The sequence below is a fragment of the Lathamus discolor genome, chromosome W (assembly GCF_037157495.1).
Source record: "Lathamus discolor isolate bLatDis1 chromosome W, bLatDis1.hap1, whole genome shotgun sequence".
Lineage (NCBI taxonomy): Eukaryota > Metazoa > Chordata > Aves > Psittaciformes > Psittacidae > Lathamus > Lathamus discolor.
The window spans coordinates 32,295,780-32,584,137 of NC_088908.1; the positions used below are offsets into that span (position 1 = coordinate 32,295,780).

A 288,358-nucleotide genomic window follows, 5' to 3' on the forward strand; every position below is an offset into this window, starting at 1 on the left:
GTTAACATGTCGGGGCCCGTGTCGGGACCCGGTCGAGGGGACAAGTCGCCCTCTTGGTGATCTTTGGGCTCAAGACAATCAGCATCATCTGGGGGATGCAAAGTCTGCGTGGCCGCCCTGACTCCCAATTTCGGGGTGGCCAACAAACAGTTCTCTGCCGCTTTCCAGGTCTCCTGCTCTTGTATGGCCTTTTTCAGAGCCTGTACAACTTTCCCCCATGACTTAAGATTTTTCCCACAACCCGAAGACATCGTTTCTTTGGCTAACGCTTTAGTACATGTTATAAATTGAGACCACAACGGATCATAATCCAATTAAAATTTTATTAATTATAGCAAGTAGAATATGAGCAAAGACAGCGCTGGACGACAGGGGAGTCTGCGCTCCGCCAACTGCCGTGTTAAGTATTTCAAACAGCCCCTTTTTATACATCTTTACTTCTTTGTTCATGAAATAGTGGAAGTACTCTGCGCATGCTTCAGTTGTTGTTAGGGGGTAGTTTCCTGCCTCCTGGTGATCGATGAGACCAAGGTGAGAAGTCTTCCTCCTTTGATCCTTCACCCATATGTCTTTGCAGGGAGTTGTTAGTCTTATCTCTGCCAGTTCCTGGGACATCTTGCGGCTATCTTATCTTGGCCAGCTGTGTTTTATCTCTGTCAGTTCCTTTACATTTGGCTTAACATATATCTTAATAAACAATACACTAGTCTATAGTTTCTCACATGGAACATCTTACAGCTATCTTTAGGCAACATCTGCTATGTTTGCATAAGCGATAAGCGATTGCGGTTGGCGACTGTTAGTCTATGTAAGCTGTGTCCGGTGACTGTTTGAGTAAGCAATTTCATACTTTTTATTGCCTAACCTTTACATTGGGCTTAACATAAATCTTAATAAACAATATCCTAATTCATAGTTTCTTACAGTACATTTATCTCACACTTCGGGGTGGAGAATATCCACCAGCTGGGCAATAACCCCAGTTTGCAAAAGCCTCGCAACTGCGAGAGTAAAATCTTTGGGTTTACAATCAATACCCCACTGACTATGTAACTGGGATATGACCTTCGCAAGGGTTTCCATCCTCCTTGTTGGTCCGGGAGCGTCCTCCCCGCCGGGCTGGTCCAGCCACTCCGGCCGCCGTTCACCTGTCCAGGCGATTCCCGAAACCCCGTTTCCCGGGTTTTGGCACCACTTGTTGCCTTCGTTGACTTGACGACCTATCTCAGGAACGGCACGGTGACCATCCCAGGCCGCTCGGGCCATCGGCTCGCAGACACCAATGTGGTGGACGGCAAATGGCTTTTATTGATGGGTAACACGGCGTTATATACCCTGAGCTTACAACGTCACTTCCGTCTGCTTACGTCACAAACCAAGTGTTACTGGCTCTAGGGTGAGGGGCCTTATCTTCTTATCTTTCCGTACAACACGACATCTTCCGACCGCCGAACCCTAACTACCACAGCAAACCATTTCTGATTTAGTTTTAGTTTGGTCAATAAAGTATATGGATTAGCCACCACAGGGTGAATATCTTCCACTATTTTGTTTATTGCTCTTAAATCTTGAACTAGCCTATAGCTTTTCCCATCTGCTTTCTTTACTGGTAAAATGGGTGTGTTATATTCCGATTCACATTCCACTAATAAACCATATCTTAAAAAATTATCAGTTATTCCTTTAATACCCCTTCTATCTTGTATTCTTAAAGGATACTGTTTTATTCGAACTGGGCAGGCCCCCCTTTTTATTTCAATTTTAATAGGCAAAGCATTTTTTGCCTTACCTGGAATTTCTGATGCCCAAACTCCTGGATATACCTGATTGAGGATTTCTTCTACTTCAGGTGAATTGGACCTCTTGATTTCCTGTTGAATTAATGGCACACTCATGGATTCAATTAATTGGTCCTCTTTTACTTTTAGTTCTATTTCACCTCTTTTGAAAGTTATAATCGCCTCCAAATGTTCTAATAAATCTCTTCCCAATAATGATTTGGGTGAATTTGGCATATATAGAAATTTATGTACCCCAATTTGTTTTCCTATCTTATATTTTAAAGGTTTTAGAAAGAATGCCTTTTCCTGATGGCCAGTAGCTCCCACAACCATTACAGACTCTTTTCCTTTTAGTGTCAAGTCTTGATTCAGAACCGAATAAGTTGCCCCAGTATCTATAAGAAATTCCACTTCTTTTTCTGTGGCCCCTAGCTTGATTTTAACCAGTGGATCCGCTAGGGTAGATTCCCCAGGTCCCCGTCAATCTAATTCCAATTCAGTGGTCAATTGAGTTTGCTGTTTTCTCTGTGGACATTCCCACTTCCAGTGTCCAAATCCTTTGCAGTTTGCACATTGATCCTGACTAAGGGGAGTTCTCCTATAGTCCCCCCCTCTGCCTCTCATTCCCATTCCTCGGCCATGACCTCTGCCTCTCATTCCCATTCCTCGGCCACGACCTCTGCCTCTCATTCCACTATATCCCTCATTCACTTGTCCCAATGATGCAATTGTAGCTGTTGTTACAACCTTTCCTAATTTCTTTTCTTTAACTTGTTCTCTATTCCTGTATACTTTCCAAGCCACTTCCAGTAACTTTTCCATATCTCTTATTTCAGTCACAGATAACTTTTGAAGCTTTCGCCTGATATCATCCGATGACTGTCCCACAAAGGAATTTGCAAGCTGTAATTTTCCTTCCTCTGAGGAAGGATCCAGTGTGGTGCATTTTCGCATGGCTTCTCTGAGCTTATCCAGAAACTCTGTCGGTGACTCCCTCGGCCCCTGTCTTATTTCAAACAGCACCGACCAATTTACCGCTTTAGGAACAGCATTTTCAAGCCTATATTTAATCCAATTCTGATCTCTTTTCAAAGACGCATAATTTTCATCATCATCGTAATCCCAATTTGGAGCTGTAAGGGGAATATGATCTTCAACTCTCCCCTCTATCGCCCCTGCAGTAATCTGAGCATTTACCTGAGTACAAGCAGTTTTTATAACCAATTGTTTTTCTGTCTCTGTTAATGCATCCAGGATTACATCTATATCTTTCCAGTCAGGATCCTGGCGTTTTACCAGTATCTCAAATTTCTTCGCTACCCCTATAGGGTCATTTTGATACTCTTTTGCAATCTGCTTCCAATTATCCAAATCTCCTAAAGAAAAATTCACTTTTATTTTAGTACGTCCCTCCGGTCCCATTGCGTCCCTCAGAGGGGCTTGCAGGACAGTCTTAGTTTTACTACAAATCCGGGCAGCAACAGGAGAGGAGGAAATTTGCTTTACACTTTGTTCTTGTTTTACACTTTGTTCTTGTTTTGCACTTTGTTCCTGTTTTACACTTTGTTCTTGTTCCTCATCTGAATCAGAGGATTACTCCTCAATCAGAGGTGGTCTCTGATCTGGTACTTTTGGGGAAACATAATCCTCCATTCTATCTTCCACCCTGTTATCCTCAGCTTGTTTCTTAATTTTCAAACAAATTTCCCCAATATCACAACCAGAACAACATCTTTCCAATCTATTCCCTGCCTGCTTCCTTTCTTTTTCTAAAGCCAAAATTAAAGGATCCGAAGGTGCTATATTAATTCCACTTTCTTTCTGCCATTCTGGGTGATTTCGCAACGTGAAAAACATATCTGCATATATTACTTCATCCCATTTTCCTTGCCGCCTCAAAAACAACATTAATTAAAACAATGTATTATAATTCAGAGTTCCATTTTTAGGCCATTTTTCCTGATCCTCCAGAGTGTACAAAGGCCACCACTGGTTACAATATTTTATCAATGTTTTCTTATTTACTGAGCCCCCAGGAGACCCTCCCAATTCCTTCCAGTGAGCCAAAATGCACCCTAAAGGACTCTTTTTCATGATCTCCTCACTCTGCTGATTTCCCATTATCAAGCTCTCACTCCCATACACTAAGGATCCCACAGACACACTCCATGCAGTTACAACACTTGAAACAAATACAGAGACTAAAATTCTATCAAACAGCACACAATTAATAATACAGTTCACCAATACCAAAATTACAAGACCAAAATCAGCACTGTAACAAGCCACAAACCAAATTGACCAGTAAGATTCAAAACCGTTTCCACAAGACACCCCCTGCGTCTTGCAGGACCCAAAACCACAAGAAGCCCCCTGCTTCTTGTGGGTGTATACCAAACAGGCGCTAGCAGCCGGGTATACTCCTTTACCTATGAGATTTCCTATCTCGATTTACGGAAGGCTTCCAAACCTTGCGTACGCTTACCAAACCAAACCAAACCGAGATGCCCCCTGCACCTTACAGACTATATGAAAGAAAAGAATAACTTTTTATGAAGATGGTCCTTGTCTGCTCCCGCAGTAATCCGAATGAGTTGATGGGTCCCTCCGGGAAAAATTCCTGAGGGCCCTAGGGAGCCCTGTCCTCAGTGGGCCCTGCAGCCGAGCAGAGAGGGTCCCATCTGGGGTGCCAGATTGATTCGGAGAAAAGTCCAGGAACAAACTTGCCAACAAAGTTTTCAAGCTGACAAGCAGGTATTCTTTATTACGGCACCGGGAGACAAAGGGGATAGCTCCTCCTAATGTGTGTCTCCCCTATTGCTACACAAGCCGTCCTTATATAGCCACTGGGCATACATACATATTCATGAGGCTACGTATGGATTACATAATTTTCCAGAAAGTTCCCCGCATGCGCACAGAATTGTGGTGGTGGTCTCTGAGGGTCGTTTACTTCTTCCAACAATCTTCATCACTTCTGGCAGCCTTCAAAGCACGCACAGTAGATGCTCATACTAGTTTAATTGGTTCGTTAGCACCAGAGACATAATAATCCTCCTATCCTCCTACTTATCAGTTAGTTGAACTGTAGCACATCCTGGGCACCTGCCGTTCCCAGATACTGCTTATCCCTGTATCCTGTTCTTCTAGACTGTTTTTCTTAAAACTATGTCACATTAGGAGGAGCTCTCCCTTTTCTCCCAGTGCCGCAATAAAGAATACCTGCTTGTCAGCTTGAAAACTTTGTTAGCAAGTTGTTTCCTGGAGTTTTCTCCAAATCAGTCCCCTTAGCTACTGATGCTAGGACCCTCACTTGCTCCAGTAGCTGACACCACAGGTTGCAGGCTGCCTACATCCCCAGTCTGACTCCAGGAGCTGGCACCAAATTCCACTCACACAGACACACAAGGAGGTCTTACCAATAGCTGTCACTTAGTCCACATTCTTTGTAGGCCTCCTTCAGGTACTGGAAGGCCCCTATGTGGTCTCCATGCAGCCTTCTCTTCTCCATGCTAAGCAGCCCCAACTTTCTCATCTAGTCTTCATATGGGATGTGCTCCAGGCCCCTTACCATTGTTGTGGCCCCCCTCTGGACTTGCTCCAACAGCTCCATGTCCTTCTGTCATGGTTTAAGCCCAGCTGGCAACTCAGAACCACACAGCCACTCGCTCACTCCCCCCCCCCCCCGCCGTCTTCTTCCTCCTGCTGTTCCCAGAGGGATGGGGAGGAGAATCGAAAGAATGTAACTCCCATGAGTTACGAACAGTCCGGTAACTAAGGTATAATAGAAAACTACTACTACTACCACCAATAATAATAATGATAAGGGAAATAACAAGGGGTAAGAATACAATCGCTTGCCATCTGCAAACATATCAGTTGGCTCAGCCTGACCTGAGCAGCGATCTGGGCCTTCCGGGTAACTCCCCCCACTTTATATACTGGGCATGATGTGCTGTGGTGTGGTGTGGTATGGTGTACCCCTTTGGCTACTTTAGTTCAGGTGTCCTGTCTCTGCTTCCTCCCAGCTTCCTGTGCCCCTCCTCCCTGGCAGAGCATGAGACTGAAAAAGTCTTGATCGGAGTAAACATTACTTAACAACAACTAAAACCATTGGTGTGTTATCTGCGTTGTTATCAGGCTAAAGTCAAAACCACAGCACTGCACCAGCTACTAAGGAGAAAACTGAGTACTACAGCTGAACTCAGGACACCTTTTGTTGAGGACACCAGAACTGCACACAGTACTCCAAGTGGGTTCTCATGCGATCATAAATAATTTATGAATCACCACAACTTAAAGCATATTTTATGCTACTTTAAATGCACATTCAAGTTAAATCAATGGAAATTTGCATAGGCACTATTTTGGCAGGGGAAAAGCCTCTTTCATTTTTTACAATGTCCTGCTCAGGTTTATGAGCACCAGGCAGACTTCTTCCCTCCTTACCATCCTTGCAGGTTCCAGGCACCTGGCCAAGCAGGTTGTGATGACTCTGGCACAGAACAGGGAAGTGTACCAGCACACAGAGCACAGTGTATAAAATCAAACAGTTAAAAGTCCCATTGGACTTGGACCAGAATTGATGCCAGAAAGCAAAACTTGTGATCCTCCAGTGGTCAGGGATACCTCCACTGTCATCTGCTTCTAAGAATTGAGTGACTTGCATTATTTTGCATATTTTGAGTCTAGATTATGATTGTTATATTGATATGGCAAGTCATGTATTCAGATTTGACTAGATCTGCAGATGGTCCAGGTGATTAGAAACCATAAGCTAAACCGTGCTATAAGTGCTACACTACTTATAAACTACTTATAACTATAACTATTTACTTTTAAACTATAACATTGTGCTACACTGATTCTGGTCATTAAAACACCTGTGCTACTCTGATCACAAGATTCTATGCTGATCATAAAATTCTGCTAAAAAATATGGCTTCAATTGTAACTACAAATTAGTGTCATCATCATTCCTCCAAGGATCCCCCAAAAACCTTGTCTGACCCCTCACCTGCACGCAAAGACTTGCAGTCAATGGCACAATGTCCAAATGGAGAAGAGTAACAAGAGGTGTCCCTCAAGGGTTGGTGCTGGAACTGATCCTGTTCAACATCTTTGATTGCAACATGGACAGTAGCATTGAGAGGTGGAGGGAAGGGATGTCATCCAGAGGGACCGTGACACTCTAGAAAGGACTCTTTAGAAAGGGCTCTTTAGAAAGGACAGGCCCATCAAGCGGGGAGGGGGAGTGGCCCTTTATGTTAGGGATAGGCTGGTGTCGTGGTTTAAACCCAACCACAAACCTCGTTCACTCACTCCCCCCACTTCTTGCCCTCCCCCTGCTCCTGGACGGACGGAGAGGAGAATCTAAAAGAATGCAACTCCCACGGGTTGAGATAAGAACAGTTTACTAACTAAGGTATAACACAAATCACTACTGCTACCACCAATAATAACATTGCTAAAGGAAATAACAAGGGAAGAGAATACAACACCTCAGCACCAGCCAACAGATAAATCGCCCCACTCCCCCCAGCCGAGAACCGACTGATACTTCGTCCAACCCTGCAGTCCCAGCACTTCCGGGTAATTCCCTGTTACATCCTGGGCATGACGTGCTGTGGTATGGAATACCTCTTGGGTCAGTTTGGGTCAGGTGTCCTGTCTCTGCTTCCTCCCGGCTTCCCCTCCTCCCTGGCAGAGCATGAGGCTCAGAAAGTCCTTGGCCAGACCAAACATTTGAGCAGCAACTGAAAACATCGGCGTTATCAACACTGTTCCAGGCCAAAAAATCAAAATATAGCACTGCACTAGCTGCTAAAAAGGAGAAAAATGACTTCTACTGCTGAACCCAGGACAGCTGGAGAGTATGGAACTCTGTCTGGGGACAGGTGATCAGTCAACAGGGAGTTTGTGGGTCAGGGTTAAAGGGAAAACAGCTATGGGAGACAATACTGTGGGGATCTGCTACAGACCACCTGATCAAGGAGAACCTGTGGATGAAGCACTCTACAGACAGATAGGAAAAGCCTCACGCTCGCAGGCCCTTGTTCTCATGGGGGACTTCAACCACTCTGACATCTGTTGGAACAACGGTACTGCATGGCACAAGCAATCCAGGAGGTTCCTCGATTGTGTGGAAGACAACTTCCTTCTGCAAGTAATAGAGGAGCCGACAAGGAGAGGTGCCATGCTTGACCTTGTGCTCACCAACAGGGAAGGGCTCATTGAGAATGTGATGCTCCAGGGCAGCCTTGGATGCAGCGATCACGAGACGGTTGAATTTGAGATCACCAGGAGAGTGAGAAGAGTGTGTAGCAAGCTCACTGCCCTGGACTTCAAAAGAGCAGACTTTTTGGCCTCTTCAGGAACCTGCTTAGTAAGGTTCCATGGGATATAGCCCTGGAGGGCAGGGGGGCCCAAGACTGTTGGTTGATATTCAAGGATCACCTGCTACAAGCTCAGGAGTGCTGCATCCCAACTAGAAGGAAGAGCGGCAGGAGGGCCAGGAGACCTCCTTGGATGGATAAGGAGCTGCTGAGGAAAATTCAAAGGAAAAAAGAGGCTTATAAAAAGTGGAAGCAAGGACAGGCAGCCTGGGTAGAGTACAGGGATGTTGTCCGGGAAGCTAGGGACCAGGTTAGGAAGGCTAAGGCCCAGTTAGAATTAAACTTGGCCAGGGATGTTAAGGATAACAGGAAGGGATTCTACAGGTACGTAGCAAACAAAAAACAGACTAGGGACAACATAGGCCCCCTGAGGAAGCTCTCGGGAGAACTGGCTACATAGTATTTGGAGAAGGCTGAGGTTCTGAATGACTTCTTTGCCTCGGTCTTCACTGGCAAAGGCTCCGATTGCACCACACAAGTCTTGGAAGGTACATGCATGGACTGTGAGAATGAAGACCTTGGGCCCACTGTAGGAGAGGATCTGGTTCGAAATCATCTCAAAAATCTGAACGTGCATAAGTCCATGGGACCCGATGAAATCGATCTGTGGGTCCTGAAGGAGCTGGTGAATGAAGTTGTTAAGCCACTGGCCATCATATTTGAAAAATCATGGCAGTCAGGTGAAGTTCCCGATGACTACAAAAAAGGGAAATATAACCCCCATGTTCAAGAAGGGGAAAATGGAAGACCCGGGGAATTACAGACCAGTCTGTCTCACCTCTGTGCCCGGCAAAATCTTGAAGCACATTCTCCTGGATGGCATGCTAAGGCACATGAAAAACAACAAGGTGCTTGGTGACAGCCAGCATGGCTTCACTAAGGGGAAATCCTGCCTGACCGATTTGGTGGCCTTCTATGACGGGGCTACAGAATTGATGGACAAGGGTAAAGCAGTTGATGTCATCTACCTGGACTTGTGCAAATCGTTTGACACCGTCCCACACAACATCCTTCTCTCTAAATTGGAGAGACATCAATTTGATGGAGGACCACTCGGTGGATAAAGAACTGGCTGGATGGCCACACACAAAGAGTTGTGGTCAATGGCTCAGTGTCCACGTGGAGACCAGTAATGAGTGGTGTCCCTCAGGGATTGGTGTTGGGACCGGTCTTGTTTAACATCTTTGTCGCTAACATGGACAGTGGGATTGAGTGCACCCTCAGCACGTTTGCCGGTGACGCCGATCTGTGTGGTTCGGTTGATACACTGGAGGGAAGGGATGCCATCCAGAGGGACCTGGACATACTTGTGAGGTGGGCTGATGCCAACCTTATGAAGTTCAACCATGACAAGTGCAAGGTCCTACTCCTGGGTCGGAGCAATCCCAGGCACAGCTACAGATTGGGCAAAGAAGAGATTCAGAGCAGCCCTGCAGAGAAGGACTTGGGGGTGTTGGTCAATGAGAAAATGAACATGAGCCAGCAGTGTGCGCTCACAGCCCAGAAAGCCAACCGTATCCTGGGCTGCATCAAAAGAAGCATGACCAACAGGTCGAAAGAGGTGATCTTGCCCCTCTACTTTGCTCTTGTGAGACCTCACCTGGAGTATTGTGTGCAGTTTTTGTGTCTTCAACATAAAAAGGACATGGAACTGTTGGAACAAGTCCAGAGGAGGGCCATGAGGATGATCAGGGGACTGGAGCACCTGCCGTATGAAGATAGGCTGAGGAAGTTGGGGCTGTTCAGCCTGGAGAAGAGAAGGCTGCGTGGAGACCTCATAGCAGCCTTCCAGTACCTGAAGGGGGCCTATAGGGATGCTGGGGAGGGACTCTTCATCAGGGACTGTAGTGACAGGACAAGGGGTAATGGGTTAAAACTTAAACAGGGGAAGTTTAGATTGGATATAAGGAGGAAATTCTTTCCTGTTAGGGTGGTGAGGCACTGGAATGGGTTGCCCAGGGAGGTTGTGTGTGCTCCATCCCTGGCAGTGTTCAAGGCCTGGTTGGATGAAGCCTTGGGCGACATGGTTTAGTGTGAGTTGTCCCTGCCCATGGCAGGGGGATTGGAACTAGATGATCTTGAGGTCCTTTCCAACCCTAACTATTCTATGATTCTATGATTCTATGATTCTATGACACACTTGAGATGTGACCCACTGCCAGCATCATGAAGATCACAATGTGAAGTGCAAGGTCGTACACCTGGGTCGGGGCAACCCCATGCACAGGTACAGGCTGGTTGGAGAAGTGATTCAGATCAGCCCTGTGGAGAAGTACTTGGTGCTGTTGGTCAACAAGAAACTGAACAGGAGCCAGCAGTGTGTGCTTGCAGCCTAGAAAGCCAACCATATCCTGGGTTTCATCAAAAGAAGCGTGACTGGGAGATTGAAAGAGGTGATCCTGCTACTCTGCTCTGCTCTCCTCTCGTAAGACCCCACTTGGAGTACTGGTGTCCTCAACATAAGAAGAACATAGAGCTGTTGAAGCAAGCCCAGAGGGGGGACATGAGGATGATAAGGGGGCTGGAGCACTTCCCGTGTGAAGTCAGGATGAGAATGTTGGGGCTCTTTAGCCTTTAGAAGAGAAGGCTGCTTGGAAGTCTCATAGCAGCCTTCCAGTATCTGAAGGGGGCCTATAAGGATTCTGGGGAGGGACTCTTCATCAGGGACTGTAGTGATAGGACAAGGGGTAATGGGTTTCAGCTTAAACAGGGGAAGTTGAGGTTGAATATAAGGAGGAAGTTCTTTACTGTAAGGGTGGTGAGGCACTGGAATGGGTTTCCCAAATAAGTGATAAATGCTCCATCCCTGGCAGTGTTCAAGGCTAGGTTGGACAGAGCCTTGGGTGACAATTTAAGCATTATGCTTTACCTCAGTCAAATTACATCTTATCAACATTAATATTTACTTGGAAAAAAAAAATAAAAATTGACATAGCAAACAAACTTATTTCACAGGGGAAAATATTATACCAGCATACATGGCTCAACTTTAAAATACTAAGTTCTTTTTAATTAATACCAAAGAAACTGCTTCTTCACAATCTGAAGTCGCATCACTACATTTTGCTCATGAGAATAAAATTTACAGTCATGAGTTGCACATAAAGGATTTATTTTAAATGCTTTAAGGATAGAGTTACATCATAATTATAAAAATTACTTACAGAATTAAGTAACAGACTTAAAGTGTTCATACTTCTATATGCAGAGAAAATAAAAATAATGAAGCCAAGCTCTAAATATGAAGTCATTACCTAATTTTAAAATGTGAATACGAAGACCTTTGAACTATACACATACCAAGAACCATCCTAATTTCACTAATGACGTAAAATACAAAAAGCACAGCATTTTCAAGGAACCAAAAACTGCTTTTTCCAAAATTCTTTTGCCCTTAAGCAACTGCAGTCTATTGTATCTGAAGATAAAGCCTCCATTTTTAAATAATTAATTTAAAGATGGCTTATACCTATTGCAATAAGTAGAATTTTCCCCAAAGTATTTCAGTCTTTATGTAGTCCAACTTAGTTTAGGGTTTGGCACTCGAAAAAACCCTAAAATCAATGTTTTACTTATCGATTTTGATTTCATTTATTCTTGAACAGAATGCATGCACGGTCCCTTCAAATGCTGTATGACACATACAAGTGGAAAATTACCTTTCATTGGAACTATGTTTGCCTCACCAGTGCATTTAATTCTACTAACAACCATTCAAACAGCATAATAAGAAATTTCACAAAAAACTGAACACAAAATAAAACCAGAACAAAACTCAAACATTATAACATGCAACTTCAGTTTGTTACATTGAACATTCTAACGTTCTAAGCATGCAAAAAAATAATGGTCTGAATTTAAGATTTATGTTTTTTTGGGTTGGGTTTTTTGTGTGTGTGTTTGGTGGGGTTTTTTGTGGGTTTTTTTGGGTTTTTTTTTTACCTTTTAAAAAGTTTTACATGGCAGCCTGACATCATGCACACACACAATATACAACAATACTACAGCAGGTAAATGAGAAATGCCAATAACCTTTATACAAAATCCATGGCTTGTGCCATCACAAGACCTATGATAAATTTGGAAAGTAATTTGAACCCCTAGAACAAGGGACCAACATGTAGTAGTTACTAAGGTCATACAAGCACTGCATGCAGATCTGAAACATGAGCCTAAAATAAAGCCCAAAGCAGAAGGCAGGGAATGGAATTAGTCTCAAGTCTCAAAAAGGTGGTGTAAGCTATTAAAAAATAGCCACAAAACCAATACCACTCCCCTTAAGAAAAAAGATGAAAGGAAAAAAAAACCCCATGCAACAGACAATGGGGACATCTAAAAACAAACAGAAAAATTGATAGTGTATAGATTATATTTCAATTAGCAAAATATGTTGTGCATTAGAGTGGCTTGCATAAAACCCAAAAATGCAAGTCTAATGCTAAAAATGTTCCAGTAGACGCAAACCTCAAATATTTCAAAACAAACCTTGTATTCTTTAGATGTAAACCCCAAAATTCATTGTACTAAGTTATTAATGTATTTTGTATGCAATCAATACACTCATTCTTGTGCCACAAATATCAACTTGGGCTCATGGAGCCAGGCTCAGCTTTGAGATTTACATGCAGGACTCTTAAGAGTCAATAGAAAGCACATAACAGATCTGCAGGATGAAAGCACTGTGTTGCAAATCTGCTCACTTTGTCCAAACACAATAAAAATTTACTGACTCAGGTACTTAGTGCTTAAAGACTAGATTGAGAAGCTGTGAACTGAAAGACAATAGCCTGCCTTTGGTTGCCCATGATGAAATACAGGACATACATAATGCAATATAGTAGAAAGGGACAAAGAATTGAAATACCATATTTACACACTATTACCATTTAACATCATAATGAGGCACAAGCGTTAAGGCTAAAATGAAATCAAGCAAAAAAATGGACAGAAAGGGACTTAAACCACTGAGTCTTTGATATCAAGAATACCCACAATAGAGGTCAGACCTCTGATCTCTCTGTCAGTATCTCTCCTGCATCCTTCCACTAACAGCATAAAGTTGGATATCTATGTATTCCTTCTTTCCATCAATAGTGTTGACTATTCACATTCTTCACATATTGTATTTCTGTGAAGCAGTGTTTTGAAGCTTGTAGAGCTCTGCTTTAACATGGACAATTCTGTTGCTGTGTTGATCCTTGTTACAATTCTGATGCTTTAAAAAGTTGCTACACTTAAAAAACAAATACCCTAACCTTGATTAACAAGTATCTTACAAGATTACAATTGTGAAAGGATTCTGCTATTGTGGGATGCAATTTACATCCACATTCTAATGCAGATGAATGAACCACTGAGACTGTCTATAGCTCCCCTTAGTACACCACTGGCATGTAGAACTCTAGTGCTCATAGAATGAAATTCACATTAACAGCATACCTCAAAGCAAGTACAACAGGTTTAAACTGGAGATTTGTCTGGACAGCCCTTACATGAAAAAGCGAGAAAAAGAATATATGGAGAAGATGCCTTCTTGAACCAAAAACAAAACCCAAAACAAAACAAACGAATACAGCAGACTGAGCAGAAAGCAATGAATATTTCTCCTCTAAAGAAGGTCTTCAGTGTAAAAGGACCCCTCACCTTCATAAGAATGTATTTACCATGTAAAAGATTAACTACTATTAGGTTTTAGAGTCCACACTCAAACATCCAGGTTGCTAGGTCAAATAAGAGACTACTGATTGCCAATGCGTAGTCTAAAATCTTAAGTAGCATATATACTGTTAAACTTGTGGCACCAAGCACTTGGGTTCTGATGAGAAATGTGTATAACAAAACAGAGTACAACATTTGGGATTAAAGGCAGCTTTGTTGTGTATATTTTACTGGCTTTTACAACTTGTAAACAAAGGTCCTTAACCTACATTTTCTAATTAACTGTTTATACAGATTAAATATATTTTGATAGTTTAAAGCCTTTTCACTGAAAGGTGCATAAATCAAACACTTGATATCCTACTGCCCTGTGAATAGTAAAAATGCACAAGTATTTCCATGTACTGGAAGCTCTTAAAAAGCTTAATTTGAAATAAAGTGTAAGAACACAGTAGATTGATGTTACTTGGGTTAGGCACTCCTTACTGCTGAACAAATTGTATAAATCTTTCAGAAGAGTCACCTCTGTCCCAACTCAGAAAACCAGGACTGTCAGTAGCCAAGAAATTAATGTTACAAAAGAAGGCATATCAAAAATAGCAAGCTACACTTGCATGTGGCAGTTGAATAGGTGAGTGCAAGGTTGAAGAAAATGTTAAAATATATGAGAAAATCTAGATTACAATACTAGATTGACTTCACACAGCTTGAATTTTCAGCTGTTCTTAGCTTTTAACTCCCTCCCACCCAAATATATTGACTTCCTTCAAGAAAAGTTCTCTTATGCAAAATGTGTGATGTTCACATAAATTTGTATTATTCAGAACAAAATAGTTTTGCTGATAGAGATCATGGGTTCACAGGGACATTTAAGCTTTCATTTAACTGAAAAACAGTCAAGTCTTTGTGTCTACAAATTTTATATTTAATAGTTCCACAAATTTGGCAGAAGTTCATGATGATGTCTAGGATGTCTTCACCAAATCATAGACATAAATATGGAAATCATCATCAAACTTGATGAAATAGACAGATGGTTTGGCTTCAACTTGATGAATGACCATGCCAGTCCGTTTTGAGCCATCTTCTTTGGCATATTCCACTTGTTTGCCCACCAGGCTGTCCACAACTTCACCTGGTTCCCGTTCTGCAGGAGGTGAATCATCTGTAATATGAAAGTACAATGTACTTTGGTAGACATTTATGGATTTTTTTCCAATGTACAAACCTTCAGAGCCTTCTTTGAAAGTTAAGAAACAGTCACAAGTTTAAAACACAGAGTATGTCTAAAATGAGCTGTTCAGACAAGCACCTAACTATTGCCATGCTTCCAGAAAGTACAGTCACATTTTTTTTTTTTTTTTGGTAATACTGTCTTCAATTTTATGAAGTAAAAATAGCATTTTAATTGGTTAGAAAAGTAAATATTTTGACATGAAGGTTTACACACCAATTACAGAATGTCTGTAGATATTGAATTTAAGCCCTAGCAGAACAAGGCACTGAGTCTCTTTAACAGAAATGCAGGTGTGCTAGAACTACTTCTCCCCACACACTTTATCCAAAATGTCAATGCAAACATTCCATTACAAAAAGAGCACATCTTTTACAAGCTAAGTGCAACCTCCTTAATCAATAATGCTGTTAAAAGGGCTTTTGATTTCACACTAGAATGGATACTATTGAGAAGTCTATATTATTTGCTTTTCTAGCAAAATCTACCCAGAAGTATCCTTAAGGACACAGAGGTAAGTAGTAGATAGTCTCAGGAAAAAAAGAGTGCATGAAAAACTTAATTCTTAAATATGAAAAGCATAAGCCTTTTTTCTGTTAAAAAATCTAAGTGTAATCTCTTCCACAATAGTATGCATATATTTATCAAAATTAGAAATCATTATAGAAAAGGATTTTCCAGTATTTACTGCATATTTCACCACTGATTCAAGTAAAATATTTCAGAAGTTGTTTAATACAGAGGTGGGGTTTTTTGTGCTGTAACCTTTGATACTTAAAACGATTCTTGTTTGTCAACTCTCTTTTCCATACATAAACTATAGGCCAAACAATAATACAAAGAGATGAAGCTTCTTGGAAGAAAAAAGTAAGTGGCCTACTTACTGGAATCAGGCATAATGCGAAGATCACCTTCTTTATAATCATCTAATAGTTGGTACATGTACAAGACAGGATCTTTCTCATAGGTAATATAAAACCATGTGTTCATAATAGGAGCTCGAGCCAAGACCATCCCCCTCCATTCATCTTTTGAGCCATCCTCTGTCTCAAACATATGTTCCACAGCTTTGCCAATCATTGTGTCTGCCAGGTGGGCGTCACTAATTCGAGATGAAGCTGAAATGGTAGCAGTTCATTATCGTTCAGTATGTCCATTCAAAAATACAGAAATAAGTACTTGCAAAAATAATAATCTTTATCCAGATTCATGAATAAATTTGTTTCAAAGTTAGTCAATTCACATACAGAACAAATATTGCCCATTCCAGAGGCGTGAAGACCAAAGAACTGCATAACTTGAAAAATTATTTTAACATGTTAACTACTCTTATTGGCATTTTACATCATTGTACAGTCCCCCCAGTAATGCAAGGTAAAGGGAAAGTAATATAGGCCACAGCAAAGAACAGTGTCTGCATTTTAAATATAATTAATATAATATAAAAGATAATATAAGATAATATAATGAAGGTGTTTGGTTTGGTTCCCCCTAACCCCATTCTAGAGACTGATACTGATCTCTTTGCAGTCAGGAAAAACAAGTTATTCCATTCAGAAATAAGCAATTACTAAGGAAAACTTTGATCGTTACAGTTTGAAAAAATCTGCAGTTTAAAAATTCAGTGCTAATTCTGAAAACAAATAAAGCCTTGTTACTAGTCAAGTTATTTCACTTTCTTCTTCTCCATTTGTATTAATACCTAGGGAAAGCACATGAAAAAACCTCCAAACAAACACAAAATTACTGTCTAACACACAAGACAGCACAGCTAGGACATTTCTCAGATGGCTCAGAATTTAAATTTTAATAGAAATATCAATGTTTCATGTACGTAAGCTTGTTAGGGATAAGATTAAACAAGAAAAAATACAGATTTTACTGCATGCCATTTAAATACAAAAGACAGCACTATGCACTCTGGTATCATCAAATCCTTGTGTAATCAACAAAAATTAAACAGAACATTTAGAATATCTGCCATGTGACGAAAAGTAATTTAAATAATAAAATTTAAATGTTCTGACAACATTTGAGCATATAGGAAAAAACCTCTTACCAACTCTGTCTGGAAGGACTTCAAGTGCTGAAACTCTTTCATCTTTGTGCAGTTCTAGTCCATATACACAATCAAATCCATCATACTTAATAAGATAGAGAGAGGGATTTACAGGAACTTGATCAAGAACTGTGCCCTTCCACTGTGTTACAGGTCCACTCCCTTCTTTCCAGCCATGCTGTATTCTGCAGCCTACAATGTTTCTTCGTGGCTGAGAAATAGGTTTGCTTGGTCCAACATTGTTTCTATGCTTTCTGTACACAGATACAAGCATAACATTAAAAAAGTACATACTCAAAATTTTACTTTGGACAAGAGCTTTACGCTGGCAATACATTATTATATGTTAATAGAGATACATCAAATTCTAACATGTACAGCTTTGTGCACATTATTCAAATTAGATTATAAAGCATATTACATTTTACTGGAAAAAGAAAACAAAACAAAAACACAATGAAAAGTAGTGGAACACTTTCGATATTTTGCATAAGCTTGCTTTCCTAATAGCAGTTTCTAAAACTAGCTTGCTTAAGCCAACAGGACTATTTTAGCCATTGATACACTAAACATCAAAGGTAAAACTTGTTTGTTAAACCCCTAAATCAGGTCTCAAAGAGCAATGCTACCTAACAGTAGCATACTTCTGCTACTTTGCTGCTCTCTGCACAACAGTAAACATAATTCCCTTACTCCAGGAAGAAGTAATCAGTGGAAACATTAATGGTGGTTGACTAAAATTCTTCAAAGCATTTGTTTTCCCTAACCTGTGTTGTCACCTGAAGGAAACTTCACTTCCCTCTGCATTTACAGGTATCTTTGACTTCAAGTGTTTTTAAAAGCACGATAGCAACAATATTCTTCTAACATTCCATTTTAGTACAACTCAAGAAAAACAATATGCAAAGGTCACAGAAATAGAAGAGGTACTCCTTAAAGCAGATAATAAATTAGATCCACTTTTTACCCTCCCTTTAATTCAACCTGCAGATTCCTTCTGGTGAAGGTCAGTTGCTCTGATAAACAGTCATGTAAGCTATTTGACAGTTTTAACCCACTAAAACAGTGTTACACAAGTTTTATTCTACTCAGTTAAAAAAACAAAAACCAAAAAACCCAACAAAAAAAACCCAACAAATGGCAACTGACAGTTGTGAATGCAACATATGAAGAAACATGAACATTACAAAAGTACACTGGTGCTAAATGCATATTATCTTTATTTTACCATGTTACAAAATGCATATTCATTCCTAAAAGGATATTTAGAGGATTGTCTGATAAAAATTCTCAAGAATCTTAGCTAATTCCAAACTAAATTTCTGGATTATTTACCAGTTATAGTACACTTCATTTAAATAGCAATAAAATATACACTTCACTAGCACACTTAAAAGTAAAATCAGTTGCAGAAAACAACATCCATCCTTAAATTAGTGACAGTGACCAAAGAGAAATGTCTTCAGGAAAAATGAAAGCTCACAGAGCAGCCCATGTATGACAGAGATAGAAAAGACACAAATAGTAATCATATGAGTAAAGTATCATAATTAATCTTAAAGTATAATAAAACCAGTATATAAAATTAGTAATGCTAAAGTTATAATCACAACTCTATTAAAAACAATATGTACAATTCCTTCAGCATCTTGTCCCAGCTCTAGACTTTCATTCTCCATGAAAAGCGTAGCAGAGTTTCACAGTATCTTTTGGCAAATTTAACTTTTGTGATGATTTAACCATATCAAGGAGGTAAGTCTGCATTCATAATCTGTGTTGTCAAAGTTAAAAGTAATGTTAAGAAGAAATGTTAACCTCTTCCAGTTAAGAGGCACTCCCTTGCAAAGTTGGTTCTACATTTCCACGGAAACTTGAACATGATAAAATACTAGTTCTTAGAATAGAATCATAGGATAGTTAGGGTTGGAAAGGACCTTAAGACCATGTAGGTCCAACCCCCCTGCCATGGGCAGGGACATCTCACACTAAACCATCCCACCCAAGGCATCATCCAAACTGGCCTTGAACATCACCAGGGATGGAGCATTCACAACCTCCCTGGGCAACCCATTCCAGTGCCTCACCACCCTAACAGGAAAGAATTTCTTCCTTATATCCAATCTAAACTTCCCCTGTTTAAGTTTTAACCCATTACCCCTTGTCCTGTCACTACAGTCCCTGACAAAGAGTCCCTCCCCAGCATCCCTATAGGCCCCCTTCAGGTACTGGAAGGCTGCTATGAGGTCTCCACGCAGCCTTCTCTTCTCCAGGCTGAACAGCCTTGTTCCTGCTCAAATCTAACTTTTTTTCCTTTTTTTTTTAATTATAATAGTCTCAGTAATATTTTACTACGAAAAATGAGATGAGAGATATGGCTCCTGGGCACAATGAAAATGAGATTGCTTTGCATTCAATTAATTTATTTAGTTTTAATGAATCATAAATCAATTTTAAGGCAACCTCAGAGAATAAAACCAAGTCCTTCTGATGATAATAGAATCATAGAACAGTTAGGGCTGGAAAGGACCTTAAGATCATCTAGTTCCAAACCCCCTGCCATGGGCAGGGACACCTCACACAAAACCATCCCACCCAAGGCTCCGTCCAACCTGGACTTGAACACTGCCAGGGATGGAGCATTCACAACCCCCCTGAGCAACCCATTCCAATGCCTCACCACCCTAAGAGGAAAGAACTTCTTCCTTATATCCAATCTAAACTTCCCGTTTAAGCTGAAACCCATTACCCCTTGTCCTATCACTACAGTCCCTGATGAAGAGTCCCTCCCCAGAATCCTTATAGGCCCTCTTCAGATAATGGAAGGTTGCTATGAGGTCTCCACGCAGCCATCTCTTCTCCAGGCTGAACAGCCCCAGCTTTCTCAGCCTGTCTTCATATTGGACATGCTCCAGCCCCCTGGTCATCCTTGTGGCCCTCCTCAGGACTTGTTCCAACAGTTCCATGTCCTTCTTCTGTTGAGGACACCAGAACTGCACACAGTACTCCAAGTGAGGTCCCACGAGAGCAGAGTAGAGGGGCAGGATCACCTCTTTCAACCTGCTGGTCACGCTCCTTTTGATGCAGCCCAGGATATGTTTGGCTTTCTGGGCTGCGAGCACACACTGCCGGCTTATGTTCATTTTCTCATCAACCAACAGCCCCAAGTCCTTCTGCACAGGGCTGCTTTGAATCTCTTCTCTGCCCAACCTGTAGCTGTGCCTGGGATTATCCCAACCCAGGTGTAGGACCTTGCATTTGGCTTGGTTGAAATTCATGATGTTGGCATCGGGCCACCTCACAAGCATATCGAGGTACCATTGGGTGGCATCCCTTCCCTCCAGTGTATCAACCGAACCGCACAGCTTAGTGTCGGTGGCAAACTTGCTGAGGGAACACTCAAGACCACTGTTGATGTCACCAACAAAGGTGTTGAATAAGACTGCTCTCAACACAAATCCCTAAGGGAAACCACTCGTTACTGTTTTCCAAGTGGACATTGAGCCTTTTATCACAATTCTTTGCATGCAGACATCCAGCCAGTTCTTCATCCAGAGTGGTCCATCTATCTCTTGATGTCTCTCGAATTTAAAGACGGTGATGTCGTGCAGGATAGTGTCAACTGCTTTGCACAAGTCCAGGTAGATGACGTCAAGTGCTCTGCTAATGCACATCAGGACCTTGCACTTGACATGGCTAAACTTCCTAAGGTTTGCAACAGCCCACCTCACAAGCGTGTCAAGGTCTCTCTGGATGGCATTCCTTCCCTCCAGCATATCAACCGAACCACACAGCTTGGTGTCATAGGGAAACTTGCTGAGGGTGCACTCAATCCCCCTGTCCATGTCACCGACAAAGACGTTGAACAAGACCAGTCCCAACACCAATCCCTGAGCAACACCACTCATAACTGGTCTCCATTTGGATATTGAGGCATTAATCACAACTCTTTACGTGTGGCCATCCAGCCAATTCTTTATCCACCGACTGGTCCATCCATCAAATTGATGTTTCGCCAATTTAGAGACAAGGATGTTGTGTGGGACAGTGTCAAACGCTTTGCAGAAGTCCATGTAGATGACATCAACTGCTCTACCCCTGTCCATCAGTTCCGTAGCCCCATCATAGAAGGCCACCAAATTGGTCAGGAAGGATTTCCCCTTAGTGAAGCCATGCTGGCTGTCACCAAGCACCTTGTTGTTTTTCATGTGCTTTAGCATGCCTTCCAGGAGAATCCGCTTCAAGATTTTGCCTTGCAGAGAGGTGAGACTGACTGGTCTGTAGTTTCCTGGCTTTTCCATTTATCCCATTCTTAAAAATGGGGGTTATATTTGCCTTTTTCCAGGGATCAGGAACTTCACCTGACTGCCATGATTTTTCAAATATGATGGACTGTGGCTTAGCAATATCATTCGCCAGCTGAAGTGATGAAAACAGTACAGAAAAATAAAAACTTTGAGGTAATAGGGAGGCTGCAGTGCAGAGCCCGGATTGTAGAGAGTGCCTGCACTGGTCTTGTGAGTGAAAGGTGCACAAGGGGCAGGGCTGCACTCGGTGCTCCCTGATAGAGATAATCCTGCAGCAGGTGGCTGACCTGCGGGATGCTATTAATAGGCTGTAAGATGTCAGGATAGCTAAGAGAAAGCAGGGCTGCTTGCTCCAGGCTCAAACTATACAGGGGCCTCAAGCTTCCCCTCTAGCTCATGAAAGAAAGGAGGCCGTTAACCTGGCTGTTAACCCCACAGACTATTACCCACTCCTAGGGATCCATGTGGGGGCTAGGGATATAGATAGTAGTAGACTGGGGAACATAAAGAAAGTCTACAGAGCCCTGGGAGAGGTGGTTAGGGGCTCTGGAGCTCAGACAATCTTTTTGTCAATTCTCCAGGATACAGGGGAGGACCTAAAAAAAGCGAGGAGGATTAGCCAGCTTAATAAATGGTCAAAAGGGTGGTGTCATAGTCAGGGGTTTGGGTGTCTTGAACACGGGACTGAAGTTTGTAGGCCAGGTCTACTGGGGGCTGGTGGAGCTGCTCTGATGATAAAGAAGGGGAAGAACAATTTCTGTAGGAGGCTTGCCAGACTGGTCAAGGAGGCTTTAAATTAGATGTGTTGGGGGAGGGGGGCATCATTCCATCCCAACACACCCAGTCAGTTGCCAGCACCTATAACAAAATGCTCGGAGCAATGTAGAGATATTCCAGACAATCCAGACAATGAGCCGGCTTCTTTTGGAGCTCGGCTCAGATGCCTCTATACAAACGCCTGTAGCATGCGGAACAAACAAGAGGAATTAGAGATGTGTGCACGTCTACGGGGCTATGATATAATAGGTACCACAGAAGCGTGGTGGGATGGCTCCTATGACTGGAGTGTTGGAATAGAAGGTTAAAGGCTATTTAGAAAGGACAGGCCCAGCAGGCAGGGAGGGGGAGTTGCCCTTTATGTTAGGGATAGGCTGGAGAGTATGGAACTCTGTCTGGGGGCAGGTGAGCAGGTAACAGAGAGTTTGTGGGTCAGGGTTAAAGGGAAAACAGCTATGGGAGACAATACTGTGGGGATCTGTTACAGACCACCTGATCAAGGAGAACCTGTGGATGAAACACTCTACAGACAGACAGGAAAAGCCTCACGCTCACAGGCCCTTGTTCTCATCGGGGACTTCAACCACCCTGACATCTGTTGGAACAACGGTATGGCGCAGCACAAGCAATCCAGGAGGTTCCTCGATTGTGTGGAAGACAACTTCCTTCTGCAAGTAATAGAGGAGACGACAAGGAGAGGTGCCATGCTTGACCTCGTGCTCACCAATAGGGAAGGGCTCACTGGAAGTGTGACGCTCCAGGGCAGCCTTGGATGCAGCGATCATGAGATGGTCGAATTTGAGATCCTCAGAACAGAGAGAAGAGCATGAAGCAAGCTCACTGCCCTGGACTTCAAAAGAGCAGACTTTTCGGCATCTTCAGGAACCTGCTGGCCTCTTCAGGAACCTGCTTAGTAAGGTTCCATGGGATATAGCCCTGGAGTGCAGGGGGGCCCAAGACACTTGGTTGATATTCAAGGATCACCTGCTACAAGCTCAGGAGTGTTGCTTCCCAACTAGAAGGAAGTGCGGCAGGAGGGCCAGGAGACCTCCTTGGATGGATAAGGAGATGTTAAACAAGACCAGTCCCAACACCGATCCCTGAGGGACACCACTCGTTACTGGTCTGCACCCGGACATTGAGCCATTGACCACAACTCTTTGTGTGCGGCCATCCAGCCAGTTCTTTATCCACCGAGTGGTCCATCCATCAAATTGATATCTCTCCAATTTAGAGACAAGGATGTTGTGTGGGACATTGTCAAACGCTTTGCACAAGTCCAGGTAGATGACATCAACTGCTTTACCCTTATCCATCAATTCTGTAGCCCCATCATAGAAGGCCACCAAATTGGTCAGGCAGGATTTCCCCTTAGTGAAGCCATGCTGGCTGTCACCAAGCACCTTGTTGTTTTTCATGTGCTTTAGCATGCCTTCCAGGAGAATCTGCTTCAAGATTTTGCCTTGCAGAGAGGTGAGACTGACTGGTCTGTAATTTCCTGGCTTTTCCACTTATCCCATTCTTAAAAATGGGGGTTATATTTGCCTTTTTCCAGTCGTCAGGAACTTCACCTGACTGCCATGATTTTTCAAATATGATGGCAAATGGCTTTGCAACTTCATTTGCCAGCTCCTTCAGGACCCGAGGATGGATTCCATCAGGTACCACGGACTTGTGCGCATTCAGATTTTGAAGATGGTCTCGAACCAGATCCTCTCCTACAGTGGGCCCAAGGTCTTCATTCTCACAGTCCCTGCGTCTACCTTCTAAGAACTGGGTGGTGCAGTCAGAGCCTTTGCCAGTGAAGACCGAGGCAAAGAAGTTATTCAGAACTGTGTTTTGACTTCCAGCCTGGGCAGAGAGCTGATAACACCGATTGTTTTTAATTGTTGTTAAGTAATGTTTATTCTGGCCAAGGACTCTGTGAGTCTCATGCTCTGCTGGGGACGAGGGAGGCCGGGAGGAAGCAGAGACAGGACACCTGACCCAAACTAGCCAAAGAGGTATTCCATACCACAGCACGTCATGCCCGGAGAGGTAACTGGGAGTTACCCGGAAGGGCAGGCTCTCTCTCTCTTCGGGGGGGTCGAACTCGTTCGGCGGTGGTATCGTATTCTCTTGTTATTTTCTCTTATCAATATTATCATTGGCGGTAGCAGCATTGATTTGTGTTATACCTTAGTTACTGGGCTGTTCTTATCTCAACCCGTGGGAGTTACATTCTCCTGATTCTCCTCCCCATCCCTCCGGGAGTGGGGAGGGTTGGGGGGGGGGTGAGTGGACGACCTGTGTGGATTGGTTTAAACCACGACAGATGGCCAGCTCCCATTCCTTTAAGATTTCCTTCTGCTAACTACCCTCCTTAGTTCTCTTGTATCATGGTGCCCTGCCTACCCAACAGGTCTGTCCCAGGGAAGGTAGGGTGCAGTTCCAGTAGTCTGTTTCTCTCTCCAACTCTTTGATACTCCTCAACTTGCTCACCTCCTCCTGGAGCTCTGTCAGAAAGTAGAAGAGTTGTTTTACTTTCGTGCACCTCCCACAGGCATGCTCACTACTGCTGTCTAATGCTGGCAGTAGGGCATGCCCTGCAGCCTGACAGCAGTGTGTTCCCATCAGAGATCTGTCTGGGAAGCTGCATAAGTCATGGTGGGCACAGAGTTTAGAGTGGACATAGTCTTCTGCTGAGTGGATACCATTGCTCCCTGGTCGAGCTGGCAGAGCTACAGCACCCTTCATGTATGCCCTTCCATGCCAACTGCCATGCCATGCCGTTTCTGACACAGTTTACCCACCTTGTTTGCAGTGCTCCTGATCACTAGCGCTCTGTAGTGGTTTCTTTTATATGTGTAGGGGCTTGGTTGCCATTGCCCCCTATCCCTTAGGTCACTCTGCTCCCCTGAGGTTCTGAAATGGGAACCTCCAGGTTTAGGAAACCCCCTTGTACATCACGCTAGAGCACTCCACTGCAAATCACGCTGGCATCAGAGCTGCTTACCTCAGCAACTGAGATAAACACAGGCACTTTTAAAACTGGAGGTTTTAAATACTTGGATTTTATACAAAACAGCAACAAAAACATATATAGGCACACTTTGCAAGGAAGATGACTAGCCATATGCTTTTGTTACCATTGTGACCAATCCATAAGCAACAAAAATACCGTAAAACTTAGTAACAATGATGAGGTAATGATAAACTTCCAGAAAGACATTTTGGTACACACCACCTGAAAAATCGCTACATATTAAGGTGCCTGTAAGTATACCTCAATACAGCCAAAAAATATATTTAAACACAATGACTTTTAATAGCAAGAACCTGTCTCTTTTGCCTTCACAAGCTTTCAACAGCAGTAGTTGATTGGAGGGACACCTTTCACCCTCAAACAGGCAGCAGTGAAATATGGTCCATTAATTCTAAGGAGCAAAACAAATCAAGATGTGGGATAACTCACTATTAATTTTCAAAATCTGTTTCCTAAAGAATAGTAAAAGATTAGCTAATAGTTACTTGAAGATAATGTAAACTCAATGGAGAGCAATAAATCTACAAATAATTTTAGACAAATTTGCATCATTCCAACCCCACCAGTGATTGATGTCACTATTTAAACTGTTCAGAGAAGATTCCCAAACCATCAAGAGAAAGAATCCTTCCTTCTGCACACCAGAGAACTATAGAAACCTTTAGAAATATTACTTCAGTAAAATTTGGGAACATTTAAACTCCCATAAAATATTCTAGAAGAACTCCACAATAACCTTTCAAGTTGGAGCCTTATCTATGTATTGGATAGATAAGTCACTAAAGTTAAGACAACACAAAACTTTTATACTTGTGTATTAGATACAATCAACAAATTAAAACACTTCTCTGAACTTTAGGAACTTGCACAGCCACGCCTACATGAATATAACCATACACACTAAAGCTGAGGGACATTCACAATAGCACTGGAAATGCAGATATAAAAAAAAAACCCACCCCCCCCCAAAAAAAAAAACAAAAAACCCCAAACAAACTAATTCCTTCCCCTCCCCAAACAAACAAGCCAATCAGAAACCAGATAATTTTTCAGCTTGTGGAACTGCAAAAAAATATAAGACAAAAGTTGCTGAGGTGAGTAGCTTGAGAGAGGACGCCTGCAACACCGGAGCGGAGAGGGGAGAGATCAGCGTCCAGGAGCCTCAACTCAGAGCGACAAGAGCCACTGAGGAGAGAGCCTCAAGTCCTCAACAGGACTTGCCCAGGACCCGGAAGCTCAGCTCCCGCGAGGGGCTGACTCACAGGGGGCGGAGCCAGGAGGAGTGGCACCAGCTGGGAGTGGCTAAAAAACCTTCCCAGGGAGCGCGGCGAACAGAGCCGGCAAACAGAGAGCGTCGAGGCAGTTCGCGCGGGCAGGGGAGCGGGCAGGGGAGCGGGCAGGGGAGCGGGCAGGGGAGCCGGCAGGGGAGCCGGCAGGGGAGCCTTCCATCCGCCTCATCGAGAGGACTCGCCTGGAGTACAGGAGGGGGAAGGAGTGCTGAGGGATGTAGACGGATTGATTGACCAGATAGATCATGGTTACAACACGATCGAAAGCTGTAGTGAGTACTAATGTGGGTATCCAGACTGAGCCTTTCTGCAGACATGCAGCTGTGCAGGTCTCTGGCTGCAGCGAATGCCTGAGCCTGGCACTTGTATTGGAGGGAGCCAGTGACACTGCTTGTGTTCGCTGTGAGCAAATAAATGACCTGCTCAGGCAGGTGGCTGAACTGAGGGAGGATGTTGAAAGGTTGAGAGCCATTAGAGAGTGTGAAAGTGAAATAGATTGGTGGAACCACACCCTAAGGCAAGGGCAGAGGGAAGTGGTTCAACAAGCTATGGATCCCCTTCCCTCCTACCATCAGACAGAAGGAGAGAGCTTAATGGACAAGGGTGGATGGAGGGAGGTTCCTCCTCAGAGAGGTAAGCGAAAACCCTCACAATCCCTTCCTCCCTCCCAGTTGCCCTTGAATAACAGGTACGAGGTCTTGGAAATTCAGGGCCAGGTGAATGGAGATGGTGAGGCAAATCTATCTAGTGAGTCACCCAGGGCTAGTCACTCACCCACATGCCTCAGAACTTCCCCAACCAAGAAGAAAAGAAGAGTAATTGTGGTGGGTGACTCCCTTCTGAGGGGAACAGAAGGGCCCATTTGTCGACCGGATCCACCCCACAGGGAGGTCTGCTGCCTGCCTGGGGCTCGGATTAGAGATGTTAAAAAGAAACTCTCTGAACTGGTGCAGCCGTCTGACTACTACCCACTGCTGGTTTTTCATGTTGGCAGTGACGAAATTATTACGAGGAACGTAAGGGCAATGAAGAGAGACTACAGGGCCCTGGGACGGCTGGTTAAAGGGTCTGGAGCGCAAGTGGTGTTTGCCTCCATACCTGTTGCAAGCGAGGGTGAAGGGATATATAAGAAGACTCTGCAGGTTAATGTATGGCTACGTGACTGGTGCCAAAGGCAGGGGTTTGGGTTTTTCAGTCACAGGCTGCTGTATGGGACACCTGGTTTGCTGGTGACAGGCGGGATACACCAGTCCCAGAGAAGAAAAAGGGTTTTGGGGCAGGAGTTAGCAGGGCTTATTGACAGGGCTTTAAACTAGATATGAAGGGGGGAGGGGATTTAACTGGGCCTGTTGGGGACAAGCCCAAGAGGAACATGCTAGGGATTGAAGGATGGCGGGCTAAGGAGGACTATCAATCTCTTGTTTCACTTGTGGGAAAGGATAGCTTTTTAGACCCTGTCCCGCAGGGGAAAAAGGGTACTAGGACTGGCTCCCTGAAATGCCTGTACACCAACGCACGCAGCATGGGGAATAAACAGGAGGAGTTAGAAGTCTGTGTGCAGGCTAAAGGTTATGATCTAGTGGCAATTACAGAGACATGGTGGGACAGTTCACATGACTAGAATGTGGTCATGGATGGCTATGTCCTTTTTAGGAAAGATAGGTCAGCGAAGCGAGGTGGTGGAGTTGCTCTTTACGTGAGAGAGCAACTAGAATGTATTGAGTTCTGTCCGGGGTCGGATGAGGAGCAAGTGGAATGTCTGTGGGTACGAATCAAGGGGCTGACTGGCACGGGTGATACAGTTGTGGGGGTCTATTACAGACCTCCTGATCAGGATGAAGGAGTTGATGAGGCTTTCTACAGGCAACTGGAAGTAGCCTCGCGACTACATGCCTTAGTCGTCGTGGGGGACTTTAACTACCCCGATATTTGCTGGAAGACTCACACAGCCAGTCATTCACAGTCTAGGAGGTTCCTCGAGTGCATTGATGATAATTTCTTAATGCAAATGGTGGACGTACCAACTAGGAGAGCAGCGCTGCTAGATTTAGTACTCGCCAACAAGGAGGGTTTGGTCGAAGTGGTGACGGTCAATGGCAGCCTTGGCTGCAGTGACCATGAGATGGTGGAGTTTAGGATCCTGTGTGGGAGGAATAGAATACCTAGCAAAGCCACAGTTCTGGATTTCCAAAGGGCCAACTTTGGCCTCTTCAGTCAACTGCTAAGGGAAGTCTCATGGGAAAGTGTACTAGGCGGTAAAGGGGCTCAAGATAGTTGGTTAGCATTCAAGGACCGCTTCTTCCAAGCTCAGGATCGGAGCGTCCCAATGAGTAGGAAGTCAAGTAAGGGATCTAGGAGACCGGCGTGGTTAAACAAGGAGCTGCTGGGCAAACTCAAGTGGAAAAGGAGAATCTATGGATTATGTAAGGAGGGGCTGGCCGCTTGGGAGGAATATAGGACAGTTGTTAGAGGATGTAGGGAGGCAATTAGGACAGCTAAGGCCTCCTTGGAACTCAATCTTGCTAGTCGGGTTAAAGACAATAGAAAGGGCTTCTTCAAATACATGGCAAATAAAACTAACACAAGAGGAAATATAGGCCCACTGCTGAACGAAGTGGGTACCCTGGAGACAGAGGATATAAAGAAGGCAGAGGTGCTGAATGCCTTCTTTGCCTCTGTCTTTACTCCTGCAGACTCTCCCCGAGGGCCCCGGATTTCTATAGCCCCAGAAGGAGTCAGGACAAAGGAGGAGTTTGCTTTGGTAGATGAGGATTGGGTTAGGGATCAGCTATGCAAACTGGACATCTGTAAATTGATGGGCCCGGATGGAATGCACCCACGGGTGCTGAGGGAGCTGGCGGAGGTCATTGCTAGGCCACTTTCCATCATCTTTGGTAAGTCGTGGGAAACGGGCGAGGTGCCTGAGGATTGGCGGATGGCAAAGGTCACACCAATCTATAAAAAGGGCAAGAAGGAGGACCCGGGTAATTATAGACCGGTCAGCCTTACCTCCATCCCTGGAAAGATGATGGAACAACTTATTCTTGACTCCATCACTAGGCATATCAAGGAGGAGGGGGTCATTAAGAACAGCCAACATGGTTTTATGAGGGGGAAGTCATGTATGACCAACCTTATAGCCTTCTATGAGGAAATGACTAGGTGGAGGCATGATGGTAGAGCGGTAGATGTAGTTTTTCTTGATTTCAGTAAGGCATTTGATACTGTCTCCCACAGCATCCTCATAGATAAGCTAAAGAAGTGTGGGCTTGACGATCAAGTAGTGAGGTGGATCGAGAACTGGTTGAAAGGAAGAAGGCAGAGAGTTGTGGTCAATGGCGCAGAATCTAGCTGGAGGTCTGTGACTAGTGGAGTTCCTCAGGGGTTGGTGCTGGGACCGGTGCTGTTTAATATTTTCATCAGTGACCTGGATGAGGGAACTGAGTGCACCCTCAGGAAGTTTGCTGATGACACAAAACTGGGAGGAGTGGCTGACACACCAGAGGACTGTGCTGCCATTCAGTGAGACCTGGACAGGCTGGAGAGTTGGGCGGGGAGAAACTTGATGAAATTTAACAAGGGCAAGTGTAGAGTCTTGCATCTGGGGAAGAACAACCCCATGTACCAGTACAGGTTGGGGGTTGACCTGCTGGAAAGTAGTGAAGGGGAAAGGGACCTGGGGGTCCTGGTGGATAGGAGGATGACCATGAGCCAGCAATGTGCTCTTGTGGCCAAGAAGGCAAATGGCATCTTAGGGTGCATTAGAAAGGGAGTGGTTAGTAGGTCAAGAGAGGTTCTCCTCTCCCTCTACTCAGCCTTGGTGAGGCCGCATCTGGAATATTGTGTCCAGTTCTGGGCCCCTCTGTTCAAGAAGGACAGGGAATTGCTGGAAGGAGTCCAGCGCAGAGCCACAAAGATGATTAAGGGAGTGGAACATCTCCCTTATGAGGAGAGGCTGAGGGAGCTGGGTCTCTTTAGCTTGGAGAAGAGGAGACTGAGGGGTGACCTCATCAATGTTTACAAATATGTAAAGGGTGGGTGTCAGGATGATGGAGCTAGGCTTTTTTCAGTGATATCCAGTGATAGGACAAGGGGCAATGGGTGTAAACTGGAACATAGGAAGTTCCACGTTAACATCAGGAAGAACTTCTTTACTGTAAGAGTGACAGAGCACTGGAACAGGTTGCCCAGGGGGGTTGTGGAGTCTCCTACACTGGAGATATTCAAGGCCCGCCTGGACAAGTTCCTGTGTGATGTACTGTAGGTTACCCTGCTCTTGCAGGGGGGTTGGACTAGATGATCTTTTAAGGTCCCTTCCAACCCTTGGGATTCTGTGATTCTGTGAAAAGACAGAAACGGTATGACTAACTCCACTTTTATCAGAAGAAAGCTGTGCTTATAATATATATTATCTATTTTTCCATCTTTTGCTTTGCATATAAAATGCAGGAAGAATTTATTAGTAACATAACCATTGATGGAAACAGCATTCAGACCAGTACTGCTGGGTAGGAATTCGATCATCTCTGTCTAGAGCTTTTCAAAATTCTTGATCTTCTCTTGATGAAAAGAAAGAAGTGCCTGAAAAAAAGATGATCATCTTGGCTGGTCCAGTTCAACAGTTCACAAATTATGGCTTCTCCCATTGTGTTGGGCTTTTGGTAAACTGGAAACTCTTTTGGAACTTTTAATCAGTTTGCTTCATTCTATTTAATTGTATGCTGCTCTGTAAGTCCCTGCAATTCTTTAGAGAAAGAAAAAAAGATGAGAAAAGTCCTATAACCCACTACAGAAGGAACCACACCAGTTGTTGGATAATCAACACACAGAGAACTAATACAAGACTGAAGTGATGAAAACAGTACAGAAAAATAAAAGTTGTGAGGTAATAGGAATAGAAGTGGGAAATTACACATGTATACCATATTCAGAGAGTGATGGGTAGAGGCTCATTTTAATTATAGGTTTCAAATTTTGTCTCATGCTAAATAAAATTAAGTTTTCTGAAATTCCCTCCAGGTGTCAGGGGGAGAAAAAGCTACATGCTTGCAATTAAAAAACAAACATCACCACCACCCTGACCAAAAAAAAAAAAAAAAAAAAAAAGTCCAATTTCTAGTGCTTTCCCTTCCAGCAGTTGGGAAGAACTAGTGAAACATTTATCTATACACAAACCCTTAACACTCATGTAAATTATGTAGGACACAAACGATATGGAATAAATGGGTGGAGACTGTGTTTAGTCTGGCTGGGACTGAGTTAATTTTCCCCATAGCAGCCTTCACAGGGCTGTGCTTTGTAGCTCGCCAGTGTTATGGCTACTGCTGACCAATACTTGCACTTGTCACTAGCCTTTACTTGGACATAAAGTAGTCCATCTGTCAAATCCATGACTCTCCAATTTAGATACAAGGATGTTGTGCGGGACAGCGTCAAATGCCTTGCACAAATCCAGGTAGATGACATCGGTCACTCTTCCCTTACCCACCAATGCCATGGTCTCATCGTACAAGGCCACCAAATTTGTCAGGCACAATTTGCCCTCAGTGAAGCCACATGGGCTGTCACAAATCACCCCGTTACTGTCCATGTGCCTTAGCGTAGTTTCCAGGAGGATCTACTCCATGATCTTCCTGGGCACCGAGGCGAGACTGATTGGCCTGTAGTTCCCTGGGTCTTCCTTGTTTCCCTTTTTAAAAATGGGGGTCATGTTTCCCCTTTTCCAGTCAGCAGGAACTTCACCAGACTGCCACAACTTCTCATATATGATGAGCAGTGGCTTGGCCACTTCACTGGCTAGTTCCCTCAAGATCTGTGGATGCATCTCATCAGTTCCCATGGACTTGTGCACCTTCAGGTTCACGATTGCCTTGAACCCGATCTTCTACAGCAGGCAGTTCATTCTCCCAGTCCTTGCCTTTGCCTTCTGCGACTAGGAAGGTATGACTGGAGCTCTTGCCAGTGAAGACCGAGGCAAAAAAGTCATTGCATACCTTGGCCTTCTCCATGTTCCAGTTAACCAGGTCTCCTGGTTCCTTTCAGAGAGAATTCACATTTTCCCCCATCTTTCTTTTAGGACCAATGTACGTATTCAAGCTTTTCTTGTTGCCCTTAACATCTCCAGGTAGAATTAATTTTGTCAGGGCTTTAGCTTTCCTCACCTGATCCCTGGCTGCTCAGACAACCTTCTCTGTATTCCTCCCATGGCACTTGTCTTTGCTTCACCCTATGTAGGCTTCTTTTTTGTGGTGAAGCTTGTTCAGGAGTTCCTTGTTTTTCCACACAGGCCTCCTGGTGTTTCTGACTGACTTGCTCTTTCTTGGGATGCATCACTCCTTAACTACACACAGTACAGTCAAGGTAAGACTGCACCAACACCAAATACAGTAGGATAATCAACTCCATTACCCAGCCAGTGTTACTGTGTTTGATGGCTGCCAGGGCACACTGCTGACTTGTGTCAGTTTACTGTCAGCCAGCACCACCAGATCCCTTTCTGCAGAGGTGCTCTCCAGGCACATTGCTCCCAGTTTATACTTGTGCCCGTATCCTGGTTTCAGCTGTAACAGCTATTTTTCTTCCTAGTAGCTGGCACAGTGCTGTGTTTTTGCTTTAGTCTGAGAGCAATGCTGATAACACACAGATGTTTTTAGTTGTTGCTAATGAGACCTTAGCTGAAATAACTTCACTTTTTAGCATGACTCAGCACTTAAACACAAATGCACTTGCTTAGCAGGGGGCTTCCTCTACAGGTAGGGACCTGCCCTTCTGGTGAGGCATGATAAGCAATACGTTAGAACCTGGGCCTGTAGACAGCTTGCATCTGCTTCTGTAAATTGCTTCTAAGCAGGGACATCCCTAACGGCAAGATATGATAATAATTTGAATGAAGAACTAAGTGCATAGCTCGCAGGTATTAGCAGCTGATCAATAATACTAAGCTAAAAGGTAAACAGCTGTAAGAATCCTGATTAATACTAACCAACAGGCTATTGTTGTAGCCCTAACCCAAGTGTGCAGTAGGATAAGAGAACTACAGCTACGTAACTTAACAAATCATATGTATGGATGCTTTAAATAAAATTATATCAAGATGGAAAAGTTAAGTATAAAAACCCCCTGAAATTTACTGTGCTTTGGACATGTGCATGGAGGTTTGAACCCCCATGTGATCCCAGTGCCAATAAAGGTCTGTGCTTTACTTTACAGTACTTAATGTGGAGTGATTTCTTTGAATCAAGTTGGCAAGCCAGGCAGGAGGCTCTATGTTTGGCTATGAGACTCTCCAGGACTGGGGACCCTCAGAGAGCCCCTGGAGAATTCTACGGTCTCCATTGGATCATAGCAGGTATGGACAAGACCCCGAGACAGGTATGAAACTTCAAAGCACTACCTTACTTTGTGGTTTTCAGCTACCCATAAGTCGTATGCTAGGTATTGCAGCACGGCCCTGCTAGCATTATACGGGTGCTCGGGGTTAGAGTCCCTAATGTTATTTGTATGGATTGTGGGTTAAAAACCCGCCTGCACGTATGTGGATTGAGGTTGGAATTTGTGTTATCTTAGCTACTGTTATCAGCCTCCTAATTTATTACTGTCATGGTTTAAGCCCAGCCAGTAACTCAGAACCATGCAGCTGTTCACTTCCTCCCTCCCTTCTTCCCACCAGCTCCTGGAGGGATGGGAAAGAGACTGAAAAGAATGTAAATCCCATGGGTTGAGATAAGAACAGTCCAATAACAACGGTATAATACAAACCCACTACTATTACCACCAATAATAATAATGATAAGGGATATAACAAGGGGAGAAAATACAATTGCTCACCACCCGCTGAGACAAGGGGGACACAAAATCACAAAATGGAATATATAAACCTTTAGAATCAGTTTTAAGTAATGTTAAGTTTGATGGCTTTGTAACAGTAGCAATGGAAAATTACTAAAGTGCATGATACATAAAAAAAAAATAGAATGCAGCTACAGAACACACTGAGCATTCTTGTACATGATAAAGTGTTATAGTTGACACAGTTTTAAGAAAAACAGTCTAGAAGAACAGGACACAGGGATAAGGGGTATCTGGGAACGGCAGGTGTCCAGGATGGGCTACAGTTAAACTAACTGATAAGTAGGAGGATAGGAGGATTATTATGTCTCTGGTGCTAACGAACCAATTAAACTGGTCTGAGCATCTACCGCACGTGCTCCAAAGGCTGCCAGAAGTGATGAAGATTGTTGGAAGAAGTAAACGACCCTCAGAGACCACCAGCACAATTCTGTACGCATGCGGGGAACTTTCTGGAAAATGACGTAATGTATGTATGCCCAGGGACTATATAAGGACAGCTTGTGTAGCAACAGGGAGACACACGTTAGGAGGAGCTATCCCCCGTGTCTCCCAGCGCCACAATAAAGAATACCTGCTTGTCAGCTTGAAAACTTTGTTGGCAAGTTTGTTCCTGGAGTTTTCTCCGAATCAGTCTGGCGACCCAGATGGGACCCTCTCTGCTTGGCTGCAGGGCCCACTGAGGACAGGGCTCCCTAGGGCCCTCGGGAATTTTTCCCGGAGGGACCCCTCGACTCATTCGGATCACTGCAGGAGCAGACAAGGACCATCTTCATAAAAGGTATTCTTTTCTTTTGTATAGTCTGTAGGGTGCAGGGGGCATCTCGCATAAAGACTGCATTGGTAATTGGTTTGGTTTGGTAAGCGTACGCAAGGTTTGGAAGCCTTCCGTAAATCGAGATAGGAAATCTCGTAGGTAAAGGCGTATACCCGGCTGCTAGCATCCGTTTGGTATACACCCACAAGAAGCAGGGGGCTTCTTGTGGTTCGGGTCCTACAAGATGCAGGGGGTGTCTTGTGGAAATGGTTTTGGATCTTGTTGGTATTTGATTTATTTTGTGGCTTGTTACATTAGGGATTTTGGTTGTGTGATTTGGTATTGGTGACAGGATGTTATAACTGTGTTATTAACTGTTGTTGGTTTGATAGAATTTTAGTCTCTGTCTCAAGTGTTGTAACTGTGTGGAGTGTGTCTGTGGGATCCCATGTGTGTGTGTGAATGTGAGATTGATAATGGAAAATCAGCAGAGTGAAGAGATCTTGAAAAAGAGTCTTTTAGGGTGTGAAAGAGTCTTTTTAGGTGTGAAAATGGGAAACCAGGAAAGTTTAAATGTAATGCTTAAAAGTCTCCTGGGATGCATCTTAACACACTGGAAGGAAATTGGGGAACCCCCAGGAGGAATCACGAGCAAAAAGACCTTGATAAAATATTGTAACCAGCAGTAGACATTGTATAAATTGGAATGGGGAGAAAAATGGCCAGAAAATGGATCCTTAAACTATGATACGATGTTACAGTTAATGCTTTATTTATGAAGGAAAGTGGGATGAAGTTGTTTACGCAGATATGTTTTTCACACTCCGAGACAATCAGGAGTAGCAAAAGAGTATGGGATAAACATTGCACCCAAAGATCCATTTGTATTAACTCCAGAAAGAGAGAATAAAAAGCAAAGAGTAGGGAAGTTGAAGCGGTGTTGCTCATCATGCTCTATAGGACAGAGGTGTTTGAAATACTGGGGGGGGGGGGTCTGAGGAAACAATAGGAGATTTTGTTAGTCCCAGGGAAACTGCAGAAAAAGCATTAACTCCTCCCCCTTCTCCAGAGTGTGGGCGACGAAAGGAGAGGGGAAGGCAACAAAACTTCTCCTCACCCTTCTCGCCACAAAGCAGGAGGACGTGGGCCAAGTTGCAAACTCGATCAGCCTTGCCCATAATAAAAGACAAAGGCGTGATATAAGCCCCCCTTAGGGAAGCTGCAGGACATGAGGGACCCATGAGGGACCCATGAGGCTAAAGGTTAATTCCTCTATGGGACACTTAGAAAGTTGGAAAGAAATAGCAAGGACCTATAGAGATGATCCTGCAGGTTTGGGATGGACTTTGAATGCCCTAGAAACCAGCCTGCTGCTTGTGCTGGGGATCAGCATGTTGGCACACATACAGCATGTATTTTACTCATGGCCATGCCACCCTGAGAACACCCTATTTCATCTGATCTCAAAAGTTAAGTAGGGTCGGGCTCGGATCTGGTCTACAGTTAGATGATGATACAGGAGGACCACCAAGAAACTTTCCCCGAGGCTGGACAGTCATGAGTGGCAGGGTGTATGGGATAGTACAGGCAAGTATCTAGGCCAGTGAGCCTCTCCAGTGCTTTGGAACTTCACCACTGAACAAGTGCAAAATCCAGACAAACTACTAAAACACTTAAATGAGGTGTGCTGTCATCCTGGTAATACTAGAGAGATACTAATCATGGCAATGTGCTGGGGCTTGGCCTACACCTATAGAACCCTGATCAACACTATCCAGCCTCAGGGAAAAATCTCTTGGTGGTCTTCCTATATTGTCATCTAACCCTAGACAAGACCCAAACCCGACCCTGCTTAACTTTCAAGATCAGACGAAATAGGGCATTCTCAGGGTGGTATGGCCATGGGTAAAACACACTCTGTATGTGTGACAACATGCTGATCCCCAGCACAAGAAGCAGGCAGGTTTCAAAGGTATTCAAAGGCCATACAAAACCTTTAGAACTCTCATATCCTGCTGTAAATAATCTGGTGGGGGAGTGGAAGGTGAGAGGCAATGTCTCCTTCATAGGTTGACCCACCGGGAGGAAAAAAAAGATGTGTAATTGCTAAAAAATTCCATTATATACCTACCAAAGTATAGAGGTGATGACCAAACTGGGAACTCAAGCCAGACCAGTTTCATGATCAATGAATCTATTGTATTACAAGTCATTACCATGAAGTACAGTGAAACAATAACCTCAGCCCAGGCCCCCCAGCCGATAAACACAAAAACATCAAATACTGGATGTAAGTAAGGTATAACATGCTTAAACTCTGAGATCAAGAGCAACAACTCTGAGAGCAAATAAATCAACACTGTGACGAGTGACTATTAATCCAAAACAATGAATGCTTGTCACAAATACCATTAGAAACACTCTGGTCAGATCTGTTGTTATCTCAACCCTTCTTTGTGGCGCCCAAAGCAGGGCACAAACTGTCACGGTTTAAGCCCAGCCGGTAACTCAGAACCACGCAGCCGCTCACTCACTCCTCCCTCTTCCTCCTTCCCCCACTCCCGGAGGGATGGGAAGGAGAATCAAAAGAATGTAACTCCCATGGGTTGAGATAAGAACAGTCCAGTAACTAAGGTATAATACAAAACCACTACTGCTACCACCAATAATAATAATGATAAGGGAAATAACAAGGGGAGAGAATACAATTGCTCACCACCCTCTAACCAATACCCAGCTCGACCCGAACAGTGATCTGGGCCTTGGGTCACTGGACATCTTGGATCAAGTCTATCCAGGAGCGTGGGCTTATGGAATATTTGGTAAGGCAAAGCATGCCAAACCAATCCAAGTAAGACTGAAACCCAGGACACAACTGGCGAGAATCAAACAATACCCCCTCAAACTAGAAGGCAGGAAAGGAATTAAACCTGCGATAGACTCCTTTCTCAAATTTGGCCTTTTAGTAGAATGTGAATCTGAATGTAACACTCCCATTTTGCCAATCCGGAAACCGGATGGGAAAAGTTACTGATTAGTACAAAACCTAAGAGCTATCAATAAAACACTAGAAAACCTTCATCCCAGAGTGGCCAACCCTTGTTTGGTTTACTGTTTTAGACTTAAAAGATGCCTTCTTCTGCCTGCCCTTGGAGCCAGAGCCAAAAATTGGTTGCTTTTGAATGGGAAAATCCAGAGTTAGTTCAGCAATCCCAACTCACCTGGACTGTGTTACCCCAAGGCTTCAAAAATAGCCCAACATTATTTGGAAACCAACTGGCAAAAGACCTTTAAGACTGGACAGCACCTGCTGGGGAAGGAGTTTTGCTCCAATATGTGGATGACCTATTGATAGCCACCGAAACCTTAAACAGCTGTAGGGAATGGACGGTAAGCCTGTTAAATTTTCTTGGACTTAAAGGGTATAAGGTATCTCAACAAAAGGCAAAATTAGGACAAGAATGCAAAAAAAAAAAAAAAAAGATCTGCCAAATCCCTCAACCCAGGACACCTAAAGAACTTTGGACATTTCTCAGGATGACAGGTTGATGTTGACTCTGGATCCATAATGATGGTAATTAGTAAAACCCATATGCCAATTGCTGCAAACAGAAACAAAGGAATTACAGTGGACTGGGGAAGCAGAACGGGCATTTAATGAATTAAAGAATGAATTAATGAGGGCCCCAGTCCTCAGACTGCCAGACATCACCAAACCCTTTTGGTTATTTTCGCATGAGAGACAAGGCATAGCCCTCAGGGTCCTAGCTCAAAATATAGGACCCTATATAAGAGCTGTAGCTTACTTCTCAAAGCAACTAGATGAAGTAAGCAAAGGATAGACTGAATGCTTACAGGCAGTGGCAGCCGTGGTCCTAAATATCCAGGAAGCTTGAAAATTCACTATGAAACAAAAGATGACTGTCCTGGTATCACATACCATATCTGCAGTACTGGAACAAAAAGGGGGGTACTGGCTGTCTCCCTCTTGGTTCCTTAAGTACCAAGTGATATTGGTAGAACAAGATGATGTAGACATAGACACTACTAATATTGTCAAACCAGCCTCTTTTCTCAGCAATACCTCAGCAATCGAGGAAACTCATGACTGCCTAGAAACCATCAAAGCCACTTACTCAAGCCAATCTAATTTAAAAGAGGAACCCATGCCGAAAACAGAAACCTGGTTCACTGACGGAAGCAGCTTTGTTAAAAATGGAGTTCAGAAAGCAGGATATGCTGTAACCACTACTCAGAGAACTGAGTAGTGAAGAACTGCTATTGAAGCCGAAATTATTGCTCTAGCAAGAGCACCACAATTAGCCAATGGAAGAGACATCAATATTTGGACAGACTCAAAATACGCATTTGGAGTAGTTCACGTCCATGGGGCTGTGTGGAAAGAGCGCAGGCTTTTGATGTCTCACGGAAAACAAATCAAGCACTCTGCGGAGAGCACTCTGAGGCTTCTTGAAACTATAAGATTACTGAATCGAGTGGCAGTGATGCACTGCAGAGGACACCAAAGGGGTGACACGGACCAGGAAAAAGGGAACTGACTGGTGGATTTAGAGGCAAAAAGAGCAGCAGAAGAACTAAACCTATTGGCCATAATACCAGATAGAAAGATAGTAAGTACTATAAATTCTGAAATTTCTTATTCAAAGGAGGATTTTAAACTAGCTCAGGATTTAAAGGTACAACTTAAAAATAAAATGTATGTTCTTTCTGAAGGAAAATAGTAGTGCCAGAATGAGTATAAGTCATTAGGCCTTAGCTGAAATAACTTCACTTTTTAGCATGATTCAGCACTTAAACACAAATGCACTTGCTTAGCAGGGGGCCCCCTCTACAGGTAGGGACCTGCCCTTCTGGTGAGGCATGATAAGCAGTACGTTAGAATCCGGGCCTGTAGACAGCTTGCATCTGCTTCTGTAAATTGCTTCTAAGCAGGGACATCCCTAATGGCAAGATACAATAATTAAGTTCACATTGGTAACTACCTTCTAAAATGCTTTGGAGAGAGCAAAAAACATAAATGCAGTTACAAGTCAACCAGCAGATACATATACTTGCAGTTCAAGTTTTTCTTTGTCTGAAGGCTGTATTAATGGACAGTCACTCATTTCCAGTTCTAGTGGTTCATATAAGCAAGGAATATGATTTTCAAAATAATAATTAAAAAAAAACCAAACTAAATTTGCTTGCATCTGAATATGTAATAAGAAAGAAAACATAGCTTTCTAACTGTCTACAAATAATAGAATCAAAGAATGGTCAGCCTTTAAAGATCATCCAGTTCCAACCCTTCCACTATGGACAGGTATCTTTTTCTCTAGCCCCTTTACCAGCTTTGTTGGTCTTCTGTGGATCCGCTCCAGCACCTCAACATCTTTCTTGTAGTGAGGGGCCCAAACCTGATAACGATATTCATAGAATCATAGAATCATAGAATAGTTAGGGTTGGAAAGGACCTCAAGATCATCTAGTTCAACCCCCCTGCCATAGGCAGGGACAACTCACACTAAACCATCCCACCCAAGGCTTCGTCCAACCTGGCCTTGAACACTGCCAGGGATGGAGCACTCACAACCCCCCTGGGCAACTGATTCCAGCGCCTCACCACCCTAACAGGAAAGAATTTCCTCCTTATATCCAATCTAAACTTCCCCTGTTTAAGTTTTAACCCGTTACCCCTTGTCCTGTCACTACAGTCCCTGATGAAGAGTCCCTCCCCAGCACCCCTATAGGCCCCCTTCAGGTACTGGAAGGCTGCTATGAGGTCTCCACGCAGCCTTCTCTTCTCCAGGCTGAACAGCCCCAACTTCCTCAGTCTATCTTCATACGGGAGGTGCTCCAGTCCCCTGATCATCCTCATGGCCCACCTCTGGACTTGTTCCAAGAGTTCCATGTCCTTTTTATGTTGAGGACACCAGAACTGCACACAATACTCCAGGTGAGGTGTCACAAGAACAGAGTAGAGGGGCAGGATCACCTCCTTCACAGAATCACAGAATCCCAAGGGTTGGAAGGGACCTAAAAAGATCATCTAGTCCAACCCCCCTGCAAGAGCAGGGTAACCTACAGTACATCACACAGGAACTTGTCCAGGCGGGCCTTGAATATCTCCAGTGTAGGAGACTCCACAACCCCCCTGGGCAACCTGTTCCAGTGCTCTGTCACTCTTACAGTAAAGAAGTTCTTCCTGATGTTAACGTGGAACTTCCTATGCTCCAGTTTACACCCATTGCCCCTTGTCCTATCACTGGATATCACTGAAAAAAGCCTAGCTCCATCATCCTGACACCTACCCTTTACATATTTGTAAACATTGATGAGGTCACCCCTCAGTCTCCTCTTCTCCAAGCTAAAGAGACCCAGCTCCCTCAGCCTCTCCTCATAAGGGAGATGTTCCACTCCCTTAATCATCTTTGTGGCTCTGCGCTGGACTCCTTCAAGCAATTCCCTGTCCTTCTTGAATTGAGGGGCCCAGAACTGGACACAATATTCCAGATGCGGCCTCACCAAGGCTGAGTAGAGGGGGAGGAGAACCTCTCTTGACCTACTAACCACTCCCTTTCTAATGCACCCTAAGATGCCATTTGCCTTCTTGGCCACAAGAGCACATTGCTGGCTCATGGTCATCCTCCTATCCACCAGGACCCCCAGGTCCCTTTCCCCTTCACTACTTTCCAGCAGGTCAACCCCCAACCTGTACTGGTACATGGGGTTGTTCTTCCCCAGATGCAAGACTCTACACTTGCCCTTGTTAAATTTCATCAATTTCATTTCGACCTGCTGGACACGCTCCTTTTGATGCAGCCCAGGATACAGTTGGCTTTCTGGGCTGCGAGCGCACACTGCCGGCTCATGTTCATTTTCTCATCGAGCAGCACCCCCAAGTCCTTCTCTGCAGGGCTGCTCTGAATCTCTTCTTTGCCCAATCTGTAGCTGTGCCTGGGATTGCTCCGACCCAGGTGTAGGACCTTGCACTTGTCATGGTTGAACTTCGTAAGGTTGGCATCAGCCCACCTCACAAGCATCTCAAGGTCCCTCTGGATGGCATCCCTTCCCTCCAGCATATCGATCTCGCCAGTGCCAAGTATAGGGGGACAATCACTTCCCTAGTCCTTCTGACTACACTGTTTCTGATAGAAGCTGGGATGCTACTGGCCTTCTTGGTCTCTTGGGCACACTGCTGGCTCATATTCAGTCAGCTGTCAACTAATACCCCAAGGTCCTTTTCTGCCAAGTAGCTTTCCAGCAACTCTTCCCCAAGCCTATAACGTTGTATGAGGTTACTGAGACCCAAGTGCAGGACCCAGAACTTAGCCTTGTTGAAACTCATGCAGTGGGCCTTGGCCCATCGATCCAGCCTGTCCAGATGCCTCTGTAGAGCCTTTCTACCCTCAAGATGAATGTGCACAAGTCCATGGGACTTGATGGAATCCATACTCGGGTCCTGAAGGAGCTGGCGAATGAAGTTGCTAAGCCACTGGCCATCATATTTGAAAAATCATGGCAGTCAGGTGAAGTTCCCGACGACTGGAAAAAGGCAAATATAACCCCCATTTTCAAGAAGGGAAAAATGGAAGACCTGGGAAATTACAGACCAGTCAGTCTCACCTCTGTGACTGGCAAAATCTTGGAGCACATTCTCCTGGAAGGCATGCTAAGGCACATGAAAAACAACAACGTGCTTGGTGACAGCCAGCATGGCTTCACTAAGGGGAAATCCTGCCTGACCAATTTGGTGGCCTTCTATGATGGGGCTTCGGAACTGAAGGGCCTATAGGGATGCTGGGGAGGGACCCTTTGTCAGGGACTGTTGTGACAGGACAAGGGGTAACGGGTTAGAACTTAAACAGGGGAAGTTTAGATTGGATATAAGGAGGAAATTCTTTAATGTAAGGGTGGTGAGGCACTGAAATGGGTTGCCCAGGGAGGTTGTGAGTGCTCCATCCCTGGCAGTGTTCAAGGCCAGGTTGGATGAAGCCTTGTGTAGGATGGTTTAGTGTGAGGTGTCCCTGACCATGGCAGGGGGGTTGGAACTAGATGATCTTGAGGTCCTTTCCAACCCTAACTATTCTACGATTCTATGATTCTAAGAACAGGGTCTGGCATTGAGGTTTTCGCCAGTCTGAGACAAGAGGCACAAAATCACAAAATGAAATATAAACATTTGTAAATAAGTAGAATTGGTTTTAAGTAACTTTAAGTTTGATGGCTTTGTAACAGTAGCAATGGAAAATAACTGAGATGCATGATTAAAAAAAAAAATAAAAGTAGAGTGCGGCTAGAGAACATACTGAGAATTCTTGTATAAGATTATAAGATAAAGCAATGTAGTTGACGTATTTTTAGGTCCTTATGAGCTTAGTACAAAATAAGTGTAAGAAAAAGAGGATAGAAAACAGGACCTGGGGATGGGGAGTATCTGGGACTAGCCAGTGTCCAGGATGGGCTACAGTTAAACTAACTTATAAGTAGAAGGATAGGATGATTGGTATGTTTGTAGTGTTAATGAGCCAATTAAGCTGCTGTAAACATCTACTGGGCCTGTTTCAAAGGCTGCCAGAAGTGATGAAGACTGTTGTAAGAAATAAACGACCCTCAGAGACCACCACCACATTTTTGTATGCATGTGGGGAAACTTCCTGGAAAATGATGTAATTCGTATGTAGCCTCATGAATATGCATATATGCCCAGTGACTATATAAGGACGGCATGTGTAACAATACGGGGACACACGCTAGGTGGAGCTATCCCCCGTGTCTCACGGCGCCACAATTAAGAATACCTGCTTGTCAACTTAAACTTTGTTGGTGAGTTTGTTCTTGGAGTTTTCTCCGAATCAAATCAGATGCTGACAGAGCCACTTCAATCTCCACAATGTCCTGGGTTCAGCTGTAGTCATTTTTCTCCTTCCTAGTAGCTGGTGCAGTGCCGTGTTTTCGACTTTAGCCAGAGAACAAGGCTGATAGCACACCAATGTTTTCAGTTGCTGATAATGCTTACTCCGATGAAGGACATTTCAGTCTCATGCTTTGCCAGTGAGCAGGGGCTTGGGAAGCCGGGAAGAAGCAGAGACAGGACACCTTACCCAAACCAGTTACCCTGAAGAGCTAGATTGCTGCTCGGGTTGGGCTGGGTATTGGTCTTCAGGTGGTGAGCGCCTGTATTCTCTTCCCTTGTTATTTCCCTTCTCATTATTAGTACTGGAGGTAGCAGTAGTGGTTTTGTGTTATACCTTAGTTACTGGACTGTTCTTATCTCAACCCGTGGGAGATAGATTGTTTTGATTCTCCTTCCCATCCCTCCAGGAGCAGGGGGAGGAAGGGGGGGAGGGGGGTGGGAGTGAGCGAGCGGCTGCGTGGTTGGAACTAGATGATCTTGAGGTCCTTTCCAACCCTAACTATTCTATGATTCTATGATTCTATGATTTTCAAACATTGGGATACACGTTTAGCTAAAGCTACCTGGTTAGTCAACACTAGGGGATCTGCCAACAGGGCTGACCCAGCCCAGTCAGAACTTTTACATACTGTAGAAGGGGATAAAGTTCCTGTGGTGCACATAAAGAATTTGCTGAGGAAGACAGTCTGGGTTATTCCTGCTTCAGGTAAAGGCAAACCCATTCATGGGATTACTTTTGCTCAAGGACCTGGATATACTTGGCGGGCAATGCAGGAAGATAGGAAATTCCACTGTGTACCTCAAGGGGGTTTAATTTTGTGTGAATACAGCCAATTAAATCAATGATATTTTGTTGACTGCTATCTAACACTTCTAAGGCAGCTATATTCCCATCTCTGCCATTTCAGACTTTGAAAAACCATATACACTGTCATGATCATCAGCAGAGAATAAATTCATGGAAAGCCAGCAGCAGTGGGAGTTTCCCAGTACTGTCCTCAGATCAGAAGTGATGGAACACAACTTCCTTTTGATCATCGCCCTAACAAAGAATGAACTTTGATGAAACCAATCAGTTCAGTGCTGATGTTTTCAGAACTGACATCAGCAGGCAACAGTACAACACCCTACACCATCTGTCCTTCTCTGACGGACTCTTATGACAGATGAAGCCTGACGTCATGGATTGAATGAAGTCAATAAATTTTATAGGGCTGGTCCATGGACTAAGGAATGATATCTGTGTTTGTGTGTGCATGCGTGTTTATATATATATATATATACACATATATATGAGGAGACAGGAAAAGTGATGGTATATTTAGGAAGCGTGGGACCTGAGCATGATGTAAATGGTATGGAATAAGGGGTGGATACTGTCCTGGTTTCAGCTGTAACAGTTATTTTTCTTCCTAGTAGCTGGTACAGTGCTGTGTTTAGTCTGAGAACAATACTGATGACAGTGCTGCGTTTAATCTGAGAACAATGCTGATGACACCCCAATGTTTTAGTTGTTGCTCAGTAGCACTTGCTGGGGGGAGGTATCCAGAAGGGATCGATCACTGCTCCAGGACAGGCTGGGTATTGGTCAGCGAGGGGTGAGCAACTGTATTGTGTATCACTTGTGTTTCCTGTGCTTTCATTTATTTTCTTGTTGTTTCCTATTATTATTATTGGTATTGTTATTGTTGGTATTCTTTCTATTATCACTATATTTTACTTTATTTTAGTTATTAAACTGTTCTTATCTCAACCTTCGGGTTTTACATTCTTAGGATTTTCCTCCCCATCCTGCCCACAAAGGGGGGAAGTGTGTGTGCGGGGGATGAGCAGGTGGCTGTGTGGTATTTAGTTACCAGCTCTGTTTAAACCACAACACCTTGTTCCATCCTGTTGGCTCTTCCCTCCTTTATGAATTTCTGAACCTAGTTTAGAATCTCCCCTATGGCCCTTAAGTGCCAGTAGACTTGCTCTTCTTTAAGTGAGGAATGCAAAAGTCATCATAACTAAATCAATGACAGAGGATGCATTACTTATTCATGGTATGCTGTAACAGCTCATAGTAATATCAGCATACATTTTTAATTAGTGATTCATATCCCACTTGTTTACTATAAACATGTCTACAGCTCTACTTACTGTTAATTCTCAGAGAAGTCAGTGACAGCACACAAAGTCATCTTGGTTTGGTACAGAAGAAAACCTATGGCAAACAACTCTTAAACAATTAAACTAGGCTAAATTAATATAAAACTCAGTTGGGGCTTAAGTGAAATGCCTCAAAATCATGTGACTTAGGACCATGACTTAACATGCCCCATAAAAGCCTTTATGCTAAAATATACAACCTATTTAGGTATTTAAATAAGTGTATATCAACACAAGAATTAAGATAAATCTAGCCACCCTCAAGTACAAAAGGCAACCCACCTCTGATAGTCTTCCCATCATATACTCCTTTCTCTGAGCGGTTGAAAAAGAACAAGAGAAATTAAATTTTAACTCTACCTGTCTCTAGACAAATACATGTTTACCTTTGCCTTGTACGGAGATAGACAAGACTGAATAGTGAAGAGTTTGTGGAAGGAATTAGAGTAGTTTTACATCAGGTGTTGTATCTGGGAAACAGTTAATACTAATTCAAATGTTAATCACAGAACATATTTTTGCCAGACAAATTGCTTTGGATCTATGTATATTGTATATCACCACTATAGGACTTCATACTCAAAATATAACTAGTAGCATTTTAATAAATTTCACTTTCCCACAGCTTATTGTAGAGTTCACCTACCAGAGATGTAGCCAAATGCAACATCTAGCTAAGGTCAATCATGTCTAAGCTATTACCTCTATGTTCTCACATTTACTCATAGCAGCATTTAGCTGGTACTATTTCAAAATGTAGTAGAGAGAATACATGCCATGAATGTATAGGATAAGCAAGTATCCTTCAAATAGCAGCTGCCTTATACAAGTACTTCAGTATGTTCTTTATTATTAAAAAAAAAGGTTAAAAATCTTCAAAAACTAAAGATCTAATGAATCCTAGAGTACACGTGCCCCCAAAATTCCAGCTCGCAACCTCTTGTCTCTGAATTATAAATTACAGAATTGTATCAACAGGATAATTTCTCTCCGAGTAACATTCAAAAACTCTACCAATGGTGCATTCTTTCCCACTGTCCTCCTAAAAGAATTAACGTGTGACTCTACACACATACACTGAATACTATTCCACATGATTTTCAAGAGCAAAATGAGTGGAACAATAAAGATATATTTCTAGAACAGTACCTCCAGTTATTGAGAACTATACTTTAGGAAAGATATTGGCAACTTACTTGTGGGAGGTTCTTTTCTTCATCATGCTTGCAGAGACTCCTGCATGACCTACAATATAAACGATGGAATTATTGAACAATGAAGTGTGTTTATACACAATGTCAAAAAAGTTATCTTAAAGAAAAGTTCTCTTTTTCAAGTAAAAATAATTAAACACTTCATGTTTTGATTGATCAATTAGCTCCTACAATGGAAGGAGGCTCAGAGGAGACAAGCAAGGACTATATACTCACAAAGCTAAGTGAAGAATTAGGGAATGACTGATGACAAACTGTTTCAAAAAACTGAAATTATCTCAACACAAAGGAGACAAAGGAGGTAGTCTTTGTTCTAGATAAATGGCTACAATAGTTGAGGGAAACAAATGGCCGTGCAACTGCCCTCAAGTTGGTAATAATAATAAGCAGCAGCAGCAAATACATATATTCCTGAGCTAGCAAGGCCAAAATGTGTGGGTGTATATGTGGCTCAGCCAAACTGAGTATAAAAACTCATTATAGAGCCAAAACTGAGTATAAAGACTCAGTATAGTGTATATAGTATAAAAAGTGTACAAGTAACAGAAAGAACTTTGAAAAGAGTAACTAACTTGAGCTGGTTTCAACCCACATATTCCTTTCCAATGACTTCAGATGCCCAGCATCACAATGGAGACCAATAATGAAATCACATTTGTATTGTGATTCAAATGTATATTGGAACTGCTATACTCTGCTAAATGTAACTTGTACTGTGATTTAAGTAAATTCCTGTATCATTCTGCTAAATCAAAGTCCCATGTAATGTCAAATAACTTCAAAAAAAACTGAAGTTGGTATTAAACATTAAACCTTCTGCATATGGAATATCTAAATGAACTCAGTGTTGGACACATGTATGTTATCACTAAAAAAGCCAGTCGTGTATCTGTAGAAACATGTTCAGAATTTTATCTGTGAATGTTTAAATTCACACCTAAAGAGAAATACTTAATTGAGGTTTCTCTACAGATCCAAACAAATTATTTAACATTATGTGCATGTTTCAAGCATAGCTTTGGCATATGTATTTTGAAAATTAATTTTCATAATAGCAATAGTGTCACACAAGAATCATAGAATCATAGAATAGTTAGGGTTGGAAAGGACCTCAAGATCATCTAGTTCCAATCCCCCTGCCATGGGCAGGGACACCTCACACTAAACCATCCCACACAAGGCCTCATCCAACCTGGCCTTGAACACTGCCAGGGATGGAGCACTCACAACCTCCCTGGGCAACCGATTCCAGTGTCTCACCACCCTAACAGGAAAGAATTTCCTCCTTATATCCAATCTAAACTTCCCCTGTTTAAGTTTTAACCTGTTACCCCTTGTCCTGTCACTACAGTCCCTGACGAAGAGTCCCTCCCCAGCATCCCTATAGGCCCCCTTCAGGTACTGGAAGGCTGCTATGAGGTCTCCAGGCAGCCTTCTCTTCTCCAGGCTGAGCAGCCCCAACTTCCTCAGCCTGAAAGTGCAATTAGCCTTAAAAGTTTTCATAAATATTTTAATTTTAGGATTTTTAGATTAAGAAATAAAGAGGATATATATCAAGTGACAGAAATGGCAGAATTAAAATAAGACTACATATATATTGCTTCCAACACTCATGCTTGTACTGAATCAATGAAAAGATGCATTTACAGTTTTAACAAGAGCTGGAATTTTAAGTTTTCAAAAATGAGGCCCTCTGAGAATAGCTACAGTAAAGATTCTATTTGCAATTTTTGACTATTAAAAGACCAAGTAAATAGAACTTCCCTTTGAACATGTTTATAAGAACTATCAGCTAGAAATTAAAATAAAAGATATCACAAAAAGTTTGAACAGAAATCCAAAAGATCTTGGGACTTGACTGCAACCACTAAACAAGCATTCTCACTATATCATTAACCACCCCTTAGTTAGATAAGGAAAAAAAGTTTAGAAACATACTTTAAAAAAAAAAACAAAAAAAAAACCAACAACCCCCCCCAACCAATTCCGTTATCACAAAGTAAAAAAACTTGAACACACAGATTTCATTATTTCCATTACTGGTTGATAAGACAAAGTAAGATTTAACTAAATCAACTCAAGTAGTTAAAACACTATAGAAAAAATACCCCCATGTTCAGCAGGGTGGTTCAGCACAAAACTTGTTCGCTGTCCTCTGCTCAGAGACTTTGTATCTTATACACTGCAACACATTTAGCCTTACAAAACCAAAGGAACTCTACAGGTACACAGAAGGAAGATCTATTAGTGAAGCCACAAAAACCACAAACGGGAAGCTATGAATGCTACTCAGAATGTTTGACCTGTTCAGTAACTGCTCACTTTAGACACCTCTTATTTTTTATAGGACTCAAGTTCTACAGCTAGCTAAAACATTCCATTATATACCTACCAAAGTATAGAGGTGATGACCAAACTGGGAACTCAAGCCAGACCAGTTTCATGATCAATGAGTCTACTGCATTACAAGTCACTACCATGAAGTACAGTGAAACAAGAACCTTAGCCCAGGCCCTCCAGCCGATAAACACTAAACCAGCAAATACTGGCTGTAAGTAAGGTATGAGATGCTGAAACTCTGAGATCAAGAGCAACAACTCTGAGAGCAAATAAATCAACACTGTGACAAGTGACTATTAATCCAAAACAATGAATGCTTACCACAAATAGCATTAGACACACTCTGCTCAGATCTGTCATTATCTCAACCCTTTGTGCCCCACTTTGGGCGCCACAAAGAACTGTCGTGGTTTAAGCCCAGCCGGCAACTCAGAACCACGCAGCCGCTTGCTCACTCCCCCCACTCCCAGAGGGATGGGGAGGAGAATCGAAAGAATGTAACTCCCACGGGTTGAGATAAGAACAGTCCAGTAACTAAGGTACAATACAAAACCACTACTACCACCACCAATAATAAGGGAAATAAGGGGAGAGAATAGAATTGCTCACCACCTGCCAAATGATACCCAGCCCGACCTGAGCAGCAATCTGGGTCTTCTGGGTCACTCCCCCCAGTTTATATACTGGGCATGATGTGCTGTGGTATGGAATACCCCTTTGGCTAGTTTGGGTCAGGCGTCCTTTCTCTGCTTCCTCCCAGCTTCCCCTCCTCTGGCAGAGCATGAGACTGAGTTTATCAGAGTAAACTTTACTTAGCAAGAACCAAAATCATCAGTGTTATCAGCGTTGCTCTCAGGTCAAAACCACAGCACTGCACTAGCTACTAAGAAGGAGAAAAATGACTGCTACTGCTGAACCCAGGACACTCACTTATGTCCAAAACTTCTCAGCTATCCAAATACAATCTCCATGCATGAAATGACATACACCAAACTAAGAAATATTTACAATACTAAACTAAGAGTTTGAGAGGAGACTACGCTTTTTTGCTGTCAAGTGAAAAAGAGCTTTACAGCTCCTGAATGATTTCAAGAACTTGCTTATGTACCTAGTTCTAAACAAAAACCAAATGAATACCACTCAGTTTATTGTGTTGGTAGCTTAAGGTAGTGCCCAGTTTAATACAAAGTTATGGCATTTGTATGAACAATACAGCCTACTTACAAGAAGAGATGATAACAAGGTACACAAAGATCCCAGGACAAGAAAGACATGGGCCTGTTGGAGTGGGTCCAGAGGAGGAGAACCACAAAAAAGATCAAAAGATTGGAACACCTCTTCCTATAAAGTGCAGCCTGGAGAAGAGAAGGCTTCAGGGAGACCTTACTGTGGTCTTTCAATATATAAAGTGGGCTTATATGAAAGATGGAAAAAGACTTTTTACCAGGGCCTGTAGTAATAGGACCAAAGAGGGGTAATGGTTTTAAAAGGAAAAAGGGTAGATTTAGACTGGATAGAAGGAAGAAATTATTTATGAGAGTGGTGAGACACTGGAACAGGTTGCCTAGAGAAGTAGTGGATTCCCTGTCACTGGAACTGTTCAAGGTGAGGTTGGATGGGGCTTTGAGTAACCTAATGTAGGCAAACATGTCCCTGGCAACAGTAAGGGGTGGGGGGTGTGGAAACAGATGATCTTTAAAGGTCCCATCCAACCCCAACCATTCTAGGATTTTAACAAAATCATACTAATACTGACTACAAGCCTATTTGGCCATAATACACATGTATTCCGTACTGTCTGAATACATTAATGCCTTGAGGAAGCGCAAACTCCTTCAAAGTACATCTCGGCTTAAACTGTGCTGCACTTCACATCCTCTGAAACTGTAAAATAAGTTCACTGAACTGTAAATATTTCTCTCCCATAGCAACTATAAATAGGGAGATGGAACAACATGAAATCCTTATGTTTAACATCCTGTAGTTTTATCCTTACAGAGTAAGGCCCAAAGCAAAATTACTCAATGAATCTGCTTGTCTGAATCTATCTTTTTTCAGGCAAACTACCTCAGCAAAGTAGTTTTTACAATGTAAACGGAAAAAAAATCCCACCAAACAACACACAAAAACCAAACACTCCCCCCCCCCCAAAAAAAAACCAACAAAACAACCCAAAAAACCAAACAACGCAAGAACAGCGCAAACTACTTGCATGCTCCAAGTTCTATAGCATCCAAATGATTGGAATTGTATTTAAACTTTAAAGACGTGAAGGGATTGGTGATTAATATGTCACCTGTACTACTTTCTCACTCTGGAAAGTATATTTTCATTACTACTAAAACAATATACCAACGAGCCTTGAAATCATTAGTGAAGATTTTGACATCAAGACAAGTCCGGTGATAAAGCATCATAAACAAAGTGCTCACACAGTTCAAGCACATGTAACAAAGCATGCTAAACATTCAAAACAAAAAATCTCCCTGGTTCATGCCCTTTTAAGTCACAAGAAAACTAACTATACAATCAACTAGGTTGGAAAAGACCTTTAAGATCATCAAGTCCAACCATAGCACCAGGACTGCCAAGTCCACCACTAAACCAGGTAACTAAGGGCCTCACCAACACTTCCAGGGACAGTGATTCAACCACTTCCCTGGGAAGCCTGTTCCAAAGCATAATCACCCTTTTGGTGAAGAAATTGTTCCTAATATCCAATCTTAACCTCCCTGGTGCAGCTTGACACCATTACCTCTTGTCCTATCACTTGTTACTTGGGAGAGATCAGCCACCTCCTTGCTCCATCCTCCTATCAGATAGTTGTAGGGAGCAATAATGTCCCCCTGAGCCTTTTCTTCAGGCTAAGCAAACCCAGTTCCCTCAGCTGTTCTGTCAGGGTCCGACTGGAGAAAACCCCAGTGTCAGACCCTGTTTCGTTCATGATCCCAAGAGGGAAATTAAGAATCAAACAAGGTCAAGTACCATAATCGATTAGTAAGTCTATTACAAAATGACAATTATAGTAAAAAAGGGAAATTATTGTAATAAAGGGGATAGTGATAGGACAGATTGGAAAAAAGGTGGAAATGAAGCAAGGATTTGGAGTGCAGAGAGAGAGAGTCACCACCATGGACCCAACAGTGTTCCGAGGGTCCGTTGTCATCATCATCAGTGGTGGGAGTTCTTCAGGGTTCATAGTTGGTATTGGAGCAGAGTGCCCCCCAAGAGTCCGTAGTAGTCACTGGAGGTGGGTGTCCTTGTGGAGGTGTCCTTCTGGAGTCGTCCCCTTGAAAGTTCCCCATGGAGGTGTCCTGATGGAGTTGCCCTCATGGCGATGCCTCATGGAGGGTGTCCCTCAGGGTCCGTAGTAGTCATCGGTAGAGCGTGTCCTCACGGAGATGTTCTCCTGGAGTCATCCTCATGGCAATGGCTCCCTGGTGATGTGCCTCTTGGTGACTACCTTTTCCCCCTTTTATAATGAGTTGGGGGGAGTACCTCTGCTCTTCATGTCACTTATTGCATGTTCCTGGTGGACCAGTTTCCCTGGTCTTGCAGCCAGCAATTCAACTGCACCTGTCTGCAGCAATTCTTGGGATAATGGGTAGCAATTCCTCACACCAATCCTCCAGGTAATGGATGGAAGAGTCTTAGCTCTTTCCCACTCATCCCTCAGGCAATGGATGGTGGAGTCCCAGTTCAATTCCTCACACCCTTTTCCCAGGCGATGGATATTGGAGTCTTAACTCCTCCCACCCATCTCTGAGACAAAAGATAGGTGGGTTTCCATTTCAGCTTTTCAGACTAATCTTTGAGACAATGGACAGTAGAGTCTGATTTCAGAGCAGTCTCTCACAAATTCCTCATAAGACTTGTGCTCCAGGCCCTTCACCAGCTTCCTTGCCCTTCTCTGGACCTGCTCCAGCAACTCAATGTCTCTTTTGTAGTGAGGGGCCCAGAACTGAACACAGTATTTGAGGTGCAGCCTCTCCAGTGTCAAGTACAGGGGGATTATAACTATCCTAGTCCTGCTGGCTATGCTCTTTCTAGTATAGGCCAGGATGCTGTTGGCCTTCTTGGCTGCCTCGGCACAAGCTGGCTCATGTTCAGCGGCCGTCAATCAGCACCCCTAGGTCCTTTCCTGCCGAGCAGCTTTCTAGTCACTCTTCCCCAAGCCTGGGATATTTCATGGGGTTGTTGTGGCCCAAATGCAGGACCCAGCACTTTGCCTTACTGAACCTTATACCACTGGCCACAGCCCAACATAATGATACTAAACAATGTCCCTAATACCGAGACCTGAAGGACACCACTAGTGAGCAGTCACCAAGGAGATGTGATACCATTTACACTACTCTTTGGGCTTGGCCATCCATCCAGTTTTTAATCAGTAAAGAATACACCTATCCAGGCCATGAGAAGCCAGTTTCTCCAGAAGAACACTGTGGGACACAGTGTCAAACGCTTTACTAAAGTCCAAATAGACAACATCCACAGCCTCTCCCTCATCAACCAGATGGGTCACCTCGTAATAGAAGAACATCAGGTTTGGCCAATCAGGACCTGCCCTTCATGAATCTATGCTGTCTGGGCCTGATCCCACGGTTGTCCCACACGTGCTTTATGATCTCATTTAGGCTCAATTGCTCCATGACCTTCCCTGGCACTGAGGTCAGGCTGACAGGCCTGTAGTTACCAGGATCCACCTTCCTGCTGTTTCTGCAGAGAGGCATCACATTGCCCAACCTCCAGTCCTCTAGGACCTGATCACTAGACCAGAACTGCTGATAGATGACAGAGAGTGGCTTGGCAAGCTCCTCCACCAGCTCCTTCAACACACATAAAATGGTTAAGTTTGGAAAGCACCTCAAGATCATCTAGTTCCAACCCCCCTGCCATGGGTATGGATACCTCACACCAGACCATGTTGCCCAAGGCTCAGTCCAACCTGGATGGAGCCAGGGATGGAGCATTTCTCACTTATTTGGGCAACCTGTTCCAGTGCCTCACCAACCCTCACAGTAAATAACTTCTTCCTTATATCGAACCTGAACTTCCCCTGTGTACTATTCACTACAGTCCCTGATGAAGAGTCCCTCTCCAGCATCCTTGCAGGCCCCCTTCAAATATTTGAAGGCTTCTATGAGGTCTCCACGCAGCCTTCTCTTCTAAAGGCTGAACAGCCCCAACTTTCTCAGCCTGTCTTCATACGGGAGGTGCTCCAGACCCCTGATCATCCTCGTGGCCCTCTGGACTTGCTCCAACAGCTCTATGTCCTTCTTATGTTAAGGACACCAGAACTGTACATAGTACTCCAAGGGGGGTATCACAAGAGCAGAGTAGAAGAGTAGAAGAGCAGAATCACTCCCTTAAACTTGCTGGTCATGCTCCTTTTGATGCAGCCCAGGATACAGTTGGGCTTTCTGGGCTGCAAGCACACACTGCTGGCTCGTGTTCAGTTTCTTAACAACCATAAGGCCTTCTCCACAGGGCTGCTTTGAATCACTTCTGCTCCCAACCTGTAGCTGTGGCTGGGATTGCCCTGACCCAGCTATAGGATCTTGCACTTCACTTTACTGAACTTCATGAGGTTGGCATTGGCTCATGTCACAAGTGTGTCAAGGTCCCTCTGGAAGGCATCCCTTCTCTCCAGCATATCAACTGAACCACACAGCTTGGTGTCATTGGCAAACTTGCTGAGGGTGCACTCAATCCCACTGCCCATGTTCCTAAAAAAGATGTTGAACAGGATCTGTCCCAACATCAACCCCTGTGGGACACCACTCTTTACCAGTCTCCACATGGACACTGAGCCATTGATCACAACTCTCTGTGTGTGGCCATCCAGACAATTCTTTACCCACCAAGTGGTCCATCCATCAAATTTATGTCTCTCCAGCATAGAGACATGGAAGTTGTGCAGAATAGTGTTAAAAGCTTTGCCCCTGTTGATCAGTTCTGTAGCCCCATCATAGAAGGTCACCAAATTGGTCAGGCAGGATTTCCCCTTAGTGAAGCCATATTGACTGCCACCAACCCCCTCGTTGTTTTTCATGTGCTTTAGCATGCCTTCCAGGAAAATCTGTTCCATGATCCTGCAAGGCACAGAGGTGAGACTGACTGGTCTGTAGATTCCTAGGTCTTCCATTTTCCCCTTCTTGAAAATGGGGGTTATATTACCCTTTTTCCAGTCATTGAAAACTTTACCTTACTGCCATGATTTTTCAAATATGATGGACAGTGGCTTAGGAATATCATCCACCACCTCCCTCAGGACCCATGGACGGATTTCATCAGGTCCCATAGACTTTTGCACATTCAGGCTCCTAAGATGATCTTGAACCTGATCCTCTCCTACTGAAGAATGGTGTTAATTGAAGAATTGGGTGGATTGAAGAATGGGGTTGAGTGAAGAACAGGGTTGTAAATAAGTAACTTCAAGGACATTAGGTTGTCCTCGGTTCAGCAGTAGCAGTCATTTTTCTCTTTCTTAGTAACTGGTGCAGTGCTGTGTTTTTGACTTTCAGCCTGGGAACAACGCTGATAACACTGATGTTTTTTGTTGTAATGTTTAATCTGACCAAGACTTTCGGAGTCTCATGCTCTGACAGGGAGGAGGGGAAGCCAGGAGAAAGCAGAGACAGGACACCTGACCCAAACTAACCAAAGGGGTATTCCATACCCCAGCACATCATGCCCAGTATATAAACTGGGGGTAGTTACCCGGAAGGGTTAGATCACTGCTCGGGTCAGGCTGGGTATCGGTTGGCGGGTGATGAGTGATTGTATTCTCTTCCCTTGTTTTTTCCCTTATCATTATTATTATTGGTGGTAGTAGTGGTGGTTTTGTGTTATACCTTAGTTACTGGACTGGTCTTATCTCAACCCATGGGAGTTACATTCTTTCAATTCTCCTCCCCATCCCTCTGGGAGCACGGGGTAGAGTGAGAGAGCGGCTGCATAGTTCTGAGTTACCAGTTGGACCTAAACCATTACATAGGCTTTGTTAGCAACTATAGAGAAAAGGAAATTACTAAGATAAGATTTGCCAGAACCACCTGGTGGTTACTGCTATGACAATGATCCTAAAACAAAGTGACGAAGAAATAACCACCATGAGTCCCAAAGCTCACTACCACATTTTAGTGCGCATGCAGGAGGCATGATGCATGATGTAATGATGTAATGTATGTAACCTAATGAACATGTATGTTTAAGGACAATATAATCACAGCCTGGTTGATGCTTTGACGAGATGCTAGGAGAGGTGATCCCCCGTGTCTCCTGGCGCCGCAATAAAGATTTCCTGCTTGTCAATCTTTGTTGGTGAGTTCCTGGAGATTTCTCTGAATCATTACAGTGGGCCTAAGGTGTTCATTCTCCCAGTCCCTGCATTTGTCTTCCAAGGCTTGATCAGTGTGGCTAGAGCAACTCCTGGTGAAGACTTAGGCAAAGAAGTCATTGAGAACCTCAATGTTCTCCAAATCCAGGGTAGCCAGTACTCCCATTTCCATCTGGAAAGGGCCCACATTATCCTTTGTCTTTTGTTGTCAAAATACCTATACAAGCTCTTTCTGTTATCCCTGACATCCCTGGTCAGACTTAATTCTAACTGGACCTTAGCTTTCCTGACCTGATCTCTAGCTTCCCAAACAATGCCCCTGTATTTCCCCCAGGCTGCCTGTCTTCTCTTCCACCTTCTATAAGCTTCCTTTTTTACCTTCTGAGTTTTCTCAGCAGCTACTTATCCATCCATGGAGGCCACCTGGCCTTCCTGCCCCATTGCCTTTTTACCCCATTTCCTTCTTGTTGGGACACAACACTACTGAGCTTGCAGCAGGTGATCCCTGAATATCAGGGAGCAGTCTTGGGGCCTCCTGCCCTCCAGGGCTTTATCCCATGGAACCTTACTGAGCAGGTTCCTGAAGAGGTGAAAGTCTGCACTGTTGAAGTCCAGGGCAGGGAGCTTACTGCATGCCCTTCTCACTGCCTGAGGATCTCGAACTCCATGGGTGGAACCCATCTGGCCCCATAGACTTGTATATGTCTACGCAGAGCAGGAGGTCACTTCCTGAATTATGGGGACTTAAATCGGCTCCCCATCTCCGTCATCCAACTTAAGGAACTGAGTACCGTGAGGATGGCTGGTGTGACTATTAAAGACTGAGGCAAAGGCAGCATTAAGTACCTCAGTCTTTTCCTCATCTTTAGTCACTAGGTATCCCCTAGTATCCAGTAGAGGATGGAGGTTCTCCTTGGCCCTCCTTTTATTGCTAAAATACTTGAAAAAGTACTTTTTATTATCTTTTGTGGCAGTGTCATAGAATCATAGAATAGTTAGGGTTGGAAAGGACCTCAAGATCATCTAGTTCCAACCCCCCTGCCATAGGCAGGGACACCTCACACTAAACCATGCCACCCAAGGCTTCGTCCAACCTGGCCTTGAACACTGCCAGGGATGGAGCACTCACAACCTCCTTGTGCAACCTATTCCAGTGCCTCACCACCCTAACAGGAAAGAATTTCTTCCTTATATCCAACCTAAACTTCCCCTGTTTAAGTTTGAACCCATTACCCCTTGTCCTGTCACTATAGTCCCTGATGAAGAGTCCTTCCCCAGCATCCCTATAGGCCCCCTTCAGGTACTAGAAGGCTGCTATGAGGTCTCCACACAGCCTTCTCTTCGCCAGGCTGAACAGCCCCAACTTCCTCAGCCTATCTTCATACGGGAGGTATTCCAGTCCCCTGATCATCCTCGTGGCCCTCCTCTGGACTTGTTCCAAGAGTTCCATGTCCTTTTTATTTTGAGGACACCAGAACTGCACACAATACTCCAGGTGAGGTCTCACAAGAGCAGAGTAGAGGGGCAGGATCACCTCCTTCAACCTGCTGGTCACGCTCCTTTTGATGCAGCCCAGGATACGGTTGGCTTTCTGGGCTGCGAGCGCACACTGCTGGCTCATGTTCATTTTCTCATTGACCAACACCCCCAAGTCCTTCTCTGCAGGGCCGCTCTGAATCTCATCTTTGCCTAACCTGTAGTTGTGCTTGGGATTGCTCTGACCCAGGTGTAGGACCTTGCACTTGTCATGGTTAAACTTCATAAGGCTGGCACTCCAGATTTAGTTCTATCTGTGCCTTAGCCTTTCTAATTTTCTCCCTGTATAACCTAACCTTGTTCTCCTCCTTGGTCTACAGCCCCTTCCACAGGTGATATTTTTATTTTTTTTTTTCCTGATTTCAAGCAAAATCTCTGTTCAGTCAGGTGGTCTTTTCCCCACTGGTTCGATTTTCAGCACATGGGAACTGTCTGCTCCAGCACTTTGAATGTTTAATTCCTGAAGAGTGTCCAGCCTTCCTGGACCCCTTTGTCCTTCAGTAATGCTTCCCAAGGGATTTTCCCAACCAGCATCCTAAACAGGCCAAAGTCAGCCCTGTGGAAGTCTAAAGTTGCAGTTTAGCTGACCTTCTTCCTGACTTCCCCAAAGATTGAAAATTCAATCATTTCGTGATTGCTTTGCCGAAGACAGCCTCCAGCCATCACATCACCCACCAGTCCTTCTGTTTGTGAACAGCCAATCTAGCCAGGCATCTCCCCCAGCTGGCTCACTCACCAGCTGGGTCAGGAAGTTATCTTCCACATGGTCTAAGAACCTGTGGATTGTTTCCTCTCTGCTGTATTGTACTTCCAGCAGATATCTGGTAGGTTGAAGTCCCCAAGAATAAGCGCTAGGGATCATGAAACGATGATCATAGTAAGAGAACATTCAGGCAGCATTTCCCCTTTTGCTCCCATGTTCTCTGACAAGAAGTTGCAAAAACCTCACTTATATACTGTTTCAAAGAAAAGAAAGAGGTGATTATTCTAAAATTAACAAATCCAGGGGTACATTCTTGTGAAGTAAAGGTCTCCAGACAATCATTTATATGCTAATAAGGCCAAGTACCCATGCTTGGGAGGAATGGACTCCTTAAAGTAGCTTTTTAACTGCCAAATTAACACTATGGAGAGATTTGCTCATAGTGAAGCCTCTAAGGGGAGGCACATCCAGTCTTGTCTTAGCTCAGAAGCAGGGTCTGGAAACAATCAGAGACTGGTAACTTTGAGATGAAAGCAATTTTCCTTTTGTTAGGATAAACTTCTTAGCCAGACCTCTCAAATTTTAAATATTAATAACTTTCCACCACACGAATATGATGCCTGGGTAAAATGGCAGTAGCATACTAGAGCTGTCTCAAAACGGTTTTCCTCCCATTCCTCCCAAAAAGCATCTAAACTAAAGCAATGTTTTTAAATAATAGCCAAGATAATTAAAGACAGTAAATTATCAAGCAAATGCAGTTTTTTTACACCTCAGGAAACTAATTTTACACTTGGAGACTATACTCTAAACAGTGTTCTTACCCTCAGAATTGCATCAATAAATCGCACATATTCCTATCTGTATAACAGAAGCATGTGAAAGACTACTTCCCAGATAGGTGCTTACACTAGAGTCCAGATATAGCACAGATGCAGTATAGACTACAGTATTTTTTTCAGTTGGAAGGGACCTACGATGATTATCTAGTCCAACTGCCTGACCTACTTCAGGGCTGATCAAGTCAAAGCATGTTATTAAGGGCATTGTCCAAAGGCCTCTTAAACACTGTCAGGCTTGGAGCATTGATCACTTCACTAGGAAGCCTGTTTCCGTGTTTGACCAACCTCTTGGTAAAGAAATACGCCCTAATGTCCAGCCTAAACCTCCCCTGGTGCAGCTTTGAACTATTCTCACGTTATGTCAATGGATACCTGGGAGAAGAGATCGGCACTTCCCTCTCCAGTTCCCCTCCTCAGGAAGCTGGAGTAGAGAACAATGAGATCAACCCCTCAGCCTCCTTCTCTCCAAACGTGACACGCTCAAAGTCCTTAGCTGCTCCTCATAGGATATCCCTTCCAGCCCTTTCACCAGCCTTGTTGCTCTCCCCTGGACACATCCAAGGACTTTAACATCCTTCTTAAATTGTGGAACCCAGAACTGCACACAGTATTGAAGGTGAAGCCCCACAAACAGCTGAATACAGAAGGATAATCGCCTCTTTTGATGAGCTGGTTATAGTGTGTTTGATGCATCCCAGGATGTGGACTGCCCTCTTTGCTTGCCAGGGCACACTGCTGACTCCTACTGAGCATTCCCTCAGTCAGTATCCCCAGATGGCTTTTGTCAGGGCTGCTCTCCAGCCACTCATCTCCAAATTTATACTTGTGCCTGGCATTACTCCATCCCAGGTGCAGAATCTGGCATTTGGACTCCAACTGAATGTTCCAATATATGTTCAAACATTACTAATTAGACAATAAATTAGACACACACCATGTAAGCATCATATCGGTGATAAAAACATGGCAAACCACCATTGAAAACACAAAGGAATAGAATAGAATCATAGAATAGTTAGGGTTGGAAAGGACCTCAAGATCATCTAGTTCCAACCCCCCTGCCATGGGCAGGGACACCTCACACTAAACCATGCCACCCAAGGCTTCATCCAACCTGGCCTTGAACACTGCCAGGGATGGAGCATTCACAACCTCCCTGGGCAACCTATTCCAGTGTCTCACCACCCTAACAGGAAAGAATTTCCTCCTTATATCCAATTTAAACTTCCCCTGTTTAAGTTTTAACCCATTACCCCTTGTCCTGTCACAACAGTCCCTGACGAAGAGTCCCTCCCCAGCATCCCTATAGGCCCCCTTCAGATACTGGAAGGCTGCTATTAGGTCCCCACGCAGCCTTCTCTTCTCCAGGCTGAACAGCCCCAACTTCCTCAGCCTGTCTTCATACGGGAGGTGCTCCAGTCCCCTGATCATCCTCGTGGCCCTCCTCTGGATTTGTTCCAGCAGTTCCATGTCCTTTTTATGTTGAGGACACCAGAACTGCACACAATACTCCAGGTGAGGTCTCACAAGAGCAGAGTAGAGGGGCAGGATCACCTCCTTCGACCTGCTGGTCACGCTCCTTTTGATGCAGCCCAGGATAAGGTTGGCTTTCTGGGCTGTGAGCGCACACTGCTGGCTCATGTTCATTTTCTCATCGACCAGCACCCCCAAGTCCTTCTCTGCAGGGCTGCTCTGAATCTCTTCTTTGCCCAATCTGTAGCTGTGCCTGGGATTGCTCCGACCCAGGAGTAGGACCTTGCACTTGTCATGGCTAAACTTCATAAGGCTGGTATCAGCCCACCTCACAAGCATTTCAAGGTCCCTCTGGATGGCATTCCTTCCCTCCAGCGTATCAACCGAACCACACAGCTTGGTGTCATCGGCAAACTTGCTGAGGGCTCACTCAATCCCAATGTCCATGTCAGCCACGAGGATGTTAAACAAGACTGGTCCCAACACCGATCCCTGAGGGACAACACTCATTACTGGTCTCCAGCCAGACATCGAGCCATTGACCACAACTCTTTGTGTGCGGCCATCCAGCCAGTTCTTTATCCATCGAGTGGTCCATCCATCAAATTGACATCTCTCCAATTTAGAGACAAGGATGTCGTGTGGGACAGAGTCAAACACTTTGCACAAGTCCAGGTAGATGACATCAACTGCTTTACCCTTGTCCATCAGTTCTGTAGCCCCATCATAGAAGGCCACCAAATTGATCAGGCAGGATTTCTCCTTAGTGAAGCCATGCTGGCTGTCACCAAGCACCTTGTTGTTTTTCATGTGCCTTAGCATGCCTTGAGTGGGTATATCACATCCCCTACCATTCACCAGCCTCTGGGAAAACAGAACTGTACAATGGGCTGTTAAAAACTACACTGAGAGCAATGGGTGGTGGGACTTTCAAACTTTGGGATACACATTTACCAAAAGCCACCTGGCTGGTCAACATGAGGGGTCTGCCAACAGGGTTGGCCCAGCCCAATCAGAACTTTTACATACTGTAGAGAGGGATAAAGTTCCTGTCAGCACATAAAGAATTTGTTCAGGAAGACAGTCTGCGTTCTTCCTGCTTCAAGTAAAGGCAAACCCACTCGTGGGATTGCTTTTGCTCAGGGACCAAGATATACTTGGTGGGTAATGCAGGAAGATACTGAAATCCGGAGTGTACCTCAAGACGATTTAATTTTGGGGGAAAACAGCCAATGAACTCCAGTATATGCTGTTGCCTGCTGTAACTTTTATAGGCCATCAGCTAGATGCCCATCTCCACCACTCCGGGCTTTGAAAAGAAGATATGTGCTGTCATGATCATCAGCAGAGAATGAAGTCATGAGAAAAATCCCGTAGCAGCATCAGAACTGTCCTGAGGTCACCATCGACTGACCTTGACTTCCCTCCTATTATCACAACAAAGAATGATGAAACCAGATGAGCACAGCAGTGACCAAACGAGTTCTGCAGTGTCATTAGCAGGAAACAATTCAAAACTACACACTGTCTCTCCTGCCCTGAAAGACTGTTACAAGACATGGAACCTGACATCATGGACTGGATGGATTCAGCAACTTTACAGGGATTGGTCCATGGACTAACGTATGATCTCTCTCTCTGTGTATATATATGTGTATATATATGAGATAAAAAGCAATGGTACATTTTAAAATATGGGATCTGAGCATGACGTGCATGCTACGGAATAAGGGGTGGATATTGTCCTGGGTTCAGCTGTAGCAGCCAATTTTCTCCTTAGTAGCTGGTGCAGCACTGTGTTTTTGACTTTAGCCTGAGAACAACGCTGATAACACTGATGATTTTAGTTCTTGCTAAGTAATGTTTACTCTGACCAAGGACTTTTCAGTCCCATGCTCTGCCAGTGAGGAGGGGCACAAGAAGCTGGAAGGGAGTAGAGACAGGACACCTGACCCAAACTAGCCAAAGAGGTATTCCATACTACAGCATGTCGTGCCCAGTATATAAACTTGGGGGAGTTACCCGGAAGGCCCAGATCGCTGCTCGTGTCGGGCTGGGGTGGTGAGCAATTGTATTCTCTCCCCTTACTATTTCCCTTATTATTATTATCGGTGGTGGTAGTAGTGGTTTTGTGTTATACCTTAGTTACTGGACTGTTCTTATCTCAACCCATGGGAGTTACGTTCTTTTGATTCTCCTCCCCATCTCTCTGGAAGTGGTGGGAGGAAGAAACGGGGGGAGTGAGCAAACGGCTGCATGGTTCTGAGTTACTGGCTGGTCTTAAACCACAACACTAAGGAAACAAAGGAGCTGCACAGAGGACTTCTCTCTCTCAATTTAGAATTTTAAACAGCTTGTACAGTTTCTTTACAAATATGTTTGTAAATGTATGATGTTCTAAGTCTTACTATATCTTAATGACTTAAGACATCTGAGAGCAAATAAAAATATTATATTAATTTTTAACACATATGTTTCTGATTATCTTTTTTAGTAGCGAATGCCAAACATAACAAACAACCTTGCTTACACAAATGATCCTGAAATCTCTAGTACCACCTAAATGGCTTGTGATAAAAGCATAATTAGCTTTAGTCATTCCGTGTCAGAGTGCCCAATTCAAAGACAGACATTTAAAAATTTCTCAACAATTTCAAGGACAATATTTTCACACAAATCTTTCAAGTGAAAAATTAGTGCATCAAGTGTTTTGGGGTCAAATACAGTTTGGTCTCAAGCAATAATGTGACTTCAAATATGTTAACAGTAATTAAAAGAACAATAATGGAGAGTTATATTCTATGTAGGATATATGTCATTGCATGAATTTAAGTTCATACCCTTTACCTCCTTCTGACTATGGAAACAAGTGCTACTGTTCTAACCAGCACATTCCATGAAATTCCATGTTTTAGACACCATTCAAAATAAACTCTGTACAACTGAGTTGCCATGAATATAAAACCAGAAGTTAATAATGAACAACAACAAAACCAAAAAAACCCAAAACCACCCAAACTGATTTGGCTTGGTTTATGCTTTTTTGTAATAAGGAGCAGAGTCAAACTTTGATAGAATGAGGAAGGAAAAAGTATTTATGGCTCAATCTCTTACAACTACAAAATGAAATATTTTCCATAATAAAAAGTCAACACAAAATCTCCACTCCCAGTCAAGAACAAAAGAATTAAGCATTTAATTGTCAGTTGGCCTGTGTTTTTTGAGCCTGAATTAATTCTGCCTAACTTTTCCTTAAAATACTGTTAAGTTCAATAGCAAAAGTAGGAGCCATGTTTCTGAATGCTTCTACATGACTCTCACAGAGAAAGAAAAAGGGTAAGACAACACATAAATAAAATAAAACATTCTTTGAGGGTACAGAGCAGCTGGCTGATCTACTGAAACTATATGCTGGAAAGCTACTCTCTAACAAAACAGACACAAGTGCTATGAAAAAATAAGAAACAGGTTTGGCTTTCCTTCATTTCTCCATCTTCAGTGTTATCCCTTATTTCTCAAAATGGAACTATTAAGTCTGTTTCCCAGTAGAGGTAGACTTCAAAAACCCAGATATTTTAGTAAAATGTATTCTTCTCCTCTTTTAAACCTACTTTACAGCAAATAAAAGCCTTTCCTTTGTAGGCTGGCAGGCAGGTCAGAGGAAAACTAGCTTTTTCAAAGAAGCCACCACATCTAAGTCTTTATTACTGATTTGAATTTCTAATTCCAGCTCCTTATCACTTGACCTAGTTGTGCTTTTGTTAGCTTTTTCTCTCCCAGTCTTCTTTTTCAAGAAAAATAAAATACAATGAACTCACAATACTTTTAATTTAGAGCACAATGCAAGGTCTTTCTTTCAGCCTTCGAAACCTTAATTTTAAAATCTGTAATTAAATCAATTACTGCTTTTGCTGTTCTTTTCAAATAATTTGACCACTATTTGTGAAACTATAATAATAAAAAGTGTTCTGTCTTTCCTGCTCAGTAGCTGCATGCTAAAAAAACCAACAAACCACTAAACAAAAAACAAAACCGCAATACACACACACAAATGTGTGTTACTGAGTTGGCTATGCAGTCTCCTAATAATGGCTACCTGGTACACTCTTTCCTAATATACATCTATAATTAGGAAACAAATAGCAGATAATTCCATTACCAGTTATGTTTGTTTGTTTCACAAAAAGCAATAAAGGCCAACTACCCACAGCCTATGAAATAGGATCAGCAGAAGAAGCAACAACAGCAAAGTCAATATATATATATAAAGTTACTTTTTTTAAGAACATGTATTCAGGCCTTGGAAGCTAGACACACCCAAGCCTAGGCAACAACTATGTCAAGAGTTGAGACTGATCAAATGTATATACAACTTGGAGATGTGTATCAAAAAGTGATACTATATTAATCAGACATGAGGATAAATTAAGGACTCCTCAGTTAAGATTAAATAAACTTCATACAGAATAAATTAAAGATCTCAAGATTAACTTTTGTGTAGGGATATTAAAAGCAAAAATGGCATCTAAAGAAATCCGAGTGCCAATTATCATGATTTTGCATGGTGCAAAATGAAGGTGCCTATTATAGCATAAGATATAATGAAAAGTCTGACCATCTAAAATGTCTTTTCTTTTTTAAGAGTATAAATAGTGAAATTTTCTACTCAACATGTAAAGTAAAATTACTTATTGTAATTCACAAAAATCACCCTCTACATAAAGTTCACACTGTGATACCTCAAATCTGCTGCAATGTTATTGTTCACTGTATGTCACAATTAGACTGTTAGACAAAATTCTTCTAAAAGTTACCTTTAGAAACTTAATGTCTAATTTTATTTTTTTTTAACCCTCACAGTACCCAGCTAATGCTTAGAAGTGAACCATACTGATATTAAGTACCAGGTCAAAGCCTATTTTCTTTTCTATTACAAATAGAATTCTCCTTCCACAAATACTCTGGTGTTGTCAAGGAGGATGACTGATATCAGCTGGCTAAATGAAAAGTCATTGAAGCAAATGTCTAAAACTTTGCATCGGGTTTCTTCTTCAAAACTATGTATTAAAAAGACTTTCAGGAACCATCGTTGAAATAGCTAGATATTTCAAATGAGTGACAGCAAACTAACATTAATGCAAGACAGTCACAAGTAAAAATGTTTCTGAAAGTCTGGTTCTGAAATTAAAAGGTTTCAAAGAAATCTTCTGATATCAGTTACTTCACTTCTGAATGAATTGGGTATTTAAAAGCACCATAATAGACTATCACTTGGGTATTTTAAAAATTAATTGTGGTTTCCCAATTTTATATTTCCTCCAGCCAAAGAACATGAGGTAATTCCAGATGAGAGAAAATAATTACAAAGAAAGTTACATTACTCAGTTAAGTTCAACTAAAAAGCAAATCACTGAACAGATAAATGAATGAACAGCATTCACTTTCAACAATTTCATCCACAAAATGCCAGAATGTAGAATTCTTAATTTGCAATTGATAATTTCTACTCCCTGTCCTGCACACTAGTCCAAATAGAATGCACAACTAAAAAAGTCTGGCTCAGTTTATACAAGACCAAATACCAGCATACAGAACAATTCTTGACTGGTAACTTGATTTTTTGTTGTGTTAATATATGTTGCTTGCTATATTGTGCACCTGTAATTGGTAGCCATAGTTACATAGTTACTGCAACTTGGGCCTAGGACAAAGTGACCCTCTTAAAACAATAAGGAACTCATGGGCACAACCAGATATTGGTTGTGTTTGAAGGATCAAAGGAGAACATCCAGGATTGGTGACACCAAAAGGATTAGTTACTTGACAGCTTGGCGAAGTGACCCTTCGATTACCTAACTTGGCAAAAGAACTAACTTTTAAGGTGTCCTAAAGTGATCAGCATTCTTTATAATACTAAAAATCATGCCCACAGGTCAAAAAGACCCCAGCCCAGGTGAAGACCTTTCCCCTGAGCATGCGTAGTAGCTAGAATGACATAGCAAATATTACAATTATATGTAGATTACAACCAGTCATTGTAATGGGGAGTGTACTACCTTCTAACTTTTGCATATAAATGTAATGAAGAAAGATAGCATTGGTGTGCTTGATTTGCAGAACAGTCCACCAAACACCCAGGCCTGAATAAACAATATCTCTCGTGAACATGTGGAAAATACTTTTAGCATGTTTACTGCACACCAGGCATGAATCCACTTTTTGGATAAACAGTTGAACTACTGATAATTCTGACTACAAAGTCCATGAGATTTACTGAGATTCATTAGTCTATTGAGCTGCAAAACTTAGAATTAGCCTAACCAGTCATAAAAGGCTAACTGGTTACTCATATTTTGAGTTTCTTAAAATAAAGAATTCTTTAAAATACTTTGACTAATTATTTCAGTTTACAAAACACACAATGTAGCAACAATCTCTGTGTACATTTAGAAAAATTCTTCGGAAGCGAGATGCTCTTTCACAATTACTACCTGACCAATTTCTATAAAATAATTCAAAAAATTACAGCAAGTTATAAATATACGGTGAACTGTTTATTTTCTAGCACTTCTGAGATGAGCAAAAGAGAAATTTTTCCCCTTAAAGTGTTAGTCTATGGTATGGAATATCTCTTTCGTCAGCTGGAGTAAGGTATCCTGGCTGTGTCTCTTCTCAACTTCTTGTGCACCACTAGCCTACTTGCTGTGGGGGGGAGGGGGGGCAGCATGTTCAACAGTAACTAAAACATCCCTGGGTTATCAACAGTGTTTTCAGCACAAATCCAAAATTTAGCACCATGAAAGCTACTATGAATAAATTTAACTCTATCCCAGCCAAAACCAGTACAATTTCTTATATATAAGTCTGTACAGCTTAAATTTATGTATATCCTTTCAATTCCACAGTTTCTACAGTGAAAACAATAATTCTTATCTAAAAACCCCAAAACAAACAAATACCCCCCCCAACCACAAGCAAACAGTAACAGCTTCATAAAGCCATGAGTACATTAAAAAAAATCTATAAAATAAGAACACTTTTTTACCCACTAAAAAACAACAAACCAACCTCCCAAATTCAGTAACACCTCACCTGCATCAGCTCTGGACCGCTGACGTGGTGATTTTCCAAATGGGGTCTTCATTCATCTGTGTTTAAGCGAGCAGCAAAGCTGCTAGACTAGGGTGAAAATCAGGTTCTTCCCAACTCCCAAAATATCTTCTTATTCTGGTAATACAACAGCTACTTATTAATCCACCATTCAACCACCAATTTGTTCTTCCTCAAATATAGAAGCACTTTCAATTATATCACTCTGAAAAACAAACCAGAAAGCATAGTCTGATTTGAGACCTGGTTAAAATAAACATTGGAGTGAAACAAAATATTTTTTCTTTCATGCACAATGAGAAGTCTCTTCATATTCTGTTATTCTGGATGCATTCAGTAAACAAAACTAATACATCCAAAAAACACTATAATGGCCTTTACAGACTATCAGTATATTTTAGAAAAGCATCACAGCTGACCAATTAGGAACTGATAGCCTCCAAACCAGATTCTCCACCTGGGCAGGGATATCTTCCATAATCACAGAATCATAAAAATCATAGAAACGACTAAGTTGGAAAAGACCTTTAAGATCATCAAGACCACCACTAAACCATGTAACTAAGGGCCTCATCTACACAGTTTTTGAACATTTCCAGGGATGGTGATTCCACCACTTTCCTGGGAAGCCTGTTCAAATGCATGATCACCCTTTTGATGAAAAAACTGTTCCTAAAATCCAGTTTAAACCTTCCCTGGTACAGCTTAAGACCATTAACTCTTGCAATATTGCTTGTTACTTGGGAAAAGAAAACAGCCACCTCTTCTCTCCATCCTCCTTTCAGGTAGTTGTAGAGTGATAATGTTCCCACTGAGCCTTCTTCAGACTAAAGAACCCCAGTTCCCTCAGCCATTCCTCATAAGACTTGTGCTCCAGGCCCTTCAACAGCTCCACTGCCCTTCACTGGACCAGCTCCAGCACCTCAAAGTATTTCTTGCAGCAAGGAGCCCAGAACTAAACACAGTACTCAAGGTGCGGCTTCATCAGTGTCAAGTACAGGGGGATTATAACTATCCTAGTCCTGCTGGCTATGCCATTTCTGATACAGGCCAGGATGCCACTGGCCTTCTTGGCTGCCTGGGCACACTGCTGGCTCATGTTCAGCTGGCTGTCAATCAGCACCCCCAGGCCCCTTTCAGCTGAGCAACTTTCCAACCACTCTACCCCAAGCCTGGAACATTGCATGGGGTTATTGTGGCCCAAATGCAGGACCCAGCACTATGCCTTGTTGAACCTCATACCACTGGCCACAGCCCATTGATCCAGCCTGTCCAGATCCCTCTGCAGAGCCTTCCTATCCTCCAGCAGATCAACACTCTCACCCAACTTGATGTCATCTGCAAACATACTAAGGGTGCACTCAATCCCCTCATCCAGATCATCATGAAAGATATTAAAAAACACTTGCCCTAACATCAAGCCCTGAGGGACACCGCTAGTAACCAGTCGACAACTAGATGTGAAACCATTTACTACCACTCTTTGGGCTTGCCCATCCAGGCAACTTTATATTCAGCGAAGAACACACCTATCCAGGCCATGAGAAGCCAAGGAGAATGCTGTGAGAGACAATATCAAACCCTTTACTAAGGTTCAAACAGACAATGTCTACAGCTGTTCCCTTTCAAGCAGTCAGATCACCTTGTAATAGATCAGGTTGGTCAAGCAGGACCTGCCCTTCATGAATACGTGCTGACTGGGCCTGACCCCCCTGTTTTCCCACACATCCTGAGTGCTCTCACTTAGATCTGCTCCACGACCTTCCCTGGCACTGAGGTCAGGCTGACAGGCCTGTAGTTACCAGGATCCTCCTTCCTGCACTTTTTGTAGAGAGGTGTCATGTTGGTCAAACTCCAATCCTCTGGGACCTGCCCACTAGAACAAGAATGCTGATAAATGATGGAGAGTGGCTTGGTGAGATCCTCCACCAGCTCCTTCAGCACTCTTGGGTGGAACCCATCTGATTTGTATATATCTAAATGGAGCAGGAGGTTACTAACCATTTCTTCCTGAATTATGGGGACTTCAATCAGCTCCCCATCTCTGTCATCCAACTCAAGGAACTGAGTACCCCAAGGATGGCTGGTGTGACTATTAAAGACTGAGGCAAATACAGCATTAAGTACCTCAGTCTTTTCCTCATCTTTAGTCACTAGCTACCCCCTAGTATCCAGTAGAGGATGGAGGTTCTCCTTGGCCCTCCTTTTATTGCTAATACATTTGAAAAAGAACTTTTTATTATCTTTTATGGCAGTGGCCAGATTTAGTTCCATCTGTGCCTTAGCCTTTCTAATATTCTCCCTGCATAACCTAACAACATCCTTGTACTCCTCATAGGTCAACAGAACCTTCTTCCAGAGGTGATAAATTCTCTCTTTTTTTTTCCTCCCCCTGAGTTCCAGAACTATCTCCTTGTTCAGCCAGGCTGGCCTCTTTCCCATTGTCGTTGTTTAAACCCAGCCAGCAACCCAGAACCACGCAGCCGCTTGCTCACTCCCCCCCGCTTCCTACCCCTGCTTCCAGAGGGATGGGGAGGAAAATTGAAAGAATGTAACTCCCACAGGTTGAGACAAGAATAGTCCAGTAACTAAGGTATAACACAACACCACTACTACCACCAATAATAATAATGATAAGGGAAAAACAAGGGAAAAGAATACAATCACTCATCACCCGCCAACCAATACCCAGCCTGACCTGAGCAGCGATCTAGCCTTTCTGGGTAACTGCCCCTACTTTATATACTGACTACGTGACGAGCTGTAGTATGGAATACCTCTTTGGCTAGTTTGGATCAGGTGTCCTGTCTCTACTTCCTCCCGGCTTCCCCTCCTCCCTGGCAGAGCATGAGACTCAGAAGGTCCTTGGTGAGAGTAAACATTACTTAGCAACAACTAAAAACATTGGTGTTATCAGCGCAGTTCCCAGGTTGAAAGTCAAAAACACAGTGCTGCACCAGCTACTAAGACTGAGAAAAATGACTGCTACTGCTGAACCCAGGACACCCACTGGTTACATTTTCAGCACATGGGGACGGCCTGGTCTTTGAAGATCTCATTCTTGAAGACCATCCAGCCTTCCTGGACCCCTTTGTCCTTCAGTAATGTTTCCCAAGGGATTTTCCCAACCAGCATCCTAAACAGGACAAAGTTAGCCCTGTGGAAGTCTAAAGTTGCAGTTTAGCTGACCTTCTTCCTGACTTCCCCAAAGATTGAAAATTCAATCATTTCGTGATTGCTTTGCTGAAGACAGCTTCCAGCCATCACATCACCCACCAGTCCTTCTGTTTGTGAACAGCCAATCTAGCCAGGCATCTCCCCCAGCTGGCTCACTCACCAGCTGGGTCAGGAAGTTATCTTCCACATGGTCTAAGAACCTGTGGATTGTTTCTTCTCTGCTGTATTGTACTTCCAGGAGACATGAGGGCTAGCAAGTGTGAAAAGCAGCAGCCCAGATGGGCTACCTCTGCATTGCCAGTTACTCTACTTCCACTGCTGCAACCACCCCCACAGGGCATTTCACACCATCCATGAGTCAGTATAATGTATTGATCTATTTTTCATTCTGCAATGTCTAAGGCCAGATGGACGGCTTTCACCTCTGCAAACTGACTCAACTCACCTACTCCTACAGCAGTTTCTACTTCTAGGGACTCCATAAAGCCGCCTTTCATCTCTGGTGTTTTCCTACAATATGGCAGGACCCATCAGTAAACAAGGCATATTGCTTCTCACCTTATGACAGTTTATTATATGGTGGGGCTTCTTCAGCACACATCACCTCCTCTGGTGACATTCCAAAATCTTTGCCCTCTAGCCAATCTAGGATCACTTCCAAATTCCTGGACAACTGGGATTTCCTATTTGAGCTCATTCTGTCATCAGTACGACCCAATTACTCCATGTAGCTTCAGTTGCATGATGTGCAGAGGAAACTCTCTTTGAACATCCAGCCCAGCACAGGCAACCGGTGTGCCAGGAGGAGCTGTACTTCAGTGCTAGTCAGTTCCAAAGCAGCTCAAACCCCTTCATAAGTATCTCTTTTTCAGATGGAGCATAGTGGGCCTCAGATCCTCTATATCCTGACTCCAGAAGCCAAGAGGTCGACCTTGAGTCACCCCTGGTGCTTTCTGCCAGAGGCTCCAAGTAGGAGCTCCACAGTGTAAAACGCACTTTTCACTTCTTACCTGGTCTATTCTGGTCCAAGGGCTACTGCATGAACTCTCTCCTGTTTAACTTGTTCGAAAACTTGTAACTCAGGGCCCCATTTGAAATCATTCTTCTACCAGGTCACTTGATAGAGAAGGCTTGCATTCAAACTGTAGTTTTGGATGTGCGTTCTCAAAAAAACACAATGCCTCAGAAAGCTTTTGCTTCTTTCTTGCTAGTTGGTGGAGACATTGCTGTTATGTTGTTGACCACATCCCTTGGGATGTGACAACACCCATCTTGACATTTTATTCCCAAAAGTTGGATCTCCTGTGCAGGTTCTTTGACCATACCTTGTCTTATGACAAGACCGGCCTTCAGAGGGATTTGGAGTATTTTCTTCACTTTGCAAAAAAACTCTATCACCCCACATAATGATGTCATCAGCGTATTGCAGGTGTTCTGGAGCTTGTCCCTGTTCCAGTGCAGTCTGGATCAGTCCATGGCAGATGGTAGGGCTGTGTTTCCACTCCTGGGGCTGTCGATTCCAAGTATACTGGATGCCCCTCCAAGTAAAAGCAAATTGTGGCTTGCACTCTGCTGCCAAAGGGATGGAGAAAAATGCATTGGCAATATCAATTGTGGCATCCCACTTCGCTGCCTTTGACTGTAGTTCATATTGAAGTTCTAGCATGTCCAGTAGGGCAGTACTCAATGGTGGTGTGACTTCATTCAGGCCACAATAGTCTACCGTTAGTCTCCATTCTCCGTTAGACTAGTACTGCTGAGGACTGGCTCTCCAGTCTAAGGATCAGCTTATGGATGGGAATCAGGGAGTTTTGGTTGATGCAATATTGCTGCTTGTGCACTGTTGTGGTAGTGATTGGCATTTGTTGTCCTTAGACCTTCAGCAGCCCCAACAACAGAAGGATCCTCTGAGAGACCAGGCAAGGTGGACAGCTGCTTCATTTCCTCCGTCTCCAAGGCAGCTAAACCAAAAGCTCATTGGTACCCTTTTGGGTCCTGAAAGTACCCTCTCTTCTCAGTCAGGCTGATTTCAGCCTCCAATACAGTCAGCTTTGTGGGTCCCCCTGTCACTCCAGAAATACGAATGGATTCTGCCCCTTGATAGATTGATGGCAGTAGAGTACACTGTGCACTGGTGTCTACTAGAGAGTTATACTCCTGTGGGTCTGATGTGCCAGGCTTTCTGATCCACACAGTCCGGTAACCCTGGCTGTCCCTCTTCTCCAGCTGGCTAGAGGCAGGGCCCCTCTAGTCCTGGTCATAAGACTCTCCACTTACTTCGTGTAGAAATGGGTTAGAATTTTTTTCTATAGGAACACAAATACAACCCACCCTTCCACTCTGTCTGGGAAACTGTCCACTGGAGCAGCAGCTGTCTTGGTAAGATTCCCAGTTGTGGTTGTTTTTCCTTGTAGTTCACATACCCATTCCTCTAGGGTTGAGCTAGGTTTTCCATCCCACTTCCTCAAGTCTTCTGTATTATCCCACAGGGAAGACCACAGGGTACCCCATGGTGTGTACCTTCTATATCATCCCTCTCAAGCAAATAGATACTTACTGTTCATTGCTGAGATGCGGGTCTGTACAAGTGGGGAGCAGGACATATACCCTCTGAATTGCTGGAACTCCCAGGACAGTTCCTCCACAGTTGAAACAACAGAGGAAGTGACGTTGTCTTTGTATTCCCAGAGTTGGCCAACCACCTCAACCACTGTCAGCGGCACTTTGTCTCTCCAACCCACTACTGCCAATGAGTTGGTATACAATGACAAATTTCTGCCTTCTGCATTGTGTGCATTGGACTTGATCTGGATGTGTGGGTGACTGCACATTGATTGGGTTATCATAAATCATCTCTAGTACAGCCAATTCCTTCAGATACTGGATACCTCTATTGCAGTCCATCTGCCTGTGCGACATATAACATCTTCCTTGAAGGGATAACTTTCCTTCACAGTTTCAGTAGTCGCCTCCAGAACCTGAGGACTTCTGTCATTGCTGCTGCCTTACCAATGTCTTCTTCCCTAGCAAGTGATCCCAACTGCTTGGCTTCCCTGCCCTCTAATTCCAGGCTACTAGACCCATTATCCCAGCATCGGAGTAGCAACATGATAATGTGCTCACCTGAATGACAACTGAAAGCTTTTTGCATATCCCACAGCTCGGGCAGGGATAGGGATGGAGAGGTTGCCTCTTATTCTGCCTCTTCTTCTTGTTCTTGTGATGGCTCTGCTTCATCCTCCTTAACTAAACGTGCTGACTTGTGTGTCCATTTCTTCTTGTGTATAGGGGCGATTGATAACAGCACAGGTTGGTTCTCTGGTTTAGCTTCAGTGCATATTGCCAGCATTGGAGTAGCTACAGTCTGTTGCTGGTGTTAGGAGTGGCTGCAGTGCTTGCCATTTTGTCGTCAGGTTCAAAGACCTTCTTTTCCCCTTGAGGGTACTGGATATTGTTGAGCAAGGCTCTGTAGACATGGGCCAGGCGGCAGCACATTGCAGTGATTTGTGTGTATCTGGAATTGCCAGGGTGACAACATACTTATTCAAAGTATTTTACTAGTTTTTCTGGATTCTGCACTTCTTCAGGGGTGAAATCCCAAAATACTGGAGAGGCCCACTGTCCTAGGCACTTACCCATACTATCCCATACACCCTGCTAACTCATAACTATCCAGCCCCGGAGCAGATCTCTGAGTGATATTTTTAAATATTGTTTAACCTTAAACAGGACCTGAACCATATGCAGCAACATGATGGTTCCTAGCAAAAGGATCACTTTGGTTTCAAGGGTATTCAAAATCTTTGAAATTCTCAAACACTACTGTAATCAGCCTGTAGAAAAAAGATGTCAGAGGGGAAGGGACTCATTTTCATTTTCCTGAGGTATGAAAATTCAGCCACTCAAATTCCAAATCTGCATGAAAGTATCCTACAGACTCATCTAGCATATCAATTACTAATAACTTTTTTCCCTAACACTAGGCTTTATTAGGAGTAGTAACATCTGACATCTGGGAAGAGAGATTATAGTAAACTAGATCTGCAAACAAAAATTATTTACAACTGACAACTTCGAAGAGCACATTTCAGTGACAGATTTATCAGTTGACAGATCCCAAATCAAGCACTACTTTCCCTCCCCTCTGATATCCTCTACATAGATTCATTTCTATTTGTCTAGAAGTACTGGTATACAAACTGTGTGTGGGTGCATATATATACTTCTATATAAAAATAAAACTGCAAATTACATTAAAACATATTGATGTAGCCCTGGATTATTAAACAGAAGTTTGAAATAATCTGAAATTTGTACAAACAGTCCCTTGTTGACAGGGTGTCTATACAAGTGACTTGTTTATAATGGGACTATAAATGCTGCACCATTACTGTTAAAAGGAAAAAAAAAAGTGCTGAAGTTCATCTGGTTTTCTTTTCCTTTTTAATATGAAAATATCCAGAAAAGCAATGCACTGTTTACAGAAGTTTTCAGTAAAAGCCAGCATAATAAAATACATTCTATCACCACTACAGTTAAAACACCTTAAATAATGAAGCCAAAAGAATAACAGACCAGATTATACTCAGATAAATACAGGATTTTATCTTTAGCACATGCATACACACAATCAATTCTAGGGATCTGATTATAATATTTTATAATGATGCTAGAATGGAAAAGATTTTTAATCTTTTTGTAAACTTTTATCTTTGAACTTCGTTTCAGCAATACCAAATGCGTGTCAACTGTGTTCAGTTTTGGTCCCCACTACACAAAAAAGATGTGGGACAGGCTGGAGAGGGTCAGGAGAAGGGCCACAAAGATGATCGAAGGACTAGGAAGCCTGCCATATAAGGAAAGGCTGGGAGAATAGGGCTTACTCAGCCTTGAAAAAAGAAGTGTTGTTCCAGTATTTAAAAGGTGGTTACAAAGAAGACGGGAACTCCCTTTTTACAAGGAGTCAAGGGGTAAAGGGAACAAATTACTCCTGGGGATTCCGACTGGATACAAGAGGAAAATTTTTCACAATGAGAACAATCAATCAGCCACTGGAATAATCGCCCCAGGGAAGTGGTGGATTCCCCAATATTGGACACTTTTAAGATTCAGCTGCTCAGGGTGCTGGGACATCTACTCTAAGTCATGCTTTGCCTAGAAAGGTTGGATAAAATAATCCTTGAGGTCCCTTCCAACTTGGTGTTCTAAGATTCTATGAATGCAAGAGAAAATACACTGTGGTTTAATTCAACTTTAATAACAATTTTAGCATAAGCAAATGGATAAATTGGATTAGGGTTTTACAATGCTTCTTCAAGCACTGGTGCAGTTTTATGAGAACACATGTAAACGGTAACCCTCAAAGACTGCATATAAAGTTAAATGTTTAAAAGAGTAGACAGAAATCCTGAAAGTACCATTTCTTATGTTTCCTACTGTACTTGTTCTTCCCTTGATTTAGCAAGATATAGTTACTGAGACAAGCAATATAGTTTGGTCTCTATTTGCACTAGATTTTCCTCATGATGTGCACTGATACAGCACTCAATCTCTCACTTCATTCCATTTACCATTTAAGGGGTCTTATTTTTGCAATAGATCATAGAATCATAGAATAGTTAGGGTTGGAAAGTACCTTAAGATCATCTAGTTCCAACCCTCCTGTCATGGGCAGGGACACCTCACATTAGACCATGTCACTCAAGACTCCATGCAACCTGGCCTTGAACGCTAACAAGAATGGAGCATTTACCACTTACTTGGGCAACCTACTCCAGTGCCTCAATAGCCTCACAGTAAAGAATTTCTTCATTATATCTAACCTGAACTTACCCTGTTTAACTTTGAACCCCTTACCCAAAGGACACTGAAAATCTTCAGAATTCTCATATGCTGCTGTATATAGCCTGTTGGGGAAGTGGAGGGAATATCTCCTTCAAAGGTTCACCCTCCGAGGAGAAAAAAAAGAAGATGTGTAATTGGTAAAAAATCCCATTATATGCCTCCCAAGGCACAGAGGTGATGACCACAATGAAAAGGCATGCCAAACCAGTTTCATGATCAATTATTCTGTTGTATTACACATCATCACAAAATACAGCGAAACAAGAACATTACCCCAGAACCCAAAGCCAATAAACACTGAAACAAAAATACTGTCTGCAAATAAGGTATGACATGCAGATACTCTGAAAGCAACCAAAAAAACTCTGAGAGAAAATAAATAAACATTATGATGATAGAATCATAGAATAGTTAGGGTTTCAAAGGACCTTAACATCATCTAATTCCAACCCCACTTCCATGGGCAAGAACACCTCACACTAGACCATGTCACCCATGGCTCCATCCAACCTGGACTTGAACACAGCCAGAGATGGAGAATTTACAACTTCCTTGGGCAACCTGTTCCAGTGCCTCACCACCCTAACAGGAAAGAACTTCGTCCTTATAACTAACCTAAAATTCCCCTGTTTAAGTTTGAACCCATTACCCCTTGTCCCATCACTATACTCCCTGCTGAAGAGTCCTTCGCCAGCATCCTTGTAGGCCCCCTTCAGATAATGGAAGGCTGCTATGAGGTCTCCACGCAGCCTTCTCTTCTCCAGGCTGAACAGCCCCAACTTTCTCAGCCTGACTTCAAATGGGAGGTGCTCCAGTCCCCTGATCATTCTCGTGGCCCTCCTCTGGACTTGTTCCAACAGTTCCATGTCCTTCTTATGTTGAGGACACCAGAACTGTACACAGTGCTCCAAGTGATGTCTCGAGAGCAGAGTAGAGGGGCAGGATCACCTCTTTCAACCTGCTGGTCATGCTCCTTTTGATGCAGCTCAGGATACGGTTGGCTTTCTGGGCTGCGAGCACACACTGCTGGCTCGTGTTCAGTTTCTTAACAACCAACACCCCCAAGTCCTTCTCCACAGGGTTGCTCTGAATCTCTTCTCCACCCAACCTGTAGCTGCGCCTGGGATTATCCCAACCCAGGTGTAGGACCTTGCACTTGGCTTGGTTGAACTTCATGATGTTGGTATCAGCCCACCTCACAAGCATATCAAGGTACCACTGGATGGCATCCCTTCCCTCCAGCGTATCAACCGAACTGCACAGCTTAGTGTCGGTGGCAAACTTGCTGAGGGAACACTCAATCCCACTGTCCATGTCACCAACAAAGGTGTTGAATAAGACTGGTCTCAACACAAATCCCTAAGGGAAACCACTCGTTACTGTTTTCCAAGTGGACATTGAGCCTTTTATCACAATTCTTTGCATGCAGCCATCCAGCCAGTTCTTTATCCACCGAGTGGTCAATCTATCAATTGATGTCTCTCCAATTTAGAGACAGCAATATCGTGCAGGACAGTGTCAGCAGCTTTGCACAAGTCCAGGTAGATGACATCAACTGCTCTGCTAATGTACATCAGTTCAGTAGCCCCATCATAGAAGGCCACCAAATTGGTCTGGCAGGATTTCCCCTTAGTGAAGCCATGCTGGCTGTTACCAAGCACCTTGTTGTTTTTCATATGCCTTAGCATGCCATCCAGGAGAATGTGCTCCAAGATTTTGCCAGGCACAGAGGTGAGTCTGACTGGTCTGTAATTCCCCGGGTCTTCCATTTTCCCCTTCTTGAAAATGGGGGTTATATTTGCCTTTTTCCAGTCGTCGGGAACTTCACCTGACTGCCATGATTTTTCAAATATGATGGCCAGTGGCTTAGCAACTTCATTCGCCAGCTCCTTCAGGACCCGAGTATGGATTCCATCAGGTCCCATGGACTTGTGCACATTTAGGTTTTTAAGATGGTCTTGAACCAGATCCTCTCCTACAACGGGCCTGGGGTCTTCATTCTCACAGTCCCTGCATCTGCCTTCCAAGATTTGGGTGGTGTGCTCAGAGCCTTTGCCAGTGAAAACTGAGGCAAAGAAGTCATTAAGAACCTCAGCCTTCTCCAAATCCAGGGTAACCAGTTCTGATAGCTTCCGGAGAGGGCCCACATAGTCCTCAGTCTGACTTTTGTTTGCTACATACCTATAGAATCCCTTCCTGTTATCTTTCACATCCTTTGCCAAATTTAATTCTAACTGAGCCTTAGCATTCCTAACCCGGTCCCTTAGCTTCCCGGACAATATACCTGTATTCCTCCCAGGCCGCCTGTCTTTGATTCCACCATTTATAAACTTCTTTCCCCCCCCCCCCCTAAGTTTCCGCAGCAGCTCCTTATCCACCCATGGAGGTCTCCTAGCCCTCCTGCTGCATTTATGAGCAATGAGTGGCTATTAATCCAAAACAATGAATGCTTATCTCAAACATGATTATAAACACTCTGGTCAAAACTGTTGTTATCTCAACCCTTCAAGCCCCACTTTGGCCACCAAAAAGAACTGACATGCTTTAAGCCCAGCTGGTAACTCAGAACCACGTAGCCGTTTGCTCACTCCCTTCCCTTCTTTACTCCCCAGCTCTCAGAGGGATAGGGAGAATTGAAAGAATGTAAATCCCATGGGTTGAGATAAGAACAGTCCAATAACTGAGGTATAATACAATACTACTACTACCACCACCCAAAATAATAATGATAAGGGAAATAACAAGGGGAGAGAACACAACTGCTCACTACCCACCGACCAATACCCAGCCCAACCTGAGCAGCCATCTGGACCTTCTGAGTAACTCCCCCCACTTTATATACTGGGCATGACCTGCTATGTTATGAAATACCCCTCTGGCTACTTTGGGTCAGGTGTTCTGCCTCTGCTTCCTCCTGGCTTCCCATACCCCTCCTCACTGGCAGAGTATGAGACTGAAATATCCCTGATCAGAGTAAGCATTAATTAGCAATAACTAAAAACATCTGTGTGTTATCAGCATTGTTCCCAGGCTGAAGCTGAAAACACAGCACTGCACCAGGTACTAAGAGGGAGAAAAATAACTACTACACCTGAACCCACAACAGATGGACAGTGGCTTAGCAACTTCATTTACCAGCTCTTTCAGGACCTGCAGATGGATTTCATCAGGTCCTATGGACTTGTGCACATTCAGGTTCGAACCTGATCCTCTCCTACAGTGGGCCTAAGGTCTTCATTCTCACAGTCTCCGCATCTGACTTCCAAGACTTGGGTGGCGTGGTCAGATCATTTGCCAGTGGAGACTGAGGCAAATAAGTCATTATGAACACCAGCCTTCTCCAAATCCAGGGTAGCCAGTTCTCCCAACAGCTTTCAGAGAGGGCCCACATTAACTCTAGTCTGTCTTTCACTCCCCAAGCCTATAGCATTGTATAAGGTTGTTGTGACCCAAGTGCAGGAACCATCACTTAGCCTTGTCATCAGCTCTTTTATTCCTGAGTTCCAGCCAAAGCTCTCTGTTCAGTCAGGCAAGTCGTCTTCCCCATCAGCTCATCTTTTGGTACATAGGGATGGTGTCCTGGGTTTACCAGGAGCCGTTTTGCTCCTTCTTAGTAACTGGTGCAAGCTCTGTGTTTTGACTTCCAGCCTGGGCAGAGAGCTGATAACACCGATTGTTTTTAATTGTTGCTAAGTAATGTTTATTCTGGCCAAGGACTCTGTGAGTCTCATGCTCTGCTGGGGACGAGGGAGGCCGGGAGGAAGCAGAGACAGGACACCTGACCCAAACTAGCCAAAGAGGTATTCCATACCACAGCACGTCATGCCCGGAGAGGTAACTGGGAGTTACCCGGAAGGGCAGGCTCTCTCTCTCTTCGGGGGGGTCGAACTCGTTCGGCGGTGGTATCGTATTCTCTTGTTATTTTCTCTTATCAATATTATCATTGGCGGTAGCAGCATTGATTTGTGTTATACCTTAGTTACTGGGCTGTTCTTATCTCAACCCGTGGGAGTTACATTCTCCTGATTCTCCTCCCCATCCCTCCGGGAGTGGGGAGGGTTGGGGGGGGGGTGAGTGGACGACCTGTGTGGATTGGTTTAAACCACGACAGATGGCCAGCTCCCATTCCTTTAAGATTTCCTTCTGCTAACTACCCTCCTTAGTTCTCTTGTATCATGGTGCCCTGCCTACCCAACAGGTCTGTCCCAGGGAAGGTAGGGTGCAGTTCCAGTAGTCTGTTTCTCTCTCCAACTCTTTGATACTCCTCAACTTGCTCACCTCCTCCTGGAGCTCTGTCAGAAAGTAGAAGAGTTGTTTTACTTTCGTGCACCTCCCACAGGCATGCTCACTACTGCTGTCTAATGCTGGCAGTAGGGCATGCCCTGCAGCCTGACAGCAGTGTGTTCCCATCAGAGATCTGTCTGGGAAGCTGCATAAGTCATGGTGGGCACAGAGTTTAGAGTGGACATAGTCTTCTGCTGAGTGGATACCATTGCTCCCTGGTCGAGCTGGCAGAGCTACAGCACCCTTCATGTATGCCCTTCCATGCCAACTGCCATGCCATGCCGTTTCTGACACAGTTTACCCACCTTGTTTGCAGTGCTCCTGATCACTAGCGCTCTGTAGTGGTTTCTTTTATATGTGTAGGGGCTTGGTTGCCATTGCCCCCTATCCCTTAGGTCACTCTGCTCCCCTGAGGTTCTGAAATGGGAACCTCCAGGTTTAGGAAACCCCCTTGTACATCACGCTAGAGCACTCCACTGCAAATCACGCTGGCACCAGAGCTGCTTACCTCAGCAACTGAGATAAACACAGGCACTTTTAAAACTGGAGGTTTTAAATACTTGGATTTTATACAAAACAGCAACAAAAACATATATAGGCACACTTTGCAAGGAAGATGACTAGCCATATGCTTTTGTTACCATTGTGACCAATCCATAAGCAACAAAAATACCGTAAAACTTAGTAACAATGATGAGGTAATGATAAACTTCCAGAAAGACATTTTGGTACACACCACCTGAAAAATCGCTACATATTAAGGTGCCTGTAAGTATACTTCAATACAGCCAAAAAATATATTTAAACACAATGACTTTTAATAGCAAGAACCTGTCTCTTTTGCCTTCACAAGCTTTCAACAGCAGTAGTTGATTGGAGGGACACCTTTCACCCTCAAACAGGCAGCAGTGAAATATGGTCCATTAATTCTAAGGAGCAAAACAAATCAAGATGTGGGATAACTCACTATTAATTTTCAAAATCTGTTTCCTAAAGAATAGTAAAAGATTAGCTAATAGTTACTTGAAGATAATGTAAACTCAATGGAGAGCAATAAATCTACAAATAATTTTAGACAAATTTGCATCATTCCAACCCCACCAGTGATTGATGTCACTATTTAAACTGTTCAGAGAAGATTCCCAAACCATCAAGAGAAAGAATCCTTCCTTCTGCACACCAGAGAACTATAGAAACCTTTAGAAATATTACTTCAGTAAAATTTGGGAACATTTAAACTCCCATAAAATATTCTAGAAGAACTCCACAATAACCTTTCAAGTTGGAGCCTTATCTATGTATTGGATAGATAAGTCACTAAAGTTAAGACAACACAAAACTTTTATACTTGTGTATTAGATACAATCAACAAATTAAAACACTTCTCTGAACTTTAGGAACTTGCACAGCCACGCCTACATGAATATAACCATACACACTAAAGCTGAGGGACATTCACAATAGCACTGGAAATGCAGATATAAAAAAAAAACCCACCCCCCCCCCAAAAAAAAAACAAAAAACCCCAAACAAACTAATTCCTTCCCCTCCCCAAACAAACAAGCCAATCAGAAACCAGATAATTTTTCAGCTTGTGGAACTGCAAAAAAATATAAGACAAAAGTTGCTGAGGTGAGTAGCTTGAGAGAGGACGCCTGCAACACCGGAGCGGAGAGGGGAGAGATCAGCGTCCAGGAGCCTCAACTCAGAGCGACAAGAGCCACTGAGGAGAGAGCCTCAAGTCCTCAACAGGACTTGCCCAGGACCCGGAAGCTCAGCTCCCGCGAGGGGCTGACTCACAGGGGGCGGAGCCAGGAGGAGTGGCACCAGCTGGGAGTGGCTAAAAAACCTTCCCAGGGAGCGCGGCGAACAGAGCCGGCAAACAGAGAGCGTCGAGGCAGTTCGCGCGGGCAGGGGAGCGGGCAGGGGAGCGGGCAGGGGAGCCGGCAGGGGAGCCTTCCATCCGCCTCATCGAGAGGACTCGCCTGGAGTACAGGAGGGGGAAGGAGTGCTGAGGGATGTAGACGGATTGATTGACCAGATAGATCATGGTTACAACACGATCGAAAGCTGTAGTGAGTACTAATGTGGGTATCCAGACTGAGCCTTTCTGCAGACATGCAGCTGTGCAGGTCTCTGGCTGCAGCGAATGCCTGAGCCTGGCACTTGTATTGGAGGGAGCCAGTGACACTGCTTGTGTTCGCTGTGAGCAAATAAATGACCTGCTCAGGCAGGTGGCTGAACTGAGGGAGGATGTTGAAAGGTTGAGAGCCATTAGAGAGTGTGAAAGTGAAATAGATTGGTGGAACCACACCCTAAGGCAAGGGCAGAGGGAAGTGGTTCAACAAGCTATGGATCCCCTTCCCTCCTACCATCAGACAGAAGGAGAGAGCTTAATGGACAAGGGTGGATGGAGGGAGGTTCCTCCTCAGAGAGGTAAGCGAAAACCCTCACAATCCCTTCCTCCCTCCCAGTTGCCCTTGAATAACAGGTACGAGGTCTTGGAAATTCAGGGCCAGGTGAATGGAGATGGTGAGGCAAATCTATCTAGTGAGTCACCCAGGGCTAGTCACTCACCCACATGCCTCAGAACTTCCCCAACCAAGAAGAAAAGAAGAGTAATTGTGGTGGGTGACTCCCTTCTGAGGGGAACAGAAGGGCCCATTTGTCGACCGGATCCACCCCACAGGGAGGTCTGCTGCCTGCCTGGGGCTCGGATTAGAGATGTTAAAAAGAAACTCTCTGAACTGGTGCAGCCGTCTGACTACTACCCACTGCTGGTTTTTCATGTTGGCAGTGACGAAATTATTACGAGGAACGTAAGGGCAATGAAGAGAGACTACAGGGCCCTGGGACGGCTGGTTAAAGGGTCTGGAGCGCAAGTGGTGTTTGCCTCCATACCTGTTGCAAGCGAGGGTGAAGGGATATATAAGAAGACTCCGCAGGTTAATGTATGGCTACGTGACTGGTGCCAAAGGCAGGGGTTTGGGTTTTTCAGTCACAGGCTGCTGTATGGGACACCTGGTTTGCTGGTGACAGGCGGGATACACCAGTCCCAGAGAAGAAAAAGGGTTTTGGGGCAGGAGTTAGCAGGGCTTATTGACAGGGCTTTAAACTAGATATGAAGGGGGGAGGGGATTTAACTGGGCCTGTTGGGGACAAGCCCAAGAGGAACATGCTAGGGATTGAAGGATGGCGGGCTAAGGAGGACTATCAATCTCTTGTTTCACTTGTGGGAAAGGATAGCTTTTTAGACCCTGTCCCGCAGGGGAAAAAGGGTACTAGGACTGGCTCCCTGAAATGCCTGTACACCAACGCACGCAGCATGGGGAATAAACAGGAGGAGTTAGAAGTCTGTGTGCAGGCTAAAGGTTATGATCTAGTGGCAATTACAGAGACATGGTGGGACAGTTCACATGACTAGAATGTGGTCATGGATGGCTATGTCCTTTTTAGGAAAGATAGGTCAGCGAAGCGAGGTGGTGGAGTTGCTCTTTACGTGAGAGAGCAACTAGAATGTATTGAGTTCTGTCCGGGGTCGGATGAGGAGCAAGTGGAATGTCTGTGGGTACGAATCAAGGGGCTGACTGGCACGGGTGATACAGTTGTGGGGGTCTATTACAGACCTCCTGATCAGGATGAAGGAGTTGATGAGGCTTTCTACAGGCAACTGGAAGTAGCCTCGCGACTACATGCCTTAGTCGTCGTGGGGGACTTTAACTACCCCGATATTTGCTGGAAGACTCACACAGCCAGTCATTCACAGTCTAGGAGGTTCCTCGAGTGCATTGATGATAATTTCTTAATGCAAATGGTGGACGTACCAACTAGGAGAGCAGCGCTGCTAGATTTAGTACTCGCCAACAAGGAGGGTTTGGTCGAAGTGGTGACGGTCAATGGCAGCCTTGGCTGCAGTGACCATGAGATGGTGGAGTTTAGGATCCTGTGTGGGAGGAATAGAATACCTAGCAAAGCCACAGTTCTGGATTTCCAAAGGGCCAACTTTGGCCTCTTCAGTCAACTGCTAAGGGAAGTCTCATGGGAAAGTGTACTAGGCGGTAAAGGGGCTCAAGATAGTTGGTTAGCATTCAAGGACCGCTTCTTCCAAGCTCAGGATCGGAGCGTCCCAATGAGTAGGAAGTCAAGTAAGGGATCTAGGAGACCGGCGTGGTTAAACAAGGAGCTGCTGGGCAAACTCAAGTGGAAAAGGAGAATCTATGGATTATGTAAGGAGGGGCTGGCCGCTTGGGAGGAATATAGGACAGTTGTTAGAGGATGTAGGGAGGCAATTAGGACAGCTAAGGCCTCCTTGGAACTCAATCTTGCTAGTCGGGTTAAAGACAATAGAAAGGGCTTCTTCAAATACATGGCAAATAAAACTAACACAAGAGGAAATATAGGCCCACTGCTGAACGAAGTGGGTACCCTGGAGACAGAGGATATAAAGAAGGCAGAGGTGCTGAATGCCTTCTTTGCCTCTGTCTTTACTCCTGCAGACTCTCCCCGAGGGCCCCGGATTTCTATAGCCCCAGAAGGAGTCAGGACAAAGGAGGAGTTTGCTTTGGTAGATGAGGATTGGGTTAGGGATCAGCTATGCAAACTGGACATCTGTAAATTGATGGGCCCGGATGGAATGCACCCACGGGTGCTGAGGGAGCTGGCGGAGGTCATTGCTAGGCCACTTTCCATCATCTTTGGTAAGTCGTGGGAAACGGGCGAGGTGCCTGAGGATTGGCGGATGGCAAAGGTCACACCAATCTATAAAAAGGGCAAGAAGGAGGACCCGGGTAATTATAGACCGGTCAGCCTTACCTCCATCCCTGGAAAGATGATGGAACAACTTATTCTTGACTCCATCACTAGGCATATCAAGGAGGAGGGGGTCATTAAGAACAGCCAACATGGTTTTATGAGGGGGAAGTCATGTATGACCAACCTTATAGCCTTCTATGAGGAAATGACTAGGTGGAGGCATGATGGTAGAGCGGTAGATGTAGTTTTTCTTGATTTCAGTAAGGCATTTGATACTGTCTCCCACAGCATCCTCATAGATAAGCTAAAGAAGTGTGGGCTTGACGATCAAGTAGTGAGGTGGATCGAGAACTGGTTGAAAGGAAGAAGGCAGAGAGTTGTGGTCAATGGCGCAGAATCTAGCTGGAGGTCTGTGACTAGTGGAGTTCCTCAGGGGTTGGTGCTGGGACCGGTGCTGTTTAATATTTTCATCAGTGACCTGGATGAGGGAACTGAGTGCACCCTCAGGAAGTTTGCTGATGACACAAAACTGGGAGGAGTGGCTGACACACCAGAGGACTGTGCTGCCATTCAGTGAGACCTGGACAGGCTGGAGAGTTGGGCGGGGAGAAACTTGATGAAATTTAACAAGGGCAAGTGTAGAGTCTTGCATCTGGGGAAGAACAACCCCATGTACCAGTACAGGTTGGGGGTTGACCTGCTGGAAAGTAGTGAAGGGGAAAGGGACCTGGGGGTCCTGGTGGATAGGAGGATGACCATGAGCCAGCAATGTGCTCTTGTGGCCAAGAAGGCAAATGGCATCTTAGGGTGCATTAGAAAGGGAGTGGTTAGTAGGTCAAGAGAGGTTCTCCTCTCCCTCTACTCAGCCTTGGTGAGGCCGCATCTGGAATATTGTGTCCAGTTCTGGGCCCCTCTGTTCAAGAAGGACAGGGAATTGCTGGAAGGAGTCCAGCGCAGAGCCACAAAGATGATTAAGGGAGTGGAACATCTCCCTTATGAGGAGAGGCTGAGGGAGCTGGGTCTCTTTAGCTTGGAGAAGAGGAGACTGAGGGGTGACCTCATCAATGTTTACAAATATGTAAAGGGTGGGTGTCAGGATGATGGAGCTAGGCTTTTTTCAGTGATATCCAGTGATAGGACAAGGGGCAATGGGTGTAAACTGGAACATAGGAAGTTCCACGTTAACATCAGGAAGAACTTCTTTACTGTAAGAGTGACAGAGCACTGGAACAGGTTGCCCAGGGGGGTTGTGGAGTCTCCTACACTGGAGATATTCAAGGCCCGCCTGGACAAGTTCCTGTGTGATGTACTGTAGGTTACCCTGCTCTTGCAGGGGGGTTGGACTAGATGATCTTTTAAGGTCCCTTCCAACCCTTGGGATTCTGTGATTCTGTGAAAAGACAGAAACGGTATGACTAACTCCACTTTTATCAGAAGAAAGCTGTGCTTATAATATATATTATCTATTTTTCCATCTTTTGCTTTGCATATAAAATGCAGGAAGAATTTATTAGTAACATAACCATTGATGGAAACAGCATTCAGACCAGTACTGCTGGGTAGGAATTCGATCATCTCTGTCTAGAGCTTTTCAAAATTCTTGATCTTCTCTTGATGAAAAGAAAGAAGTGCCTGAAAAAAAGATGATCATCTTGGCTGGTCCAGTTCAACAGTTCACAAATTATGGCTTCTCCCATTGTGTTGGGCTTTTGGTAAACTGGAAACTCTTTTGGAACTTTTAATCAGTTTGCTTCATTCTATTTAATTGTATGCTGCTCTGTAAGTCCCTGCAATTCTTTAGAGAAAGAAAAAAAGATGAGAAAAGTCCTATAACCCACTACAGAAGGAACCACACCAGTTGTTGGATAATCAACACACAGAGAACTAATACAAGACTGAAGTGATGAAAACAGTACAGAAAAATAAAAGTTGTGAGGTAATAGGAATAGAAGTGGGAAATTACACATGTATACCATATTCAGAGAGTGATGGGTAGAGGCTCATTTTAATTATAGGTTTCAAATTTTGTCTCATGCTAAATAAAATTAAGTTTTCTGAAATTCCCTCCAGGTGTCAGGGGGAGAAAAAGCTACATGCTTGCAATTAAAAAACAAACATCACCACCACCCTGACCAAAAAAAAAAAAAAAAAAAAAAAAAGTCCAATTTCTAGTGCTTTCCCTTCCAGCAGTTGGGAAGAACTAGTGAAACATTTATCTATACACAAACCCTTAACACTCATGTAAATTATGTAGGACACAAACGATATGGAATAAATGGGTGGAGACTGTGTTTAGTCTGGCTGGGACTGAGTTAATTTTCCCCATAGCAGCCTTCACAGGGCTGTGCTTTGTAGCTCGCCAGTGTTATGGCTACTGCTGACCAATACTTGCACTTGTCACTAGCCTTTACTTGGACATAAAGTAGTCCATCTGTCAAATCCATGACTCTCCAATTTAGATACAAGGATGTTGTGCGGGACAGCGTCAAATGCCTTGCACAAATCCAGGTAGATGACATCGGTCACTCTTCCCTTACCCACCAATGCCATGGTCTCATCGTACAAGGCCACCAAATTTGTCAGGCACAATTTGCCCTCAGTGAAGCCACATGGGCTGTCACAAATCACCCCGTTACTGTCCATGTGCCTTAGCGTAGTTTCCAGGAGGATCTACTCCATGATCTTCCTGGGCACCGAGGCGAGACTGATTGGCCTGTAGTTCCCTGGGTCTTCCTTGTTTCCCTTTTTAAAAATGGGGGTCATGTTTCCCCTTTTCCAGTCAGCAGGAACTTCACCAGACTGCCACAACTTCTCATATATGATGAGCAGTGGCTTGGCCACTTCACTGGCTAGTTCCCTCAAGATCTGTGGATGCATCTCATCAGTTCCCATGGACTTGTGCACCTTCAGGTTCACGATTGCCTTGAACCCGATCTTCTACAGCAGGCAGTTCATTCTCCCAGTCCTTGCCTTTGCCTTCTGCGACTAGGAAGGTATGACTGGAGCTCTTGCCAGTGAAGACCGAGGCAAAAAAGTCATTGCATACCTTGGCCTTCTCCATGTTCCAGTTAACCAGGTCTCCTGGTTCCTTTCAGAGAGAATTCACATTTTCCCCCATCTTTCTTTTAGGACCAATGTACGTATTCAAGCTTTTCTTGTTGCCCTTAACATCTCCAGGTAGAATTAATTTTGTCAGGGCTTTAGCTTTCCTCACCTGATCCCTGGCTGCTCAGACAACCTTCTCTGTATTCCTCCCATGGCACTTGTCTTTGCTTCACCCTATGTAGGCTTCTTTTTTGTGGTGAAGCTTGTTCAGGAGTTCCTTGTTTTTCCACACAGGCCTCCTGGTGTTTCTGACTGACTTGCTCTTTCTTGGGATGCATCACTCCTTAACTACACACAGTACAGTCAAGGTAAGACTGCACCAACACCAAATACAGTAGGATAATCAACTCCATTACCCAGCCAGTGTTACTGTGTTTGATGGCTGCCAGGGCACACTGCTGACTTGTGTCAGTTTACTGTCAGCCAGCACCACCAGATCCCTTTCTGCAGAGGTGCTCTCCAGGCACATTGCTCCCAGTTTATACTTGTGCCCGTATCCTGGTTTCAGCTGTAACAGCTATTTTTCTTCCTAGTAGCTGGCACAGTGCTGTGTTTTTGCTTTAGTCTGAGAGCAATGCTGATAACACACAGATGTTTTTAGTTGTTGCTAATGAGACCTTAGCTGAAATAACTTCACTTTTTAGCATGACTCAGCACTTAAACACAAATGCACTTGCTTAGCAGGGGGCTTCCTCTACAGGTAGGGACCTGCCCTTCTGGTGAGGCATGATAAGCAATACGTTAGAACCTGGGCCTGTAGACAGCTTGCATCTGCTTCTGTAAATTGCTTCTAAGCAGGGACATCCCTAACGGCAAGATATGATAATAATTTGAATGAAGAACTAAGTGCATAGCTCGCAGGTATTAGCAGCTGATCAATAATACTAAGCTAAAAGGTAAACAGCTGTAAGAATCCTGATTAATACTAACCAACAGGCTATTGTTGTAGCCCTAACCCAAGTGTGCAGTAGGATAAGAGAACTACAGCTACGTAACTTAACAAATCATATGTATGGATGCTTTAAATAAAATTATATCAAGATGGAAAAGTTAAGTATAAAAACCCCCTGAAATTTACTGTGCTTTGGACATGTGCATGGAGGTTTGAACCCCCATGTGATCCCAGTGCCAATAAAGGTCTGTGCTTTACTTTACAGTACTTAATGTGGAGTGATTTCTTTGAATCAAGTTGGCAAGCCAGGCAGGAGGCTCTATGTTTGGCTATGAGACTCTCCAGGACTGGGGACCCTCAGAGAGCCCCTGGAGAATTCTACGGTCTCCATTGGATCATAGCAGGTATGGACAAGACCCCGAGACAGGTATGAAACTTCAAAGCACTACCTTACTTTGTGGTTTTCAGCTACCCATAAGTCGTATGCTAGGTATTGCAGCACGGCCCTGCTAGCATTATACGGGTGCTCGGGGTTAGAGTCCCTAATGTTATTTGTATGGATTGTGGGTTAAAAACCCGCCTGCACGTATGTGGATTGAGGTTGGAATTTGTGTTATCTTAGCTACTGTTATCAGCCTCCTAATTTATTACTGTCATGGTTTAAGCCCAGCCAGTAACTCAGAACCATGCAGCTGTTCACTTCCTCCCTCCCTTCTTCCCACCAGCTCCTGGAGGGATGGGAAAGAGACTGAAAAGAATGTAAATCCCATGGGTTGAGATAAGAACAGTCCAATAACAACGGTATAATACAAACCCACTACTATTACCACCAATAATAATAATGATAAGGGATATAACAAGGGGAGAAAATACAATTGCTCACCACCCGCTGAGACAAGGGGGACACAAAATCACAAAATGGAATATATAAACCTTTAGAATCAGTTTTAAGTAATGTTAAGTTTGATGGCTTTGTAACAGTAGCAATGGAAAATTACTAAAGTGCATGATACATAAAAAAAAAATAGAATGCAGCTACAGAACACACTGAGCATTCTTGTACATGATAAAGTGTTATAGTTGACACAGTTTTAAGAAAAACAGTCTAGAAGAACAGGACACAGGGATAAGGGGTATCTGGGAACGGCAGGTGTCCAGGATGGGCTACAGTTAAACTAACTGATAAGTAGGAGGATAGGAGGATTATTATGTCTCTGGTGCTAACGAACCAATTAAACTGGTCTGAGCATCTACCGCACGTGCTCCAAAGGCTGCCAGAAGTGATGAAGATTGTTGGAAGAAGTAAACGACCCTCAGAGACCACCAGCACAATTCTGTACGCATGCGGGGAACTTTCTGGAAAATGACGTAATGTATGTATGCCCAGGGACTATATAAGGACAGCTTGTGTAGCAACAGGGAGACACACGTTAGGAGGAGCTATCCCCCGTGTCTCCCAGCGCCACAATAAAGAATACCTGCTTGTCAGCTTGAAAACTTTGTTGGCAAGTTTGTTCCTGGAGTTTTCTCCGAATCAGTCTGGCGACCCAGATGGGACCCTCTCTGCTTGGCTGCAGGGCCCACTGAGGACAGGGCTCCCTAGGGCCCTCGGGAATTTTTCCCGGAGGGACCCCTCGACTCATTCGGATCACTGCAGGAGCAGACAAGGACCATCTTCATAAAAGGTATTCTTTTCTTTTGTATAGTCTGTAGGGTGCAGGGGGCATCTCGCATAAAGACTGCATTGGTAATTGGTTTGGTTTGGTAAGCGTACGCAAGGTTTGGAAGCCTTCCGTAAATCGAGATAGGAAATCTCGTAGGTAAAGGCGTATACCCGGCTGCTAGCATCCGTTTGGTATACACCCACAAGAAGCAGGGGGCTTCTTGTGGTTCGGGTCCTACAAGATGCAGGGGGTGTCTTGTGGAAATGGTTTTGGATCTTGTTGGTATTTGATTTATTTTGTGGCTTGTTACATTAGGGATTTTGGTTGTGTGATTTGGTATTGGTGACAGGATGTTATAACTGTGTTATTAACTGTTGTTGGTTTGATAGAATTTTAGTCTCTGTCTCAAGTGTTGTAACTGTGTGGAGTGTGTCTGTGGGATCCCATGTGTGTGTGTGAATGTGAGATTGATAATGGAAAATCAGCAGAGTGAAGAGATCTTGAAAAAGAGTCTTTTAGGGTGTGAAAGAGTCTTTTTAGGTGTGAAAATGGGAAACCAGGAAAGTTTAAATGTAATGCTTAAAAGTCTCCTGGGATGCATCTTAACACACTGGAAGGAAATTGGGGAACCCCCAGGAGGAATCACGAGCAAAAAGACCTTGATAAAATATTGTAAACAGCAGTAGACATTGTATAAATTGGAATGGGGAGAAAAATGGCCAGAAAATGGATCCTTAAACTATGATACAATGTTACAGTTAATGCTTTATTTATGAAGGAAAGTGGGATGAAGTTGTTTACGCAGATATGTTTTTCACACTCCGAGACAATCAGGAGTAGCAAAAGAGTATGGGATAAACATTGCACCCAAAGATCCATTTGTATTAACTCCAGAAAGAGAGAATAAAAAGCAAAGAGTAGGGAAGTTGAAGCGGTGTTGCTCATCATGCTCTATAGGACAGAGGTGTTTGAAATACTGGGGGGGGGGGTCTGAGGAAACAATAGGAGATTTTGTTAGTCCCAGGGAAACTGCAGAAAAAGCATTAACTCCTCCCCCTTCTCCAGAGTGTGGGCGACGAAAGGAGAGGGGAAGGCAACAAAACTTCTCCTCACCCTTCTCGCCACAAAGCAGGAGGACGTGGGCCAAGTTGCAAACTCGATCAGCCTTGCCCATAATAAAAGACAAAGGCGTGATATAAGCCCCCCTTAGGGAAGCTGCAGGACATGAGGGACCCATGAGGGACCCATGAGGCTAAAGGTTAATTCCTCTATGGGACACTTAGAAAGTTGGAAAGAAATAGCAAGGACCTATAGAGATGATCCTGCAGGTTTGGGATGGACTTTGAATGCCCTAGAAACCAGCCTGCTGCTTGTGCTGGGGATCAGCATGTTGGCACACATACAGCATGTATTTTACTCATGGCCATGCCACCCTGAGAACACCCTATTTCATCTGATCTCAAAAGTTAAGTAGGGTCGGGCTCGGATCTGGTCTACAGTTAGATGATGATACAGGAGGACCACCAAGAAACTTTCCCCGAGGCTGGACAGTCATGAGTGGCAGGGTGTATGGGATAGTACAGGCAAGTATCTAGGCCAGTGAGCCTCTCCAGTGCTTTGGAACTTCACCACTGAACAAGTGCAAAATCCAGACAAACTACTAAAACACTTAAATGAGGTGTGCTGTCATCCTGGTAATACTAGAGAGATACTAATCATGGCAATGTGCTGGGGCTTGGCCTACACCTATAGAACCCTGATCAACACTATCCAGCCTCAGGGAAAAATCTCTTGGTGGTCTTCCTATATTGTCATCTAACCCTAGACAAGACCCAAACCCGACCCTGCTTAACTTTCAAGATCAGACGAAATAGGGCATTCTCAGGGTGGTATGGCCATGGGTAAAACACACTCTGTATGTGTGACAACATGCTGATCCCCAGCACAAGAAGCAGGCAGGTTTCAAAGGTATTCAAAGGCCATACAAAACCTTTAGAACTCTCATATCCTGCTGTAAATAATCTGGTGGGGGAGTGGAAGGTGAGAGGCAATGTCTCCTTCATAGGTTGACCCACCGGGAGGAAAAAAAAGATGTGTAATTGCTAAAAAATTCCATTATATACCTACCAAAGTATAGAGGTGATGACCAAACTGGGAACTCAAGCCAGACCAGTTTCATGATCAATGAATCTATTGTATTACAAGTCATTACCATGAAGTACAGTGAAACAATAACCTCAGCCCAGGCCCCCCAGCCGATAAACACTAAACCAGCAAATACTGGCTGTAAGTAAGGTATGAGATGCTGAAACTCTGAGATCAAGAGCAACAACTCTGAGAGCAAATAAATCAACACTGTGACGAGTGACTATTAATCCAAAACAATGAATGCTTGTCACAAATACCATTAGAAACACTCTGGTCAGATCTGTTGTTATCTCAACCCTTCTTTGTGGCGCCCAAAGCAGGGCACAAACTGTCACGGTTTAAGCCCAGCCGGTAACTCAGAACCACGCAGCCGCTCACTCACTCCTCCCTCTTCCTCCTCCCCCCACTCCCGGAGGGATGGGAAGGAGAATCAAAAGAATGTAACTCCCATGGGTTGAGATAAGAACAGTCCAGTAACTAAGGTATAATACAAAACCACTACTGCTACCACCAATAATAATAATGATAAGGGAAATAACAAGGGGAGAGAATACAATTGCTCACCACCCTCTAACCAATACCCAGCTCGACCCGAACAGTGATCTGGGCCTTGGATCACTGGACATCTTGGATCAAGTCTATCCAGGAGCGTGGGCTTATGGAATATTTGGTAAGGCAAAGCATGCCAAACCAATCCAAGTAAGACTGAAACCCAGGACACAACTGGCGAGAATCAAACAATACCCCCTCAAACTAGAAGGCAGGAAAGGAATTAAACCTGCGATAGACTCCACTTTCCATCATCTTTGGTAAGTCGTGGGAAATGGGCGAGGTGCCTGAGGATTGGCGGATGGCAAAGGTCACACCAATCTATAAGAAGGGCAAGAAGGAGGACCCGGGTAATTATAGACCGGTCAGCCTTACCTCCATCCCTGGAAAGATGATGGAACAACTTATTCTTGACTCCATCACTAGGCATATCAAGGATGAGGGGGTCATTAAGAACAGCCAACATGGTTTTATGAGGGGGAAGTCATGTATGACCAACCTTATAGCCTTCTATGAGGAAGTGACTAGGTGGAGGGATGATGGTAGAGCGGTAGATGTGGTTTTTCTTGATTTCAGTAAGGCATTTGATACTGTCTCCCACAGCATCCTCATAGATAAGCTAAGGAAGTGTGGGCTTGACGATCAAGTAGTGAGGTGGATCGAGAACTGGTTGAAAGGAAGAAGGCAGAGAGTTGTGGTCAATGGCGCAGAATCTAGCTGGAGGTCTGTGACTAGTGGAGTTCCTCAGGGGTCGGTGCTGGGACCGGTGCTGTTTAATATTTTCATCAATGACCTGGATGAGGGAACTGAGTGCACCCTCAGCAAGTTTGCTGATGACACAAAACTGGGAGGAGTGGCTGACACACCAGAGGACTGTGCTGCCATTCAGCGAGACCTGGACAGGCTGGAGAGTTGGGCGGGGAGAAACTTGATGAAATTTAACAAGGGCAAGTGTAGAGTCTTGCATCTGGGGAAGAACAACCCCATGTACCAGTACAGGTTGGGGGTTGACCTGCTGGAAAGTAGTGAAGGGGAAAGGGACCTGGGGGTCCTGGTGGATAGGAGGATGACCATGAGCCAGCAATGTGCTCTTGTGGCCAAGAAGGCAAATGGCATCTTAGGGTGCATTAGAAAGGGAGTGGTTAGTAGGTCAAGAGAGGTTCTCCTCCCCCTCTACTCAGCCTTGGTGAGGCCGCATCTGGAATATTGCGTCCAGTTCTGGGCCCCTCTGTTCAAGAAGGACAGGGAATTGCTTGAAGGAGTCCAGCGCAGAGCCACAAAGATGATTAAGGGAGTGGAACATCTCCCTTATGAGGAGAGGCTGAGGGAGCTGGGTCTCTTTAGCTTGCAAAAGAGGAGACTGAGGGGTGACCTCATCAATGTTTACAAATATGTGAAGGGTAGGTGTCAGGATGATGGAGCTAGGCTTTTTTCAGTGATATCCAGTGATAGGACAAGGGGCAATGGGTGTAAACTGGAACATAGGAAGTTCCACGTTAACATCAGGAAGAACTTCTTTACTGTAAGAGTGACAGAGCACTGGAACAGGCTGCCCAGGGGGGTTGTGGAGTCTCCTACACTGGAGATATTCAAGGCCCGCCTGGACAAGTTCCTGTGTGATGTACTGTAGGTTACCCTGCTCTTGCAGGGGGGTTGGACTAGATGATCTTTTTAGGTCCCTTCCAACCCTTGGGATTCTGTGATTCTGTGATTCTCAAATTTGGCCTTTTAGTAGAATGTGAATCTGAATGTAACACTCCCATTTTGCCAATCCGGAAACCGGATGGGAAAAGTTACTGATTAGTACAAAACCTAAGAGCTATCAATAAAACACTAGAAAACCTTCATCCCAGAGTGGCCAACCCTTGTTTGGTTTACTGTTTTAGACTTAAAAGATGCCTTCTTCTGCCTGCCCTTGGAGCCAGAGCCAAAAATTGGTTGCTTTTGAATGGGAAAATCCAGAGTTAGTTCAGCAATCCCAACTCACCTGGACTGTGTTACCCCAAGGCTTCAAAAATAGCCCAACATTATTTGGAAACCAACTGGCAAAAGACCTTTAAGACTGGACAGCACCTGCTGGGGAAGGAGTTTTGCTCCAACATGTGGATGACCTATTGATAGCCACTGAAACCTTAAACAGCTGTAGGGAATGGACGGTAAGCCTGTTAAATTTTCTTGGACTTAAAGGGTATAAGGTATCTCAACAAAAGGCAAAATTAGGACAAGAATGCAAAAAAAAAAAAAAAAAAGATCTGCCAAATCCCTCAACCCAGGACACCTAAAGAACTTTGGACATTTCTCAGGATGACAGGTTGATGTTGACTCTGGATCCATAATGATGGTAATTAGTAAAACCCATATGCCAATTGCTGCAAACAGAAACAAAGGAATTACAGTGGACTGGGGAAGCAGAACGGGCATTTAATGAATTAAAGAATGAATTAATGAGGGCCCCAGTCCTCAGACTGCCAGACATCACCAAACCCTTTTGGTTATTTTCGCATGAGAGACAAGGCATAGCCCTCAGGGTCCTAGCTCAAAATATAGGACCCTATATAAGAGCTGTAGCTTACTTCTCAAAGCAACTAGATGAAGTAAGCAAAGGATAGACTGAATGCTTACAGGCAGTGGCAGCCGTGGTCCTAAATATCCAGGAAGCTTGAAAATTCACTATGAAACAAAAGATGACTGTCCTGGTATCACATACCATATCTGCAGTACTGGAACAAAAAGGGGGGTACTGGCTGTCTCCCTCTTGGTTCCTTAAGTACCAAGTGATATTGGTAGAACAAGATGATGTAGACATAGACACTACTAATATTGTCAAACCAGCCTCTTTTCTCAGCAATACCTCAGCAATCGAGGAAACTCATGACTGCCTAGAAACCATCAAAGCCACTTACTCAAGCCAATCTAATTTAAAAGAGGAACCCATGCCGAAAACAGAAACCTGGTTCACTGACGGAAGCAGCTTTGTTAAAAATGGAGTTCAGAAAGCAGGATATGCTGTAACCACTACTCAGAGAACTGAGTAGTGAAGAACTGCTATTGAAGCCGAAATTATTGCTCTAGCAAGAGCACCACAATTAGCCAATGGAAGAGACATCAATATTTGGACAGACTCAAAATACGCATTTGGAGTAGTTCACGTCCATGGGGCTGTGTGGAAAGAGCGCAGGCTTTTGATGTCTCACGGAAAACAAATCAAGCACTCTGCGGAGAGCACTCTGAGGCTTCTTGAAACTATAAGATTACTGAATCGAGTGGCAGTGATGCACTGCAGAGGACACCAAAGGGGTGACACGGACCAGGAAAAAGGGAACTGACTGGTGGATTTAGAGGCAAAAAGAGCAGCAGAAGAACTAAACCTATTGGCCATAATACCAGATAGAAAGATAGTAAGTACTATAAATTCTGAAATTTCTTATTCAAAGGAGGATTTTAAACTAGCTCAGGATTTAAAGGTACAACTTAAAAATAAAATGTATGTTCTTTCTGAAGGAAAATAGTAGTGCCAGAATGAGTATAAGTCATTAGGCCTTAGCTGAAATAACTTCACTTTTTAGCATGATTCAGCACTTAAACACAAATGCACTTGCTTAGCAGGGGGCCCCCTCTACAGGTAGGGACCTGCCCTTCTGGTGAGGCATGATAAGCAGTACGTTAGAATCCGGGCCTGTAGACAGCTTGCATCTGCTTCTGTAAATTGCTTCTAAGCAGGGACATCCCTAATGGCAAGATACAATAATTAAGTTCACATTGGTAACTACCTTCTAAAATGCTTTGGAGAGAGCAAAAAACATAAATGCAGTTACAAGTCAACCAGCAGATACATATACTTGCAGTTCAAGTTTTTCTTTGTCTGAAGGCTGTATTAATGGACAGTCACTCATTTCCAGTTCTAGTGGTTCATATAAGCAAGGAATATGATTTTCAAAATAATAATTAAAAAAAAACCAAACTAAATTTGCTTGCATCTGAATATGTAATAAGAAAGAAAACATAGCTTTCTAACTGTCTACAAATAATAGAATCAAAGAATGGTCAGCCTTTAAAGATCATCCAGTTCCAACCCTTCCACTATGGACAGGTATCTTTTTCTCTAGCCCCTTTACCAGCTTTGTTGGTCTTCTGTGGATCCGCTCCAGCACCTCAACATCTTTCTTGTAGTGAGGGGCCCAAACCTGATAACGATATTCATAGAATCATAGAATCATAGAATAGTTAGGGTTGGAAAGGACCTCAAGATCATCTAGTTCAACCCCCCTGCCATAGGCAGGGACAACTCACACTAAACCATCCCACCCAAGGCTTCGTCCAACCTGGCCTTGAACACTGCCAGGGATGGAGCACTCACAACCCCCCTGGGCAACTGATTCCAGCGCCTCACCACCCTAACAGGAAAGAATTTCCTCCTTATATCCAATCTAAACTTCCCCTGTTTAAGTTTTAACCCGTTACCCCTTGTCCTGTCACTACAGTCCCTGATGAAGAGTCCCTCCCCAGCACCCCTATAGGCCCCCTTCAGGTACTGGAAGGCTGCTATGAGGTCTCCACGCAGCCTTCTCTTCTCCAGGCTGAACAGCCCCAACTTCCTCAGTCTATCTTCATACGGGAGGTGCTCCAGTCCCCTGATCATCCTCATGGCCCACCTCTGGACTTGTTCCAAGAGTTCCATGTCCTTTTTATGTTGAGGACACCAGAACTGCACACAATACTCCAGGTGAGGTGTCACAAGAACAGAGTAGAGGGGCAGGATCACCTCCTTCACAGAATCACAGAATCCCAAGGGTTGGAAGGGACCTAAAAAGATCATCTAGTCCAACCCCCCTGCAAGAGCAGGGTAACCTACAGTACATCACACAGGAACTTGTCCAGGCGGGCCTTGAATATCTCCAGTGTAGGAGACTCCACAACCCCCCTGGGCAACCTGTTCCAGTGCTCTGTCACTCTTACAGTAAAGAAGTTCTTCCTGATGTTAACGTGGAACTTCCTATGCTCCAGTTTACACCCATTGCCCCTTGTCCTATCACTGGATATCACTGAAAAAAGCCTAGCTCCATCATCCTGACACCTACCCTTTACATATTTGTAAACATTGATGAGGTCACCCCTCAGTCTCCTCTTCTCCAAGCTAAAGAGACCCAGCTCCCTCAGCCTCTCCTCATAAGGGAGATGTTCCACTCCCTTAATCATCTTTGTGGCTCTGCGCTGGACTCCTTCAAGCAATTCCCTGTCCTTCTTGAATTGAGGGGCCCAGAACTGGACACAATATTCCAGATGCGGCCTCACCAAGGCTGAGTAGAGGGGGAGGAGAACCTCTCTTGACCTACTAACCACTCCCTTTCTAATGCACCCTAAGATGCCATTTGCCTTCTTGGCCACAAGAGCACATTGCTGGCTCATGGTCATCCTCCTATCCACCAGGACCCCCAGGTCCCTTTCCCCTTCACTACTTTCCAGCAGGTCAACCCCCAACCTGTACTGGTACATGGGGTTGTTCTTCCCCAGATGCAAGACTCTACACTTGCCCTTGTTAAATTTCATCAATTTCATTTCGACCTGCTGGACACGCTCCTTTTGATGCAGCCCAGGATACAGTTGGCTTTCTGGGCTGCGAGCGCACACTGCCGGCTCATGTTCATTTTCTCATCGAGCAGCACCCCCAAGTCCTTCTCTGCAGGGCTGCTCTGAATCTCTTCTTTGCCCAATCTGTAGCTGTGCCTGGGATTGCTCCGACCCAGGTGTAGGACCTTGCACTTGTCATGGTTGAACTTCGTAAGGTTGGCATCAGCCCACCTCACAAGCATCTCAAGGTCCCTCTGGATGGCATCCCTTCCCTCCAGCATATCGATCTCGCCAGTGCCAAGTATAGGGGGACAATCACTTCCCTAGTCCTTCTGACTACACTGTTTCTGATAGAAGCTGGGATGCTACTGGCCTTCTTGGTCTCTTGGGCACACTGCTGGCTCATATTCAGTCAGCTGTCAACTAATACCCCAAGGTCCTTTTCTGCCAAGTAGCTTTCCAGCAACTCTTCCCCAAGCCTATAACGTTGTATGAGGTTACTGAGACCCAAGTGCAGGACCCAGAACTTAGCCTTGTTGAAACTCATGCAGTGGGCCTTGGCCCATCGATCCAGCCTGTCCAGATGCCTCTGTAGAGCCTTTCTACCCTCAAGATGAATGTGCACAAGTCCATGGGACTTGATGGAATCCATACTCGGGTCCTGAAGGAGCTGGCGAATGAAGTTGCTAAGCCACTGGCCATCATATTTGAAAAATCATGGCAGTCAGGTGAAGTTCCCGACGACTGGAAAAAGGCAAATATAACCCCCATTTTCAAGAAGGGAAAAATGGAAGACCTGGGAAATTACAGACCAGTCAGTCTCACCTCTGTGACTGGCAAAATCTTGGAGCACATTCTCCTGGAAGGCATGCTAAGGCACATGAAAAACAACAACGTGCTTGGTGACAGCCAGCATGGCTTCACTAAGGGGAAATCCTGCCTGACCAATTTGGTGGCCTTCTATGATGGGGCTTCGGAACTGAAGGGCCTATAGGGATGCTGGGGAGGGACCCTTTGTCAGGGACTGTTGTGACAGGACAAGGGGTAACGGGTTAGAACTTAAACAGGGGAAGTTTAGATTGGATATAAGGAGGAAATTCTTTAATGTAAGGGTGGTGAGGCACTGAAATGGGTTGCCCAGGGAGGTTGTGAGTGCTCCATCCCTGGCAGTGTTCAAGGCCAGGTTGGATGAAGCCTTGTGTAGGATGGTTTAGTGTGAGGTGTCCCTGACCATGGCAGGGGGGTTGGAACTAGATGATCTTGAGGTCCTTTCCAACCCTAACTATTCTACGATTCTAAGATCAACACTCCCACCCAACTTGGGTGTTGTTTGTCAAGTTACTGAGGGTGCATGCAAACCCTCTCATGCAGATCATTGATAAAGATATTAAACAGAACTGGCCCCAGTACTGAGCCCTGGGGAACAACACTTGTGACCAGCCTCCAACTATATTTAACTCCATTCACCACAACTCTTTGGGCCTGGCCATCCAGCCAGCTTTTTACCCAGGAAAGAATTGGGTAGACCTGTCCCTTCTTGTGGATGGGTATCAAATTTGCTAACCTCCAGTCAACTGGGACCTCCCTGGTTAGCCAGGACTGCTGATAAAGGATGAAAAGTGACTTGGTCAGCACTTCTTCCAGCTCCCTAAGTACCCTTGTGTGGATCCCACCTGGCACCATAGACTTGTGTGTGACTAAATGGACTGTGTAAACTGCCACGTCATGCCCTTGCTGACACACAACACCCTGGTGTCATTGGCTCACCCTGGTCATTAGCACTCCCTAGGGGCTTCTTTTATATGTGAGGGCAGCTTGGCCATCCTTGCTCTTGGTCCCACCCAGGTTTTTTCAGCAGCTGTCAGGTGAGCTGCAGGCTCCTAGCATCTCTCAGCTCCCCCTGAGGTTCCCCCAGTTCAGGAAACCCCACTGTGCACCATGCTAGAGTGGATCATGCTGACACCAGAGCTGCTTGCCTCAGCAACTGGGTATTTATCTTGAAGGCATTAAGCTGATAAGTAAAATCTCATTACATGGAAAAGTGTTATTAGCAGAACCAGATCATGAAAAGTTCAAAGAAATTTAGAAAATAGTCAAATGAAGCAGAGTAACAATGGTCAGTATAATTTTTATATTTCATGGTGCCGTGTAAAAAGGTTATAAAAAATAGAGCCCAAATAGTGATGTTATTACAGACTGCCACTAACAAGGGATTGCATGAGCAGAGAACTGTTATGAACTATTTTTGCTCAATATTCGGACTATGAGGCACATTACTAAAGACAGAAATTTTAAAGTACTTTCTGTACTCCTTCAAAAGCCATCATTCAGTTGTAAAATTAATTTTCTTAGGATTACAAGTGCATTGGGTATACATGGCAATGTTTGGTAGCAGACACACACACACAACTACACCTGCAGGGGTGGCCTCTATTTAAAGAAGTCAGGGGCTGTCCTGTGCCAGACACAAATGGTTCCAGCTGGCTTGGCAATGGCCCCATTGCAGGGCAAAGTTGAGCCAATCAGTGAAGTTGGCAGTGCCTTTGTGAAAACATTTAGGAAAGGGCAAAAAACCCCCACTAGACAGGGAGAAGAGGGGAAGAAAAAAAAAGAGAGTAGTGTGTGTGAGAGGAAGTGTGAGAAACAGCAGAGAGAATACAACACCAAGTTCAGAAAAGGAGGTATTCCATGATGCTAGAGCAGATGCCCAAACTGCAGCCTGTGTAGGACCCATGCTGGAGCAGTTGGATATTTCCTGAAGGAACTGGGGCACATGAAGAACCTGTGGAGAACCCACAGATAACCCATGCCAGAGCAGAGTTTTCCTGACAGGACAGTCTCCCCTGGAAGAGCCCATGCTGGAGCAGATTTTCTTGACAGGAACTGCAGTTTGTAGAGAACCCACGCCAGAGCAGGGGAAAAGTAAGTACAAGAGGGAAGGAGTGGCAGAGCACAACTGTTATGTGCAGACTGTAAACTCCCTTCCCTGATTTCCCCTGCACCACACTAGCGTTGGTGAGCGGTAGAGGAGTCGGGAGTGAAGAAGTAAAGTTGAGCATGGGAAATGAGCACCAAGTAGGAACGGGAAATTATTTCAAAAAGACTTTTGATGGTAATGGCAATATATAAAATGTTGCAAAAGAATTTGCAAAAGGACAGAAAAAGGGGGGATTTGAGACAAGGGGGGCACAAAATCACAAAATGGAATATATAAACCTTTAGAATTAGTTTTAAGTAATGTCAAGTTTGATGGCTTTGTAACAGTAGCAATGGAAAATTACTGAGGTACATGATACACAGGAAAAATAATAGAGTGCAGCTAGAGAACACACTGAGAATTCTTGTACAACATAAATCGTTATAGTTGACATAGTTTTAAGAAAAACAGTCTAGAAGAATAGGACACAGGGATAAGGAGTATCTGGGAACGGCAGGTGCCCAGGATGGGCTACAGTTAAACTAACTCATAAGTAGGAGGATAGGAGGATTGATATGTCTCTGGTGCCAATTAAACTGGTTTGAGCATCTACTGCGCGTGCTTCAAAGGCTGCCAGAAGTGACGAAGATTGTTGGAAGAAGTAAACGACCCTCAGAGACCACCACCACAATTCTGTGCGCATGTGGGGAGCTTTCTGGAAAATTATGTAATCCATACGTAGCCTTATGAATATGTATGTATGCCCAGTGGCTATATAAGGACAGCTTGTGTAGCAATGGGGGAAACACGTTAGGAGGAGCTATCCCCTGTGTCTCCCGGCGCCGCAATAAAGAATACCTGCTTGTCAGCTTGAAAACTTTGTTAGCAAGTTTGTTCCTGGAGTTTTCTCTGAATCAATCTGGCACCCCAGATGGGACCCTCTCTGCTCGGCTGCAAGACCCGCTGAGGACAGGGCTCCCTAGGGCCCTCGGGAATTTTTCCCAGAGGGAACCCTCGATTCATTCGGATCGCTGCGGGAGCAGACAAGGACCATCTTGTAAAAGGTATTCTTTTCTTTTGTATAGTCTGTAAGGTGCAGGGGGCATCTTGCATAAAGATTAAATTGGTAATTGGGTTGGTTTGGTAAGTGTACGCAAGGTTTGGAAGCCTTCCATAAATCAAGATAGGAAATATTGTAGGTAAAGGCGCATACCCGGCTGCTAGCATCTGTTTGGCATACACCCACAAGAAGCAGGGGGCTTCTTGTGGTTTGGGTCCTGCAAGACACAGTGGGTGTCTTGTGGAAAAGGTTTTGGATTTTACTGGTATACACCAACAAGAAGCAGGGGGCTTCTTGTGGTTTGCGTCCTACAAGACACAGGGGGTGTCTTCTGGAAATGGTTTTGGGTCCAGTGTGCTATCAACAGCCCATAAGGGATTTGATTCATGATGCTGTCAGCGTGTGTGCCTGAATAGGTTAGTCGAATCACCCTCCGATACAGTGGGCTGTCCAGTACAGTTCCCACAGTGGGACGCAGACAGGCTGGTCGGACATAAGGATCTCGTTCTTCTTGGGACATTGACAGGCAGGTCAAATATAAAGGGTTCAAGGAACCCCCCTATTTATATTACAATATGGTCTGAGCCATAGGAGATAGGAAGTATTGCTTTTGATTCTACTGGTATTCGTCTTATTTTGTGGCTTGTTACAGTAAAGATTTTGGTCGTGTGATTTGGTATTGGTTACAGGATGTTATAACTGTGTTATTGACTGTTGTTTGATAGAATTTTAGTCTCTGTCTCAAGTGTTGTAACTGTGTGGAGTGTGTCTGTGGGATCCGGTGTGTGTTTGTGAATATGAGATTGATAATGGAAAATCAGCAGAGTGAAGAGGTCTTGAAAAAGACTCTTTTAGGCTGCATTTTGGGACACTGGAAAGAACTCGGAGGGTCTCCTGGGGGCTCGGTAAATAAGAAAACATTGGTGAAATATTGTAACCGATGGTGGCCTTTGTATATTTTGGAAGATCAGGAAAAATGGCCGAAAAATGGAACTCTGAACTATAATACATTGCTACAATTAATGTTGTTTTGAGGTGGCAAGGAAAATGGGATGAAGTTACGTATGCAGATATGTTTTTCACTTTAAGAAACCATGTTGAGTGACAGACTGAATGCAAAATTAATATAGCTCTGCCAGATCCCTTAATTTTGGCTTTGGAAAAGGACAGGGAAAAACTGAAAGTTAAGCTGGAGAGATGCTGTTCAGGCTGTGATATTTGGGAAAGACGTTTAAAGTTAAAAAACAGTAATCAAGAAGATAGGTTGGAAAACTACATATCACAAATACCTCCGAGAGGAGCACCCTCTGCATCTGTCCTATCAGCTGTTGATAAGGAGGAGCAGATTGCTGTCACCGGCAACAAGCGGCAGATTCCCATTCAGAGTTAAGAAAGGGTTAAAACAGAAGTGCTGTTAAAGAAGCAGGCATCTGTAACCCCTGCAGAGCAGGGTGAGCAACTGTGAGAAAAAAAAAAAAAAGGGAAAACCAAGGGGGAAAGGAGGGGAGCTGGAGCAGCTGAAAACGTGGGAGGAGGGATGTTGGGAGGAGGTGGGGGAGTGGGCTCTTCTTCTGAGAAAGGAGATCGGTGTGCGTGCTATGGGGAGTTTGGACATTGGAAGTGAGACTGCCCGGGGGGGGGGGGGCAGTCCCATGGGGTGGCTCCCGTGACTGAGTTGAAACTAGACTGACAGGGACCTGGGGAATCTACCCTACCAGATCCACTGATTAAACTAAAACCAGGGATTAGAGGAAATAAAGTGGAATTTTAGTGGATACAGGAACAACTTATTCATTCTTAAATCAGAGAGAAAAGAATTTGTTACAGATGTGGGAACTAATGGCCACCAAGAAAAAGAGGAAAAAAAAAAAGAAAAGAAAAAAAAAAAAGAGAGGCATTCTTTCTGAAAACTTTAAAGTATAAATTGGGAAAACAAATAGGAATGCATAAATTTTTATGCATGCCAAATTCTCTAAAATCTTTATTAGGGTGAGAAGCAACATTTAAAGAAGGCAAAATGGAATTTAGAGTTAAAAACAGTCAATTAATTGCGGTTTTGAGTTTCTCTTTAATTCAGCAGGAAAGCAAACAGGAGGACCTCCCTGAAACAGAAGAAAACCTTAATCAAGGATATCTGGGAGTATGAGCATCTGAAGTTCCAGGTAAGGCGAAAAATGCTTTGCCTGTTAAAGCAGAAATAAAAAAGGGGGGGGGGGGGGGGCTTGCCCAATTAGAATAAAACAATATCCCTTAAAATTAGAAGATCAAAGGGAATAACAAAAAATATTGATAAATTTTAAAATATAGATTATTAATTGAATGTGAATTGGAATATAATACTCCTATCTGGACAGTAAAGAAATATGCTGGGAAAAGCTGCAGATTGGTTCAAGATCTCAGAGCAATCAAAAAAATTGCAGAGGATATTCATCCAGTACTAGCTAATTCGCATGACTTATTGACTAAACTGAATAATAATCAGAAATGCTTTGCCATCCTGGATTTAAAGGATGCTTTCTTTTGCTTACCATTGGCCAAAGAAAGCCAAATTTTTTTTTGCTTTTGAATGGGAAAATACTGACACAGGAAGGGAAACCCAATTAACTTGGACAGTATTACATCAAGGGTTTAAAAACAGTCTAGCAATTTTTGGAAATCAGCTAGCAGTGGAACTAGAATCATAGAAGCCACCTACTCAGACGGGACTCTGTTACAATATGTGGATGACTTATTAATTGCTACAGAAACAAAGGAAGAATGTATCCAGTGGACAGTGGAAATATTAAATTTTCTGGGACTGAATGGTCATCGGGTATCCAAACAAAAGGCCCAACTAATCCAAACCTGAGTTTCCTACCTAGGATATGAAATAGCAGGAGGACAGAGAGAACTTGGAGCTGCTGCTAGAAAAGAAGCCATTTGTCAGACTCCATGACCGTCGACCACCAAGGAGCTCCAGACATTCCTGGGAATGACTGGATGGTGCAGACTTTGGATCCATGATTATGGTGTTCTGGTAAGACCACTATATGAACTGTTGAAAGGAAATACTCCCTCTTTGGAATGGACTGATTCAGCAGAAGGGGGCTTTTAGAAATTTAAAAACAGAGCTAATGAGAGCTGCAACTCTGTGACTTCTGGATGTGACTAAAGCCTTTAGGCTATATTCCTATGAAGAACAGAGAATAGCTTTGGGGGTCCTTGCTCAAAAACTAGGACCATACAGAAGGGCAGTGGCATATTTTTCAAAACAGCTGGATGGAGAGAGTAAAGGATGGCCCAGATACCTAAGGGCTGTGGCAGCAGTTGTCATGAATATTGAAGAGGCTCGCAAATTCACCATGGGACAGAAGATTACTGAGCTAGTGTCCCATGTGGTATCAGCAGTCCTGGAACAGAAAGGAGCCCACTGGTTATCTCCTTCACGTTTTTTAAAATACCAGGCCACCCTTGTGGAACACGATGATATAGAAATTGTGGTCACTAACGTTGTGAATTCAGCATCCTTTTTGCACGAACAATCGACAGAACCACTAACACACAACTGCTTGGCCACCATAGAGACTGTGTATTCGAGCAAACCAGACTTGAAAGAAAAACCTCTGGAAGACGCTGATTCTTGGTTTACTGATGGTAGTAGCTTCATGGGAAATGGTAAAAAAAAAGGCAGGATATGCCGTAACCACCCCTTCACAGGTAATAGAAGCTAAACCTTTACTCTCTCTTCCCAGTTACCACTGGCTCTATTAAGAATTCGAACTAAACCTCGGTCGAAAGGTTAGCTCATGTGAGATTTTGTATGGAAGACCATATCCCTCCCAGTTTAAAGGAGAAAGTCTTCAGGAAGTGGGGGAAGGCTATCTCCGACAGTTTCTGATCAAGCTGGGAAAACAGTTGGAGGAGATAAATAAGAGAATAGTAGGGACAAGAGCAAGAGGTTTGGATTATCCGATTCACCCTTTCAGATCTGGAGACTGGGTTTATGTTAAGAATTTTTCAGGAGATACTCCACAGGAGAAGTGGAGCGGACCGTACCAGAGATTACTGACCACCTTTACAGCAGTTAAGATAAAGGAACAACCTGCTTGGATACATTATTCAAGAATAAAGAAAGCACCAGAGCCAGAGAAAACATGGCAGATTGAACCTTCAGGACCCTTTCGTATGAAATTGCGTTGGTCATAATTTGGACTCGTATGATAACTGGTGTACCAGCTTGGGACCAGAACTTATACCTGAAATTAGTGCAGAATGTTACTAATGTTTTTAATCGTAGTGACTGTTGGGTGTGTGCACAGCTGCCTAAATCAGGAGAAAGCCTGGATCTCCCATTAATTGGAGTTCCAATTCCTAAGACTGTCTCATGGACAAATTTGTGGGTGAAAACTAGCAATCTGTATTCGAAGGAAAGGTTAAAATTTGGAATAGTTAATCCTAATGCAGGTAATAAATATTACACCTGTGCACAAAGATGTATTACACCAGGAACCAGGGTAGGAGATCATGCTTGTTTAAATGCCACATATGTAGGTCACCATTCAAATTGCAATCATACTATTAATATAGAGGGTATCGTAGTCCAGTGGTGGCCCGTTCCTAAAGGGAAAGGATGGTATTGGTTATGTGGAGAAAATGCTTATAAGACTCTATCCCCCAACTGGAAGGGGGCATGCACCACAGGTGCTGTAATACCCAATTTTACTATTATCGACAGGTATCCTTCTGGGACCTCAATTAGAAGTTTTGCTAAACAGATTAAGCAAGGGTTTAACCCTATTATTGAATGGCACGTTGCATTTCATAGTTTTGTAAGAGGGCTAATTCCATCTTTGGGAGTAAGTGAATTAGAGAAAGCAATTGTAAATATCTCAGCAACCATAGAGGAAATGGAAAGTAAAAACATTGATATAATCCAGGCAGAACAACAGGAGATAACCAGCCTATCTAAGGTGGTATTACAAAACCGAATGGCTCTAGACATGTTATTGGCATCACAAGGAGGGGTTTGTTCCATAATCAGTGAAAGTTGTTGTTCCTATATAGACCAAAGTGGCAGAATTGAAGCAGGGAACTTTCTGGAAAATTATGTAATCCATACGTAGCCTCATGAATATGTATGTATGCCCAGTGGCTATATAAGGACAGCTTGTGTAGCAATGGGGGAGGACACACGTTAGGAGGAGCTATCCCCTTCGTCTCCCAGCGCCGCAATAAAGAATACCTACTTGTCAGCTTGAAAACTTTGTTGGCAAGTTTGTTCCTGGAGTTTTCTCCGAATCAGAAAGGGGGGAAGAAAGGTGTTGTCAAGCCTGTTTTGCCCATGACAGTAAATGGTAAGCAATCTCCCTGTCTTTATCTTGACCCATGATCTTTTCCATTCTATTTTCTCCCCCTGCCCCACTGAGGAGGGGAAGAGAGTGGGTGGGTGGGAGACTGGCCCATAGCCAAGTATAACTCACCACCAGAAGTTAGTTTAGTGTGACTGGAAATTTAGAGGGGATAAGTACAGTGGTAGTTAAACTGCAGATAAAAACTTCACCTCAAAGTCCTTTAACTGCCAACTACGAGAAACTTGGAGAGCATAAGAAAGATTTTATACTTACGCTGTTTTGTGCATTCTTTTCTTATATGCACCAAGGCTGGAAAGGATGAGAGCCAAGAGACCACTGACTGATCTGGTACAGATAGAGTCAGCTTCATATACACTAAGATCATCACTACCCACTGAACACTCAGAACTGCCCTTTTGCGTCTGACTTATAAACATGGAACTTCCTTCAAAAAGGGTCAATAGATAACTATAATTATAATTAAGAGTTCAAAAGATTAATCCACACAGTCCATTTTATCCCTTCCTCAATTACTCAACCCTGTGTCCTGGTTTCAGCTATAACAGTTATTTTTCTCCTTAGTAGCTGGTGCAGTGCTGTGTTTTGGCTTTAGTCTGAGAACAATGCTAATAACACACCAATGTTTTAGTTGTTGCTAAGTAGTGCTCACCCTGATCAAGGACTTCTCAGTCTCTCATGCTCTGCCAGTGAGGAGGAGCACAAGAAGCCAGGAGGGAGCAGAGACAGGACATGCGACCAAAACTAGCCAAAGAGGTATTCCATACCACAGCACATCATGCCTAGTATATAAACTGGGGGAGTTACTCGGAAGGGATTGATTGCTGCTCAGGGATGGGCTGGGTATTGGTCATTGGGTGGTGAGCAAATGTACTGTGCATCACTTGTGTTTTCTGAGTTTTCCTTTCTTTTTTTTATTTTTTGTTATTTTCTATTATTATTATCAGTATTGTTATTGTTGGTATTCTTTCTATTAGCCCTATATTTCACTTTATTTTAGTTATTAAACTGGTTTTATCTCAACCTGTGGGTTTTACATTCTTTTGATTCTCCTCCCCATCCCGCCTGGGGTGGTAGGGTGGAGGGAATGAGCAAGTGGCTGCATGATACTTAGTTGCCAACTGGATTTAAACCATGACAGTCCTTTTTGATGCCCAACGTGGGGCACAAATGATTGAGATAATGACTGATCTGACCAGAGTGTGTTAAAACAAATTTGTTATAAACATTCACTGTATTGGTTTATTAGTCACTGGTCACAGTGTTGATTTATTTGCTCTCAGAGTTTGTTGTGCTCAATCTCAGAGTTGGGTTATGTCATATCTTACTTGCAGTATGCATTCCCTGTTTTGGTATCTATCACCCTTGGGGTCTGGGCTGAAGTTTTCATTTTGTTGTACTTAATAATAATGGCTTGTGATATGACAGAACTACTGGTCATGAAACAGATCTGGTATGTGTTCTCAGCATTGCCATCCCCTCCATACTTTGGGAGCCGTTTAATGAGGACTATTAATAATCATACCTCTTCCTTTTTCTCCTATGAGAGGCAACCAAAGGAGGAGATATTCCCTCACATCTCATCCACTAGGCTATTTACAGCAGTGTTTGAGAATTTTGAAAATTTTGAATATTCTTGGAATGCTGAAACCAGCCTGGCCCTATTGCTAGGAATCAGGATGTTGTTGAACACGGCTCAGATCTTGCTTAGGATAAAAAACTACATGTGGCTAATCCAGCCCATATGAGAAGCACTCTGGCTCAAAGGAGAAAAAGAGGAACACAAACTCCAGTGACAAGGAGTTTGGCTACTTCAACCCCAGTGAAGCACACTGTAGCTACTCAAATTGCAGTGGCAAGCACTATGGCTACTCAAACCCCAGCAACAAGGATTTGAGCCTGTGAGAGACTGCTCTGAAATCAGACTCCACTGTCCATTGTCTCAAAGATTGGTCTGAGAAGCTGAGATGGAAATCCACCTATCTTTTGTCTCAGAGATGGGTGGGAGGAGTTAAGACTCCAATATCCATTGCCTGGGAGAAGGGTGTGAGGAATTGAACTGGGACTCCACCATCCATTGCCTGAGGTGGGAAAGAGCTAAGACTCTTCCATCCATTACCTGGAGGATTGGTGTGAGGAACTGCTACCCATTATCCCAAGAATTGCTGCAGACAGGTGCAGCTGAATTGCCGGCTGCAAGACCAGGGAAACTGGTCCACCAGGAACATGCAATAAGTGACATGAAGAGCAGAGGTACTCCCCCCAACTCATTATAAAAGGGGGAAAAGGTAGTCACCAAGAGGCACATCACCAGGGAGCCATTGCCATGAGGATGACTCCAGGAGGACACTCTCCACTGATGACTACTACGGACCCTGAGGGACACCCTCCATGAGGCATCGCCATGAGGGCAACTCCATCAGGACACCTCCATGGGGAACTTTCAAGGAGATGACTCCAGAAGGACACCTCCATGAGGACACCCACTTCCAATGACTACTATGGACTCCTGGGGGACACTCTTCTCAGATACCAACTATGATAAAGAACTGGAAGAGCAATTTTGGTAGGAGGCTTGCCAGACTGGTCAAGGAGGCTTTAAACTAGACGTGTTGGGGGAGGGGGGCATCATTCTATCCCAACACACCCAGTCAGTTGCCAACACCTATAATAAATGCTCGGAACAATGTACATATATTCCAGCTGCTCCAGCCAACGAGCCGGCTTCATTTGGAGCTCGGCTCAGATGCCTCTATACAAATGCCCGTAGCATGGGGAACAAACAAGAGGAATTAGAGATGTGTGCACGTCTACGGGGCTATGATATAATAGGCATCACAGAAACATGGTGGGATGGCTCCTATGACTGGAGTGTTGGAATGGAAGGTTACAGGCTCTTTAGAAAACACAGGCCCGGCAGGCGGGGAGGGGGAGTTGCCCTTTATGTTAGGGATAGGCTGGAGAGTATGGAACTCTGTCTGGGGGCAGGTGAGCAGTTAACAGAGAGTTTGTGGGTCAGGGTTAAAGGGAAAACAGCTATGGGAGACAATACTGTGGGGATCTGTTACAGACCACCTGATCAAGGAGAACCTGCGGATGAAACACTCTACAGACAGATAGGAAAAGCCTCACGCTCGCACGCCCTTGTTCTCATGGGGGACTTCAACCACCCTGACATCTGTTGGAACAACGGTACTGCATGGCACAAGCAATCCAGGAGGTTCCTTGATTGTGCGGAAGACAGCTTCCTTCTGCAAGTAATAGAGGAGCCGACAAGGAGAGGTGCCATGCTTGACCTTGTGCTCACCAAAAGGGAAGGGCTCGTTGAGAATGTGGTACTACAGGGAAGCCTTGGATGCAGCAATCACGAGATGGTCGAATTTGAGATCCCCAGGACAGTGAGAAGAGCGTGTAGCAAGCTCACTGCCCTGTACTTCAAAAGAGCAGACTTTGGCCTCTTCGGGAACCTGCTTATTAAGGTTCCATGGGATATAGCCCTGGAGGGCAGGGGGGCCCAAGACTCTTGGTTGATATTCAAGGATCACCTGCTACAAGCTCAGGAGTGTTGCATTTCAACTAGAAGGAAGTGCAGCAGGAGGGCCAGGAGACCTCCTTGGATGGATAAGGAGCTGCTGAGGAAAAAAAAGGAAAAAAGAGGCTTATAAAAAGTGGAAGCAAGGACAGGCAGCCTGGGTAGAGTACAGGGATGTTGTCCGGGAAGCTAGGGACCACGTTAGGAAGTCTAAGGCCCAGTTAGAATTAAACTTGGCCAGGGATGTTAAGGATAACAGGAAGGGATTCTACAGGTACGTAGCAAACAAAAAACAGACTAGGGACAACATAGGCCCCCTGAGGAAGCTCTCGGGAGAACTGGCTACACAGGATTTGGAGAAGGCTGAGGTTCTGAATGACTTCTTTGCCTTGGTCTTCACTGGCAAAGGCTCTGATCGCACCACCCAAGTCTTAGAAGGTAGACGCAGGGACTGTAAGAATGAAGACCTTGGGCCCACTGTAGGAGAGGATCTGGTTCGAGACCATCTTCAAAATCTCAACGTGCACAAGTCCATGGAACCCGATGAAATCGATCCGCGGACCCTGAAGGAGCTGGCGAATGAAGTTGCTAAGCCACTAGCCATCATATTTGAAAAATCATGGCAGTCAGGTGAAGTTCCCGACGACTGGAAAAAGGGAAATATAACCCCCATTTTCAAGAAGGGGAAAATGGAAGACCTGGGGAATTACAGACCAGTCAGTCTCACCTCTGTGCCCGGCAAAATCTTGGAGCACATTCTCCTGGATGGCATGCTAAGGCACATGAAAAACAACAAGGTGCTTGGTGACAGCCAGCATGGCTTCACTAAGGGGAAATCCTGCCTGACCAATTTGGTGGCCATCTATGACAGGGCTTCGGAACTGATGGACAAGGGTAAAGCAGTTGATGTCATCTACCTGGACTTGTGCAAAGCGTTTGACACTGTCCCACACGACATCCTTCTCTCTAAATTGGAGAGACATCAATTTGATGGATGGACCACTCGGTGGATAAAGAACTGGCTGGATGGCCACACACAAAGAGTTGTGGTCAATGGCTCATTGCCCGGGTGGAGACCGGTAATGAGTGGTGTCCTTCAGGAATCAGTGTTGGGACCGGTCTTGTTTAACATCTTCGTTGCTGACATGGACAGTGGGATTGAGTGAGCCCTCAGCAAGTTTGCCGATGACACCAAGCTGTGTGGTCCGGTTGATATGCTGGAGGGAAGGGATGCCATCCAGAGGGACCTTGAGATGCTTGTGAGGTGGGCTGATGCCAACCTTATGAAGTTCAACTATGACAAGTGCAAGGTCCTACACCTGGGTCAGAGCAATCCCAGGCACAGCTACAGGTTGGGCAGAGAAAAGATTCAGAGCAGCCCTGTGGAGAAGGACTTGGGGGTGTTGGTCGATGAGAAAATGAACATGAGCCAGCAGTGTGTGCTTGCAGCCCAGAAAGCCAACCGTATCCTGGGCTGCATCAAAAGGAGCGTGACCAGCAGGTCGAAGGAGGTGATCCTGCCCCTCTACTCTGTTCTTGTGAGACCTCACCTGGAGTACTGTGTGCAGTTCTAGTGTCCTCAACATAAAAAGGACATGGAACTCTTGGAACGAGTCCAGAGGAGGGCCACGAGGATGATCAGGGGACTGGAGCACCTCCCGTATGAAGATAGGCTGAGGAAGTTGGGGCTGTTCAGCCTGGAGAAGAGAAGGCTGCGTGGAGACCTCATAGCAGCCTTCCAGTACCTGAAGGGGGCCTATAGGGATGCTGGGGAGGGACTCTTTGTCAGGGACTGTTGTGACAGGACAAGGGGTAATGGGTTAAAACTTAAACAGGGGAAGTTTAGATTGGATATAAGGAAGAAATTCTTTCCTGTTAGGGTGGTCAGGCACTGGAATGGGTTGCCCAGGGAGGTTGTGAATGCTCCATCCCTGGCAGTGTTCAAGACCAGGTTGGATGAAGCCTTGTGTGGGATGGTTTAGTGTGAGGTGTCCCTGCCCATGGCAGGGGGGTTGGAACTAGATGATCTTAAGGTCCTTTCCAACCCTAACTATTCTATGATTCTATAGTAAGTACTATAAATTCTGAAATTTCTTATTCAAAGGAGGATTTTAAACTAGCTCAGGATTTAAAGGTACAACTTAAAAATAAAATGTATGTTCTTTCTGAAGGAAAATAGTAGTACCAGAACGAATATTATGGGAAATAGTTCACGAAGAACATAATAAGACATACTGGGGAGCAGATGCCCTATATAATTGTTTAAGGCGACAAATAGTGGGACGTAACCTTTACACCACAGTAACACTAATAACGAAACAATGCAAACTCTGTCTCCATAATAACCTCCAGACTACTAGTAAACCCAATTTAAGGGCGATGGGGAAGGGCAATGTCCCTGGACAACAGTGGCAAATTGATTTCTCTGAATTACCCAGAAAAGAGGGGTACAGGTACTTTCTCTGGATGGCCAGAAGCTTTTCTAACCTAGAGCAACAAGACTCAAGAATTAACCAAGGTGCTCCTTAATGAAATAATCCCCAGATTTGGAGTGCCAGCAACTATATCCTCACATAGAGGTACTCATTTTTGTGCACAAATTGTACAGCGAATCAGTCAGATATTATGAATTGATTGGGAGTTACATACCCCTTATTGGCCACAGGCTAGTAGACAGGTAGAGAAGGTGAATCATTTCATTAAACAACAATTAGCAAAGCTTTGTCAGGAAACTAATTTAAACTGAATCCAAGCATTACCTCTAGCCTTGTTGCAGATAAGGGTTAAACCATGATTAAAAGAGAAACTAAGCTCTTTTGAAACGCTTTATGGATGACCATATACTGTACAATATCAAGGGGAAGATTTAAATCAGGTGGGAGAAGGGTATGTGAAAAATTACATTGTAGAATTAAGTAAACAACTACTGAATATTAACAAACAGGTAATAGACACTCGATCAAGAGGTCTTGATCACCCATTACGTGATATTAAGCCGGAAGACTGGATTTACATTAAATCCTTCACAGTGCATCCATTAGGTGAAAAGTTGAAAGGACCTTACCAGACACACCTAATGACATACACCACAGTGAAAGCTTGCGGGATAACCACTTGGCTGCACTACTCCAAGATAAAGAAAGACCCTGCACCAGAAAAGTCTACCACAACATGGAAAGCTTATTGGACATGGGAGCTTATTGGACCCACTTCTGTGCATTTACAGCAATAAATGTATTCACTATTGTAATTGGGGGAACTGCCAAGACTTCCAGGGTATATAAAAGCGTTTTGATATAGAATATGACTCATTAGATTGGACCAATGCATACAAAGGAAACACTGGACTGATTAATACAGATAACCAGGGTGAGGTCACAAAACCTGTATATACACTCCTGACCATAAACTGTCACTCAACCACCCAAAGAATGGGAAAACCGACAGCTCGCCCCGATATCTACCAAAAGAGGTTCCCGACCTGTCACTCTGGCATGCCAATGTGAGCCAAAATCAATCGCATGGCCATTTGTCCTGGGTTTATCAGGAGCCGTTTTGCTCCTTCTTAGTAACTGGTGCAAGCTCTGTGTTTTGACTTCCAGCCTGGGCAGAGAGCTGATAACACCAATTGGTTTCAATTGTTGTTAAGTAATGTTTATTCTGGCCAAGGACTTTGTGAGTCTCATGCTCTGCTGGGGACAAGGGGAGGCCGGGAGGAAGCAGAGACAGGACACCTGACCCAAACTAGCCAAAGAGGTATTCCATACCACAGCACGTCATGCCCAGGGAGGTAACTGCGAGTTACCCAGAAGGGCACGGTCTCTCTTCGGGGGGGTTGAACTCATTCGGCGGTGGTATCATATTCTCTTGTTATTTTCTCTTATCAATATTATCATTGGTGGTAGCAGTAGTGATTTGTGTTATACCTTAGTTACTGGGCTGTTCTTATCTCAACCCGTGGGAGTTACATTCTCTCGATTCTCCTCCCCATCCCTCCGGGAGCGGGGAGGGTCGGGGGGGGTGACTGAACGAACTTTTGTGGTTGGGTTTAAACCACGACACCAGTTATTATGGTAAATCTTTTAAGCAATACATAGCCAAAATCCAGACTGCAATCTACCTGTACCTTGCATAAGTGCAGTGCTCATACGCTTTTAACATCCAGGAAGAGAGTGCTTTATCCTGTGTAGGATATTTAGTAGAGAACCACACATGGAGACGAGCCTTTAGGTAAATTAACATTAAAATACCACAAGATCAAACCACTACAACATGTAATTTGAATCTTTACCTCAGGGAAATGATAGAAGGGGGAATTTGTTTACAATATACAGACTGAAATGATACTCAAGAGGTACCTTGTCCTGGGTTCAGCAGTAGCAGTCATTTTTCTCAATCTTAGTAGCTGGTACAATGCTGCTGTTTTGACTTTCAGCCTGGGAACAACACTAATAACTCCAAAGTTTTTAGTAGTTGCTAAGTAATGTTTACCCTGACCAAGGACTTTTCTGAGTCTCATGCTCTGCCAGGGAGGAGGGGAAGCCAGAAGGAAGCAGAGACAGGACACCTGACCCAAAATAGCCAAAGAGGTATTCCATACCACAGCACATACTGCCCAGTATAGAAACTGGGGGCAGTTACCTGGAAGGGCTAGATCACTGCTTGAGTTGGGCTGGGTATGGGTCAGCAGGTGGTGAGTGGTTGTATTCTCTTCCCTTGTTATTTCCCTTATCATTATTAGTACTGGAGGTAGCAATAGTGGTTTTGTGTTATACCTTAGTTACCGGACTGTTCTTATCTCAACCCGTGGAAGATACATTGTTTCGATTCTCCTCCCCATGCCTCCAGGAGTGAGGGGAGGGGGGAGAGGGAAAGTGAGTGAGCAGCTGCGTGGTTTTGGGTTGCCGGCTGGGCTTAAACCACGATATATCTGTAATACCCCACTGGGGGGAATACTCCACAATAATATTTATTTATAATAACACCCAAATCCTGATATGTACACAAAGATATGGAAACATATCTGTCCTGGGTTTAGCAGTAGCAGTCAGTTTTTCTCCTTCTTAGTAGCTTGTGCAGCACTGTGTTTTGACTTTCAGCCTGAGAACAGAGCTGGTAACACCAATGTTTTTAGCTGTTGCTAAGTAATGTTTACCCTGACTAAGGACTTTGTGAGCCTCATGCTCTACCAGGAATGAGGGGAGGTCGGAAGGAAGCAGACACAGGACACCTGACCCAAGCTAGCCAAAGAGGTATTCCATACCACAGCACATCATACCCAAGGAGGTAACTGGGAGTTACCCAGAAGGGACAGGCTCTCTTTGGGGGGGGTTGAACTCCTTTGGCGCTGGTATTGTATTCTCTTCTCTTGTTATTTTCTCTTATCATTATTATCATTGGTGGTAGAAGAAGTGATTTGTGTTATACCTTAGTTACTGGGCTGTTTCTTATCTCAACCCCTGGGAGTTACATTCTCTAGATTCTCCTCCCAATCACTCTGGGGGGGGGGGGGGGGGGGGGAAGGAGGAAACAAAGAGGGAGAAAAGGGGGGAGAGTGAGTGGACAAGCTGTGTGGCTCAGTTTGAACCACGACAGTTCTTTTTGGTGCCCAACGTGGGGCAATCTATCTGATTTATTCAGCTCCTCACGTGTACCAACACACGTCTCAGCTATTAACAAAAGGCGTCCTACTCTTCAAGAGAGAAGATACAGGAGGTATATGCCACGGGCCACCCTATGGTTTTACCTGCGGGATCACGGAGAAGACATGAGAAAGTGGGATGGAAAACCTACTTCAGCTTTGGAGGGACGGGTGAGTGAATTGAAGAGGGGAGCAAGGGCCAAGACTGATCATCCCATGAGAGCTGCAGCTTCAGTCTCTGGTGAGCAGGCCCCCAGATGGAGTGGAAGAGCTGATTTTACTCCAGCTCCTGTGATAACGAAGAATAATCCCTTTCAACATGACTTAAGTGTTCAATGTTGCGATGACTATTAGAGGGGCCCTGCCTCCAGCCAGGTGGAGGTAGGGGATAATCGGATTTACTGGACTGTGTGGATCAGATGGGCTGGCACATCAGTCCCACAGAAGTATAAGGCTCTAGTAGATACCGGTACAGTGTCCCCTGATGCCATCAAGCTGTCAAGGGGTGGAACCCATCTATATTTCTGGAGCGACAGGAGGATCCCAAGAGTTGACTGTACTGGAGGCTGAAATCAGCCTGACTGGGAGGAAATGGCAAAAGCACCCCATTGTGACTGGTCCAGAGGCTCCATGCATCCTCGGCATAGACTACCTCATGAGAAGGTACTTCAAAGACCAAAAAGGGTACCGATGGCCTTTTGGTATTGCTGCTTTGGAGACTGAGGAAGTTGAGACCTCATAGCAGCCTTCCAGTATCTGAAGTGGGCCTATACAGATGCTGGAGAGGGATTTTTCACTGGGGACTTTAGTGATAGGACAAGGGGTAATGGGTTAAAACTTAAACAGGGGAAGTTTAGACTGGATATAAGGAAGAAGTTCTTTACTGTAATGGTGATGAGACACAGGAATGGGTTGGCCAAGAAGTTGTGAATGCTCCAGCCCTGGCAGTGTTTGAGGCCAGGTTGGATGAAGCCTTGGATGACATGGTTTAGTGTGAGTTGTCCCTGCCCATGGCAGGGGGGCTGGAACTGGATGATCTTGGGGTCCTTTCTAACCCTCACTATTCTACAATTCCATGGTATACTGGCAAGTGTGGGATCTAAGCAAATGGTATAGACTAAAAGGTGGATACTGTCCTAATTCCTGATGGGGCAGAGTTATTTTTCTTCTTAGTAGCTGGTACAGTGGTGCGTTTTGGTTTTAGTCTGAGAATAACACTTATAACACACCAATGCTTTAGGTTTTGCTAAGTGGTGCTTACCCTAATCAAGGACTTTTCAGTCTCTCATGCTCTGCCCGTGAGGAGGGAGCACAACTAAAGCAGCTGACCTAAAATAACCAAAGGGGTATTTCATACTACAGAACGCCATGTTCAATATATAAACTGGGGTAAGTTCGCTGGAAGTGGTAGATTGCTGTTTGGGGATGGGCTGGATATCAGTCAGCAAGTGGTACACAATTGTACTGGGTTTAGCTGTAGCAGTCAGTTTTTCTCCTTCTCAGTAGCTGGTGCAGCACTGTGTTTTGACTTTCAGCCTGGGAACAGAGCTGGTAACACCAATGTTTTAACTTGTTGCTAAGTAATGTTTATTCTGACTAAGGACTTCGTGAGCCTCATACTCTGCCAGGGACAAGGGGAGGCTGGGAGGAAGTAGAGACAGGACACCTAACCTAAGCTAGCCAAAGAGGTATTCCATACCACAGCACGTCATGCCCAGGGAGGTAACTGGGGGTTACCTGGAAGGGATGGGCTTTCTTTGGGGGGGGGGGGGGGGTGTCAAACTCATTCGGCAGTGGTATTGTATTCTCTTCTCTTGTTATTTTCTCTTATCATTAGTGGTAGCAGTAGTGATTTGTGTTATACCTTAGTTACTGGGCTGTTTCTTATCTCAACCCATGGGAGTTACATTCTCTCAGTTCTCCTCCCCATCCCTCTAGGAATGGGGGGGGGAAGAAGGAGGGAGAAAAGGGTGGGGAGTGAGTGGACTAGCTGTGTGGCTCGGTTTGAACCACAACAATATCCTATCCAAAACTTTTCTTTAACGGTCCTATAAACTATACCCCTGAGTTTATGATATCCCAAATAGGACAAGATCAAAATCAAATTTTAATTAACTGTTCTGTTAGGGAAACCTGCCAACTTAGTCTTGCAGTGACTGAACCAAATACTCTAGCATTTAACAGGAAACAAGGACTGGATAGAATAACAGTTATGCTGAGAGCAGAGGTTACAACACCTACTCCCTTCTTCCCTACAGACTTCTCCCCTTCAGAATGTGCAGTCAAATATCACAGTCTCTCATTTGCAGGACCTTATGTGATAAGGCAATCAAATGAACAATAATTGATGCTAGACCCCAAATACTCTTTAAACAAAGTGGTAGTAAGGCTACAAGCCGGTATCTCAACCATAAAAACAGCATGTAATCCTTTTATTAACAAAAGCCTTATAGGATGGGAAGCCTGGATTCAGTCTAGAACAGCCCATACTAGACATAGAAGGGATTTGACCGGATGGTTCGGATCAGGAATGGGAAATTTTAAAAGTCCATTGATCAAGAAGACTTAGTAAATAAATTAAGAACAATCACCTCAGAGTTAGGAAATCTAAGAATTCTGCTCAGATGATCTCTCCTTACCACTGCCGAAACACAACAGTTGGTAAGTGATCTTACAACAGTGTTAGAACACACCTCCCAGGACCTATATCACATTACTAACTTCATAGGGAATTTGCAAGGAAATGTCCCCTTAGCTTTAAACTGTATTCAGTCACAATTTTAGTTACAATCTACTGCAGCTGCTATTACTAGGGAAGAAGAAACAGGACTTCTGCCACAAGAGGTATGAGCAATTACTGCTAGAAATCATAACACCACTGATTTTGAGAAAACATAATAAGCATGGTGGAAACTAGCAAACTTCACATGTCACCCATTTCAGAGAGAAATTATTGTTTTTTGTATTGACAAGTCAAGGCATATAATGTCAACTGCTCTACCTCTGTCCATCAGTTCCATAGCCCCATCATAGAAGGCCACCAAATCGGTCAGGCAGAATTCCCCCTTAGTGAAGCCATGCTGGCTGTCACCAAGCCCCTCGTTGTTTTTCATGTGCCTTAGCGTGCCTTCCAGGAGAATGTGCTCCAAGATTTTGCCAGGCACAGAGGTGAGTCTGACTGGTCTGTAGTTTTCTGGGTCTTCCATTTTCCCCTTCTTGAAAATGGGGGCTATATTTCCTTTTTTCCAGTAGTCAGGAACTTCACCTGACTGCCATGATTTTTCAAATATGATGGCCAGTGGCTTAGCAACTTCATTCACCAGCTCCTTCAAGACCTGTGGATGGATTTCATCAGGACCTATGGACTTGTACACATTCAGGTTCTTAAGATGATCTCGAACCCAACCCTCTCCTACAGTGGGCCTAAGGTCTTCATTCTCACAGTCCCTGCTTCTGCCTTCCAAGATTTGGGCAGTGTGTTCAGAGCATTTGCCAGTGAAGACTGAGGCAAATAAGTCATTAAGAACCTCAGCCGTCTCCAAATCCAGGATTCATTTTTTCTTTGATAATAAACTTTTTGAAAAAAATCCTGCTTTTAAATTATTTTATTTATTGTACATGCAGCACAAATGGAAAAGAAACAGGAAAGTACATTCATCAAGATAGAACTTTAGAGTATGAACTTTTAGCAGGGACAAGAGGTAGATCTTTCTCCTCTTAGCTTGAAAAATATCTTTTCAGAAAGTTTTATGTCTGACCCAAACTAGATTATGTCTTCTATTTCCTGAGACTTCGCATAAATACAAATAGTGGTAAAAACAAAATAAAAAAAAATTAAAAAGTTGAGTTTTTTCTTTCTTTTGGAAATACACATACTTATTTGCAGAGAGACAGATCAAATTATCTTCTAGTACTTCAAATAAGGTTGAATCTACTGAAGTAGAGAGAAAAGGAGAAAACAGAAACCCAGAAAGGGAAAAAGTCAGTATCTCTGAAAGCAGTGTATCCCTTATAAACAGGTGAGGCTTTCTAGAAGTCTATCCCTATAGATAAACAGAACACACAAGAACAGACACCTCTATGTTTCATGGTGCATTGGGTTTATGTGACAAGAGGTCAAGGACTGCCCAGTGCCTACCACAACCAGTTCCAGCCTGCTCAGCAACAGATCCATTGCAGGCCAAAGCTGAGCCAGTCAGCAAAGCTGGTGGCACCTCTATGAAAACATATTTTAAAAATGGGAGAAGACACCAAAGGGAGAGGGTAGAAATGAACAAAAAGAAGTAAGAAACAGAGGAAACGCCAAGGTCAGAATAGAGAGAGCTCCATGGCAGAGCAAATATTCCTGAAGGAACTGCAGTCTGCAGAGGACACATGCCAGAACAGATATTCCTGAAAGGACTACAGCCTGTAGAGAACCTATGCCAGAACAGAGAAAAAGCAAGAAGGAATTAGCAGCAGAGAGAAGCTGCTGTACGCTGACCATAACACACCACCACACACACTACATCACTGAAGGGACTGAGTGTAACTTGCAGGCATAACAAAGGGCAAAGAGAAGAGTCTGGAATGAAGCTCAGTCTGGGCAAATGGGGAGGAAAAGTGTTTTCCCTAAGCATGCTCTCCATAAATCTAATGTTTGTTTTGTTTCCATTTCCCAATACCTGAATTAGTAATTTATTTACATATATATATATAGGCAATTAATTAAATTACCCAAGTTAGGTCTGTTTTGTCTGTGACAATTAACTGGTAAGTTATCTCCCTGCCTTTATCTTGACCCACAAGTTTCCTTGCTCCTGTCCTTCCTATTTTCTCCCTCCATCCTGCTGAGGGGGTGAAAAAGTAGCTGGGTGAGAGCTTGGCTGGCAGCCAGGGCCAACCCACCACATCCCTGTTTCATATTTAAACTTGCTCCACCCAAATATACAGTCTCACAGAATTGTGGTTAGAAGCCTCAGTATGGCTGACAACTAGGATGTTTATTAACAGCAAAGAATCCTGTCCCAAGTCACTACCATTTAAAAATGTACTTTTCACCCAATATTGATAAAGCTGTATCTCTAGTCATATGAAATAAGTTTGCCTCATCATCCTCTCTATACAAGCCAACACTGCTATAACAGAGTAGGAGTGAATACCCACACATGCACACTTTAAACAAGTGAACTGTTAGGACAGCACAGGCTGGTATCTACCGAGCTAGAGAGCAGCTCTGTGGAAAAGAACCCAGGGGTCCTGGTGGACAACAGGCTCAATGTAAGTGAACAGTGTGCTGCTGCAGCAAAGTAAGCCAAGAGAATGCTGGGTTACATCAATAAGGGCATTGCCAGCAGAGATAAAGATGTCATTATCCCATTCAGCACTTGTCAGGCCACACCTGGAATACTGTCTTCAGTTTTGGTCCCCATTAAATAAGAAAAGACATGGACAGGCTGAAGAAGGTCCAGGGAGGGCCACAAAGATGACCAAAGGACTGGGAAGCCTGCCATTTGAACAAAAGCTGAGAGAACTGGGTTTGTTCAGTCTTAAGAAAAGAAGGCTCAGCAGAGACCTTATCACCATGTTCCAGTATTTAAAAGGTGGCTACAAAGAAGATGGGGACTACCTTTTTACAAGGAATCACATGGAAAAAATGAGGGGTAACGGGCACAAGTTACCCCTGGGGAGATTCTGACTGGACACAAGAGGAAATTTTTTCACAATGAGAACGATCAGCCACTGGAATAATCTCCCCAGGGAAGTGGTGGATTCCCCAACATTGAATACTTTAAAGATTCAGCTGGACAGAGTGCTGGGCCATCTCATCTAGACTTTTGCCAAAAAAAGGTTGGACCAAATGACCCTTGAGGTCCCTTCCAACCTGGTATTCTATAATAAGTACTCAATGGTCTTCAGTTTCCAAATACATCAAACACCTGCGTACCTAACTCTAAAAACATTTAAAAGTCAGATTTTTTAGAAGTATTTGCACCACACGAGACAAAATTTTCTGTTGTTTTTTGAAGATACTCCTGTCAGGAAGAACAGGATGGGCAAACAACCATTCAGAAGTATTCAGATGTAGCTGACTGTCTTTTGAGTAGAAGGTGTATTAGACAAACTACATCCTCCAAGCCTTGTTTTCATTATTTGCATGATTCCTAGAAAATTAAAAGAGACTTTACTTTCTAAACATTTTACAATTCAAGCTGAAGACCATAGATAAGTTACAGACATACAGAAGAACAGGCAAAATGCTCTTAAGTATGATAGGTAGCTATCTAAACATACCAGAGACCTAAGCACTGTACTGAATTTTAGTAGACATGTTTGACACAGCATTTTAAAAAGGTCAGCAAAAAAAATTAACATAAATGTGCTGTTGTCAAAAACAGTTTACTGATTTTCATGGAATTCCAATCATTTTAATTAATTAGAATCATAGAATGGTTTGGGTTGGAAAGGATTTTAAGATCATCTAGTTCTACGCCCCTGTCCTGGGTTCAGCGACACCCCCCTGCCATGGGCAGGGACACCTCACACTAGACCATGTTGCCCAAATTAATCATCAATTACAAACTTCTAATTACCAATTTTGCTACTGAAACTTAAAAAAAATTAAATAAATAAAATAAACCCACTCAGAAATCACAGAATGGTTCAGGATGGAAGGGACCTCTGGAGGTCATCTGGTTCAATATCCCTGCTCAAACAGGGACACCTAGAGACAGTTGCTCAGCACTATGTGCAGATGTATTTTGAGTATCTCCAAGGAGACCACCATCTCTCTGAGCAACCTGTTCCAGTGCTCTGTCACCCTCACAGTAAAAATAGTTTTTTATGTTCAAATGGAACCTCCTGTGTTTCACTATGTGCTCATTGCCTAGTCTTGTCACACTGGGCACCACTGGAAAGAGCCTGGTTCACTCTTCACTACAGCCTCTCTTCAGGTATTCTTATACATTAATAAGATTCCCCCTGAGCCTTCTCTATGCTAAACATTCCCAGCTCTCTTAGCCTTTCCTCATAGTCAAGATGCTCTAGTCCCTTAATCTTCTTCACAGCCTTTCACTGGATTTTCTCCATTATGTCCATGCCTCTCTTGTACTGGGAAGCCCAAAACTGGACAAGGGAGTCCAGGTGTGGCCTCATCAGTGCTGAATATAAGGGAAGGATCACCTTCCTTGACACGTTGGCAATGCTTTGCCTAATGCAGCCCAGGATACCATTAATATTCTTTGCCACAAGGGCACATTGCCGGCTCATGTTCAACCTGGTGTCCACCAGAAATCCCAGGTCCTTTTCTTCAAAGCTGCTTTCCAGATGGGTGGCCCCCATCACATACTGGTGCATGGAGCTGTTCCTCCCCAGGAGCAGGACTTGGTACTTCCCCTTGTTGAAGTGCATGAGGTTCCTGACAGACCATTTCTCCTGCCTGTCCATGTCCCCCTGGGTGGTAACACAACCCTCTAGTGTATCAGTCACTCCTCCCTTGCTGAGGGTATACTCTGCCCTATCATCCAGATCATTAAGGAAGATTTTGAACAGGACTGAACCCAGGACTGACCCCTGGGGTACACCACTAGTTAACTGTTCTCCAACTAGACTTTGTGCCACTCGACTTTGAAAACTGGCTGAATGGCTGGACCCAGAGGGTGGTGATCAATCTACCTCATCATCCCTAGCCTCTGCAAAATTTCTCCTTCCCCCATTCATTCTCCAAACCCATCACCACACATAAAACAGTCTCTTAGATGAGGCAACAGGTTGTGTAGGAAATTGAGGTCAGTGTGTGGTGGTTCCTCTACTGGTAGCAGTCCCTTTAGAGTCAGACCTCTCGGCCCCTGCTCAGGCTACCACTCGAGCTCCGGCTCTCCTGTTCCATCATTCTTCTGTCTCTTCTTTCCCCTGCTCTGGTGTCTGAAGTACACATTCAGAGGGAACTGTCATCTTAATAGGCTACACCCAAAGTTACATAGGGAACTTGGGATTCAGGACTGCCTCTGAATCACTAGGAAGACTCTGAAAACAGATGAAAGATCAACCAGTAACCTTAAACATAACACATTTTAGTGGAGCTCCTTCATCCTAAAGCGTTTCCAAACTTGCAGATACAAGCAGTCTTAAACTTAAGCAGACAGACTGGCTTCCCAGAACTCTGACAATAAATCAAACCAACCAAAAATTCCAAAAAGGAACTACTCAGATTACCACATGCCACTGATCACTCCCAGGAAATGGAACAGTAGGGATTGAATCCAAAGCAATTCAATTAAAGTAGCTGGCACTATTAGTACAAGGTGACTATCACCTACAACATAGTCAAAGAAGAGGATCTGCATACAGCTATGCCAGAAGTGACAGTGAAAATAAAGAGATTACTTCAAAGATGGCAAGTGGACTCAACAACTAGTCACAATTAAGATGTTCTCACTATAAATAGCTAATAATTCATCTGTATAAGAACAACTGGAATATTGGTAAACAAAGAGATAAAGTTATCCTCTGTTCCAGCTATCACCTGCAACTGAAGGTGTAAAGCTTCGCAGCTCATCTACATGTTAAGCTTTGTTGGAATTCATAGAGCTACTCAATTTTCAAATTTACTCTCACCACTATCTACCTATAAATGTTGACAGTACACTAATTCTTGTTTTACAAATATATCTCCAAGAAAATCCCATCATAAAAGATAATTTACCAATACATCTCAACCACCTTGCAATAACTGCAAATAGTAGAATGCAATTAGGTAACATTTAAATCCAATATAGACACCACAGTTAATAACATTTTGTAATGGTTCCACAACCTGCTGAAATACATACAATAAAGTTTCCAAGCAAGCAAGTGAAACAAGGCCTCACATAACATGGATTTACAGCAAGTTTACAACATATATTACACAAAAAAAAAAAAGACAATCTCCAATTGTAGAAACATTCTCCTCAACCTCTCTGATAGCAAAATCAGTTCACCTCCTAAATTCTGCATGCTATCACCAAATTAACATTTTAGATTAAGACAGAGTTAAATCCAAACACTGTCACATGCTGAAAATAGGAATAAACACTGTATATTATTCAATTAAATAATTTCAACATTACTTGAAAATTACATTAGTAATCCCAGACCCATTTTTCACTGCTTGCAGATAAAATACAAATTAGTTAACAATAGTTAAAGAGTAACTGAGTGCTGCACAATCCACTGACTTTTTCATCTAGAAGTATTACAGTTTGCTTAGGAGCCATGATGTGAATACAGATTCCAAAACACAATTTGAATGATTCCACTCAAGTTTTACATCGTGGTAAATTCAGTACTATAATTTATTTTCTTCTCCAGTTAATCAAGACTTGTTAATGGAGGGTGGAAAAAGTGGGAGAAAAAAAAAACTAAAAAAAAGAAAAAAACCACACAGATTAAAGAAATTATTAATATATGATACTTAATTCTAGCATTAACATGCAGTAACCACTTGTCCTGGGTTCAGCAGTAGCAGTCATTTTTTCTCCTTCTTAGTGGCTGGTGCAGTGCTGTGGTTTTGACTTTCAGCCTGGGAACAGCGCCGATGTTTTTATTGCACTGATGTTTTACTTGTTGCTAAGTCATGTTTAGTCTGACCAAGGACTTTCTAAATCTCATGCTCTGCCAGGGAGGAGGGGAGGCCAGAAGGAAGCAGAGACAGGACACCTGATCCAAACTAGCCAAACAGGTATTCCATACCACAGCATGTCATGCCCAGGATGTAGAACTGGGGGCTGTTACCCAGAAGGGCTAGATCACTGCCAGGGTCGGGCTGGGTATCAGTTGGCAGGGGGTGAGCGGCTGTACTCTCTTCCCTTGTTATTGCCCTTATCATTATTATTGGTGGTAGTAGCAGTGGTTTGTGTTAAACCTTAGTTACTGGACTGTTCTTATCTCAACCAGTGGGAGTTACATTCTTTTGATTCTCCTCCCCATCCCTCTGGAAGCAGGGGGAGGAAGGGGGGGGGCTTAAACCACAACACTACTTGATCTCAATAAAACACTGTGATTATGCTATGCCAGTGCTTCTCCACTAGAAGCTTACAGAGCAAAGTAACCAAAGAAAAGACTTAGGACATTACTTTAGGGCACTGCTCTGATAGAAGCCATGAATCATAGAATCAGCTAGGTTGGAAAAGACCTTTAAGATCATCAAGTCCAGCCATTACCCCAGGACTGCCAAGACCACCACTAAACCATGTCACCAAGGGCCTCATCTACACAGTTTCTGAACATTTCCAGGGATGGTGATTCCACCACTTTCCTGGGAAGCCTGTTCCAATGCCTGAGCACCCTGTCTGTGAAAAAAAATTTCCTAATATCCAATCTAAACCTCACCTGGCACAGCTTGAAGCCATTACCTCTTGTCCTATGGCTTGTTACTTGGGAGAAGAGACCAACCCACGCTTCACTCCTTTTCAGTAGTTGTAGAGTGCAATAAGGTCGCCCCTGAGCCTTCTCTTCTCCAGACTAAACAACCACAGTTGCCTCAGCCATTCCTCATAAGACTTGTGCTGCAGACCCTTGACCAGCTTGGTTGACCTTCACTGGACCTGCTCCAACACCTCAATGTCCTTCTTGTAGTGAGGGGCCCAGAACTAAACACAGTACCCAAGGTGCAGCCTCACCAGTGTTGAGTACAGGGTAATGATAACTTCCCTGGCCCTGCTGGCTACACTATTTCTGATACAAGCCAGGATGACATTGGCCTTCTTGGCTGCCTGGGCACACTGCTGGCTCATGTTCAGCTGGCTGTCAATCAGCACCCCCAGGCCCCTTTCAGCTGAGCAGCTTTCCAGCCACTCTTCCCCAAGTCTGGAGCATTGCATAGGGTTATTGTGACACAAATGCAGGACCCAGCGCTTTGCTTTATTGAACCTCATACCATTGGCCACAGCCCATTGATCCAGTCTGTCCTGATGCCTCTGCAGAGCCTTCCTATCCTCCTGCAGATCAACACTCTCACCCAACTTGATACCATCTGCAAACATACTAAGGGTACACTCAATCCCCTCATCCAGATATTAAACAACACTTGCCCTAACACCAAGCCCTGAGAGACACCACTAGTAAGCAGTTGACAACTAGATGTGAAACCATTTACCACCATTCTTTGGGCTCAGTCATCCAGTTTCCAACCCAGTGAAGTATCCTCCTATCCAGGCCATGAGAAGCCAGTTTCTCCAGGAGAACACTGTGGGACACAGTGTCAAATGCTTTACTGAAGTCCAAATAGACAATATCTATAGCCTCTCCCTCATCAACCAGATGGGTCACCTTGTAATAGAAGGACATCAGGTTTGGTCAAGCAGGACCTGCCCTTCATGAATCCATGCTGACTGGGCCTGATTCCATGGTTTTCCCACATGTGCTTTATGATCTCATTTAGTCTCAACTGCTCCATGACCTTCCCTGGCACTGAGGTCAGGCTGATAGGTTCCTCCTCCCTGCTGTTTTTGCAGAGAGCAAAATGCAAATTCTGCATTGCCCAGCCTCCAGTCTTCCAGGACCTACTCACTAGACCACAACTGCTGACAGATGACAGACAGTGGCTTAGCAAGCTCCTCCACCAGCTCCTTCAGCACTCTTGGGTATAACCCATTTGGCCCCATAGACTTGTATATGCCTAAGTGGAGCAGGAGGTTACTAACCATTTCTTCCTGAATTATGGGGACTTCAATCAGCTCCCCATCTCTGTCATCCAACTCAAGGAACTGAGTACCCTGAGGACGGCTGGTGTGACTATTAAAGACTGAGGCAAATACAGCATTAAGTACCTCAGCCTTTTCCTCATCCTCAGTCACTAGGTATCCCCTAGTATCCAGTAGAAGATGGAGGTTCTCCTTAGCCCTCCTTTTATTGCTAATATATTTGAAAAAATACTTTTTATTATCTTTTATGGCACTGGCCAAATTTAGTTCCATCTGTGCTTTTACCTTTCTAACTTTCTCTCTACATAACCTAACAACATCCTTATACTTCTCATGGGGTAACTGTCCTTTCTTCCAGAGGTGATAAATTCTGCCCCCCTCAAGTTCCAGCACTATCTCCTTGTTCAGCCAGGCTGGTCTTCTTCCCCACCAGTTGTTTGATTTTTGGCACATAGGGACCACCTGCTCCTGCACCTTGTGGATTTCATTCTTCAAAAGCATCCAGTTTTCCTGGACCCCTTTGTCCTTCAGTAATGCTTCCCAAAGTATTCTGCCAACCAGTGCCCTGAACAGGCCAAAGTCAGCCCTTCAAAAGTCTAAGGTGGAGGTTTTGCTGACTTTCTTCCTGACTTCTCCAAGGATTGAAAATTCAATCATTTTATGATTGCTTTGCCTAAGATGGTCTCCAACCATCACACCACCCACCAGTCCTTCTCTGTGAACAGCCAATCTAGCCAGGCATCTCCCCTAGTTGGCCCGCTAACCAGCTGGGTCAGGAAGTTATCTTCCACACCCTCTAAGAACCTCGTGGATTGTTTCTTTGCTGTATTGTACTTCCAGCAGACATCTGGTAGGTTGAAGTCCCCCATGAGAACAAGGGCAAGCGATCATGAAACTTTCCCAGTTGTTTGAAGCTTCATCTGTAGCTTCATCCTGGCTGGGTGGTCTATAGAAGACTACTACCAGGATATCTGCTTGGTTGACTTCCGCCCTGATCATCACCCGCAAACATTCAGCCTTCTCACTCACAATACTGAGTTCAAGGAAGTCAGTGCACTCCCTGACTCTTGGCTATCAATGTGTACATGCTTTAATCAAAGACTGTTTTTAAATATAATCTTTGAAACATTTACTCTGAATTATATTAACATATGCTTAGAAAGTATCAGAAAGCATCTCATCCTTTGCACCTTGAGCATTAACCCTTAAATTAAAGCTTATGTATGTGGTTCCCCAGCTGATCATTTGTATTTCTTGGGCACATCTAAAATGTTATTTTCACTTTATATCATTAAAAAACCCCAAACCAAAAACCAAAGCACACCACCACCAAAACCCCCATAATAAAATATAAGCTATTTTCATTGATGGGGGTACTCTGGATAACTGAAGCTGGGAAGTGCTGAACTGAACATTTGTTTTGTGTTAACAGAGAACAGAAACATGCTGTCTTGTAGTTCAGTATCACACTTCAGTTCAGGATTCTATTATTAAAAAAGAAAAGGTAATAACAAAAACCCTGCTCCTTTTAACAACAAAAAATCCCACACTTCTGTTTGTGCTACTGTCATCACAAGAGCAAATTAATCTGTGACAAAAAACTAGAGACACAAACAGATTCGGCAAATGTTAACTCCAGTTTTATATCCCGTGATCTGTGGAGCTATTTAAGATACTGACAAGGAGATACAAAGAACCCCAAAAACCCATTAAAAAAAAAAATCCCATACTATGTTTTTTCACTATACAATGCCTATTCTAACATAACTAGTTCAGATCTTTTTAATAAGACTGTGCCGAGTTGATACCTTGTACTGAACTACATCCTAAAATGAAAGAAAAGGCACTAGATCATTTCGCAAGCATAATACAGTATTTCTTCTCTGCCAGCACTTCGGTGCACCCAGCCCCCTCCCCCAAAGAGATACACGCATTCCAATCAAGCCTCTCCCAGCAGGGCTCAGTCAGTTCTCCCCCTCTATCCCTCCTTCCAAACCTTGTTAGGTTCCCAAACTCCCTCTGATTTTAGGTTTCATTTTGTTGCAAACAGCAAAACAAAAAGTGAAAGCCTCCAAAGAGAGGATCCTTACCCTTGAAATCCCGCCATGCGCACAATAATGGTGATTTTTAATTTTTTTTTTTTTAAGAGGAGAAAGGGGAAGAAACAAAAGCCTAAAATGGAGGAGAGGCTAAGCGGCAGAGACAGAAGGAGAAAGAGGAGAGCCTAGTGAAGGAGCAGTGCGAGCGTCAGCCATGCTGTGTGTGTTGGTCCAGTATTTACAAACCTGCAGCCACAGCAGCGTTTTGAGTATGGGAAAAAGGGGAAAAAAGGAGAGGAGGGAGGAGAGAGAGGGAATAGAGGAAATTGAGGGAGGAGGGGAAAGCAGCGGCAGCAGACAAAGGAACCCAGCGAAGCGCGCGCATATACACACGCACTCCGAGCACCCCAGATAGCAGCAATAGCGTGCGTAACCGCAGCGCTGCCAGCCCAGTGCGTGAGCAACTCCCCCAGCTCCAGCCTTTGGCTACTGCGGTGCTGTCGAGCCCCGCCACAGCTCTCGCATTCTCTTCACCCCATTTTCTCGGGAGGGGACGGATGACAGGGCAGAGGCATATCTCCACTTCTCCCAACGTGCATTACCGAAAGGCTTATCTGCTGGGAGCCCCTCAGCAGACCCCAACCCATAGTACACACGCTAGAAGAGAGAAGCAGAGAGAAGCAGAGAGAAGCAGAGAGAAGCAGAGAGAAGCAGAGAGAAGCAGAGAGAAGCAGAGAGAAGCAGAGAGAAGCAGAGAGAAGCAGAGAGAAGCAGAGAGAAGCAGAGAGAAGCAGAGAGAAGCAGAGAGAAGCAGAGAGAAGCAGAGAGAAGCAGAGAGAAGCAGAGAGAAGCAGAGAGAAGCAGAGAGAAGCAGAGAGAAGCAGAGAGAAGCAGAGAGAAGCAGAGAGAAGCAGAGAGAAGCAGAGAGAAGCAGAGAGAAGCAGAGAGAAGCAGAGGTGCAGCTGCAACCCCTCCCCTCCAGCAAGGAACTATATGGAGATGGGGTAGATACTGAGGGGGACCGTGGCAAAGGCAGGCAACAGTACCCCGGAGCCCGACAGAATGGGGGTTACTAAGGAGCCAGGGCACTATGTGGGAAGGGAAACTAGAAACGGCAACACAAGCCCGAAGGTCCCCACTCTCGTCCGCTTCTCGCAACTTGCGGACGAGCCTCTGAGGTAGGCAACTGCAAGGATATAAATAACGTCAGCCTCGGGGGAGGGAAGGGAAAGCTAGGAGCAGCAGCTACAAACTCATTCCACAGCGCCTCCCTCCGGCTCTACCCGGTACTAGGCTAGGCTAAACTAAGCCAAGCCAAGCCAAAGGCGGTGCGACAGACTGCGCTACCCTCCCCCCTCCCGTCCGCATTCGCTACTCACCTGCTGGGGGGATGGGCGCCTGGGAGTACCACGAGAATGGTCTAGGAGCGTTAGCGATGCAGCTGCAACAGTCCTCTCGTCTCACTAGGCCGCTCAGATTCTCTGCGGCAGCACTAGGTACAGCTGCTCGTCTCGTCTCATTTGTCCTACTTGGCCGTCACCACTGCTGCCTCCTGTTCGCCTCTGCCATATTTAGATCTTCCTCTCCGTACACGAGCTCCACCACCAGGATAGAAGCCTCCTCACCTTCCTGCCAAATAGTGAGCTTACCGCATCGAGACGTTCAAAACACAGAGCAGGACACCGCCCTCCTCCCCTACATCAACGCGCAGACGCACTGCAAATTCCGAACTGCGACAAGAGCGCAGGAAACGATCCTCCACCCAATCCACCGCTACTCGGTAGTACGCAAGCGCGCTCGTAGTTGCTGCCACTCCTCCATGGGCGTCTCCCGGTGTTCCGTCGGTGGTTGTAACGGAGGGTGGTGTGCGGTCGGCTGCAGATGGCTGACTGTTGGCCGTAATCCAAAAGCATGCCATTAGGCTCTGGGGTAGTGAACGTCTGTTTTTCCCCTCCTCTTCGTTTTTTCCCTCCCGATACACCCACTGACATACACTGCTAATTTACTGAGGGTGCAGTCGATCCCCTCATCCAGATTGTCAAAAAAGATATTAAATAAGACTGGCCTGTCATGAAACAGACTCTTTAGGGTGGCTAAAAGAATCACTGTCAGAGATATTAGCAAAAGTAATTTTAATAGAAATTTATGAATGTGTGATCCAGCAGAGTTTGATGGCAAGGTAGAAGCACAGAATCAGACTCTACAACTCAGAGAGAGTTATAAAGCAGGTATGTTTATTACGGCACCGGGTGCTCCTCCTAACTTGCACCCCGAGGGGTTAAGCAAGCAGATATTTATTACACACAAACATGCATAGTCATTAGGTTCTCGAAAGTTCGAAGGGGATATTACAATTAGTTTAGGTACTCATTATCATAAGTCTCCTCCCTTTTGGCACTTGCGCACTGCCCTCCGATGGTCGTGGGCAGGGGCCTTCAAGATGAAGTAAGCAGTCTTCGTCACAGTGCACTTTTCACCTTTGGCACAGTTGGATGCCCCAGTAATCAAAAATTAGCTGAAACCAACCGTATCTGCAAGTTTCCGATAGCTGGCAAAGATTTAGAACAGTGTGACCTTTTAAACAGGATAGGGCAGACAAGGAGCATCCTAAGCTAGCAGATGTTCTGGAGTCACTGTCTCCAAACTAACTGATAATTAGAAGGATAGTCACTCATTAGAAGGATGGAAAGAAATAATTCACTCTTGTTAGTAAAACTACTATATTCTGTTATCACACCACTGACTTACAACACAAACATTGTTCTCTCAGACCTAAGTTAAGTTAAAAGTATTTTAACCCTATGTTTTCCAGGCACTTGCTTTCCTTATATCAAGGTCCTCTCTATTACATACAAAAAAAGATTCTGTCACAACTGGAAAATTTTTATACAGGATTATGTTAAAGTGATTTATACAGAATTGAATTGAAATAATGTGTATAGAAACCGAAAATGCAAAGGAATAAAGGAAACCTTTCTGTTGAGTCATGAGGTTCAGACTAGACCATCCTTGCTTTCTAAACTCTTGACAGAGCCTAGGTGTGGCTGGATCTAGTCCTAGTCTCAGACTTGGACAATGGTTTACATCAAATGGAATTTAAAAGGAAATCAAGGTAGAGGGATTGAAGGTGAAAAGGATAAGGGTAGTCCTTCTCTTGAGTCATGAGGTTCAGATTGGATCCCCTTGCTTTCTAAACTTCCTCTCGGAGAAGAGTCTAGGTACAGCTGAATCTAGACTTATTCTCAGACCTGGTGAATGGTATTCATCTAAAGGATTACAAATGTAATCTAGCAGCAATTTGTATTTTTTAAAGGGAATCACAGGACTTCTTGATTATTGAAGCTAATATACATGCACTTTAAAATTAAGTATCTAAACTAACATGACACATTAAGATGGAGATGTATGGATATATAGATGTATATACATATATCTGCATACGTATGTTAAAAATTGGCTAGGGATGTTAAGGATAACAGGAAGGGATCCTATAGGTAAGTAGAGAATAAAAAACAAACTAGGGACAACGTAGGCCCCCTCCAGAAACTATCGAGAGAACTGGCTACCCAGGATTTGGAGAAGGCTGAGGTTCTAAATTACTTATTTGCCTTAGTCTTCACTGGCAAAGGCTCTGAGCACACCACCCAAATCTTGGAAGGCAGATGCAGGGACTGTGAGAATGAAGACCCCAGGCCCGTTGTAGGAGAGGATCTGGTTCGAGACCATCTTAAAAACCTAAACGTGCACAAGTCCATGGGACCTGATGAAATCCATCCTCGGGTCCTGAAGGAGCTGGCGAATGAAGTTGCTAAGCCACTGGCCATCATATTTGAAAAATCATGGCAGTCAGGTGAAGTTCCCGACGACTGGAAAAAGGGAAATATAACCCCCATTTTCAAGAAGGGGAAAATGGAAGACCCGGGGAATTACAGACCAGTCAGACTCACCTCTGTGCCTGGCAAAATCTTGGAGAAGATTCTCCTGGAAAGCATGCTAAGGCACATGAAAAACAACAAGGGGCTTGGTGACAGCCAGCATGGCTTCACTAAGGGGAAATCCTGCCAGACCAATTTGGTAGCCTTCTATGATGGGGCTATGGAACTGATGGACAGGGGTAGTAGAGCAGTAGATATCATCTCCCTGGACTTGTGCAAAGCGCTTGACACTGTCCCACACGACATCCTTGTCTCTAAATAGGAGAGACATCAATTTGATAGGTGGACCACTCAGTGGATAAAGAACTGGCTGGATGGCTGCATGCAAAGAATTGTGATCAATGGCTCAATGTCCACTTGGAAAACAGTAACAATTGGTTTCCCTTAGGGATTGGTGTCGGTACCAATCTTGTTCAACATCTTTGTCGCTGACATGGACAGTGGGATTGAATGTGCCCTCAGCAAGTTTGCCACCGACACTAAGCTGTGTGGTTCAGTTGATACTCTGGAGGGAAGGAATGCCATCCAGAGGGACCTTGAGACGCTTGTGAGGTGGGCAGATGCCAACCTTACGAAGTTCAACCATGCCAAGTGCAAGGTCCTACACCTGGGTCAGAGCAATCCCAGGCACAGCTACAGGTTGGGCAGAGAAAAGATTCAGAGCAGCCCTGCAGAGAAGGACTTGGGGGTGTTGGTCAATGAGAACCTTAACATGAGCTGGCAGTGTGCACTCATAGCCCAGAAAGCCAAACATATCCTGGGCTGCATCAAAAGGAGCATGGTTGAAGGAAATGGTCCTGCCTCTCTACTCTGCTCTCGTGAGACCTCACTTTGAGTATTGTGTATAGTTCTGGTGTCCTCAACATAAAAAGGACATGGAACTGCTGGAACAAGTCCAGAGGAGGGCCACGAGGATGATCAGGGGACTGAAGCACCTCCCGTATGAAGATAGACTGAGAAAGTTGGAGCTGTTCAGCCTGGAGAAGAGAAGGCTGTGTGGAGACCTCATAGCAGCCTTCCAGTACCTGAAGGGGGCCCATAGGGTTGCTGGGGATGGACTGTTCATTAGGGACTGTAGTGACAGAACAAGGGGTAATGGGTTAAAACTTAAACAGGGGAAGTTTAGATTGGATGTAAGGAAGAAATTCTTTCATGTACGGGTGGTGAGGCACTGGAATGGGTTGCCCAAGAAGTTGTGAATGCTCCATCCCTGGCAGTACAGGTTGGATGAAGCCTTGGGTGAGATGGTTTAGTGTGAGGTGTCCCTGTCCATGGCAGGGGGGTTGAACTAGATGATCTTAAGGTCCTTTCCAACCCTAACTATTCTGTGATTCTATGATTCTAATTTTCCTCAGGTGCAATGAAAAGTAATGATACAATATGTCAGCTTTCTCAGCACTCCTCACCAGGTGAAAGGCTGAATTTCAGTGAAGAACAGTAACAGCACAGGCAAATGTTTCCCCTATTTCTTCAACTTGAGAGTTTACAGACTCTGAGAGTTGTTTCACTTCAGAGAGAGATAACTGTTTGCAGCTCACTGCAGTCCAGGAGAGCTCAAAGGGTCTCTCTCTTACAGAGACATGGTGGGACAGTTCACATGACTGGAATGTGGTCATGGATGGCTATGTCCTTTTTAGGAAAGATAGGTCAGCGAAGCGAGGTGGTGGAGTTGCTCTTTACGTGAGAGAGCAACTAGAATGTATTGAGTTCTGTCCGGGGTCGGATGAGGAGCAAGTGGAATGTCTGTGGGTACGAATCAAGGGGCTGACTGGCACGGGTGATACAGTTGTGGGGGTCTATTACAGACCTCCTGATCAGGACGAAGGAGTTGATGAGGCTTTCTACAGGCAACTGGAAGTAGCCTCGCGACTACATGCCTTAGTCGTCGTGGGGGACTTTAACTACCCCGATATTTGCTGGAAGACTCACACAGCCAGTCATTCACAGTCTAGGAGGTTCCTCGAGTGCATTGATGATAATTTCTTAATGCAAATGGTGGACGTACCAACTAGGGGAGCAGCGCTGCTAGATTTAGTACTCGCCAACAAGGAGGGTTTGGTCGAAGTGGTGACGGTCAATGGCAGCCTTGGCTGCAGTGACCATGAGATGGTGGAGTTTAGGATCCTGTGTGGGAGGAATAGAATACCTAGCAAAGCCACAGTTCTGGATTTCCGAAGGGCCAACTTTGGCCTCTTCAGTCAACTGCTAAGGGAAGTCTCATGGGAAAGTGTACTAGGCGGTAAAGGGGCTCAAGATAGTTGGTTAGCATTCAAGGACCGCTTCTTCCAAGCTCAGGATCGGAGCGTCCCAATGAGTAGGAAGTCAAGTAAGGGATCTAGGAGACCGGCGTGGTTAAACAAGGAGCTGCTGGGCAAACTCAAGTGGAAAAGGAGAATCTATGGATTATGGAAGGAGGGGCTGGCCGCTTGGGAGGAATATAGGACAGTTGTTAGAGGATGTAGGGAGGCAATTAGGACAGCTAAGGCCTCCTTGGAACTCAATCTTGCTAGTCGGGTTAAAGACAATAGAAAGGGCTTCTTCAAATACATGGCAAATAAAACTAAAACAAGAGGCAATATAGGCCCACTGCTGAACGAAGTGGGTACCCTGGAGACAGAGGATATAAAGAAGGCAGAGGTGCTGAATGCCTTCTTTGCCTCTGTCTTTACTCCTGCAGACTCTCCCCGAGGGCCCCGGATTTCTATAGCCCCAGAAGGAGTCAGGACAAAGGAGGAGTTTGCTTTGGTAGATGAGGATTGGGTTAGGGATCAGCTATGCAAACTGGACATCTGTAAATCGATGGGTCCGGATGGAATGCACCCACGGGTGCTGAGGGAGCTGGCGGAGGTCATTGCTAGGCCACTTTCCATCATCTTTGGTAAGTCGTGGGAAATGGGCGAGGTGCCTGAGGATTGGCGGATGGCAAAGGTCACACCAATCTATAAGAAGGGCAAGAAGGAGGACCCGGGTAATTATAGACCGGTCAGCCTTACCTCCATCCCTGGAAAGATGATGGAACAACTTATTCTTGACTCCATCACTAGGCATATCAAGGATGAGGGGGTCATTAAGAACAGCCAACATGGTTTTATGAGGGGGAAGTCATGTATGACCAACCTTATAGCCTTCTATGAGGAAGTGACTAGGTGGAGGGATGATGGTAGAGCGGTAGATGTAGTTTTTCTTGATTTCAGTAAGGCATTTGATACTGTCTCCCACAGCATCCTCATAGATAAGCTAAGGAAGTGTGGGCTTGATGATCAAGTAGTGAGGTGGATCGAGAACTGGTTGAAAGGAAGAAGGCAGAGAGTTGTGGTCAATGGCGCAGAATCTAGCTGGAGGTCTGTGACTAGTGGAGTTCCTCAGGGGTCGGTGCTGGGACCGGTGCTGTTTAATATTTTCATCAATGACCTGGATGAGGGAACTGAGTGCACCCTCAGCAAGTTTGCTGATGACACAAAACTGGGAGGAGTGGCTGACACACCAGAGGACTGTGCTGCCATTCAGCGAGACCTGGACAGGCTGGAGAGTTGGGCGGGGAGAAACTTGATGAAATTTAACAAGGGCAAGTGTAGAGTCTTGCATCTGGGGAAGAACAACCCCATGTACCAGTACAGGTTGGGGGTTGACCTGCTGGAAAGTAGTGAAGGGGAAAGGGACCTGGGGGTCCTGGTGGATAGGAGGATGACCATGAGCCAGCAATGTGCTCTTGTGGCCAAGAAGGCAAATGGCATCTTAGGGTGCATTAGAAAGGGAGTGGTTAGTAGGTCAAGAGAGGTTCTCCTCCCCCTCTACTCAGCCTTGGTGAGGCCGCATCTGGAATATTGCGTCCAGTTCTGGGCCCCTCTGTTCAAGAAGGACAGGGAATTGCTTGAAGGAGTCCAGCGCAGAGCCACAAAGATGATTAAGGGAGTGGAACATCTCCCTTATGAGGAGAGGTTGAGGGAGCTGGGTCTCTTTAGCTTGCAAAAGAGGAGACTGAGGGGTGACCTCATCAATGTTTACAAATATGTGAAGGGTAGGTGTCAGGATGATGGAGCTAGGCTTTTTTCAGTGATATCCAGTGATAGGACAAGGGGCAATGGGTGTAAACTGGAACATAGGAAGTTCCACGTTAACATCAGGAAGAACTTCTTTACTGTAAGAGTGACAGAGCACTGGAACAGGTTGCCCAGGGGGGTTGTGGAGTCTCCTACACTGGAGATATTCAAGGCCCGCCTGGACAAGTTCCTGTGTGATGTACTGTAGGTTACCCTGCTCTTGCAGGGGGGTTGGACTAGATGATCTTTTTAGGTCCCTTCCAACCCTTGGGATTCTGTGATTCTGTGATTCTGTGACCACTGTTTATAGGGTTGTAAGATGATTGGCTGTAGTCAGTAGTAAATTTTTATCCTGGCCTCAATTCCATGTCGTATGTTTCAGGTTGTCAGGGAATGATTTATCATCCTAAAAGAACTCCTGGTCTGATCAGGGAGTATCTGAGTGCCCCTTCCCACCTTTGCTAGGTAATTAGAGTTCATGGTACAGCCAGGGAGCACCCAGCTGTCCAATTTCTCGTATCTGTGCAAAGGCTGGGGCCTAACAGGAATTCTTGGAGAAACAGAGGGGTCCAAGAGAGAGGGGGGAATGTACCACCACATGGCCCCAATACTGAGCCCTGGGGGACCCACTAGTGACTGGTCGCCAAGTAGATGTGACACCATTCACCATGATTCTGTCATCAACTTCTTCAAAGTTATTAGGCATCAGTAATTCATGTTTCGCTTAGATATGGATCCTTCAGTTAAGGAAACCTCTGTTCTCACAAAATATCATCTTAGTTGATCACTTGTCCTTAGCAGGGGTCTTGGGTCTCCAGATGATGCAGCAATTATACGCTAATAATGTTCTTAGATCCTAATGACTGTGTGGTCTCAATAATTTTTATCACACTAGAAATGAAAATACAGATTTAAACAAAATGATAATAAGATGTGCTGTCACCAAATCAGTCTTATCACTTTTCTTTCCACATTATTCAAGGATATAAGTTTGAGCTGTTCATAGCTTTAGATTGACAAAGAACAAAATGGAAAACATCAGTAAGTAAAATTATGTTCTTCTCTGTCAAATCAAGTAATTGTTTCAAAAATCAAACCAGGTGAACAGCTGAGGCACAGTCTGCCTCAACATATCTAATGGGTATTTTTTTTAAATTAGACCTTGGCAGGTATAGCATAACATGATACAACATGACCTTTTTCTGTTGCAATATCATAAGAGAAAGAAACTTCAATGCATAAAAACAGCTATGAAGAATTGCTTATTTGAGTCAGGAAGAATTTGATTGAAGGCCATCTGTCGTGGTTTAAACTGATCCACACAGCTCATCCACTCACCCCTCCTTCCCCCGACCCTCCCCGCTCGAGGGAGAATGTAACTCCCACGGGTTGAGATAAGAACAGCCCAGTAACTAAGGTATAACACAAATCACTACTGCTACCACCAATGATAATATTGATAAGAGAAAATAACAAGAGAATACGATACCACCACCAAACGAGTTCGACCCCCCCAAAGAGAGAGAGAGACCGTGCCCTTCCAGGTAACTCCCAGTTACCTCCCTGGGCATGACGTGCTGTGGTATGGAATACCTCTTTGGCTAGTTTGGGTCAGGTGTCCTGTCTCTGCTTCCTCCCGGCCTCCCCTCGTCCCCAGCAGAGCATGAGACTCACAGAGTCCTTGGCCAGAATAAACATTACTTAACAACAATTAAAAACAATCGGTGTTATCAGCTCTCTGCCCAGGCTGGAAGTCAAAACACAGAGCTTGCACCAGTTACTAAGAAGGAGCAAAACGGCTCCTGGTAAACCCAGGACACCATCATAATTTGAAACAAAAATGCAACTTAACCTAAATGCTGTTGTCACCTGATGCTACAGGGGCAGATAGGTTCTTTTAGGGATCCCTGGCAGAATGATGACAACACTAATTTGAAATTTCAATTAAAGCTTCATTTTTAAACAGAATTTTATGATTAGCATAGCATAGAATTTTATGATCAGAGTAGCACAAGATTTGTAATCAGCAGAATCAGCGCAGCACAATTTTATAAGTGGCATAGTACAGGATTTTATAGCACAGCTTAATTTACGGTTTCTAATCACCTGGACCCTCTGCAATTTGGGTCAAATCTTAATATTTGGCTTGCTGTATCAATATAACAATCATAATCTAGACTCAAAATACACAAAAGAATACTAGTCACAGGAATAGATTGGCTCTACTTTTCCAGAAGCTAATTCTATTGAGTAGCTTTGGGTGAGAACCTGTTTCCCTCTGGTCCCAGAAAATTTTGCTTTCTTAATATCCTCCCAGCCAAAAGAGAATCAGCCTTAACTATTGGAAAGAAAAAAAAAATGGCTCTCTTGATTTTATGGTAGAATCAATAACCCTTGGAATTCAAGTGGCCGGATCTTTGCTTGATCTGAATTTGAAGGAGGAATATCTTGCTTCTGAGCTTGATCTTCAATTAATGTATTTAAATGTTGTGATCAATCAGACCCTTTGCTTTAATTTAACCTTAAAGAAGTAGTTATCTATTTGAGATAACTATCTTGCTACCTGACTAATTTGTCTTTTCTAAGCAAGCTACTATAGAGCTATCACAGGAATTATTTAAAATCAACAGAAACAGAGGCCTCCTTCCAATGTGTTTGCTTTCTGACATGGTTACAACATTGATGGAATGTAATATGCCAGCAGGAACCAACCATCTATCTTTTAGCAACTTGAATAAAATAGCAATAGGTTTCAAATTCAGGTGATGTAAATTAAATAAATAAAATAGCTCCAGTTGGAAGGGGCCTACATCATCTAGTCAAACTGTGTGACCACTTCATGAAATTTTGCTTTCTTTAAGCAAATTCTTGCATACTACAGGAAGTGCTGTATAAAGCCCAGCTTTTAAGATAAATGCTCCAATTACTACTAAATTAAACCTCAGCTGTATCAGATATTACTTCCTTCTGCCAGCAGTGACTTCTGAACAACATATTTAACTTCTAGGAACAGGCTTATAACAAATCAGCTTTATTTAGAATTGGAAAGTATGTTTAAAAAAATACTGAAAAACATTTTTTTAAAAATAAAGTCAGTATTTCAAATTGAGCAAAATCTGAAAACAAACTGAGATTTAAGAGTTCTGGATGAGTTCAACCTCCAGTTTACTGGACTAGATGAATTTAACTCAGTAAAAAGGTTTTAAAAAAGCAACTTATACTAGAGAGCTGGTGGATTTGCTGTAAAAATATATAACATACAGGTCAAAATTTACTCCTCAAGATTTGGTCTATATGGTATTATAGTGGCATTAGTGCCTCCCCCTCCCCAGTTTCAATATTGAGACAAGGAAGTACAAAATTAAATATAATCCTTTGTAAGTAAGTAAATTCAGTTCTAAGTAACGTTAAGTTTGAGGGCTTTGTAACAATAGCAATGGAAAATAACTGAGGTAAATGTTTCACAAAAAAAAAGAAGTCAGAATGCAGACAGAGAACATTATGAGAATACTTGTATAAGATAAATTGTTGTAGTTGGTGTAGTTTTAGGTCCTTATGACCTTAGTACAAAAATAATTGTAAGAAAAACAGGATAGAAAAACAGGACAAGAGTATCTGAAACTACAGGATGTGCTGCAGCTAAGCTAACTGATAAGTAGGATGGGATGATTATGTCTGCAGTGTTACTGAACCAATTAAGATGGTGTAAGCATTTATCTACTGCGCATGCTTCAAGGATTGCCAGAAAGTGATGAAGATTGTAAACGACCCCCAAAAGACCACTACCACGTTGTTGTGCGCATGAGGAAATGGGCGTGGGATTATATAAAGCAGTTCTTGGATGATTAATGAATATGTATGACATTTAATTACCAGGACATCTGGTATCTGTAGTTTCTGTAAAACACAAAACTAACACATAATAATATCATTCAAATAACATTTATTATCAGGGATTTTTTCCCCAATTTTCTCATCTGGATTCCCATCCATTACAGCTTGTATCTTCATTTCTCCCTTACATGCAGTACTCTTCAGGCTTGAGTATAAATGCAAAATATAGCATTTATACTTAAGCCTGAGTATAGCATTTTTTCCCTTAGATAATTTCCATGCAGATAGAGAAAATCTCTATGATAGTCAAAGAAGTCCAAAATGTACCTCTTATTTCCTCTTTATTTTAATTATATGATCTTTGAAATGTAAAAGCTTGATGAGAAACTTAATTTGCATATACTGTTAAGGGATGTTAAGAGTGTGGCCACCTCCTCCAGCCACTCCAGCCCAGGACTCCCTCCTGCCCAACTGCTTGAGCCCAGCCCATTACCACCACCTCTGGAGTCTGCCCAGGCTGAGGGACCCAGCTGTCACTTATATGTTTGCAGGTTCAACCACTAGCAAAGCTGAGCACACACACAAAGGACACTGAAACAGCTGGTTACACAGACTGTCACAGACAAGGTGCTGCCTTCAACAGCACCTAACATACAGGACCCACATAAAACATGAAAATAGACAACCAAGTCCCCTTCCTTCTCTTTGGCTGGTAGAGATAGAAAGTCACTAGTGAAAGCACACACACATTTGAGGATTCCTCAAGTACTGGCATGGACCCTCTGTGCACCTGGTACCCCTGCACAGATCCCAGGTTTTCTTACCCTCTTCATGGGTGCCCTACTCACCAGCTAGTTCAGTTTGATGCTCTACAGCAAACATGCATGCACTCACAAGCTCATCCCGCAGGCACTTCACATTTACAAGTCCCCCTGGGCATATCACCATTAACCTGGTTTACCTGCCTGATACCCCAGACTGGACCCAAGCGTTCCCCTGCTACTTGCTGACAAGTACAGCTTGAAGTTTTCTAGTGAATGCACATGCTCACCCACACCCACACACCAGGTTTGGGGGAGATACAGATACTTGACTCCCCCTCAACAGCCAGTACCAGGCACACAAACTGTGACCTGCAATCCTGCTCCAGCCACTGGCATTGAGCCTCTCACTTGCCTCACTCATGCTGGTAGCTGTTTTATTTACTACTCACCCCAGTAGCTGGTTTTCAGGACACACACTGTTCCCACCCCAGTGGATGGAGGTAAAAGGCCCCCACTCACTCCAGTAGCTGATTTTCAGGACACACACTGTTCCCACCCCAGTGGCTGGAGGTAAAAGTCCCCCACTCACTCCAGTAGCTGATGCTGAACCTTCCCCACAGTAGCTAACACTACAGGCTGTGGGGTGCCTATATTCCCAGTCTGACTCTAGTAGCCAGCACCAAATTTCACTCTCACACACACATATCTCACCACTAGTTGGCAGTGAGACCCCTGCCACTTGCTTCAGTCGCTGACACCACAGGCCAGGGGCTCCTACATCCCCTAGTTTGACTCCAGTCACCAAATCCAGTCATGCTGGTCCACCCAGTAGCTAGCACCTAGTCCTTTCAGATCACACACACATGTAAACACACACACACATGCCTGCAGTCATTCCAGTCCCCCTAGTAGCTGGTTTTCAGGACACACACTGTTCCCAACCCAGTGGCTGGAGATCTTTAAACTCAAGCAGCTGGCACTACATGCTAGGGGTGTTTACACTCCCAGTCTGACTCAAGTAGCTGTCACCAAATTCACTCACCCCAGTTACTCCAGTAGCTGGCACTCTGGGCTTAAATTCTGAAGGACCCTCCCTAGATCCAGAAAGCTATGGCTCCTCCAACTACTGATACTAGGATCCCCACTTGCTCCAGTATCTGATACCACAGGTTGCAGGGCCCCAACATCCCCAGTCTGACTCCAGTAGCTGGCACCAAATTCCATTCACACAAACACAGAGGTCTAACTGGTAGCTGGTACTTAGTCCTTGCAGCACACATAGACACGGGATAGAGAGTGAGATTACACAGACTGATAGTTAAGAAAAGATTTAATAAGATGTCATGGCCTAACCCCAGATGGCAACTAAGTACCACACAGCTGCTTGCTCACTCCCGTGCCCCCAGTGGGATGTGGAGGAGAATCGAAAAAAGGTAAAACCTGTGGGTTGGGTTGAGATAAGAACAGTTTAATAACTGAAATAAAGTATTATTATTACTATCATTACTATTTCATCATTATTATTAATGTTATTATTACTGAAATTATAACCTATAATATTGTTATTATTATTTTTATTATTATTATTATTATTAAGGACTGTCCATGTTGCTGACAAAGACTTTGAACAGGATCGGTCCCAACACCAACCCCTGAAATCTATACGGGGACCAATATTTTTTAATATCGTTATTAAATACAAGGGGATTGAGTGCACCCTCGGGAAGTTTGCAGATGACACCAAGCTGAGAGGTGCAGTTGAGGGAAGCGGTGCGCTTGAGGGAAGGATGTCATCCAGAATGACCTCGACAGCCTCAAGGAGTAGGCCTGTGTGAGCCTCATTAAGTTCAACAAGGCCAAGTACAAAGTCCTGCACCTGGGTCAGGGCAATCCCCAATATCAATACAGAATGGGGAATGAATGGATTGAGAGCAGCCCTGAGGAGGAAGACTTGGGTGATACTGGTGGATGAAAAAATGGACATGAGCCAGCAATGTGTTCTTGCAGCCCAGAAAGCCAACTATAGAATCATAGAATAGATAGGGTTGGAAAGGACCTCAAGATCATCTAGTTCCAACCCCCCTGCCATGGACAGGGACACCTCACACTAAACCATCCAACCCAAGGCTTCATCCAACCTGGCCTTGAACACTGCCAGGGATGGAGCATTCACAACCACCCTGGGCAAGCGATTCCAGTGCCTGACCACCCTAACAGGAAAGAATTTCCTCCTTCTATCCAAACTAAACTTCTCCTGTTTAAGTTTTAACCTGTTACCACTTGTCCTGTCACTACAGTCCCTGACAAAGAGTCCCTCCCCAGCATCCCTATAGGCCCCCTTCAGATACTGGAAGGCTGCTATGAGGTCTCCATGCAGCCTTCTCTTCTACAGGCTGAACAGCCCCAACTTCCTCAGCCTGTCTTCATACGGGAGGTGCTCCAGTCCCCTGATCAACCTCATGGCCCTCCTCTGGACTTGTTCCAGCAGTTCCATGTCCTTTTTATGTTGAGGACACTAGAACTGCACACAGTACTCTAGGTGAGGTCTCACAAGAACAGTGTAGAGGGGCAGGATCACCTCCTTCAACCTGCTGGTCACGCTCCTTTTGATGCGGCCCAGGAAGCCGGGCTGGCTTTCTGGGCTGCGAGCGCACACTGCCGGCTCATGTTCATTTTCTCATCGATCAGCACTCCCAAGTCCTTCTCTGCAGGGCTGCTCTGAACCTCTTCTTTGCCCAGCCTGTAGCTGTGCCTGGGATTGCTCCGACCCAGGTGTAGGACCCTGCACTTGTCGTGGTTGAACTTCATAAGGTTGGCATCAGCCCACCTCACAAGCATCTCAAGGTCCCTCTGGATGGCATTCCTTCCCTCCAGCATATCAACCGGACCACACAGCTTGGTGTCATCGGCAAACTTGCTGAGGGCTAGTTCAATCACGCTGTCATGTCAGCGACGAAGATGTTAAACAAGACCGGTCCCAACACCGATCCCTGAGGGACACCACTCGTTACTGGTCTCCAGCCAGACATCGAGCCATTGACCACAACTCTTTGTGTGCGGCCATCCAGCCAGTTCTTTATCCACCGAGTGGTCCATCCATCAAATTGATATCTCTCCAATTTAGAGACAAGGATGTTGTGTGGGACAGTGTCAAACGCTTTGCACAACTCCAGGTAGATGACATCAACTGCTTTACCCCTGTCCATCAGTTCTGTAGCCCCATCATAGAAGGCCACCAAATTGGTCAGGCAGGATTTCCCCTTAGTGAAGCCATGCTGGCTGTCACCAAGCACCTTGTTGTTTTTCATGTGCCTTAGCATGCCTTCCAGGAGAATCTTCTCCCATGGCTGTTTTCCCTTTAACCCTTACTCACAAACTCTCTGTAAACTGCTCACCTGTCCCCAGACAGAGTTCCATACTCTCCAGCCTATCCCTAACATAAAGGGCAACTGCCCCTCCCTGCCTGCCGGGCCTGTCTTTTCTAAAGAGCCTGTAACCTTCCATTCCAACACTCCAGTCATAGAAGCCATCCCACCATGTTTCTGTGATGCCTATTATATCATACCCACGTAGATGTGCACACATCTCTAATTCCTCTTGTTTGTTCCCCATGGTACGGGCATTTGTATAGAGGCATCTGAGCCGAGCTCCAATTGAAGCTGGCTCGTTGGCTTGAGCAGCTGGAATATATCTACATTGTTCCGAGCATTTATTATAGGTGTTGGCAACTGACTGGGATGGAATGATGCCCCCCTCCCCCAACACATCTGGTTTTAAAGACTCCTTGACCAGTCTGGCAGGCCTCCTACCAATACTGTTCTTCCCCTTCTTTACCAGAGCAGCTTCACCAGCCCCCAATAGACCTGGCCTACTAACTTCAGTCCTATGTTCAAGACACCCAAACCCCTGACTATGACACCACCCTTTTAACCATTTATTAACCTGGCCAATCCTCCCAGCTTTTTTTTGATCCTCCCCTGTGTCCTGGAGAATTGACGAAAAGACTATCTGAGCACCGGAGCCCCTAACCACCTCTCCCAGGGCTCTGTAATCTTTCTTTATGTTCCCCAGTCTACTACTACCTGTATCCCTAGCACCCACATGGATCACCAGGAGTGGGTAAGTCCGTGGAACTTACTAGAGCAGGCAGCCTCTCTGTAACACCCCTGATCCGTGCCCCTGGTAGGCAGCACACCTCCCTCGAGACGGGGTCAGGCCGACAGATGAGTGCTTCCATCCCTTTCAAAGTAGAGTCCCCTATTACTACGACCCGTCGCTTTTTCTTTGTAGCGGCAGTAGAGATCTTTACCTGTGCATCATCCGGCTGTTTGTGGTGCAAGTGCGTTTCCTCGTTAGCCTCCTGCAGGACAGCAAAGCGGTTCTGCATGGGGACAACAGATTTAGGAGGAAGCCCCTTGCCTATAATTGTCCTTTTCCTCCTTCTTTTGTTATTTTTCTTTGTCACTAATTCCCAACTTCCCGGGTTGGTGGCCTCCTTTCCTTCATGAGCTGGAGGGGAAGCTTGAGGCCCCTGCACAGTTTGGGGCTGGAGCAAGCAGCCCTGCTTCCTCTCAGCTACCCTGACATCTTGAAGCCCGTTAAGAGCATTCCACAGCTCAGCCACCTGCTGCAGGAGGGCCTCCATCAGGGAGCACTGAGTGCAGCCCTGCCCATCGTGCACCTTTCCCTCACAAGACCAGTGCAGGCACCCTCTACACTCCGAGCTCTGCACTGCAGCCTCCCCTGTCATCTGCTCTGTCTGGGTGCCTACGCTGGCCACTGCCGGGGCAGCCAGAGCAGAGCCCCCAGACCAGGCCCTGGCCATACGACGGGTGCTCATCATCCCTATTACCTGCCCATGCGAACCGCCTCACCGCGCTCCTTGTCCTTTTTATGTTGAGGATACCAGAACTATACACAATACTCAAAGTGAGGTCTCACGAGAGCAGAGTAGAGAGGCAGGACCATTTCCTTCAACCATGCTCCTTTTGATGCAGCCCAGGATATGTTTGGCTTTCTGGGCTACGAGTGCACACTGCCAGCTCATGTTAAGTTTCTCATTGACCAACACCCCCAAGTCCTTCTCTGCAGGGCTGCTCTGAATCTTTTCTCTGCCCAACCTGTAGCTGTGCCTGGGATTGCTCTGACCCAGGTGTAGGACCTTGCACTTCTCATGGTTGAACTTCATAAGGTTGGCATCAGCCTACCTCACAAGCGTCTCAAGGTCCCTCTGGATGGCATCCCTTCCCTCCAGAGTATCAACTGAACCACACAGCTTAGTGTCTTGTTAAACAAGACCGGTCCCAACACCGATCCCTGAGGGACACCACTCGTTACTGGTCTCCAGCCAGACATCGAGCCATTGACCACAACTCTTTGCATGCAGCCATCCAGCCAGTTCTTTATCCACTGAGTGGTCCACCTGTCAAATTGATGTCTCTCCAATTTAGAGACAAGGATGTCGTGTGGGACAGTGTCAAGCGCTTTGCACAAGTCCAGGTAGATGACATCAACTGCTTTACCCCTGTCCATCAGTTCCATAGCCCCATCATAGAAGGCCACCAAATTGGTCAGGCAGGATTTCCCCTTAGTGAAGCCATGCTGGCTATCACCAAGCACCTTGTTGTTTTTCATGTGCCTTAGCATGCTTTCCAGGAGAATCTTCTCCAAGATTTTGCCAGGCACAGAGGTGAGACTGACTGGTCTGTAGTTCCCTGGATAAATCTGGGAATCTACGAAGCCAGGATCAAAAGGCTCATCAGGCTTCTCAGAAAAGGTATTTTCATCATCCTGTCCTTTCTCTTTCAAATTGTCAGTATTTTGATCATTTGTTTTATCATTTTTCTGAATGATATCCTCAGCAGGTTGTAAATTAGATAGTGCAGAATAGACAAAACGCCATGTCATTATTAAATCAGCAGGAACCTCCATACCAAGGTGATTTCGAGTCTGTAAGTATTCTCTAACTCTCTCCCATATCTGAGTATGAAATTACCTCTTTTCTGGAAACCAATTGCAATTTGTTTTCACCCATAACAAAAGATTCGTTACTTGCTTCTCAGACAAATGATATCCAGAGGAGTTTAAAATTTGCTGTAAAACTTTCAAATATAATTTCTGTTCAGCTGATGCTACTTGTCCCATTTTTCTAATGCAATCCCGTAATTCCCCATTTAAAGGGGTATTACTGACCTTTAAGAGGTGAATTTCGGTACCAGAAATTCCCCATTAGATTGCTCGGTCACCACAATGTCAAGCAGTTTAGTTACCACGCACGGAGGGTTCCATTTGCAGCGCCTGTAAAGTAAGAGGCTAAACACACACACACACGCCCCGCTTTCACAACTAGTTCCACTTTATTCACTCCATCATGGTAATATACAGCATACATATACGGGTCTGAGCTATGAAGCCAGACAGAGACCACCTCATTCACAGTGACTGTTTTCAGTCACTATAAATTCCATTCTATAAGCAATCACTCCCCAGGCTGTTTCCCAGCCTGACCTTGCACCCAAACACTCCCTGGCTTACTCAAGCCCCAGGTGCACTGTCAGCAATTATTCTTCTTCTGTAATTATCCACATAGCAGGAACAGGATAGCTTGCAGTTCCCACAGGTGTGGGATCCCTCCTGGTAGGAAAGAAAGACTATGAAGAGAGTTCAAGTCCCACTTGATAAAATTAAATGAAATGTCAATATTGAAGAAAATATAAAAGAATATACAGTACAGCAGACACACAATTATACAAAATAAGAAAGACTAGTGACCATTTATGGGAAACAGTATTTTTGGGTTAATTTTCCTTTTTTTTTTTCTGTGAAAAGGGGAAATAAACTTGGCATAGAAAGGGGGGCACCCTTAGCCAAGATATTATAAAAATAGGAAGAAATTTATGGTACAGCTAAATTATCCCAAAGGCACACAGTAGCCTAGTGCCAGGAAGAATGGCCATATACTATTAGAACAGCTGGTGGGGGCCCCCAGGAATTCTGGCTATCAGAAGGAACTTTCAATTCATTAAGACTCACTTGCGACACCACTTAGAGGATGAAAATCCAGAACAAATGGATTACTGGTATGTGTGGGATAATTGGGCATATGACCACCATAAAGAGTTTGGTCAAAACGGAGTACGAGAATGTTGAGGGAGAACTTTAGCTGCAGCAATTGTAATTTAACCAAGGCACCTGCAAAATATGTCTCTGCACCACCATCTCCTCCCTCTGTACCGCTTGTTGATTCTCACACAATTGCTTCTGCTGTCCCCACTGCTTCTGCATGGCTTTACCCTGTGGATTCTAATCTTCTTACAATGCAGGCAGTGTTGTGGTTATGTGAGGGTGTGTGCATGTGTGTGTGTGAAATGTTCCTCCCCCACCTCTCGTGTCACATGTATGCAACCCAGCACCCCTGAAACCCCAGGGATTTGTTTATATGGGAAAATCACATGCCCGGTGTCCTAGATTCAGCTGTAACAGTTATTTTTCTCCTTCTTAGTAGCTGGTGCAGTGCTGTGTTTTCGACTTCAGTCTGAGAACAGTACTGATAACACACTAATGTTTTTAGTTGTTGCTAAGTAATGTTTACCCCGATCAAGGACTTCTCAGTCTCATGCTTTGCCAGTGAGGAGGGGCACAAGAAGCCAGGAGGAAGCAGAGACAGAACACCTGACCCAAACTAGCCAAAGGGGTATTCCATACCACAGCATGTCATGCCCAGTATATAAACTGGGGGGAGTTACCCAGAAGGCCCAGGTCGCTGCATGGATAAGGCTGCGTATCGGTTGGCAGGTGGTGAGCAATTTTATTGTGCATCACTTGTGTTTATTCTTTTTTTTCCCTTTCCTCTTTTAGTTTTATATTCTCTCCCCTTGTTATTTTCCTTGTCATTAGTATTATTGGTGGTGGTAGTAGTGCTTTTTATTATGCCTTAGTTACTGGACTATTCTTATCTCAACACATGGAATTTACATTCTTTCGATTCTCCTTCCCAAATGTACGGGAGCAGAGGGGGAAGAAGTTGCGAGGGGGGAATGAGTGAGTGGCTGCGTGGTTTTGAGTTACTGGCTGGTCTTAAACCATGACAGTTCTTTTTGGCACACAACATGGGGCAGGAAGGGTTGAAATAATGACAGATTTGACTGGAGTGTGTCTAATCGTATTTGTGATAAGCATTCATTGCTTTGGATTAATAGTCACTCGCCACAATGTTGATTTCTTTGTTCTCAGAGTTGTTGCACTTGGTCTCGGAGTTTCAGCATGTCATATCTTACCTGAAGCCAGCATTTGCTGTTCTAGTGTTTATAAGCTTTGGGGCCTGGGCTAAAGTTCTTGTTTCACTGCGCTTTATGGCAATGACATGTAGTACAATAGAATTATTGACCATGACGCTGTTCTGTCATGCGTTCTCAGCATGGTCATCACCTCTATACTTTGAGAGGTATATAATAGAAGTGTTTAGCAATTACACATCTTTTTTTTCCTCCTCGGAGGGTCAACCTATGAAGGTGACGTTCCCTCACATCCCCCACTCCCCCACTGGGCTGTTTACAGCAGCATTTGAAAATTCCAAAGGTTTTGGATGGCCTTTGAATGGCCTTGGAACCTGCCTGCTGCTTTTTCTGGTGATCAGCATGTTGCCACAAATACTGCATGTGTTTTACCCATGGCTGTCCCACCTTGAGAATGCCCTATTTTATCTGATCTTGAAAGCTAAGCAGAGTCCAGCTCGGGTCTTGTCGAGGGTTAGACGATGATCTAAGAGGACCACCAAGAGATTTTCCTTGAGGCTGGACAGTCATGAGTGGCAGGGTGTGTGGGATAGTACAGGCAAGTATCTAGGCCATTGGGCCCCTCCAGTGCTTTGGAACTTCACCACTGAACGAGTGCAAAATCCAGAAAAATTAGTAATGGCAACATGCTGAGGCTTGGTCTATGCCTACAGAGCAATGCTCAACACTATCCAGCACCTTCACGGGGAAAAAGATGTCTCTGGATCTGATGGCAAAGCAACAGACAGCGCAGGTACTCCAACTCCAAGCACAGCAGCTACACCAACCTGACAGCATACACTGGAGCCACTCCAACCCTCGTGACAGACACTGCAACCACTCCAACCACAGTGATAGACATTGCAGCTGGGATCACTTGCTAGGGAAGGGGGAATCAACAAAGCAATTGCAAAAGACAAACGAGCCCTCAGCCTTTAGGGGCAGCTCTTGGCAACTGTGAAGGAAAGGTTTCCCTACAAGGATATTACGTGTTGCTCAGCCAACTGGACCATGATAGAGAGAGGCATCCAGTCCCTGAGGGAATCAGCCATTCTAGAGATGATCTATTGTAGGCCAGATGCTGGGAATGCACCCGTAGGTCCAGAAAAAGTTGAATGTACATGACCCATGTGGCAGAAGTTTACATGGCATGCACCATCATCATATGTCCACTCATTGGCAGCAATAACCTGTCATGACGTAGTACCACCAACAGTGGGTGAAGTGATTCATCTACTCCAAGAGTTCAAAGACAATCTTACCCCTTCCATCATTTCAGCTGTGGAAAAACTGTCCCAGGAGTTGAAACAATTGAGAGATGATCTATCCAATATATTCAGTTCCCCACGTGTACCAACCCACATCTCAGCTATTAACAAAAGGTGTCCTACTGCTTGAAAGAGAAGATATAGGAGGTATACGCCATGGACCACTCTATGGTTTTACCTGCAGGATCACAGAGAAGACATGAGAAAGTGGGATGGAAAATCTACCTCAGCTCTGGAGGAATGGGTGCGTGAATTGAAGAGAAGAACAAGGTCAAGAATGATCATCCCATGAAAGCGGCAGCTTCAGTCTCTAGTGAACAGGTTCCCAGATGGAGTGGAAGAGCTGATTTTACTCCAGCTCCTGTGATAATGAAGAATAATCCCTGTCTACCATACTTAAGTGATCAATATTGTGACCATTATTAGACAGGCCCTGCCTCCAGCCAGGTGGAGGTAAGGGACAATCGGTTTTATTGGACTGTGTGGATCAGATAGCCTGGCACATCAGTCCCACAGAAGTATAAGGCTCTAGTAGATACTGGTGCACAATGTACCCTGATGCCATCAAGATGTCAAGGGGTGGAACCCATCTATATTTCTGGAGTGACAGGAGGATCCCAAGAGTTGACTGTACTGGAGGCTGAAATTAGCCTGACTGGGAGGAAGTGGCAAAAGCACCCCATTGTGACTGGTCCAGAGGCTCCATGCATCCTAGGCATAGATTACTTTAGGAGATGATGCTTCAAAGACCCAAAAGGTTACCAGTGGGCTTTTGGTATTGCTTCCTTGGAAACAGAAGAAATTAAGCAGCTGTTCACCTTGCCTGATCTCTCAGAGGATCCTTCTGTTGTGGGGTTGCTGATGCTTGAAGACAAAATGTGCCAATTGCGACCACAACAGTGCACCGGCGGCAATATCACACCAACCGAGACTCCCTGATTCCCATTCATAAGCTGATTTGTAGACTGGAGAGCCAAGGAGTGATCAGCAGGACCAGCTCACCCTTTAACCCCCATATGGCCAGTGTGAAAGTCTAATGGAGAGCTGAGACTAACAGTAGACTATTGTGGCCCAAATGAAGTCACACCACTAGTGAGTGCTTCTGTACCAGACATGCTAGAACTTCAATATGAACTGGAGTCAAAGGCAGCCAAGTGGCATGCCATGATTGATATTGCCAATGCATTTTTCTCAATTCCCTTGGCAGCAGAGTGCAGGCCACAGTTTGCTTTTACTTGGAGGGGTGTCCAGTACGCTATGAATCGACTTCCCCAGGGCTTTAGACACAGACCTACCATCTGCCATGGACTGATCCAGAATACACTGGAACAGGGGCAAGCTCCAGAACACCTGCAATACATTTATGACATTGTGTGAGCTGCTACAGCAGAGGAAGTTTTTGAGAAAGGGAGGAAAGTAATCCAAATCCTTCTGAGGGCCAATTTTGACATTAAATAGAGAAAGGACAAGGGATCTGCAGAGGAGATTCAATTTCTGGGAATAAAATGGCAAGATGGATGGCGCCAGATCCCCAAAGATGAGATCAACAAGTTAACAGCAATGTCTCCACCAACTACTAAGAAGGAAACACAAGCTTTCTTAGGAGTTGTGGGTTTCTGGAGAACGCACATCCCAAATTACAGTCTGACTGTAAGACCTCTCTATCATGGTAGACATGACTGTCATGGCATGGCCAGATTTTGGAATGTCACCAGAGGAAAAGGTGACGAGTGCTGAAGAGGACAAACCGTATAACATACTGTCAGAAGGTGAAAAGCAATATGCCTTGTTTACTGATGGGTCCTGCCATATTGTGGGAAAGCATCGGAGATGGAAGCAGCTGCATAGAGTCCCCTATGACAAGTTGCAGAAACTGCTGAAGGAGAGGGTGAATCAAGTCACTTTGCAGAGATGAAATCCATCCAGCTGGCCTTGGATGCTGCTAGAATGAGAAAAGCAGCCAGTACTATATCCTGACTCATGGATGGTGGCAAATGCCCTGTGGGGGTGGTTGCAGCAATGGAAGCAGAGCAACTGGCAACGCAGAGGTAAACCCATCTGGGCTGCTGCACTGTGGCAAGATATCACTGCCCGGATGCAGAACCTGGTGGTGCAGGTACGCCACACAGATGCTCATGTACCCAAGAGTCGGGCCACTGAGGAACATCAGAACAACTAACAAGTAGATCAAGCTGCTAAGATTGAAGTGGCTAAGATGTACTTAGATAGGCAACATAAGGGTGAATTATATTTAACCTGGTAGGCCCATGACACCTCAGGCCATCAAGGCAGAGATGCAACATATAGATGGGCTCGTGATCGAGAGGGGGACTTAACAATGGACACTATTTCCCAGGTTATTCACAAATGTGAAATATGTGCTGCAATTAAGCAAGCCAAGTGGTTAAAGCATCTTTGTTATTGTCCTGGGTTTACCAGGAGCCGTTTTGCTCCTTCTTAGTAACTGGTGCAAGCTCTGTGTTTTGACTTCCAGCCTGGGCAGGGAGCTGATAACACCGATTGTTTTTAATTGTTGTTAAGTAATGTTTATTCTGGCCAAGGACTCTGTGAGTCTCATGCTCTGCTGGGGACGAGGGGAGGCCGGGAGGAAGCAGAGACAGGACACCTGACCCAAACTAGCCAAAGAGGTATTCCATACCACAGCACGTCATGCCCAGGGAGGTAACTGGTAGTTACCAGGAAGGGCACACTCTCTCTCTTTGGGGGGGTCGAACTCATTCGGCAGTGGTATTATATTCTCTTGTTATTTTCTCTTATCAATATTTTAATTGGTAGTAGCAGTAGTGATTTGTGTTATACATTAGTTACTGGGCTGTTCTTATCTCAACCCGTGGGAGTTACATTCTCTCGATTTTCCTCCCCATCCCTCTGGGAGTGGGGAGGGTTTGGGGGGGGGGGGGGTGAGTGGACGACCTGTGTGGATTGGTTTAAGCCACAACAGTTCTTTTTGGCGCCCAACGTGGGGCACGAAGGGTTGAGATAACGACAGATCTGACTGGATTTATAGTCACTCGTCACAATGCTGATTTATTGGCTCTCAAAGCTGTTCCTCTTGATCTCACAGGTTCAGAACTCTGTACATTACATACAGCCGGTATTTGCTGTGTTGGTGTTTTTCAAGTGTGGGGCTTGGGCTAAGGTTTTTGTCTCACTGTACTTTATGATAATGACTTGTAATACAATAGAATCATTGATCATGAAACTGATCGGTCTTATGTTCCCAGTGTGGTCACCACCTTTATACTTTGGGAGGTATATAATAAAGGTGCTTAGCAATTTCACAATTTTTTCTCCTTCTCGGGTGGTCAACCTGTGAAGGAGACATTCTTTTACCCTCCTAGCCCTCCTCTCAGACCAGCTACAGCATCATTTGAGAGTTTTGAAGTTCTTGAATGGCCTTTTAATATTGTTGAGACCTGTTTGCTGATTGTGATGGGGATTACCATGTTGGCACGCATACAGAGTGTGTTTTGCCCACAACCATTTCGTCTGATTTCGAGAGTTAAGCAGAGTCAGGTTTGGGCCTTGTCTGGGGTTAAACGACGATATAGGAGGACCAAGAGATTTTCCCTGGGGCTGGACAGCCATGAGTGTCAGGGTGTGTGCGATAGTATGGGCAAGAATCTAGGTTAGTGGGCTCCTCCAGTACTTTGGAATTTCACCACCGAACAAGTGCAAAATCCAGAAGAATTAGTAAAACACTTAAATGAGGTGTGTGGTCAGTCTGGCCATACCAGAGACGGACAAATCATGGCAACATGCTGGGGCTTGGCCTATGCTTACAGGGCCTTGTTCAACACTATCCAGCACCTTCAAAAGGAAAAAAATGCCCCTGCATCTGAGGGCAAAGCAACAGTCAGCGCAGCTACTCCAGCTCCAAGCACAGCAGCTACACCACCCCCAGCGACAAGTGCAGTTGCTACCCAAACTCTGGCTGCAACAGACAGCACGGCTACCCCAGCTCCAAGCACAGCAGCTACACCACACCCAGCAACATGTACAGTTACTACTCAAACCACAGTGAAAATCACTGCAGCTAAACCAGAGGACCAATTTGTACCAATATCGGTTGCCCCTGTACACAAGAGAAAAAGCAAAAAGGAGGCAAGAAGGGTGAAGCAAGATGAAGAAACAATGTATTCACCACCTGGTCCAGAATCTGAGGAGGAGTCATCATCACATGACGAAGAAGAAGAAGAGGTGACTTCTCGACCTCGGACCTCAACCGAGCTACGGAATATGCGAAAAGATTTTACCCGTCAACCAGGGGAGCACATCATCACCTGGTTGCTCCGATACTGGGACAATGGGGCCGATGGTCACGAACTAGAAGGTAGTGAAGCCAAGCAGCTGGGATCACTTCCTAGAGAAGGGGGAATTGACGAAGCAATTGCAAGAGAGAAAAAATCCCTCAGTCTTTGGAGGCGGCTCTTGGCAGCTGTGAAAGGAAGGTTTCCATACAAGGACGATGTTATGAGTCGTTCGGCCAAGTGGACTACTTTAGACAAAGGCATCCAGTCTCTGAGGGAATCAGCCATCGTAGAGATGATCTATCACATCAAGCCAAATAATGGGGATGTACCCATAGACCCAGATGAAGTCAAATGTACACGACCCATGTGGCGAAAACTAACATGGAATGCACCGTCATCATATACCCATTCATTGGCAACAGTAACCTGGAATGATATAGTACCACTAACAGTGGATGAAATGATTCATAAACTCCGAGAGTTCGAAGACAACCTCACGCCTTCCATCATCTCAGCTGTGGAAAACTGTCCCAGGATCTCAAGCAATTGAGGGACAATCTATCTGATTTATCCAGATCCTCACATGTACGAACACACGTCTCAGCTATTAACAAAAGGCGTCCTATTCTTCGAGAGAGAAGATACAGGAGGTATACGCCACGGGCCACCCTATGGTTTTACCTGCGGGATCACGGAGAAGACATGACAAAGTGGGATGGAAAACCTACTTCAGCTTTGGAGGAACGGGTGGGCGAATTGAAGAGGAGAGCAAGGCCCAAGACTCATCATCCCATGAGAGCTGCAGCTTCAGTCTGTGGTGAGCAGGCCCCCAGATGGAGTGGAAGAGCTGACTTTACTCCAGCTCCTGTGATAAAGAAGAATAATCCCTTTCAATATGACTTAAGTGTTCAAAGTTGCGATAAATATTAGAGGGGCCCAACCTCCAGCCAGGTGGAGGTAGGGGATAATTGGATTTACTGGACTGTGTGGGTCAAATGGCCTGGCACATCAGTCCCACAGAAGTATAAGGCTTTAGTAGATACCGGTACACAGTGTCCCCTGATGCCATCAAGATGTCAAGGGGTGGAACCCATCTATATTTCTAGAGTGACAGGAGGATCCCAAGAGTTGACTGTACTGGAGGCTGAAATCAGCCTGACTGGGAGGAAATGGCAAAAACACCCCATTGTGACTGGTCCAGAGGCTCCATGCATCCTTGGCATAGACTACCTCAGGAGAGGGTATTTCAAAGACCCAAAAGGGTACTGATGGCCTTTTGGTATTGCTGCTTTGGAGACTGAGGAAATTGAGCAGCTGTCCACCTTGCCTGGTCTCTCAGAGGACCCTTCTGTTGTGGGGTTGCTGAAAGTCAAAGAACAACAAGTGCCAATCGCGACCACAACAGTGCACCGGAGGCAATATCGCACCAACTGAGACTCCCTGATTCCTATCCATCAGCTTATTCGTAGACTGGAGAGTCAGGGAGTGATCAGCAGGACCCACTCACCCTTTAATAGCCCCATATGGCCAGTGCGAAAGTCTAACGGAGAGTGGAGACTAACAGTAGACTATCGTGGCCTGAATGAAGTCACACCGCTATTGAGTGCTGCCGTACCCGACATGCTAGAACTTCAGGGTGAATTAGAGTCAAAGGCAGCCAAGTGAAATGCCACGATTCATATTGCCAGACCATTATTCTCAATTCCTTTGGCAGCAGAGTGCAGGCCACAGTTTGCTTTTAGAATAGAATAGAATGGAATAGAATAGAATAGATAGGGTTGGAAAGGACCTCAAGATCATCTAGTTCCAACCCCTCAGCCATGGGCAGGGACACCTCACACTAAAACATCCCACACAAAGCTTCATCCAACCTGGCCCTGAACACTGCCAGGGATGGAGCACTCACAACCTCCCTGGGCAACCGATTCCAGTGTCTCAACACCCTAACAGGAAAGAATTTCCTCCTTATATCTGATCGAAACTTCCCCTGTTTAAGTTTTAACCTGTTACCCCTTGTCCTGTCACTACAGTCCCTGATAAAAAGTCCCTCCACAGCATCCCTATAGGCCCCCTTCAGGTACTGGAAGGCTGCTATGAGGTCTCCACCCAGCCTTCTCTTCTCCAGGCTGAACAGCCCCAGCTTCCTCAGCCTGTCTTCATATGGGAGGTGCTCCAGTCCCCTGATCATCCTCGTGGCCCTCCTCTGGACTGGTTCCAGCAGTTCCATGTCCTTTTTATGTTGAGGACACCAGAACTGCACACAATACTCCAGGTGAGGTCTCACAAGAGCAGAGTAGAGGGGCAGGATCACCTCCTTCAACCTGCTGGTCATGCTCCTTTTGATGCAGCCCAGGAAGCTGGGCTGGCTTTCTGGGCTGCAAGCGTACACCGCCGTCTCATGTTCATTTTCTCATCGACCAGCACTCCCAAGTCCTTCTCTGCAGGGCTGCTCTGAATCTCTTCTTTGCCCAGTCTGTAGCCGTGCCTGGGATTGCTCCGACCCAGGTGTAGGACCTTGCACTTGTCATGGTTGAACTTCATAAGGTTGGTATCAGCCCACCTCACAAGCATCTCAAGGTCCCTCTGGATGGCATTCCTTCCCTCCAGCATATCAACCGGACCACACAGCTTGGTGTCATCGGCAAACTTGCTGAGGGCTAGTTCAATCACGCTGTCATGTCAGCGACGAAGATGTTAAACAAGACCGGTCCCAACACCGATCCCTGAGGGACACCACTCGTTACTGGTCTCCAGCCAGACATCGAGCCATTGACCACAACTCTTTGTGTGCGGCCATCCAGCCAGTTCTTTATCCACCGAGTGGTCCATCCATCAAATTGATATCTCTCCAATTTAGAGACAAGGATGTTGTGTGGGACAGTGTCAAACGCTTTGCACAACTCCAGGTAGATGACATCAACTGCTTTACCCTTTTCCATCAATTGTGTAGCCCCATCATAGAAGGCCACCAAATTGGTTAGGCAGGATTTTCCCTTAGCGAAACCATGCTGGCTGTCACCAAGCACCTTGTTGTTTTTCATGTGCCTTAGCATGCCATCCAGGAGAATGTGCTCCAAGCCAGTTCTCCCAAGAGCTTCCTCAGGGGGCCTGTTTTGTCCCTAGTCTGTTTTTTGTTTGCTACGTACCTGTAGAATCCCTTCCTGTTATCCTTAACGTCCCTGGCTAAGTTTATTTCTAACTGGGCCTTAGCCTTCCTAACCTGGTCCCTAGCTTCCTGGACAACATCCCTGTACTCTACCCAGGCCGCCTGTCCTTGCTTCCATTTTTTACAAGCCTCTTTTTTCCTTTGAATTTTCCTCAGCAGCTCCTTATCCATCCAAGGAGGTCTCCTGGCCCTTCTGCCGTGTCGCAAAGAGCTGGGAGACACAAGCATAACTTGCTTTAGAAGTCTCATTTATTGATAAGCAGATGGATACTTATATACCTTGCTTGCATGTTTATAGTTTGGTTACAGAGAGATTATTGGCTTATAGCTTTTACATGTTACAAGATTATTGGTTTAAGATACAGTAGAGGAATTCAGCAAAACAGGGCACAAAACAGAATCAGGGACAAGGAGTCTGGTCAGTAACATAAACATTAAGCAACTTGAAGGTCACAAACTTAATTATCGTCCTGCTTCTGCCGCGGTTTATCTCCAGGGCGCGCTCATCTTGCTCCCTTGTACTTTTCCATCTGAGATCAGCACCAGTTGCAGTATATCACCATCTGCATGGCCTCTGCCACGCAGCCAGTCCTCTGCAAAGCTCTCCACACTGCCGCACTTGCTTCTAGTTGGGATGCAGCACTCCTGAGCTTGTAGCAGGTGATCCTTGAATATCAACCAAGAGTCTTGGGCCCCCCTGCCCTCCAGGGCTATATCCCATGGAACCTTACTAAGCAGGCTCCAGAAGAGGCCAAAGTCTGCTCTTTTGAAGTCCAGGGCAGTGAGCTTGCTACACGCTCTTCTCACTGTCCTGGGGATCTCAAATTCGACCACCTCGTGATCGCTGCATCCAAGGCTGCCCTGGAGTACCACATTCTCAACAAGCCCTTTCCTGTTGGTGAGCACAAGGTCAAGCATGGCACCTCTCCTTGTCGGCTCCTCTATTACTTGCAGAAGGAAGCTGTCTTCCGCACAGTCAAGGAACCTCCTGGATTGTTTGTGCCGTGCAGTGCCATCATTCCAACAGATGTCAGGGTGGTTGAAATCCCCCATGAGAACAAGGGCCTGCAAGCGTGAGGCTTTTCCTATCTGTCTGTAGAGTGCTTCATCCACAGGTTCTCCTTGGTCAGGCGGCCTGTAACAGATTCCCACAGTAATGTCTCCCACGGCTGTTTTCCCTTTAACCCTGACCCACAAACTCTCTGTAAACTGCTCACCTGTCCCCAGACAGAGTTCCATACTCTCCAGCCTATCCCTAACATAAAGGGCAACTGCCCCTCCCCGCTTGCCAGGCCTGTCTTTTCTAAAGAGCCTGTAACCTTCCATTCCAACACTCCAGTCATAGGAGCCATCCCACCACGTTTCTGTGATGCCTATTATATCATACCCCCGTAGATGTGCACACATCTCTAATTCCTCTTGTTTGTTCCCCATGCTACGGGCATTTGTATAGAGGCATCTGAGACGAGCTCCAATTGAAGCTGGCTCGTTGGCTTGAGCAGCTGGAATATATCTACATTGTTCCGAGCATTTATTATAGGTGTTGGCAACTGACTGGGTGTGTTGGGATGGAATGATGCCCCCCTCCCCCAACACATCTAGTTTAAAGCCTCCTTGACCAGTCTGGCAAGCCTCCTACCAAAACTGTTCTTCCCCTTCTTTACCAGAGCAGCTCCACCAGCCCCCAGTAGACCTGGCCTACTAACTTCAGTCCTATGTTCAAGACACCCAAACCCCTGACTATGACACCACCCTTTTAACCATTTATTAACCTGGCCAATCCTCCTAGCTTTTTCTTGGTCCTCCCCTGTGTCCTGGAGAATTGACGAAAAGACTATCTGAGCACCGGAGCCCCTAACCACCTCTCCCAGGGCTCTGTAGTCTTTCTTTATGGTTCCCAGTCTACTGCTACCTATATCCCTAGCACCCACATGGATCACCAGGAGCGGGTAATAGTCCGTGGAACTTACTAGAGCAGGCAGCCTCTCTGTAACATCCCTGATCCGTGCCCCTGGTAGGCAGCACACCTCCCTCGAGACGGGGTCAGGCCGACAGACGAGTGCTTTCATCCCTTTCATAGTCCCCTATTACTACGACACGCCGCTTTTTCTTTGTAGCGCCAGTAGAGATCTTTACCCATGCATCATCCGGCTGTTTGTGGTGCAAGTGCGTTTCCTCGTTAGCCTCCTGCAGGACAGCAAAGTGGTTCTGCATGGGGACAACAGATTTAGGAGGAAGCCCCTTGCCTATAATTGTCCTTTTCCTCCTTATTTTGTTATTTTTCTTTGTCACTAATTCCCAACTTCCCAGGTTGGTGGTCTCCTTCTTTCCTTCATGTGCTGGAGGGGAAGCTTGAGGCCCTTGCACACTATGGGGCTGGAGCAAGCAACCCTGCTTCCTCTCAGCTACCCTGTCATCTTGAAGCCAGCTAATAGCATTCCGCAGCTCAGCCACCTGCTGCAGGAGGACCTCCACCAGGGAGCACTGAGTGCAGCCCTGCCCATCGTGCACCTGTCCCTCACAAGATCAGTGCAGGCACCCTCTACACTCCGAGCTCTGCACTGCATCCTTCCCTCTCATCTGCTCTGTCTGGGTGCCTATGCTGGCCACCACCGGGGCAGCCAGAGCAGAGCTCCCAGAGTGGGCCCTGTCCGTACGACGGGTGCTCACCATCCTGCTCGCCTGTCCGCGCGAACTGCCACGCAAACTGCCTCATCCTACTCTGTTTGCCCGCTCATCCCGCCCTGTTTGCCTGCTCTGTTCTTCACGCTCCTGGTCGCTCGCGCTCCCTGGGGCAGGTTTTTAACCACTTAGGGTTGGTGCTGCATCTCCTGGCACGACGTCGACAGGTGCTCACCATCACGCTCGCCTGCCCGTGCGAACTGCCGCACGAACTGCCTCGTCCCATGTGAACTGCCTCATCCTGCTCTGCCCACTCCTCATCGCTTGCCCTCCCTGGGGCAGGTTTTTAACCATTCAGGGCTGGTGCTGCGGCTCCTGGCTCCGCCCCCTGTGAGACAGCTGCTTGCGTCAGCAGAGCTGCAGGCTCCTGGGCAGGTTCTGTCGAGGACTTGAAGGTCCCTCAGTAGCTCTGGCTGCTCTGAGTTGAGGCTCCTGGACGCTGATCTCTCCCCCGCTCAGGTGTTAAAGGCGTCCCCTCTCGAGCTAATCACCTCAGCAATTGACTGGCAACGGTTGGTGAAGCCCGGTTTGAATCTCCCACCACTGCTCCTGGCTCCGCCCCCTGTTTACTTGGAGGGGTGTCCAGTTCACTTGGAACCGACTGCCCCAGGGGTGGAAACACAGCCCTACCGTTTGCCAAGGACTGATCCAGACTGCACTGGAACAGGGGCAAGTTCCAGAACACCTGCAATACATTGATGACATTATCGTGTGGGGCGATACAGCAGAAGTCTTTGAGAAAGGGAGGAAAATACTCCAAATCCTGCTGAAAGCCGGTTTTGCCATAAAACGGAGTATAGTCAAGGGGCCTGCACAAGAGAATCAATTTTGGGGAATAAAATGGCAAGATGGATGTAGACAGATCCCCACAGATGTGATCAACAAGATAACAGCAATGTCTCCACCAACTAATAAGAAAGAAACACAAGCTTTCTTGGGTGCTGTGGGGTTCTGGAAAATGCACATCCCAAATTACAGTTCGATCGTAAGCCCTCTCTATCAAGTGACCCGGAAGAAGAATGATTTTAAATGGGGTCCTGAGCAACAACAAGCCTTTGAGCAAATTAAACGTGAGATAGTTCATGCTGTAGCCCTTGGACCAGTCCGGACCGGGCCAGATGTAAAATATGTACTGTACACCGCAGCTCAGGAAAATGGTCCTACCTGGAATCATAGAATCATAGAATAGAATAGTTAGGGTTGGAAAGGACCTCAAGATCATCTAGTTCCAACCCCCCTGCCATGGACAGGGACACCTCACACTAAACCATCCCACACAAGGCTTCATCCAACCTGGCCTTGAACACTGCCAGGGATGGAGCACTCACAACCTCCCTGGGCAACCCATTCCAGTGTCTCACCACCCTAACAGGAAAGAATTTCCTCCTTATATCCAATTTAAACTTCCCCTGTTTAAGTTTTAACCCATTACCCCTTGTCCTGTCACTACAGTCCCTGACAAAGAGTCCCTCCCCAGCATCCCTATAGGCCCCCTTCAGGGCTGCTATGAGGTCCCCACGCAGCCTTCTCTTATCCAGGCTGAACAGCCCCAACTTTCTCAGCCTGTCTTCATACGGGAGGTGCTCCAGTCCCCTGATCATCCTCGTGGTCCTCCTCTGGACTGGTTCCAGCAGTTCCATGTCCTTTTTATGTTGAGGACACCAGAACTGCACACAATACTCCAGGTGAGGTCTCACAAGAGGGCAGGATCACCTCCTTCGACCTGTTGGTCACACTCCTTTTGATGCAGCCCAGGATACGGTTGGCTTTCCGGAGCCTCTGGCAGAAAATTCCAGGGGAGACTCGAGGTCGACCCCTTGGCTTTTGTAGTCAGGGATACAGATTATCTGAGGCCAGCTATACCCCAAATGAGAAAGAGATACTGGCAGCCTATGAAGGGGTTCGAGCTGCTTCGGAAATGATTGGCACTGAAGCACAGCTACTCCTGGCACCCAGGTTGCCCGTGCTGGGCTGGATGTTCAAAGGCAGGGTCTCCTCTACACATCATGCAACTGATGCTACATGGAGTAAATGGGCTGCACTAATTACACAACGAGCTCGAATAGGAAATCCCAGTCGTCCAGGCATTCTAGAAGTCATCATGGACTGGCCAGAGGGCAAAGATTTTGGAATGTCACCAGAGGAGGAGGTGATGCGTGCTGAAGAGGCCCCACCATATAACAAACTGTCAGGAAGTGAAAAACAGTATGCCTTGTTTACTGATGGGTCCTGCCATATTGTGGGAAAGCATCAGAGATGGAAGGCAGCTGTATGGAGTCCTCGACGACAAGTTGCAGAAACTGCTGAAGGAGAGGGCAAATCGAGTCAGTTTGCTGAGGTGAAAGCCATCCAGCTGGCCTGGAACATTGCTGAACGAGAAAAGTGGCCAGTACTTTATCTCTATACTGACTAATGGATGGTGTCAAATGCCCTGTGGGGGTGGTGGCAGCAATGGAAGCAAAGCAACTGGCAACGCAGAGGGAAACCCATCTGGGCTGCTGCACTGTGGCAAGATATCGCTGCCCGGGTGCAGAACCTGGTGGTGAAGGTACGCCATGTAGATGCACATGTACCCAAGAGTCGGGCCACTGAGGAACACCAGAACAACCAACAAGTGGATAAAGCTGCTAAGATTGAAGTGGCTCAGATGGACTTAGACTGGCAACATGAAGGTGAATTATTTTTGGCCCAGTGGGCCCATGACACTTCGGGCCATCAGGGCAGAGATGCAACATACAGATGGTCACGTGACTGAGGGGTTTACTTAACAATGGACACTATTGCCCAGGTTATTCATGAGTGTGAAACATGTGCTGCAATTAAACAAGCCCAATGGTTAAAGCCTCTTTGTTATGGAGGATGATGGCTGAAGTATAAATATGGGGAGGCCTGGCAGATTGACTATATCACACTCCCACCAACCCGCCAAGGCAAGCGCCATGTGCTTACTATGGTGGAAGCAACCACTGGATGGCTTGAAACATACGCCGTGCCCCGCGCCACTGCCCGGAACACTATCCTGGCCCTTGGGAAACAGATTTTGTGGCGACATGGCACCCCAGAGAGAACTGAGTCAGACAATCCCATACCATGCACCAGCCTCTGGGAAAATCGAACGGTACAATGGGCTGTTAAAAACCACACTGAGAGCAATGGGTGTGGGAACTTTCAAGCATTGGGATACACACTTACCAAAGGCCACATGGTTGGTCAACACCACAGGATCTGCCAACAGGGCTGGCCCAGCCCAGTCAGAACTTTTACATATTGTAGAGGGGGACAAAGTTCCTGTGGTGCACATGAAGAATTTGCTGGGGAAGACAGTCTGGGTTATTCCTGCTTCAGGTAAAGGCAAACCCACTCGTGGGATTGCTTTTGCTCAGGGACCCAGATATACTTAGTGGGTAATGCGGTAAGATGGGGAAGTCCGATGTATAGGCATATCAAGGCATATCAAGGATGAGGGGGTCATTAAGAACAGCCAACATGGTTTTATGAGGGGGAAGTCATGTATGACCAACCTTATAGCCTTCTATGAGGAAGTGACTAGGTGGAGGGATGATGGTAGAGCGGTAGTTTTTCTCGATTTCAGTAAGGCATTTGATACTGTCTCCCACAGCATCCTCATAGATAAGCTAAAGAAGTGTGGGCTTGACGATCAAGTAGTGAGGTGGATCGAGAACTGGTTGAAAGGAAGAAGGCAGAGAGTTGTGGTCAATGGCGCAGAATCTAGCTGGAGGTCTGTGACTAGTGGAGTTCCTCAGGGGTCGGTGCTGGGACCAGTGCTGTTTAATATTTTCATCAATGACCTGGATGAGGGAACTGAGTGCACCATCAGCAAGTTTGCTGATGACACAAAACTGGGAGGAGTGGCTGACACACCAGAAGGCTGTGCTGCCATTCAGCGAGACCTGGACAGGCTGGAGAGTTGGGCGGGGAGAAACTTGATGAAATTTAACAAGGGCAAGTGTAGAGTCTTGCATCTGGGGAAGAACAACCCCATGTACCAGTACAGGTTGGGGGTTGACCTGCTGGAAAGTAGCGAAGGGGAAAGGGACCTGGGGGTCCTGGTGGATAGGAGGATGACCATGAGCCAGCAATGTGCTCTTGCGGCCAAGAAGGCAAATGGCATCTTAGGGTGCATTAGAAAGGGAGTGGTTAGTAGGTCAAGAGAGGTTCTCCTCTCCCTCTACTCAGCCTTGGTGAGGCCGCATCTGGAACATTGCGTCCAGTTCTGGGCCCCTCTGTTCAAGAAGGACAGGGAATTGCTTGAAGGAGTCCAGCGCAGAGCCACAAAGATGATTAAGGGAGTGGAACATCTCCCTTATGAGGAGAGGCTGAGGGAGCTGGGTCTCTTTAGCTTGCAAAAGAGGAGACTGAGGGGTGACCTCATCAATGTTTACAAATATGTGAAGGGTAGGTGTCAGGATGATGGAGCTAGGCTTTTTTCAGTGATATCCAGTGATAGGACAAGGGGCAATGGGTGTAAACTGGAACATAGGAAGTTCCACGTTAACATCAGGAAGAACTTCTTTACTGTAAGAGTGACAGAGCACTGGAACAGGTTGCCCAGGGGGGTTGTGGAGTCTCCTACACTGGAGATATTCAAGGCCCGCCTGGACAAGTTCCTGTGTGATGTACTGTAGGTTACCCTGCTCTTGTGGGGGGGTTGGACTAGATGATCTTTTGAGGTCCCTTCCAACCCTTGGGATTCTGTGATTCTGTGATTCTGTATACCTCAAGGGGATTTGATTTTAGGGGGAAACAGCCAATGAACTTAATTGTGTGCTGTTGCCTGCTGTGTAATACTTTTATAGCCCATCAACTAGATGTCTTCAGGTCACCAGCGACTGGCCCTGACTTCCCTCCAACCATCATCCCAACAGAGAATGAATTTTGATAGAACCAGACAAGTTCTGCAGTGAAGGAACGATCAGCATCAGCAGGCAACGATCCAACACTGCACACAGCCTTTCCTGCCCTGATAGACTGTTACAAGGGATGGAATTTGACATCATGGACCAAATGGACTCTACAGCAGTATAGGGACTGGCCCATGCACTAAGAAATTATTTCTTTTTTTCTGTCTGTGTGTTTATGTGGATGTATATATATATATGTAAGAGAGATGGTATATTGAAAATGTGGGATCTGAGCATGACGTGAATGGTATGGAATAACGGGTGGATACTGTCCTGGGTTCACCAGTTGCCATTTTTCTCCTTCTCAGTAGCTGGTGCAGCGCTGTGTTTTGACTTCCAGCCTGGGAACAGAGCTGATAACACCACTTGTTTTTAATTGTTGCTAAGTAATGTTTATTCTGGCTAAGGACTTTGTGAGTCTCATGCTCTGCCAGGGACGAGGGGAGGCTGGGAGGAAGCAGAGACAGGTCACCTGACCCAAGCTAGCCAAAGAGGTATTCCATACCACAGTACGTCATGCTCAGGGAGGTAACTGGGAGTTACCTGGAAGGGCACGGGCTCTCTTCGGGGGGGGGGGGGATGTGTGTGCGTGTCAAACTTGTTCGGCGGTGGTATTGCATTCTCTTATTTTCTCTTATCTTTATTATCATTGGTGGTAGCAGTGGTGATTTGTGTTATACCTTAGTTACTGGGTTGTTCTTATCTCAACCAGTGGGAGTTACATTCTCTCGATTCTTCTCCCCATCCCTCCGGGAGTGGGGGGGGGGGGGGGAAGGAAAGAAGAGGGTGAAAAAGGGGGGGGGGGGGTGTGAGTGAACAAGGTGTGTGGATCGGTTTAAACCATGACACCATGCCACCCCACCAAGCAGATCCCTCAGGAGGCCAAAATCCACTCTCCTGAAGTCCAGGGTAGTGAGCTGGCTGTGCACCCTGCTTGCCACCTAAGATTCTGAAACTCCACCAGTTTTTGATCACTGCAGCTAAAGCTACCCTCCAGCCTCACATTCCCCACCAGCCCCTCCCTGCTGGTGAGGAAAAGTTCCTGCATAGCTCCCCTTCTCATTGCCTCTTCTATCATTTGGAGAAGGAAATCCAGAATCCTCCCAGATTGCTTGTGCCCTGCTGTGTTTTTCCTCCAACAGATATCAGGGTAGGTTAAGTCCCCTATGATGACCAGAAATTTTGAATTTGAGGCCACACTTACCTGTTTATCAAAACCCTCATCCTCTCTGTCTTCCTCATCATGTGGCCTGTAGCAGATCCCCACTGTAGTGTCCCCTGTCCCTGCCCTCCCTTTCATCCTGACCCATAAAGTTTTAGTCAGCTCCTCATCTATCCCCAGGTGGAGCTCTGTGCACTCCAGCTGGTCATTGATGTAGAGGGTGACAACCCCTCCTTTTCTCTGCAGCCTATCCTTCCTGAAGAGCCTGTATCCTTTCATTCCAACACTCCAGTTGTAGGAGATGTCCTGCCATGTCTTCGTGATACCAATGAGGTCATAGCCCTTCAGGTGTGTGCATACCTCTTACTCCTCTTGCTTCTTTCCCATGCTACATGCATTGGCATAGAAGCATTTCAGTTTGGCCCCTGATGATGGTGGGTTATTGCCTGGAGCAGTTGGAAGCAATTTCTGCTGCTCATCAGGTACTCCATTGATGACCTGGGATCCCTCTCCAGGTTCTGGGCATTTTTTACTGGCACTGACTTCAGACTAGCAGGAGCAGGATAAATTGAGGTTGCCCTCCCCCAGCAACTTCAGTTTAAAACCTTCTTCACCAGCTTGGCAAGCCTGTGACCAAAGACACTCTTCCCTTTCTCTGAGGGGTGGACCACATCATTCCCCATCAGACCAGGTTTCTCAAAGTGAGTCCCATGGTCTAGGTATCTGAATCCCTGGCTGTGGCAACAGTCTTATAACCATTTGTTGATTTGCCAGATTTGACTGGCCCTTTCAAACCCCTTCTCTTTGATCAGGAGGACTGATGAAAAGACTGCCTGCACTCCAGAGTCTTTGATCACTGCTCCCAGGGCTCTATAATCCTTCTTGATAGTCCTCACACTGCTTCTGGCCATATCTGTGCTGCCCATGTGAAACAGTAGCAGGTAATAGTCAGTGAGCCATATAATGCTTGGTAGTGTCTCTGTGACATCCTTGATGCAAGCTCCTGGTAGGCAGCACACCTCTCTGGAGAGCACATCAGGCCAGCAAATGGGTGCCTCTGTACCTCTCATAAGCAAGTCACCTACAACTATTACCTGCTGCCTTTTCCCAGTTGTGTTTGTTGTTATCCTTGGTGCAGACTGGGCTGCTGTACCTACCCTTAGTGTCTCACCTGCTGTAGTGGGTCTTTCATCATTGGCCTGCAGAGCAGAAAATTAGTTCTACAAGGGCACCTCAGTCTTCAGAGGAAGTCTCCTCCTCCTGTGGGTCCTTGCTATTGCAGGTTTCCAATCCCCTTCATTATTGGCCTTCCTCCCTTCTAGGTGCACTGCTGGGGGAGTTTTTGGTTTCTTGGCTGTGGGCTGAGGCTCCACTACTGACTGTGACTCCACTGTCAGTTGTGCTTGGAATCAGGTGTCTTAACTCTATTGCAGCCTCCCTGATGCTTCGCAGCCTCTTCACTGCCTCCTACATCTCAGCCACCTGCCACAGGAGGTTCTCCACCTGGGCACACCATCTGCAGACAGGTCTGTCCCTGCCCCAGGAGAAAGCTCCTGCAGTCCAAGGTCTGCACTGCACACATATCTTTGTGCCCATTGTGGTGATAATGTTCAGGTTACATATTGTTTCAGCAGTATTTCATCCTCATGTGGGACATAAACTGTTACAGAGTGTCCCAGAATGAGAAGTTAGCTTCATTCCAGTATTGTTTCTGCTGCTGCTGACGCCATTGATTTAATACAGCCTGGTGCTCCTGCAACAACCAGATCTAGCTGCACGGAGTAGTATGTAACTTGTCACTGTTACCGTTGTCACTTGGCTATTCCTTTTCATTCATGCACGTATAAATTGAAAGGCTTGGTATAACCTGGGAGGCCAAGTGCAGGAGCTGATGCCAAGGCTCTCTTTATTGCTTTAAAAGCTTGTTCTCTCTCTGGGCCCCATGCAATAAGCTCTATCTCTTCATCTTTTGTCACTTCTGTAAGAAGCTTCATCAATTCTCCTAATCCAGGAATACACGGCTGAGAGAATTCTACAGCTCCAAGAAATCCTTGTAACTGTTCCTTTGTGACCAGGCACAGACGCTTTATTATAGCTTCTATTCTTTCTGGGTCTCCTACTTGCTGTCCTTCCCTTCAGATGAACCCTAAATATTTAACTTCCTTCTGACAGAACTGAAGTTTGGATGGAGATACACGATAGCCTTTCTTCACTAAGACAGTACTTAGATGCACAGTATAATTTCTACAAGCATTTTCATCCTTGCTTGACAATAGCAAATCATCTACATATTGTACAAGAGCAATTTACCCAGTAATTCTACAACCTTCCAAACACTCGCCAATATTCATGAAAAAATTGAAGGAGAAACCACGAATCCTTGCGGGAGACATATGCTGGTAAATTGTTGTCCCTTCCACTTGAAGGCAAATGGAAGTTTGGTGCCTTGGTTTAATGGGATACTAAAAAAGCAGCAGTTAGATCAATCACAGTAAAATATTTTACCCAATTTGCTATTTATAGAAGTATGATACAGGGATCAGGTACCTCTGGGTGTGGAGTTTCTAGCTGTTGGTTGGTCAACAACAAATCTTGCACAAAGCAATATTCTGGATCCCCATCCTCACATAATCTGTTCTTTTGCAGGTGTCGTGGTTTAAACCGATCCACACAGCTTGTTCACTCACTCCCCCCCTTTTTTTCTCCCTCTTTCTTTCCTCCTCCCCCCACCCCGTCCCCACTGGGGAGGAGAATTGAGAGAATGTAACTCCCACGGGTTGAGATAAGAACAGCCCAGTAACTAAGGTATAACACAAATCACAACTGCTACCACCAATGATAATAATGATAAGAGAAAATAACAAGAGAAGAGAATACAATACCACCACCGAACGAGTTCGACCTCCCCCCCCCTCCGAAGAGAGCCCGTGCCCTTCCAGGTAACTCCCAGTTACCTCCCTGGGCATGACGTACTGTGGTATGGAATACCTCTTTGGCTAGCTTGGGTCAGGTGTCCTGTCTCTGCTTCCTCCCAGCCTCCCCTCGTCCCTGGCAGAGCATGAGACTCACAAAGTCGTTAGCCAGAATAAGCATTACTTAGCAACAATTAAAAACAATCGGTATTATCAGCTCTCTTCCCAGGCTGGAAGTCAAAACACAGCGCTGCACCAGCTACTAAGAAGGAGAAAAGCTCCTACTGGTGAACCCAGGACACATGGGATAAAGACCTGGGGGGAAGAGGAGTCCAAGAAAGCTGGTTAATATTCAAGGATCACCTCCTCCAAGTTCAGGAGTGATGCATCCTGACAAAGAGGAAGTCAGGTAAAAACACCATGAGGCCTGTGCGAATGAACAAGGAGCTCCTGAACAAACTGCAGCATAAAAAGGAGGCCTACAGAGGGTAGAAGCAAGGACAGGTAACCTGGAAGGAATATAGAAAAATGGAGAGAGCAGAGAGATTAGGAAAGCTAAAGACCTGACAGACCTAAATCTGGCCAAGGATGTCAAGGGCAACAATCTAAGAAGCCTGATGCACCTGTTGGTTGTTCTGATTTACCTCAGTGGCTCAAGTCTTGGGTATGTGAGCATCTACATGGCGTACTGTCACAACCAGGTTTTGCACCCAGGCAGCAATATCTTGCCACAGCGCAGTAGCCCAGATGGATTTACATTTGCACTGCCAATTTTTCTGCTTCCATTGCTGTAACCACCCTGTCCTGGGTTCAGCAGTAGCAGTAATTTTTCTCCTTAGTAGCTGCTGCAGTGCTGCCTATTGGACGTTAGTCTGGGAACAGTGCTGATAACACCAGTGTTTTAAGTTGTTGCTAAGTAATGTTTACTCCGATCAAGGACTTTCTCAGTCTCATGCTCTACCAGGGTGGAGGGGAAGCTGGGAGGAAGCAGAGACAGGACATGTGACCCAAAACAGCCAAAGGGGTATTCCATATCACAGCATGTCATGCCCAATATATAAACTGGGGAGAGTTACTTGGAAGGGCAGATCGCTGCTTGGGTCAGGCTGGTGTTCTCCAAACAGACAGGTTACGCCACAAAGTGTCCACACACTAGCTGTATAATTTGCAGAGTTTATTAAACAAGCACACTAAAGCCAATAAGCACACTAAAAGCAAGCACACTAATGTGAATTAGGTAAATCTCTCTATATATAGTGAATAAGTACAATAAGGTAAATCAGAGATATAGGTATATAAGTGTCATGGTTTAAGCCCAGCCGGCAACCCAGAACCACGCAGCTGCTCACTCACTCCCCCCATTCCTCCCCCCATTCCCGGAGGGATGGGGAGGAGAATTGAAAGAATGTAACTCCCATGGGTTGAGATAAGAACAGTCCAGTAACTAAGGTATAACACAAAACCACTACTGCTGCCACCAATAATAATAATGATAAGGGAAATAACAAGGGAAGAGAATACAACCACTCACCACCTGCTGACCCATACCCAGCCCAACTCGAGCAGTGATCTAGCCCTTCCGGGTAACTGCCCCCAGTTTCTATACTGGGCAGTATGTGCTGTGGTATGGAATACCTCTTTGGCTATTTTGGGTCAGGTGTCCTGTCTCTGCTTCCTTCTGGCTTCCCCTCCTCCCTGGCAGAGCATGAGACTCAGAAAAGTCCTTGGTCAGGGTAAACATTACTGAGCAACAACTAAAAATGTTGGTGTTATCAGAGTTGTTCCCAGGCTGAGAGTCAAAAACACAGCACTGCACTAAGAAGGAGAAAACTAAGAAGGACTGCTACTGCTGAACCCAGGACAATAAGTGAAGTACCAAAGAAAGTTAGCAATGCATTAGATCATTACTGTATAGAGAGAATAGAGATTAAGAAGAAATACATCACCAATTACCACTGAATCATAATCCAGGCCCACACTTCCAGCTGGGAAGCCCCGTTGCAGCTGATGCCAGGAGTCTCGGGTAATTGGGAAAATTCCTATGTGGCGTGTCCACCCATAGGTGAGGCTTCTCTCATGGCCACAAGAGGGTCCTGCTTTTATACCCTTATCAAAACAACTGGCTTTATGACAGGTCTCTAATCATTTACTCGTGGGACCGTGCAGTTTCTCATGATCTCACTATTTTCCACTCTGAGAGCGTTGGCCAGGCGCCCCAGTGCGGCCAAGTATGAAGGTCATAGAATCACAGAATCACACAGAATCCCAAGGGTTGGAAGGGACCTCAAAAGATCATCTAGTCCAACCCCCCCACAAGAGCAGGGTAACCTACAGTACATCACACAGGAACTTGTCCAGGCGGGCCTTGAATATCTCCAGTGTAGGAGACTCCACAACCCCCCTGGGCAACCTGTTCCAGTGCTCTGTCACTCTTACAGTAAAGAAGTTCTTCCTGATGTTAACGTGGAACTTCCTATGTTCCAGTTTACACCCATTGCCCCTTGTCCTATCACTGGATATCACTGAAAAAAGCCTAGCTCCATCATCCTGACACCTACCCTTTACATATTTGTAAACATTGATGAGGTCACCCCTCAGTCTCCTCTTCTCCAAGCTAAAGAGACATAGAACAGCTGCACGCATATGTTTTCCTGCCTCTTTCTGACAAACAGTCACAATGAATACAAACATACATACTCTGCTGAATACACTGTAGTAAACAACATCCTTTGTTATGATTCTCAGTCATGAGAGGGAATCAACTCCCAGATAGATTCTCACCCATAACAGCTGGGTATCTGTCGGCAGGTGTGGAATAATTAGAAATTAAAATTATATTTAAAATGTAGCATTGTTCACACATAAAGGAAAAAATGGACTTTCAGTGGAAGATGCAGCTACGCCTGGTATGCCAGGAATGTGCACCCCACAGCAGTTCCTATGGCAACATTGATGGAGGATGGAGCAGAGTGGAGATTCTGTGGCCACGCTCTGTCCTAACACCAGCAGAGATGGGAACTAGGTGGTACTAGAAACTGATAAGCTGCATAATTGCTACCCTGAGCCAAAAGTCTGTCATCTTTTGACAAAGCGCTGTCCTTTGTGTGAACTTTGCTTCATTATAATACAAAACCACACCTCCATCTCTAATGCTACCTGCCTCCAAAGTGAGATCACCCCTCTTTGAGCATGCTCTTTGAATTCTTTGTGCTATATACCTTTAAAAACAAAGCGAGAGAATTTTGCACCAATAATAATAAAGGTATGTATGACTAGAGTCACTCAAGCTCCACCTTGAAGGTGAAAAATAGTATAAAAATGGCCCAACAAAGGGGGAATATTGGGGAAGACATCATCATGGAGGAGTCGAGGAAAATTCCATCAGCAGATTACCCTTGACTCCTGGGACCGGTCGATGGGCTGAACCTTTCTTCCCCCCCACCCCCCCTGTAGCCTTTGGGTAAGACTTGCACTGTATCAAGTGCTTCCCTGGGAAAATCAGGAATCTCTATATAGAGTTACTTTTGACTTTTTACTTTTATATTTTAAAGCCAAGCTGTGTTATTCATAACTTTATTGTGCATTTGTATAACCTATTATTTGCACATGCTTTTGCAGACAGTGTATTTATCACTGGCAATCCATAAGAACCTGTATCTGTTGCTTTAATAAACTGCACTGTTTAAGTAGCTAATCATAATAGTTTTCTCATTGAATGCAACCAAATCCTTCAGTGTGGACATGTTAGTTAATGAGCACGATTAGACTGAAGGTGCAGTGCCCTATTAGTGCATCTGGAATTGTGATTGTTCAATAGGCAGGGGGGTTGGAACTAGATGATCTTAAGGTCCTTTCCAACCCTATCTATTCTATGATTTTATGATTCTAATATATCGAGTGTGACTGGACTGATAGTGGTAAATTGGGCATCACTCAGAATCTAAGCTTAGCTGCACCCAGCCCCTCTAATATCTGAGGACCATCTGGAACGCAAGGGGGTTTATTTTCTGCCAAATTGTCTTGCCTTTTAATGCAACAGTGGGTGGTGAGCAATTATATTCCCTTGTTATTTCCCTTATCATTATTAGTGGTATCAGTAGTAGTTTTGTATTATACCTTAGTTACTGGACTGTTATTATCTCAACCCATACATTCTTTTGATTCTCCTCCCCATCCCTCCGGGAGCAGGGGGAGGAAGTAGTGGGGGGAGTGAGCGAGCAGCTGCATAGTTCTCAGTTACCGGCTGGGCTTAAACCACGACACTGATGTATAATCTACAATAACAGATAACATCAGATCTGAACAGAGTGTGTCTAATCATATTTGTGATAAGCATTCATTGTTTTGGATTCATAGTCAGGAGACTAAGCTTACACCAGCTTAATTGGTTTGGTAACACTGCAGACATAATCATCCTGTCCTACTTATCAGTTAGCGTAGCTGCAGCCCATCCTGGACAACTGCTAGTTTCAGATATTCTTTATCTATACATTCTGTTTTTCTATCCCTTTTTTTTTTTTTTTCACTTATTTTTGTACTAAGGTCATAAGGACCTAAAACTACACCAACTACAACGATTTCTCTACAAGGATCCTCATTATGTTCTCTAGCTGCACTCTATTTTTTTTCTGTGAAACACGTACCTTAGTTATTTTCCATTGCTACTGTTACAAAGCCATCAAACTTAACGTTGCATAGAACTGAATTTACTTACTGACAAAGGATTAAATGCAAAGGATTACATCTCATTTTGTACTTCCTTGTCTTAACCCCTCCAACTGGGCAACATGTTCCATCTCCTTCTCCTGCTCGGCAGTATCCTGTGCAAGCAGGGGTTGGTATGTATGTAACCTGCTTCATGTTAGTGTATATTTGCTTTGCATTAGTAATGCAATAGACTAGAGCATCTGATTGTTTATATTGTGCTTGGTGTCCATTCTTTGTACATGGGTGTCGTGGTTTAAACAAAGTCAGCCATAAATCATGCAGTTGCTGTCTCACTCCCCCCCCTTCTTGCCCTCCCCCTACTCCCGGAGGGACGGAGAGGAGAATCAAAAAGAATGCAACTCCTACGGGTTGAGATAACAACAGTTTAGTAACTAAGGTATAACACAAATCACTACTGCTACCACCAATAATAATAATGATAAAGGAAATAACAAGGGGAGAGAAATACAACACCTCACCACCAGCTGACCGATAACTCGCCCCACCCCGACTGAGCACCGACCAATACCTAGTCCAACCCTGCAGTCCTAGCCCTTCCGGGTAACTTTCCATTACATCCTGGGCATTACGTGCTGTGGTATGGAATACCTCTTTGGCTAGCTTGGGTCAGGTGTCTTGTCTCTGCTTCCTCCCACCTCTCCCTCCTCCCTGGCAGAGCATGAGGCTCAGAAAGTCCTTGGTCAGACTAAAACATTTGAGCAGTAACTAAAAACATCAGTGTTATCAGTGCTGTTCCCAGGCCAAAAGTCAAAACACAGCACTGCACCAGCTACCAAGAAGGAGAAAAACTACTGCTACTGCTGAACCCAGGACAATGGGAATCCTACAAGCCTGAAACATAATTGTCGACGAGGGTGGGATTCTCGTAGTACAAACACTGTAGGTTGAGGACAGGGCTTGATCAGTGGGGCATGTAGCTGCACCAAGAGATGCTGTTCTGTGTGTATTTTTATTGTTGAGGTCGCATTGAAGTTTTTGTGTAGTATACAATTGCTATGTTTCATAAGAAAGAACCTCAGGCTGTGGCTCCTCCTATGGAGCGACTGGGGTGAATGCCGGAACCATGGAGCGCATTGTGGGATAAAATAAAAACTTGCACTAATGTGGGACCTGAACTGTGGGGAGCCAAGGACCCCATGGGAGTGTTAAAGTATTGGGGTAAGCAAGTTTGTACAAACTCCCTACACCTTCTCAAAGGAGCGACTGAGTCATGCTGGACTCATGGCAGGCTGTTTGAATTTGCCTACAAAGGCATGGTAGATAAGAACACAAGAGTTAGAGCAACAAGTAGCAGATTAACATACAGAGTTAGAAAGGGTTAAAGCTTCTGTTGCAGAGGCAGGCATTTACAGCTACTGCACAGCAGGGTGAGCAACTTGGGAAAAAATGTGCCACCCTAGCAGAAAAATACGCTGTTTGTGTCGCTAAAAAAATAGAGCAATAAAAAAAGACACAAAGACAGTGGGGCTACAAGACTGTGACCTTGAGTCTGATCCCAATGGAGACATGGGATGGAGATATTTGGGGTACCAGTGAGTCAGAATCAAATACTGACGATGAGGCAGACATGAAAAAGGAAGGAGCCTTCACAGCGCCTGTGTTTAAACGTAAGATGATTACCAGGGCAAATGGACAAGTGAGAATAGACGAATTGACAGACTATAGTCCCGAGGAGGTTAAGAATTTATTGGATAAATACAAGCAGAGACCAGGGGAGAAACCACAGAACTGGCTAGTTCGCCTCACGGAGGAAGGGGCAGATACCGTATTGCTAGAATGTTTGAATGTAAAAAGACCCATACTACTATCAGAACAAGGAAACCCCACTGAACAAGAGATAGAAAAGCTAAGCCAATTAGGGGATTTACCAGGACTGGGCTTGGACAAAGTGGCTCAGGGCCAGGGGAGAGTAGGAAAGGGGGAGATATGGGAACTGCAAGCTGTTCTGTTCCCGCTACATGGATAATTAAAGAAGAAGAAGGATAATTGCTGATAGTGCACCTGGGTCTTGAGCAGGCCGGGGGGTGTTTGTGTGCATGGGTGCAAGGTCAGGCTGGGAAACAGCCTGAGGAGTGATTGTTTATAGAATGGAATTTATAGTGACTTGAAGACAGTCACTGTGATTGATGTGGTTTCTGTTTGGCTTCATAGTTCAGATCTAAACCCTCTGGTATTCCAGCAAGCCGCCCGTGAAAATTGTTACATACCACAGACAGTGCAAATTTACATGTGGATGGCTCTACTTAGCTTGTTGAAATTGCTGCAGTCTTACATGGGCTACAGTTGTTTCCTGCATAATCCTTAAATATTGTTTGACTCAGAATATGTTGTTTGATTGTTACCACATCTTCCTTTTAGTGTGTTAAAAGAAATAGATAACTGTGCACTTTTTGACATTTTGCTGAAGCTAAAACATTGTTTGGAAACTAGGAATTATTCTGTTTTTATTGGACATATTAGATCTCATTGCAACCTGCCTGGCCCTTTAACTGTGGGTAATGACATAGCAGACTCCTTGACTGTTAACACTCTGCAGTTTACTTCTGCAGCTGCTTCACATTCCTTTCTTCATCAGAATGCCTCTGCTTTAAAGAAACAGTTTAACCTGTCTTCTTCTCAAGCAAAACAATTTGTAAGGTCTTGCCCTGACTGTCAGTCAACAGCTCAGTCCTCATTTGCTTCCTTTGGTGCCTTTAAATATGTTCATGTGTCTGTTGACACATTTTCACATATGATTTCAGCTTCTGCCCATAAAGGAGAGAAGGCCCATGATGTTACTCCTGTCACTGCAGTACAATGACATTTTGGCTCTGATAGTCGACCTTCAGAACGTGCTAAGGTGTGGTGTCATGATCCTTTGGGCCTGCAGAAATGGGAAGGGCCTGTGGAACTCACAACCTGGGGGAGGGGGTATGCTTGTGTCCTCCCACCTACAGGTTCACGGTGGCTGCCTTCAAAGTTTGTCAAGCCATACCATGAGCTGGACAGACCAGTTGAAGAACCTGATGCCTCAGCTGCAGGAGCTGACCTTGAAGACCCCAAGCAGAATGAGACAGAGGAAGGGATGTCACAGGATGAGGTAGGTGAAACTCTGCATTGACAATGAGGTGCAAGGACTGAGGTTGGCCAAATGCCTCCTACTATAGTCAAGGGCAAGACTGGGTTGGCCTCTGTGTTTGCAACCAAGAAGAACCTTTAGCTCTGCTGGTGACTGCAACCCAGTAGGCATCGAGCAGTGGGGACACATGCCATGCCAGACCTTGATGTGAGGGATGGCCTCCTCTGTTATGAGGGCCATCCAGGAGGGAAGGGCAGGCCAAGCAGCCTGCGGTTGGCACAAGAGATGATTTAGTCCAAATCCCCTGCTCAAGCAGGGTCACCTAAAGCAGGTTTTGTTACATTCACAGTAAACAAGCAAAAGTTAGCATAAGTAACTATTATAAGTTATGATAATATAATAAGTAACTATTGTATTTGAACTTTCTATCTTTATATGCTAAAGTCAAGAAACTGCTCTTATGTGATTTAAGACACCTCAAGCAGAGAAGGGGATAAGGAAAGACAAGGACTGTGTCTTTGTAAATAACAGCATCTATCTCCAGGTTCTCAAGACACCCAGTACATCTGGCCAACGCAATGGTGTGATTTGTTTTTGGAGCCTGGACATCATGGCTTTGATTTTTTTTCATGTCATCTGAAGACTTGTTATCAACTTGCGAAGAACCAAAGCCAAAGCGCTCGCCGAATTGACCATGCAAAACAAAAAAGGGGGAGATGTGGGGACTGCAAACAATCCTGTTCCCACTATGTGGATAATTACAGAAGAAGAAGAAGAATTGCTGACAGTGCACCTGGGGCTTGAGTAAGCCAGGGAGTGTTTGGGTGCAAGGTTGGGCTGGGAAACAGCCTGGGGAGTGATTGTTTATAGAATGGAATTTACAGTGACTGAAAACAGTCACTGTGAATGAGGTGGTCTCTGTCTGGCTTCATAGCTCAGACCCATATATGTATGCTATATATTACCGTGATGGAGTGAATAAAGTGGAACTAGTTGTGAAAGCAGTGTGTGTGTATGTGTGTGTGTTTAGCCTTCTTCCTTTACAGATGCCGCACCCCTTGATCATGAGCACATATGTATGTTACATCTCCACCTTGATGGCCTGATGTGTTATGGGCCCACTGAACTAAAAATAATTCACCTTGTGTTGCCAATCTAAATCCATCTGAGCCACTTCAAACTTAGCAGCTTGGTCTACTTGTTAGTTGTTCTGATGTTTCTCAGGGGCCTGACTCTTGGGTACACCCGGGCAGTGATATCTTACCACAGTGCAGCAGCCCAGATGGGTTTACCTCTGCGTTGCCAGTTGCTCTGCTTCCATTGCTGCAACCACCCCCACAGGGCATTTGCCACCATCCATTAGTCAATATAGAGAAAAAGTACTGGCCATTTTTCTTGTTCAGCAATGTCCAAGGCCAGGTGGATGGCTTTCACCTCGGCAAACTGACTCGATTTGCCCTCTCCTTCAGCAATTTCTGCAACTTGTCGTTGAGGACTCCATACATCTGCCTTCCATCTCCGATGCTTTCCCACAATATGGCAGGACCCAACAGTAAGCTAGGCATATTGCTTTTCACTGTGACTTCATTTAGGCCACAATAGGCTACTGTTAGTCTCCATTCTCAGTTATAAAGTGAGAAGCAATATGCCTTGTTTACTGATGGGTCTTTTCCCCTTTAGGTTTTTATTCTCTCCCCTTGTTATTTCTCTTATCATTATTATTATTGGTGGTATCAGTAGTAGTTTTGTATTATACATTAGTTACTGGACTGCTCTTATCTCAACCCATAGGATTTACATTTTTTCGGTTCTCCTTCCCATCCCTCCGGGAGCAGGGGGAAAGAAGTGGGGGGAGTGAGCGAGCAACTGTGTGGTTCTGAGGTGCCGGCTGGGCTTAAACCACTACAGCATAGGAAGGCAAGAGAGATGGTGAAAGGACTAGATGCTGTGACTTATGAAGAGCTTGTTCATCTTAGAGGAGACTGAGGGATGACCCCATTGCAGTCTACAACTTCCTCATGAGGGGGAGCAGAGAAGGAGGTGCTGATATCATCTTTCTGGTGTCCAGTGACAGGGAAATGACTTAAAGCTGTGTCAGGGGAAGTTAAGACTGGATATAAGGAAAAAGTTCTTTGCTGAGAGCCTAATCAAGCACTTGAACAAGCTCCACAGGGAACTGACACCAAGACTGTCATGGTTCAAGATGTGTTTATAGACTCATAGACTCATAGAACAGTTAGGGTTGGAAAGGACCTTAAGATCATCTAATTCCAACTCCCCTGCCATGGGTAAGGATACCTCACACTAGACCATGTCATCCAAGACTCCATACAACCTGGCCTTGAACACTGCCAGGGATGGAGCATTTACCACTTATTTGGGCAACATGTTCCAGTGCCTCACAACCCTCACAGTAAAGAACTTCCTTATATCTAACCTGACCTTCCCCTGTTTAAGTTTAAACACATTACCTCTTGTCCCATCACTATAGTTCCTGATAAAGAGTCCCTCTCCAGCATCTCTGTAGGCCCCCCTCAGATATTGGAAGGTTGCTATGAGGTCTCCACTCAGCCCTCTTCTCCAGGCTGAACAGCTCCAACTTTCTTAGCCTGTCTTCATATCCAATGTAAACCTACTCTCTTTCAGTCTTAAACCATTGCCCCTCTTCCTATCACTACAGGCCCTGGTAAAAGGTCTCTCTCTTTCTCATAAGCCCCCTTTACATATTGAAAGGCTGCAATAAGGTCTCCCTGGAGCCTTCTCTTGCCCAGGCTAAATTATCCCAGGTCTCTCAGCCTGTTTCATAAGAGAGGTGTTCCACCCCTCTGAGCATCTTTGTGGCCCTCCTCTGGACTTGCTACAAGATGTCCATGTCATTCTTATGCTGGGGGCCCCAGAGCTGCATGCGGTACTCCAGGTGGGGTCTCATGAGGGCAAAGCAGGGAGGATGAGAATCACCTCCCTCAACCTGCTAGTAATGCTTCTTTTGATGCAGCCCAGCTGAGGTGAGTAGCTTGAGAGAGGACACCTTTAACACCGGAGCGGGGGAGAGATCAGCATCCAGGAGCCTCAACTCAGAGCGGCCAGAGCTACCAAGGGACCTTCAAGTCCTCGACAGGACCTGCCCAGGAGCCGGCAGCTCTGCTGACGCGAGCAGCTGACTCACAGGGGACAGAGCCAGGAGCAGTGTCACCATTTCTGAGTGGTTAAAAACCTGCCCCAGGGATGTGCGAAGGAAGTGCGATTGCACTTAATAGGAAGGTGGAGCTTAGGTGGTGTGTTAGGAGGTTGAAGTATCCCAATGTGGAGGAGAAGTTTGAGAGATTGCTCTGTTTGGGTTGGGTTGTGGTGTGGGTTGAGGTTGAAAGTTCTAGGGCTAGAATAATGCCCAAGGTTGTTACTAGTAAGGCTGCAGTTTTTGTTAATAGGGGTATTGTTATTGGGGGGGTTTATGTTGGAGTTATGAAGGATGTAATGAGTAGGCCGGCTGTGATGCTTCCTAGTGCTAGGTGTGTGATTGGGTTTGTGATTTTTGGGTTGTTTTCATTTATTGGGGTGATTGTTGGCATACGGGTGAATTCTGTTTGTACGAGAAGGGTTATTCGTAGGCTATATGTGGCGGTGAAGGCTGTAGCTATGAGTGTTAATAGAAGTGCTCAGGAATTTAGGTAGGAGGTGTTTAGGTTTTCAGTAATAAGGTCTTTTGAGAAGAATCCAGCTAGGAATGGGATTCCTATTAATGCAAGATTTCCAATTGTTAGGCATGAAGTGGCTGTTGGGAGTATTTTTTGTAGTCCCCCTATTTTTCGAATGTCCTGTTCTCCATTTAGGCTATGGATGATTGATCCTGAACATAAGAATAGTATGGCTTTGAAGAAGGCGTGGGTTGAGATGTGGAGAAAGGCTAGCTGAGGGAGGTTAAGTCCAATAGTGACTATTATTAGTCCAAGCTGGCTGGATGTGGAGAAGGCAATGATTTTTTTGATATCATTTTGTGTGAGGGCACATGTAGCAGCGAATAGTGTGGATAAGGCTCCTAAACATAAGCATAGGGTGAGGGCGGTTTTGTTGTTGGTAAATAGGGGGTAGGTGTGGATGAGTAGGAAGATTCCAGCAACTAATATTGTGCTGGAGTGGAGTAGGGCGGAAACTGGACTTACCTCGTCTTTGGCGATTGTGTTGGATTAGTTAGTGGGTTTTGGGGCCTGTGAGGAGGGTGACGGGCAGTGTGTACGTGCCCTAGGACCGACTTAAAGAGGGCTTGATTGTCCCTCTTTACTGCTAAATCCGCCTTCTTAGAGGCAGGTTTCAGGCCTCTTTTCATTGGTGTTCTATTGTTAGAAAATGTAGCCCATTTCTTCCACTTCATAGGCTATACCTTGACCTGTCTTGTTAGCGGGTTGGTGGGCTTTTGGGCTCACTGTTGTGCTCTCATGGAGGTGGGCTGGCGACGGTGGTATGTAGGCTGTTTTGGCAAGAAGTGGTTGGGTGTATCATGGAGTATCGGTTATAGAACAGGCTCCTCTAGGTGGGTTTAGGGCACCGCCAAGTCCTTAGAGTTTTAAGCGTTTGTGCTCTTAGTTCTCGGGCGGATGTTTGTGTGTAAAAGACATCGAGATTTAGGGCTAGGCATAGTGGGGTATCTAATCCCAGTTTGTGTCCTGGCTTTCGTGGGGTGGGATAGGTCGTGGGGACTAAGATCATCTATAGGTGGGGCTTCAGGGTATCATGGGCTTATGACAGTTTAGGCTAGTGGTTTGGTCTTAGTTGGTTGTAATAGTCTTGGGCCCACACTTTACGCCGTTTGAATGGTTAATTTGGGCCTCTTGTGTGACCGCAGTGGCTGGCACAAGATTTACCGGCCCTGGATTGCTCTAAGTCAGGCTTTCGCCTATTGCTTAATGTTGACTACTGCTGAATACCCGTGGGGGTGTGGCTATGGCAGGGTGTCTTGGGCTGCGATGATTGTGGGCGTGCCTGATACCTGCTCCTTTTTTCTTAATGAGAAGATAAGGGCGTTTGCACCGGGGCGCAGATACTTGCATGTATGTGTTGGGCAAGAATTAATGGTAAGGTTAGGACTAAGTCTTTTGTCCTCGGGGAAGGTGGTGTCCATCTTGGCATCTTCAGTGCCGTGCTTTAGTTTAAGCTACAAGGACAGGCTTAAAGGTGTTTGTTTTGTTTACCTGTTTTTGTGGTGTTTGGTTTTTGGGAAGATTGGGTAATGTTGATAAGTGGTGGTAAATGTTTTAATGGATATAAGTGGGGTGTGGTGGATGAGGTGAATGGGATGTTGGGCGGTGGTGGGTGAGATGGATATGTTAACAAAATAATAAGCATAATGGATAGATGATATTGACAAATATAGGGGTGAGTGTTGTGTGTTTAAGAAGGTAAGGTTTTAAGATGAATTGTTAATCAAGCGGTGAGTTTGTTTGTTTGTTTATTTGATTTAACAAAGGTTTATTCAAATTTTGCTAGCTTTGTTACCCTCACAGTAAACAAGCAAAAGTTAGCATAAGTAACTATTATAATTATTTTAAGTAATAATAATATAATAAGTAACTATTGTATTTGAAACTTCCATCCTCAAATGCTAATGTCAAGAAGCTGCTTTTGTGTGATTTATCCCAACTAGAAGGAAGTGCATCAGGAGGGCCAGGAGACCTCCTTGGATGGATAAGGAGCTGCTGAGGAAAATTCAAATGAAAAAAGAGGCTTATAAAAAGTGGAAGCAAGGACAGGCGACTGGGAAGAGTACAGAGATGTTGTCCGGGAAGCTAGGGACCAGGTTAAGAAGGCTAAGGCCTTCCTTGGCTAGGGATGTTAAGGATAAAAGGAAGGGATTCTACAGGTACGTAGCAAATAAAAAACAGACTAGGGACAATGTAGGCCCCCTGAGGAAGCTCTCGGGAGAACTGGCTACACAGGATTTGGAGAAGGCTGAGGTTCTGAATGAATTCTTTGCCTTGGTCTTCACTGGCAAAGGCTCTGACAGCACCACCCAAGTCTTGTAAGGTAGACACAGGTTGGGCCCACTGTAGGAGAGGATCTGGTTCGAGACCATCTTAAAAATCTGAACGTGCACAAGTCCATGGGACCTGATGAAATCCGTACTCGGGTCCTGAAGGAGCTGGCAAATGAAGTTGCTAAGCCACTGGCCATCATATTTGAAAAATCATGGCAGTCAGGTGAAGTTTCCGACGACTGGATAAAGGGAAATATAACCCCCATTTTCAAGAAGGGGAAAATGGAAGACTCAGGGAATTACAGACCAGTCAGTCTCACCTCTGTGCCCGGCAAAATCTTGGAGCACATTCTCCTGGAAGGCATGCTAAGGCACATGAAAAACAACAAGGTGCTTGGTGACAGCCAGCAGGGCTTCACTAAGGGGAAATCCTTCCTGACCAATTTGGTGGCCTTCTATGATGGGGCTACAGAAATGATGGACAAGGGTAAAGCAGTTGATGTCATCTACCTGGACTTGTGCAAAGCGTTTGACACTGTCCCACACAACATCCTTGTCTCTAAATTGGAGAGACATCAATTTGATGGATGGACCACTCGGTGGATAAAGAACTGGCTGGATGGCCGCACACAAGGAGTTGTGATCAATGGCTCAATGTCCGGGTGGAGACCAGTAACAAGTGGTGTCCCTCAGGGATCGGTGTTGGGACCGGTCTTGTTCAACATCTTTGTCGGTGACATGGACAGTAGGATTGAGTGCATTCTCAGAAAGTTTACCGATGACACCAAGCTGTGTGGTCCGGTTGATATGCTGGAGGGAAGGGATACCATCCAGAGGGACCTTGAGACGCTTGTGAGGTGGGCTGATGCCAACCTTATGAAGTTCAACCATGACAAGTGCAAGGTCCTACACCTGGGTCGGAGCAATCCCAGGCACAGCTACAGGTTGGGCAAAGAAGAGATTCAGAGCAGCCCTGCAGAGAAGGACTTGGGGGTGCTGGTCGATAAGAAAATGAACATGAGACGGCGGTGTACGCTTGCAGCCCAGAAAGCCAACCGTATCCTGGGCTGCATCAAAAGGAGTGTGACCAGCAGGTCGAAAGAGGTGATCCTGCCCCTCTACTCTGCTCTTGTGAGACCTCACCTGGAGTATTGTGTGCAGTTCTGGTGTCCTCAACATAAAAAGAACATGGAACTGTTGGAACAAGTCCAGAGGAGGGCCACGAGGATGATCAGGGGACTGGAGCACCTGCCGTATGAAGATAGGCTGAGGAAGTTGGGGCTGTTCAGCCTGGAGAAGAGAAGGCTGGGTGGAGACCTCATAGCAGCCTTCCAGTACCTGAAGGGGGCCTATAGGAATGGTGGGGAGGGACTTTTTATCAGGGACTGTAGTGACAGGACAAGGGGTAACGGGTTAAAACTTAAACAGGGAAAGTTTAGATTGGAGATAAGGAGGAAATTCTTTCCTGTTAGGGTGGTGAGGCACTGGAATGGGTTGCCCAGGGAGCTTGTGAGTGCTCCATCCCTGGCAGTGTTCAAGGCCAGGTTGGGTGTAGCCTTGGGTGAGATGGTTTAGTGTGAGTTGTCCCTGCCCATGGCAGGGGGGTTGGAACTAGATGATCTTAAGGTCCTTTCCAACCCTAACTATTCTATGATTGTATGATTCTTAAGACTCCTTACGCAGAGAAGGGTATAAGGAAAGACAAGGGCTGTGTCTTTGGAAGTAACAGCATCTATCTTCAGGTTCCCAAGATTCCTAGTACGAATGGCCAATGCACTGGTGAGATCTTGTCTTTGGAGCCTGGACATCACTGCTTTGCTTTGCTCTTCCTTCATGTCATCTGGAGACTTGTTACCAATTTGCGAAGTAATTAAGCCAAAGTGCTTGCGGCCTTGATCGTGAAAAACAAAATAGGGCAGTGACTGATTTTTTGCTTTTAGTACATAAGCATGGGTGTGAAGACTTTGACGGGTTATGTTGCATGAATTTAAGTGACCACTCCAGTTCAGTACATGCACAAATACAAAAGTTAAAGACCCTCACTAGCCACCTAGCAGAAAACACCGTATGCAACCGTTTTCAGGGATGGATGTGGGAGTGGGACTGGCTACAAAAAGCTGTTATATTATTATTAGTAGTAGGTATTGAGTTTTTATATATTTTATATTGTATTCCTTGTCTTTTAGCTCTAATCCATTCCATTATAGATAGATGTTAGAATATCAGTGTATTCCAACCACAGACCACGGGGTGGCATGTGTCAGAGACAATAGAAACACACAAGAATGGAAAAGTACTGTTTGGCACCGGTTCTGGGAACATAACCTTGAAAACAGGGGCGTTAACACCGCTGTTAGTACAGGGGAGTCTTATACCGGTAAATATCTGTTCACACGCTGGCCACGTGTATGCTGATGTTACAGAGAATGGGCGTATGATGGTGACACACTCCGTGTAAGTTTTCGCCACAAGGCCGGTGTATATTCGACTTCATCTGGATCTATGGTTGCATTCCTGGCATCCAGCCTACAATAGATCGCCTCTAGAATGGCTGATCCCCTCAGGGACTGGGTGCCTCTCTCTATTGTGGTGCACTTGGCTGGGTGACACATAACATTGCCCTTGTAGGGAAACCTTTCCTTCACAGCCGCCAAGAGCCTCCTCCAAAGGCTGAGGGCTCATTTCTCTTTTGCATTTTTTTCTCTTTGCCATTTCCTCCTTCCCTAGCAAGTGATTCCAGCTGCTTGGCTTCCCTACCTTCTAGTTCATGACCATCAGCCCCATTGTCCCACCAGAGGAGCAACAAGGTGACGATGTGCTCCCCTGGAAGACAGGTGAAATCTTTGCACATACTCCACAGCTCAGTTGTGAACTGGGCTCCATAAGTCACCTCTTCTTCTTCCTCTTCCTATAATGCCTCTATTAATTAGTCTTGTTCAGATGCTGTCCCCTGTAGCAACTGCATTGGGTCTTCATCTTTCTTCACTGTAAATAGAGATGAAGTTGAATGTACATGACCCTTGTGGCAGAAACTTATGCCGAGTGCGCCATCATCTTATGCCCACTCATTGGCACCAATGATGTGGAGTGAGGAGGCACTGAAGACCTGGAGTGAGGCAGCATCACCAACAGTGAAGTGAGTCCTTAACTCCAAGAGTTTGAAGACAATCACACCCCTTCCATTATTTCAGCTTACAAGACAAAAGTGGAGAATCTTACTGTCACTATTAGAAGGGCCCTGCCTCCAGCTGGGTTTACTGGACTGTGTGGATCAGATGGCCTGGCACATCAGTCCTACAGGAGTATAGGGCTCTAGTAGATACCAATGCACAGTACCTGATGCCATCAAGCTATCAAGGGGTAGAACCCCTTTGTATTTCTGGAGTGACAGGACAATCCCAAGAACTGATTGTCCTGGAGGCTGAAATCAGCCTGACTGGGAAGGAATGGCAAAAGCACCCTATTGTGACTGGTCCAGAGACTCCATGCATCCTTGGCATAGATTAACTCAGGAGAGTGTGTTTCAAAGACCCAAAACGGTACCAAGGGGCTTTTGGTATTGCTGCCTTGGAGACTGAGGAAATTAAGCAGCTGCCTACCTTGGCTAGTCTCTCAAAGGATCCTTCTGCTGTGTGGTTCCTGAAGAAAAACAAGTGCCAATCGTGACCACAACAATGTGTTGGTGGCAACATCACACCAACAAAGACACCCTGATTCCCATCCATTAGCTTCCGTAGACTCTAGAGCCAAGGAGTGATCAGCAGAACCCACTCACCCTTTAAAAACTCCATATGGCCAGTGTGAAAGTCTAATGGAGAGTGGAGACTAACAGTGGACTATTGTGGCCTGCATGAAGTCACACCACAATTGAGTGCTGCTGTACCAGACATGCTTGAACTACAGTATGAACTGGAGTCAAAGGCAGCCAAGAGGCATGCCACAACTGATATTGCCAATGCATTTTTCTCAATTCCTTTAGCAGCAGGGTGCAGGCCACAGTTTGCTTTTACTTGGGAGGACATACAGTACACCTGGAACTGACTGCCCCAGGGGTGGAAACAGCCCTACCATCTGCCGTGGACTGATCCAGACTGCACTGGAACAAAGGCAAGCTCCAGAACACCTGCAATACATTGATGACATTATCGTGTGGGGCAATACAGCGGAAGAAGTCTTTGAGAAAGGGAGGGAAATAATTCAAACCGTGCTGAAGGCTGGTTTTGACATAAAACAGAGTAAGGTCAAGGGACCTGCACAGGAGATTGAATTTTCTGGGAATAAAATGGCAAGATGCACATCACCGGATCCCCACAGATGTGATCAGCAAGCCAACAGCAATGTCTCCACCAACTAATAAGAAAGAAACACAAGCTTTCTTGGGTGCTATGGGGTTCTGGAAAATGCACATCCCAAATGACAGTCAGACTGTAAACCTTCTGTATCATAGTACCTGGAAGTAGAATGTTCTCAAATGGGGCCCTGAGCAACAACAAGCCTTTGAACAAATTAAATGAGAGAGTTCTTTCAGTAGCCCATGGGCCACTCCAGACTGGGAAAGATGTTAAAAAATCTGTACTACACCGCAGCCAGGGAGAATGGTCCTACCTGGATCCTCTGGCAGAAAGCTCCAGGGGATACTCGAGGTTGACAACTTAGCTGATGGAGTTGGGGATACAGAGAATCCAAGGCCAGCTATACTCTCTTTGAAAAAGAGATACTGGCAGCCTATGAAGGGGTTCGAGCTGCTTCGGAAGTGATTGGCACTGAAGCACAGCTTCTCCTGGCACCCCGGTTGCCCGTGCTGGGCTGGATGTTCAAAAGCAGGGTCTCCTCTATACATCACGAAACTCATGCTACATAGAATAAGTGGGCTGCACTGATAACACAAGCTCGAATAGGAAATCCCGGTTGTCCAGGAATTCTAGAAGTCATGATGGACTGGCCAGAGGGCAAAGATTTTGTAATGTCACCAGGGGAGGAGGTGATACGTGCTGAAGAGGCCCCACAGTATAATAAACTATCAGAAAGTGAGAAGCAGTATGCCTTCTTTACTGATTGGTCCTGCCATATTGTGGTAAAGCATCAGAGATGGAAGGCAGCTGTATGGAGTTCCCTGTGACAAGGGGACTGCTGAAGGAGAGGGCGAATGGAGTCAGTTTGCCGAAGTGAAAGCCATCCAGCTGGCCCTGGACATTGCTGAACGAGAAAAGTGGCCAGTACTTTATCTCTACACTGACTCATGGATGGTGGCAAATGCCCTGTGGGGGTGGTTGCAGCAATGGAAGCAAAGCAACTGGCAATGCAGAGGTAAACCCATCTGGGCTGCTGCACTGTGGCAAGATATTGCTGCATTGATGCAGGGTTCTGGTGGTGAAGGTACACCATGTAGATGCTCATATGCCCAAGAGTTGGGCCACTGAAGAACACCAGAACAACCAACAAGTGGATAAAGCTGCTAAGACTGAAGTGGCTCAGGTGGATTTAGATTGGCAATATAAGGGTGAATTATGTTTAGCCTGGTGGGCCCATGACACCTCAGGCCATCAAGGCAGAGATGCATTATATAGATGGGCTCATGATCGAGGGGTGGACTTAACAATGGACACTATTGCCCAGGTTATTCATGACTGTGAAATATGTGCTGCAATTAAGTAAGCCAAGCATTTAAAGCCTCTTTGTTATGGAGGATAATGTCCTAATTACAAATACGGGGAGGCCTGGCAGGCTGACTATATCACACTGCCACTGACCCGCCAAGCCATGTGCTTACCCTGGTGGAATTTTTGTTAATTTATTTTTCATAAAAATATGTCCATTTCCATGTAACTTTTCTGAGCAGAGGAAATCTCAGATCCAAGAAGCACTTTTTGCACTTGGAGGTGGGTTCTGGTCTTTCTGAGGTTATTATGTAATCTGGTACCTGAAGAAAGAGGTTGTGAAGTTCTGACCACGACTCTTTGTATAACATGGGTCAGACCATGAGGCATCCTGAAGGTAAAAATCAAAACAGCAAACTGCATTGCAATTTGTGTGGTAAGCATGCACAGGGAGTCTGGTGAACTCACAGTTTCTTAAATTCTGATCAAACTAGAATTGCCTAAAAAGCTGGAGAGAACTGGACATATTGCAATAATTTACTTCAACTGAGAATTAATGAGCATTATAAACAATGGAAGTTACAATGTACTCTATAAAAATAGAATCATAGAATCATAGAACAGTTAGGGTTGGAAAGGACCTTTAAGATCATCAAGTTCCAACCCCCCTGCCATGGGCAGGGACACCTCACACTAAAACATGTCACCCAAGGCTCTGTCCAACCTGGCCTTGAACACTGCCAGGGGTGGAGCATTCACAACTTCCTTGGGCAACCCATTCGAGTGCCTCACCACCCTCACAGTAAAGAACTTCTTCCTTATATCCAATCTAAACTTCCCCTGTTTAAGTTTTAACCCATTACCCCTTGTCTTATCACTACAGCTCCTAATGAAGAGTCTCTCCTCAGCATCCTTATAGGCCCCCTTCAGATACTGGAAGGCTGCTATGAGGTCTCCACGCCAAAAAAAAGAATGGCAGACTGCCACGTGCAGCGCCTCACTTGGATGCGTCTATAGTCTTAGGTTAAAAAGCTGATATTAATTTATTAAGGTACCGGGTGCATGGGGGATCTCTCTGCCTAAAATAGAATCATAGAATGGTTAGGGTTGGAAAGGATCTTAAGATCATCTAGTTCTACCTCCCGTGCCACGGGCAGAACATGCACACCGAGAGGAGACAGTTTACAGCTTATATATCTTCATTATATACATAGAATCATAGAATCATAGAATCATAGAATAGTTAGGGTTGGAAAGGACCTCAAGATCATCTAGTTCCAATCCTCCTGCCATGGACAGGGACACCTCACACTAAACCATCCCACACAAGGCTTCATCCAACCTGGCCTTGAACACTGCCAGGGATGGAGCACTCACAACCTCTTTGGGCAACCTATTCCAGTGTCTCACCACCCTAACAGGAAAGAATTTCCTCCTTATATCCAATCTAAACTTTCCCTGTTTAAGTTTTAACCCATTACCCCTTGTCCTGTCACAACAGTCCCTGACAAAGGGTCCCTCCCCAGCATCCTTATAAGCCCCCTTCAGGTACTGGAAGGCTGCTATGAGGTCCCCACGCAGCCTTCTCTTCTCCAGGCTGAACAGCCCCAACTTCCTCAGCGTATCTTCATACAGGAGGTGCTCCAGTCCCCTGATCATCCTCGTGGCCCTCCTCTGGACTTGTTCCAACAGTTCCATGTCCTTTTTATGTTGAGGACACCAGAACTGCACACAATACTCCAGGCTGTCCACCCAATTCTCATTACTCATACATATGGTAATTTGGGCAGATAAGGCGGTGGAGCAGGTGCTGTGAATTTTTTGAGGAGTGGTCTCTGGGGGTCATGGTGGTCATATGGGGAGAAATGCCCTTACTCATTTTATCCTTTTATGGAAATCCATTAGTTAAGGACATTGGTATGTGTGATTAGTCTTTCCAATTAACTGCATGTTCTTGTTTAGTCCAATTTACAACCCTGACAGGCTCCTCTAATTGGTTTCTTTCCTAGCCATTTACCTATTTCTCTGGCCTTATTAACAGGCAGAAGGCCTACATTGGTTTGAGAGAAGACATCTGGTTCTCTTGTTGCATGCCTGCCTTATCTCTATATCCTCTATACAAAGCCTCTATCTCTATAGCCTCTATCCACAGTAAAATTCTAGTTTAATAATCCTTCTAGCCCTGTCTGTGTCTAAGTCTCTATATTCAGTGAAATACTAATTTAATTTGGTATCAGGATCAATATCTGCAGTGAGATTGCTAGTGTCTCTGGCACAGGTGCCTGAAATTGAGTAATATCTTAAAAGATGTAGTAGTAAATTGCCCATGTCCCAGCTGCCTCACTATTATCACCTGGCAGCTCCTTTATGAACAGAGTACTGTTTATAGTTGATCTAATCACCTCTTGTCAAAGCAGAAATAAATATATTTATGGCATAGAATCATAGAACCATAAAATCAACTAGGTTGGAAAAGACCTTTAAGATCATCTAGTCCAACCGTTAGGACTGCCAAGTCCACCACTAAACCGTGTCACTAAGGGCCTCATCTACATGGTTTTTGAACACTTCCAGGGACGGTGATTCCACCACTTCTCTGGGAAGCCTGTTCCAGTGCCTGATGACCCCTTTGGTGAAGAAATTCTAAGAGGGCCACCAAGAAATTTTCCTCGAGGCTGGACAGTCATGAGTGTCAGGGTGTGTGGGAAAGTATGGGGCAAGTATCTAGGCCAGTGGGCCCCTCCAGTGCTTGGGAACTTCACCCCTGAAGAAGTGTGAAATCCGGAAAAATAAACAGAACACTTAGAGAAGGTGGACTGTCGTCCTGGCAGTACCAAAGAGGGACAACTCTCTGCAACGTGATAGGGCTTGGCCTACACCTACAGAGCCCTGCACTGCAAGAAGGAACAAAATGTCTCTGGATCTGATGACAAAGCAACAGACAGAGCAGCTACTCAAACCCCAAGCACAGCAGCTACCCCAACCCCACTGACAAGCATGGCAGCTACTCAAATCCAGACAACAGACACTGCAGCCACTCCAACCCCAGTGACAGGCACTGCAGCCACTCCAGCTCCAGTGACAGACACTGCAGCTGAACCAAAGGACCTAACCATGCCAACATCAGTTGCCCCTACAAGCAAGAGGCAAAGCAAACGAAAGGCATGAAAAACAACTTGGTCAGTGAAGGAAGATGAAGACTCCACACATGAACTAGAAGGGGAGACATTTGAATGAGAGGAATTACTACAGGAATAAGAGGAAGAGGTAACTTCTCAATCCCTGACCTTGACTGAGCTGTGGAATATGCAAAAAGATTTCAGCCATCTTCCAAATGAGCACATCATCACCTACTTGCTCCAATTCTGGGACAATGGGGCCGACAGTCATGAACTAGGAGGTAAGGAAGCCAAGCGCCTGGGATCACTTGCTAGGGAAGGGGGAATTGGCAAAGCGATTGCAAAAGAGAAATGAGTCCTCAGCCTTTGGTGGTGGCTCTTGGCAGGACTGAAGGAAAGGTATCCCTACGAGGACGATGTTACATGTGGCCTAAGCAACTGGACCACAATAGAAAAAGGCCTCCAGTACCTGAGGGAATCAGCCATTCTAGAGATCATAGAATCATAGAATCATAAAATGGTTAGGGTTGGAAAGGACCTCAAGATCATTTAGTTCCAATCCCCCTGCCATGGACAGGGACACCTCACACTAAACCATCCCACACAAGGCTTCATCCAACCTGGCCTTGAACACTGCCAGGGATGGAGCACTCACAACCTCCCTGGGCAACCCATTCCAGTGTCTCACCACCCTAACAGGAAAGAATTTCCTCCTTATATCCAATTTAAACTTCCCCTGTTTAAGTTTTAACCCATTACCCCTTGTCCTGTCACTACAGTCCCTGACAAAGAGTCCCTCCCCAGCATCCCTATAGGCCCCCTTCAGGTACTGGAAGGCTGCTATGAGGTCTCCACACAGCCTTCTCTTCTCCAGGCTGAACAGCCCCAACTTCCTCAGCCTGTCTTCATATGGGAGGTGCTCCAGTCCACTGATCATCCTCGTGGCCCTCCTCTGGACTTGTTCCAGCAGTTCCATGTCCTTTTTATGTTGGGGACACCAGAACTGCACACAATACTCCAGGTGAGGTCTCACAAGAGCAGAGTAGAGGGGCAGGATCACCTCCTTCGACCTGCTGGTCACACTCCTTTTGATGCAGCCCAGGATACGGTTGGCTTTCTGGGCTGCGAGCGCACACTGCTGGCTCATGTTCATTTTCTCATCGACCAGCACCCCCAAGTCCTTCTCTGCAGGGCCGCTCTGAATCTCTTCTTTGCCCAACCTGTAGCTGTGCCTGGGATTGCTCCGACCCAGGTGTAGGACCTTGCACGTGTCATGGTTGAACTTCATAAGGTTGGCATCAGCCCACCTCACAAGTGTGTCAAGGTCCCTCTGGATGGTATCCCTTCCCTCCAGCGTATCAACCGGACCACACAGCTTGGTGTCATCGGCAAACTAGCTGAGGGCGCACTCAATCTCATTGTCCATGTCAGCGACGAAGATGTTAAACAAGACCGGTCCCAACACCGATCCCTGAGGGACACCACTCGTTACCGGTCTCCAGCCGGACATCGAGCCATTGACCACAACTCTTTGTGTGCGGCCGTCCAGCCAGTTCTTTATCCACCGAGTGGTCCATCCATCAAACTGATATCTCTCCAATTTAGAGAGAAGGATGTCGTGTAAGATGATCTATTGTAAGTCAGATGCTGGGAATGCACCCGTAGATTCAGATGAAGTTGAATGTACATGACCCATGTGTGGGGGAATGGCTTGTCAAAAAGGGTCACATAGATATGCTGCAGCTGGTGGAGCAGGAATGTGGTAAACACCACAATCAACAGGTTTAAGACCAGGAGGAGGTCACATAGATATGCTGCAGCTGGTGGAGCAGGAATGTGGTAAACACCACAATCAGCAGGTTTAAGACCAGGAGGAGGACGGAGCAGCGAATTATCACCAAGGACACAGCATCCTCGGAAAGTTACATTGTATCTAGCAGAATATGTATAACCTGATTAGAAACCATAAACAGTGTCCTTGTAAAGCTACATTGTATCTAACAAAATATGTGTGACCTAGTTAGAAACCATATAAATAGGTGTTAAGACTTGCAATAAACGAAGCTTGCTGTTAACTCATATTGAGTCGTCCAAGTCTTCCTTTCACGACAAATGGTGACCCTGACGTGATACTTGTCTTCGCTTGGATGGTAACGACACCACGGTCGTGAAAAGTGGCACTTGGCTCTGATCTTGCCCCGGAGGGTCAAAGCAGCGCATCGCGCGAAAGGACAACCGTATAGACGGGATCTGGGCGCCGCCGGACTTGCAGTGGCTGCATTGGCAGCGTTGCACCAAGGAGGAGGAGCAGCCGAAGCCTCGTAGGGCAACGGAGCACGAGTACCTTAAAAGGGGGTATGGAGAGGCAAGCTGCCCTAGATTTATTAAATTGCTTTTTAGAAAAGCGTGGTATTAAGGAGAAGGAGTTAAAGAAGGAATTAGCGGGAGTGGTAGCTTATAGAGTAGCGAAAGGTTGTTTCCTCGACCCGAATACGATCTTTGATCGTGACGAGTGGCGGAAACTAAGAGATAAGCTGTGGGCAGCCACCCTTAACGATGATAAAACGGCAAGGCATTTGGGAAAAACCTGGCGGGTAGTTGCTAACGCGTTAGATCAGCACCGTGCCGAGCAGAAGGCGGCGAAAGCCGCCACTGAGCGGCTCGGCGCGGTCACTTCTAGCACCTCGGGGGGGGGCCGGAGACCCCTGGCCCTTGCCGCCCCTCACCAATACGGTTTATATACCATCCGCCGGCTCTCCCTCCTCCTCGGTCCTTGCTTCCCCGGGTCCAGCTGAAAAGCTGCCCCCCGGGGACGCAGAATCTGGGGATGTGAGTAAACTGGTGGAGGAGGGAAACCTGCAAATTGGCAACAAGGGCATGGGTATTGATCGTGAACGTATATGGAAAAAGATAGCCGCACAGGCTGCCCAGGAGGGGGATCTTGAGGCTGCCGCTGATATGTTACAGGCATTCCCGGTGACCTGTCAGCAGGGGCCTCAGGGTGGCCTTACAGCTAGTATCACACCGTTAGATTGGAAATTGCTGTCGCAGCTGCGAGCGACAGTGAGCGAATGTGGTATTCAGGGGGAGCCCGCTAAACAAATGTTGGATTATATCTGGGGGGGGGGGGGGGGGAGCTGTTACTCCCCAATGATGTCAAGAGTCTCACCCGCCTCATATTAACCCCACATCAGCAGTTGTTATTTAATGCATACTGGCAAGCATTTTGCCAAGAATCAGTGGCCGAACAACGCCACCCCGGGGATCCTTTATACGGGCTGACTATCCCCGAGCTGATGGGGTTGGGTCCTTTTCTACGTACAGAGGCGCAGGCCCTCTTAGGGCCTGATAAAATCAGGGAGACAATGGCCACGGCCCGGCGCGCCATAGATCGAATTAAGGCCCCTGGTGGATTGCCCTCCTATATGTCCCTGAGGCAGGGCCGGGACAAGTCACTAGGTTCCTTTGTAGACAGAGTAGCCGCAGCCATAAAATCAGCTGGGGTGCCGGAATATATGCAAGGAGCTACCTTAAAGCAGTGTGTCTTGCAAAACGGAAACAGCGTTGTTCAAAATCTTATAGTGACACTGCCAGGGAATTGGAGTGTTGAGGAGTTATTAGAACGTGCCGTGCAAGTCCCTACTGGTAATCAGGCTATGTTAGTGAATGCCATCAAAGAATTAGGAGAGGGATCGAAAGCACAAGCAGAAACATCCCGAAACCAAGTGTTCGCAGCCCTCGCTCCTCTCTGCTCGCCCAGCCAACCAGTACCAGCAAAAGCTCTTGAGAGTCCGCTGTTTCGGATGCGGCCAGCAGGGCCACCTCCAGCGAAACTGCCCTGCCGGAGGAGTCTGGTGTCCTCAATGCCAATCTGCTGCGCACTGCCCTGCCGCTTGCCGAAGACTACAGGGAAACAGAGGACAGAACGCGAGGGGGACCCACGTGATGACACAAGTAGCCCCCCACATTGCTCCCCACCCACCCTGCACCCAGCCACCACGGGAAGCCTCGGCTTGGACCTGGCAACCGCAATAGATACTACCCTAATAAATAACACCCCCCAGCGAATCCCATCAGGAGTGAAAGGACCCATAATGATCAACGAACAAGCGGTTGGGGCCCTTCTGATTGGACGGTCGTCGGCGAGCATTGGAGGACTCAACATCATAACTGGACTGATCGACGCTGATTGTCAAGGTGAAATCCACATCATGGTACAGACATTCCACCCACCAATATATATTCCTGCTGGCTCAAAAATTGCACAGCTTATACCTTTACCGCACCTTGCTCAAGGATTCCCTGCCAACTCCCCTCACCGTGGAGAAGGGGGCTTCGGCTCCACGGGCCCAGCAGTAATGTTAACAGTGGGTCTGGGCCAACGACCTCAAAAACAAATGACACTGGAATATAAGGGACAGCAAATTCACCTGTTTGCCTTGCTAGACACAGGGGCTGATGTTACTGTGGTAGCTGAACATAAGTGGCCCGCTACCTGGCCAACTTACCCAACAGGGGCCACCGTTACAGGCGTGGGGGGGGGTAACGACCGCCTGTCAATCCCCGTGACTACAGATTACCATTGATGATACAGTGGTCGACTCTACTGTACAATTAATACCGCTCCCCTCACAAATACATGCCTTGGTGGGGCGCGATGTGTTAGCCCAAATGGGGGTAATACTCACATCCAACTCACCTTTTTAGATAAGGCCATTGCATGGACTTTCCCCATCCGCCTCACATGGACAACAAATGAGCCCAAATGGGTGGAGCAATGGCCTCTAAAAAGGGAAAGTCTCGAAGAAGCTCATCACCTAATAAAGGAACAGTTCCAACAAGGACACCTCCGCTTATCCACGAGTCCATGGAGCACGCTTATTTTTGTAATAAGAAAGAAGTCTGGTAAATACAGGTTACTCTATGATTTGCGTGCTGTCAACGAGCAAATGCAACCAATGGGAGCTTTACAGCCTGGACTCCCAAATCCCAGTATGATCCCAGACCAATGGTCCTTACTTGTTGTGGACCTGAAGGATTGTTTTTTCACAATTGGACTGCATCCAGATGACATGCAGCGCTTTGCATTTACTCTACCCTCTATTAATCGGGAAGCCCCTGCTCAGCGTTATGAGTGGACAGTATTACCGCAAGGAATGTGGAACTCACCTACCCTTTGTCAACTATATGTGGATGCAGCCCTTCAACCACTCCGTAAGGCCTGGCCCAGTGTAGTTATATACCATTACATGGATGATATTTTATTAGCTCAAAAGGAGCCCTTTACCACCGCACAACTGCAAACTGTAGCGGAAAAACTGAGTGACCGTGGACTGACAATAGCCCCGGAAAAGATTCAACAAACAGCTCCTTGGAAATACCTGGGCTGGACAATCACTGATCATGAAATACGACCACAAAAACTGACTGTGGATACACACATTCGAACGCTACACGATGCCCAGAGACTTCTAGGTGACCTACAATGGCTCCGCCCGGTTGTCGGGATTCCAAATGAACTGCTTGATGGTCTCCGTCCCCTACTAAAGGGAACGGACCCGGCCTCTACTGTGGAGCTTTCCCCAAAACAAAAGGAGCTGTTGCAATCCATCACAGAATCTGTCACCAATCATGTCACTGCATGATAATTACCAGATGTTCCAATAGATCTAACCATTCTAACTGGCCCCAAATTCCTTCTCGGTGCCATTTCCCAGGTAAAAATAAAAACGGGGGAGGGTCGTGGCCATCCTGAACGTATAGTATTGGAATGGATCGCCCCCCCGTTGCAGCCGCGTCGTACAGTGCAAGAATATATTATCACTCTGGCGGACTTGATAAAAAAGGGCAGACTGCGCATCCTTGCCATTACGGGGCTACCCCCAAGAGAAATCCAAATTCCCATGAGGCAGACCGACTTAGATTGGTATCTGTGCTCCTCTATGGAACTTCAAGCGGCACTATTAGAAAGTGGTTCGCTGATCACTACGCGGCCATTGGAGTCACCTACCCTGGCATGGATGACTAACCACCATTGGTTAAAGAAACCCAAAGGGTCGCTTCAGCCCCTTGCAAACGCAATCACGGTGTTTACAGACGCCGGGCAACGATCACGAACAGCAGCGGCGACGTGGAAAGATGGGGCTGACTGGCGGCACCAGATTTTACAGGCACAACCCGAGGATACGCTTCAAACCTTGGAGTTGTATGCTGTGGTGTGGGTATTCCTCCAATGGCTTCACCGGAAGATCAACATTATAACAGACTCCCTTTATGTGGCCGGAGTAGCTAATCGTATTGAGGACGCCGCCATACGTGATTTGAAGAACCAGCGGCTGGCGAGTCTGTTGATGCAGCTAAAGCGTGCTATTGACCTCAGATCGGAGTGTTATGCAGTGTTGCATATTCGTAGTCACCAATGGAACGAAGGACTCGGGGAAGGCAATGCAAGAGCAGACCGCCTCGTCGCAATAATAGAGGCCCCGATTCCCGCTTTCGACAGGGCCCGACGGGCGCATATGATCTTCCATCAGAATGCAAAGGGTCTCCAACGCAGCTTTGGCATTTCACTGACTGAAGCGCGAGCTATCGTTCAGGCCTGTCCCGTGTGTAGCTTCCACAATCAGGGGATAGGCCTCGGAATCGGAGTAAATCCCAAAGGACTACGGTCCAACGAACTGTGGCAAATGGATGTTACTCACGTCCCAGAGTTTGGTCGACTAAAATTCGTACATGTAACAATAGATACTTATAGCCATATGATTTGGGCGACTGCGCAGCCAGGGGAGAAAGCTCGAGGCGTCAAAAGGCACCTGACGGCCTCCTTTGCAGTTATGGGAAGGCCTGCCTCTATTAAGACGGACAACGGTCCAGCATACAGCAGCAACAGCGTTAAACAATTCCTACAGCTATGGGACATTAAGCACATCACCGGCATTCCACACTCCCCAACTGGGCAAGCAGTCGTAGAACGAGCAAACTTTACATTAAAAAACTATTTGTCGAAACTAAAGGATGACATTTCTGATCCAAGAGAACGTTTAGCCAAAGTGCTGTTTGTGCTCAATCATCTATGCATTTTTGGCCACCATAATGAACCTCCCATTGTTGTTCATTTTCCTAAAATGTCTGATCATCCCACAATTGATATGCAGGTTTACTACAGGGATCCACAGACAGGTGTTTGGGGGGGCCCTGCCAAGGTGATATATATGGGGTGGAGTTATCTGTGTGTTCTTACCCCCACAGGTACCATCTGGGTGCCTAGTCGTTGGGCCAAACCTGCAGTGACGCCTGGATCGACCACGGAGGCCGGCTCGACAGAACTCGCCGAGCAGAACTTAACCAACTGACGATCCATAATACTTCAAGCCCAGAGGGCAAGTCCACTGCCCCCTGTAGAGGGAATGGGGGTCGCCGCACTGGGCCTCTTGATCCTGGGCATCGGTTGTGTGTCGCTCAGGGTAAATGGCGTGCTACAGCACATTGATCCCCGGGTTAACCTGTGGGTGACATGGGACAATCAGACTAATACTAATTCTTTTTGCCTAGCTCTTGCCTCTGCCACGGATCCCTTTCGCACCTGTTTAATAGGGATCCCCAGCTATAATAATCAGAGTTTTGCAGCATATTCTGTTAACAATTGTACCCGGGCGGACAATAGCAGCCAGTGTACGGCATTATTATTGTCCGGGTTAAATGTCTCCTTGCCATGGGATCCTCAAGAGATCGAATTGTTAGGCAGCCGTAGTCAAAACGTAACCGCCAATGAAACTGGTTGCATACTTTTAGGTAACTTTATTCATCAACAATAAAATACAACTTGGTTAACACCTAAAAACCCCACCTTTAATATTCCCAACCTATGAGGTCAATATCGAGCATATGGGTGGGGGTCCAATCACGTGCGAATTTGGGCTAACCAAAGTGCCTTAGCACTTCCCCAAACATTTTTCTCATTTGTGGAGATCGTGCATGGCATGGGATACCTCGCTTTGCACACGGGGGACCATGTTATTTGGGTCAGATGTCATTATTAGCACTAAATAAAACAACAATCAGTGCCTTACGGGCTGCGTCTCGTAGAAAACGCAGCACCCAGCCACTTTCTCAAAACTGTGACGATAACGTTGAATTATGGTCCAGCACCTCCCGAGTTTTTGCTTCACTTGTACCAAATATAGGAACAGCACAAGCCTTGACATCAATCAGCAAATTAGCCTGTTGGGTCAGCAAGCAATCTAATGTTACTACACAAGTGTTAGAACAACTATCTCAGGACATGAACAGCGTGCGACATTCAATTTTACAGAACAGAGCAGCAATTGATTTTTTGCTTTTAGTTTGAGACAAGGGGGGCACAAAATTACAAAATGGAATATATAAACCTTTAGAATTAGTTTTGAGTAATGTTAAGTTTGATGGCTTTGTAACAGTAGCAGTGGAAAATTACTGAGGTGCAGGATACATGGAGAAAAAATAAAGTACAGCTAGAGAACATACTGAGAATTCTCACATGAGATAAATTGTTATAGTTGACATAGTTTTAAGAAAAACAGTCTAGAAAAACAGGACATAGGGATAAGGAGTATCTGGGAACGGCAGGTGTCCAGGATGGGCTACAGCTAAGTAGGAGGATAGGAGTCTCTGGTGCTAACAAACCAATTAAACTGGTATAAACATCTACTGCGCATGCTTCAAAGGCTGCCAGAAGTGATGAAGATTGTTGGAAGAAGTAAACGACCCTCAGAGACCACCACCACAATTCTGTACGCATGCGGGGAGCTTTCTGGAAAATGATGTAATCAATACGTAGCCTCATGAATATGTATGTATGCCCAGTGACTATAAAAGGACAGCGTGTGTGGCAACTGGGGAGACACACGTTAGGAGGAGCTATCCCCCGTGTCTCCCGGCGCCGCAATAAAGAACACCTGCTTGTCAGCTTGAAAACTTTGTTGGTCTTGTACACAAGACCAGTGGCAATGCCAATCCCTGAGGTACACCACTCGTTACTTGTCTTCAGCTGGACATTGAGCCATTGACCACATCTCTTTGTGTGCGGCAATCCAGCCAGTTCTTTATCCACCGAGTGGTCCATCCACCAAATTGATGTCTCTCCAGTTTAGAGACAAGGATGTCGTGTTGGACAGTGTTGATCGCTTTGCATGAGTCCAGGTAGATGACATCAACTGCTTTACCCTTGTCCATCAATTCTGTAGCCCCATCATAGAAGGCCACCAAATTGGTCAGGCAGGATTTCCCCCTAGTGAAACCATGCTGGCTGTCACCAAGCACCTTGTTTTTCATGTGCCTTAGCATGCCGTCCAGGAGAATGTGCTCCAAGATTTTGCCAGGCACAGAGGTGAGACCGACTGGTCTGTAATTCCCTGGGTCTTCCATTTTCCCCTTCTTGAAAATGGGGGTTATATTTCCCTTTATCCAGTTGTTGGGGACATCACCTGACTGCCATGATTTTTCAAATATGATAGCCAGTGGCTTAGCAACTTCATTTGCCAGCTCCTTCAGGACCTGTGGAGGAATTTCATCAGGTCCCATTGACTTGTGCATGTTCAGATTTTTGAGATGGTCTCGAACCAGATCCTCTCCTACAGTGGGCCCAAGGTCTTCATTCTCACAGTCCCTGCATCTGCCTTCCAAGACTTGGGTGGTGTGGTCAGAGCATTTGCCATTGAAGACCGAGGCAAAGAAGTCATTCAGAACCTCAGCCTTCTCCAAATCCTGTGTAGCCAGTTCTCCCGAGAGCTTCCTTAGGGGGCCTACGTTGTCCCTAGTCTGTTTTTTATTTGCTACGTACCTGTAGAATCCCTTCCTGTTATCCTTAACATCCCTAGGCAAGTTTAATTCTAACTGGACCTTAGCTTTCCTAATGTGGTCCCTAGCTTCCCGGACAACATCCCTGTACTCTGCCCAGGACACCTGTCCTTGCTTCCAATTTTTATAAGCCTCTATTTTCATTTGAATTTTCCTCTGTCCCCCTCATTACCCTTCTTTCACAAAGATACTGTAGTATGTCATGGTTCAAACTGAGCCACACAGCTAGTCCACTCATTCCCCCCCCCCTTTTCTCCCTCTTTCTTTCCTTCTCCCCCCCCCCCCCCCCCCCCCGCTCCCGGAGGGATGGGGAGGAGAATTGAGAGAATGTAACTTCCATGGATTGAGATAAGAACAGCCCAGTAACTAAGGTATAACACAAATCACTACTGCTACCACCAGTGATAATAATAACAAGAGAAGAGAATTCAATACCACCGCCAAACGAGTTCGACCCCCCCGAAAAGAGCCCGTGCCCTTCCGGGTAACTCCCAGTTACCTCCCTTGGCTTCACGTGCTCTGGTATGGAATACCTCTTTGGCTAGCTTGGGTCAGGTGTCCTGGTCCTCCCAGCCTCCCCTCGTTCCCAGCAGAGCATGAGACTCACAAAGTCCTTAGCCAGAATAAACATTACTTAGCAACAACTAAAACCAATCAGTGTTATCAGCTCTGTTCCCAGGCTGAAAGTCAAAACATAGCACTGCACCAGCTACTAAGAAGGAGACAAACTGACTGCTACTGCTAAACCCAGGACATATGTGTATGAGAGTTGAGAGATTGTCATTCATAATAAGATTTTTTTACCTCTGCCTTGGCGTGTTATTCCCTCTTTCTGTGCTGAAGTGTTCCTTGGTTTATTCCTTATCCAAACAGTTACAAGTAAAAACTTGTTATCTGCTGTGGACATTCATTATTAGTTATTTAGTTTATAGAGGTTTTCAGTAGATAGACAGTCCAATGACATTCATTATTTTTTGGAGATGGTCCTTGTTGCTACTGTAAGTATCCCCTACAAGCAAAGTAGATGAGGTTGTCCTGAGAATGGCTGTTCAGTGAAAAGGAATGACATCTAAAGAATGAAAAAATTAAAGTTGATATAGACTTACTCAACATGATTAATCATTTTGGGTGAATGGTCGACAATATCATTAGTTACTCCACAGAATATTTTTTGTAAGCATACAAAGCTCTGTGTATAGTTTCTTCCTTCAGAAAATAACAGATACTAGGTATTCATCAACTCATCCAGTCCCTCCACCTGCCAATGCCGAATTATTCTCTGAAGTATATTTCTAAGGGATCTGGTAAGTTCCTACACAGACATGCATTTTGGACAAAACTCAGGCATAATTTTCTTGATATTCAGTAAGTTTTACCATGTCTGGAAATTTAAAATGTCCTTACTTCCTCTGGGAGTTCAGCTCCTAATGCTTTTGTTTTATTTTGAAAATGTTAGTTTGCACTATTCAGTCTATACTTCCACCTAAGACTTTGACCTGAGTTTCTTGTAATCATAGATGTAAAAAATTGTACAAGTCCACAAAATTGAAATAATAATCTTTCAGATCACTGAAGATGCCTGTCACTTCTGCTTCTGCCCCTCTAAAAGGTCATGCCTTGAATTTTCCTTATGATAGATCCTACTCAAGGTCTAAAATAAGAGAAATACATTTATTGCCAATAGAAATGGTAAATCAGAAGAGTAAATGAATGAAAATAGGAAAGAAAAACAGCCAAAACTCTTTTATCAGTTTATAATTGCATTGCTTACTACTAGAGCATAATTAGGATTAGTAGTATAGACATCAGGGAGTTTTGCTTCTAGGCTTCAAAGTGTCACATATTATTACATTTCTCTTTAAATATCAGCCTATAAATCTTAAGTAAATCACTGCACTCTTCTGAGTCTGGACTTGCTCTGCCCTAGGACGCTGGTTCGTGTTGAAAATCATAGAATAGTTAGGGTTGGAAAGAACCATCCAAAAAAACCCCAAACAGAAACATCCAATAAGTTGGTAGTCTGTGTCTGCACACAATAGAGTAGTGATTCCACCATATGTTCCCTTACATATGGTGCCAGAGAGGGACCCTTCATCAGGGACTGTAGCAGTAGGACAAGGAGTAAAGGTTTTAAACTTAAACAGGGGAAGTTCAGATGAGATATAAGGAAGAAGTTCTTTACTGCGAGGGTGGTGAGGCCCTGGAGCAGGTTGCCCAAAGAAGTAGTAAATGCTCCATCCCTGGCAGTGCTCAAGGCCAGGTTGGACAGAGCATTGGGCGATATGGTCTAGGGTGATGTGTCCCTGCCTGCGGCAGGGGGGTTCAAACTAGATGATCTTAAGGTCCTTTCCAACCTTAACTATTCTACTATTCTATTATTCATTCTATGAAAAATGGATCATATGACAAAAACTGTATAGAAATAGGTCTATAAACAGTGTTCAATTCTAAGCAGCCAGCTGTAAAAAGGAATTGTACTATGTAAGAATTCAAAAGATATTAGCCAATTCATATATAGCTAATATTCTTGTGTAACTGGACAGATGTGTAACTCCAAGCCTTGCATACTTATGCAATTGGAAATTATCTTGTCTTTTTTTCCTGAAAATATGTATCACAATAATGAGGTGGTATCTAACACTCCCTTGATAGCGGGAAGCTTGTTGCTGTGTGGCTGTGATAACCTCTTGATGCAGAGGGCTGACCAATGTACAGGGGGGTCCAACTAATGTACAGGGGGGTAGTACAGAGGGGTTGTACAGGGGGGTGTACAAGGGGGATAGAGGAATTCACTTGCTTAAACAAAATAATTGTCTGTAAATACCTATCATGCCTACTAAGCAGAACAAAGGTACTAACTACTGGTTCTATTGATAAGTGTAAGAAACTATGAATTAGGATATTGTTTATTAAGATTTATGTTAAGCCCAATGTAAAGGTTAGGCAATAAAAAGTATGAAATCGCTTACATAGACTAACAGTTGCCAACCGCAATCGCCTATCGCTTATGCAAACATAGCAGATGTTGCCTAAAGATAGCTGTAAGATGTTCCAGGAAATGGCAGAGATAAGATGAACAAAGGACATAGGAGTAGAGGGGTCAACAATGGGACAAAAGAGGAAGACTTCTCACTTCGGCAGAAAACGACCCCCTAACAACAGCTGAAGCATGCGCAGAGTACCTCCACTACTTCATAAACACGGAAGTAAAGATGTATAAAAAGGGACTGTTTGAACTGCTCAGGACGGCAGTTGGCGGAGCGCAGACTCCCCTGTCGTCCAGCGCTGTCTTTGCTCATATTCTACTTGCTATAATTAATAAAATTTTAATTGGATTATGATCCGTTGTGGTCTCAATTTATAACAATTTCTGGTGCCGTGACTCGGATAAGGAACGGTGGGCTTTGGTCCTCCGGGGAGGCGCCCCGCGACATTTCGCGGCCCCGCGACCAACAGCTTACCTCATCCTTACCGACGAACCTAAATGCTAGAATATGAGCAAAGGAAAAACCGGTAAAATCCCATAAAAATTCTGTGCACGAGAGTCCGGACGAAGACGCAGGACGCGTAAATATATTGCGAAATTTTCCGCAGAGCGAAATAGTTGCGGCGGAGGTCTGCAGAGTGAAATTGGTTCACGGCAGATCTGCAGAGTGAAATTGTTCACGGCAGGTCTGCAGAGTGAGATTGTTCACGGCAGGTCTGCAGAGTGAAATTGTTCACGGCAGATCTGCAGAGTGAGATTGTTCACGGCAGATCTGCAGAGTGAGATTGTTCACGGCAGGTCTGCAGAGTGAAATTGTTCACGGCAGATCTGCAGAGTGAAATTGTTCATGGCAGATCTGCAGAGTGAGGTTGTTCACGGCAGATCTGCAGAGTGAAATTGTTCACGGCAGATCTGCAGAGTGAGATTGTTCACAGCAGGTCTGCAGAGTGAAATTGTTCACGGCAGATCTGCAGAGTGATTGTTCACGGCAGAGTTGTTCGCAGGTTTACCGTTCGGGCGGGATTGGGTTTCCTGGAATATAACGAATGAGAGGTTCGATATACTGAACCAAGCGAGTGTGGACCCTTAAGTACTGCGGTTCCCATCTCCCGCGAGGGACTGGGCCAGGAACAAGGGGGAGCGAGTGAGTGCGTGTTCGGAGATATTCCAGAAGATGGGGGCGAAAGGCAACAAGCCTTCGACTCCCATGGGAAGGGTACCCATTGTATGTATAGGCGTAAGGGAATAAATGTAAAGGAAAAACGACCCTGGGTGTGCATACTTTGGAGGAACGATCCCCATGCACCTCAGCGCTGAATAAAGCATACCTACTTTACAACTTTAACGAGTTGTGGAGTCAATCCGCGTATCAATTTGGCGAGCCAGCCAGGAGGCCTCTGTTCGGCTGCAGGATCGGGTGAGGAGCGGATATCCTAAGCCCCCCCCCAGGCTGCTTGCCTGGAGGAGCTCCGCTTCTCATCCGCTCACTGCGGGGACAGACAGCGACCTGCGCCGGCTGCGGAGAGGCGGTATGCTTGGAATTTAGGTACTTTGGGGGGCCTGTAGGGCGTACGCGTGGCCCGGGGCTGCTGGTAAGGCGTGCAGAGACGTCTGGCGCACAGCGGAGTTCCCGTGGCAGGTAGGGCTTGCAAGCTGGGGGCTCGTCGACCGATAGCGCGGCTGCAAGCGATCCTGAAGGCGGATCGGGCGAGCCCGGGTTTTCGCTGCATCCCAAGTTTTGGGAGCCAGGGCGGACCTGCTAATGACGGTGTAGGAAGCAGGAGAAGGGCAAGCGGAACCATAGCGTGAGTGTGTGGGATCCCATGTGTTTCTGTGTGACTGAGACGTAGCGTAGCTACGAAGCGAGTGTGGAGTCCTAATCCGCGGTTCCGTGTCTCCGCGAGGGGAGCGGCCGGAGACGGACGAAGCGTTTATGTTTTTCTGTCCTGTGTCTTGTCTGTGTATAACCATCAAGCAGCTCAGAAAGCGGGGGAAGGTCCGACTACCCCTCCCGCAGTGGATAACTTTACGAAATACAAGGGCAAGGGAATTTCCTATATGCCCTGTGAGAGTATGTGCCTTGTAGGAGTGTAACTGTATGTGACGGGTGGCATTTCACGTGGATATTGCCACTCAGGACAGCGGTGGGGCAGATACTGCTCGGGGTGTCTTACAAAACACTGCCAGGTAGAAAATTATAATTATCTAATCGGTGACCAGAAATAAAAGATTACTTTGTGGAGAAAAGCCACAAAATCCTGGCGGACTTCTGGGAAGTTAGAATGGAAAACTGAGAAAGGGTTTATAAAAGGTATCAAAGAAAATTTGAGAAGATGTGGTTACAAAGGAAAAAAAAAATAAAATGGGAATACAACACTTAATGTCTCTCTTTTTGGGACAATCAACGGGGGATATTAGGAAAACCTTCGTAACCTGACATATGAGTGCATAACAAGTTTGGAACAGTGGAACCTGCCGTGGATACTAGGGCAGTGTAAATTTTGCTGGAACTGAAACTATGTTCTAATGACAGGGGAGTTGATCTGCAGAACCCAGAGATACTATCTTACTGAATCCCCTGAGAATATAATAAAACTTGTGTGTAGGTGCTCTCATATTTTAAGTGCATTTGCAGAGCACTGGGAAAGAGAAGCTATAGAGATTTGTAAGAGATTGTTTGAAATGGGAGCCGGTCAAAACAAGGGAATTCTGAAGAAAAGCCCATTGGGTTACATTCTGGCACATTGGAAAGAACTGGGAGGTTCTTCTGGGGGCTCGGTAAACAAGAAAACATTGGTAAAATATTGTAATCAATGGTGGCCTTTATAAACTTTGGAAAATCAGGAAAAATGGCCTAAAAATGGAACTCTGAATTCTAATGCATTTTTTTACGATTTATGTTGGTTTTGAGGTGGCCAAGAAAATGCAATGAAGTAATGTATGCAGATATGTTTCACTTTAAGAAAGCACCTGGAGTGGCAGACAGAATGTGAAATTAATATAACTCTGCCAGATCCCTAATTTTGGTTTTGGAAAAACAGAAAGCTAAGATGGAGAGATGTTGTTCAGCCTGTGATATTGGGACAGTCATCAAGAAAATTATATATCACAGGTACCTCCGAGAGGAGCACCCTCTGCCTCTGTCCTATCAGGTATTGATAAGGAGGAGGAAATTACTGTCACTGGCAACAAGCAGCACATTCACATTCAGGGTTAAGAAAGGGTTAAACCAGAAGTGCTGTTGCCGAGGCAGGCATCTGTAACCCCTGCAGAGCAGGGTGAGCACCTGTGAAAAATAACAAATAAATAAATAAAAAAGGGAAAACCAAAGGGGAAAGGAGGGAAGCTCCCGCAGTTCCTGTGTTTAAGTATGAGATGGGTGCTGGGGCAGGCAGACAGACATGTTGACAGACGGGATTGAACGGTTGATGAATAAATGTGGATGGGAGTGAAGGAGGAAGCATGGAGAGTGTATAGGAATTGGAAATAGGTAGAAAAGAAAAAGCTGGGTCGTGCTACAGCCACGGCTGCGCTGGTTGCTTTGAAACTGGTGGAGGACGAATGTCGGACAGAAGTGGGGGAGTAACCTCCTCTTCTGTGGAACCGGATCGGTGTGAGTGCTGTTATAAATTGAGACCACAACAGATCATAATCCAATTAAAATTTTATTAATTATAGCAAGTAGAATATGAGCAAAGACAGCGCTGGACGACAGGGGAGTCTGCGCTCCGCCAACTGCCGTGTTAAGTATTTCAAACAGCCCCTTTTTATACATCTTTACTTCTTTGTTCATGAAATAGTGGAAGTACTCTGCGCATGCTTCAGTTGTTGTTAGGGGGTAGTTTCCTGCCTCCTGGTGATCGATGAGACCAAGGTGAGAAGTCTTCCTCCTTTGATCCTTCATCCATATGTCTTTGCAGGGAGTTGTTAGTCTTATCTCTGCCAGTTCCTGGGACATCTTGCGGCTATCTTATCTTGGCCAGCTGTGTTTTATCTCTGTCAGTTCCTTTACATTTGACTTAACATATATCTTAATAAACAATACACTAGTCTATAGTTTCTCACATGGAACATCTTACAGCTATCTTTAGGCAACATCTGTTATGTTTGCATAAGCGATAAGCGATTGCGGTTGGCGACTGTTAGTCTATGTAAGCTGTGTCCGGTGACTGTTTGAGTAAGCGATTTCATACTTTTTATTGCCTAACCTTTACATTGGGCTTAACATAAATCTTAATAAACAATATCCTAATTCATAGTTTCTTACAATCCCCCCTTTTTCTTTTATCCTATTATTGTTTATTAGATGCTGCTTTCATTTTCGGAATTGTAAGCCAACCTTTTTCTACACTCCCAACATTTATCATAACACTCACAAGGTAATTCCTTACAATCACAGGTATATTTTTTTACGTGGCATGACACATTCACAACAATCTTCATCCTCATCAATAGATAGATACACTCTTATATTTTACCCCAGATCCCGTAGCTAAAATAAGCAGTTTAGCTATGTCAAACCGTTCTCTAATAAAGTGTAAAATATAGCGTAATATACAAGGCCCAAATATAAGTCCCAAAATCAATATAATAAGCGGCCCTGCTAAAGCAGACAACAAAGTAGTTAGCCAAGGTGAAATATTAAACCAGTTTTCATACCATGACCTGCCCGCCTCACGATCTTTCTTACTTTGATCTAACCTTTTCCGGAGTTCTACATTAAGGTTGTACAGGGAATTCAGGTTGTCCCGTCCCAGTGAAAGTGGTTATCACTTTGGATGTTTCCCACGATATTAATTCCCACTTTAATGGTTCATGCAGGTTTCCATTTGCTTGGGTTATTATCAATAACAAAACTAACGGTATACCAGGAAAAAGGGTGTCTGTCAATTTTGCCAATTAAGTATATTTTTACCAGTCCTGGGGAAGTTCGGCCACTGCTGTTTTTGCATCCCATTGTTCTGGTTCTTTTCTCCACAGTTTATTCCTCCTCTGCCTCGCCCGTCGACTCGGTTGCTTCGAGCCACGGGGTGTACCATCTTCTCGGCAGCAAGGGAATTCTTCAGGAGAATAGCTGTTTCGGGCTTTCTGCCTGTTTACATAGGCTTCCCACTTTGCAGCCTTAACTAATGGGGCAAAGCAAGATACAGTTAGTACTTCCCTTCTACACTTTATAATCAAAATTTCGGCTATAAAGGGGACTGGTTCATTGGAGTGGTAACAATAATATTGAGGGTTTATTCCTTTGGCAAAAATCTCCCACCACTCATGGGATTCCCAAATAATTTCTTGTTTAGACTCTAATTGTTTTAGTTTCCACTCAGTGAGAGTTCTTTGGATTTTCCAACACTGTGTGCAAACTCCTATTGGAGGGCATCCACATTCACAGTGTGTCCACCATTTATCCTGACATACCTTACACCTAAAACAAGCAAATGGATAACAATTGCAATTCAAATTATTACACCTAATTCGTATATCTAGAGTACATACATTATTTACATCAGTATATCTTCTATATTCACTATTGTGTGGTTGCATAAGTTTAGCAATTTCCTTCAGCACACTTTGTACGCTTCCATATATAATAGAAAAGAGGAGAAATAATTATAGCAAATATAAACAGCAATACACACTTTATACCAAAAGATAATGCGGCAAAATAATTAAATAAAGTCTCTATCATTACGTTATCTTTTCAGGGTTATCTTGGTGTCCCCTGGAGTACTGATTACTTTCCAGTGGGGTCTCGTCACTGGGCCTTTAATCACAGAATCACAGAATCACAGAATCCCAAGGGTTGGAAGGGACCTAAAAAGATCATCTAGTCCGACTGGCTCCAATATTTTCTGGCCGTTAAACAAATAATGTCCCAAATATTTCACTTTTTCCTCCACAAATTGTAACTTTTCTTGTGATACCCGTAGGCCTTTTTGTGCAAGAAAGTTTAGAAATCGAATGCTTTCTTTTCTTACATCCTCCTTATTATTCCCTGCTATGAGCAGATCATCTACATACTGTAACAGCATGTTCCCCGTTTGTACCTGGTATTCTTTTAGGAGCTCTTCCAGGTACATTTGTAGCCCATATCCCTGGGAATACCTGATCCAGTATATCTTCAATCTGACTTCTCCCTCGACATGATTAGTGATCAAAATTAAGCTTTTAACATCTCTATATACTGTTGGTCCTTTACTTTTAAAGTGATCTCGCCTCCTTTGAAAGTAATGGTTGCTCCCAAGTGTTCTAACAAATCTCTCCCCAAAAGAGCTTTTGCGGAGTTAGGCATATACAAAAACTTATGGATGCCCCATTGTTTTCCCAATTGATATTTTAGTAGTTTACAAAAATAAGCCTTTTCACCTTGGCCAGTCGCCCCTTTTATCATCATATAATCATCCCCAAAGGTATTAAAGCTTTGTTTAAAACTGAATACATTGCACCTGTATCAACCAAAAATTCCATTATAACCAGTGGATCTGCTAGGGAAGATTCCCCTGGTCCCGTCAGCCTAGTTCCAATTCAGTCACCCGAGCCACCCCATGGCACTCCCACTAGGGTAGTCTCACTCCCAGCGTCCAAACTCCTCATAGCACTCACACCGATCCGGTTCCACAGAAGAGGAGGTTACTCCCCCACTTCTGTCCGACATTCGTCCTCCACCAGTTTCAAAGCAACCAGCGCAGCCGTGGCTGTAGCACGACCCAGCTTTTTCTTTTCTACCTATTTCCAATTCCTATACACTCTCCATGCTCAAACACAGGAACTGCGGCAGCTTCCCTCCTTTCCCCTTTGGTTTTCCCTTTTTTATTTATTTATTTATTATTTTTCACAGGTGCTCACCCTGCTCTGCAGGGGTTACAGATGCCTGCCTCTGCAACAGCACTTCTGGTTTAACCCCTTCTTAACCCTGAATGTGAATGTGCTGCTTGTTGCCAGTGACAGCAATTTCCTCCTCCTTATCAATATCTGATAGGACAGAGGCAGAGGGTGCTCCTTTCGGAGGTACCTGTGATATATAATTTTCTTGATGACTGTCCCAATATCACAGGCTGAACAACATCTCTCCATCTTAGCTTTCTGTTTTTCCTTGTCCTTTTCCAAAACCAAAATTAGGGATCTGGCAGAGTTATATTAATTTCACATTCTGTCTGCCACTCCAGGTGCTTTCTTAAAGTGAAACATATCTGCATACATTACTTCATTGCATTTTCTTGGCCACCTCAAAACCAACATAAATCGTAAAAAAATGCATTAGAATTCAGAGTTCCATTCTTAGGCCATTTTTCCTGATTTTCCAAAGTTTATAAAGGCCACCATTGATTACAATATTTTACCAATGTTTTCTTGTTTACCGAGCCCCCAGAAGAACCTCCCAGTTCTTTCCAATGTGCCAAAATGTAACCCAATGGGCTTTTCTTCAGAATTCCCTTGTTTTGACCGGCTCCCATTTCAAACAATCTCTTACAAATCTCTATAGCTTCTCTTTCCCAGTGCTCTGCAAATGCACTTAAAATATGAGAGCACCTACACACAAGTTTTATTATATTCTCAGGGGATTCAGTAAGATAGTATCTCTGGGTTCTGCAGATCAACTCCCCTGTCATTAGAACATAGTTTCAGTTCCAGCAAAATTTACACTGCCCTAGTATCCACAGCAGGTTCCACTGTTCCAAACTTGTTATGCACTCATATGTCAGGTTACGAAGGTTTTCCTAATATCCCCCGTTGATTGTCCCAAAAAGAGAGACATTAAGTGTTGTATTCCCATTTTATTTTTTTTTTCTTTTGTAACCACATCTTCTCAAATTTTCTTTGATACCTTTTATAAACCCTTTCTCAGTTTTCCATTCTAACTTCCCAGAAGTCCGCCAGGATTTTGTGGCTTTTCTCCACAAAGTAATCTTTTATTTCTGGTCACCGATTAGATAATTATAATTTTCTACCTGGCAGTGTTTTGTAAGACACCCCGAGCAGTATCTGCCCCACCGCTGTCCTGAGTGGCAATATCCACGTGAAATGCCACCCGTCACATACAGTTACACTCCTACAAGGCACATACTCTCACAGGGCATATAGGAAATTCCCTTGCCCTTGTATTTCGTAAAGTTATCCACTGCGGGAGGGGTAGTCGGACCTTCCCCCGCTTTCTGAGCTGCTTGATGGTTATACACAGACAAGACACAGGACAGAAAAACATAAACGCTTCGTCCGTCTCCGGCCGCTCCCCTCGCGGAGACACGGAACCGCGGATTAGGACTCCACACTCGCTTCGTAGCTACGCTACGTCTCAGTCACACAGAAACACATGGGATCCCACACACTCACGCTATGGTTCCGCTTGCCCTTCTCCTGCTTCCTACACCGTCATTAGCAGGTCCGCCCTTTCTCCAAAACTTGGGATGCAGCGAAAACCCGGGCTCGCCCGATCCGCCTCCAGGATCGCTTGCAGCCGCGCTATCGGTCGACGAGCCCCCCCAGCTTGCAAGCCCTACCTGCCACGGGGAACTCCGCTGTGCGCCAGACGTCTCTGCACGCCTTACCAGCAGCCCCGGGCCACGCGTACGCCCTACAGGCCCCCCAAAGTACCTGAATTCCAAGCATACCGCCTCTCCGCAGCCGGCGCAGGTCGCCGTCTGTCCCCGCAGTGAGCGGATGAGAAGCGGAGCTCCTCCAGGCAAGCGGCCTGGGGGGGGCTTAGGATATCCGCTCCTCACCCGATCCTGCAGCCGAACAGAGGCCTCCTGGCTGGCTCGCCAAATTGATACGCGGATTGACTCCACAACTCGTTGAAGTTGTAAAGTAGGTGTGCTTTATTCAGCGCTGAGGCGCATGGGGATCGTTCCTCCAAAGTATGCACACCCAGGGTCGTTTTTCCTTTACATTTATTCCCTTACGCCTATACATATTTAGTATCTGTCCCCGCTTCATGTTATACCTTCTTTTTCTTTTGTTTAGTTTTTTTTTTTTTTATCTCATTCAGCGGGTAAAGTCTAGCTCCCGGTCTTTTTAGCCACACTTCCGCATATTGACTCTCCTCAGGGTTAAGGGGTTTTTTATTATTAACCCAGAGGTTTAATTGCTGTCTTACCCAATCTTCTTCTGACCCATAGACTGGCCAAAAAAAAAACCATTTTTAAAAATCTTCTTCCCTCCCCATATCTTAGTACAATATTCTATCATTTTTTGCTTACCTTTCCCTAAGGTTCCAGGGAGACATCTCCAATTGTCTAAGATATATGCCAGAGGGGTATTCTTAGGTACAATGGGTACCCATCCCATGGGAGTCGAAGGCTTGCTGCCCTTCGCCCCCATCTTCTGGAATATCTCCGAACACGCACTCACTCGCTCCCCCTTGTTCCTGGCCCAGTCCCTCGCGGGAGATGGGAACCGCAGTACTTAAGGGTCCACACTCGCTTGGTTCAGTATATCGAACCTCTCATTCGTTATATTCCAGGAAACCCAATCCCGCCCGAACGGCAAACCTGCGAACTACTCTGCCGTGAACAATACTCTGCAGTCCTCCGCCGCGAACAATTTCGCTCTGCGGAAAATTTCGCAATATACTTACGCGTCCTGCGTCTTCGTCCGGACTCCCGTGCACAGAATTTTTATGGGATTTTACCGGTTCCTTCTTTGCTCATATTCTAGCATTTAGGTTCGTCGGTAAGGATGAGGTAAGCTGTTGGTCGCGGGGCTGCGAAATGTCGCGGGGCGCCTCCCCGGAGGACCAAAGCCCACCGTTCCTTATCCGAGTCACGGCACCAGAAATTGTTATAAATTGAGACCACAACGGATCATAATCCAATTAAAATTTTATTAATTATAGCAAGTAGAATATGAGCAAAGACAGCGCTGAACGACAGGGGAGTCTGCGCTCCGCCAACTGCCGTGTTAAGTATTTCAAACAGCCCCTTTTTATACATCTTTACTTCTTTGTTCATGAAATAGTGGAAGTACTCTGCGCATGCTTCAGTTGTTGTTAGGGGGTAGTTTCCTGCCTCCTGGTGATCGATGAGACCAAGGTGAGAAGTCTTCCTCCTTTGATCCTTCATCCATATGTCTTTGCAGGGAGTTGTTTGTCTTATCTCTGCCAGTTCCTGGGACATCTTGCGGCTATCTTATCTTGGCCAGCTGTGTTTTATCTCTGTCAGTTCCTTTACATTTGACTTAACATATATCTTAATAAACAATACACTAGTCTATAGTTTCTCACATGGAACATCTTACAGCTATCTTTAGGCAACATCTGTTATGTTTGCATAAGCGATAAGCGATTGCGGTTGGCGACTGTTAGTCTATGTAAGCTGTGTCCGGTGACTGTTTGAGTAAGCGATTTCATACTTTTTATTGCCTAACCTTTACATTGGGCTTAACATAAATCTTAATAAACAATATCCTAATTCATAGTTTCTTACAGTGCTATGAGGAGTTTGGATGCTGGGAGTGAGACTACCCTAGTGGGAGTGCCATGGGGTGGCTCGGGTGACTGAATTGGAACTAGGCTGACGGGACCAGGGGAATCTTCCCTAGCAGATCCACTGGTTATAATGGAATTTTTGGTTGATACAGGTGCAATGTATTCAGTTTTAAACAAAGCTTTAATACCTTTGGGGACGATTATATGATGATAAAAGGGGCGACTAGCCAAGGTGAAAAGGCTTATTTTTGTAAACTACTAAAATATCAATTGGGAAAACAATGGGGCGTCCATAAGTTTTTGTATATGCCTAACTCCGCAAAAGCTCTTTTGGGGAGAGATTTGTTAGAACACTTGGGAGCAACCATTACTTTCAAAGGAGGCGAGATCACTTTAAAAAGGACCAACAGTATATAGAAATATTAAAAGCTTAATTTTGATCACTAATCATGTCGAGGGAGAAGTCAGATTGAAGATATACTGGATCAGGTATTCCCAGGGATATGGGCTACAAACGTACCTGGAAGAGCTCTTAAAGGAATACCAGGTACAAATGGGGAACGTGCTGTTACAGTATGTAGATGATCTGCTCATAGCAGGGAATAATAAGGAGAATGTAAGAAAAGAAAGCATTCGACTTCTAAACTTTCTTGCACAAAAGGGCCTACGGGTATCACAAGAAAAGTTACAATTTGTGGAGGAAAAAGTGAAATATTTGGGACATTATTTGTTTAACGGCCAGAAAATATTGGAGCCAGTCGCATTAAAGGCCCAGTGACGAGACCCCACTGGAAAGTAATCAGTACTCCAGGGGACACCAAGATAACCCTGAAAAGATAACGTAATGATAGAGACTTTATTTAATTATTTTGCCGCATTATCTTTTGGTATAAAGTGTGTATTGCTGTTTATATTTGCTATAATTATTTCTCCTCTTTTCTATTATATATGGAAGCGTACAAAGTGTGTTGAAGGAAATTGCTAAATTTATGCAACCACACAATAGTGAATATAGAAGATATGCTGATGTAAATAATGTATGTACTCTAGATATACGAATTAGGTGTAATAATTTGAATTGCAATTGTTATCCATTTGCTTGTTTTAGGTGTAAGGTATGTCAGGATAAATGGTGGACACACTGTGAATGTAGATGCCCTCCAATAGGAGTTTGCACACAGTGTTGGAAAATCCAAAAGAACTCTCACTGAGTGGAAATTAAAGAATTAGAGTCTAAAACAAGAAATTATTTGGGAATCCCATGAGTGGTGGGAGATTTTTGCCAAAGGAATAAACCCTCAATATTATTGTTACCACTCCAATGAACCAGTCCCCTTTATAGCCGAAATTTTGATTATGAAGTGTAGAAGGGAAGTACTAACTGTATCTTGCTTTGCCCCATTAGTTAAGGCTGCAAAGTGGGAAGCCTATGTAAACAGGCAGAAAGCCCGAAACAGCTATTCTCCTGAAGAATTCCCTTGCTGCCGAGAAGATGGTACACCCCGTGGCTCGAAGCAACCGAGTCGACGGGCGAGGCAGAGGAGGAATAAACTGTGGAGAAAAGAACCAGAACAATGGGATGCAAAAACAGCAATGGCCAAACTTCCCCAGGACTGGTAAAAATATACTTAAATTGGCAAAATTGACAGACACCCTTTTTTCCTGGTATACCGTTAGTTTTGTTATTGATAATAACCCAAGCAAATGGAAACCCGCATGAACCATTAAAGTGGGAATTAATATCCTGGGAAACATCCAAAGTGATAACTACTTTCACTGGGGCGGGACAACCTGAATTCCCTGTACAACCTTTATGTAGAACTCCGGAAAAGGTTAAATCAACGTAAGAAAGATCGTGAGGCGGGCAGGTCATGGTATGAAAACTGGTTTAATATTTCACCTTGGCTAACCACTTTGTTGTCTGCTTTAGCAGGACCACTTATTATATTGATTTTGGGACTTATATTTGGGCCTTGTATATTACGCTATATTTTACACTTTATTAGAGAACGGTTTGACATAGCTAAACTGCTTATTTTAACTACGGGATCTGGGGTAAAATATAAGAGTGTATCTATTGATGAGGATGAAGATTGTTGTGAATGTGTCATACCACGTAAAATCTATACCTGTGATTGTAAGGAATTACCTTGTGAGTGTTATGATAAATGTTGGGAGTGTGGAAAAAGGTTGGCTTACAATTCTGAAAATGAAAGCAGCATCTAATAAACAATAATAGGATAAAAGAAAAAGGGGGGATTGTAAGAAACTATGAATTAGGATATTGTTTATTAAGATTTATGTTAAGCCCAATGTAAAGGTTAGGCAATAAAAAGTATGAAATCGCTTACATAGACTAACAGTTGCCAACCGCAATCGCCTATCGCTTATGCAAACATAGCAGATGTTGCCTAAAGATAGCTGTAAGATGTTCCAGGAAATGGCAGAGATAAGACGAACAAAGGACATAGGAGTAGAGGGGTCAACAATGGGACAAAAGAGGAAGACTTCTCACTTCGGCAGAAAACGACCCCCTAACAACAGCTGAAGCATGCGCAGAGTACCTCCACTACTTCATAAACACGGAAGTAAAGATGTATAAAAAGGGACTGTTTGAACTGCTCAGGACGGCAGTTGGCGGAGCGCAGACTCCCCTGTCGTCCAGCGCTGTCTTTGCTCATATTCTACTTGCTATAATTAATAAAATTTTAATTGGATTATGATCCGTTGTGGTCTCAATTTATAACAATAAGGAAAAGCAGACCCCTGATTCTACTGATAAGGGGTGAAGCAGATGGTTTATGGCTGGGACACCGACCAAACCCCAAGGCCATGCGTGAAGACTAAAAGGTGAAAAGTTTAAGAAGAGGAAGACTCATTTACTTCATCTTGAGACTCCTGCCCATGACCAGATGGGGCACTGCGCAGGCGCAAAGGACCTTCTAGCTCATTATAATATGAAGTGGGTATAGATACTAAATATGTATAGGCGTATCGAGTAATCTAATGCATATGTATACCTTAAGAGAATAAATGTAGAGGGAAAAACGACCCTGGGTGTGCATACTTTGGAGGAACTATCCCCCATGCGCTTCAGCGCTGAATAAAGCATACCTACTTTACAACTTTAACAAGTTGTGGAGTCAATCTGCATATCACTCTCAAGATAACAATTATTTCACTACTGTATTACTTCTATTTATTTATCTTCCATAGTTACTGTTCTGTGTTAAATGCATACTTACCTAGCTAAAGGTATAATCTAACTTCTACTCAAGGGATTTCATGAGCTGCATCACTTCTCCTTACATATAATCTGAAACAAGTGATTTCCCCCATTTTTGACTTGTCATCCCCAATGTGATTTTCCTAACATGAAGGGCACACTGCAATTTCTGCTAGTGTCAAGGGAACGGGTCTAGTTACACCACCTTCCAGGAGGTTCAGGTCAGAAATTGCCCTGGGTTCAGGAGTAGCAGTCAGTTTTCTCCTTCTTAGTAGCTGGTGCAGTGTGGCATATCAAAGACAGACTCCAGCTCTGGTGAAATCTGAAGACCTTTATTTCACCTCTCCCATCCCTTTTATAGTCTACTAAGTGCTAAGCAGTAACTTTCCACTCTTTTTACTGCCTTATCATCCCGATTTAGCAAAACTACTTAGGGTTACAAATATTCACACTGTTTGGTCTGTCTTTGAGATGCACATCCTACTTTATCTTGCAAACCGCCTGCTTTGTTTTGCTAACCGATCTTTACCCTTCATTGTTCTCTTTCTGTTTTCTTCACAGTTCCCAAGGCTTAAGCCAGACCAGGGCCACAATTTCTGGATCCATTTCGTTAACTATTTCTATTCCTCACCCACATCTCCCCCTTTTTGTTTTACTAAAAGACAGTTTTTATAGATTTATTATCTACATTTGCCAAAGTTTCTATATTCTCCATTAACTATTGTAGCAAACAAGGCACACAGATTAGAATACCTTAAAATATTAACAAAATGATTAAGATAAAGTTAAGCCATCCTGTAATGCTCAAGCCAGAAAACACTTTTTTCAACCAGTTCAGTCCCTCATCTTCCTGAAGGTATGCTGTCTTTGTTTAGTCCGGAATGCTTTTTATGGATGATCAGATAAATTGTACATTTTATTAACCCTGTATCATAGAATCATAGAAACATAGAATCATAGAATGGTTAGGGTTGGAAAGGACCTCAAGATCATGTAGTTCCAACCCCCCTGCCATGACAGGGATACCTCTCACTAAACCATCCAACACAAGGCTTCATCCAACCTGGCCTTGAACACTGCCAGGGATGGAGCACTTACAACCTCCCTGGGCAACCCATTCCAGTGTCTCACCACCCTAACAGGAAAGAATTTCCTCCTTATATCCAATCTAAACTTTCCCTGTTTAAGTTTTAACCCGTTACCCCTTGTCCTGTCACTACAGTCCCTGACAAAGAGTCCCTCCCCAGCATCCCTATAGGCCCCCTTCAGGTACTGGAAGGCTGCTATGAGGTCTCCACGCAGCCTTCTCTTCTCCAGGCTGAAAAGCCCCAACTTCCTCAGCCTGTCTTCATACAGTAGTGCTCCAGTCCCCTGATCATCCTCGTGGCCCTCCTCTGGACTTGTTCCAGCAGTTCCATGTCCTTTTTATGTTGAGGACACCAGAACTGCACACAATACTCCAGGGGAGGTCTCACAAGAGCAGAGTAGAGGGGCAGGATCACCTCCTTCGACCTGCTGGTCACACTCCTTTTGATGCAGCCCAGGATACGGTTGGCTTTCTGGGCTGTGAGCGCACATTGCCGGCTCATGTTCATTTTCTCATCGACCAGCACCCCCAAGTCCTTCTCTGCAGGGCCGCCCTGAATCTCTTCTTTGCCCAGCCTGTAGCCGTGCCTGGGATTGCTCCAACCCACGTGTAGGACCCTGCACTTGTCGTGGTTGAACTTCATAAGGTTGGCATCAGCCCACCTCACAAGCATCTCAAGGTCCCTCTGGATGGCATTCCTTCCCTCCAGCATATCAACCGGACCACACAGCTTGGTGTCATCGGCAAACTTGCTGAGGGCACACTCAATCCCACTGTCCATGTCAGCGACGAAGATGTTAAACAAGACCGGTCCCAATACCGATCCCTGAGGGACACCACTCGTTACCGGTCTCCAGCCAGACATCGAGCCACTGACCACAACTCTTTGTGTGCGGCCGTCCAGCCAGTTCTTTATCCACCGAGTGGTCCATCCATCAAATTGATATCTCTCCAATTTAGAAAGAAGGATGTCGTGTGGAACAGTGTCAAACGCTTTGCACAAGTCCAGGTAGATGACGTCAACTGCTTTACCCTTATCCATCAATTCTGTAGCCCCATCATAGAAGGCCACCAAATTGGTCAGGCAGGATTTCCCCCTAGTGAAACCATGCTGGCTGTCACCAAGCACCTTGTTGTTCTTCATGTGCCTTATCATGTTGTCCAGGAGAATGTGCTCCAAGATTTTGCCGGGCACAGAGGTGAGACTGACTGGTCTGTAATTCCCCGGGTCTTCTATTTTCCCCTTCTTGAAAATGGGGGTTATATTTCCCTTTATCCAGTCGTCGGGAACTTCACCTGACTGCCATGATTTTTCAGATACGATGGCCAGTGGCTTAGCAACTTCATTCGCCAGCTCCTTCAGGACCCGCGGATGGATTCCATCAGGTCCCATGGACTTGTGTGCGTTCAGATTTTGAAGATGGTCACGAACCAGATCCTCTCCTACAGTGGGCCCAAAGTCTTCATTCTCACAGCCCCTGCATCTACTTTCTAAGAACTGGGTGGTGCAGTCAGAGCCTTTGGCAGTGAAGACTGAGGCGAAGAAGTCATTCAGAACCTCAGCCTTCTCCAAATCCTGCATAGCCAGTTCTCCCGAAAGCTTCCTCAGGGGGCCTATTTTGTCCCTAGTCTGTTTTTTGTTTGCTACGTACCTGTAGAATCCCTTCCTATTATCCTTAACATCCCTGGCTATGTTTAATTCTAACTGGGCCTTAGCCTTCCTAACCTGGTCCCTAGCTTCCCGGACAACATCCCTGTACTCTACCCAGGCCGCCCGTCCTTGCTTCCATTTTTTATAAGCCTCTTTTTTCCTTTGAATTTTCCTCAGTAGCTCCTTATCCATCCAAGGAGGTCTCCTGGTCCTCCTGCTGCACTTCCTTCTAGTTGGGATGCAGCACTCCTGAGCTTGCAGCAGGTGATCCTTGAATATAAACCAACAGTCTTGGGCCCCCCTGCCCTCCAGGGCTATATCCCATGGAACCTTACTAAGCAGGCTCCTGAAGAGGCCAAAGTCTGCTCTTTTGAAGTCCAGGGCAGTGAGCTTGCTACACGCTCTTCTCACTCTCCTGGGGATCTCAAATTCAACCGTCTCATGATCGCTGCATCCAAGGCTTCCCTGTAGTACCACATTCTCAACAAGCCCTTCCCTGTTGGTGAGCACAAGGTCAAGCATGGCACCTCTCCTTGTCGGCTCCTCTATTACTTGCAGAAGGAAGTTGTCTTCCACACAATCGAGGAACCTCCTGGATTGCTTGTGCCGTGCAGTGCCATCGTTCCAACAGATGTCAGGGTGAACATCTTCACACCCATGGTCTTGAGCTAACAATAAAAATCAACAGCCGTTCTATTCTGTAGTGAGGCGTGCCTCACAGAATCAATGTCTAAGAGCAACCCTGTTGTCCAGTAGTACCATTTCAAGGCTTAAATGTTCCCAGTCTATTACTAGCGGCTGGAAAGTTCAGTTGCTATACGCTCCTGTAGGGATATGCTCTCTGTTGACTGGTTCTCCAAAAAGAGAAGGGTGAGACAAGGCGGCACAAAAGCACAATGTAGTCAGTTCTAAGTAACGTTAAGTTTGATGGCTTTGTAATGGAAAATAACTGCGGTGCTTGAAGGTAGTTGACATAGTTTCAGGTCCTTAGGACCTTTGTACAAAAAGTGTATGAAAAGCAGAATAGAAAAACAAGACTTGGGGATGGGGAGTATCTTGGACTAGCAGATGTCCAGGATGGGAGCAGTTAAACTAACTGATAAGTAGAAGGACAGGATGATTGCTATGCGTTGTAATGTTAGTTAAGCTGGTGCTTCAAAGACTGCCAGAAGTTATGAAGATTGTTGGGAGAAGTAAACAACCCTTAAAGATATGAGGTATACAGGAATGTTTTGTGTCAGCAACTTAGGAGTTCTTGTCGCCATTGCACTTTATGTGGAATCAGAACCCCTTGTGACCATTGTACCTTGTGTGGGATGTATAGGAATGAGGTTGTGAGTGCTCCATCCCTGGCGGTGTTCAAGGCCAGGTTGGATGAAGCCTTGTGTGGGATGGTTTAGTGTGAGGTGTCCCTGCCCATGGCAGGGGGGTTGGAACTAGATGATCTTGAGGTCCTTTCCAACCCTAACTATTCTATGATATGATTCTATGATTATGAGAAATGTTCCTGTCAATAAAATGATGAGAGAGAAGAAGAAACCAAAGAATAATCCCTCTTACTCAACTGCTTTGTTTTTCAAAGGGTGCTTTGTTTAACTGCTTGAATGCTTTAAGGGGGGTTACATAACTAAGAGATACATACATCCTGTTACAGGATAAGTAACCAGATAAGGAATGGAATTTATGGGGCTAAGATGGTGGTTTAATTGCATGTGAAAGACATCTCCCCCTTAATATATTACCAAGAAAGACCCCAGCAACAAGAAAAGAATAATGGAAAGGGGCCCCGTTGGCATCCAGGTACAGAAGAAGGGATTGGCTGAGACCCCGGACTAAGAAGTATAAGAGACTAGACCCCAAAGACCCCGGTGTGTGGCTCTGGTGGAGCGGAGACTCCCCAGTGCACCCAGCACTGCTTGCTTATTGCCTCTCGATATTAATCAATTGTAATAAAATAATTGAATCAGATCATGGCTAAGACAAAATTTTTATAACAAAGACCACCATCACATTTTTGTATGCATGTGGGAAACTTTCTGGAAAATGATGTATTTCATGTGTAGCCTCATATATAAGGATGGCCTGTATAACAATATGGGAACACACATTAGGAGGAGCTATCCCCCGTGTTTCCCAGCACTGCAATAAAGAATACCTGCTTGTCCACTTGAAACTCTGTTGGTGAGTTTCTTCCTGGAGTTTTCTCTGAATCACTAGTTAACTTTGCACAGTTCCCACGGGTTAACTTCAAACCAGCAATGAATCGGCATCAATCTTCATTGGCAGCTGTCGCTTGTATAAACGGACAGGTACATCATGCAGGGATCCATTGGGGTCCTTGTTCTGTAGAGAGACAAACATAACCTCTTCCCCAAGTTATTAATGTAAAAGGACCTTCCCATTTATGATTTTCCAAAGACTTTACCATTACCATAACGGGTTCTTTCCCTGGTATCAGGTCTGAGCCTATACGGGTTAGTGCAGAAAAATGCCTAATCAGTGGGGGGACATTTGTGTCTGTGTGTAAATCAGAACTGGATAACGTTAGAAAATTTAAGACAAACATTGCTTTATTGATTCGTGCATTTGGGGTCTCCCCTATCATTCCCCCCTTTTAATTTTACTAAAAGTTGGGGGGGGGGTGTTGTTTGGGCTTTTTTGTTTGTTTTTTAACAATTTGGTGTGCCCGCTCTACCACTACTTGACCCGTGTAATTAACATAACCACCCACTACTCCAGGCAGCATTATTTCAGTAAGATTAGTCTGATTTGAAGTCACCTGAACCTTTATAACATGTGGCGTACCAGTGAATCCTACACACCATGTAACAGGTCAGGATAATGGGGGTTTTAACAAATATGCCCAGTATACTTGTCAATTACCCATGGTCACACATAATAGAACAGATATTACAAAGATTTCTGTCATTGCCGTTTCTTTGCGTTGTTGAGTTCTGGGGCTTTAAATGTTTCGCTGGCAGTCAGTAAGGTGCTGTTGATAGCTTTTGATTAAGAGAAAACTCCAGGAACAAACTCGCCAACAGAGTTTCAAGTTGACAAGCAGATATTCTTTATTGCAGCGCTGAGAGACACGGGGGACAGCTCCTCCTAATGTGTGTCCCCATATTGCTATACAGGCCATCCTTATATATGAGGCTACACATGAATTGCATCATTTTCCAGAAAGTTTCCCACATGCATACAAAAATGTGATGGTGGTATTTAAGGGTCGTTTACTTCTCCCAACAATCTTCATAACTTCTGGCAGTCTTTGAAGCACCAGCTTAATTAACATTACAACACATAGCAATCATCCTATCCTTCTACTTATCAGTTAGTTTAACTGCTCCAACCCTGGACATCTTCTAGTCCCGGATACTCCCCATCCCCAGGTCTTGTTTTTCTATTCTGCTTTTCATACACTTTTTGTACTAAGGTCCTAAGGAACTGAAACTATGTCAACTACCTTCAATTACCGCAGTTATTGTCCTGGGTTTAGCAATAGCAGTCATTTTTCTCCTTCTTAGTAGCTGGTGAAGCCCTGTGTTTTGAATTTTGCCCTGGGAACATTGCTGATAACACAAATGTTTTAGTCTGACCAAGGACTTTCTGAGCCTCATGCTCTGCCAGGGAGGAGGGGAAGCAGGGAGGAAGCAGAGACAGGACACCTCACCCAAACTAGCCAAAGAGGTATTCCATACCACAGCACATCATGCCCAGGATGTAACGGAGAGTTACCTGGAAGGGCTAGTGCACTGCACGGTTGGACTAGGTATCGGTCGGTGATTGGTCGGGGGGGGTGGGGCAAGTTATCGGTAGGCTGGTGCTGAGGTGTTGTATTCTCTTCCCTTGTTATTCCCTTTATCATTATTATTATTGGTGGTAGCAGTAGTGATTTGTGTTATACCTTAGTTACTAAACTGTTCTTATCTCAACCCGTGGGAGTTACATTCTCTCGATTCTCCTCCCCATCCCTCCGGGAGTAGGGGTGGGGGGTGAGAGAGCGACTGCGTGATTTATGGATGACTTTGTTTAAACCACGACAGTTGCAAAGCCATCAAACTTAATGTTGCTTAGAACTCATTACATTGTGCTTTTGTGCCTCCTTGTCTCACTGTACACAGCCATATCCTTGACCCCATGTCAGCAGTGGCACTGGTCTTTTCCACTTGTTATCATGTAAGTCTTTATATAGAACCAGTGGCTTGGGCAAGGAATCGTTCTTCATGTGGAGAAAATGCTTGCATTCCCTTTTTTTTTGTTTTATATATCTTTTAGATGACCCTACTTGAGCAGGGGATTTGGACTAGATCATATCTGCAGCATACGTTAACCACAGGCTGCTGGGTCTGCCCTTTTTCTGCTGGATGGCTCTCTGATAACAGGGGAGGCCATCCCTCACATCAAGGTCTGGCATGGCATGTGTCCTCACAGCTCCACACCTGCTGGGTTGCATCCAACAGCGGAGCTAAATGTTCTTCTTGGTGGCAAACAGAGGCCAACCCAGTCTTGCCCTTGACTGTGGTAGGAGGCATTTGGCCAACCTCAGTCCTTGCACCTTGTTGTCAATGCAGAGTTTCACCTGCTTCATCCAGTAACAAGTTGCTACTATGGCAAAGCACATATGGATTTACATTAGCAGAGTAACTATTACAGGGTGCAGCAGTATGTTGAAGATGCTGATGGCAGCGAGGGACTAGACAAAGAAATTTATTACTAGTGGAGTTCTCCCACCCTCTTAATTTATTCCATTACCTGCTTTATAACACTACCGTCATATTAGAATCTCTCTAGCTTTTGCCTTAGCATTTTCTAGCAGCTGCTGCAAATTTGCATGATCTAACATCTCTTTTGCAAGTGACAAATCCATACAATACAAGGCGTAGTTTCTTATTAGCAACTGGCTAGTAAATACAGGTGGTTTATACACAAAATCAGAGCCTCTAATAATTTACAAGCACACTTATTCAAGTTGTTACTTTTCAGTTGCCCCCAAGTGATGTTTTGCAATCATTCATTTTTCTCTTCCTCTATCTCATTTTGCTTGGGGTATTCACGATCAGCTCCTGTAGCTGAGGCATTGAGTTCCTCCACTTGTCTGTCCAGCTCAAGGCAAGGCTTGACAAACTTTGCAGGCAGCCGCCATGGACCTGTAGGTAGGAGGACACAAATATATCCCCTCCCCCAGGTTATCAGTTCTTGAGAAGTAGACAGGTTAAAGTGTTTCCTTAAAGCAGAAGCATTCTGATGTGAAAGGAATGTGAAGCAGCTGCAGAAGTAAACTGCACAGTGTTAACAGTCAAGGAGTTTGCTGTGTCATTACCCATTATTTTTTCTTCTTTCTCTGCCACCCTGATGCTGCTTGGGTGATGGCTGATAAAGCTTGTGGTTGCACTACCCCTCTGGCTTTTTCAGTTATCAGTTCAGTGCTGTGTTTTCAACCTTAGTCTGGTAACAGTGCTGATAACACAGGTTTTTAGTTCTTGCTAAGTAATGTTTACTCTGATCAAGGACTTTCTCAGTCTCATGCTCTAGCAGGGAGGAGGGTGTGAGTGACTGATCTGAAACCAGACTCCACTGTCCATTGTCTCAAAGATTGGTCTGAGAAGCTGAGATGGAAATCCACTTATCTTTTGTCTCAGAGATGGGTGGGGGGAGTTAAGACTCCAATATCCATTGCCTGGGAGAAGGGTGTGAGGAGCTGAACTGAGACTCCACCATCCATTCCCTGAGGGATGAGCGAGATAGAGCTAAGACTCTTCCATCCATTACCTTGAGGACTGGTGTGAGGTATTATCCCAAGAATTGCTGCAGACAAAAAGTAGTGTCTTAGCTGTGTCAAAGACCTGGCTGTCAAATAGCAGTGTATTTGCTGTGTCAAAGAGCTGGCTGCAAGACCAGGGAAACTGGTCCACCTGGAATGTGTAATACATGACATGAAAAGTAGAGGTACTCCCCCCAACTCTTTACAAAAGGTTTACCAAGAGACACATCACCAAGAGGCACATCGTCAGGGAGCCATTGCCATGAGGATGACTCCAGAAGGGAAGCTCCGTGAGGATACTCTCTGCCGATGACTACTAAGGACGCTGAGGGACACCCTCCACGAGACATTGCCATGAGGGCAACTCCACGAGACAGACTCCACAGGGTACCTTCAAGGGGACTCCAGAAGGATGCCTCCACAAGGACACCCACCTCTGACAGATTCCTGGGGGACACTGCTCTGATACTGGCTACAAACCCTGAAGGACTCCCACCACTACCAACAACGACAACGGATCCCCTGGATGGTGGTGACTATCTCACTCTCTCTCTGCACCCTGAATCCTTGCTTCATTTTCTGCCTTTTTTCCAATCTGTCTTATCACTATACCCTTTATTACAATAATTTCCCTTTTTTATAAAAACTGTATTTTGTAATTTGTAATAAACTAACTGTCCGATTACAGCACTTGACCTCGTTTGTGTCTTAATTTCACTCTTGGGATCACAAACTGAAGCAGGGTGCTGCACTGGGGTTTTCTCCAATCAGACCCTGACAGAGGGGAAGCCGGGAGGAATCAGAGACAGGACACCAGACTCAAACAAGCCAAAGGGGTATTCCATACCACATCATGCCCAGTATATAAACTGGTGGGAGTTACCCAGAAGGCCCAGATCGCTGCTCACGTCGGGCTGGGTATAGGTTGGTGGGTGGTGAGCAATTGTATTCTCTCCCCTTGTCATTTCCCTTATCATTATCATTATCATTATTATTATTATTAGTGGTGATAGTAGTAGCTTTCTATTGTACCTTAGTTACTGGACTGTTCTTATCTCAACCCGTGGGAGTTATATTCTGTCAATTCTCCTCCCCATCCCTCCAGAAGCTGGGGGAGGAAGAAGGGGGGGAGTGAGTGAGAAGCTGTGTGGTTCTGATACTGGCTGGGCTTAAACCACGACACTAATGTACAATCTACAATAACAGATTGATTTACAGAACAGAACTTCATAACTCACAAAGAATTATAAAGCAAGTATGTTTATTGCGGCGCCATGTGCGAGGGGGATCGCTCCACCTAACTTGCACACTGAGAGCTCAACAAGCTAGATATTTATTACACACAAAAATACATATTCATCAGATTTCACAAGTATAGGAGGAGATTATTACAATTAGTTCCAAGAATTCATTAATACCATTCCCCTCCCTTCTACGCCTGCGCACTGCCATCTGGTGGTCTCAGGCCGGGGTCTTCTGGATGAAGTAAGAGGTCTTCCTCGCTATGCACTTTTCACGCTTGGCACAGTTTCCCCAGCAGGCAACTGCAAGTCTTATAGAGACTAGTTGAAACAGGTTCTTGTCAGACATTCATCTTCTTGAGGGAAAAGGGTCCCTGATTTCAAACAATGTGTTTTGGTTACTTATTCTATTCTGAGTTATAGTTTAACCACAAGACTAGCAAGAACAAGAACATAGCTGTTCCCTATACTAAGACAATCAAGACATAGTTTCAAAAAACTCCTCTTTTCTTAGTCCGCTACTATTCCTCACATCAAACCCATCTGGGCTGCTGCACTGTGGCAAGATATCGCTCCCCAGGTGCAGAACCTGGTGGTGAAGGTATGCCATGTAGATGCATATGTAACCAAGAGTCGGGCCACTGAGGAACACCAGAAAAACAACAGGTGGATCAAGCTGCTAAGATTGAAGTGGCTCAGATGAACTTAGCTTGGCAACATAAGGGTGAATTATTTCTTGCCTGGTAGGCCCATGACACCTCAGGCCATCAAGGCAGAGCTGCAACATATAGATGGGCCCGTGACCAAGGGGTGGACTTAACAATGGACACTATTGCCCAGGTTATTCATGAGTGTGAAACATGTGCTGCAATTAAACAAGCCAAACAGTTAAAGCCTCTTTGGTATGGAGGACGAAGGCTGAAGTATAAATATGGGGAGGCCTGGCAGACTGATTCCGTCGCACTCCCACCAACACACCAAGGCAAGCGCCATGTGCTTACTATGGTGGAAGCAACCACCGGATGGCTGGAAACATAAGCTGTGCCTCACAGCACTGCCCGGAACTCTATCCTGGGCCTTGAGAAACAATTATAGTGGCAACACAACATCCCAGAGAGAATTGATTCAGACAATGGGACTCATTTCCAGAACAATCGTACAGACACTTGGGCCAAAAAGCATGGCATTGAGTGGGTATATCACACCCCCTACCATGCACCAGCATCTGTGAAAATAGAACTGTACAATGGGCTGTTAAAAACTACACTGAGAGCAATGGCTGGTGGGACTTTCAAACATTGGGATACACATTTACCAAAAGCCACCTGGTTGGTCAACCTGAGGGGATCTGCCAACAGGGTTGGCCCAGCCCAATCAGAACTTTTACATACTGTAGAGGGGGATAAGGTTCCTGTGGTGCATGCAAAGAACCTCATGCATATGTATAACTTTAGAGAATAAATGTAGAGGGAAACGATGGTAAGGTGCGCATGCCTTTGGAGGAGCTATCCCCCATGTGCCTCAGCATACCTACTTTACAACTTTAATGAGTTGTATCAATTTGGTGAGCCAGCCAGGAGACCTCTGTTCAGCTGCAGGATTGGCTGAGGGGCGGACATACTAGGAGCCCCAGGCCGCTTGCCTGGAGGAGCTCTGCTTCTTGTCCGCTCACTGCGGGAACAGACAACAACCTGTGCCGGCTGTGGATAAAGGGTATGCTTGGAATTTAGGTTTGTAATTTAAGGGGCCTATAAGTTGTACGCTTGGCCTGGAGCTGCTGATGAGGCGTGCAGAGACGTCTGGCACACAGCGTAGTTCCCCTTGGCAGGTAGAGCTTGCAAGCAGGTTGGAGACTCGTCGACCGATAGAGCGGCTACTAGTGATCCTGAAGGTGGATCGGGTGAGTCCAGGTTTTCGATGCATCCCAGGTTTTGGGAGCCAGGATGGACCTGCTACTGACTGCGTTGGAAGCAGGAGAAAGGTAAGCAGGACCACCATGTGAGTGTGTCTGTGGGGTCCCATGTGCAAGTGTTTTGTGTGAATGAGACGTGGCATAGCTACGAAGCGAGTGTGGAGTCCTGATCCACGGTTCAGTGTTCTCCGTGAGGAGAGTGGCCGGAGACGGACGAAGTGTATTTGTTTTATCAAAGGAGCATAGCATCGGATGCCTTTGATGCAAGCCATGCTATCTTGACTGCTAAACAGACTCGAGGAATTCTTTGTTTTGTGTGCGGCTGCATTACCACAATCAGTCCTTGGCACAACTCCTGGATATTGTGGCAGTGCAAGATTTGTAAAAGTGAGACTGCCCTGGGGGGGGAGTGCCATGGAGTGGCTCCAGTGACTGAACTGGAACTAAACTGACAGGGACTAGAGGAATCTTCCCTAGCAGACCCGCTGGTTATAATGAAGATAGGGGAAACAGGAGAAGAAGTGGAATTTTTAGTTGATACAGGTGCGACATATTCAGTGTTGAATGAAGCCCTATTACCTGTAGGAGATGATTACATTATGGTAAAAAGGGCAACTGGCCAAAGTGAGAAAGCATACTTTTATAAACCATTAAAATATCAATTGAGAAAACAATGGAGCATTCGGAATATTTGTATATGCCTAACTCCCCAAAAGCTCTTTTGGGGAGAGATTTGTTAGAACACTTGGGAGCGACCATTACTTTCAAAGGAGGCGAGATCACTTTAAAAGTAAACGACCAACAGTATATAAAGATATTAAGCTTAGTTTTGGTTACTAACCACATCGAGGAAGAAGTCAGGGAAGATATACCAGATCAGGTATTCCCAGGGGTATGGGCTACAAACATACCTGGAAGGGCCAAAAATGCACCCCCAATACAGATTAAGCTCAAGGAGGGAAAACAGCCAGTCAGGATTAAACAATACCCCCTGAAGAAGGAAGATAGGGAAGGAATTTGCCCAATAATTGAAAATTTCCTACAATTAGGACTGTTAAAGGAGTGCCAGTCTGATTTTATCACCCCTATTTTACCTGTTCATAAACCTGACGGGTCATACCAAGTGGCACAGGACTTAAGAGCTGTTAACAAAGTAACTGAGGACCTTTACCCGGTGGTAGCAAATCCTTATTAACATGCTTGAAACTGGAGTTAACTTGGTTTACTATTTTAGATCTGAAAGATGTCTTCTTTTGCCTCCCTCTCCATGAAGCCAGCCAGAAAATCTTTGCATTTGAATGGGAAAGCCCTAAGAGTGGGCACAAAACCTAGCTCATGTGGACGGTGCTGCCTCAGGGATTTAAGAACAGTCCCACCCTGTTTGGAGAACAACTTTCAAAAAACTTAGAGTCCTGGGAAGCCCCACCAGAGGAAGGGAAGTTATTGCAATACGTAGATGACATCTTAATAGCCACCCAGACAGAAGAGGCCTGTGTGGCCTCGACGAGACCTCCAGTGGACAAAGGAGACCACACGGGCCTTCGACCAGCTGAAGAATGCTCTCATGTCAGCTCAGCTCTAGGACTTCCAAATGTGAGTAAACCATTCTTTCTATTCTCCCATGAGAAACAGGGGATTGCCTTGGGAATACTGGCACAGAACTTGGGTCCATACCAATGAGCAGTTGCTTACCTATTCAAGCAGTTAGATGCAGTGGCCAAAGAGTGGCCCGGATGCCTTAGAGCCATCGCAGCAGTCGTGCTGAATATCCAAGAAGCACGCAAATTTACCTTGGGCCAGAAAATGACAGTGCTAGTGTCTCATACAGTGTCTACAGTGCTAGAAGTGAAAGGCGGACACCAGCTTTCCCCTCAGAGGTTCCTGAAATATCAAGCCATCATGGTGGAACAAGATGATATAGATATAATGGTAACTAACATTATCAACCCAGCCTCTTTCCTCAATGAGAATAAAGGAGAACCTATACACCACGATTGCCTGGAAACCATTGAGGCCACATACTCCATTCCTTAGAAATAGCAAAAGGAAAGAATATAAACATCTATACAGACTCAAGATATGCATTTGGGGTTGTGCATGCACATGGAGACATTTGGAAAGAAAGAACTATTGAACTTGCAAGGGAAAAACATCAAACATGCACAAGAAATAGTGCAACTGTTGGAAGCGGTCCAACTGCCTGAGAAGGTAGCAATTATACACATCAAGGCACACCAGAAGGTGAGCTCAGAATTGGAGGAGGGAAATGAACTGGTGGATAGAGAGGCAAAAGAAATGGCAAAAAATGAGGTAATAGCTGAAGGGGCCTTAATTCTTGATGGGAAAATTTCCCTGGAAGGTAAGCCAAATTATAATAAAGAAGATCAGAAATTAATTATAGACCAAGATGGAACCTTCAATGAGGAAGGGTGGGCTAACATGGCACAAGGGAAAATAATTCTCCCCTCCTCTTTGTTATGGTCCCTAGTAAGGAGTGAACATCAAAAAAGGCACTGAGTGGTGGATGCCTTACACAAATATTTAATAAGCAAAATTATGGCTAGAAACTTGCATGCTACTATCCAGCAAGTAACTCAGCAATGCGATCTCTGCCTCCAAACGAATTCCAAAAAAACAACCCGAGGCCAAAGATAGGCCAAATTGGGAGGGGTAATGGGCCAGAACAACAGTGGCAGATTGACTTTACAAAATGTCCAAGAAAAGGGGGGGATAGATATTTGTTGGTATTAACGGATACCTTTTCAGGTTGACCAGAAGCCTTTCCAACTAGAACTGTAAAAGCTCAAGAAGAAACACAATCGATGCTAAGGACATATGCCTCGATACAGAACAAGGCATCTGTCATTTTGAAGTCCATCCAGACAATATTCAAAAAACTGTACTCGTATGTATTGGTCAGGGCTGTATTTGCTTCAGAACTGCTTGTGTTTCTGTGAAGATAGATGATAATGATGAAATTATAACTGTTGGAAATTATTCCAACCTTTGCATTTGTAACTTTATCAAAATTATCAGGTATAACTTTACATACTTAGCACCAGTTGTATCCCATCAACTAATAGAATCCAATTATACAATATACCATGAATTGTCACCCACACCCATAGGAATGAATCTTACCCTAGTAAGACATTTAATAATACACCCTGATCTAATTAACATTCTAAAAGAAGTACAGGAAAATGAAAAAAAAAAAAACTTTAATTACCATTCATCACAATATGAAAGAAATAAATAGGGTCTTACAAAGAGTAAGACAAGATACAAGTCATCACTGGTGGGATGTACTTCTTGGGTGGTCACCCACTGCGACTGACATTCTAAATACATTACTTCACGCTATCATTGTTCTTTTAATATTAGTTGGTATAAGTTTTATATTCTCTATTGCGCTATTCGTTTGGAATTGGAGAATGTTGCAACGAGTAGCAGCTCTAACTTCTTTGTCAAAGGCACATGATAAAACACTAAGAAATACCTTTCATAGGAGCTCGCTAAGAAAAGAATGTATGTATTAGTAAAAGAATTTACTAACTTTATAGAAAAGGGGGGACTGATGCAGAGGGTTAACCGATGTACAGGGAGCTTAGGGTTAAACCACTTGCTTAACAATGTTACTGCTCATTCATGCTTATCATACTCATCGTGTGTGCTAAAACAAGATATAAGGACATGGCTATTGTTAAGAGATAAGGACTGTAACTTGGTTCCTGTCCTTTGGACATCCAGACCGGACTCTGCGGTTTGGACAATGACCAAGCCTCCAGGGAGCATGCATAACGACTAGGGGTGAAAAGTTCAGGCTCAAGGAAGACTCGTTTACTTCATCTTGAGACCCTCGCCCATGACCACCAGGAGGCACAAAGGACCTTTTAGCTTATTATAATACAAAGCAAGGATAGGACATGAATATGTATAAGTGTGTTGTGCAACCTCATGCATATGTATAACTTTAGAGAATAAATGTAGAGGGGATGCTAAGATGCCTTTGCAGGAGCTATCCCCCATGCGCTTCAGCGCTGAATAAAGCATACCTACTTTACAACTTTAACGAGTTGTGGAGCCTATCCGTGTATCAGTATTGTCACAATTTTGGCAATATTCGGAACTGCCGCGGTTAGGGGTGCAGTATTGGCATTTAACTGCCAATAATTTACTGTAAAATGTCACTGTCTGGTTGGTTTATTTACTGGTCAGACTGGTGAATTATAAGGCGAGTCCTTTTAATGATGCCTCTCTCCCCCAGCTCTGTTACCACCTTGTCACCCCCTGTAAGTGCTGCTGCAGGCAACAGGTGTTGCCAATCATTGGCGACATCAGATGGAGGTAAGGGTATGGATGTTTCTAGCAGACTCAACCTCATTGTGCCTGATCCTTTTTCATGTCCTGGAAAACTCCACATAGTTCCACCTGGGAGCTTCCATGTTCATCCACACAATATGTCAAATCCTAGAAGGTTAACTGTGGCATATCACAACACGGACTCAAGTGACAAGCATGCCATGTTCAATCTCATTGGCCCTGTAAAAATCCCCAGGTAAATAGTCCAATCACAATACTGATCAGGTGTTGTTCACATGCCAGTTTCACTTTCTTGGTTCAGATCTTCTTATGACCCCCACATCCTCTTGCCTCCAACTGAGATCCTTTGTTACAACAACATCCTGGCTTATCCCCCCAAGGCTTGCTTGTTTCCCTTTCCTGTCTTTCAACATTCCAAATTATTACCCCAAGGCTTGTTCAGTATCATAGAATCATAGAATCATAGAATCATAGAATAGTTAGGGTTGGAAAGGACCTCAAGATCATCTAGTTCCAACTCCCCTGCCATAGGCAGGGACACCTCACACTAAACCATCCCACACAAGGCTTCATCCAACCTGGCCTTGAACACTGCCAGGGATGGAGCACTCACAACCCCCCTGGGCAACCCATTCCAGTGCCTCACCACCCTAACATTAAAGAATTACCTCCTTATATCCAATCTAAACTTCCCCTGTTTAAGTTTTAACCCGTTACCCCTTGTCTTGTCACTACAGTCCCTGACGAAGAGACCCTCCCCAGCATCTCTATAGGCCCCCTTCAGGTACTGGAAGGCTCCTATGAGGTCTCCACCCAGCCTTCTCTTCTCCAGGCTGAAAAGCCCCAACTTCCTCAGCCTGTCTTCATATGGGAGGTGCTCCAGTCCCCTGATCATCCTCGTGGCCCTCCTCTGGACTTGTTCCAACAGTTCCATGTCCTTTTCATGTTGAGGACACCAGAACTGCACACAATACTCCAGGTGAGGTCTCACAAGAGCAGAGTAGAGGGGCAGGATCACCTCATTCGACCTGCTGGTCATGCTTCTTTTGATGCAGCCTAGGATACGGTTGGCTTTCTGGGCTGCGAGCGCACACTGCCGGCTCATGTTCATTTTCTCATTGACCAGCACCCCCAAGTCCTTCTCTGCAGGGCCACTCTGAATCACTTCATTCCCCAGTCTGTAGCTGTGCCTGGGATTGCTCTGACCCACGTGTAGGACCTTGCACTTGTCATGGTTGAACTTCATAAGGTTGGCATCAGCCCACCTTACAAGCGTGTCATGGTCCCTCTGGATGGTATCCCTTCCCTCCAGCGTATCAACCGGACCACACAGCTTGGTGTCATCGGCAAACTTGCTGAGGGCACACTCAATCTCATTGTCCATGTCAGCGACGAAGATGTTAAACAAGACCGGTCCCAACACCGATCCCTGAGGGACACCACTTGTTACCGGTCTCCAGCCGGACATCAAGCCATTGACCACAACTCTTTGTGTGCAGCCATCCAGCCAGTTCTTTATCCACCGAGTGGTCCATCCATCAAATTGATATCTGTCCAATTTAGAGAGAAGGATGTGGTGTGGGACAGTGTCAAACGCTTTGCACAAGTCCAGGTAGATGACATCAACTGCTTTACCCTTGTCCATCAGTTCTGTAGTCCCATCATAGAAGGCCACCAAATTGGTCAGGCAGGATTTCCCCTTAGTGAAGCCATGCTGGCTGTCACCAAGCACCTTGTTGTTATTCATGTGCCTTAGCATGCCTTCCAGGAGAATGTGCTCCAAGATTTTACCAGGCACAGAGGTGAGACTGACTGGTCTGTACTTCCCTGGGTCTTCCATTTTCCCCTTCTTGAAAATGGGGGTTATATTTCCCTTTATCCAGTTGTTGGGGACATCACCTGACTGCCATGATTTTTCAAATATGATGGCTAGTGGCTTAGCAACTTCATTCGCCAGCTCCTTCAGGACCCACAGATCAAGGCCTCGGAGCTTGTTCCCAGAGTGTTTCTCATGCAAATCCTATCGCCTTAACTCCCCACATCTCCCCCTTCTTTTTTTTGTATATCCACTACCAAAACCTGCTTAATGGCTCGATAAATAAGAGACTGTATGAGTTTCATTAAACAAGAAATACAAATTAACAAGCTAATGAAAACTAACAAAACAAAAGCTTCTAATACAACCAATTTTTTCACCCATGCTCCCAGCCCAGCAAATAAACCTGAAAAAGGTTTCCAGTCATCCTCAACCTGAAGTTTTCCTGTAAGTTCTTTGAGGGTTTGTATACTTTTGTGAACCTATTCAGCATGGTCTGAAAGATTCATGCAACATAGGCCTTCAAAGTCCTCACACCCATGACCATGGGCAAGGAGAAGAAAATCTATGGCAGCCTGATTTTGTAAGGTTGCATGTCTTACAGAATCAACATCAAGGAGGAGACTGGAAAGAGCATTAGATGTAGCATTTGTTTGCTTTGCAAGCTAACATCCCAATTTGTGTAACCCCATCGTTACAATTGTGAATAAAAGCAAGAGCAGATCTTTTTATCCTGTGGAGTGATTAGGAAAAAACTCCAGGAACAAACTCACCAACAAAGTTTAAGTTGACAAACAGGTATTCTTTATTGTGGCACCGGGAGACATGGGGGATAACTCCACCTAGCGTGTGTCCTGTATTGCTACACACGGACACTCCCTTGTCGTGGGGAAAGAGCTTGCGTGCCCTTGTGTGGTTGAGAGCTATGCTGGTGGTGGCATATGCCTCTGGTAGGGTCTCCCATGCCAGACAGGTCTCAACTGAAGGGTCAGACAAAGTGTGTCCATGGGCAGGATGGGCTCACTAGCCTTTGGCAACCACCCTAGGAAAAGGACAACTCTAACTTCAAACCCGGGCAGATGGAGCTCGTCTAGCCTTGTAAGGCCATCCATCTAAGGAAAGGATACTCTAACCAAACCTATGACCTGAGGACTTTGCTGTCATCGTCCTAGCTAGCTAGGCCCTGGCAGATAAACCTCAGGTGCAAAGGGTGGGGCCAGTTCCGCGCACACTGTGCCTCACCTAAAAAATCCACTACGCAGGCCCGAAGGGATTACTCACACTTGCAAAGCCCTGTAGAGACAGGCAAGGGACAAAATGGCAGGTGATAAGGTGCACTGGAAGCCGCAGACTCAACCCTGCATGCAGGTGGTTCAAGACATTAGTTGCTCAAGATTGACCCGGGAGATGACAGTCTTGTTTGGCAACATCCAGAATGACCAAGCAGCCTTATTTCAAGGAGAGCACTGCTTACTCCATATGGAGAGAGGCCTAGAAAAGGTGACCTAACCAAAGCTCATCTCCCCCTCCATCTGGCCGGCTAGCCATGGCCAACGGGCGTCTTCTGTTGCGGTCGATCAAAGACAAAGAGACAAAGGCATACACCTGCCTCCAAAGGTGCGTCCAGATTGACACTCACATGTTGGACCAACAGAACTATGCTTGATACAGCGGACAGTGGGCATCCTGAGCACCATTCTGCACTAATTACCCATGAACTGTCACGACTCAACATCGACATTGCTGCTCTCAGTGAAGTTCGCTTTCATGAGGAAGGTAGCCTTAAAGAACACGGTGCCGGCTATACACTCTACTGGTGAGGCAAATCCAAAACTGAAAGTCATCTTTCTGGAGTTGGCTTCATGGTTAAAAAATCCATTGTCTCTAAACTTGAAAGTTTGCTGATAGGTCATTCCAATCATATTAGAACCATAGAATACTTAGGGCTGGAAAGGACCTTAAGATCATCCAGTTTCAACCCCCCTGCCATGGGCAGGGACACCTCACACTAAACCATCTCACCATCTCATCATCGTCCAACCAGGCCTTGAACACTGCCAGGGATGCAGCATTCACAACCTCCCTGAACAACCTATTCCAGTGCCTCACCACCCTAACAGGAAAGAATTTCCTCCTTATATCCAATCTAAACTTCCCCTGTTTAAGTTTTAACCTGTTACCCCTTGTCCTGTCACTACAGTCCCTGATGAAGGGACCCTCCCCAGCATCCCTATAGGCCCCCTTCAGATACTGGAAGGCTGCTATGAGGTCTCCACCCAGCCTTCTCTTCTCCAGGCTGAACAGCCCCAACTTCCTCAGCCTATCTTCATACAGGAGGTGCTCCAGTCCTCTGATCATCCTCGTGGCCCTCCTCTGGACTTGTTCCAAGAGTTCCATGTCCTTTTTATGTTGAGGACACCAGAAATGCACACAATACTCCAGGGGAGGTCCCACAAGAGCAGAGCAGAAGGGCAGGATCACCTCCTTCAACCTGCTGGTTATGCTCCTTTTGATGTAGCCCAGGATATGGTTGGCTTTCTGGGCTACGAGCGCACACTGCCTGCTCATGTTAATTTTCTCATTAACTAACACCCCCAAGTCCTTCTCCACAGGGCTGCTCTGAATCTCTTCTCTGCCCAGCCTGTAGCTGTGCCTGGGATTGCTCCGACCCAGGTGTAGGACCTTGCACTTGGCATGGTTGAACTTCATAAGGTTGGCATCAGCCCACCTCACAAGCGTGTCAAGGTCCCTCTGGATAGCATCCCTTCCCTCCAGAGAATCAACCAAACCACACAGCTTGGTGTCATCGGCAAACTTGCTGAGGGCGCACTCAATCCTACTGTCCATGTCAGCGACGAAGATGTTGAACAAGATCGGTCCCAACGATTAGTATGCCTTCCAGGACAATCTGCTCCAAGATTTTGCCTGGCACAGAGGGGAGACTGACTGTTCTTTAGTTCCCTGGGTCATCCATTTTCCCCTTCTTGAAAATGGGGGTTATATTTCCCTTTTTCCAGTCATCGGGAACTTCACCTGACTGCCATGATTTGTCAAATATGACAGACAGTGGCTTAGCAATTTCATCCACCAGATCCCTCAGGACCCGAGGATGGTTTCCTCAGGTCCCATGGACTTCTGCACGTTCAGGTTCTTAAGATGATCTCAAACCAGTTCCTCTCCTACAGTGGGCACAAGGTCTTCATTCTCACAGTCCCTGCATCTGCCTTCCAGGACTTGGGTGATGTGTTCAGAGCATTTGCCAGTGAAGACCGAGGCAAAGAAGTCATTCAGAACATCAACCTTCTCCAAATCCTGTGTAGCCAGTTCTCCCGATAACTTATAGAGGGGGCCTACGTTGTCCCTAGTCTGTTTTTTTTTCACTACGTACCTGTAGAATCCCTTCCTGTTATCCTTAACATCCCCAGCAAAGGTTAATTCTAACTGGGCCTTAGCTTTCCTAACCTGGTCATTAGCTTCCCAGACAACAACCCTGTATTCTTCCCAGGCCGCCTGTCCTTGCTTCCACCTTTTATAAGCCTCTTTTTTCCCTTGAAGTTTCCTCAGCAGCTCCTTATCCATCGAAGGAGGTCTCCTGGCCCTCCTGCTGCACTTCCTTCTAGTTGGGATGCACACTCCTGAGCTTGTAGCAGGTGATCCTTGATTATCAACCAAGAGTCTTGGGCCCCCCTGCCCTCTAGTGCTATATCCCATGGAACATTTCTCAGCAGGTTCCTGAAGAGGCCAAAGTCTGCCCTCTTGAAGTCCAGGGCAGTGAGCTTGCTACACACTCTTCTCACTGTCCTGAGGATCTCAAATTCGACCATCTCATGATCGCTACAACCAAGGCTGCCCTGGAGCACCACAATTCCAGCCAGCCCTTCCCTGTTGGTGAGCACAAGGTCAAGCATGGCACCTCTCCTTGTCGGCTCCTCTATTACTTGCAGAAGGAAGTTGTCATCCACACAATCGAGGAACCTCCTCGACTGCCTGTGTCAGGCCACACCATCTCTCCAACAGATATCAGGGTGGTTGAAGTCCACCATGAGAACAAGGGCCTGAGAGTTCCAAGGCCCCTTCCATTCCAACACTCCAGTCATAGGAGCCATCCTACCATGTTTCTGTGATGCCTATTATATCATACCCCCGTAGATGTGCACATATCTCTAATTCCTCTTGTTTGTTCCCCATGCTACGGGCGTTTGCATAGAGGCATCTGAGACGAGCTCCAATTGAAGCCGGCTCGTTGGCTGGAGCAGCTGGAATATATCTACATTGTTCCGAGCATTTATTATAGGTGCTGGCAACTGACTGGGTGTGTTGGGATGGAATGATGCCCCCCACCCCCATCCCATCTAGTTTAAAGCTTCCTTGACCAGTCTGGCAAGCCTCCTACCAAAACTGTTCTTCCCCTTCTTTACCAGAGCAGCTCCACCAGCCCCCAGTAGATCTGGCCTACTAACTTCAGTCCTATGTTCAAGACACCCAAACCCCTGACTATGACACCACCCTTTCAACCATTTATTAACCTGGCCAATCCTCCTAGCTTTTTCTTGGTCCTCCCCTGTGTCCTGGAGAATTGACGAAAAGACTATCTGAGCACCGGAGCCCCTAACCACCTCTCCCAGGGCTCTGTAGTCTTTCTTTATGGTTCCCAGTCTACTGCTACCTATATCCCTAGCACCCACATGGATCACCAGGAGCGGGTAATAGTCCGTGGAACTTACTAGAGCAGGCAGCCTCTCTGTAACATCCCTGATCCGTGCCCCTGGTAGGCAGCACACCTCCCTCGAGACGGGGTCAGGCCGACAGACGAGTGCTTCCGTCCCTTTCAAAGTAGAGTCCCCTATTACTACGACCCATCGCTTTTTCTTTGTAGCACCAGTAGAGATCTTTACCCGTGCATAATCTGGCTGTTTGTGGTGCAAGTGCATTTCCTCATTAGTCTCCTGCAGGACAGCAAAGCGGTTCTGCGTGGGGACAACAGATTTAGGAGGAAGCCCCTTGCCTATAATTGTCCTTTTCCTCCTTATTTTGTTATTTTTCCTTGTCACTAATTCCCAATTTCCCAGGTTGGTGGCTTCCTTCTTTCCTTCATGAGCTGGAGGGGAAGCTTGAGGCCCCTGCACAGTATGGGGCTGGAGCAAGCAGCCCCCCTTCCTCTCAGCTACCCTGACATCTTGAAGCCCGTTAAGAGCATTCCGCAGCTCAGCCACCTGCTGCAGGAGGACCTCCATCAGGGAGCACCGAGTGCAGCCCTGCCCATCGTGCACCTTTCCCTCACAAGACCAGTGCAGGCACCCTCTACACTCCGAGCTCTGCACTGCAGCCTCCCCTCTCATCTGCTCTGTCTGGGTGCCTACGCTGGCCACTGCCGGGGCAGCCAGAGCAGAGCAGTCACAGCAGAGCTCCCAGAGCGAGCCCTGGCCATACCACGGGTGCTCACCATCCCGCTCGCCGACCCGCGCAAACCAACTAATCAGGATCTGTACACCGCGCTCCGGGTCGCTACCGCTCCCTGGGGCAGGTTTTTAACCACTCAGGGTTGGTGCTGCTGCTCCTGGCTCCGCCCCCTGTGAGTCAGCGGCTCGCGTCCGCGGAGCTGCCGGCTCCTGGGCAGGTCCTGTCGAGGGATTGAAGCTCCCTGGGTAGCTCTGGCTGCCCTGAGTTGAGGCTCCTGGACGCTGATCTCTCCCCAGCTCCGGTGTTAAAGGCGTCCTCTCTCGAGCTACTCACCTCAGCAAAATATGTACATAATGATTTTATATAAACTGTAAACTGTGTCTTCTCGGTGTGCATGATAGGCAGAGCAATCCCCCATGCACCCGGTACTGTAATAATGTGAGATTTCTAACATATCATTCTGGTTAGAGAGCTTATTTCCTGGATTTTGGTGACACCCCTTCTCCTGAGTGTTAGCAGGAGAGCTGGTCTCACTTTTAGCCCCATAAAATTAGTTTTGCGTGGCAGAAAAAGAGATGCAAGATTGGTGTCTATCCTTCCAAAGCACATGTAGGCTGGAAATTATGTCATCTTGTCTGAGGGAGCTTTATAACACCTCATTGGTCTTGTGGCACTCAGCAGTGCCTATTGGGAAAACTAAATCAGGTGAAGATTTACCCATCATCAACAAAAAATCTTGTCTTCCAGGCCCATGTGACCTGTGGTGTTTTCCACAGCTTTTTTCTCTCCCTGCTTCCACACCAGAGGCCAGCAGAAACCACAAAAAGAGAAGATGACACCATTCAGACAAGGAATGCCTTCCTACATAGTGCCCCTGTTCATCACATAGAAAGCTCTTCCCCTCCCAGGGCAGTACTTCTGCCATGATGGTAGCATGCCATAGGTGGTGCAGTTCTGTTTTTTCCATGACTTTTGGGTTCGGCAGATCTCCAAATGGTACAGTTTGCCTGCAGCTGTAGTGACGCTTTGCAATACAGCAGTTCTGACTCCAAGTGATCACAGCCAGTGCATCTCTTTGAGCTGAATTGGCAAAAGACAGAGTAAATGACAGGTTACTTCAGTGTAGCTCTTGGCAAGAACTTAAGGAGATTATTATGAAGGAGCTGGAAAGACATAAATGGAATCTGCTTGTGGAGCTGAGTGACAGATTGATAACTTTTAATCACTTTTCTACTTATGCAAATTGCAATCATACCTTTGATGCTCTGAATTTCTATAGCATTCAAGCTGGTGGCAGTGACGTGAAGATTCAGAGGTGGATGCTCATCCACCACTAACATGTTCCTGCATCAATGATGTATTACATTAAAATACACGTATCACATTCCAATGACAAGTCAGAGCAATCCCAGGCACAGCTACAGATTGGGCAAAGATGAGATTCAGAGCGGCCCTGTGGAGAAGGACTTGGGGGTGCAGGTCGATGAGAAAATGAACATGAGCCGGCAGTGTGCGCTCGCAGCCCAGAAAGCCAACCGTATCCTGGGCTGCATCAAAAGAAGCGTGACCAGCAGGTCGAAATAGGTGATCCTGCCCCTCTGCTCTTGTGAGACCTCACCTGGAGTATTGTGTGCAGACGCAGGTGGATATCATAACCTGGAGCAATATCTTCTCATGAATGACATGGAAATTATCTATTTATTCCACTCTGGCTCCATCATGCAATCAGTCATATTACTGTTACTGGTGGTTTGTCCAGTTCAGCCTTCCATCAGTTTCTTTGAAAGATGATTTAATAGTCCAAGGGACCAAAATGCTGTCAGCAACTATGGTGTGATTAAATCATACTGCCACCACTTGAAAATGAATACATCCCCTTGCCTGAAAGAAAGTACTGTGGGTAATTTTATATTGATATTCAATCTAAAATTTCCATCTCATTAATCACAGCCTTACCTACTTCAGACAACCTAAATGATTACTCTGCCTGTTTTCACCTATGATAAAGATAATAGAATCATAGAATAATGGAATAGTTAGGGTTGGAAAGGACTTTAAGATCACCTAGTTCCAACCCCCCTGCCATGGGCAGGGACACTGCACACTAAACCATGTCACCTAAGGCTCTGTCCAACCTGGCCTTGAACACTGCCAGGGATGGAGCATTCACAACTTCCTTGGGCAACCCATTCCAGTGCCTCACCACCCTCACAGTAAAGAATTTCTTCCTAACTTCTAAATTAAACTTCCCCTGTTTAGGTTTTAACCCATTACCCCTTGTCCTGTCACTACAGTCCCTAATGAAGAGTCCCTCCCCAACATTCTTGTATGACCCCTTCAGGTACCGGAAGGCTGCTATGAGGTCTCCACGCAGCCTTCTCTTCTCCAGGCTGATCATAACCCTCTCTCCACCAAAATTCCTAAGAACTGAATGCTATCCCAGACAGACAGAAATGCTCGTATTTGAGAGACTCCATTAGGAACCTAAGTTTGCATATGTTCTGATGAATTAGCACTTTCCTGTTCCTTTGGTCTCAGTGGGAACTGCATTAAAACCTTTTCTGTGATGTTTTCCCTGGCCCTATCCACATACCTGACTAGACAAGCAAGAGAGCACTTCAGGCTCTTTGAGAGACATTCACTGAATATAAGTACTAGCCTAATACCATTTTGCAGACCATACATGCCTTAATATTAAGTTCATGGGCCAAGTTCTCATCTTTTTGACATATTTGGTCCTTCTAACATCCTTTGCTAGAAATCATTATTCATCAAAAATGCCTTCATCTCTGTCATGGTTTAAGCTCAGCTGGTAACTCTGAACCACGCAGCTGCTCCTCCCTCCCTCCCTCCCTCCCTTCTCCCCCGCCACTCCCAGAGAGATAGGGAGGAGAATCGAAAGAATTTCACTCCCACGGGTTGAGATAAGAACAGTCCAGTAAATAAGGTAGAATGCAAAACCACCAATACTACCACCAATAACAAAAATTATAAGGGAAATAACAAGGGAAGAGAACACAATTGCTCACCACCCACCGACTGATACCCAGCCTGACCCAAACAGTGATCTGGGCCTTCTGGGTAACTCCCCCCAGTTTACATACTGGGCATGACATGCTGTGGTACTGAATACCCCTTTGGATAGTTTGGGTCAGGTGTCCTGTCTCTGTTTCCTCCCGGCTTCCCGTGTCTCTCCTCACTGGCAGAGCATGACACTAAAAAGTCCTTGACTGGAGTAAGCATTACTTAGCAACAACTAAAAACATCGGTGCGCTGTCAGCGTTGTTCTCAGGCTAAAGTTGAAAACACAGCACTGCACCAGCTACTAAGAAGGAGAAAAATAACTGTTACAGTTGAACCCAGGACAACATCCACCCCTTATTCCATACAATTCACATCATGTTCAAATCCCACTTTTTTTTTCAATATGCCATTGCTTTCTGTCTCATATATAGACATATGCACAAACACACACAAAAAGAGAGATATTATTCCTTAGTCCATGGACTGATTCGGAGAAAACTCCAGGAACAAACTTGCCAACAAAGTTTTCAAGCTGACAAGCAGGTATTCTTTATTGCGGCGCCGGGAGACACGGGGGATAGCTCCTCCTAACGTGTGTCTCTCTGTTGCTACACAAGCCGTCCTTATATAGTCCCTGGGCATACATACATTACGTCATTTTCCAGAAAGTTCCCCGCATGCGTACAGAATTGTGGTGGTGGTCTCTGAGGGTCGTTTACTTCTTCCAACAATCTTCATCACTTCTGGCAGCCTTTGGAGCATGCGCAGTAGATGCTCATATCAGTTTAATTGGTTCGTTAGCACCAGAGACATAATAATCCTCCTATCCTCCTACTTATCAGTTAGTTTAACTGTAGCCCATCCTGGACACCTGCCATTCCCAGATACTCCTTATCCCTGTGTCCTGTTCTTCTAGACTGTTTTTCTTAAAACTGTGTCAACTATAACAATTTATCTTGTACAAGAATGCTCAGTGTGTTCTCTAGCTGCACTCTATTTTTTTTTCTATGTATCATGCACTTTAGTAATTTTCCATTGCTACTGTTACAAAGCCATCAAACTTAACATTACTTAAAACTGATTCTAAAGGTTTATATATTCCATTTTGTGATTTTGTGTCCCTCTTGTCTCAGGACCAATCCCTATAAAGTTGCTAAATTCATCCAGTCCGTGATGACAGGCTCAATCTCTTGTAACAATCTTTCAGGGAAGGAGAGACGGTGCGTAGTGTTGGATAGTTGCCTACTGACGACACTGCTGAGCTTGTCTGGTTTCATCAAAGTTCATTCTTTGTTGGGGTGATGATCAGACGGAAGTCAGGGTCAGTCGATGGTGAACTGAAGACAGATCTGCTGATGCTGTCGGTTTTCCCATTACTTTATTCTCTGATGATGATCATGACAGCACATACCTACTTTTCAAAGTCCAGAATGGCAGAGATGGGCATCTAGATGATGGGCTATAGAAGTGTTATATAGCAAGCAACAGCATAAAAATGAGTTCATTGGCTGTTTTCCCACAAAATAAAATCCCCTTGAGGTACACATGAGAATAACTTATGCCAGACTCCACTGCAATTTCCCTGATTGCCAGCGTGAAGGTCCCAGAGAGTGGGGGTCTCTTAGCATCGTAAACAAGGTTCACACTTCTTTATAACACTTTTATAGTTCCAGCCATTTGCATACTCAGAACTTGGAGCTTTAAAGCCTCAGTCATTAATTCTGTTCCCCCATGAGTTGCCTGGTGGTTTTCTTCTCATAAAAGGCTGGTCAGTTATTACTTGCCTGTTTGGTATAACCCACCATCCTTCATCATTCTTCTTGGCTCCTAATAAACTAGACTACTTACTTCATCTTGAAGACCCCTGCCCATGACCATCGGAGGGCAGTGCACAAGCGCCAAAAGGGAGGAGACTTATGATAATGAGTACCTAAACTAATTGTAATATCCCCTTCGAACTCTCGGGAACCTAATAGAATCATAGAATCATAGAATAGTTAGGGTTGGAAAGGACCTCACGATCATCTAGTTCCAACCCCCCTGCCATGGGCAGGGACACCTCACACTAAACCATCCCACACAAGGCTTCATCCAACCTGGCCTTGAACACTGCCAGGGATGGAGCATTCACAACCCCCCTGGGCAACCCATTCCAGTGCCTCACCACCCTAACATTAAAGAATTACTTCCTTATATCCAATCTAAACTTCCCCTGTTTAAGTTTTAACCCATTGCCCCTTGTCCTGTCACTACAGTTCCTGACGAAGAGACCCTCCCTAGCATCCCTATAGGCCCCCTTGCATGTTTGTGTGTAATAAATATCTGCTTGCTTAACCCCTCTGTGTGCAAGTTAGGAGGAGTGATCCCCCTTGCACCCGGCGCCGTAATAAACATACCTGCTTTATAACTCTCTCTGAGTTGTAGAGTCTGATTCCGTGCTTCAAGGGGACTTGCTAAAGATCATCTTACATTATGGAAATAGGACCAAAGGAAAAGGGAATGGCGTCAAGCTCAATCTGTCCAATGCACCATTAAATCAGAATTCCCCATTTAGGGATAACAATGAACTGCAAGAAAGTCAACAGGAAGGGGGTGCAGTATGGAAAACTGGGAAAGGGGATGGGGTGGGTTATTTTGTGGTTTTGCTTTGAGATGTGGGAGCTGGGAGCGACCAACACTGAGCTAACGGCATCCAAACTGACTCCTGAACACTGCACACACCCCCAGGGTCTCAGCTTCCCAAAAAAACCAACCAATTCATCCTGTGAAGAGAATGAGGATGCTCCCCATTTTGTAGTTGGCAGTGAAAGTCCCAGCAGATCCCCTGACATGCCCACCTGAAGGTGGATGGCATCTTCAGCAGGTCAAGGAGCAGCAGATACCATTTTTCACATCTCTGACTGGAGCTTTTAAGCTCCAAGCCACCCCAGAAATACCATTTCACATCTCCACTTTCCATAGCAAGGTTCTGAAATACTTTGCATCTGCATGTTGGGCTGGAAGATGCTGTCCTCTCATGACTACACTTGGTGTGATGCTGAGAAATTTTGGGTTCCTCGATTTGTTTTCCCTCTGCAAGTCTTTTGTATTTGGAAAGTCCCTCTGTGCTTCTTTCCGTCCTCCCATGTTTAAGGGTAAGAAACCTTCTCATTATAGAACTTCTCCAATGGGCTGGAGAGAAGTTTTTCAAACCAATATTAGGATCATCTCTAATCTAGCATACCCAAAGTGTTCAACCATGACTCCTTGACTTATGCCAACAGAACCTAAGGCCTTTAAAAGCTTTCCCATCCAAATATTGGACTAATCCAGGCATACTGCATCCATCAATATCCAGATAATTCAACCTCCAGCAGGTACAAGACCACTAGTAGTGACACTCAGGGGATTGTGTTTGCCCATCTTAGCTTCACAAAGGCCAAAGGACTTTTGTTATCTTTAAAGAAGAGCACTACCTCAGTGCCATATCATGCCTAACCATGCCAGCAAGAGGGGGAACACACTCAGGGACTACCGTGGCCTGTTGCCACTTGTTGGCCGAGGAAACCAACCACATCACTAGTATGAAGAGTCAAAGATGTAAGAGCAGGCAGAAGGCTTGAGCTCCTCCATCCTGAGAGTCCCGCATCTCCCAGCCATGAAGTGGATGGGTGTTGGTGCAAGGCCACAATGCTTGTCTTGGTGATTATTAGGTTCTCACCCTCAGCAGTGCTTTAAGGCCATTTGCCTTTCCCAGCTCCTCATATCAGCTGTCTCAGCACCCAGGTTGGAAATTCAAAAACCCCCAAGTCACAGTGGGTCACAAATCCACTATTTATGACTTGACCTAAGCCTATGCCTTCATACTCCTGCAAGAGCTGGACCTAAAGTTACAGGAATCAGAGTGGTAATAGGCAAGGCTGTGGTGAGCATGAGGAGATAGCCAGCAGCCACAGAGACAGCTTAATTTACAGCAAAGGAGACAAAGCACAACTGAAAGCCCCTTAATTCCCAGCAGGAGGCCAGGGGCAGCCCAAGGGCAGCCCAGGCTGAGCAGCAGGATGAGGACAGTGTGGTGGCAGCTCTGGCTCCTGCCTGCTGGAGCCAGCTTCCTCCCTGGCCTGCCTGGAGTTTAAAAGGCCTAAATCAATCCAGTGGGAAGAACTTGGATGCTTATAAATCTTTAGTTTGGACCTGGTTTAATAATGGTGTCAATTTAAAAAACAAAACAAACCAAACAAACAAAAAAAAAAAAAACACCAAAAAAAACCAAACCCAAATCCCAATAATCTCTCCTGTCTAGCCAAATGTAGCCAGAAAAAGCATGTTTATTTTCATTTAAATTCCCCAAGGCAATGTAGATTTTTCTGTGGCTGTCTGAAGCCAGAATAACACTTCAATTTCTGCACATTTTCATTCTTTGACAAAAATAATTACATTTTGGGGGGAGGCAAGGACAACTTTGTTCAAAGCCTGAGGGAGATCTTTCCAACCAAACTTCCTTTTCTTCAACTCCCACCAATGCTATTTCACCATCTTTTTAACATTTGATGTTCACTTTCACCTAGGCTCCCTTATCGTATTTGCCTGAGGGGTAACAAGTAAAGTCGATGGGGGAAGGATGAAGTATATCTGTAATTCCTAAAATATTACAAACACACAAAGTGTCCTGTAGGAAACAGGAACAATCTGAGCTGCTAGCCCAGTTGCAAAATGTTACATCAACAGAGCAAGCAACCGAATGCTGCGATGTTGATAGCCCTTACTGTAAAATACCATCCCTCCTTTCAGCCCCAGATGCTAGGAACTGCATTTCTTTGAACTGCTATCAGCCATCCCTCCCACCCCATTTGAGAAGATAAAAATCAAGATGAATCAGATTACAAACACCCAAACAAGACATTTACCCAGACCGAGTTGGTTTTGATCACTTCTTCACTGAAACTCTATGTCATGGGGCTGGCAGGAAGCTCTTTTAACCTCTTCCAGAGAAATGAGCCACTGAGGACCAGAAACCCTCCACATACAGGGAGGAAAAAAAATATATAAATTTGCTTTGTGAACAGGGCAAATTTCTAAATGTCTGGTCAGAAGCTGGTTCTTCTCAATATAAAATTCTGAGCAACTGAGTAGACACCCCTGGAGAAACATTACGGCCTGGAGGTTAAAGCACTAGCCTGGAAATTTAAGCTTTCTGCACCAGCGATGTCATGCATGAATAACCTGCGGCAACTCAGGATACAGCTGTGAGCCTCAGTTTCCCAAAAAAACTGATACTGTCCTGGGTTCAGCAGTAGCAGTCATTTTTCTCCTTCTTAGTAGCTGGTGCAACGCTGTGTTTTGACTTTAGGCCTGGGAACAGAGCTGATAACACAAATGTTTGGTCTGATCAAGGACTTTCTGAGCCTCATGCTCTGCCAGGGAGGAGGGGAGGACGGGAGGAAGCAGAGACAGGACACCTGACCCAAGCTAGTCAAAGAGGTATTCCATACCACAGCACGTCATACCCAGGACGTAACTGAGAGTTACCCGGAAGCAATGTGCTCTTGTGGCCAAGAAGGCAAATGGCATCTTAGGGTGCATTAGAAAGGGAGTGGTTAGTAGGTCGAGAGAGGTTCTCCTCCCCCTCTACTCAGCCTTGGTGAGGCCGCATCTGGAATATTGCGTCCAGTTCTGGGCCCCTCTGTTCAAGAAGGACAGGGAATTGCTTGAAGGAGTCCAGCGCAGAGCCACAAAGATGATTAAGGGAGTGGAACATCTCCCTTATGAGGAGAGGCTGAGGGAGCTGGGTCTCTTTAGCTTGCAAAAGAGGAGACTGAGGGGTGACCTCATCAATGTTTACAAATATGTGAAGGGTAGGTGTCAGGATGATGGAGCTAGGCTTTTTTCAGTGATATCCAGTGATAGGACAAGGGGCAATGGGTGTAAACTGGAACATAGGAAGTTCCACGTTAACATCAGGAAGAACTTCTTTACTGTAAGAGTGACAGAGCACTGGAACAGGCTGCCCAGGGGGGTTGTGGAGTCTCCTACACTGGAGATATTCAAGGCCCGCCTGGACAAGTTCCTGTGTGATGTACTGTAGGTTACCCTGCTCTTGCAGGGGGGTTGGACTAGATGATCTTTTTAGGTCCCTTCCAACCCTTGGGATTCTGTGATTCTGTGATTCTGTGAAGGGCGAGGGCACTGCGGGGTTGGATGAAGTATCGGTCGGTGCTCGGTTGGGGGGGGGGGGGGCGAGTTATCAGTCGGCTGGTGCTGAGGTGTTGTATTCTTTCCTCTTGTTATTTCCTTTATCGTTATTATAATTGGTGGTAGCAGTAGTGATTTGTGTTATACCTTAGTTACTAAATTGTTCTTATCTCAGCCCATGGGAGTTGCATTCTTTTCAATTCTCCTCTCCGTCCCTCTAGGAGTAGAGGAAGGGAAAGAAGGGGGGGGAGTGAGTGAACGAGCTGTGTGACTTTGTTTAAACCACGACAGATATCCAAAGCAATCTGCCTCTCCCCACAAAAAAAAAAAAAAAAAAAATAAAAAAAGCAGCTCTAGAGAAAGAGGGTGACATTATGGGTATTATTTTAGAAACTACTTTTGAGGTTTTCATTTCTCTTGGTCATCTTCAAGTCTCCTTTTTAGTTTCAGATTATATTTCTTGTCTCGCTGCCTCTCCCCCCCCCCCCCCCCCCCCCCTTTCATTTTGAGGGCTTCAAATTGAAGCAAAAAAAAAAAAAAAAAACCAAAACACAAAAGCATAACTGACTTAAGATCTTTTTGTATTTCTCTCATTTTGACTAGAAACCAGAGCAGGCCAAATAAAATTAAAGGATGCTTAGATATCACTTTGGACTTCAAGATGCTTTGTAGACCTTAGGAACTACCTCCTTTATCTATGCTGTCATATCCCTTATTTGCAAAGGAGGAGACCAAAACAGAGGAAGCTTAATGGCTTGATAATTTCATTTAAGCACAAATCCATGTTTCCAATTGCTTGGCTTGCATACTGAATACCCTGAGTTTTGAGGTCCAAATCCCTTGGAGTTTAAGCCCCAAACCTTCATGCAAATGTGATGCAGCACATGTACTGAAAATATTAATGATTAAATAAAACCAAACCTCCCTTGCTGAACACAGAATAGAGAAACTTCCCTTTTGGAGGTGAACGGGGTGACAGCTGAGAACTGTGATCTTTGCTGTAAGACAGTTTCCTGTTGGTCTACTACTACTGGCCTCTTGACATCCTCAAGACAAATAAACAATGAGGAGTTTTTAACTGATTTTGATTGACTTCTCATGCTCTTGCTGTTTTTTCTGGCAGGACTGCAAATGAATGATCAGCTCTTTAGTGACTGCAGCTAGAGAAGTTAAAGCTCCCTTGCTCCTTGCCCTGCAAGGAGCACAGAAGACAAGTACTGTCCTGGGTTTACCAGGAGCCATTTTGCTCCTTCTTAGTAACTGGTGCAAGCTCTGTGTTTTGACTTCCAGCCTGGGCAGAGAGTTGATAACACCGATTGTTTTTAATTGTTGTTAAGTAATGTTTATTCTGGCCAAGGACTCTGTGAGTCTCATGCTCTGCTGGGGACGAGGGGAGGCCGGGAGGAAGCAGAGACAGGACACCTGACCCAAACTAGCCAAAGAGGTATTCCATACCACAGCACGTCATGCCCAGGGAGGTAACTGGGAGTTACCCGGAAGGGCACAGTCTCTCTTCGGGGGGGTCGAACACGCTTGGCGGTGGTATCGTATTCTCTTGTTATTTTCTCTTATCAATATTATCATTGGCGGTAGCAGCAGTGATTTGTGTTATACCTTAGTTACTGGGTTGTTCTTATCTCAACCCGTGGGATTTACATTCTCCTGATTCTCCTCCCCATCCCTCCGGGAGTGGGGGAGGGGGGGGGGGGTGAGTGGACGACCTGTGTGGATTGGTTTAAGCCACGACAGTTCTTTTTGGTGCCCAACGTGGGGCACGAAGGGTTGAGATAATGACAGATCTGACTGTATTTATAGTCACAATGCTGATTTATTGGCTCTCAAAGCTGTTCCTCTTGATCTCACAGGTTCAGAACTCTGTACATTACATACAGCCGGCATTTGCAGTGGTAGTGTTTTTCAAGTGTGGGGCTTGGGCTAAGGTTTTTGTTTCATTGTACTTTATTATAATGACTTGTAATACAACAGAATCATTGATCATGAAACTGATCGGACTTATGTTCCCAGTGTGGTCACCACTTTTATACTTTGGGAGGTATATAATAAAGGTGCTTAGCAATTTCACATCTTTTTTCTCCTTCTCGAGTGGTCAACCTCTGAAGGAGACATTCTTTTACCCTCCTATATCATCGTTTAACCCCAGACAAGGCCCAAACCTGACTCTGCTTAACTCTTGAAATCAGACGAAATGGTTGTGGGCAAAACACACTCTGTATGCGTGCCAACATGGTGATCCCCATCACAATCAGCAAACAGGTCTCAACGATATTAAAAGGCCATTCAAGAACTTCAAAACTCTCAAATGATGCTGTAGCTGGTCTGAGAGGGGGGCTAGGAGGGTATAGCAAGATGAAGAAACAATGTATTCACCACCTGGTCCAGCATTTGAGCAGGAGTCATCATCACATGACGACGAGGAAGAAGAGATGACTTCTCGACCTCGGACCTCAACCGAGCTACGGAATATGCGAAAAGATTTTACCCATCAACCAGGGGAGCACATCATCACCTGGTTGCTCCGATACTGGGACAATGGGGCCGATGGTCACGAACTAGAAGATAGTGAACCCAAGCAGCTGGGATCACTTGCTAGAGAAGGGGGAATTGACAAAGCAATTGCAAGAGAGAAAAAGTCCCTCAGTCTTTGGAGGCGGCTCTTGGCAGCTGTGAAAGAAAGGTTTCCATACAAGGACAATGTTATGAGTCGTTCGGCCAAGTGGACTACTTCAGACAAAGGCATCCAGTCTCTGAGGGAATCAGCCATCGTAGAGATGATCTATCACATCAAGCCAAATAATGGGGATGCACCCATAGACCCAGATGAAGTCGAATGTACACGACCCATGTGGTGAAAACTAACATGGAATGCACCATCATCATATGCCCATTCATTGGCAACAGTAACCTGGAATGATATAGTACCACTAACAGTGGATGAAAAGATTCATAAACTCCGAGAGTTCGAAGACAACCTCACCCCTTCCATCACCGCAGCTGTGGAAAAACTGTCCCAGGATCTCAAACAATTGAGGGAGGATCTATCTGATTTATCCAGCTCCTCACGTGTACCAACACACGTCTCAGCTATTAACAAAAGGCGTCCTATTCTTTGAGAGAGAAGATACAGGAGGTATACGCCACGGGCCACCCTATGGTTTTACCTGCGGGATCACGGAGAAGACATGACAAAGTGGGACGGAAAACCTACTTCAGCTTTGGAGGAACGGGTGGGTGAATTGAAGAGGGGAGCAAGGCCCAAGACTCATCATCCCATGAGAGCTGCGGCTTCAGTCTCTGGTGAGCAGGCCCCCAGATGGAGTGGAAGAGCTGATTGTACTCCAGCTCCTTTGATAACGAAGAATAATCCTGGCCTGGCACATCAGTCCCACAGAATTATAAGGCTTTAGTAGATACCGGTGCACAGTGTACCCTGATGCCGTCAAGCTGTCAAGGGGTGGAACCCATCTATATTTCTGGAGTGACAGGAGGATCCCAAGAGTTGACTGTACTGGAGGCTGAAATCAGCCTGACTGGGAGGAAATGGCAAAAGCACCCCATTGTGACTGGTCCAGAGGCTCCCTGCATCCTTAGCATAGACTACCTCAGGAGAGGGTACTTCAAAGACCCAAAAGGGTACCGATGGGCTTTTGGTATTGCTGCTTTGGAGACAGAGGAAATTGAGCAGCTGTCCACCTTGCCTGGTCTCTCAGAGGACCCTTCTGTTGTGGGGTTGCTGAAAGTCAAAGAACAACAAGTGCCAATCGCGACCACAACAGTGCACCGGCGGCAATATCGCACCAACCGAGATTCCCTGATTCCTATCCATCAGCTGATCCGTAGACTGGAGAGTCAGGGAATGATCAGCAGGACCTGCTCACACTTTAATAGCCCCATATGGCCAGTGAGAAAGTCTAACGGAGAGTGGAGACTAACAGTAGACTATCGTGGCCTGAATGAAGTCACACCACCACTGAGTGCTGCCGTACCGGACATGCTAGAACTTCAGTATGAATTAGAGTCAAAGGCAGCCAAGTGGTATGCCACGATTGATATTGCCAATGCGTTTTTCTCAATTCCTTTGGCAGCAGAGTGCAGGCCACAGTTTGCTTTTACTTGGAGGGGTGTCCAGTTCACTTGGAACCGACTGCCCCAGGGGTGGAACCACAGCCCTACCATCTGCCATGGACTGATCCAGACTGCACTGGAACAGGGGCAAGCTCCAGAACACCTGCAATACATTGATGACATTATCGTGTGGGGCGATACAGCGGAAGAAGTCTTTGAGAAAGGGAGGAAAATAATCCAAATCCTGCTGAAAGCCGGTTTTGCCATAAAACAAAGTAAAGTCAAGGGACCTGCACAGGAGATTCAGTTTCTGGGAATAAAATGGCAAGATGCACATCACCGGATCCCCACAGATGTGATCAGCAAGCCAACAGCAATGTCTCCACCAACTAATAAGAAAGAAACACAAGCTTTCTTGGGTGCTGTGGGGTTCTGGAGAATGCACATCCCAAATTACGGTTCGATCGTAAGCCCTCTCTATCATGTGACCCGGAAGAAGAATGATTTTAAATGGGGTCCTGAGCAACAGCAAGCCTTTGAGCAAATTAAACGCGAGATAGTTCATGCAGTAGCCCTCGGACCAGTCCGGACCGGGCCAGATGTCAAAAATGTACTGTACACCGCAGCTGGGGAAAATGGTCCTACCTGGAGCCTCTGTCAGAAAGCTCCAGGGGAGACTCGAGGTCGACCCCTTGGTTTTTGGAGCCGGGGGTACAAAGGATCTGAGGCCAGCTATACCCCAACTGAGAAAGAGATACTGGCAGCCTATGAAGGGGTTCGAGCTGCTTCGGAAGTGATTGGCACTGAAGCACAGCTCCTCCTGGCACCCCGGCTGCCTGTACTGGGCTGGATGTTCAAAGGCAGGGTCTCCTCTATACATCATGCAACTGATGCTACATGGAGTAAATGGGCTGCACTAATTACACAACGAGCTTGAATAGGAAATCACAGTCGTCCAGGCATTCTAGAAGTCATCATGGACTGGCCAGAGGGCAAAGATTTTGTAATGTCACCAGAGGAGGAGGTGATGCGTGCTGAAGAGGCTCTGACAAACTGTCAGAAAGTGAAAAACAGTATGCCTTGTTTACTGATGGGTCCTGCCGTATTGTGGGAAAGCATCAGAGATGGAAGGCAGCCGTATGGAGTCCTCGACGACAAGTTGCAGAAACTGCTGAAGGAGAGGGCGAATCGAGTCAGTTTGCCGAGGTGAAAGCCATCCAGCTGGCCCTGGACATTGCTGAATGAGAAAAGTGGCCAGTACTTTATCTCTACACTGACTCATGGATGGTGGCAAATGCCCTGTGGGGGTGGTTGCAGCAATGGAAGCGAAGCAACTGGCAACGCAGAGGAAAACCCATCTGGGCTGCTGCACTGTGGCAAGATATCGCTGCCCGGGTGCAGAACCTGGTGGTGAAGGCACGCCATGTAGATGCACATGTACCCAAGAGTCGGGCAACTGAGGAACACCAGAACAACCAACAAGTGGATAAAGCTGCTAAGATTGAAGTGGCTCAGATGGACTTAGACTGGCAACATAAAGGTGAATTATTTTTGGCCCAGTGGGCCCATGACACTTCGGGCCATCAGGGCAGAGATGCAACATACAGATGGGCCCGTGACCGAGGGGTGGACCTAACAATGGACACTATTGCCCAGGTTATTCATGAGTGTGAAACATGTGCTGCAATTAAACAAGCCAAACGTTTAAAGCCGCTCTGGTATGGAGGACGATGGCTGAAGTACAAATATGGGGAGGCCTGGCAGATTGACTATATCACACTCCCACCAACCCGCCAAGGCAAGCGCCATGTGCTTACTATGGTGGAAGCAACCACCGGATGGCTTGAAACATACGCTGTGCCCCAAGCCACTGCCTGGAACACTATCCTGGGCCTTGAGAAACAGATTTTGTGGCGACACGGCACCCCAGAGAGAACTGAGTCAGACAATGGGACTCATTTCATAATAACCTTATAGACACTTGGGCCAAAGAGCATGGCATTGAGTGGGTATATCACATCCCATACCATGCACCAGCCTCTGGGAAAATCGAACGGTACAATGGGCTGTTAAAAACCACACTGAGAGCAATGGGTGGGGTAACTTTCAAGCATTGGGATACACACTTACCAAAGGCCACATGGTTGGTCAACACTAGAGGATCGGTCAATAGAGCTGGCCCAGCCCAGTCAGAACTTTTACATATTGTAGAGGGGGACAAAGTTCCTGTGGTGCACATGAAAATTTGCTGGGGAAGACAGTCTGGGTTATTCCTGCTTCAGGTAAAGGCAAACCCACTCGTGGGATTGCTTTTGCTCAGGGACCCGGATATACTTGGTGGGTAATGCGGGAAAATGGGGAAGTCCGATGTATACCTCAAGGGGATTTGATTTTAGGGGAAAACAGCCAATGAACTTAATTGTGTGCTGTTGCCTGCTGTGTAATACTTTTATAGCCCATCAATTAGATGTCTTCAGGTCACCAGCGACTGGCCCTGACTTCCCTCCAACCATCATCCCAACAGAGAATGAATTCTGGTAGAACCAGACAAGTTCTGCAGTGAAGGAACAATCAGCATCAGCAGGCAACGATCCAACACTGCACACAGCTTTTCCTGCCCTGAAAGACTGTTACAAGGGATAGAACCTGACATCATGGACCGAATGGACTCAGCAGCTTTATAGGGACTGGTCCATGCACTAAGAGTGTACTGAGATAAGAGTGATGGTATACTGAAAATGTGGGATCTGAGCATGATGTGAATGGTATGGAATAAGGGGTGGATACTGTCCTGGGTTTACCAGGAGCCCTTTTGCTCCTTCTTAGTAACTGGTGCAAGCTCTGTGTTTTGACTTCCAGCCTGGGCAGAGAGCTGATAACACCGATTGTTTTTAATTGTTGTTATGTAATGTTTATTCTGGCCAAGGACTCTGTGAGTCTCATGCTCTGCTGGGGACGAGGGGAGGCCGGGAGGAAGCAGAGACAGGACAATCTGTGTGGATTGGTTTAAACCACAACAAGTGCTCACATCTGTCTCCAAATTTCAGCACCTGAGAATTGTTTCCCTTATCCTGCAGTTTTGACCTTTTTTTTTTTTTTTTCAGTGCCACAAAAATCCAGTTCCCAGGCAATATATGGGACATTTTATATCCCAGGACAACACTTTCAACACTTAGTTTTGGCACTAAAAAGGGAGGCAAGACAACACCAGCTTAAGTGAGCTCTTTGGACAAGGCAAACAAGTGTCACTTTGTTCTCACCTGTGCAACCCAAGCAGAGACTGAGGGGGGTAGGGGAAGCTCAAGACAGACCTGTGATTTAAAGGTAGGAGGATGGTTTGGTGGTTGAATGAGCTGGGGGCTTGACTTTCAGCTCATGCTGACACAAAGCATTATGCAGAGGGAGACATGTTAGTGCCTCAGTTTCCCCACTGTATGGTGGTGACTGTGGTGCCTACTCCCATCACAAGGCTCCTAATAAAGCACTCATGAATCAAGGCACAAATCTTCAGTGCTGAGCAACCAACACACCAGCTGCTTCATAGCCATAAAGCTAGAAAAGAGTTGTCCCTTGCCTTGCTCCAGGAGCAGTATTGCCCCAAACCTCTCACCTGCTTTCCAGGGCCAGCTGTAAAGCAAGGCCAGCAGAAGGGAACCCTGGCAGACCTCAGCATGCCTCACTTGAAGATGACCCACAAAGCAAAGCAAGCTCTCTTTCCCTTTTCTTAACAACAAAGTTTTGAACCTGCAGATGAATGCTGAAGATTTAACTAAGCCCATACTGACTATAGAAAAAAAAAAAGCTACCAACTGCCTCTTAGGTATCTTTAAGGAGCACAGAAGACTTAAAGGGACCAAATGCAACACAACTTGCTGGCCACTAATAGGATATACTCCTGCCAAAACCTTCTGCTGCTGCAGCTCCTACCGTAAAAGTCAGTCAGAGAAACTCTCTAAGACTCAATTTGGAGTTTTAGAAAGAAGGCATTCTTTATTGCAGCACTGGGAACACACACAAATCATTTTGCAAAGGTGAGCATACCCAATACTTGCCAACAGTGGCTATTTATTTAGCATACGCATGCATATTCATAGCTTTTCCAGAAAAAAATTATAATCATAGAATCATAGAATCATAGAATAGTTAGGGCTGGAAAGGACCTTAAGATCATCTCGTTCCAACCCCCCTGCCATGGGCAGGGACACCTCACACTAAACCATTTCACCCAAGGCTTCGTCCAACCTGGCCTTGAACACTGCCAGGGATGGAGCACTCACAACCTCCCTGGGCAACTTATTCCAGTGCCTCACCACCCGTTAGGAAAGAACTTCCTCCTTATATCCAATCTAAACTTCCCCTGTTTAAGTTTTAACCCTTTACCCCTTGTCCTGTCACTACAGTCCCTGAAGAAGAGACCCTCCCCAGCATCCCTATAGGCCCCCTTCAGGTACTGGAAGGCTGCTATGAGGTCTCCACCCAGCCTTCTCTTCTCCAGATGCAGCCTTCTCTTCTCCAGCCTATCCTATATTTCTCAGCCTATCTTCATACGGGAGGTGCTCCAGTCCCCTGATCATCCTCGTGGCCCTTCTCTGGACTTGTTCCAAGAGTACCATGTCCTTTTTATGTTGAGGACACCAGAACGGCACACAATACTCCAGGTGAGGTCTCACAAGAGCAGAGTAGAGGGGCATATTTGCATCCTAATTACGCATGCGCTTTCTTGCTGAGGGGGGGCCTTTGGTGGTCCTTGACAGTCTTCCTCACTGTGTTTACTGAATGACCTCAGTGTTTACGCACATTTGCAAGGTCCTAGTGGCGAGTTAGCAGTTGGTATGTTCTTGCTTCTGTTCTGTTTCAGTGTCGCTCCAAAGAGGTATTCCATACCACAGCACATCATGCCCAGGATGTAAAACTGGGGGCAATTACCCGGAAGGGCTAGATCACTGCTCGGTCGGCTTGGGTATCGGTCGGCAGGTGGTGAGCGGTTGTATTCTCTTCCCTTGTTATTTCCCTTATCATTATACCCTCCTGATGTTGTGTTGTTGCAAAAGTAATCCTGCTCAGTTCTAAGTCAGAATCCCACCTAGACGCTTGATGTTGTGCTGTTGCGTCATCGGTCGTTCAAGATTGACCCAGGAAATTACAGTCTTGTTCAGAATGTGTGGGTTAAAGCCCTTCCTGAATCTTCGTTAGCAAAGACAGGCCTTCCTCATAGGAGAAGGAAAACTCCTATCCTCAAACCCGGGCTGATGGAGGTCGTCTAGCCTTGTATGGTCTTCCATCGAAGAGAAGGACACTCTTACAAAACCTACGACCTGTGGACTTTGCTGTCACTGTCCTAGCTAGCTAGGCCGTGGCAGTTAAACCTCAGGTGTAAAGGGTGGGGCCAGTTCTGCGCAAGCTGTGCCTCACCTAAAAAATCCACTGCGCAGGCTGGAAGGGCTTACTCTCACTTGTCTGTATGGACGGGCGAGGGTCAAAACGGTAGGTGACAAGGTGCATGGGAAGCTGCAGATCCAACCTTGCATGCGGGCGGACCAGCGCATGGGTAGCTCGAGATTGCTCAGGAGATGGCAGTCCTGGTCGGACACTTCCTGATGGCCTAAGCACCCTTTTTTCCAACCAGATTTGCATATCCCACATGCCCTTAGTCATCGTGCTTGTAGTAAGCATGGTTAAAGCCCTTCCCAAATCTTCGCTCGAGAAGCCAAGCCATCAATTATTGTTGGTGGTAGCAGCAGTGGTTTGGTTTATACCTTAGTTACTGGACTGTTCTTATCTCAAACCCTGGGAGTTGCATCCTTTCGATTCTCCTCCCTATCCCTCCGGGGGGGGGGGGGGGGGGGGGAGGGGGAGAGGAAAGTGGGGGGGAGTGAGAGAACAGCTGCGTGGTTTTCTGAGTTATGGCTGGGCTTAAACCACGACAGTTCTTTTTGGCACCCAGTGTGGGGCCCGAAGGGTTGAGACAATGACAGATCTGACTGGAGTGCGTCTAATCGTATTTGTGATAAGCATTCATTGTTTTGGATTAATAGTCATTCGTCACAATGCTGATTTATTGGCTCTCAAAGTTGTTGCTCTTGATCAGCATGTCGTACCTTACTTACAGCCGGTATTTGCTGTGTTAGTGTTTAGCGGCTGGGGACCTTGGGCTAAGGTTCTTGTTTCATTGTACTTTATGGTAATGACTTGTAATACAATAGAATCATTGATCATGAAACTGATCTGGCTTGCGTTCCCAGTGTGGTCACCACCTCTATACTTTGGGAGGTATATAATAGAAGTGTTTAGCAATTACACATTGTTTTTCCCCTCCTCGGGTGGTCAGCCTATGAGGAAGACATTCCCACACACCCTAGTGACAAGTACAGCAGCTACTCAAACTGACTACAACAGATAACACAGCTACTCTAGCTCTAAGCACAGCAGCTGCACCAACCCCTGCAACAAGGACAGCAGCTACTCAAACTCCGACCACAGCAGACAGCGCAGGTACTCCAGCTCCAGTGACAAGTGCAGCAGCACCATTTGAGAATTCTGAAGGTTTTGAACGGCCTTTGGGTACCCTTGAGACCTGCCAGCTGATTGGGATGGGGATCATCATGTTGGCACACATACAGAGTGTGTTTTATCCACGACCATTTCGTCTGATCTCAAAAGTTAAGCAGAGTTGGGTTTGGGTCCTGTCTAGGCTTAGACAACGATATAGGAGGACCAAGAGATTTTCCCCAAGTTTGGACAGTCATGAGTGGCAGGGTGTGTGGGACAGTATGGGCAAGTATCTAGTCCACTGAGCCCCTCCAGAGCTTTGGAAGCATCGGAGATGGAAGGCAGCCATATGGAGTCCCCGAAGACAAGTTGCAGAAACTGCTGAAGGGGAGGGTGAATTACTTTGAGCCTGGTGGGCCCATGACACTTCAGGCCATCAGGGCAGAGATGCAACATAGAGATGGACTCATGATCGAGGGGTGGACTTAGCAATGGACACTATTGCCCAGGTTATTCACGAGTGTGAAACATGCTGCAATTAAGCAAACCAAGCAAACCAAAGCCTCTCTGGTATGGAGGACGACGGCTGAAGTACAAATACATGGAGGCCTGCTGGACTGACTACATCACACTCTCTCTCCTGCTCTGAAAGACTGTTACAAGAGATGGAGACCGACATGATTCTGTGATTCTGTGATTATGGACTGGATGGACTCAGCAGCTTTATAGGAATTGATCCATGCACTAAGGAATGATCTCTCTCTCTATGCAGATGTATATATATATATATATATATATATATATATATGAGTGATGCTATATCGAAAATGTGGGATCTGAGCATGACGTGAATGGTATGGAATAAGGGGTGGATACTGTCCTGGGTTCAGCAGTAGCAGTCATTTGTCTCCTTCTTAGTAGCTGGTGCAGTGCTGTGGTTTTGACCTTCAGCCTAGGAACAGTGCTGATAACACCGATGTTTTTAGCTGCTGCTTAAGTAATGTTCTAGTCTGACCAAGGACTTTGTGAGTCTCATACTCTGCCAGGGAGGAGGGGAAGCCGGAAGGAAGCAGAGACAGGACACCTGACCCAAACTAGCCAAAGAGGTATTCCATACCACAGCACATCACGCCCAGGATGTAAAAGTGGGGGCAGTTACCCGGAAGGGCTAGATCACTGCTCGGTCAGGCTGGGTATCGGTCGGTGGGTGGTGAGCGATTGTATTCTCTTCCCTTGTTATTTCCCTTATCATTATTATTATTGGTGGTAGGAGCAGTGGTTTGTGTTATACCTTAGTTACTGGGCTGTTCTTATCTCAACCCGTGGCAGTTACATTCTTCCAATTCTCCTCCCCATCCCTCCAGGAGCTGGGGTAGGAAGGGGGGGAGTGAGAGAGAGACTGCGTGTTTTTCTGAGTTACGTCTGGGCTTAAACCATGACACTGCCCTGGTCCTGATTAGGGTCCCAGTTACGACTGTGGGTAGGTATGTGAAGATTCACTATACCTGCCAGTGTGCCTGCTCTTAATTGTTGCTCTACTGCGGTCCAAGCTGTACAAATAATCATATTCCTGTCAACATTCTCAAAAGCATGATGCATAATTACCAGCCACTTGTTTCCAAGTATTCTAATCTATAATGGTATAGGGAATCTTTATCGTGACCAGACCATCGTTGCCCACAGCTCGTCTTAAAGGTGCAATGACAGTTTCCCCTTATTTTCCCCTAGTTTGCTCTGCTGTAGGGCAAAATCCGTCAGCCCCCTCTAATATCTCCGGTGCCTGTGCTGGTGCTTGTGCTCGATTCTCATTGTCAGCACCTTCAGACCCATTATTCACAACACCCTTTCTCCAGGGGGCTACCATCAAATCCAAATCCTCCTCTGCATTCCTCAAATGCTTAGTGCATAACTACCCTATGCTGCACAAACAGCAACAGCGTTTAAGCAAATTTTTCTCCAAGGACAATACTAACAGGTCCTGGGGTGCAAAATTAAAACTACAATCCTTTTGCCATTCCAGATGATATCTCAAAGTGAAAAACATTTCCACATAAGCTACTTCATCCCACTTTCCTTTTCGTCTCAAGAAAAACAACCACCATTGATTACAGTATTTTACCAGAGTGTCCAGAGTAACTGAACCACCCAGGGGTCCACCACTTTGTTTGAAAATCTCCCAGGTGATCAAGCCACTCAGGGGTTCACTGATCTGTATCCAGAGAGTGTTGCAAAACGCAACCCAATGGGGATTTCTTCAAAACCCCCTGTGGAGGCAGTGGTCCTGACCTCCACCCAGATTCCAGATTGTTGCAAGATGCAACCCAATGGGGACCTTTTCAGGATCCCCCCTTTGGAGGCAGTGGTACCCATGATCCTGACCTCCACCAAAAACCAAACTACCAAAGTCTGGTCAACCAAAACCAAACTACCTTTTACCCACTGGGCAGAGCATCCCCTGCGCCTTACGTGGAAAGGGACCAGAAAGAATGCCTTTTAAAGAAATAAAATCAGGGTCTTACCGAGGTCCCGAGTCAGTCTGGGGAGCTGTGGTTCCTTTCAGGGAAACTCCCCTGATTGCCAGCGTGAAGGTCCCAGAGACTCCCCAGATCCGCAGGAAACACGGCAGGGTATCCCTGTTTGGGCACCAAATTGTTACCACAGAAGTCAGTTGGAGAAACTCTCCAAGACTCAATTTGGAGTTTTAGAAAGCAGGAATTCTTTACTGCAGCACTGGGCACACACACACGAATCATTTCGCAAAGGTGAGCATACCCAGTACTCGCCAACAGTGGCTATTTATTTAGCATACACATGCATATTCATAGCTTTTCCAGGAAAAAAAAAAAAAAATATTTGCATCCTAATTCGCATGCACTTTCTTGCTGAGGGGGGGCCTTTGGTGGTCCTCGACAGTCTTCCTCACTGTGTTTACTGAATGACCTCAGTGCTTGTGCACACTTGCAAGGTCCTAGTGCTGAGTTCGCAGTTGGTATGTCCTTGCTTCTGTTCTGTTCCATTCTCACTCCACGTTGGGCACCACTCTGCTATCTTGAAGGCTGGTATCCTTAGTCTTATTTACTGTCTCCTTAGTTGTTATCAGTCCTGTGATGTTCCTTCCCCCATCAGCCAAACATTCCTTTCTCTCTACATGTTAGTAAGTTAGAACAGTTTGGTTTATTCTATGTTAAAGGCACACACACTATTGTTAGGTTAAGATTTAAGGTTACACAGCTATGACATTCTCCAGAAAACATTTTATAAGCCAGTCTCTGAGTTTTATGACATAAGCATATAGAAGCAAAAGAAACTCTGCTGACCCTCATACTGGTTTTTGGCTCAAGGAACTGCTTCTCTTTATGTCTTTCTTCCCCTTCTCCCTCAGCTCCTTATTTAACCACAGACTTCTAAGTAAGAAGGAAATTATGTTCATTGAAACCTTCCCAGCACATTATCAGCTTTAGCAGGAGTATTTGGGGAAAAGGGAGGCAGAAAGCTTAAGGCAGAGGGGATACCCAGGATTAAATCATCCCTTGGAGGAAGATAACAGGGTGTGAAAGGCCAACTAACTGCTTTTGGTCACATCAGGCTGGAATTTCCTTCTCCAAAGTGCACTGGAGCCTTCGACCCACATCCAAGAGCAAGCAAGGGGCAGGACACAGTGCAGCCAACCTGTGATGCACCAGACAAACACAATTTCTCTCCCGTTGCTTTCACAGTGACTGTAACAGCCCTGCCTGAGCACACAGGCATCCTGCATCAGTCAGGCTTGTAACACAGCTGAGTATTATCCATGCTACAAGCAGACATACTTGAGGGCTGAGTAGTTGTCATGTTTTACTGACACACTATCAAATCTCATCCACGCCATCTGCTGAAACAGCTCATTCACCTCCTGACCAGCAGATGATAGCTGGATCCTCACAACACCCAGATTTTACATGATAGTACCTTCGTACAAGAAGCTAGACTTGCAAAGCAAGGATTCTGTGGCCACAAAAACATCAGGAATGGGTCAAATTCTGCTTGGGAGACATTTTGAGTTCAGAGGGGTATATTTTTATGTGGCAACTGCATGGGAAAAAATGACCAAGCAAAATGTAAGCACCAGGCTCCAGGGATTTTCAGGAATGTAAGTGCAAACTTTATGGAAACAGATTTAGTGGGATTGGAGCTTCCACTTAAGTCCTCCCCTCCTTCCCCTCCCCAGCTAGATGACATTCTCAGAGTTTTGATTTGCAGCCTGCCTGAATACCACTAAAAGTATTTTCTCAGAGGAGAAAACAGGAATTTGGCACTTGTCTACCTCTATTCTGCTGCCTGTCAGCATTCAGCAAATATTTCAGTCATAGCCCTTGGCATGCTGCTAGCCCCACTCATTTAAGCTTTGGCCCTTTCCTAGGCTGACCCACTGGCCTTTACCTTCAAATCTTTACAGCCAAAGGCTGACCACAGGATGGGCTGGCAGGGAAGGGAGGATGAAAGGGGTGTTGGGGTGAATAACTTATGCCAGACTCCATTGCAATTTCAGGGGGAGCAGAGAGGTTGCAAATCCCTGACCATGCTCCTTGAAGAATTTGATTACCAGCAGATGGGATTTGCACTTCCACATCTGAAAGATGATAAGAATTAACACATTAAAGGAGAAAAAAAAAAAAAAAAAAAAAAAAACGAAAAAGAAAAAAGGAAGGAAGTCCTGTCATCTCAGCTCTCTTCCATGTGGCCAGCAGCATCCTGAGGCAGGTACCTAATTGCCCACAGAGCCTTTGCTTTTCTTCTCCTGCCTCAACTGCTCTCCTCTGCTCGGACACAAACTGAGCAGGTTTAATCCTACCCTCTCCCTCTGCTTTCAGCAGAAAGGGATAGAATAGGAAAAAATAGGACTTACCTTCTTTCTTGAGTGGGATCTGTCCTCCTCTTTAGCTGTTTTGCTATTTTTCCCAGCTCTGGAAAGCTTCTGCTCCCCAGATTGCTTGATGGTGATTTTGACCTCGGGAGGGCAAATATAGTTCTCCAAGTTCTTTGGGGGCTTCTTAGCTCTCTTAGTGGTCTGGATCTTTAGTTTTAAACTCCCCTCCGTGAAGTTAGCTTCCTTGATGGAAAATTCCTGCTCCTCTAGGCCATCTCCCACCACCCATTTCTCACTGTCTGCATTGGAAGTGGAATCCATATCTCTTCCAGAACCATCCTCTTCCTTGGGCTCCAGCTTCTCACTGCTCACCAGAATCCCTTTCCCCAAGCCTGCCGCAGGCAGCATCATCTCCTCCACACAGCTGGCGGTAGGTGGAGGCTTCACAGAGACCACAGTGGCTGGCAGAAAGTCTGCTGTGCCTCCCCTTTGCCAGGAGCTGCCCAAAGTTTCTTCCTGGGCTCCATAGCAATACTGCAACACCCTGGAGTTTTATCAGAGAAAAGGGGAGTGTGGGAGGGGATGAGGAGAGCAAGGGCAGGTACAGTCCCAGGGAACAAATGGTAACTGTCCACCAAATTCAATGTCCCGATCGCCCAGAAGCTGCAAGTTTCTCAGAAGAGACCAAATTTTCCACTGTAAAAATAAAGTAGAAGAAAAAAAGGAAGTTAGCATGCCCACACATATCAAACACGAGTGTGGAAATGACTAAAACAGAGCACACTTGGGCTTCCCCTGCAGCATCTCAAGGGCCTTTCTTGAAGCAAAATGAGAGCCAAGGCTGGCCGGCATTTCTGAGGGCTGGATCTAGTACCGCAAAGCGATGAACAATAGCCACATGTATTGCTAAATTGACAAAAATGGATATCCAAAAAACCCAAATAATGGTATATAAATACAAAAACCTTCCACTCTAGACTTGTGGAAATATATGAGGGAGCAACAAGCTCTCTAAACCCACGAACCTCCTTGTTACTTCAAAGTGCTTGCTGTCAGGGTTTCTTAGAGGGAGAAAAAAAAATAAATAAAAATATAGAGGCAGACACTTGCCTCAGGTTAAACATTAACACAGTCATCAGAGTACAGAAAACACGGTATTGCGCTATGAATCAGGCAGCAGAGCTTCAAGCCCGAGACGCTCCCTGGGATGCTGGAACTGCAGGAGTTGCCACCTGGGTCTCTTGCAGGGCGTATTACAGACCTGAGTATTGAAAGCAAGGGAAGAAAGCTAAACCTCAGTGCTTTCCAGAGTTCCTCATGCCCTTGGGTACTACTGCTCTTTGGCGAGGGCTAACTGAAGCAGACTGTGCTCTCATCCTTTCAAATGTCAGCTTTCTTTAAAAGATCACAGACTGAACCCTTTGAGATGGAAACATTCATATTCAGGACCTTACAAAGTCTCAGCCAAAGTTAATAGGAGAAGCTGCTGAATGTTCAACTGAGGCAAAAGATGTATCACCATTCTATGTCATTAGACAGAGAAAACCAAATACTAAACATCTGGTTAAAAAAATAACACAGTGTGTTTTAAAGGTGGTGAGGTGCTTTCATACATGCTCCCTAAAATCCCCCATATAGCCACATGGCAAGCCAGTTTAGGCTACAAAATTAGTAGAGCAGTACCTCAGAGAGAAGCAAAGATCTTTTCTGCTACTTTAGCAGAAACAGCTCCCTGGTGAGTCAGAGGAGTATCACTTCTGGCAGACAGAGAAGAAAACAAGAAGGCACTATCAGGAGTAAGTGCTGGAGGTTCAGACCTACTCTTTCAGCAGTAGCTCCCTGCTAGATTAGCTCTGCTACACTGCCAAACCCCACCCCTTGACCAACTCCAAGCAAGATCTGAGCCCAGCCAGGGATTTCCCAGGTCATTCTTAATAACAGTAAACCATAAAGGAGAAATAAAAATGCTCTTGCTAGTTATCAGAAAAACACAACAGCATTACCACCATAGACTACTTTAAAGCACAGCTTACCAAGAAAAAGCACGTGACCTTGTACCACTGGCTTCTTGCTGCTTTTTAAAAATACCTTGCATGAGCTTAAAATTCAAGAAGAATGAATAATAAGTACTTTTTATTAGTTATATATCCACATGTCCACTGGAGTATGGCCATGAGTCACTTGCCTGACCCTGGCACATATGGCCATTAATAAAGTCCTAAGCATCTTAAAGCTCCATGAAATCATTGGGTGACCTCCACCCAGGCCCCAGCAGACACAAATTCAAATAAAGTTCTCATAAATAGCACAAGCTAACAGGACAACCAGAAACAAAACAAAAACAGAAAGAAAAAAAAAAAGGAGGGGGGGGGGACACCATCATAGAGCCTGAATTGCCATCTAGCCTTATAGATGATTTCTGTAGCTCATAGTAGATAGAAGTACCTCATACAAAACACGCTTAATTTGCACAGCTTCTGACAATAGAGAAAAGATTCATTTCCTATAGCTGCTGCCACTGGTCTCACTTAAGGTGATCTTGAAGAACTAACAGACCCAAGATCACGTGCATGCCTACCTTAACTCACCCTGTAATCAGAAAATCTCTCCATTTCACCACCTATAAAACAAGGATGAAGCTTACATCACCCAAACCCATTATAGGGTGGATGAATTAACATCCTTACATAGTTTTGAACCCAAGTGTTTACCATGTGGTAGTTGCTAATTACTAACACAATTAGTGCATTAAAGCCACCCAGTTGCAAGGAACTGTTCCACCTAATTGACCGACCTTGGGCCTTGCCTCTCCTTTGTGCCTATGAAGATAACAGGAGTAAGGGTTACCTTTGTCTTCCAACTGGTCAAATAAAAAAAAAATGGTCCTATTTATCTGCCATTTTGCATTGTTAATCTTCTTGGAGAGTGTCATGGTTTAAGCCCAGCTGGTAACTCAGAACCACGCAGCCACTCACTCACTTCCCACCATCCCCCCCTTCTTCCTCCCCCTGCTCCCAGAGGGATGGGGAGGAGAATCGAAAGAATGTAACTCCCACGGGTTGAGATGAGAACAGTCCAGTAACTAAGGTATAACACAAAACCACTACTGCTACCACCAATAATCATAATGATAAGGGAAATAACAAGGGAAGAGAATACAATTGCTCACCACCTGCCAACTGATACCCAGCCTGACCTGAGCAGCAATCTAGCCTTTCCGGGTAACTCCCCCCAGTTTATATACTGGGCATGACTTGCGGTGGTATGGAATACCCCTTTGGATAGTTTGGGTCAGGTGTCCTGTCTCTGCTTCCTCCCAGCTACCCCTCCTCCCTGGCAGAGCATGAGACTCAAAAAGTCCTTGATCAGAGTAAACATTACTTAGCAACAACTAAAAACATTGTTATCAGCATTGTTCCCAGGCTGAGAATCAAAAGTACAGCACTGCACCAGCTACTAAGAAGGAGAAAAGTGACTGCTCCTGCTGAACCCAGGATGCATTGTACACGCACTCCTAGGCTGCAACGCAAACATGAGGTGGTAAAAGCTCTGTGGTGCAGCACTCCAGGGAGTTACTGCTGTAGTATGCATGCATATATAATGGACAGTCTGTGCTGGCCTGCACCCACAGGCTTTTAACCTCTCTCACTGCTGGTAGAAAAGAGAAGGCTTCTAGCAGATAGCATCTAGCTCAGGAAGCAGGGCAGCAGGATGAGACAGCAGCCACCAAGAGTGTAGGGAAGAGACCACAGCCACTGGCATAATGAACCAACCTGCTTGAGACCCTACCTTGAATGGGAGCTGAAATAAAATTCATGGCTCTGAATTGGGAAAGGTCTTTCAGGTTTTGAGTCATCGGGTAATGTTTTATGAAGGGTGAATAAAAAGCCAGGTTTCTGCTCCAAAGTCTGGTTGTGGATCTCAGACCCAGACATCTGGGTCACAATGCCCAAACATTCATCCCTGCTTAGCCATGTGCTTCCCAGTCAGTAGAAACAAGCAACAAATTAATGAAATCATTGCATTACACCATTGTCAGGTGAGTTCATGCCAAATTCACCTTAAAAGCTCACTTTATAATAATGGCCACCTGTTATGTTAAGAGCCTGCAGATGATGTCACAAGACCCACAGGTAGCAACAAAGAACCCTGTGCTCAAACACCAGGCAGAATTACCTGGGTCATTGGTTTAGGTATCTCCTTACTCTCCTCCAGGGTTGTTAAATGACTTGGGTGCAGGGACATTATACTTGTCTTCCTCATTTGGGCAGGCTAACTGTGCTTTGACTAATTAGGAAACATCACTTCAGGCTTCTGAATGTGTAACCTCTTTTAGAAACCTCCCCATTTCCACTCTCCAGACTCCCTGGAAACAGAAACACTGAAAGCATGGCAATGAATATTTTTCTTCCAACAGCTCTTCTGCCTTAGCTGGCAATGTGCAGATCTAGAAATCTGGGAAGGAAATGGATTTTCCAGGACACCTCAAGTTCTATTTTAAACACCTGAGAGATGGGGGATGTCTAGACTTTTAAGTGCTCATCCAAACTGACCTTCCAGGCTTACCAGCATCAAGTCCCATTCAATAATCAACTACAGAGGCATTTTACCATCCAAATTAAGCTCCTGGAGAAAGTGTTACAGATTGCAGGCTTCCTGCAGTCAAGTTAAATTTGAGGAGAATAAGTAATAGGTGTGTCACAATTTAAGCCCAGCCAATAACTCAAAACCACACAGCTCACTCCCCCTCCCTTCTTTCTCACCCCACTCCTGGAGGGATGGGGAAGAGAATCAAAAGACTGTAAATCCCATGGGTTGAGATAAGAACAGTCCAGTAACTAAGGTATAACACAAAACCACTACTGCTACCACCAATAATAATAATAATGATGATAAGGGAAATAACAAGGGGAGAGAATGCAATTGCTCACTACCTGCCAACCAATACCCAGCCTGACCCAAGCAGCAATTTGGGCCTTCTGGGTGACTCCCCCCAGTTCATATACTGGGCATGACTTGCTGTGGTATGGAATACCCCTTTGGATAGTTTGGGTCAGGTGTCCTGTCTCTGCTTCCTCCCAGCCACCCCTCCTCCCTGGCAGAGCATGAGACTCAAAAAGTCCTTGATCAGAGTAAGCATTACTTAGCAACAACTAAAACATTGGTGTGTAGTATCAGCTACTAGAAAGAAAATTAGCTCTATCCCAGCCAAAACCAGGACATCACTTTATAGTCCTGGCATCTGAATACTTGCAAGCATGAGTATTTGCCTGAGGCAGTACTACCTCAAGGTAGGTGTCTACTCAACTAGGTAGTTGCACCTACCTCAAGGCAGGCAAGGGAAGTTATTCAGAACCCTTAATGGGAAACACCTAGTATGACCCAAAGGAAGGTTTTGTACTTCAGGTCTTTGTCTCCAGAAGTGTGTTTGAGGTGCCCAGAGGAGCTGATAAGAAACGCTTGAGCAGCAGTAGCAAAGCTGAGAACACAGATATTTAATTATTTCTCAGTACTTATCAGAGGAAGCATGAATTTCTCCCTAATTAAGAGATAATGCCTAATTCTGTGAAATTTGTTGTTGTTCATCTGTCCTGGGTTCAGCTGTAACAGTAATTTTTCTCCTTCTTAGTAGCTGCTGCAGTGCTGTGTTTTCAACTTTAGCCTGAGAACAATGCTGATAACACACCCATGTTTTAGTTGTTGCTCAGTAGCACTTATCCTGATCAAGGACTTTTCAGTCTCTCATGCTCTGCCAGTGAGGAGGGGCACAAGAAACCAGGAGGGAGCAAAGACAGGACACTTGACCCAAACTAGCCAAAGGGATATTCCATACACAGGATGTCATGCCTGGTATATAAATTGGGGGGGAGTTAGCTGGAAGGGTCTGTTCACTACTTGGGTCAGGCTGGGTATTGGTCACCAGGTGGTGAATAATTGTATTGTGCATCATTTGTGTTTATTGGTTTATTTTCCTTTCCCCTTTTAGTTTTATATCTCTCTCCTTGTTATTTCCATTATTATTATCATCATCATCATCATATTTGCTCAGGCACTGGGAGCACCAGCAGGAAGCTCAGAGCAATATTAAGAGGTGCTGCCCAAATCCCATAATGCACTAATTCCATCCATGACTACTGAGACTGCTTTCATTTTATCCATAGAGTCCAAAATGCCTTAAGATGTAAAAGAAAGCAAAAATCTAGTGAACAGGTTCAAGTGATGGGAAACTGAGTCACAAGTCTGAGAGTGTCATAGCGAACATGAAGTGGAGCCCATATCTTCTTGAACCCCATGTCTATCATGTTGCCTTTGGATCTTACATTGTCTCATGTGGCATACAGTTAAATCCCTAATGTATGCAAAATATCAGAAAGCCTCTTTATACCCTATCTTTTTAAAACCATTCACCACAAAGCACTGGAGACTATACAGCAATATTTAATTATGAGATATAACCTTTCACTCCAAAGATTCCTGGGTTGTAGCTGCCTCTGGGGCAGAGATCAATGGACAACCTACATTATACCCGAGGGAAAGTTTTGGTCAGAAACCTGTTTTCATGAGAATTGTCAGTGAAACTTCAGAATCCATCATAGGACATAAAAACCCAGCAGCCTGGCATGCAGCAAGCTGCATTGAACTGAATTTCAAGTGTGATTGCAGCTGGTGCACTGCCAGATCACCAGCAGCACAAATTTGATGCAGATCAGGAACAGGCATCTAATCACGCTTCCATCAAATGGACCAGAGCACACAAGATGAGGGTTAAGCCTTTCTTCATACCAACTTAAAGGCAGTTCCAGAGGATGGGTAAAACTTGTCGTCCTTAAACCCATCATGGTGCAGACAACTGACATAGCATGATGCAATACAAAGTCTGTTGGGATAAAATTAAGTCACTGCAAATTGTTTCAAACAAATTCGAACCAGGAGAATGAGTTTATAATAGCTCAGTATCATGCATAAGTAGTGTATTTAATCTGCTGCTCAGAGCCCTGGAACTAGATTTATTGCATCTTTGGACCACAGCCTTAGTTACTTCCTGTGGTGATGGTACTCAGAAAGAACAACTCGGCTTTGGCAGGGAGCTGGAAAAATTACTATGATGACAGCTATTTTCCATCCACACTAGATCCCATAGGAAACACTCTCTCCCTTTCACCTGCCTTGCATCAGTCAAGACAGAAACAAGGTGCAAGGGCTTCCCCTTCAAGCAAAACAAATGAATGTAATCTCTTAATAAAGAATCAGAGATGGCTTAGTGAGGTCCAAATCCCAACCAGGCACAACCCTGAGCATCCTGCCCTAGGTGACCCTGTGCTGAGCAGCGTGGTGGACTAGATGACCTCCAGAGGCCCTTCCAACCTCAGCCATTCTGTGCTTTTGTGATGTATTATTTGACCTCTATCTCCAGTGCCAGGCAAATTGGTCTCTCTACTGCATGCCAATTGTAAACACACTGCTAAAATTTCCATCTATGAGATATACCTGGATATAGACATATATAAAATAGATGTGGGTATTACAACAAATACAGTATGAGATCCTCAACTGATAAGAATAATTGCTAGTGGAATGACCATATGTGAATGCCTGTAATCCACAGATTATCTATAAAAATAACTGACTAAGCATGTGATTCATTAACAGGGTGAATTAGAAAGCAGCTCCTCTCCACATGGTCCCCCTGCCTCCAACAATGCTTTTGTTCCAGTCCTTCTACCTCAGCCTCTGATTTTGCATGGGTTATCTCCCAGGTATGGTCTGTCCACATGAAAGCAAAGAGCAAGGATTAATGGCCATTACCAGACAACAGCATAAATGTAATCTTCACTTGTTTCCATCAGATTGCCCTGATTCCAAGTGCTACCAGCCCTCTGCACCTCCACCAGCATGACTGAGTAACGCTGACTGATGGCTCTGCCTTGGCGTGCCTAAGCCCTGCAAAGGGTGCCAGGAAAAGCCACGCTGGAGGGGAAAAGACAAGATAAACCAAAGATCTTTCACAGCCAGATGAGTCTGCAAACATCCTCCCCAAGATAAGGAGACAGAAATAAATGAGAGCTCAAGCATATCCATAATTACAGAGGTATGTAAGTGTTCATATTACACATGTGTATCCATCTTCTAAACATAGAGACATTAAGAGTAGATTATGGAATCATATTTGACTCCATAATTAGGTTTGAGACTCCATAATTAGATCAGACAGTCACCTTTCTATGTAAGTAACTATCATACAGCACTGAAGGGAGGGCCAATTGAATGAATAACTAACTGTCATGGCCATAAATCACAAGGCCCTTAAAAGCAATACTGCCCAAGGTACAGCTGTGGAAACATCTGCGGTTGGAGGAGAGATGTCCATCATGTTGCCCAAGGACTTTTATAAGTTCCTGTCTGAGAACTGTGTCAAGGGTTTATAAATCTACTTACTCACAACCCAAAACTGTATCTGGGTGGGGGGAAGGGAGTATGATCAGGCCTGTAAACACCTCCTCATGATGACTTCTGGTCTCCAAAAGGACCAACCTCCTCCCACTTGTGCCCTCTGAGACAAACACTGCTGCAGGACTGCTCAGTTCATTGGATTTACACCTCTCAATTGAGGAATAGTGTTTGATCCTAATGACATCAAGAGTTGGCATGTCATTTTTACCCATCACCCTTGTGAAGATTAGGCCTCCGGGACACTAGAAAGCAGAATGAGGTGCCAGCTGTGCTCCAGCTCATTACAACACAAAAAGCCAAGACAGGAGATTTGCCTACATCAGGTCAACACCAGGTTGATGAGCTCCCAGACTAAGTGTCAAAGTGCACAAGAACAGGACTTCAAATGCTTACTCTGTTCTAGCCAGCTCTTGCCAAGTGCACCATCCTGAACATAGTGGCAGCCACTCCAGGCTAAAAATTGAAAGTTTTATGGGTGTTTATGGAAAGGTTGTTGGCACAGAGATCAGCCACAGAAAGAAAAAACTCTGCACAATTCCATCATCTGTGTTACCAAACTTTCTTAGATTGACTGCTTTTGGAGAGCTGCCATCAGACACAGTAGCCTCCTTTTAACAGCATCATGGTAGAGCAATAATCTCTCCTTCTCCCTCTGAGCAAACATTTCCCTCTGCACCCTGAAACATGTGGAAAATTATTTCTCTATGTAAATCATTAACGAGAGGCTTGTTTATATTTACTGCTGCCACCATAGGACTCCTCCTTCCTCCTTTTTTTTCCCCCCTCTATTATTTCATTTTCGCTTGCACAAGTGCCAAATATACCAGTTTTCCCTCTCTATGGCAAAAAAAAAAAAAAACAAAACAACAACAACAAAAAAAAAACCAACCAAAAAATAAGTAAAGTAAAGTAAAATAAAATATGCCAACACATCTGATAGGGAATGTATCAGGTCTTGGCTCAGTGTCCATTCCTCAGAGCCATAAGTGATGGCACAAAGAGAACCAAAAAGGCTTTGGTCCAGGATCTATCTTGTGCCCGGTTTTCCTGGTTTCAGCTGGGACAGAGTTAATTTTCTTCTTAGTAGTTGGTACAGTGTTGTGTTTTGGCTTTAGTCTGAGAATAATGCTGATAATACACCAATGTCTTAGTTGTTGCTCAGTAGCACTTACCCTGATCAAGGACTTCTCAGTCTCTCATGGCCTGCCAGTGAGGAGGGGCACAAGAAGCCAGGAGGAAGCAGAGACAGGACACCTGATCCAAACTAGCCAAAGGGATATTCCATACACAGGACGTCATGCCTGGTATATAAACTGGGGGGAGTTAGCTGGAAGGGGCCAATCACTGCTCAGGAGTGGGCTGAGTAGCGGTCAGTAGTTGGTGAGCAATTGTATTGTGCATCACTGTTGTTTGATGGAGTTTATTGCTTTCTCTCTCTCTCGTTATTTCCCTTGTCATTATCATTATTAGTAGTAGTATATTATACCTTCTTTTAATTATTAAACTGCTCTTATCTCAACCCACGGGTTTTACCTTTTTTCCAATTCTCTTCCCCATCCCACTGTGTGTTGAGGGGAGTGATGAGCAAGCCACTGCATGGTACATAGTTTCCGGCTGGGCTTAAACCACACCACCAGTCTAGAGGCTGTACAAACAACACATCCAATGTTACTCAATTCTGCATGCTTCAAATGAGGCTAGAAATAAGAAAGGTTGGATTTTGTCCATGCAGGCTTGCACTGTGTATTTCCATGCTGAGTAAGCAGTGGTGTCTTGTTTGGTGCTGTATAATGTACCAAGCATCCCCAGCATCAAGAGGGAACTGTGGGAAAATAGAGCATACAAAGGGCATGCAAGAAGAGCAGTAATTTGGGATATTTAAAGGAAGGCATTGAGACTGCTTTTCCTTGCATAATGTATCAGTCTTTTGGCTTTGAAGGAAGAAAGAGTGTCTGGGTCAGCAAAACAAGAAATGACCTTAAAGCTTCATGGATTGCAGAAGAAAAAGCAGGAGGCAAAAGCAGCGCAGGATATAAGTGGATGTGGCCAGATGTGCACGGGGCAAAGAGCAGCCCATGGTGGCGTGACAGCAAGGTCAAGAGGCACAGATGTTAGTTGGGAGCGTGCCAGTGGGAAGACCCAAGGTCAGGAATAAAGGCAAGATAACCGACAGCTGCTATGGGCAAAGGAAAGGCGTTTTGCTGCTAACGAGGCTGAAGAGGATGTGGTTACAAAAATGCTGGGAGAAGTTGAGTCAGACATGAGATAAGAGCCTGCTGAGTACCTGCACGCCCAAAAGGCCTCTCCAGCTGAACCACTTCACTGTGCTTTTTGTGCGGTGTTGCATACACTGGACTCCCTCTGAGGCAGCAAATAGGACTGGGAGCACCAGACTCATGACACAGATCCCTATTCAAGAAGGACTGAGACTTTGGGTTGTTATTCTCTTGTAACGCCACTGACTTCAGATTTGTCTTTAACTCTGATAAGAGGATGGAGAAGCAGTATCTATATTTCTGTGACTACCTCCTATGACACAGAACTGGGATCTAATGTAACCTACACCCATAGCAAATGCCATTTATGACACTTATCCAGCAGAATTTGTAGGAACAGTGCCTCTCTCTTTAAGGTGACAGACTAAAAGATCTCCATCAACTTTTGGATGCCTACAATGACACTTTTAATTTGTCATGGCATAAAAAAACATGACCTCCATTATTTTGCCCCCCTCACACACCAGAAGAGACCTTCAACAAGCCCTAAGTTTATATCAATTTATCAGCTCAAAGTCCAGTGGGTTAGACTACTGCCCTGTTTAAAAGCATGAGGTTAGAATAATTTAAAAGGGAAAAGTGTTTCCTCTTCTTCCCCCACTCTCACTTTTTCTGAATACATTGGGGGAAAAAAAAAAAGAAAAAAAAAAAAGGTGCAACTGACAGCTGGAGAGAATTTACTCAACCCTTTCAGGAAGAAAATTGTCATCAAGCAAAGAGAAAGCATGACATTTTTCAGTCCGTTAGGTGAAGTTACAAGGATGTGAATATATGGGTTAAGAAACAGTGGGCATGTATAATAACACTTTGCCCAGTTGTAATACTTTACATGTATACAATCCCATTTGAACACTTACTAAACTCCCCCAGTTAAGCTTCAAGTCTCTGATCCCTTCTGAAAAGAAACCTGAAGAATTCAGCAAAGGGAAGGCAGGCAGGCATTCAGGAAGGAGAGAAAAAGAAAAACTACAAGAAGGATTTCCTTGTCTAGCAAACTAATAGAATTTCAGAGGAGTTTCAGTGGAAACCCCACTGCATTCTCCAAAGCCAAAAATTCAGCAAGACTCAAGGAGAGGTAGGCATGGATCATAGCATCACTCCAGAATATGCTGCATCTGGAAACACACGGGGAAGTTAGGCCAGTGTCCAAGTCCTAGAAATCACATCGGTAGGGTGGGTATTCAGGATATGTGGATTCATATGGAGGAAAAACATCTCTAACGCCTTGTGGCTTGACCTCTGGTTTGAGCATCATCATTTTCTCCCTCCCATCTTAAAACTAACTTCTCCATCTGCTAAAATACCAGGACAGACACAGAATTACTCATTGTATACATACATATGTACATATATATATATATATATATATCAGTTTTAAAGGTTAAGGCTAACAAGAATTTCCAAGTAACATAAAACCTCAGGCTTCCGATCTTTTACCCATCTCTAATTTTGAGGTATTTAAGTGAGTCCTGGGTTACCCCATGCTTGACTACCACACATTCTTCTGAACAGTTTTCCCAAGCACTATGACAGGAGACACCGTATTACAGTAGAGGAAACTTTGCTCTCCTTGCTGCCATATTCATAGAGCCCTTAACTGCCCAGGACTGCACAACAACCCTTACAGAAACAGAAATTCACTCCATCAGAGGCAGCAAGAAACTAAATAAGTCACCCCACAATGGCATTTAGCCACAACCCCAGCACCCCACTCTGACAGGCATTTGCATCCCAATATATGATGCCCTGCAGAGTCAAGCCTTGGGCCACACTGTGCTCCGGTGTTCACCATGACAGGTCAGAGCCTTGCCACCACCTTCTGACCTTGTTTTTGCATGGAGATTGGTTTCTTCTTGCACGGCTTTTCCAGGCATCAGACTTACCAGCCCTACATAGGAAAGACAACTCAGGCTCATCCTTATCATCTGCAAAATTCCTTTTTTCCTTGCAAGACCCCTGTGCTGGATGGACACATACACAAGCCCCACCACTGCCCCACTCATAATCAAGAGTAAATCTGACCCTGGGATCTGTGAACAATACCAGTGACTGCCACCTTCCTGTTTTGTCACCCGTTCTTCAGCCCCATCACTTCCCCCTTCATATCTTAAGTCAACAGGATCACCATCACACACTGGCAATGGCACACGGTGGGTGGACAGGCAGCCGGGTAAATATCATGGAGATACAGAGAGAGCCTGAGACCTTGCAAAGATCCCCAAATAGACGTGGAAGTAAACTAGAGCCATAAAGATCAAGAGCTGCTGATAAACAAGAAATTACCACCCCCTACTTCTTTCACACATTTCCTCAGCTCTGAAAGACAAGCTGCATCATTCTCTGTCTGGTTTTACTCCATTTGAGATTTTTTTTTGCCTTACCTCCCCCCCCCCCCCTTCATCCCCCTCACTTTGCTCTCTCTGTGACTGGCTAAATGTGAATGCAGAATGCAGGTGCCTGTTGGAAAGCTGCGCTTGTTCCCAGCATCCAGCAGATCTCTAAGCAGGTCCATCACCATGAACTTTTGAAGCTACATCAAGTGAAGCTTTCATGTTGGGAGAAAGAGAAAGAAACTGTCTCTAAGCGTTTGAGTGCACCTCAGAAGCAACTGTGCTAACAACGCATGCTTGCAACCTGATTTCATAGACTCATAGAATCATAGAATGATTCAAAAGTCTGGAAATCATTTTCAGATCTGATAGTCCCCCAGGCTAAAACCTGGAGTTGAGGGGCTTTAAAGCCCATCTTTAATCAAGATGACAATTTCATAAAAGGATGACTCGTTTTATTTCTGCAACAATAATAAGAGGAAACTTTTTTTTTTCATTTAAATCAAGTTGGAAAGAGAGAAAGTAACAAGAACAGAACCTATAATAGCAACAAAACCAGTCCCAGTAGAAACCACAAGCCCTGCAGCAAATCACTGGGAACCTTCTCTACTGAAGTTCTCCAACAGACTCATGCCTTCCTTGCTAGGATTTGGATTAGCTCTAAACCTTGGATTGCTGCTGCCCTAAGAGTGCCTGGACTTCCCAGAAACAAGGCTAGATCTTGCCATGGATTTCATCTGACCACCTATTTTTTTTTTATGCACAGATTTGCTGCCCTTGTGCTCTGCCCTCATCAAATGCATGCTTAATCACGGCACTTACATGCTCAAAACCCTGTGTGCCTACATGTTATGGTAAGCAAAAATGACATGCTGAATGTTCTGAACATGGCTGAAATCTTATTCAGTTGACCCTACTGCAGGCCATGCATTATAGAGCACATTTTGGCAGTTATTAACGCTGCCTTTCAACATCATTGCAGACTCACAGGTCACAGATACTCCAGAGATGGGTAGTTTATGGGGAGCAAGAAAAAACACCTAAGCGTATGGTTAAACAAATCACTCACTGATTCAGTGGGACAGCTTTCAATTCCATCACAGCAATCTGTTGGATCACAGAACTGGTTTTATATGCTTCATTAGATAATAGCCTTTCTAGCTACTAGTTGGGTCAAGAGTCAGAATTGCTGTGTAATTGCAAATTTCGGAGCACAAAGCAAGAGTTTTTCAGTCCTGGAGGGTGTTGTTCAAAGGGGAAAGAAAACAGAAGGGAAAGATTATGTGTGAGCAATTAAGTCCTACTGAGAGGACAAAAATAGTCACTGAAACTGGGATTAGACAAATCTTGTAATGGACAACAAGAGTCTGATTGCTAAACTGGCACTTACACCTAAGAGATGTGCATGCTGGGGAAAAGTAGCTCAAAGGATGGGTCAGAAAAGACCAGAAGAGGAGATTAAGCAGCATCTGAAGCCAGAAGATGATGGTTGGACCTTTTGAAGTATTTAACTCCTTGAGTTAATTAAGTACATGACAATAGCGGTTGTTAAAAAAGAACAGTTCCCAACTTAATCAAAGTACATTATTGGAAATGATACTGAGCAACCTCAGTAGAGAAAATCAATTAATATCAAGTCAATCTAAATAGCTCAGTTATTATTTTTAATAATAATAAATCATGGGCACTGTTTCTTTTATTTACCAACAACTAGCATAATTTATGGCTCTGCACAAACCTAACACACCATTTTATTACATTTCAGAGACTGCATCCTCTTAAAATGTTAATGTTAATGTTAATCTATGCTGGGATTTTTGGTAGGAACCAAAGAGCTCAAACAACTTGAAATACCGTCAGCAAAAAGTTATTTATTCCCCATCCCTAGCTGTAGAGAAAACAGAGGTTTTCTTGGCTCAGTTACTTCTCAATGGATTTCTGTTTTCAATTAAAACTTTGAGTCTGAGAAGTTAAAAAAAAAAAAAAAAAACAAACCAAACCAAAAAGAACAAAACAATAAGAGATGGAAGAGAAGCCACCATTCACTGAGTGTTTCTGCCTTTTTTTTTTTTTTTTTTCAATTTTCCTCTACTTTTACATAACTCTTCCAAGCTAAGAGCAGAGATTAAAGTACAACTTCATTGTTTTGAGGGTGGTTTTTGTTTTTTTTCTCCTTTCAGCTGAAAGCCAAATGGAGATGAAAAAAAAATATTCTTTGAGTAGAAGGAGCTTCTGACTCAGGGGAGTCATCTCAGCGAAGGCCAAAGAAGCACAGAAAGAGGTGTGTGAAGCGTCCGCTTGCACATTTTCCTCGATAGACATTTTTCCTCCTGTCTGCAATAAAAGGTCCTAGACATTTGTTTCCTCAGGCTCATGCTATCGCTGCCCAATGTTAGATGGCTGATTATATCATTACTGTAGCTTGCACCAAGTTAGTCCTAGCTGCAGGGGCTGTCGGATCAATAATTGTTCCTATTTGGATCCATAATATTCAACGTGGGATTGGATTTTCCAGCAGTCCTTTACCCTTGAAAGCCTCCTTGTCGATACAGAAAGAATCGGATTACTCGCCCTGACAGCAGAGGACTAGCAGGCTCAGCACTTTGCTCTCCTCGCACACCCTTTGCGGTTTGACAGATGAAGGTACAAGGCGGCACGGCGGGTCCCAGCTGGCCCGGCCCGGCTGGACCACCGCGGGCCCGCGGCTAATGAAACACGTCTGCGGGCGGGGGGGAATCCTTACCCGGCTCCCCTCGATCCCACCCCTCCCTCCTTCCCTCCCTTCCCGCCGGCCGCACTTGCTTGCCGCGGACTCCTCCGGAGTGCCCGGCTCGGCTCGCCACGCTCCTGGCAGCCGCCTGCCCGCACCCCCGGCCCGGAGTGGGGCACCGGCACCCCTCAACACCGGCATAGGCGGGCAGTGTCCCATCCCCCCAGCCACCTTCCCATGCACACCATCCTCCCTCGATGGGGGGACCTGACCGCCAGGGGGAGCGAAGTAGGGACCCCCACTTCCCGCAGGGTCCAACTCCCGGCGGTGAAACGCCATTTTAACATCAGGCGTCAGGCCCGAGATTATCAGCGCCGTTTATTTGAAGCGGAAACGAATCGGAAATCCTCTCAATTGCATTTTTAGACACATAAATACACACAGGCAGGAGCAGGCAGAGTCGGGGACTGCCAGTGCCCGGTGTGAATGCACTCACACTCACATATACACCGGGAAACAAGGGCGGGAGGGGGCCCCCGCCTCGCTGGAGGGACCTGATCTCCCAGTGCCCGCCAGGGAAACCCGGCGACGAAGGGGTGTGTGAGCGTGCGTGTGCACGGAGGTGGGCAGGGCGCCTTGCGCCAAGGCTGGAACTGACAATATCCGCCCGCGACTACAGTCTGCGTTTTGACACCCCTCCCCCCCCCAACTAAAATTATCCACCTCCACCCCACCCCTCAATATCTGAACTCCACTTCCACCCGGGGGGGATTGGGGTCCCGGAGGCAGCAATCACCGGATTGTTAATAACCATTATTAACGCGCCTCACTTCGCCACCGAGCAGGGGGAGCGGGAGGGTCCCGCATTGCTAATTATACACACCCTTTTTCTCTCCTCTCTTCTTTGCTCCTGCAAACTGCCGCTTTTCGGAACTGCGTGTCCTTCTCAATGTTAAAACAAGCGCGGGGCGCGGCAGCCTCCCCAGAGCAGCCCTTCCCTCTATGGACCCCGCGCACACGCACACGCACACAAGACACACGCTCACAAACACCCACAAGGTTACAATGTTGCTCTCTAGCTCCACTTAACACACACACCCGCCTTTCCTCACGCACACATATCGCTGTCACCTACCCCCGGCACCGTCGGGGAAACATCGGCTACGAAAGACGGGGGGGAGGGGGGCGATATAAAGGGGGGTAAATACATTATGCAAACTCCTAAAAAAAAAATTGCAACCCCTTCCCAGCATTACGGTCTTAACCCAGCCCCCACCCCCCACTCCCCGCCCCCACATACAACACCCCCGCAGCCACAAAGCATGGGAAGGAAGGGGTCAGAGGAGGACTCGCATTCCTTGCTTAACAGAGAAATATTCCCACCCCACCCCACCCCAAAAAAAAAAAAAAAAGGAAAAAAGCCCTTTCCGCCCTTGCAAAGTCACAAGACTTTTTTTTTCTTTTTTTTTTTTTTCTTTTTTTAAAAAGAGACAACTTTTGCATGCAGAGGGGAAGGGTGGAGGGGTAAAACCCCTCCTGCAATCCGGATCATCAAGACAGACCTTTACTGGATGGCTCAGGATTTTTGTTGCCTTTTTTTTCTGGTTTTTTTTTTTTCTTTCCCCCTTTACTAACCCATATCCCCAAAATGGCAACAGGGCCTTCTTAGCAGCTTCCTCTT

The 288,358-nt window shown here is 45.1% G+C and overlaps 2 protein-coding genes and 2 long non-coding RNA genes across 14 annotated transcripts; 2 read left to right on the plus strand and 2 right to left on the minus strand.

Annotated features, from left to right (window-relative positions):
• Positions 1–11,159: 11,159 nt before the first annotated feature.
• On the minus strand, positions 11,160–134,715 carry LOC136004327 (spindlin-Z-like). 4 transcript variants are annotated; one of them, XM_065660746.1, is made up of 6 exons: positions 134,315–134,715; positions 68,735–68,957; positions 47,389–47,437; positions 17,128–17,381; positions 15,953–16,186; positions 11,160–14,999 (listed from the first exon to the last, which is right to left on the minus strand). In XM_065660746.1, the coding sequence occupies exons 2-6, from the start codon at positions 68,784–68,786 to the stop codon at positions 14,800–14,802; spliced, it is 789 nt and encodes a 262-aa protein (XP_065516818.1). In that variant the 5' UTR covers positions 68,787–68,957; positions 134,315–134,715; the 3' UTR covers positions 11,160–14,799. The 4 variants fall into 4 exon arrangements, with proteins under 4 accessions (XP_065516818.1, XP_065516819.1, XP_065516820.1 ...); XM_065660747.1 differs by lacking the exon at positions 134,315–134,715 and adding an exon at positions 132,987–133,597; XM_065660748.1 differs by lacking the exon at positions 134,315–134,715 and adding an exon at positions 99,283–99,303.
• Positions 134,716–164,459: 29,744 nt separating this feature from the next.
• LOC136004234 (SET-binding protein-like) lies at positions 164,460–273,587 on the minus strand. 7 transcript variants are annotated; one of them, XM_065660539.1, is made up of 5 exons: positions 273,489–273,557; positions 272,944–273,008; positions 272,594–272,667; positions 270,950–271,606; positions 164,460–164,676 (listed from the first exon to the last, which is right to left on the minus strand). In XM_065660539.1, exons 4-5 carry the CDS (start codon positions 271,319–271,321, stop codon positions 164,533–164,535), a joined length of 516 nt encoding a protein of 171 aa, XP_065516611.1. In that variant the 5' UTR covers positions 271,322–271,606; positions 272,594–272,667; positions 272,944–273,008; positions 273,489–273,557; the 3' UTR covers positions 164,460–164,532. The 7 variants fall into 7 exon arrangements, 1 of the variants encoding a protein (XP_065516611.1); XR_010608305.1 differs by lacking the exon at positions 164,460–164,676 and having other exon boundaries at positions 271,369–271,606; positions 273,499–273,587; XR_010608306.1 differs by lacking the exons at positions 164,460–164,676; positions 273,489–273,557 and adding an exon at positions 273,356–273,432 and having other exon boundaries at positions 271,369–271,606.
• Positions 177,524–182,954, plus strand: LOC136004307 (uncharacterized). The gene is made up of 3 exons (XR_010608370.1): positions 177,524–177,627; positions 181,637–181,974; positions 182,498–182,954. It is a non-coding gene; the product is annotated as an uncharacterized LOC136004307 (long non-coding RNA).
• LOC136004235 (uncharacterized) lies at positions 256,993–286,311 on the plus strand. 2 transcript variants are annotated; one of them, XR_010608307.1, is made up of 5 exons: positions 256,993–257,034; positions 278,561–278,667; positions 278,758–278,999; positions 284,734–284,821; positions 286,148–286,311. It is a non-coding gene; the product is annotated as an uncharacterized LOC136004235 (long non-coding RNA). The 2 variants fall into 2 exon arrangements; XR_010608308.1 differs by lacking the exon at positions 284,734–284,821.
• The last annotated feature ends 2,047 nt before the right edge of the window (positions 286,312–288,358 follow it).

Excerpts from the sequence above, each read along its gene's own strand:
- LOC136004327 (XM_065660746.1), bottom strand. The coding sequence starts at position 68,786 with ATGAAGACCCCATTTGGAAAATCACCACGTCAGCGGTCCAGAGCTGAT. Across the intron at positions 16,187-17,127 it reads AGTCCTTCCAGACAGAGTTG|CTTCATCTCGAATTAGTGAC; the intron begins GTAAGAGGTTTT and ends CTACCATTTCAG. Across the intron at positions 15,000-15,952 it reads TCGCATTATGCCTGATTCCA|ATGATTCACCTCCTGCAGAA; the intron begins GTAAGTAGGCCA and ends TTCATATTACAG.
- LOC136004234 (XM_065660539.1), bottom strand. The coding sequence starts at position 271,321 with ATGATGCTGCCTGCGGCAGGCTTGGGGAAAGGGATTCTGGTGAGCAGT. Across the intron at positions 164,677-270,949 it reads GATCCCACTCAAGAAAGAAG|GAGGCTAACGAGGAAACGCA; the intron begins GTAAGTCCTATT and ends GCTGTCCTGCAG.